General features: G+C 46.7%; 17 protein-coding genes, 3 long non-coding RNA genes, 4 other non-coding genes and 1 pseudogene across 40 annotated transcripts; 14 read left to right on the top strand and 11 right to left on the bottom strand.

The window, feature by feature from the left end:
- Positions 1-50,489: 50,489 nt before the first annotated feature.
- LOC131697549 (uncharacterized) lies at positions 50,490-53,846 on the bottom strand. Its single transcript, XM_058987205.1, has 3 exons — positions 53,843-53,846; positions 53,200-53,808; positions 50,490-52,649 (listed from the first exon to the last, which is right to left on the bottom strand). The coding sequence occupies exons 1-3, from the start codon at positions 53,844-53,846 to the stop codon at positions 52,414-52,416; spliced, it is 849 nt and encodes a 282-aa protein (XP_058843188.1). The 3' UTR covers positions 50,490-52,413.
- A 44-nt stretch (positions 53,847-53,890) lies between these two features.
- LOC131697510 (uncharacterized) lies at positions 53,891-56,014 on the bottom strand. The gene is made up of 2 exons (XM_058986780.1): positions 55,861-56,014; positions 53,891-54,760 (listed from the first exon to the last, which is right to left on the bottom strand). The coding sequence occupies exon 2, from the start codon at positions 54,684-54,686 to the stop codon at positions 53,937-53,939; it is 750 nt and encodes a 249-aa protein (XP_058842763.1). The 5' UTR covers positions 54,687-54,760; positions 55,861-56,014; the 3' UTR covers positions 53,891-53,936.
- A 365-nt stretch (positions 56,015-56,379) lies between these two features.
- LOC117964696 (N-terminal Xaa-Pro-Lys N-methyltransferase 1-like) lies at positions 56,380-60,607 on the top strand. The gene is made up of 4 exons (XM_058986778.1): positions 56,380-56,534; positions 58,298-58,466; positions 59,044-59,296; positions 59,842-60,607. The coding sequence occupies exons 2-4, from the start codon at positions 58,305-58,307 to the stop codon at positions 60,096-60,098; spliced, it is 672 nt and encodes a 223-aa protein (XP_058842761.1). The 5' UTR covers positions 56,380-56,534; positions 58,298-58,304; the 3' UTR covers positions 60,099-60,607.
- Positions 60,608-60,860: 253 nt separating this feature from the next.
- On the bottom strand, positions 60,861-65,198 carry LOC117964691 (ankyrin repeat and SOCS box protein 6-like). The gene is made up of 7 exons (XM_058986777.1): positions 65,097-65,198; positions 64,419-64,558; positions 63,929-64,104; positions 63,437-63,543; positions 62,839-62,947; positions 62,327-62,413; positions 60,861-61,978 (listed from the first exon to the last, which is right to left on the bottom strand). The coding sequence occupies exons 2-7, from the start codon at positions 64,523-64,525 to the stop codon at positions 61,260-61,262; spliced, it is 1,305 nt and encodes a 434-aa protein (XP_058842760.1). The 5' UTR covers positions 64,526-64,558; positions 65,097-65,198; the 3' UTR covers positions 60,861-61,259.
- Positions 65,199-65,347: 149 nt separating this feature from the next.
- On the bottom strand, positions 65,348-71,564 carry LOC117396829 (NADPH-dependent diflavin oxidoreductase 1-like). Of its 3 annotated transcripts, XM_058986775.1 has the most exons (16): positions 71,397-71,564; positions 70,736-70,871; positions 70,452-70,529; positions 70,122-70,219; positions 69,743-69,841; positions 69,460-69,561; positions 69,088-69,297; positions 68,728-68,849; positions 68,254-68,471; positions 67,793-67,900; positions 67,536-67,650; positions 67,136-67,282; positions 66,521-66,639; positions 66,157-66,251; positions 65,902-66,036; positions 65,348-65,815 (listed from the first exon to the last, which is right to left on the bottom strand). In XM_058986775.1, exons 2-16 carry the CDS (start codon positions 70,868-70,870, stop codon positions 65,806-65,808), a joined length of 1,791 nt encoding a protein of 596 aa, XP_058842758.1. In that variant the 5' UTR covers position 70,871; positions 71,397-71,564; the 3' UTR covers positions 65,348-65,805. The 3 variants fall into 3 exon arrangements, with proteins under 3 accessions (XP_058842758.1, XP_033850960.3, XP_058842759.1); XM_033995069.3 differs by having other exon boundaries at positions 65,348-66,036; positions 71,397-71,563; XM_058986776.1 differs by lacking the exon at positions 66,521-66,639 and having other exon boundaries at positions 65,348-66,036.
- An 83-nt stretch (positions 71,565-71,647) lies between these two features.
- Positions 71,648-85,212, top strand: LOC117964665 (FK506-binding protein 15-like). 4 transcript variants are annotated; one of them, XM_058986772.1, is made up of 30 exons: positions 71,648-72,035; positions 73,569-73,675; positions 73,779-73,857; positions 74,374-74,443; positions 74,723-74,797; positions 75,101-75,199; positions 75,450-75,599; positions 75,817-75,885; positions 76,047-76,190; positions 76,574-76,737; positions 76,915-76,963; positions 77,389-77,511; positions 77,617-77,704; positions 77,837-77,949; positions 78,575-78,662; positions 79,467-79,576; positions 79,694-79,792; positions 80,059-80,153; positions 80,247-80,349; positions 80,741-80,773; positions 80,947-81,118; positions 81,273-81,409; positions 81,490-81,645; positions 81,818-81,970; positions 82,064-82,156; positions 82,251-82,373; positions 82,575-82,682; positions 82,873-83,582; positions 84,058-84,154; positions 84,363-85,212. In XM_058986772.1, the coding sequence occupies exons 1-30, from the start codon at positions 71,986-71,988 to the stop codon at positions 84,438-84,440; spliced, it is 3,735 nt and encodes a 1,244-aa protein (XP_058842755.1). In that variant the 5' UTR covers positions 71,648-71,985; the 3' UTR covers positions 84,441-85,212. The 4 variants fall into 4 exon arrangements, with proteins under 4 accessions (XP_058842755.1, XP_058842752.1, XP_058842754.1 ...); XM_058986769.1 differs by having other exon boundaries at positions 77,816-77,949; XM_058986771.1 differs by having other exon boundaries at positions 71,649-72,035; positions 76,574-76,719; positions 77,816-77,949.
- A 413-nt stretch (positions 85,213-85,625) lies between these two features.
- Positions 85,626-97,677, bottom strand: LOC117422314 (E3 ubiquitin-protein ligase LRSAM1-like). Of its 4 annotated transcripts, XM_034928028.2 has the most exons (25): positions 97,381-97,676; positions 96,597-96,722; positions 96,055-96,111; positions 95,632-95,676; positions 95,335-95,412; positions 94,671-94,739; positions 94,420-94,504; positions 94,198-94,319; positions 93,829-93,919; positions 93,541-93,671; positions 93,321-93,350; positions 92,768-92,890; positions 92,525-92,664; positions 92,312-92,356; positions 92,017-92,087; positions 91,681-91,780; positions 91,431-91,518; positions 91,169-91,243; positions 89,945-90,025; positions 88,922-89,017; positions 88,669-88,767; positions 88,360-88,491; positions 87,769-87,844; positions 87,503-87,642; positions 85,626-87,387 (listed from the first exon to the last, which is right to left on the bottom strand). In XM_034928028.2, the coding sequence occupies exons 2-25, from the start codon at positions 96,666-96,668 to the stop codon at positions 87,265-87,267; spliced, it is 2,169 nt and encodes a 722-aa protein (XP_034783919.2). In that variant the 5' UTR covers positions 96,669-96,722; positions 97,381-97,676; the 3' UTR covers positions 85,626-87,264. The 4 variants fall into 4 exon arrangements, with proteins under 4 accessions (XP_034783919.2, XP_034783921.2, XP_034783920.2 ...); XM_034928030.2 differs by lacking the exon at positions 89,945-90,025 and having other exon boundaries at positions 97,381-97,677; XM_034928029.2 differs by lacking the exon at positions 95,335-95,412.
- Positions 97,678-97,750: 73 nt separating this feature from the next.
- LOC117422085 (large ribosomal subunit protein uL11-like) lies at positions 97,751-101,568 on the top strand. 2 transcript variants are annotated; one of them, XM_034036739.3, is made up of 7 exons: positions 97,751-97,905; positions 99,028-99,101; positions 99,810-99,908; positions 100,403-100,484; positions 100,658-100,744; positions 101,215-101,327; positions 101,517-101,568. In XM_034036739.3, exons 1-7 carry the CDS (start codon positions 97,869-97,871, stop codon positions 101,520-101,522), a joined length of 498 nt encoding a protein of 165 aa, XP_033892630.1. In that variant the 5' UTR covers positions 97,751-97,868; the 3' UTR covers positions 101,523-101,568. The 2 variants fall into 2 exon arrangements, with proteins under 2 accessions (XP_033892630.1, XP_033892631.1); XM_034036740.3 differs by lacking the exon at positions 97,751-97,905 and adding an exon at positions 97,932-98,016.
- LOC117422736 (small nucleolar RNA SNORA65) lies at positions 98,823-98,952 on the top strand. The gene has a single exon (XR_004664202.1). It is a non-coding gene; the product is annotated as a small nucleolar RNA SNORA65 (small nucleolar RNA).
- On the top strand, positions 99,349-99,475 carry LOC117422735 (small nucleolar RNA SNORA65). The gene has a single exon (XR_004664201.1). It is a non-coding gene; the product is annotated as a small nucleolar RNA SNORA65 (small nucleolar RNA).
- LOC117422739 (small nucleolar RNA SNORA65) lies at positions 100,220-100,346 on the top strand. Its single transcript, XR_004664204.1, has one exon. It is a non-coding gene; the product is annotated as a small nucleolar RNA SNORA65 (small nucleolar RNA).
- LOC117422738 (small nucleolar RNA SNORA65) lies at positions 100,888-101,014 on the top strand. Its single transcript, XR_004664203.1, has one exon. It is a non-coding gene; the product is annotated as a small nucleolar RNA SNORA65 (small nucleolar RNA).
- Positions 101,569-102,149: 581 nt separating the features above from the next.
- Positions 102,150-105,768, bottom strand: LOC117396859 (DNA polymerase epsilon subunit 3). Its single transcript, XM_033995110.3, has 5 exons — positions 105,503-105,768; positions 104,644-104,722; positions 104,175-104,260; positions 103,581-103,699; positions 102,150-103,083 (listed from the first exon to the last, which is right to left on the bottom strand). The coding sequence occupies exons 2-5, from the start codon at positions 104,707-104,709 to the stop codon at positions 102,902-102,904; spliced, it is 453 nt and encodes a 150-aa protein (XP_033851001.3). The 5' UTR covers positions 104,710-104,722; positions 105,503-105,768; the 3' UTR covers positions 102,150-102,901.
- Positions 105,769-105,864: 96 nt separating this feature from the next.
- LOC117422494 (histone-lysine N-methyltransferase SETD1B-like) lies at positions 105,865-112,540 on the top strand. Its single transcript, XM_058986774.1, has 12 exons — positions 105,865-105,995; positions 106,856-107,074; positions 107,267-107,420; positions 107,561-107,660; positions 108,119-108,222; positions 108,345-108,456; positions 108,857-109,150; positions 109,676-109,787; positions 110,156-110,278; positions 110,742-110,905; positions 111,155-111,251; positions 111,843-112,540. Exons 2-12 carry the CDS (start codon positions 106,867-106,869, stop codon positions 112,262-112,264), a joined length of 1,890 nt encoding a protein of 629 aa, XP_058842757.1. The 5' UTR covers positions 105,865-105,995; positions 106,856-106,866; the 3' UTR covers positions 112,265-112,540.
- Positions 112,541-123,792: 11,252 nt separating this feature from the next.
- LOC117396843 (CCN family member 1-like) lies at positions 123,793-128,172 on the top strand. Its single transcript, XM_033995088.3, has 5 exons — positions 123,793-124,060; positions 124,912-125,125; positions 125,339-125,671; positions 126,051-126,253; positions 126,382-128,172. The coding sequence occupies exons 1-5, from the start codon at positions 123,992-123,994 to the stop codon at positions 126,685-126,687; spliced, it is 1,125 nt and encodes a 374-aa protein (XP_033850979.3). The 5' UTR covers positions 123,793-123,991; the 3' UTR covers positions 126,688-128,172.
- Positions 128,173-142,003: 13,831 nt separating this feature from the next.
- On the top strand, positions 142,004-143,704 carry LOC131697509 (uncharacterized). Of its 2 annotated transcripts, none has more exons than XR_009307328.1 (3): positions 142,004-142,455; positions 143,144-143,221; positions 143,485-143,704. It is a non-coding gene; the product is annotated as an uncharacterized LOC131697509 (long non-coding RNA). The 2 variants fall into 2 exon arrangements; XR_009307329.1 differs by lacking the exon at positions 142,004-142,455 and adding an exon at positions 142,533-142,748.
- A 10,812-nt stretch (positions 143,705-154,516) lies between these two features.
- LOC117421866 (LIM domain transcription factor LMO4-A) lies at positions 154,517-163,809 on the top strand. 2 transcript variants are annotated; one of them, XM_034036316.3, is made up of 6 exons: positions 154,517-154,838; positions 156,658-156,830; positions 159,217-159,463; positions 161,246-161,342; positions 161,697-161,855; positions 162,268-163,809. In XM_034036316.3, the coding sequence occupies exons 2-6, from the start codon at positions 156,803-156,805 to the stop codon at positions 162,274-162,276; spliced, it is 540 nt and encodes a 179-aa protein (XP_033892207.1). In that variant the 5' UTR covers positions 154,517-154,838; positions 156,658-156,802; the 3' UTR covers positions 162,277-163,809. The 2 variants fall into 2 exon arrangements, with proteins under 2 accessions (XP_033892207.1, XP_033892208.1); XM_034036317.3 differs by lacking the exon at positions 156,658-156,830.
- A 693-nt stretch (positions 163,810-164,502) lies between these two features.
- On the bottom strand, positions 164,503-196,702 carry LOC131697508 (uncharacterized). 2 transcript variants are annotated; one of them, XR_009307326.1, is made up of 4 exons: positions 196,388-196,702; positions 178,267-178,398; positions 171,653-171,807; positions 164,503-166,331 (listed from the first exon to the last, which is right to left on the bottom strand). It is a non-coding gene; the product is annotated as an uncharacterized LOC131697508 (long non-coding RNA). The 2 variants fall into 2 exon arrangements; XR_009307327.1 differs by lacking the exon at positions 196,388-196,702 and adding an exon at positions 179,498-179,677.
- A 2,149-nt stretch (positions 196,703-198,851) lies between these two features.
- Positions 198,852-205,609, top strand: LOC117422627 (sodium-dependent phosphate transport protein 2B-like). 2 transcript variants are annotated; one of them, XM_058986767.1, is made up of 13 exons: positions 198,852-198,980; positions 199,931-200,073; positions 200,421-200,519; positions 200,713-200,841; positions 201,116-201,259; positions 201,628-201,739; positions 201,941-202,136; positions 202,550-202,645; positions 202,743-202,860; positions 203,209-203,376; positions 203,955-204,071; positions 204,229-204,353; positions 204,701-205,609. In XM_058986767.1, exons 2-13 carry the CDS (start codon positions 199,983-199,985, stop codon positions 205,190-205,192), a joined length of 1,887 nt encoding a protein of 628 aa, XP_058842750.1. In that variant the 5' UTR covers positions 198,852-198,980; positions 199,931-199,982; the 3' UTR covers positions 205,193-205,609. The 2 variants fall into 2 exon arrangements, with proteins under 2 accessions (XP_058842750.1, XP_058842751.1); XM_058986768.1 differs by having other exon boundaries at positions 198,863-198,937.
- A 2,579-nt stretch (positions 205,610-208,188) lies between these two features.
- On the top strand, positions 208,189-211,273 carry LOC117396854 (apoptosis regulator Bcl-2-like; annotated as a pseudogene).
- A 1,380-nt stretch (positions 211,274-212,653) lies between these two features.
- LOC117422493 (uncharacterized) lies at positions 212,654-213,734 on the top strand. The gene is made up of 3 exons (XR_009307325.1): positions 212,654-213,050; positions 213,155-213,263; positions 213,663-213,734. It is a non-coding gene; the product is annotated as an uncharacterized LOC117422493 (long non-coding RNA).
- A 42-nt stretch (positions 213,735-213,776) lies between these two features.
- Positions 213,777-217,254, bottom strand: LOC117422274 (tubulin beta-4B chain-like). Its single transcript, XM_058986766.1, has 4 exons — positions 217,010-217,254; positions 215,803-215,911; positions 215,131-215,241; positions 213,777-214,994 (listed from the first exon to the last, which is right to left on the bottom strand). Exons 1-4 carry the CDS (start codon positions 217,064-217,066, stop codon positions 213,934-213,936), a joined length of 1,338 nt encoding a protein of 445 aa, XP_058842749.1. The 5' UTR covers positions 217,067-217,254; the 3' UTR covers positions 213,777-213,933.
- A 4,156-nt stretch (positions 217,255-221,410) lies between these two features.
- On the bottom strand, positions 221,411-225,024 carry LOC117422273 (tubulin beta-4B chain). Its single transcript, XM_034037056.3, has 4 exons — positions 224,857-225,024; positions 223,505-223,613; positions 222,810-222,920; positions 221,411-222,673 (listed from the first exon to the last, which is right to left on the bottom strand). The coding sequence occupies exons 1-4, from the start codon at positions 224,911-224,913 to the stop codon at positions 221,613-221,615; spliced, it is 1,338 nt and encodes a 445-aa protein (XP_033892947.1). The 5' UTR covers positions 224,914-225,024; the 3' UTR covers positions 221,411-221,612.
- A 6,478-nt stretch (positions 225,025-231,502) lies between these two features.
- LOC117422175 (uncharacterized) lies at positions 231,503-238,910 on the bottom strand. Of its 2 annotated transcripts, none has more exons than XM_034036873.3 (14): positions 238,592-238,910; positions 237,067-237,096; positions 236,551-236,763; positions 236,188-236,265; positions 235,670-235,828; positions 235,075-235,380; positions 234,735-234,812; positions 234,402-234,644; positions 233,753-233,965; positions 233,466-233,543; positions 233,122-233,352; positions 232,666-232,884; positions 232,307-232,384; positions 231,503-231,930 (listed from the first exon to the last, which is right to left on the bottom strand). In XM_034036873.3, the coding sequence occupies exons 2-14, from the start codon at positions 237,074-237,076 to the stop codon at positions 231,764-231,766; spliced, it is 2,073 nt and encodes a 690-aa protein (XP_033892764.2). In that variant the 5' UTR covers positions 237,077-237,096; positions 238,592-238,910; the 3' UTR covers positions 231,503-231,763. The 2 variants fall into 2 exon arrangements, with proteins under 2 accessions (XP_033892764.2, XP_033892765.2); XM_034036874.3 differs by lacking the exon at positions 238,592-238,910 and adding an exon at positions 237,587-238,540.
- Positions 238,911-240,169: 1,259 nt separating this feature from the next.
- Positions 240,170-263,440, bottom strand: LOC117422492 (discoidin domain-containing receptor 2-like). Of its 3 annotated transcripts, XM_058986763.1 has the most exons (19): positions 262,575-263,440; positions 257,238-257,294; positions 252,199-252,329; positions 251,872-251,974; positions 251,008-251,236; positions 250,479-250,626; positions 249,543-249,648; positions 249,195-249,381; positions 248,555-248,801; positions 247,763-247,870; positions 247,513-247,670; positions 247,109-247,295; positions 246,767-246,865; positions 244,606-244,850; positions 244,183-244,310; positions 243,483-243,680; positions 243,062-243,296; positions 242,423-242,572; positions 240,170-242,276 (listed from the first exon to the last, which is right to left on the bottom strand). In XM_058986763.1, the coding sequence occupies exons 3-19, from the start codon at positions 252,254-252,256 to the stop codon at positions 242,145-242,147; spliced, it is 2,718 nt and encodes a 905-aa protein (XP_058842746.1). In that variant the 5' UTR covers positions 252,257-252,329; positions 257,238-257,294; positions 262,575-263,440; the 3' UTR covers positions 240,170-242,144. The 3 variants fall into 3 exon arrangements, with proteins under 3 accessions (XP_058842746.1, XP_058842747.1, XP_058842748.1); XM_058986764.1 differs by lacking the exon at positions 257,238-257,294; XM_058986765.1 differs by lacking the exon at positions 246,767-246,865 and having other exon boundaries at positions 262,575-263,437.
- Between the last annotated feature and the right edge of the window lie 15,881 nt (positions 263,441-279,321).

The following is a 279,321-nucleotide window of genomic DNA, read 5'->3' as shown; positions in this document are numbered from 1 at the left end:
GCAGTCCTGTGTAGGTATTCTCACTCGACAGCATGTTAATATAAAGAATTGAGGAAGCATTAGCACACACCGAACACACAAGACGGATATAGGCTAATGCCCCTTTAGGTGCCATTATTACTCTGTTTGCATTGCTTTGTCATTCACCCACTCACCCACTCACTCACTCGCTTCTTCCATTGATAATATCTTATTAAAGGTGGTCGTTGCAGGAATCAAAACTTTCCCTTGGCTTGAGTCACACATATGAATTCTCTCTTCATTATACAAACACTGCTTACATTTAAAAAATGAGCAGTAAATTTGCATTATGTTCTAAACTAATTATTTTGGTCATTTAAGACGCATTGGCTAGGGTTTTAGAGTTGGTATCCCTTTCATTCTGAGAACAACATTTGCAATAACCCAAGCACTGCCCTTCACCTGGGATTCAGTCTGGTATCTGAACCCGTTTAGCAAAGCAGAACTGTGAGGGTAGTTTACTGGGTCCAAAGACAAACCAGTTAGAAAGATCCGGAGGAGAATCTGAGCTGAAAAACGCTAAGTCCAACAGTGTTAGCGGTACTGTGTACTTCAGTCTTAAAGTATGTCACTTTCATTGCTGAACCAGAAGAGCAAACCATTGAGGTATACAAGTCATTTCCAAGAGGGTCCTGTAGGACTAATATTACGACAGCACCTTCTAAAACAGCATCAATGAACACAATAATGCACTCCAGTCAGCAGCTGCAGTGTTTCACAATCTTCTTCGTGAATGTTATATATTCACCCTGTAACGCCCTTGCATTTGTGCACTGAGAAAAGCTGCTCTTGAATTGAATTAGACCCTGTTCTTTGAACCAAGCACAAAACGACTGAGCTGGCCACCAACACGCTCTGTATGAACATGCTGGAGTTTGAGTCTGGCAGTGAAACACACAGTATGCTACAGCAGAGGGTGGTAAGGTGTTGCATCACATCAAGGGTTACCAGACCTGCTGGGAAAACTGGGTTTGTCCCCGTTTTCAGTCTTCATTTTGTGTCCCGTTTGGAAACAGTAAAGTTGTTAAATCTTCCCAGTTTTGCTCTTGTATTCACTGTATCAGCGTGCTCAGCAGAGATTTACTCGGTGGTGTTAGCGCCATTCAAAAATGACAAACTATCTAATAAGTGATGTGTTTAATAATTATGATTACATGTCTAATAATTCATATTGTGTGTATCTTCCTGGACCGTGTCTAGTTTTTTTTTTTTTGTATTTGTTTATTAAAAACAACGACTTTAATGTTTTTATATATACATTATCACATGATTAAATGATAATAGCTGATCTTAAAATGTCCCGGTTTAGGTAACCCTAATCACACGGGATAGTATCTTTGATACACCAGTCGCATTGGTGTTGGCATTTATTACCCTCGTCACCGCTACGTCACTGAACATCGTCAGAAATTAAACTTTGTGTCCCAGTTTGTTTACATTCCACCCAACCGCTAAATGTTAATGTATTTTGTTAGAAATAAACAAATACAAACATGACATTGCTTTATTATTATTATTATTATTATTATTATTATTATTATTATTATTATTATTATTATTATTATTATTATGCCGCTGGTTACAGTGTGCAGTCAATGTTCAACAAAAACTAGTCTAGCTATCGTCTTATTAATTTAATCGACAATTCATTATTAATTTATCAATAAAAGTTAGAATATACGCCTCAATGATTTTAGAAACGTTTTAATACACGAAGAGAGACGCGTGCCCCGTGATAATAAATAAAATTAATAAATAAATACATTTCTCATATAATAATGTTTCAAACTTAACGTGGTCTCCGCGTCACTGTTTTTTTCCCCAAATGTATTTAGAGCTGAAATAAATACCGCAATATATTCAACGTATGTTTACACACACACTCTCTCTATATATATATGTGTGTGTGTGTGTGTTTTTATACTGAAGGCTTATTTTTTTCTCTCCGTTCTTATAAATATCTTGTTTGTTTGTTTTTTTACAGCGAGAAGCGACATTGGTTCTCGTTAGTTTCATCTCAGTCCACTTTCTGTTCCTCGCTGTCTGCCTCTTCTTCCTCTGCCAAACGATTCCGGGAAATAAAAAAAAATATCTAATGGAACATCAACAAAAAAAAATCCATGAAAAAAATATATAAAACATCTCAAGGGTAGAGGTTGTTTCCCTGGCAACGGCTCGTCGATTGGTTGTGATGGGAACAGGGCCTTCAGTTGTGTGTATGGAAGGGGTGATTAATGAGGCGTTGACGGGGCGAACTGCGGAGATAGAAAAGAAAAAGGGACGAGAAAACGGCAGAGGCGCTAGTGCTTCTACCGCTGCTGCAGTTCTTGAAGATTTTTTGTTTATTTTTTGCCCCCCCCCCCCTGACAATAAAACAAAATTGTTGTTATTCTTTTCTACCCTTGCACGCAAAATACTTATTTTTTTACAGAACTACGCGCTTGACACACACGCACACAGTCTCGCATACTGTACTGGAGGTTAAAACAGTATTATTTTGTATGTATTGCATGTTTGTCAGATTGCAGTATTTTAAATTAAAACAACAACAACAACAAAAACGACATTGTTATTTGCTTAAACTGCCGACGCTGTTCCATTGCGCAACGTTGACTGCGTTGAGTTTCTGACTTGACGTTTATACCGAGTTTATGATTATGACAACACTTGGACAACGCAGGCTAGAGAATGCACTTTTTCTTTCAGCTGTGGGAAGTTCAGCTATAACTACTAAACCCCCACATGGGCAAACAGTAACATTACAGCGCCGACAGGTTGAGGAGGTGGTACTGACAGTGGCATTTTAACACAGTTCTCTTTGCATAAAGTGTGCTTACGCTGTTCCGTTTGAGTAAACAGCAGCTACAACTACCTGCCATATGTAACACTCACATGCAAGACAGAGATCTAAATTTACCATGCAATTTATCAGCATCCTATAGCAGCTGCATCTCCCCGTTTGCAAGTCAGTTTTGGTCACGTAGGACATGGCTTGGTAGGTGCTCAGTTGGCAGGTGCTTCCCTACCCAAACAAACGCTGTATCGACTGGAACAATCTTAAAGGTGATTATTTCCGACCCCGTAGCCTCCCTGAGGAGTACGGATTGAGGAATAGTCATGCCCACCTCCCTCAGAAGAGCACAACCTCTGAATCAGTTTCCACCACTCCCCTACCCACTCCACCCTACCCCTGTACCGCGTAGCGCACATTTTCCACTGCAGTGGATGTTTTAGTCCAATTCAGATTGCTCTTCTATGGCTAACACAGGGCTCCAGCGGTGCTGCAGTGATGAGGTGAAATGCTAATGGTGGGATTAGAAGGATGCCTGATTTAGACCGAGCCCATGTCATGTGCGTGTTCTGCAGAAGACCTGCAACTTGAACGTAGGTCGCTCTTGAAAAAGAAAGAAAGAAAGAAAGAAAGTAAGAAAGAAAGAAAGAAAGAAAGATGCATTCTCATACAGAGAGTACATCTGTGTGTCAGTAATATATTCATGGGTTTTAATTCATGTTGGAAGCTGAACGGTGCTGACTATAGTGGCTGTAAGGTGTGCATTATTATCAGTTACCCCCCCCCCCCCCCCCCTCCCCCATATAGAAGTTGATGCTTGTCAAGGTGCCTCATGCATGATCATAGGTATTTGATGCTCATGCTCATTTAAAATGCATATATTAAAAAATAACAAGTCAAGCCTGGCATGTTGAGAGTTGACAGATATTCAAAATGTTTGCCTTTTCTCCGTGGGCCCCTGTGTGTACTCTCTGTGTGTGTGTATATATATATATATATATATATATATATATATATATATATATATAAAGTATGACATAGGGTTCTGTACAATATAAAATGATGCACCCCCCACAAGACGTCTGAGCAACCTGGGCTGAAAATGAGCCTGTATCTTACACAGCACTATCTAGAAAATATATAGAAATATATAGTGTTGTTATAGTGATTACATTTTGCTGAACTGACACTGTCCCTATTTACTCTTACGGTAAGAGCCTTCTTAAAAAAGAATAACAACACACAACACCTTCCTACACAGTTTTAGTATCATCATTTAGTGTTATAAACAGCATTTCAGACTTGTGTTAGCGTCTGCGTTATTGCAGTCTGAAAGCCTGGCTTTGCGATTAGCATTGCTTTGTGATAAGAAATTAATTAGCCCAGTTCCCCAAACGTTAGCCGAGATCCTTTTATCGCCTTCTAAAATGCTGTAGAATCTATTTATAAATACTTTTAAAATCATTTACACCGTCGCTGTGAAATGAAGCATGGCCGTGTTTTTCTTTTTAATACTCGAACGTGTTGGACTTCTGCGTGGCAGTCGGGAGGCTTTGTGAAGCATCTTTATCTCAATTGGGTTGCTCATGTCTAAACTGCTGGATCAACAGGACTAGAGTAACACACAATGGGAGAGTGAGTGCAGCGAGTTCCAGGCCATTCTCGCTGTGTTAGCAATGCTGCATAGGGGACTGCGTATCAGCACTACAGATTGTGATCAGACGTCGCTGGCACTGCTGCATGAGGGACAGTCAAATGGTTCATGCCATGCATGCCGCTGTCACAGGGTGTAGGGGCTCATCTTTAGATGTGACCGGTCTGCAAGGTCATTCTCAAAGATTAACGCCTCCGTATTCCTCGCGTTTACAGCTAGGGGGCAGAACCATTCCTTGTGTATCGATGACCACAGTGACCCACGGAGTCATCTTTCTTGTGTCTCTTGTGGCTTGTTAGAAAGCAATTCCTGTGGTTTTGGCTACAGAAGCACCTAATGCCTACTGTCAGCCCTATACTATTATTATTATTATTTATTTCTTAGCAGACGCCCTTATCCAGGGCGACTTACAGTTGTTACTAGAGATCACATTATTTTTACATACAATTCCCCATTTATACAGTTGGGTTTTTACTGGAGCAATCTAGGTAAAGTACCTTCCTCAAGGGTACAGCAGCAGTGTCCCCCACCTGGGATTGAACCCACGACCCTCCGGTCAAGAGTCCAGAGCCCTAACCACTACTCCACACTGCTGCCCATACTCTCACAATTGACACTTCTAAACTGATGGAAAACGAACAGGATGGAAATCAAACAGCTTTCCTCTCAATCCCAGACCAAAGGCGAAAGTCAACGGGTACAGAAGAACAGGTTTGGGGTGGTCTTACAGCGGCGCAGGAGAGGACCCAGGGTGATTCCACGCACAGGACTCTTCCGCTCTGACTCTACAGTAGGCAGCCGTGCGTGAAGATCTCAACTCAGGAGGCTGTTGGAGGAGGGATAGCCCTCTTCCTCCGCTCCTGCCCAGCGGCTGCTGACACACCTCAACGCGGCGCACCTTCTGGTCTGCTGACAACATCCTGAGCACTCCATCTGTCCCGCTTCAATGCCGAGAAACAGTCAGAAAGTACGAGAAGCGCGGCGCCCTTCGAGATGTCTGGGAAACCTTCAGGGAGGTCCGACGATCAGTCAATGAGCTCATCCTCTCCTGGTGTCCATCCTTGTATCCAGCCTCCCTCCAAGTCCTCTGTGCCCTCTTTAATGCCCTCGAACCGCTGGAAAACTGTTCTGTGTGAGAGAGCATAACCACCCGCATGCTTCCACCAGCGTTCTGCACAAACTTCATGTCGATGACTCTTTGGAAAGTTGGGAGGGCTTCAAGTCGTGGAACTGGCTGCTTATCTTTCATCGTACAGTTAAAACAAACTGTTTCTAAATTTAAAAAGCCCAACGCTGTCAGGGAGATTTGCAATGCAAACCATGTTGGATTTCAGCAGGCTGTTTTGTCTAGGCAACTCAGCATGTGTTGTAAACACAGAGGAGCGTGGCATTGATTTTCTGACGTCACTTTAATGTGGGGTGCTTCAGACAATCAGGTTTCAGCAGTTTCAGTCTTAACTTGAGCAGTATCCACTACTGTACTGTTTATAACAAACGCATGGCAATCCCACAACTAACAAGCTGACCAAAACCTTGGATCATTTTTTATAGTTCCAAGTAAAAGTGGAACTCAGTGACTTTCATTCACAAAGTTCCAGAAAAGCAGACATTACCAAAGCAGAGACAAACGACTGAGAGGGCTCGTGAGTAATCTCACGTTGATTCCTGTTCGTTTTAGGATTGTAAATGTTTTTTCCCCTTCCCTTATAGAGGTCTCCCATAGTAAAAGCACATCAAAGTGTAATAAAACACAGTGAAAGCATGGTAAAGAATAGCCAGGCAAGGGAAAGCATATTAGGAAACATGGCAAGCCAGGGTGAACGATGGGAAATGCATAGTATAAGCATGGGGAAACTGAAGAAATACAGTACAAAAATACCATGGTAAAGTATTATGAAAAAAAAATAGAAAATAATGTAGATTTGCAGCTCAGAGAATCCAGCCCTGTCTTTGTTAGTGAAGCTGATCTTCTCCCCGTGCCTGTGTTCACCCTGTCAGCTGTGAGGCTGCGAGCTCTCCGGGTGTGAGGTAATGCTGCAGGTCCAGGCAGGCAGGCAGGCAGGCAGGCAGGCAGGTGAGGTGACTTGTGAGTCTTCCTTCATCACTAGGGCTTGTGTTCGCTCTTCTGTGTGTTAAACCTGATGAGCCATACACAGCATTTACCACTGTGCTTAATCAACAAATATATTATTATTATTATTATTATTATTATTATTATTATTATTATTATTATTATTATTATTATTATTAATGCTCTAAATTTCAGCAGTGAGGTACCTCTCAAAGTCTCTAAAACGTCAGTGACACAATGCATTCAGATGATTCACAAAACTGGGGTTCTATTTAAAAGACCACAGCAGCGATAATCTGACAGAGAAAAAACGTGAGCTATGAAGCCAGGCAGAAGGATGCCTGTAAAAATCCATTAAGTCATGTTAGTGTTTCATAAACTCTAATCTGGTGAGTCGTTTAAATATTAAGAAAACAATGACCAGTGACATAATCTAAACAGAACCGAGCGATGGTTCTAGGAATGTGTCATGAGCTGCATAGCCTGGGCAAAAAAACATGCCGAAGTTTACCCCCATCCTTTCTGAAATAATATATCGTAAAACTATTAAAAAAAACCAAAACTATGTTCTGGAAGATTAAACTGTAATTACAGAGCTCCAATCATTTTAATAAATACCAAACAAAATAAACAACAACTGTGACACAATAAAAATAACAATTTTAAAACCACAGCTGGCTTGGGGCATTCTGGGCAGCATTAGTATTGTGAATAATTGCATGCAGTTTTCATGTGATTTATTTATTTTTTGTTAAGATATTCAGGGCAGGTAAAAACCACTTTTAAAAGTTTACCGCAGTAAATACCATACACATTGATTTGTATAGACCGCCCTTCCTTCACACCATGGTATCGCAGAGTGCAAAGTTAAAACAAGGAGAGCTCATGTGTACAATATACTCCAGCTACAACCAATTACCGGTGTATACAAAGTTATAAACAGGAAAACCTTGCAGGTACCTCAGTTATACTGTCACTGCCCATAGATTACCATGTTTTTAATATGCTTTACCATGCCCTCTGGGCTCCTCGATGGTTGCTGTGCGTCATCACGCATTGCTGTGCTTTTACAATGGGAAGGTATGTGCGGCCAAAGAGAAAAGGATCTTGGTTTGTCTTAGGAGGTGTGAGGTGTGAAAGACAAACTGTCCTTTAATACATGCAGCCCTGGCAAATACCCTTCACACACACTGCAAATACCCTTTACACACACTGCAAATACCCTTTACACACACTGCAAATACCCTTCACACACACTGCAAATACCCTTTACACACTGCAAATACCCTTTACACACACTGCAAATACCCTTTACACACACTGCAAATACCCTTTACACACACTGCAAATACCCTTCACACACACTGCAAATACCCTTTACACACTGCAAATACCCTTTACACACACTGCAAATACCCTTTACACACACTGCAAATACCCTTTACACACACTGCAAATACCCTTTACACACACTGCAAATACCCTTTACTCACACTGCAAATACCCTTTACACACACTGCAAATACCCTTCACACACACTGCAAATACCCTTTACACACTGCAAATACCCTTTACACACACTGCAAATACCCTTTACACACACTGCAAATACCCTTCACACACACTGCAAATACTCTTTACACACACTGCAAATACCCTTTACACACACTGCAAATACCCTTTACACACTCTGCAAATACCCTTTACACACTGCAAATACCCTTTACACACTGCAAATACCCTTTACACACTGCAAATACCCTTCACACACACTGCAAATACCCTTTACACACACTGCAAATACCCTTTACACACACTGCAAATACTCTTTACACACTGCAAATACCCTTTACACACACTGCAAATACCCTTCACACACTGCAAATACCCTTCACACACACTGCAAATACCCTTTACACACACTGCAAATACCCTTTACACACACTGCAAATACCCTTCACACACTGCAAATACCCTTTACACACTGCAAATACCCTTTACACACTGCAAATACCCTTTACACACACTGCAAATACCCTTTACACACACTGCAAATACCCTTCACACACTGCAAATACCCTTCACACACACTGCAAATACCCTTTACACACACTGCAAATACCCTTTACACACACTGCAAATACCCTGTACACACACTGCAAATACCCTTTACACACACTGCGAATACTCTTTACACACTGCAAATACCCTTTACACACACTGCAAATACCCTTTACACACACTGCAAATACCCTTTACACACACTGCAAATACCCTGTACACACACTGCAAATACCCTTTACACACACTGCGAATACTCTTTACACACTGCAAATACCCTTTACACACACTGCAAATACCCTTTACACACACTGCAAATACCCTTTACACACTGCAAATACCCTTTACACACTGCAAATACCCTTTACACACACTGCAAATACCCTGTACACACACTGCAAATACCCTTTACACACACTGCAAATACTCTTTACACACTGCAAATACCCTTTACACACACTGCAAATACCCTTTACACACTGCAAATACCCTTTACACACACTGCAAATACCCTTTACACACACTGCAAATACCCTTTACACACTGCAAATACCCTTTACACACACTGCAAATACCCTTTACACACTGCAAATACCCTTTACACACTGCAAATACCCTTTACACACACTGCAAATACCCTTTACACACACTGCAAATACCCTTTACACACACTGCAAATACCCTTTACACACACTGCAAATACCCTTTACACACTGCAAATACCCTTTACACACACTGCAAATACCCTTCACACACACTGCAAATACCCTTTACACACTGCAAATACCCTTTACACACTGCAAATACCCTTTACACACACTGCAAATACCCTTTACACACACTGCAAATACCCTTTACACACACTGCAAATACCCTTTACACTCACTGCAAATACCCTTTACACACACTGCAAATACCCTTTACACACACTGCAAATACCCTTTACACACACTGCAAATACCCTTTACACACTGCAAATACCCTTCCCACACACTGCAAATACCCTTTACACACTTACACAAAACCCAGAAGACAAAACGAACAAACACAGAAAATCAGTTATGTGATAGATGCCAACTAGAACAGTTCTTGTCCTTCAGGGTAAAATATCCTTGTTTTCTATATAAATATGAATTCTATTCAATGGTGTAACTTTTAAAAGTAGGGGCACAGTTTCTGTAGCTGGGGCATATCATAAAAAAAGAAACATTTCTTTACTATTGGGCGCTTTCTCCTCTCTTGCTGGGGAACGATCAGAAAACGATCAGGATTTTCTGAACTCGTAGTTTAGTAATCAAGCCGTATATATAAGAGAGTTACAGGACTGTGAGGGTCTGTGTGTGGGCTGGATCGCACAGGTGAACACTACTCAGTCATACTGATATTACTCAGATACGCTCACCGTCCTGTAACGCTTCAATAAAACCATTTAAACAAATTGCCCTCACTGTAATAAAGTCGTGTTTTTCAGGTCACTGCAGATTAACTACAGAACTTACAAACGCAGCTGCTCACCCTGACTCTGCAGTAGGCTTTTCTCAGGAGCGGCTTATGGAAATGCCGTTCATAACAAAGCCCTCCACAGAGTTTAATGTTCCACAGGGGAGTGACAGTATACCAGCCTCTTTACCTACAACACAGCCCTAATGAGACGTTAATCATGGCTGCTCCCCTTTCTTACAAAACCTGGGATCGTTCGAATCCAAGCTGCTTTCATTTCTTTCTTCTGGGGTATCGGTGAAGCAGTTCAATATTTTCTGCAGCAGTCGATTGCAGTACAGTAGTGTATACACCAAAAGATATCCCATTAATTCAAAAACAGATTCTGTACTGCCCCTTTGAAGGTGTTATTGTTTGTATCCAAAGGGAATTTAAAGGGTTAAGTGTCATCCCCTTTGCCTTTTTCATTACAATCACGCACTTATCTTTGTTCCTCTAGTTTCATAGACGGGACGGTGATGTTGAACTTCCCTCTAATCTCCACCTGTACTCAATGCACTGCAGAGACCCAACTTACACATCAAACAGTTACATCATTTTAGACTTAGATCAACTGGAACGCGACACGAAGCTCAGTAATTAGCACAGCCTCATGCAACATCAGTGTTGTTCCTGTGTGAGTCTGTGTAGGCATGCTGCGTGTCTGCATGTATATTATAGCAGATAGCATCGCAGTCAAGGCTGTTCTTTCTTTGTACGCTTCTTCAAAAGCACCCGACACTAAAACAACTGCTCCGTGTGCAAGCGAGTTAGAGGATTTAAAATCTAGCAAATGAAGAGAGGGAGGGAGAGCGAAGGGGAGACAGAGAGAGAGAAAGGGGGAGAGAAGCACGAGGAGAGAGAGAGAGAGAGGGAGAGAAGCAGGGAGAGTGTCTGTTTTTGACTCTTTCTTTCACTAGAGGCCTCTCACACTCACTCCTCGCATGTTCAGCAGAGTTGAGTAGATTTGACAGCCTGCCTGTGTGGCGGCACAGAGGAGAGCACAGACATGGATCTATTTATATCAGAGTGCCTGTAAATTGTCAGTATAGCACACCCCTAATGGTCTGGGTGTGTATCAGCTACTGGAAATATATATATATATATATATATATATATATATATATATATATATATATATATATATATATATATATATATATATACATGAACTTTCCACTCTCCTTCTCCACCTTATGGCCCAAGCTGGGAGTTTGTTGTGTGTTTCAGTGAGGGGCTGCAGATTCAGTTTATCTTTCATTGCTAAGGAGGTTTATCTTTTTTTTCTTATTTTTTTTTAATTAGACATTGTTTATTACGAGTGGGTTAAATGTGAGAGCTGCTTAACAATCTGCACACATTCCTGCTGCTCTGCTGTCGTTCATTTCTCTTTCTGTTTTAGTTGATTTTCTGCCTGCGTTCAATAGCGGATTTATTTAACCCCCTGTTTGCCCGTTGATTTCTGCAGGCGGAATGTAGATCCTTCTTTCTTTCTTTCTTTCTTTCTTTCTTTCTTTCTTTCTTTCTTTCTGGGACTCACGTTCAGTTTGGGTATAATTGTTTTTTAAGTTAACAGTTTCAGTGTTACTGGCTAAATAATTTCCCAATTTGCAGTGAGATCAGATAGCAATACAATTTTTTTTAAAAAAAACTTTCATAATGGGTTGCATCGGTTCTCAATACGTTAACGCTGAAGCTTTTAGAATGAAATATAAAGCAGCTTTGACTGGCTGCTGTGTTACAGTGATCTAGAGGCCCAGGTAACCTGCGGTCTAACCTCACACAGTTGTGGTTAGCACCTTCCAGCTGAACTGTTCTGCTTGTGGGATTGCATCAAGACAAGAGCCTGCATGATGCCGCTGCGTAAATTCAATTGAAACCAGCGTCCTCGAATCCCAGATCTGCAGGTATGTGGTGAGTCAGTGTGGGGTCTGGAGAGTTCACGGCATATCACTGCTAATCACATGAAAAGCACACTGGATCCCTCTCGTTAGGAGCACGCTGGCGCTAATGAATTTCACACCCAATTCCCCCGTGCTCTCCAGACAGAACACCCCTGATCATGGGAATTCATTCCGTCTGGGTTGCATTCCGAAATGAGGATTCCGTGGCGTGCTGATTGGCTGTCAGGAAGGTGGGCCGGATGCCCACTTCTCTACTGTTGCAATGGGGGTCCGTGGAAAGTTAGCACGCAGCCATGCACAGCCGCTCAAAAGGGACTACAGAGATTGTCTCTGAGGAGCCTGCACTAAACGACTGTGAGCGTGTGTGCTGTACATGTGTGTCTTTTCAGCAACACTTGTCTGTGATAATCTCGCTCTTTGGCAGAACCTGTTCCTCTGTTCTAATGTCAGAATTAAAAAAGATAGTCTTTTAAAGATTTTTTTGTGAAAAGGAACCGTGGCAGGGCGCAAGCCCTTACTGTAAATAGTGTGTGTGTGTGGGGGGGTAAGGTTGGCAGGGATGGGGTTAAATCGATCCCTGCCAGCAATCACAGGTGTGGCTATTCCCCAATTAGGTAACTGGTGCTAACACATGTATAAAGGAACCAGAAATCCTTTGTCTGTTGGAGAGTGGGGGAGAGTGGAGAGGAGAGGAGAGGAGAGGAGAGGAGAGGGGAGGAGAGGAGAGGAGGAGTGGAGAGGAGAGGGGAGGAGAGGAGAGGATAGGAGAGGAGAGGGGAGGAGAGGAGAGGATAGGAGAGGAGAGGAGAGAGGAGGAGAGGAGAGGAGTGGAGAGGAGAGGGGAGGGGAGGGGAGGAGAGGAGAGGAGAGAGGAGGAGAGGAGAGGAGAGGAGAGGAGAGGGGAGGAGAGAGGAGGAGTGGAGAGGAGAGGAGAGGAGAGGAGAGCCTTTAACCCACAATCCTGCACGAGCACCACTGACACGAGAGTCATCTACAACGAGCATCTCAGCACCCTGAGTCATCTACAACGAGCATCTCAGCACCCTGAGTCATCTACAACGAGCAGCTCAGCACCCTGAGTCATCTACAACGAGCATCTCAGCACCCTGAGTCATCTACAACGAGCATCTCAGCACCCTGAGTCATCTACTACGAGCATCTCAGCACCCTCAGTGTCTTCCATGCCACCGCCCGGCTTGGAACACCAAAAAGGTGTGGTTTAAAAAAAAAAAAAAATACCACTGATTGGAACGAGACCGCCCGGCTCACAGGCTTTTAAAACAATATATATATATATATATGAAACATCTTTTAAAGAAAGGGTGTAATTCTCACTTCACAGTCCTGAATGCAGCCGCAGCCCCTTTTCATGTGGTTTTAGTCATCGGAGTGCAGGAATTACTGAAGTATCACGTTCCCCAGTTCCCTTTAAATACGATACCCTTGAGAAAGGCAACAGAAAAAAAAAAACACACACAACGGTGAGAAAAACGAAATGTTACACATTGTGAGGAGTGTCTGTTAATATACTGCAGGGCTGGTGGAGGTGAATGAGGAGGATTGTGTTGAACACAGCAGCCTTTTTTAATGCAGAACCCTGCATTCCTGCATGGCTGCAATTGCTACGGCTGTATAAAAGTACCATTACTAAGTCATCTGCAGCGTTCAGCACGGTGCTGTTTTATTCCAGGGAAGGGGGTTCAATGCATTCTGATCCGACACTCCAATGCTGTGGTTGTTAAGCTGCAGGATCACGAAGCCACTTTTTCAGGAAGGACGGCTTGAAACCTGGTTCCAGGAGACCGGGAGAGCTAGTGTGAGGCAGCTTTGCTGTATCAAACCCTCCACCGAAGGAACCACAGTATTTTACACCCTCAACATAATCGAATGGGCAACACCATAATGCATCACGCAGTTCAGACATCTAAGGACACATCTTCACATATATTTCAAACAGGTCATTAGGGTGAATATGAATTAAAGATAGTTTTTTATGTCACTTTTAACTCTTTAAGGTACAAGGGGCCTATGTGTCCCACAAACACAATTATGCTGGCTATCTTATTTTTGCAAGGAGGGTCATTCAAATGGTCCCTCCTCTTGGTGCTTGAGTCACTCTCCGGTGTATTTGAAGTCGAACCTGTTTGACAACAAGCGCTCGATTCCGTGTGCACCTTAAGGGTTAAATTGAATTTTATTACCCTTGGGGTGACAAAAACTTGAAATATGGCTTTAATTTGCTCAATACAGAATTTCTATATAAAAACAAAACGTGGAATATTCTCACCTGTATTTAAACTCTATACAGACTCAAAGTGCGTGCAAATTAAATTCAGAGGTACGTTTGTTTTGTTTATTTTCTTCCAAAAGAGAAAAAAGCTACATGCAAAGTAAATGCAGACGGTATAATATTGCACATATGTCTGCATAAATGAATTCTGAATAAAACAAAATAAGGGTAGAAAGAAAGAAAAACAGGAAAGAGAAACGCGAAAAGAACGACGGGGAAGTGAAAATCCTGCGCTGATAAAACTCGAGGTCATTTACATCCTGGATGGGATTGAGTGGCAGCCGTTGCCATGGCGACGTTCCCAGGGGCCTCGCGGCTCTCCTTGCCTGCTGACAGCAGCTGAGAGAAACGAAGGGGGGTGCATCTGATCTCTATGGTGGAATGGGGTGCAACGCCACCAGCGCCCGTCTCACGCCGCCCTCAGTGGCGCTTCAGTTTCTGTGCAGAGTTTGTCTTTGAGTTTCAGTAGGGTGCATCATCCGCGCTGCCCCAAAACTGGAAAAATAAATAAATAAAATAACCCACATGGCCTCTCTCCATTGTATTAATTAATGAATGCGCACCGTTTTAAATAACGCGTGCCTGCTCCGGTCCCTGACAGTGTTCAGCTGACTCATACACTGTGAACAGAGACGCTTAGTCAAAACGATGGTCTAGAGAAGTTTATTTTATTCAATAACTAGAAACATTAAATAAATGCATGCATGAATTGGCATTCCCCATCACAATTAAAAACGTATTGTTGGTAAATGTAGTATTACGGGCAGGAGTGTGGAGTAGTGGTTAGGGCTCTGGACTCTTGCCCGTAGGGTCGTGGGTTCAATCCCTGGTTGGGGACACTGTTGCTGTACCCTTGAGCAAGGTACTTTACCTAGATTGCTCCAGTAAAAACCCAACTGTATAAATGGGGAATTATGTGTAAAAAAATAATGTAATTGTATGTAAAAATAATGTGATATCTTGTAACGGTTGTAAGTCGCTCTGGATAAGGGTGTCTACTAAGAAATAATAATAATTACAAATGTTGAGAAAATATATATATTATTTTAGTATTACTATTACAATAACATTATATATATATATATATATATATATATATATATATATATATATATATATATATATATATATATATATATATATATATATATATATATATATAATGAATTTAAAAAAAAAAAACACCCAGAAGCAGTTGGTCCCTTGTGAATGTAGGTTCATATACCAGGGAAACATGGTCAAACAGAGTGTCCCTATCAAGCACATTCACCATGGCAAAGTTTTTAACCAGATTCGTTGATGTGTTTCTCTGTTGTTTTATTTTCAGCCCCCTGCCTGTGGGTGTGGGTGTGTGTGTGTGTGTGGAGGGGGGGGTGTGTATGGTGTATGGTGTGTGTGTGGGGGGAGGGGGGGGGGGGTAGGGGGGTATGAACTGTAGCTCCTCAGCACTCCGGGACAGAAGGTGTAGCTCCTCAGTATTCCGGGACAGAATGTGTAGCTCCTCAGCACTCCGGAACAGAACGTATAGCTCCTCAACACTCCAGGACAGAATGTGTAGCTCCTCAGCATTCCGGAACAGAGCGTGTAGCTCCTCAGCACTCCGGAACAGAGCGTGTAGCTCCTGAGTGTACAGCCCTGGGAACACGAAGCCACTTTGCAGCTTGGAACTTGGTTTCAGGAGTCTAGGTTTCAGACTTGGGGTTTGATTCAGCACAGCTGCCTCACACTAGGTCTCCCGGTGTCCTGGAACCAGGTTTCAAGCCACTGTTCCTGAAAAAGGGGCTTTGTGTTCCCTCAGCTTTACACACCGCTCTTGTCTGTCTGTCTGTCTGTCTGTCTGTCTGTCTGTCTGTCTGTCTGTCTGTCTTTCCCACTCTACATTGTAAACACAGTACCTTTAACAAGAGGGGGAGTCTTTACATATTAAACTAACACTGTGCATCCCTGCGGGGGGACCTGTAAAAATGTTCAGCACTACTGGGCAAGAAAAACAACAGCTCACTCCTCCCACTCGCTAGTAAATAGTCCCCAGTAGTTCACAACCCAGCACCATCTCCACCCTTACAGCTACCACCGGTATGGTATTCTCCAAACCAGACCACAGAGTGAGTCTTTACAGCTTCACTCAATGGAACAGGCAGCAGAGCCCCCTTTCATGTAATACAGCCCATTGCTGGAGTTGAATTGTCTGCCCCGTCGGACTGGAATCAACTACCCGCAGAGCTCAGAACCGCAGTGTGGCTTTCTCCTTGTAAGAGGTTGCTGTTTGATCATTTGAAGCAGCCTTGTGGTTGCACGTGATGTGAAGTGAATGCAGCTGCACATGGGTTGTGACAGTGGGTGCTTGCTGCATGCTGGTGTGTAACTGGAACTCGCTCTTGCTTCCCTCCTGGGACGCCTTCGTAAAGGAGCGTTTGCAGCTCCTGTAGCTTTTCCAGGGAATGCAATTGGAAATGAATAAATAAATAAATGTAACATTAATGGAGATTACTTTTCCTATCCATGGAATGGCTGAGGGGGACAGTTCAGTGGTGTTGGACAGGTCTCAGCAGAGCAGTTTTAAAATGCAGTCCACAATCAGCCATGCGTTACCAAACAGTGCGTTCACAAACAGAGCAGCAGGCATGATCAAAAATTTATTAAGAGACTGGACTGATTGGGGTAATCAATAAGTATATGATCAGTGCTGATCAGTGTCAGGGAAGATTGTGATCATGTATAATTAAGCTACACTTTCCTGTGATTCATATGAATCTGTCAATACTTTTACACTTTGCTAGGCTTTCACCCTGATAACTTTTATAAGAAGTTCATCTAGAGCTATCATTTTGAAAAAGCACAGCAAAGCTCTCAAACTGAACTAACCACTTAAAAAACGACATGAAAAAAAACAACCCAGCACAGCTCTGAGCAGGACAGACTGGTAAAAGTGGTGAGTGGTGGGTAGCTGTCCTGCAGAAGCGTCCCAGGTTCACACGTCGTGCCTGCCTGCAGCTGACAGCGATGCGGAGTCCTCTCGGAGCGCTGCGCTCTGTTCCGTTCGGAATGTCTAATGAGAACCCCGTGGAGTCATCCTTTACTGTGCGGAGCGCTAATGAACACTGGCAGCGCCCGCACGCTGCAGCGCTCAGCCTTATTATTCACACGCATACATCAGAATATCTTTCAAGAAATTATGCAGATTCCAGCAAAGGACGAAGAGAGCGAGAGAGAGATGGAAAGGGGGGGGGGGGGGGGGCAGAGAAATGTCTTTATAACAACACAGCGCAAATATTATTTTTAATATCGAAATAGGGGGGTCTGCTTTTGAGATACTGCTTGTTAAAGCTTATTTAAAATTTATAGCTACAGCCGCGGTACTGCGTTGCTGCAGAACTGTTTTGTGTGTCTCCTCTCTCTCCTGCCAGCTGTATTGGAACCCGTCAAATTAAAGAACGTTTCTGATGCTCTGCTCATTTGCATACTTGCTGTGCAGTGGAAGATGGGGGGGAGATGGAGGGGGGGGGGGGCTGTGTTGGTAGACAGGGCTCTGATCGTTTCTGCCTGTTATGTTGCTGATGCTGTGGCTGGAACTGGCAGATTATAATGAGACAGGGGCCCCAGGGGCCCTGCATGTGGGTCCCTTATAAAAGTCTGTCATAGTGAAAGCATAGCAAAGTGTAATAAAGCACAATGAAAATGTGGTCAAGCATAGGCAAGCATTGAAAAGCCCAGAGAGGTATGGTAAAGAATAGTACAAAAAAAACCATGGAAAATCCTGGGAAACAGTGGCAAATGCATAGCTGGGAAAAGCATGGGAATACTGCCATGTCCTTTACTGTATGCTGTAGTCTACATACTGAGTGCACGTCTACCAGGGGGAGTCCATCTATCCAACTGAGCTGGTTCTGGTGGGCCGCTCCTCATGGCCTCCCCCAGTCCAGTCCTGCCGGAGCCCGGGGCCTGTGTTAGAGCCAGCTTAGCTGAGCCCTGCAGCCTCTCTTCCTGCCCTGCCTTATAAGGAGATGCAGAAGCTGTGGCCGGGCTTACGCAATGAAGGAGCTGGGCTGAGTGCTCGGAAAATTACAGCCCTGTGCAGCTCTGAATCCCCGGTCTGTCTGAACGGAAAGTATTCTGTTTACCGCACACACAGACACACTCGCACGCACGGAGACACACACACACACGGAGACACACACGCACGGAGACACACACGCACACACACACACCGACAGACACACACACACACACTCACAGACACAAACACACACACACACGCACGGAGACACACACACACGCACGCACGCACACAGACACACACACACACGGAGACACACACACGGAGACACACACGCACGGAGACACACACGCACACACACACCGACAGACACACACACACACACACACAGACACAAACACACACACACACGCACAGAGACACACACACACACGCACACACGCACACACACACACACACACGCACACAGACACACACACACACGGAGACACACACACGGAGACACACACGCACGGAGACACACACGCACACACACACCGACAGACACACACACACAGACACAAACACACACACACGCACGGAGACACACACACACACACACGCACACACGCACACAGACACACACACACACAGAGACACACACACGGAGACACACACGCACGGAGACACACACGCACACACACACGGACAGACACACACACACACACACACAGACACAAACACACACACACGCACGGAAACACACACACACACACACACACACACACGCACACACACACACACACACAGACACACACACACACACACAGACACAAACACACACACACGCACGGAGACACACACACACACACACACACACACACACGCACACACACACACACACACACACACACACACACACACACACCAGGCCAGACTCAATTGGTCCCTCAGTAGCTACTGAATCAGTGTACCATGCAGTATAATATCAGGTGTGTTTTAAAAAGCAACATGGCATAGATGTGAAATATTAGAGTTTGTCTTAACTGACATATCTGTCTTCTTGTTTATATCGACTGGGTTTCTGTTTCTGTCGTCGCATCCTGGTGACTTTTTAAAAATGTACTTTAAAATGCCACTGTAGCCTCAAAGAGCTCCCTGACAATATCTGGTACACCAGAGTGTAACCATTAACTAGACCCCCCCAGCAACACTGCCCCCGGTGGATCTAATCTAGCAGAAAGAAAAAACAGATGTTTTATTTCTTATGTCCAGTAGGGGTGGGGGGGGGGGGGGGGGGGGGGCTAGTAAATGGTTACGCAGAATTACAATGGAAAGTGCTTTCTTTCTGGGGTCTCAGAGTCTGTGGATCACACAGGTACCCTTCCTACCTATTTTACACTTATGAGTGAAACAGATAGCTTCAGTTATGAAGGTTTTCAGGGGCTACAAAACACGTCACCCGTGCATCTCGGAGTGAATGATAATCAGAGCATAATTATCCTCTAGTGTTGGCTGAGAGGAGAGGGAAGAAGTTGCAGCTGTGATGGGTAAAGGGGAGGGGGGGGGGGGGGGGGGTCCGCTCCAGTCCTGTCAAGTGCTGTTCCATTCCAGGTGTCCCTAAAACATTAAGCACTTGAGTTCTTTATAATTGGCTTGACTTAATAATAAAGGAACATGGGTGGAACAAAGACCTGGACTGAAAGTAACGAGGTCACCAACCCCAGGGGTGGAGGGCAGGGTTTGAATCAGGACATATACACAGGGGCGTGGCCTCTTTATTACACACTGTTAGTAGATTAGCGTCACCTGGCTGTTCTGCACAAGAGCAGAACTGTGTGACTGTTTGTTTTGGCTGTAGCTCTGGCAGTAACTATGGTAAGCAGTCATTTAAAGGTGCTTTATAGAAAGAGGTAGCTGAAAGGGATAAGAAGACCCCCCCCCCCCTCCAGGGAGACAGCCCCCCCCCCCAAAGAAGCAGGTGATACCTCAGGTTTGCATGCTTCAATCTGTATCGCATTGCATGAGCTCATAAATAAATAATCCTTACTCTGCCTCCCATGCAAATCCATTTTAATGAAGGCTGTAGGCCATACTTAGAAACATTTGGAGTACGGAGTGCTCCGAGTTTAAAGTTCTCTCCTCATTAAAACAGCCTCCACGCGTCCCCAATCTGAACTGAGAGTCACAACTGGTGCAACATGAATAATGGATCGAGACCAGGAACAATAGCTGAGGAGATCCAGGGGTGCAAGGGAGCCTTTGGGGTCGGGCTGGAGATGCAGAGGGGGGGGAGGGGGGGGGGGAAGGAGAGCAGGGAGGCAGGGATGCAGGGAGGAAGGAGAGCAGGGAGGAAGGAGAGAAGGGAGGCAGGAGAGAAGGGAGGAAGGAGAGAAAGGAGGCAGGGAGGAAGGAGAGGAAGGAGAGAAGGGAGGCAGGAGAGCAGGGAGGAAGGAGAGAAAGGAGGCAGGGAGGAAGGAGAGCAGAGAGGCATGCAGGCAGGAGAGAAGGGAGGAAGGGAGGCATGAGAGAAGGGAGGAAGGAGAGAAGGGAGGAAGGGAGGCAGGAGAGCAGGGAGGAAGGAGAGAAGGGAGGAAGGGAGGCAGGAGAGCAGGGAGGAAGGAGAGAAGGGAGGAAGGGAGGCAGGAGAGCAGGGAGGAAGGAGAGAAGGGAGGAAGGGAGGCAGGAGAGCAGGGAGGAAGGAGAGAAGGGAGGCAGGCAGGCAGGGAGACAGGAGAGCAGGGAGGAAGGAGAGCAGGGAGGCAGGGAGGAAGGAGAGCAGGGAGGCAGGGAGGAAGGAGAGCAGAGAGGCATGCAGGCAGGAGAGAAGGGAGGAAGGGAGGCATGAGAGAAGGGAGGAAGGAGAGAAGGGAGGAAGGGAGGCAGGAGAGCAGGGAGGAAGGAGAGAAGGGAGGAAGGGAGGCAGGAGAGCAGGGAGGAAGGAGAGAAGGGAGGAAGGGAGGCAGGAGAGCAGGGAGGAAGGAGAGAAGGGAGGAAGGGAGGCAGGAGAGCAGGGAGGAAGGAGAGAAGGGAGGCAGGCAGGCAGGGAGACAGGAGAGCAGGGAGGAAGGAGAGCAGGGAGGCAGGGAGGAAGGAGAGCAGGGAGGCAGGGAGGAAGGAGAGCAGGGAGGCAGGCAGGCAGGGAGACAGGAGAGCAGGGAGGCAAGTAAGTCTGAACTCATGTCTCGCGTACACAGCAGGACAGGAATCATTAAAATATATTATAGTATGTACTGTAGTAAAATATAGTAGATGTGGACGGTACTGTAGAAGTCAAATTAGATCATGGACAATATTGAAGAATACAGGTCAATACATGAATAAATAGACTCAATACCAGGATGCCTGAAGGCTTCAATAGAAAGGAACAGTAGATCGTTACATCATTAACTATGTAGTCAATGACATCACAAGCACAGTCATAGATTTCAATAGAAAGAAGTGAGTGTGGTTACCATGGCATCAAGTACCTCCACGGTTTATTTTCAAACACACTTTCCGCGAAATGGCTCTTTTGAGGACAAATGTCATAAATTTCTGGATATATAGTTTATGATTATAACTAATTGATCAACATGTATTCTAGAATCTACCTTTAATCTATATGTATATGTTGCACATAGACCATATATTTTGTGATGAAACCCTAGGCCATATAGACCAGTGGTTAACCACAATATACTGGTACTACATTGAAGATAATATTTATTGTAGTGTGCCTCTGGCTGGGTTGGGGGGGGGGGGGGGCACATATCACCAAATGCAGCCCACACAGTCATAAAACAAGGTTCAAGCCTGACCCCCTGCCCCACCCCCACCAACCAGACGAGATTCGGTGTCTTACTCAGGACTCTCTAGGAAAGAGGAGGGGGTAATTACTTTGTAACAAGGTTGTTTGATGTTGTGTCTTTCCCCGAGGTGAAACAGGACAGTTTCGGGTTGCTTTGAAGGCCCATAGATCTTCCTTATTACAGCACAGACTCACACTACATGTAAGAGGCAGGCACTGCTTCTCATCTCGACCAACATTAACACCGACGGCTCCCCTTGGGCTGGACGTGAAGCGCAGAGCGTACGGGACACAGAGGAACGACTTCCCATCCCACTGAAGAGCCAGCTCTGCCGTGGAGAGGCGAGTGCAGGGCGAGTGCTGATGTCTCTGTTATCAGCTGATCAGCCGCTAGGAGGAGGTTCGTTACAGTGTGGAAGGTATTTTGGTTCTTTGTTATGTTTTTTTTTCTACGCTGCAGCGTATAGATTTATAAACCAAAGATGCTTTACTGAGAAATCACAAGCTGCTAGTGATGTCACTTCTATCTCCTGGCTGACTGAGTCACCCTAACACAGCAGCATCACGCATCCTTTCTTCAAGACAAACACCAGGCTGTGCCCTGCTAAGAATCACTTCCAAGGACTTTCTGCTGGGTTTGTTTGAGAGCATTCTGTTCACACCGCAGAACGCTGAACAAACTTCCCATAGCTGGCTATTGAAACCGGCAATACAGGTTCTGGGTGCGTGCTTATTAGTGTGTTCCAGTGTTAAACCCAAACCCCAGCTCCATGCAGTGAGGCTGTGACTGCAGGATCACCTCCGGGTCACATCAGCTCCATCAGCACCAGATCACAATGCACTGCACAGGAACTCCATTGTATTGCACGTGTATTTAGAATGATTTTGCTATATATTTGGAATAAAGTGCACATATATTCTCTGGAGATGGCCCCTGCTCTTAAATGATATAAAAAGAAAATAGGAAATTTAGCAGATGTTTAAAAGAAAGAAAGAAAGAAAAATAAAGAAAGATAGAAAGAAAGAAAGCAGGCCAGTCTCATCTTTAGCTGTGCAAGGGAGACGGGAAACAGACCTCCGTGGGCTAGCATGGTATCCATGGCAACATAGCAATGAGGAACAGGAAACGGCAGAAAATAGAATCAGGGCTGCAAACACTGATCCCTCCAGGAGCTCTGAGAGAGAGAGAGAGAGAGAGAGAGAGAGAGAGAGAGAGAGAGAGAGAGAGAGAGACAGAGAGAGAGAGAGGGAGAGGGAGAGGGAGAGGGAGAGAGAGAGAGCAAGAGGGAGAGAGAGAGAGAGAGAGAGAGGAGAGAGAGAGAGAGAGAGAGAGAGAGAGAGAGAGAGAGAGAGAGAGAGAAAGAGGCTCTCATTAAAGATACATGCTGCTGTATTCAGCCCAGCCTAATTAGTACAGTGCAGTGCTCAGAATACTCACACACACGCACACACACACACACACACACACACACACACACACACACACACATTTTGCAGTCTTTGTGAGTTGTTTAATATTTCCGGATTTGTTTCGCCCCAAAAAAAAAAGAAAAGAAAAGCAATTTAGCAATTTTTTTTTCTGGTTTGCATTTTAAATAGAAATTGTTAAACCAGCTGCATTTATAGATTTCAGATTTCTTTAAAGAAAACTTTGGAAAGTGATTCAGTGTGAAACAAACTAAGTAACTTACTAGCTAACGTGGTAACTAAGATGAACTCTCGTTTCACAGGGCGCCCGGTTTAAATGCTGTAATGGTCAAAGCCGGATCTGATATCATGAAACATACCGAATGTGGGTAACGGCTGATGGACATACCACACAAACACTTCTGCTGTTGTGATGTCATTAACCTAGTGGGGAACTCACTTGAACTTGTTTGAAATAAATGTTCTATATCAGAAAAGTCAGTCTTGGTGTTTACTTTGTGACATTGACTGACTGAAAGGCTAACCAAAGACTTTGCAGCCGAAAATGCTTTCTCTCTCTCTCTCTCTCTCTCTCTCTCTCTCTCTCTCTCTCTCTCTCTCTCTCTCTCTCTCTCTCTCTCACTTTAGGTTCTGGCATTTGTTCTCTCAGTATTTCCCTTTCTCCATTTCTCTCTCTCTCTCTCTCCCTCTCTCCTCTCTCTCTCTCTCTCTCTCACACTTTAGGTTCTGGCGTTTGTTCTCTCAGTATTTCCCTTTCTCCTTTTCTCTCTCTCTCCTTCCCTTTATTCTTCCCCTAACTTTCTCCCCCTCCCTCTCTTCCCCATCTCTAGAGCTCTCTCATCCTCCCTCTCCCTCGCTCTCTCCCCCTTTCTACCCCCCCCCCCCTCCCTCTCTGATCTTTCTCAGCCTACGTGCAGTCCAGCGGTAATGCAATGAGAATCTCCAATGAAGGCAATGCATCAAGACACCAAAGCAACGCTGGGAGTTTAGCCCTGCTTCTGCCTGCCTGTCAGCCCTGTATTGATTGTGTGTGTGGTAGCGGAGGGTAGGAGGGAGGAGGGGGAGGGAGGCAGAGCCAGTGTGTGTGTGTGTGTGCAGGGGAGGAGAGCCCTGATGGTGGCCCCTCCAGTGAGACACCTGCCCAAGCCCCTACTGGACTAATGAACACAGAACAGCTCCCTTAAAGACACCTATCCCTGGATCCCGTGCACATCAAAGGAGGGCGAACCGAGATTTTAAAATCAACGTTTCTGCCTCTTTTTAGCACTGGCAGCCCAGTCGCTTGCCCCTGTTGTCTTGTATTGAAGGTCTTTGCTTGAGTTGTCATGCTTTGATTTTTTAAAAAGTCTTCAAACACTTTGAATTCCTGCATGAATGCGTGCCTTATACATGCGATCAGCATCATCTTTTACAAAGAACACATGAACACGGGTAATGAAATCCACATGAATTAACAGGGGGCTGAATTCAAAATGAACTTCAGAACTCCGAGGAAGTCGTTATGTATTTCAGGCGTTTCCTCAAAAGGACAGCGTTAGACCCTGTAGTGCAGCATCTTGCTTACAGCAGCTCAAGCCCTGTAATAGCAGTGTAGCGCAGTGCCAGTATCCAGGAAGTACAGCACAGTGTGCTGGCCAAGCAGTAAATTAAAAATAAAAGAAAAAAAGACCTGAGACTAAATTAAGGCAGCTTTTGGACATCTGCACTTTGTTAAGGCGACTAATGGTGATTTATACTGTGTAAATAAAGCGTAATGCCCCGCTATTTATTTGTTTCCCTCTGATTTATGGTTTTATTCTCTTAAGCCTCTATTAAAATGCAATTTCATGCTAATTGAAGGGGATTCTGAATGCTGTCCCCGGCAGGAGTGTTAGAGAGCCAGGGAGGGGATCAGCAGTATCTAACGCAGGGCTGTGTGTGTGTGTGTGTGTGTGCGTGAGGGGATCAGCAGTATCTAACGCAGGGCTGTGTGTGTGTGTGTGTGTGTGTGTGTGTGTGTGCGCGTTCCTCACTGGGGGAGTGCCACACTTTGCCTGGTCACACTATTCTTTCACAAGGCTTTCTTATTCTTTCTTAGATTATTCTATCTGTGATTGGATTTATATGTGTGTGGCAGGAAAGAAACAAGCTTCAGTCTGATGCCAAGAAAGATCTTGGGGGGGAGACATGGTGTGTATTCATGTGTGCGTGTACGTATTTGTTTGTTTGCTTATTTCAATGTAGTTTGACCAAGTCCATTACTTCTACACCAGTTACAAGCCTGCAGATCCACAAAGAAGAAAGTGTAGCGTTTGAAATAGGAAACAAAACAACAAGGTCTAATAAGAGGCAGGCAGGCAGGCAGGCAGGCAGACAGGCAGGCGGGCAGGCTGGCAGGCAGGCGGGGAGGCAGGCGGGCAGGCAGGCGGGCAGGCAGGCGGGGAAGGGGTTAATCAGCCCTGTGGAGACGGTGCTGTCATCTGTCAGAGCTCTTGCGAGGCTGTATTGAGCTGACACGAGGCAGTGGCAGCAGTGCTCTCCTTTATGTCATTGAGCTGGCCAGGGCAGATTGAACAGCTGTGGTCAGGGTGGGTGGTGCCGTGGAGAGGGCTCGGGACGTGGCAGATGTATGGATGGAGGGATGGATGGGAGGGGGGTGGGGGGGGGGTGATGCCTTCCTTTCTTCCTTCTTTCCTAAACTCAATTGTCTAATCTGTCAGTTAGAGGGACAGCTTGCACGAGCCCCGGCCAGGCTGATATCCTCCGCTGGAGGAATGAATGTGATCCGCGCTGCAGTACAGGTCACACGTTAGTGATGGAAACAGAGCACCAGGATCCTTCTTAATCTTCTCCTCCTCCTTCTTCTTCTCCTCCTTCTCCTCCTCCTCCTTCATTCTTCTTCTTCTCCTCCTTCTTAATCTTCTTCTCCTCCTTCTTCTTCTCCTCCTTCTCCTCCTCCTCCTCCTTCGTTCTTCTTCTCCTCCTTCTTAATCTTCTTCTCCTCCTTCATCTTCTCCTTCTCCTCATCCTCCTCCTCCTCCTCCTTCTTCTTCTTCTCCTCCTTCTTAATCTTCTTCTCCTCCTTCTCCTCCTCCACCTTCATCCTCCTCCTTCTCTTTCTTCTTCTTCTCCTCCTTCTTAATCTTCTTCTCCTCCTCCTCTTCCTCCTCCTCCTTCTTCTCTTCCTCCTCCTCATCCTCCTCCTTCTCTTTCTTCTTCTTCTCCTCCTTCTTCATCTTCTTCTCCTCCTCCTCCTCCTCCTTTCTTCTTCTTCTTCTCCTCTTCCTCCTCCTTATTTTTCTTCTTCATCTTCTTCTCCTCCTTCTGCTTCTTCATCTTCTTCTTAATGAGGATAACCCCTTTTTGCTCTCTGTTATTCATCTTTCGTTCTTTTATTGCTTTGTTTTATTGGTTGTTCGCACACACGTACACACACCCAACCCCGTGTTTAGACAAGGTGCAGACTGGCTCCTACATGTGAAGATGTTTCACTCCACTGTACAAGCTGTGTCTGGGGAGGCCCTGTGGTAACACTATTCACTGGGTATTGTCAATAGACCAGAACACTCAGGTGTGTTTATGTGTCTGCCTGAAGGACCCCTGCTGTTTGTTTGGAAAACCTGGTTACTACGGTGACAGGAGCCAAAGAGCAATCGATTTGTCCCCATTGATTCTTACTGTAGGATTGTGGTGGGATTCTCCCCACCTTGAACTGGCATGGCCTAAAATTCCACAACACAAAGAGAGAAAGAATTTGAAGTTTGTACCTTATGGATAGATTTTTGACTAAAACTAGCAAATCCTGAACATTATTTTTTGTAACCTTTTTATAAAAAACTTAATTAGACCTATATATATATATAGAAGCAGTCGTTGCCAGTGGCAACCACAGTTACTTGAATCATTCCATATTAACCTATTTAGTGTTCCGTCCTGTATGTATTAACTGCTACAGAAGAATCCTTTTGAGTTTGATGTTTCTGTTTGACATGAAAATCTACATTCGACTGAATTCTTTCCATGGGGAAACGAGAAAGTCAAAAGACCCCAGGGAATGCTGGGAGGAAGGGAGGGCAGAGAAACCCTTGAATGGTTAACAGATAGGACGCGGGCTACCAGATTTCATGACGGGCTACCATACCGCAAAACACAAAAGTGTGAGTGAGAGAGAGAGAGAGAGAGAGAGAGAGAGAGAGACAGGGGGGTGTAGGAACGTTTGTGGAGCACTGCAAATTCAGTCAAGATTTACATCTGTTTAGCCATGCAGGGTAATCTGAAACAAAGCGATTCCCCCAGTTGTTCTGTTGACGGGTTTGAATGAATACAAAATGAGATCCAGTAATAAAAAAATAAAAATAAAAGTCCATTTTTATTTGCCGTATAAGACACTTGAAACTATTGCTTTCGTTTTTCTCTCCCTGCTTCTTCGCTCTTCCCTCCTCCCGCCTCTGAGGGGGGGGGGTCTCTCTTTCTGTTGCAGAACCGTATTGCAAACATGTAACTGTTGGAAACGTGTTTCTGAAGCTGCGAATTCCAACAAGAAATCAGGCAGCCCACACATTATCCGTAAGGCAGTTCAGTTATTCTGTGCAACTCCTCCGACAGTTTCCCCAAACACACGACCAAGAGGAATTCTCAGCAAACAGAGTGATGACGGTGACACCCATTACATCAGGTACCGTGAGTCAAGACTCCACAGCCCTGACACGCATCACACTGACTCCACTTACCAGGAATCACTCAGGGTTTCCAGGGAGCTGTGAAGGAGCACAGAGCAGTCCTTTAATAATCAAACCCATCCAATATGGGGTCTGTAGGCATCAGTGCATGAGCCACGTGTTTGATGATAGGGTATGTGTCTGTGCATGAGAGAGTATCTGTGTTTACACTCTCCGTGTGTCGCTATTTTTTTTTTACTATTTTTTACTACTAAGGGATGACAGAGGGACATAGTTATTTGACCATTGACCACTGGAGTGACTATTGGGTTATTGCACAAACTATTTTTGTCCATGTGAAAAAATGCATGTTTTCTCTCTACATCTGTCCATCCCTTTTTCTCTTATTTCTCCCTTCCTCTCTTCCATTTTTCTTCTCTCTCTTGTTTTCTCTCCCCGGTCCCTCCTTATTTTTCCTCCTGATTCCCTCTCTCTCTTAATCCTTTTTCTTTGTCTTCCCTTCTCTCTCTCCCCCATTCTTCCCTCTCTCCCCTTCCTTGTCTCTCCATCTGTATCAAGTACACATTCCCTTCCTGCTCATTCTCTCTCTCTCTCTCTCCCTCTCTCTCTCTCTCTCTCTCGACCCCAGCAGTAACAAAGTGGAATTCCATCCAGAAAACTCTGCCCTGCACTGTGCTGTACCAAGCAACGCATCCCTCATTACTCTCCAGCCAGCCAGCCCATTTGCAGTTGCGTTCTCATCTCATTTTGCAAGGCCCCCTGACAGCTATCAGTGCAGAAGACAGAAAGAGAGAGAGAGAGACAGAGAGAGGAGCGCTAATGGAGAGGAGAAGAGCCGGGCTGAAATCGATTTACTGCTGATGTCATTGCCCATGATAGACGCAGCAGCAGCAGCAGCAGCAGTGGAACAGAGATGGGGCAATGGAGAGAGGGAGTTTGAGGGGGGTAACAGAGAGGGGAGTGGGTGGAGGCAGGGGAGACGGTATAGCAGTTGAGAACAGAAATCTGCCCCCTTTTTTTTTAAGGGGGGCTTGATTTAAAGGCAGGATGATCTCAGCGCAGTCTCAGCCCCGTTTCATCCCGACTGCACTGCACCGTCCCGTCTCTGGAGGGCCGAGGGGTGGGAGGAGGAGGGTCCTGCCCCGATCAGTTCAATTTGAATTACCCTGCGCGGAGGGAATCTGTTGGAGTCTGCCATGGAGCAGCTGTGCGATCCTGGTGGGCTTTTATCCACAGTCCATGTGGGAGCACGGCATCCAGGGTTGCTAAAAGATCAGCATTTAATAAATAATTAAAAATGGAAATAAACGTTGGTCAAAGAAAGGCTTTAAAATCCACTCTCTTGTTATCTCTTTGAACACAAGAGCATACGGAGATGTTAGGACGAGAGGAGGCCCACCCATGCTTCTTCAGTAGCAGACGACTGATCTCAAAAATCTTCTGGCCAAGTCAGGTTTCAAAGGACCCCAATGATTCAGCATCACCAGCATGGCTCAGTAACCCATTCCATCCCCTCCCCACTCTCTGTGTGGAGAAGTTTCACCTCCACACCCTAAAGTCTATTCCCACTTCATTCCCAAATGTGTCCCCTGTTCCTGCTTCCTGGTTCCTGCTTCCTATTATTAGCTTAGCTGCAAAATAATTTGCACCCTTTTGTTTTGCTGAGAATCGTTTGCCTTCTTCACATGTAAACGGACGCACCCTTTGCTGCAGGTCACATGGTCTGAATGAGGCTGGAGTTTGAAACTATAACACAGGAAGTGATTGGGTACCAGGAAGAAGCAGCTACTTTTAATCTACAGTGTTAAAAATATCTGCATGTTCCAAATACATTACTAAACAACTGAAAGTGTGTGTGTGTGGTGTGATATGTGTGCGTGCATGCGTGTCTGGTGTGAGGTGCTTGTGTGTGTGTCTGTGTTTGTGTGTGTGTGCGTGTGCATGCATGTCTGGTGTGAGGTGTGTTTGTGTGTGTCTGTGTTTGTGTGTGTGGTGTGGTGTGATATGTGTGCGTGTGTGCGTGCGTGCATGTCTGGTGTGAGGTGCTTGTTTGTGTGTGTGTGTGGTGTGGTGTGATGTGTGTGTGTCTGTGTTTGTGTGTGTGTGCATGCATGTCTGGTGTGAGGTGTGTGAGTGTGCTTGTGTGTGTGTGTGTGTCTGTGTTTGTGTGTGTGTGTGTGTGTGTGTGCATGCATGTCTGGTGTGAGTGTGCTTGTGTGTGTGTGTGTCTGTGTGTGTGGTGTGGTGTGATATGTGTGCGTGTGTGCGTGTCTGGTGTGAGGTGCTTGTTTGTGTGTGTGTGTGGTGTGATGTGTGTGTGTCTGTGTTTGTGTGTGTGTGTGTGTGTGCATGCATGTCTGGTGTGAGGTGTGTGTTTGTGTGTGTGGTGTGGTGTGATATGTGTGCGTGCGTGCGTGTCTGGTGTGAGGTGTGTGAGTGTGTTTGTGTGTGTGTGTCTGTGTGTGTGGTGCATGTGGTGTGGTGTGTGAGGGTGATAATTTTGCTAGTGCTAATAAAAACTAAGCAAACAAAAACCTTAGTTGTATCCCCTTTAACTTTGCAGTACCATGCCTTTCTACAATAGTACATGATATAGAAAAGTGTCCTGCATTTATATATATATATATATATATATATATATATATATATATATGGATACAAACACATAGCTTAATTTCCCTGAATAATGAAGTATTTCTAATGATACATACATACACACTGTACTGGACTATATGATACTGCATTTCCCTGTAGAAGTGAAATACAAGCTCCATGTAGCTTCGAGTTCACAATCTTTGCGGCAGACACAGCGTATTAAAAAGCAGCCGCCTCTCTTTCTCATCCTCTTTCTCACTCTATCTCCAAGCTCGCTCCAGCTCTCTCCTTTATCTCTGCACAGCCCGACAGTTGCTCGGGACCGAGGTGGAAATGCGATTCTTGTCTCGGTTCCCCCCCCTCCCTCCTCCTTCTCTCTCTTTTTTTTTTGCTAGCTCTGCTTTCATTGTGAACCCCCTCCTTCCCTCCGGGGAATAAAGGTCATTGCGCAAATGATTACTCAGAGCTCCGTCGCCATGGAAACGTGGTCATGTGACGGAGACAGGCATGCACCGAGCACAACAAAGAGAGGTCGATTAGTGAAAGCTAGCGCTGGGGAGCTAGGCGAAGCTATCGCCTTTGTATTTTTGAATTTTTTTCCTTCAGCAACGGGGGGAGGGAGTCTGTTTCTCTAACGCTCAGTATTGTTTTAATCTGGGTTTTTTTTGCATTTGAATAAAGCAGACTGCGCTGCACCATTAGTGTGTGTGTGTGTGTTTGCTGTTTATAATTGTGTATCTTTGTATGTGTCGCGCGTTGTGGTGTAATTAGACCTCGTATTATTAATTGAAGCATATATTTTTTTTTTATAGCCGTGCTGGTATGCATAGGGTCAGATTAATTTTTGTTAATTAATTAACTCGAGTAGCTATTTTTACCACAAGTTTACTGTGTAATTACTTTGTACTTTTTCTCAGTGTGCATGTTTTTACACATTTTAAAGGGATATTAAAAAAAGAACCTTTTATTTAGTTGTGTTTTGATTTAAGTTTTGCTACAGTACTGAATTTGGTCAAATTTTTTTTTTCACTGAACGATAAAAAAACAACTTTTATTACATAAATGTTTTTTGTTATATGTAAAGGATGCATCTCCCTGCTGCACGTTCATTTTAGTCAGGATGGGCAAGACAGGGACTCTGAAGGACAGACTTTGAGAAGGGCTAAAAACAGGCCAGTGGTGCATCTACACCCAAGACTAATGCTTCACATCTTAATGCTGAAAGTCATGACTATGGGCCACATTCCTTTTTAAATGTTTTATTTACAATCTGCAATTATTTTTTTATTTTCTCCCCAATTTGGTAAGACCACTTATTGTTTATTTCAACCGGGTCACTGCTGCCACCCCCATGGTCGGCAGTGGAATAGCCTGGACTCGAACCGGCGATCTCCAGGCTATAGGGCGCATCCTGCACTCCACACGGAGCGCCCTTACTGGACGCGCCACTCGGGAGCCCCTGGGTTGTGTTTCTATCCAGCCGAAACGAATGAAAGACAACAGTTCTAGACTGCGCGGAATCTGCCTGAACATAATGGCTCATGAATTCTATTGACGGTGTTCTGGCACGTGTGTCTAATTTTTTGTCCATCCTTGTATACAAAAAATAAAAAAAGGATTGTTAATCTGTTTAAAGTGTGACGCTGCAGCATTCTGTTTTCTGCAACAGATTTGTGCGACGCGCTACGTTTCTATGTGACCCTGGCAATGGGGTGCTAAAGCTTTAAATAGAACTCCCAACCAGCCTGGAACACTGAGCTCTGAAAAAAACAAGGGTTCTTAAATCAACACTTTGTCTTAAATAAGCGCTTGTGCTTTAGTTGGTGCTGATGGGAGGGAAGGTGCTGCAAAGTTACCTCAACCGAGGTCTGCAGGTTTCAAGCCACTGTTTACTGACAAAGTGGCTTCGTGTTTCCTCGGCTTAATGTACCTTAACACAGCTGACCTGGACAGGCACCCCTGCCATTCACTGCTGGGTCTTCAGAGCAGAGACTGCCAGTCTGTTTAGATCATCATCCTGCATCAGAGGCCTGGGATTGAGAGAGTGGGGACGGGGCTGCTGCAGATGTGTTGGGAACAGCAATGGGAAGCCCAGAGGCGTGGTTCTGCATTCAGAGTGCTCGGTGAAGGTTCGGAGAGTTCTGCGGTCATTTCGCTCCTGAGTGGCCATCCTCATTTGTGGAATTAATACAGCTCTCCATGAACGCTTCTGGTGCATCCTCTATGCACAGAAGGCAACTCGGCTCTGTCCTAGAGAGCCCTTCTCTGCAATGAGAGGAATGATAAAGCCACTGATGGAGCTGGAAGAGGTGGAGAGAAAGGCTTGCTATTGCCTATGGGGTGCAGATAAATAAGTGTACTGTCCTCAGCGTGTGTGTGTGTGTGTGTGGATGTGTGTCTCTCTCTCCAGTGGCACGCAGATGGGATGAGAGAGAGAGAGAGAGAGAGATTAATAATAAAATAATTTATGAAAAAATATATAGGTAGCATGCGGCACAAACATAATTCATGATTCATTCGCTCGGTTTGTTTTCTGCACTTGTGAGAGGAAGACTGTGTGTTACCTTCTCTGAATGAGCTCATAGTGAAATGAGAGAGAGAGAGAGAGAGAGAGAAAGAGAGAGAGAGAGAGAGAGAGAGAGAGACGGAGAGGAGGGCAAAGAGCCAGTGGAAACCCACCCGTACCCTGAAGACCTAGGGCCTGGAGCCCGCTCTGCTCGGATGTGCCAGTGGAAAAGGGGCATCAGGGATAAGAATTACTGGAGAACGGTGAAGTAACTGGTAGGGTTGCCTCGTTGAACCAGTCCCATACTGACCTTGCACCCTATATGTTTTTCCAGTCTCTGTAATCATTCACTGTACTGGTCTGAGTTTGACTGGTGGGGTTGCGACTCTGAATTTCAAATTATTTCTTAAAGGTCGTCTGCACTGCCAAACTTCTGGAAAATCCTTGTTGTTGGACATTTTGTTACACATTTGTGAGTTTGTGCGTTTCTTGCGAGTTACTGTGTAATAGCCCGTGTTCATCACAGCAGACACAACAATCCAATTGCCCTGTGTCTCTCCGAGCCTTACCCTAGCAGTGACCTCCAGGGCACACCACAGACACCGCAGTCTCAGCAACGGCATGCACTCTCTTCATGAGTAATTGGAAGGTAATAGAACATTTTCTGTTCCTGTCTGCTCTTCCATTGCCCTTGTCACCCTCCAAACAGCTATCAAAAATCGCTTACAAACTGCAAGAAATACTTTGGATCTTCTATAATTTTTTTTCCACTTAAACTGGCTGATAGGGTTCTAGCTGATATGGCGACTGGAACAGTAATCCTTGTTGTTAAAGTTTGGGAGTGGGATGGGATGCGCCTGTCGCTTTTTCTTACAGATCTAACTGGAGTTTTCAACTGGACTGCGTACTGCCGGATATTCCATGATCATGTGACGTTATGGACCAATGCCAAGCTTGCTAGCGACTGAGGTGTTAGTAATTGCTGCTGGTAAATGGAAGCTGCCAGGCAGGATAAATCAAATTGAAGCCCAGTTGATTTTCTCTTTAGAGCTCCAGAGCTTCGTTCAGCTGACAAGCTCATTTTGCTCAGTGTGGATCTCATTAAGAATGAACAGCAGCGTGTGGGAGAGCTGCACACCACTGACTCTTGGATTATGATTATAAACTTGCGTTTATTACAAAGAAAACGTTTTGGGTTTTGAGAATTCTTTACTTGTTGATGTGTTATTCTACATTATTCTGAATGCATGCATGCAAAAATAGATGGTTTTAATTTGCAGCAAACGGTGTATCTAGTAATTCTAACATGCAAAACGTAATTCTGTATGGATTAAAAATACCACATATAGAAAATCAAAGGAATGTAAGGTGCTATATATATATAAAATTCGAAAGGAAAACATACTTTTTATTCACCAAAGCTTATAGTCATTAGATCGACTGAATAATAATAATAATAATAATAATAATAATAATAATAATAATAATAATAATAATAATAATAATAATACCATGAGTCATATTTTGTCATAGTAAAACTAGTACTACTGGCCTGACTTTAAAACATTCATTTTCTCTGTGTGTGTGTGAGAGAGAGAGAGAGAGAGAGAGAGAGAGAGAGAGAGAGAGGGAGAGAGGGAGAGAGAGAGAGAGAGAGAGGGAGAGAGGGAGAGAGAGGGGGGAAGAGGGAGGGAGAGAGTGTGTGAGAGAGAGAGAGGAAGAGGGAGAGAGTGTGAGAGAGAGGAGGGAAGAGGTAGAGAGAGTGTGTGTGTGAGAGCGAGAGAGCCAGAGTCTGTGTGTGTGTGTGTGCATGCGTGCGTGTGAGTGTGTGCGTCTGTGTGTGTGCGTGTGCACGTGTGTCAGTGTGTGTGCGTGTGTGAGTCTGTGTGTGTGTGTGTGAGTCTGTGTGTGTGTGTGTGCGTGTGAGTCTGTGTGTGTGTGTGTGAGTGTGTGTGTGTGTGTGTGTGTGTGCGTGTCTGTGTGTGTGTGTGTGCGTGTGAGTCTGTGTGTGTGTGTGTGAGTGTGTGTGTGTGTGTGTGTGTGTGTGTGTGTGTGTGTGTGAGTCTGTGTGTGTGTGTGTGTGTGTGTGTGTGTGTGTGTGAGTCTGTGTGTGTGTGTGTGTGTGTGTGTGTGTGTGTGAGTCTGTGTGTGTGTGTGTGCGTGTGAGTCTGTGTGTGTGTGTGTGAGTGTGTGTGTGTGTGTGTGTGTGTGTGTGTGTGTGTGTGTGAGTCTGTGTGTGTGTGTGTGTGTGTGTGAGTCTGTGTGTGTGTGAGTCTGTGTGTGTGTGTGTGTGTGTGTGTGTGAGTCTGTGTGTGTGTGTGTGTGTGTGTGTGTGTGTGTGTGTGTGTGTGTGTGTGTGTGTGTGTGTGTGAGTCTGTGTGTGTGTGTGTGTGTGTGTGTGTGTGTGAGTCTGTGTGTGTGAGTCTGTGTGTGTGTGTGTGTGTGTGTGAGTCTGTGTGTGTGAGTCTGTGTGTGTGAGTCTGTGTGTGTGAGTCTGTGTGTGTGTGTGTGTGTGTGTGTGTGTGTGTGTGAGTCTGTGTGTGTGTGTGGCTTTGCTTCCCTTTGTCCCTCAAAGAGTTTTTTTTTTTTCTGGAGAGAGGCGCTGGCGCCAGCAGTCTGGAACAGAGCTGACAGGATTTGAATTATAGAAGCCGAGCGCGAGGAGGAGGAGGAGGTGAAGAGAGAGCGCTGCGGTTGTGTGTGTCAGTGTGTGTGTGTGTGCGTGAGAGAGCTCAGGGACTGGAAAGGAAACGAGGGGGGTGAGAAGGAGGGGTGGGTTGTTAGAGCAGCATTAGGTTGTAACAAACTATTCTGTGCTTCTAGAGTCGGGTGTTAGGTGGTTAGTTTCTGTTGTTTTCCACGTGTTTCTGCTCTGATTTAAAAACAGTCATCAACAGCACTGGAGTTAATTATACCATTGTTGTTTTAAATGTGTTTTTATAAGAATGGAAAGTGTTCTACCCATTGGGTATTTTAGTATATAATATGTTAAAGTATAGCTTTATTTCTTCATGCCCATTTAAATTATTATTATTATTATTATTATTATTTTTTTTTTTTTTTTTTAAGTACTATAATATCCTCTTTGGTCACAATTTTTTAAATTCCATTTGTAAAGATTTGAAAACACACGCTGTTATATAACCCTATACTGCCCTAATCCAAAGCCTTCAGCGATATGCACCTTTATATACATTACAGGGAAGCCATCTGCCTAACAAATGAACCAGAGAAGGTGTTGCATGTTTTGTCCATCCCCTGTCCAGTATGTGGAAGCTATAATGTTTTTTCAGCATATACTGTAATATTCATTTGGGAGTAGCTTCAATTCTAATATATATATATATATATATTTACCATGTTTTCAATGATTGTATTACTGAGTGTTTGTCAGTTCAGTTACTCCAGTAGTTTAGATTATGGAGTATCTGAAATACTGGGGCTAAACAGCCTTCCTCATTCAAATCATGTGACGATGCGACTTTTCAACTCTGCTAGTCCCGCCCACCCTGCATTTACAAAGACAGGGGAGGCGGGGCTTGCAGAGTTGAAAGGTTACATGTCCTATGATGTGAATGGAATGAGACAGGCTAAGGTAAAGGTAAAGATTTAGAGAAACAGATGGCAATAACTTAATATTGGTGCAACAACCCAGAACCGCTGGGAATGAGATAGTGAGGGAGATGAAAAATGTATGAAACCAGATGCAAGGGGGAATGGATCAGGAGCCCCTGATCATAAACGCCAACATTCCCAGGCACAGGTCAGCCACAGATAACCTGAGCTCAGTTAACAAGTTAACCGGGAAGCCCCAAATAAAGCAGGAACATGGAACTGGAGCATTGGGGGAGGGGGGCCAGCCTGATCCCCCGAAGCCCTTTGTTAATCCAGGTATTCCATTCAGCTAGGGGGAGGTCCTGTTCACAGGTCAGGGCTTGGGGTGTGTTTGCTCGCTGCTCCCTGCCTGCCCACACCTTACACAAGCACTCAGCCTGTCACAGTACCTGCCTTGTAGATACACAAAGCCCTGCGGCCCTGCCCTTTGACACACCTCGAGTGAACGGGCTCTGCACCTGCCCTGCTGACTGATCACTGAGCTTCACTGTCCCGCTCTGACAGCCCGCATGCTTTCATGTAGCGGGCAGTGCTGTGCGCTGCGCTGTCGAGTAAAGACTGGCTCTTTTGCACAGTGGTTAAGACGCTCGCTGGCACCGGGCTACGTTTGCCAAGCCTGTTTTGATGAATACCAGTTTTCAACAGTTTGAAAGGTCATAATAGCTCACGGTTTCTCCACCAAATCCAGGAAGCAAACACAAACAAGAAAGCAAGCAAACATGCATGGAGCAGAAAATGATTTTTAAAAAAATATCCAATATTAGAGCGACTGAAGGATTCGGAATACTGCAAGCATTGTGTGTGCTCTACGTATTTCTGATTGGAAAATAAAAAAATATGCATCGTAAAAAAAGAATGGACTCTGACTACCTTGAGCGCAGATAGATAGATAGAGAGTTTTCTCAAACGAATAAGAAATGCACAGAGTATGTGGCACTGGGAAGAGCTTGCTGCTGTGGTCTGTATGGAGACACTCTTCCCCACTCTGTCACTATCTTGTGAATGTTCTGTAGAGGCTGTGAGTTCCACAGCTCTCCCTCCACCTGCCCTGCCCTGCTCTGCCCTGCCCTACCCTGTCCAGGCTCTCTCCCTGGGAAGGGAGCTGGCCTCCTTCTCGCCCCAGTGGCTGGGAAACGCAGAGCGAGAGGAAGGGGGAAAGAAAACACAAAACCCCAGAGCAGGGACCATGAAAGATGCCGGCAGCCCCCCTCTCCTCCTCTCTCGCTCTCTCTTTGTTAAGCCCCTCACAGCCTTCCCTTGGAGCGTCAGGGCTGGATCGTTCTGTGCTGTCTGTAATTGCCTCAGTCTAGACACTGTCTAGTATGAGACTAGCTGGGAGCGCGAGGCAGCGAGGGAGCGAGAGGGAGGGAGGGAGGGAGGCCCAGGATCCCCTTTTTCTGTTCTCTGCTTTTCTTTCTGTCGTTCTCTCGCTCTGTGTTGCTCCAAGCTTTCTGTCTTTCTTTCTTTCTTTCACTAGTGTTCGGTGAAACTCAAAGAAGCTAAGGGCCCTATTCACAAAGGTTTATTGAAAAGTCTGTTTCAATTAATACAATACAGTTTTATATAAATGCAGCTATTCCTGGCTTTTGGTAAAGAACAGAGAACTATGCAATTTTTTTTTTTTTAATAAAAACAGACTTTCATTGATTTAATGAGTTAAGTCTTTGTGAATCGGTTCCCTCGGTCACAAACAGCTACAAGATATCTGAGTCCTTGTTTTGTGTTTAAAATTCTGGATAAGCAGATTCAAGGTCCATGATATCGATGGACAGTGGATACGGCTTCCTGGTTCGAAATCACTTCCTGTAGCTCAGTTTCACTCGCTGCAATCATGTGACCTACCCTACAGGAAGTGATTAGATCCCAGGAAGAATCGGTTCAACTTTTGTTCGACAGCTCGAAAAAATCTTTATATCTTGATTTAAAGTATAAAAACCAGACCAAAAAAAAAACAAAAAGAGCTCTTCAAACAAAGAAAGTGTGACAGTGACCACGCTGCTGAAGAATACGCAGGAACGGTGTTCCAACACAGAGAGTGGAGCAGCGGGGGCATCAAAACTGAGACATCGCTGATTCAACACTTTGGGATCCTCTTTATAGAATATCTCTTCTATAAAGTTGTTGCCCAACACTGTTGCTGTAAATTAAACACTGCTCTGTGTAAGAGAGGCAGAGTCCTGAATGGGCTTGACCTGCAGAGCAGGTGTGAATTCTCTTGTAAAAAAATACCAGGAGCGGAAAACTCAACGTGCTGTAAAATGCTCTAAAATAATCCAGAACAGGTATAGCTGCTCAAATCTTATCTTTTTTTTAATGATTTTGCTACTGTAACTGCCTGGTTATCAGTCAGGCTTTTAGCCAAAAATATTTGTCAAGTATATGAACAGCAGAGCGTGTAGCAGCAGAACACAGTTTATATGAACCTTCCTTTTTTAAATTATTTAATCAATTCATTCACGAAATGAAACGCAGCCTGCCTGCCTGCCTGCCTGCCTGTACAAATGATCCTCCCAGATCAAAAGTTAATGCATCAAAAGGGCTCTGTCCCAAAGCAGGGCTCTGAGAAACCCTTTTAATTTCAGAGAGAGAGAGAGACCGGGACAGGAGAGACAGAGAGAGAGAGAGAGAGTGAGAAGGCATTGTAATGATGGAGCGTAACTCGATACTCTTGCAGTGCTTATTCCCCTTGAGGGCTTTTTCCATTACCAAGGCACAGCAGAATGCAGGAGTCGTTTAGTTTAGTTGAGCTGCCTCCTCCTCCCCCCCCCTTCCTCGTCCTCCTCCTCCTCCCCCCTCGCTCTCCTGCCGTGTTTTTCCATGGGCACATTGTGCAAATGTAACCTTTCAGCAGGCCCCTCCCCCTCAGGAAGCTGACAAGCCCCACGGCTGCCAGGAAATCTGAAGAGCTGGCAGGCTGCCCGTTTAATCTGTGAGCAGGGAGAGCGAGCGAGGGAGGGAGGGAGGGAGGGAGGGAGGGAGGGAGGGAGGGAAGGTTACCGGTCGTGCTACGCTAGCTAGATGGAAACGAGAGGAAGAAATAACAGAATCTGAGAGAGACAGGGAGAGAGAGAGATAGAGAAAGACCCTGTTGGAAAGCAGGATTCAAACTAGGTTTTGGATTGGGGTTGGGAGAGGTGAGGGGTTCTGCTGGGGGTCCCAGATTGAGCCAGTGTCATTTTCTACTAAGGTCTGAATGAAGCACCACCTATACTGTGATCCACAAATCAGTGATCCATTACACTATGATGCCTGCCTTGGAGCTGCGGCTGTTCATACTATACTTAAAAGTCAGCTGGGTGTACTGTCATCAAGTTGCAGTTGACTACTCCTGCTGAACCCCTCTCGAAAAACTGTACAAAACATGTAGTCACTTTCCAAAGATCCCTAATGCTTTGTTCATTTCTGCAGCACAAACAGTGCCAGAGTTCCAACTCTTGTTTATTTGATGGGGGTTTTCTCTAAGCACACAGTGCCACCAGGTGGCTGTACGGTGTAATTGCAGCTCAGATCTTAAAGGGACGTGTCTGCACCCCTCTCCCAGCAGAGGAAATGCTCTGCGATGCTAACAGCGGGGAGTTTCCAGCTTCCTGTCCAGATTCCAAGTTCTGAGCGCCGCTGACGTCACCCGTGATGCACTTCCTGTTTGCTTTCCGTGTGCCGTGCAGAACGAGCTCGCGGACGGCTCCTGGGAGGGAGATTGCTCTTTCTGGCGCACGCTCGTGAATTGTTTCACTCTTTTGACGCCTCTGCTTTCCAAGGTATCACACAATAGACACGTGAGGCTGTGAGCTTTCAGGCTGGATTTCACAGTGGGGGTTGAAAGCGGTTTCTGTCTGAAAACATTCGGATAAGTTTTTATCGTACAAATGTACAAATAGCTTTAATACTGTACAACGCCTTTGAAAAGCAGACCAGTATAAACCAGCGTGGTGTTTGCCCAGGTATAAATGAGGTATAACCCACAATTTCATCTCCTTCAGATATCCTAACCTTGCTTCTTACTAAAACATGAATACGTTTTATCTATTAAACTATCATCTGAGGGTCATGAAAGGGTTTGATAAATGTTATAAGCAGAGTAAAGAATTAGTACATAGCAAAGCATGGCCGCTGTGTCGTAACACAGGGAGTGCAGCGTTGTAGAAACTGGAAATCGACCTCGGTAGACCCTGATCAGGAGTGTAGCGCTGTGGAGGTGCAGGGGGAGGAGAGGGGGGCCCCCACAGTGGCTGAGCAAACAGCACCTCGAAGCAGCTTGCATGCATATCAGGAGTGCTGTGAATAGCAGCCCTTATCTGTAGTATCGGGTGCTGGGGAGAGCTACAATGCAGGCTGCTTCCTGGCTCCCCCACTGGCACTCCTCTGACAAACACACATGAAAGGATTGGAGGGGGGGGGGGGGGGGGGGGGCTCTTTAAATTCCAGCTTTGTTCGCCCCCCCCCCCCCCCCCGGAGCAGTTCACACAAGCAGGGCTGAAAGCTGCAGCGCTGGGGGGTGGGGGTGTTAGGCTGGGATTCCCGCAGGGACAGTGTCTCTGTCCCAGGTCTGCTAGAGGCTGGGCTGCACAGTTACTGTGGTGTGCCATGATGAAGGCATAGTAAAAACACAGCACAGTTTAATAAAGCATGGTAAAGCACAGAGATGTCTGGTAAAGCATAGGGAAGCACTGTAAAGCACAGAGAGGCATGGTAAAGCACAGGGAAGCACTGTAAAGCACAGAGAGGCATGGTAAAGCACAGGGAAGCATTGTAAAGCACAGAGAGGTCTGGTAAAGCACAGGGAAGCACTGTAAAGCACAGAGAGGCATGGTAAAGCACAGGGAAGCACTGTAAAGCACAGAGAGGCATGGTAAAGCACAGGGAAGCATTGTAAAGCACAGAGAGGTCTGGTAAAGCACAGGGAAGCATTGTAAAGCACAGAGAGGTCTGGTAAAGCACAGGGAAGCATTGTAAAGCATAGATAGGTCTGGTAAAGCATAGGGAAGCATTGTAAAGCACAGAGAGGTCTGGTAAAGCATAGGGAAGCATTGTAAAGCACAGAGAGGTCTGGTAAAGCATAGGGAAGCATTGTAAAGCACAGAGAGGCATGGTAAAGCACAGGGAAGCATTGTAAAGCACAGAGAGGTCTGGTAAAGCATAGGGAAGCATTGTAAAGCACAGGGAGGTCTGGTAAAGCATAGGGAAGCATTGTAAAGCACAGAGAGGTCTGGTAAAGCACAGGGAAGCACTGTAAAGCACAGAGAGGCATGGTAAAGCACAGGGAAGCATTGTAAAGCACAGAGAGGTCTGGTAAAGCACAGGGAAGCATTGTAAAGCACAGAGAGGTCTGGTAAAGCACAGGGAAGCATTGTAAAGCATAGATAGGTCTGGTAAAGCATAGGGAAGCATTGTAAAGCACAGAGAGGTCTGGTAAAGCATAGGGAAGCATTGTAAAGCACAGAGAGGTCTGGTAAAGCATAGGGAAGCATTGTAAAGCACAGAGAGGCATGGTAAAGCACAGGGAAGCATTGTAAAGCACAGAGAGGTCTGGTAAAGCATAGGGAAGCATTGTAAAGCACAGGGAGGTCTGGTAAAGCATAGGGAAGCATTGTAAAGCACAGGGAGGTCTGGTAAAGCATAGGGAAGCATTGTAAAGCACAGAGAGGTCTGGTAAAGCATAGGGAAGCATTGTAAAGCACAGAGAGGCATGGTAAAGCACAGGGAAGCATTGTAAAGCACAGAGAGGTCTGGTAAAGCATAGGGAAGCATTGTAAAGTACAGGGAGGTCTGGTAAAGCATAGGGAAGCATTGTAAAGCACAGGGAGGCATGGTAAAGCACAGAGAGGTCTGGTAAAGCACAGGGAAGCATTGTAAAGCACAGAGAGGTCTGGTAAAGCATAGGGAAGCATTGTAAAGTACAGGGAGGTCTGGTAAAGCATAGGGAAGCATTGTAAAGCACAGGGAGGCATGGTAAAGCACAGAGAGGTCTGGTAAAGCACAGGGAAGCATTGTAAAGCACAGAGAGGTGTGGTAAAGCACAGGGAAGCTTTGTAAAGCACAGAGAGGTCTGGTAAAGCATAGAGAAGCATTGTAAAGCACAGAGAGGTGTGGTAAAGCACAGGGAAGCATTGTGAAGCACAGAGAGGCATGGTAAAGCATAGGGAAGCATTGTAAAGCACAGGGAGGTCTGGTAAAGCACAGGGAAGCATTGTAAAGCACAGGGAGGTCTGGTAAAGCATAGGGAAGCATTGTAAAGCACAGGGAGGTCTGGTAAAGCATAGGGAAGCATTGTAAAGCACAGAGAGGTCTGGTAAAGCATAGGGAAGCATTGTAAAGCACAGAGAGGCATGGTAAAGCACAGGGAAGCACTGCAATACTTTTCTATGAACCACTCACAGTATATGGACAATGTAAGCATTGTAAACTCTCTTATGTTCTTATGTTCTTATGGATAAGCACTGCAGATGCTAAATTCTGATGCAAACTAACATTTTGCATAATGGTTCTGGTACCAAGAGCCACCATAAGATTTGCACCAAAAATAATATACTGTTGCAAAACTTAAAAAAAAAAAAAACCTCCGACAAGTGTTCTTTTCTGTGCACATAAAGTGTGTTTTCCTGCGTTCGTTGAACATTTTTTCTATTTGGACGGGTTTCTTTTCTCAGTATATTTGTTTTCAAAGTGGTCGTGCTTTGCTGAGTGTAAGCCAGCCTGCTGCTACTGTAGTTACTGTGCTAGATGGTGCGTGTGTTAGTTAATACACAGGTACGTTCTCGTAGCTGCAGTAGACTATGATTATGGAACTATCTACAGAGAGAGAGAGAGAGAGAGAGAGAGAGAGAGAGAGAGAGAGAGAGAGAGAGAGAGAGAGAGAGAGAGAGAGGGGGGGGGGGCCCTGCTCTCGCCCCTCTCCCAGCATCACCATGGATTGTTGTGTGTGTCCCCCACTGCCCTGACCACCCTGCCTGGCTTTCAAAAGCTCTGAGTCTGAGTTCTAACAGCTGCATGTGGGAGGATGGAGCACTGAAGCAGCGGCACGAACAAGGAGAGAGAGAGGGGGGGGAGAATAAGAGAATGAGAAAGAAAGAGAACAAGACACACAGGAAAAGAGGATAGAATGGTGGGTAGAGAAAGGAAGAGAGAGAGAAAGAGAGGAAGAGAAAAAGAGAGGGAAGGATGTGAGAGTCCAGGAGACAGAGAGGGATAGGAAGGGGGGAGCTATAAAGAGAGAGAAAGAAAGTGATTGGGAGAGTAAGCCTGAAAGAGTAACGAGAAAGAAAGACAGAGAGAACGAAGGAGACAGAGCGATCGAGAGAGAAGAGGCAGCGGGAGGGGGTTTGTAGTCCCCGAGCTACAACGAGGATCAATAACTAATTTCAGTGCAGAGCTTCAGTCTGGCTGTTTTTCCAATAAGTAGTGGACATTATGAGTAAGCAGAAAGAGCTGAGATCTCTTCAAACCGCGACCAGATCAATACAACGCAGAACTAGCACCAGAACCTGATTCTGATAAAAAAAAAAACAAGATCTAAAGCAAACCCAAACCCACAGAAACACGTCCAACAGATCAGAACTTTATACACATTTAAAAAATGTCTTACCTATAAAATACTAATATACGACAGAAGGGTCCGTGGAGAATCTATCTGAAATCGGATTTTATGTACAGCATGTATTTTATAATATGTTTTATATTCGTTTAAGCAATCAGGAATGATTGCTTTATTCCCTTAAAGGGAACGTTTTTTCACCCACACTCCCATTAAGAATATAGCTACTTTACAACAGCAGCACAGAACGTTCGGCCGCCTGCAATACCCAAAGTGTGAGAGAGATGGCGCTGTGTGACAAAGCGCGTTCCCCATTCTCAATACTTACAAAAGGAATATACTAGTCTATTGTATAAGCAATGAAAACCGAGAGGCACTGAAAGGCATGTTTCACGGTTTTTCTTCAGACGATGGAAAATAGTTAAAAGGTTGGTAGCAACCTCTAGCAAGGGTACACCACGACACACCCATAACCATAAAACACTCAGCAGCGCTTAGAAACACACTCAAATAAACTCGTCCAAACACCTGACAACATGTGCGAGTCTCCTTCAGTGCAAACTGTTGTAAATCGCTGCCTTCCTGTCTAAGAGTTGTTTTTAATGAAGGGGGACGTCATGTTGCATTCAGGTTTTCAGAGGGCTTGGTGGTTGGCATGTACACCGGGGATCACAGAGGTAATTCAGCAGTGACTTGATGTGTTTGGATCTGTTGATGATGCCCTGAATACAGGGTCGGTCTCAGGATTGAATTACATTGAAGACGCTGAGAAAGACTTCCAGTGGAAACGTTTGTCATTGAATTTACATTGAAGATGATGGGAAAGACTTCTAGTGGAAACGTTTGTCATTGAATTTACATTCAACACTGAGAAAGACTTCTAGTGGAAACGTTGGTCATTGAATTTACATTGAAGACGCTGAGAAAGACTTCTACTGGAAACGCTGGTCACTGGATTTGCTTAGTTTCTGTGACTATTTCTAAAGGTGCACCAGATCCAGTTAAGAGGCTTGCATGTATTAAATATTGATAAGGAGGCTGCCATGCATTTTTAACCAGGCAGAGTGACAGCAGCACAGCAGCGCGAGAACAGAGCCTTCTCCAACACACCACTTACAGGGATAAATCGCTATGGTGGGGTCGAGAGAGCGCAGCTAAAGAAAGCACATCATTAGCACTGCCAAGCTGGGATGGTGAGTCAGAGGCTAGAGCAGCTCAGCTCAGCTCAGCACAGCTCTCTCCCTTCTAACTGGAGCTGCTCTCAGCAAGAGGAATTCTCCAGTCCAATCCGCTAGCACGCCAGCTGCCACAGCAGCGCCCCTGAGCAGCAGGTGCTGCACTGAACCCTGCAGGACAGAGTTTAACCTACAGGTCTCCACCCTGGCCTTGTCTGAAGCCTGACCACTAGGGGTCACTGTGGTGCATATTGACCTGAGGCATTATGCCTGTATACAAGATCAGCTCTGAACAAAAATAAACGTGCGCAGTGCTTAGCTATGATGACCATATGGCCTTGAAAGCACCGAGCAGCTGTCATCATCTCTAATCGGCTCTGCGATGCGCGGAGCAGTCCTGGTCATCAGGCCTTTCCAGGACACTCCTCAATTGAGCTCACAGCTGTGCGGGGTGAATATCCTCTTGTATCATACAGCACACAATGCAATGTTGTTTTAATGTAAGAGCTCAACAGCACAGTTAATCCTCTAGTGTGTGTGATACACACTCTTTCACACGAGTCATGTGACGCAGCCACATTTCAGATGGCTGGATCTCAAGTATCACATCGCTATCAGGGTCTGCCGCGGTATGTTATATATAGATCTGTAAACTCCTGATGCTGGCTGAGGGTTGAGGGTACGAGCCCTGCATTGAGGTTCTCATGGTGAGTGTTTAGTCAGTGAGTTCTCAGCAGATCAGCACACACAGAGAAAAGAGAGCGGGCGCTTTGCTGTCACTGTGACCTAGAAAAGGCTGCCTAGAGCTTAAAGAGGGACGGACTTGGTGGAGAGCCAGGAAAAGCATGAGAGAGAGAGAGAGAGGGGGGGGGAGACAGAGAGACAGACAGAGAGAGAGAGAGAGAGAGAGGGGGGGGGCGGGAGAGAGAGAGAGAGTGTGCTACAGCCTGGGACAAGGCACAGTGAACATCTCCCATTCGCTGGGGAGCAATGACCCTCGAGGGGCCCCGAGACTTCACCCTCACAGGTCACAGCAGGAGGGTGTTGGGGCTCCTGCATTAGCAGGGAGGGCTGAATCTGAAATACTGTACGGGCCTTCGTTGAGATGACTCTGGATACAGCAGATGGCAGCTTATTCACGGCAGCACTTGATGATGGCATCCTCCGAATTGATTAGGAATGGGTTTTTTTTTCACAACAGCATTAATAGTAAGCTAATAGTGAGCCATCCACACTCACAGACACCCACTCACACACTGTCACAGACTCACACACACACTCCCACACACTCACACACTGTCACAGACTCACACACACACTCACACACTGTCACAGACTCACACACACACTCACACACTGTCACAGACTCACACACACACTCCCACACACTCACTCATGCAGGCTCCAGCAGTCAGTGCATTGCAGGGCTGCTCTGTAAACATCTCCTCAGCCCTGAATGAAGGCTCTGTGTTTGAGGGACACGCCCAGAACTGGTTCACCCTGTCCCGGCACAGAGAGGGAGCTGGGGGGAGAGGTGCTACTGGGTTCACAGGCAAACAGAGACAAGACCATCGTCAACGCTGGCTAAAACTCAAGCAATAAAGCTCCAACACATGGACACCATAAAGAAAATACTTTTAAAATGATTACAACACCATTCAAAGCTATTGCACTACAGTTTCAGATAGATAGATAGACAGATAGATAGATAGATAGATAGATAGATAGATAGATAGATAGATAGATAGATAGATAGACTGATGTGTACATATAGTTGTAACAAATAAAAGAAGCAGAGTTTACAATATATGCAGATTATTATATTTCATTAAAAAGTATAAAAGTCTGCGTGCAACCCCAAATTACACCCCATATATCATATACTTTAAATAAAGTGTGCCCTGATTTTTGCTCCTATATTCCATAGGTGTTGTGTAATACATTACATTAGAATGCTATTACATGATTCGCTGTGACCCAGGCTTTAGAACTGGACCACCAGGGTGAAGCTGACCTGCAGCACAGGAAGTTGAAGCCACCGTTTTCTAATATCAGGCTGGTTTCACAGCTCCAGTCTAGTCAGACTACCTTGACTCAGGTAACATGAGGGAGCCCAAGATCAGTGCTTATGAGGGTCTGTGAAAGGAGTTTGAAAGCCCTGACGAGTACAGTGCTCGATGATAGCCCGCCCTTTTCAACACTCGAGATTGGTAAGTAGAAGTAAGGCTCTCCCAGCCCAGACCCCCACGGCAGCAGTGAAACACTGTGACAGCACACAGTACAACTGCAGCGGAATCACAGCTAACTGACAGGAGGCTCTCAGCATGCCTCTGGGTTTTTTTTTACACTGTGGGTAGCTTTTACATTAGAAGAATGACTGTCTTTACAGAGCAGCAGGGAGCACGCTGTCAAAGAGGTGGAGGCATCGCACGCTGACTAGCAACTGCTTAGTTACTCGAAGGAGTTGTGTGTAGCTCCTCATCGCTGGTTCGATAGCGTTGCTCTATTCCTCCCTGAATATGTGGCTTTGCTTCAGAGCAGCACAGTTATGTATTGCTCTGTAGCCTATTGCATTATTATGAGGTTTTTTTTGTGTGTTTTATTTTAGGCAATGTTGCATTGTTATTGCAAAGGGAAGCACATGGTTCAGTTATTTTTTTTTAGCAGTGGTATATTAGTTGTCTTGAAAAACACACGATAACCCACAATTTCATTTTCTTTCAATAACCTGCCGTGCATATATCCTTGCTTCACATTATTATTATTTTTTTTAAATGGAAGATTGCATTTTTTACCACCTTTTTCTCGCAGTTTTAGCTAGTATTATCCTTATATCCCCACAGTATTTGTGCCGTTTCCCATGTTTACTTGTGCATTTACCACAGTTCACTCAGCTTTGCCATGTTTTTTTAATATATATATACTTTACCATACCTCACTATTCTTTACAGTGCTTGCCTATGCTTCACCATGCTTTCACTGTGCATTATCCCAATTTTTTACTGGGAGACTTCCATAAGGGTAAGGTGAGTCTGAAAACGACGTTTCCCAGGGAGGGCACCCATCAGTCCCAGCCAGAGGGATATTTTCCTCTGCAGTGTTGTGCTGGGAGGCAGGCAGCCTGCTTGTTGTGGAACGCATCACTTAAACAAATCTCTTTTATTTAAAAAAGGGTTTTAGAGCCATACCGAACAACAACAGCATCAATAATAACATCAACTGTACTTATGTGTACTGTCAGAGTAACCCCTTAAAACAGCCTCCCTCACACAGCTGCTCAGAGTTTCTACAGAGACCTCTCCCTTTCAGCCAAACCAGCCAGCAATGATGTGAAGGGTGACCCCCTTTAGTTGTGAGAGTGTCTCGAAGTGGGGTCGCTTTAATTCAGTTGAATTGCCTCTGTAATTCTATGGATCGCTATAATACCCAACGTGCGCTTTTATGCTGTAAGAATGATGTCTCTGCTCGCGGCATATCGCTAATCTAACCTGGTTTAATGGTGGTTTTACATTTTAAAATGCATTTTAATATATAACACGCTACACTCTGCGTTGTCTAATTGTCTAGGGCAGAGGTTCCCAAACTTTTGATTGCCGCGTACCCCCTTCCAGACCTATCACCTGTCTGCGCACCCCTAGCATACAGATTTATATTTTCATGTTGTTTTTAATAAATGCTTTCATAATACACAGTTTTATACACATACACAATAATATACTTACAATATAAATGACTATAATAATATAATTACGGCTTCTGATTTTAGGGTTTAACCGATAAAACACCCCTGATACAAAAAAATGTTTTTAAAAAAAATCTGTGTATAATGAACACCAGAAAAACACTGGAAATATACTCAATTCACATAACTCAAAAACCTAATACATAAACCACAAAAACAAACTACCTTTCCCTAACTTGTAGTTCTGAATACGTTCTCGACTGGAGGCTTGTTCGCGGGATTTAAAGCTATATTACAGTTAACATACGTAGGATTTAAAACAGAATTGCAAATTGTGGCGAAATGTAAAACAAATGCCTAAACACAAAAACCCCAGAGGAATGTGTCCGTGACCACAGGGATTTCGTTGTGGAAGACAACAAAGGAAAGAAGGTACAAAGTGTGGTACTGTACAGTTACTACTTTGTGACTGAAAAAAAAACAAGCATTTTGTAAAGTACAGTAACAGAAAACAATAATTTCATACAGTACATAAAAATCGAAAGCTCTGAAAAAATGATTTACATAAAAATCGAAAATAGCTCATAATAAGCACCAAAAAAAAATGTAATTAATAAAAAACTAAAAACATACGTCATAAATATAATACATTTAATTCGCGTTGTGCAGTTATTGGTGGTGAGAGTTCTGTACGTCACTGTCCCTCTGTATCCTGTTCTCATTGTTACCACTTCTTGGAGGTTTGCAATAAACGAGCACACCACAGCGTTGATCCCAAGTGTCCCGCTGCTGCGAGATTGTCTTGCACGGCTCTCTGTTTGTTTCTCCATTTCACGGCAGAAATTAAAAGGAATTTCCAATGCGTTTTAAAGTTTTGTGTAAGTATGGCAAGTCTTATGAAAATGCAAAAAAAAAAAAAAAAAAAAAAAATTCGCCATTACACAATTTGTCACGCGTACCCCTGGGGATACGCGTACCACAGTTTGGGGACCTCTGGTCCAGGGTCACGTAATGCAAAACTGCGCAACTAAAATCAGCGCTTGCAATACCGCAGTAATCCACTAGATGGAGTATAAGAGGTTTTCAGCCACTGAACCCAGATTTCAGTATCCGTGCTAACCTTATAACCAAGCCTACTGACTGACTAACTCGCTATAACGACTGGAGTCAAAGTGCTCTCGACACAGCCGCTGCAAGCGAAGTCTCCACGTTACCCAAAACAAAATGTGGAAAACTGCGCTGTTAACAAAAAAAAAAAAAAAAAAAAATTTGTTATGTTTAATTGGGCTTTTTAGTTACCTTTTTCGATGAAGAATGTGAATTCAAAACACATTGGTTACACTAATTTGTATAAGGGGTGACGTCGTCATAATGCAATGTTCCGCAGGGTGGTGAAATGCACACTTGCACTACAAACGGTAGTAGTGCACAGCGCACAAGCGCTTGTTGCGCGCTCTCTGGTTTAGTTTCATAGCACCTGCTGTGTAAATACACAAACGAAAAACAGACTCAAGGGCTTGTTCACAAGCGGCTCTGAATGGAAAGCAGCTGTGATGCTGCGCTTCTCCGAATAGCACCAGCAGCACAACATTGCCACCTTGTGGTAGACCGGCTACATTACAGTAACTTCAGAAATGGGTACTTTTTATTGTTTAGCGGCGATGGGAAAGTATTGCAGAAACGTATTCCCTTCAAAAGCGTTGTATCTGCGACGTCTCTCAATATTACCATTTAATGTGATTCTGCTAAAATGAATGGTAATATCTATCTCCTCTCGTATATATATATATATATATATATGGCACCATTCTCCCACATCAACCCCATGGCCGGGTAATTCAATATCTCCTAGCCACAATGGGTAAAAACGGTCTACTTGGTTAAAGGAGGCTCTTTCATAGCTCTCCTGAGAGAGAGAGAGAGAGAGAGAGAGAGAGAGAGAGAGAGAGAGAGAGAGAGAGAGAGAGATTCAGCAGCAGTACAGATCCATAGATGTTTAGCATGCAAGACTGCAAAAGCACAGGACCAGAGAGAGAGAGAGAGAGAGAGAGAGAGAGAGAGAGAGATGGGAAGACTATTCCACACTATTACACAAAGTTGCATCCTGACACACTTAGAAAAGAGGGTGTATTGCAGTCTGAATTCCTCAGGGTACAAAACGCGGTAAAGAATGAAACAGTGACACAGACTAGCAAGCGAGCGAAAGAAAGAAAGAAAGAAAGAAAGAAAGAAAGAAAGAAAGAAATTGGAAATGCAGAGACAAAAATCAGTTGTGACTGTGCCCCTGAACAGAATTACAATAAGAAATGAAGGAGGGCGTGTCCGAAGCGGTCCTGACCGTGAAGGGCTGTGTGCAGCAGGAGACTCTGAATCTGCTGCTGCTGGGAGGAGATCCAGGTGGAATCCAGCCAGGCCCTCTACCTTTCCCCTGACACTCTGCAAACTGAGATTCAAATTCTTCACGGCCGCTCAAGCTTACCCACGCGGAGAGACACGCGGTAGCCGTGCGAGGGTTGCCTGGCAACGGGGCTAGGAAGCGGAGGTTATAAGGATCCAGGAAGTGGGGTCCCATTCTGGGGTAGATCAAAGCTGCATCTCCCATCTCCGTTTCAGTCAAGGGTTCTCTGTAGGTCGATTCTGTAGCTTGCTAATTTGGAGTGCAGTTGCAGTTCTTTTATTGTCCAGCAGGTGTCTAGAGGTAACTACAGAATGCAGGTGTAATGTGTTTAGTGATCAGTAGGTTTAGTGGAAGTAAGTAGAGAGATGTCTTCAGTAGCTGAGATCAAGGAGGGTCAGTGTAGTGTACAGGGGGTGATTTCCTCACACACAGTCCTGTGCAGGAGTTGAAATGGAGTGGAATGGCTCCTTACCTCCGCGAGAGCAGGCTCAGCATGATCAGCCAGCTGGAGTCTGCGTTGGCCCTCAGGAGCCTCCCTGTTAGGGTCCCCGTGGCAGACTGGCTCTCTGCCCGCCCCGCTGCACCCTCTCCCTGCTGCAGCAACACAACACCATGGAAACGACTGCTACTCGGTCTATCTCAGTACACAGAGGTCTGCAAGAAGTCTTTCATCTGGGTTTTAAACTAAAATGAAACCTTCCCCCAGCATGGGCGGTGCAGAACAGAGAAAGGTGGTGTAGTGCCATAAGAGACACGGCACTGAAAGGGTTCGGGTTCCACACAACTACTCACTGAACAGCAGGGGGCGCTCCTTCGGTCACGGCGTACAGCCGCTCCTTCTTACTCTGTGCAGAGCGCTGATTGGAGCTGCTCTCCACGGCCCCGCCTCTCTGGGTGTGGTCAATGTAGTCGAAGGGCGGGGCCTCCTCGTTGCTATTCTTTGGCCCCTGCATTCGCTTCACCCGGGTTTTCAGAGTCCTCTTCACCCTGGCGTACAGCCTAAGGAGGTCTGGGGCTTCCCTCGCTGCCAAGCATGGGGGTGTGGGTTAATATGGGCTGGGGTTTAATAACAGGACTGCTACAGCCAGAGTGGTGTCTTTCAAGACCAGGCACACAGGCGTCTGATCAACAGCGGCTAACTGACTTTACTTTAAATGGGATTTAAAAGCACACGTCTGAGAATATTTAAGGGACAAGTTTACGGACACACTGCGAATTGAGTTATTGTCAGTGATTTAATGTGAGTCTGGCGCATGCATAAAAGGTCTAAATCTTTAACATGAAGAATAACATGTCTGCCCCTCTCACCTGTCTGCCCCTCTCACCTGTCTGCTCCTCTCACCTGTCTGCCCCTCTCACCTGTCTGCTCCTCTCACCTGTCTGCTCCTCTCACCTGTCTGCACCTGTCTGCCCCTCTCACCTGTCTGCTCCTCTCACCTGTCTGCTCCTCTCACCTGTCTGCTCCTCTCACCTGTCTGCTCCTCTCACCTTGTCTGCTCCTCTCACCTGTCTGCCCCTCTCACCTGTCTGCTCCTCTCACCTGTCTGCCCCTCTCACCTGTCTGCCCCTCTCACCTGTGCTGTTCTTGCTCCGCTGTGGTTTCTCCGGTGACGGCTGAGTGCAGCACTGGCAGGTGATGACTCCCTGCTGGTGGCAGTCGAGCGACCGGCACCCTGACAGCCTCCCGGTGTGCTGAAGACTGGGGTGATTCAACGTCCCGCCGAACCCCGGAGCCTCCCTCCCTCCCCCTCTCAGAGGGCTTCCGTCCCCTGCTGGTCCTGGGCTGGGGATCCCAGGCTGGGGAAGACGCCTGGAGACCTCTGCTTGCTCCTCTGCCCCTGCTCCTGCCTCTTCCCTGGCTACTAGGCTTTTAGGATCTCGCTCCCACCTGGGCTCCACGCTCTCTGGGACAGTGGTGGCTCCTGTAGGAGGTTTCTCCAGACTGGTGCTGCTGTTACCCGCTGGTGCTGCCCAGCCCTTCCCTCCCGCCCCCCTGCTCAGCAGCAGCCGTTCCTGGTAGCGGGACTCCACTTCCACTGGGGACTCGTCCTGGAAGCACACTCGGGAGGGGGTGGAGTCTTGGAATGCAGAGGAGCCAGTAGAAGGGGTGGGGCCTATGAAATTCCCGAATCCCCGTCGCTGTCTGACACGGAGAGTCCTGCAGGCAAGCACAAAGGAGAGTCCTCACTGATCGCTTTCTCAGGAAAGCTTACGGGCCCATACTGGGGTAAAAGCATGGCAAGGCACACAGGGAACATAACCGCTATATATATTTATAACTCCAAAAAAGTCTCAGCTGCGGGAAAAAAGCTTACACACCCAGTGCATGCTGGGAAGACTTACTGCTCTTTGCAGCCCGGGTGCGGAGCTCCAGTTTGGGCTTGTTGGGGAGCAGCAGCTCAGCCAGCGCGGAGCTCAGCACCCTCGGGCGGGGGGAGAGAGTCGGTGGCTTGACCTCGCTGCCAGACCCCACATCTTCCGAGCGCTCACTGAAGGAATTCCAGCCACTGGGGGCTGTTTGGGCATGCTCAATGCCGCCCCCTCCTGGAGAGCTCTGGCTTTGCAGGGCAGGGCCCCCTCCGGAGCTCAGGGCTCTGGGAGGGACCCAGTTGTTGAGGTGGTTTCTGAGCACGGCTCGGTTCTGCTCGATCCGATTGCTCAGGGACGGCAGACTCAGTTGCTTCACCGGGTTCAGGGCTTGCTCTCTGGCCGCGGGCACCACGACTCGGTTTCCCTTGACGATACGAGGCCTGCCGCTTGACGGCCTCTTCTCCGCACTGCTCCTCTGCTCGCTCCTCTCGTTCTCCACCTTGAGGAGGAAAGCGTGGCTGGCCCGCCTGCCCAGGAGCGCTGGATTGTGGGCTAGGTTGTCAGGAAAGGCCTCAGGCTTTAGGATCGGCCGAGGCCCCAAGCTGGGCAGCTTTTTCGGGGCAGCGAGCTTGTCGTTGCCGAGGTCTCCTGCCAGGGTGAAGGCGCTGGGGTATTTCTTTCGCAGCTCAGTGTAGAAACCGTTGAAACGGCTGCGCCCGTCCTGTCCCGCTGGAGATTTATCCAGCATCATGAGGGCTCCCCCGGTCCTTGAGTGTCAACGGGAGGATAAGTTCCTTCTGCTGCTCATCTTGGGCTCCGGTGGACCTGAAACACATTGAGAGGATCGTGCAGCACGTGTTCGAGAGAGTCTGAACAGGGAGGTATTTGATTATCAGCGAGTATGATTGATATTCCATATATATACTAGAACATACTAGAACTAGAAGTTAAAATGATTGAGCAACATGACACAGCACCACTGAGTGCTTAAATTAACGGGAAACAGAGGCTATTCGATCATTTAAAATAGCATTTCCCCGTTCAGGGAACAAATTTAGCCAGGGCTAGTTTGTATTGATCACATATTCCTGAGTCCCAATCTATAAAACCTGGAACTAAGGAGAGAGAGAGAGAGAGAGAGAGAGAGAGAGAGAGAGAGAGAGAGAGAGAGAGAGAGAGAGAGAGAGAGAGAGAGAGAGAGAGAGAGAGAGAGAGAGAGAGAGAGAGAGAGAGAGGAATCTGGAGTTCCTCAAACTCTTTTAACTGATATATTTCAGGCAGTGGGGCAGCATACTGAAGCTTTTCAGGGTTTGATTCCAGAGATTCTGAGGTTTGGAGAAGAGGTTTAAAATATTGTGAAAAGGCACAGACTGATCTGTTATCAATGCTATAAAACCTGCTATCAATGCTAAGATGGATTGCTTCAGCTGTCCACTCAAACTATATTTAAAACTTGACATCCACAATACATGAAGTCATTAAAAACAAAGAAAAAAAGGGGTAACATGAAATGCATTTATTATATATATATATATATATATATATATATATATATATATATATATATATATAAACCATACATGTATCTCAGTGTATATATTATCAACCAGCATGCATTAAGCCCTGAGAAAGGGGACCGTGCATTTTCCTGCCTTGCGAATGTACATCCACAATGACACACAAGGTGTCATTGTGACCATGAATCACTGGGACCGCTCCTTCTCTCCACACGCACGCACGCACGCACGCACGCACGCATATACATATGTAACTCAATTAAAACACAGGGGAGCGAGATGGGGGGGTGGAGTGCAGACAGAGACTGATGCTGAGTCAGGTTATACACGGGATATATAATTTTCAAATTTTGCTGCCAACCCTCCACACACAAAACCAATCTTTAGATTTCGTAATAATCATGTTACCTTCTTTAGCATTTGTAATTCCATCTTGTGAAATGTCAGATCGTTGTGTTTGTTTGTTTGTTCTTGTTTTGTTTTTAAATCGAACCCCTGGTCTGTTTCAGGGTTACCTCCACATTCTCTTCAGCTTCATTTGGGTTCACAAGTTTCTCCCGCAGTGATAAAACTTTTGAGTGACAGCGGGGCGGGGTTGGATTGTTGTCGCTCGGTGCCATGGTAACTACGCGGCAGGTACAAGTTCTTAAAGGGGCAGGCTCCTTATATTCAGTCAGCAGTGCAGGCAAACAGTGAGATTTCCTAATGCTTTAACTATGATAATGACTTCTTTGAAAATGGATATAACATCTTTCCCAGTTATTATTATTATTATTATTATTATTATTATTATTATTATTATTATTATTATAAACAGCGCTTTTGTAAAATCAGGTTAGTAAACCTTTAAGAGATGAAACCGTAAACGCTTTCTGCTGCCCCCAGGCGGACGCGACGGGCTATGGCAACCCCCGCCCCAACCTGTTGCGTTTCCAAACCGGGGCATGCGCAAAGAGTTTAGGAAATGACGTTTCCTGAGAAGCATTCTGCACAGAAATGTGTGTTTGGGATTGCGAGGAGCGGAGTGTGTCAGAGCAGAGCGTTCACCGACGGGTCTAGGAAGAACAGCATTGGGAAACTCGGTGAGTTTTCAAGATTATTATTATTATTTTAAACAAAGGCGACAAAATGCATCACAGACTGCAGACATAAAACCGATACAACGAACCAGCACAACGAATTGCCGGTGCCTGTGTGTGTGCGTGTCATTAACCCTGGTGCAGCACAGACAGTTAAATTACATTTTAAACACGTGTCTGTGTGTATTATATACACCACACGATTGACTGCTTCAAACTCGTATGAATAGGTCAGATTTTACTGAGCACTGTGTATACGTTATATACAGCACACGATTTCTGTACACCGTACAGCTTGCGCTTTCCTTTTAAGAACTCCTTGTGAACGGACGTCCAAATTAACTGGATTATTCGTAGCTGCGCACCGTCGATTCTCATCGATTAAAAAAAATGGTGACATTTAATTTACACTGCAGGATTTTTGTCACGATGAGAAAAGTCACATGGTTTAATTTTAACAATAGCCTCAGCGGTATGTAATTCCAGCTATTTAAAAACCCGCAGGGTTTGGAATTTGTCAAACTTGTCAACTGCAACCACACGGGTCGCCTCTACTGCGACACAGAGAGATTGCTATTTTTAAATGACATTGATTACGTGCCTTTCACCTTGCTTGCGCTGTCAGTTTTGCAAAATAGTTTAGCCAAGATAACAAACTCGAGCAGTCGAATGTTCCATCTATTTCCTTTTCCTGTGTGTGTGTGTGTTACAGTATCCCATCTTAACTATCAGACTGTGTTAACAGCAGTTTGTTTAATTTGCAAAAACAGAAACCTCAAAACCCTGTCTTCACTAAAAAAAAAAAAAAAAAAATTTGGAGGTTATGCACACATTTCCAGGCTGTGTGTGCAGAAACTCATGTTCTTAATTAAGAAATATTTATCGGCAGGTATTCAATAAATCCAATTCATTCACGTGTGGCTTTCTAAATGAGAAAAGCTGTCCTCACCTCGCGTTTACAACCGGGCACCAATCAATGGCATTTAACTGGTGCTTTTTCAAAGGGCAGTGCGTACCTTTTTAAGTGCATGCTTTCTTGAAGTCCAGCGCTAGTTTGCTTTCTGTCAGTATCTGCATACAACAAGCAGGTTGCTCCTGTCCTGTGCTGCACGCTGACCTGCTTGTGTTGGAGAGATTGCTTTTTAAAATCAGATTTAGCAGCCGCTCTCTCCCATTGATTAAGGGAATGAGGTCCAGGAGCACCATATGTGGTGCATCAGCTAGCTGGGGTGGTGGGGGTGAGGGGCGGGGGTATTTTTGGAGCACTGTAGATTTTGGAGGGGGTGTTTTCCATGGGGAATACAAATTTTAAAAAAAGTATACCTTTCCCAACTCTAACAAGGAAAGATGTAAGATAAAAAAAAATAAAAAATAAATGAAATGCAAAATGTAACCCATTTTATTAATACACACGAGTGCAAGCTGAAGTAGATTTGCGTCCGGCTGCCTCTATATTTATCCTGGCTGTCACGAGGTCTGTCTGATCGGGGATCCACTTACACACACACCTCCCTGCCTTGCTGTGATGAAGCCATGGCATGCATCACAGTGCAGCCATGACTTCTGAAATGCTGCATATCGCTTGCATGTTTTGTGTTAGGAGGATTAGCACTTATCTAGCTGTCTCTGGAGTTCTCGCTGGGGGTGGAGAGCTTTCATCACAATGAAATCTAGGGGCCACGGTGTGACTTCCTAAGCTTGCAGTAAACCCTGGAGCGCCTTGCACGCCCGACTGTGAGCGGTCTCGCCTCGTTCCCCCCTCGCAGGGTCGGCATGGCGACGGAGGTCATAGGGGACGAGGCTGTCTTCTACTCCAAGGCTGAGAAGTACTGGAAGGACGTCCCGCCCACCGTGGACGGCATGCTGGGAGGCTACGGCAGCATCTCCAACATCGACATCCACGGGTCCAGCAAGTTTCTGCAGAGGTTCCTGGGGGTAGGTTCTCCTGTCAGAACCGGAGCGGGGCTCAGTTGGTTCTCTTCCAGTCCAGGAGCCAGTTCCAGCCGGGTCACTTGTGACTCTTCTCAGTCCAATCCTGAATCTTCCAACCAGGTTCTGTATTATTTAGTTCTGTATAGAAACCCAAACGTGAACCAAAGTTCAGTCCAAATACAGAATAGAGACCTAATTCAAATCTGCTATTCGCTATACCATCGCAGGCACAAAAACGAGATTTTAATGATCAAAGCAGGGCAGTAGAATGTCCAAACCTTCCGGAACCAAATAATTATTACATTTCATAATTAACAAAAGACAAAAGTTATTGGCTGGGCTTAATGTTTCTATTTCACTTGGAACATGAGAATGTTCCTGACAGCTATACAAATGAAAAGTCCCCACCAAGTCCTTAAGCTCTCATTGTGCGCAACTATTCTGCAGCCCTGGATCAAAGGCTCTTGTCTTTTGCTAAAAGATGTTTAATTTTCTGTATTTGATGCCCGTGTTTTTTTTCAAAGAATGCTATTGCCTATTCTCTAACCCCCCCTCTCCCTCTCCCTCTCTCCCCCTGCAGGACGGCTCTGGTAAGACAGGGACTCAGTGCGCTCTGGACTGCGGTGCTGGGATTGGCCGGATCACTAAGAGGCTCCTGCTGCCCCTCTTCAAGACCGTGGACATGGTGGACGTGACCAACGAGTTCCTGGTCAAGGCCAGGAGCTACCTGGAGGAAGACGGCCGTCGCGTGGACAACTACTTCTGCTGCGGCCTGCAGGACTTCCAGCCCCAGCCGGGCCGCTACGACCTCATCTGGATCCAGTGGGTGATAGGTGAGCGTTGCACAGGGGCTGGGCAGAGCAGCACACAGCGGAACGTGCTGAAACGGAAACCATCCCTAACTCGTGAAACTATTAGCAATGCTGAAAGAAACAATGGCAAACGCCTCGACTACAAGAGCCTTTATGAAGGTCTAAAAACAAATGTGGTTTGGAAAAGTTTTTCACTACTATTAAAATACTTTGTTTCCACTAGCTGTGCTCAAAGTCTTCACTAACCTTGCTTTTACACATAAAGGCTTTGTTTGTATCATTAAAGCCCATACTCACAGCATGAGTTCACACTTAACTGTGCAAGATCAACAAAGTAGCCCGTACTTAATACAGGGATGGGAATAAGACTCCTATTGCGTAGCAGTTTCACCCGTTCCAGGTTTTACTACAAGCTTAATTAGCCCCGGTGTGTATCGGTAACAAGCTCAGGTCTGTCTGATTTAAACACAGTAAAAGGTACTAGCAGTAGGGGAGTCTCTGCTTCCATCCCTGTAACACGACCGAAGCGTTTCTAAAGTAACCCCCCCGCCTGTGTTTGCGTGCAGGTCACCTGACGGACGAGGCGCTGGTGGGGTTCCTGCGGCGCTGCAGGGCGGGGCTGCGCCCTCACGGGATGGTCTGCATCAAGGACAACGTGGCTCACGAGGGCGTGGTCATGGACGAGGTGGACAGCAGCGTGTGCCGTGACCTGCCCGCGCTGCGCCACGTCATCAGGCAGGCCGGCTTCAGCGTGGTGGCCGAGGAGAGGCAGGAGAACTTCCCTGAGGAGATCTTCCAGGTGCAGATGCTCGCCCTCCGATAGGACAGGCAGGACTGGGGCCGTGTTTCACCTCAGAGCAGCGAAGGCGGGCCGCACAGCATGCATCCCTTCGATCAGTATGCGTTTGGGGTATTAGGGGTTGGACAGTAAGTTTGAAGTGCCTGCCACAACAGTGTCAATAGGGTGAAGCCAGGACGGCACTGATTCTGTGACCTGGACTCAACACTCTCCTCTTTTGAAATATATGCAAGTGACCTGCAACGTGTTCTGGGAAATGTAGTTCTCTACGGCTGCCGATGGGTGTGTGGCTGCAAGTCTCTGTGATTGGATAGCCCCAGGGAGCATGCTCAGAATGGTAAGAGGTCATGGCTTCAGTGAACAGGTTGAAGCGGTCAAGAACACACACACACAGACTTGAAATAATTTGTGCGTATACGTATGTAACGTTTCGATGAATAGGTATTGAGAAAAAAAATAAGGTTTTAAAAGCATTTTGAGATGCCAAAGTTTGCTTTTTTTTCTGAATGTCCATTAAATAATTACAAAAACAACTCAGGCGCTTGTGTGTTTTTATCCTTTAAGAATATCAGTAATTGCAGGAGTTTAGGCAGACCGTTGTGTGCCTGACTGTCTGTATGAAGTGCTTTCTTAAAGCACGACATCTGCAATTGCTTTTAAGAAAAAAATCCATTCCCCCTCTCATACGATACAGCAGCGAATCAGTCTCAGCAACGAGTCCATTTTTATGGCGTTTGTAACAAAAGAAAAAACTAGCTAGACAACAGAAAGGTCAAAGCTTAGGTATTGTTAAGAACACTGCCAGTGCACAGCAGTGTGATTAGAGTATGCTCTAATAAAAGCCCCATATTAAACTCTGCCATGACTCACACTGCTATGTGCTGGCGTTTCCACTGCAGAACCCATTACATTGTCCTTCACATAAACGGTCAACGGCACACAACAAACAAACAAGAACGTCGTTTGTTTCCTGTTTTGCAACATCTAACAGTTTTATGTAACTTACACAGAAAAAAATGACAACAAAAATCGAGCAAACTGCATTGTGCTGTAAAGACATTGGTACTGGACAAGTTTTTTTTGGTCCTTTTTTTTTCTATGATGCAAAAGATGGGTTGCATCGGCTCCATTCCCTTGTGCTTTGCAGCTATGCCTCCAACTTCACCGGCTCTCCAAACGCTTTCTTTAAATCAAGGTAGAGGAGTTCCTCGGGGGTTTAAAACAAGCCCCAGCCTTGTTTCCGTGACGATGCTCAATCAGCAGGTACCCTCGGAGTCTGTCTGGGAGAGGCAGCGCCTGCACCTTGCCCTCCAGGGGCCCAGGCAGCAGCCTGTGGCGGATGTGCGCCCTGCAGAGCTGCTTCAGGGGGACAGGGTTCTGCTCCAGCTCCTGGAGGTGCCTGTAGAGATCAAGGACCTTCTCCGCGTGGGCCCCGCACCCCTCCGTGGAGACCTCGAAGCCTGGCTGCAGCCTGACCGCTGGAGAAGCGGCTGCAGCCAGCTCCAGGATGCTCTCTGCCTGCTGCAGCAGCTCGGAGGCGGCCGCGCAGTCATCCCTGCGGTCCCTGAGCCCGGAGCAGAGGCGCTGGAAGACGAGACTGTAGCCCCACCAGCAGGGGGGGCTGTGCTGGGAGCAGCGGAAGCCAGCCCCGGACTGCAGCAGCAGCACAGCCAGCGGGAAGTGCAGGTCGAAGAGCTCCAGGCAGGCGCAGGTGAGCGGGGGCTCCTCGTCCGAGCAGCGGCTGGGGTCGGCGCCGTGGGCCAGCAGGAGCCGCGTCGCCCCCAGGCAGAAGCTCCCGATCTGGGCCGCGTCCTCCCGGCTGCAGTCCAGCGCCTCCTTCACAAGGAAGACCAGCGAGGAGAGAGCGGTCTCCCCGTCGCGGGTCACAGCCTCCACGTCCGCACCTGTAGGAGGAAGGAGAAGCTTAAACATTTCTCTCCAGCGCTTACCGGTCGCTTATTATTCATTTATTTTAGTACCGAGAACTCGGTGAAAGTAAAAGGGGCAGACAGACCTCTACCAACACGCTCTAATGCTTTAACTCTTTAGTTATCTACCATCACAGACCCTTTCAAAGTGAACGTATTAGAAATGAGGAACTGAAGATTAGAGGTGAAAGGGGAAAAAAGTGAAAGAAGGGATTTTAAAATGATCCGTTACTACACCTTTGAACATTCAAACAGAGCAGCCACGCATGCTTTAGGTGCATATCTGTAACAGTACTGGCGCTGGCAGCGCTCAGAACGGCTCACCTCCCCTCAGCAGCAGCTGTATGTTATCGGTGTTGTGGACTGTAACTCCGTCGCTGCTGGCCAGGGCATGAAGCAGTGCGGTCTTTCCTGAAAACAAACAGAAACAAGGATACGACGCTGAGTTCACAGGCAACACATCCGGTGGCTCTGGGCATTAACCAGTCTGCCGTCTCGGAGTGGAGTTATCTTTCCAGAATCAGGTCCAATTCCAATTCCAGCAGAACTGTCTGATGACATTGCAATTATGCTGCAGTAATTACAATTAAAGGTAACATAACTACACATTAACATGCTTACTCTAAATAAAACCAAGCAATAGATCAGAAACACACAAACAAAATACCAATTCAAAACAAAAGTGGTTGACAATAAAATACTGATTGAATGAAAAATGCGTAAATCGAACTGCAATCTCTCAATGCCATGGTGTATAATCACCACTACAATGAGGCAGGTGTGCCCAGGTGTGTACCCTGGCATCGCAGTTGCCCCCAGGTGTGCTCTCTCCTCACCGTTCTTGTCAGCGGCGTTGACGTCAGCCCCCAGGTCCAGGAGTGTGCGCAGGCAGGGCAGCCTCTCCCTCTCCTCGCTCGCCAGATCCAGCGGGCTGCTCTCGTGAATCTGCTCACAGACACCGGGCATTACAATACAGTACAACACCTCTCACAGAATACAACACAACCCGAGCACCGTGTTACACAGAATAGAACCAGGGATAAGACTCCTATTGCATAGCACTTTGATCCAACCCAGGTTTAACAAGACACACCTGAGCTTGTTACCTGTACACACCGCGGCTAATGAAGCTCGTAGTAAAACCTGGAATGGGTGAGACTGCTGTGCAATCGGAGTCTTATTTCCACCCCTTCCACCGTTAGTTTGTGCTTCATTTCCATAGCGTTTAAGCTTCAGTGTTAAACACATTTAAAAAGGGAAGGAATGTAATTAAACATCCATCAGCCAGCCCTCTGTGACTTTTTATAACACGGATTCCTGTGTTAGACTACGTGTCGACCGTTTCATTTTAAAGAAGTATTGCACATGAGATAAACGAGCCTAGGGAGGTGAAATTGAGAAGGTTTCGACTCCGTTGGCGCCCCTCTCACCTACCCGATCCCTCTTGTTGATGTCGGCCCCGTGTCTCACTAGCGCTTCCACCATGGCAGGCTGGTTCCGCAGCACCGCGATGTGCAGGGGGTTGTAGTAGGAGACGGGATCTGAAACACACAGCAGAAGGACAGGGGCTCGACGCCTGGGCACAACAGAGCAAGACATGCCCAGAGAGGAAAGCCGTCACGACCAACAAGAAAATATTTACTGCGCAAGCTACTGATCTGAAAAGCCATGGGAACCAAGAATCGTTTTCAATGTAACAGAACTAGCAAGAAACAACCAAGGGACACGTGCTGTAGATTTATCTGAAGCTTTTGATCATCATTTTGCTTTCTTTTTAGAAAGAAAAGAGAGAGACAGGTGTCAACTTAGCACAGGGGTACCTGCTTTATTGATATGACCCTTAAAACTCCCCTACAACACCCTGTACAGTTCAAATTGCCTCCTGACTGCCCCTGCTGGATCAGTAATCCGTGTGAAATTACAAACCTTCGAAGTTGAGGTCAGCCTGGTATCGGAGCAGGGTCTCCGCGGCGCTGACCAGTCCGGTCTCGGCTACTTTGAACAGGGAGTAGCTGACCCCCTCCAGGAAGAAGCTGGACTGGGACTCCATCTCCAGCAGCTCTTCCAGCGAGCCCCAGGGGGCGCTGTCCACCGCAGGGGCACTGCCAGGGAAACACGAGAACAGGAAGTTAGTTCCTGAGAGGAAACTTTCCTTACCAGAGCTCAAGACTTCCAGTGAAGTGTTTGCTGAAACATGCGCTTATTCCAAACTGTGCATCGCAGACCTGTGTTGTCAATGAACATGCATCACGCACACCTGGCCGAAAGGTAGCTGTTTTCATGCATCGGGATCAACATTGGGAAAGCGATCCTGGAGGTAGCACCCAGTAATGGAAATATCATAAAACAGCTGGCGTGCGATATTAGCTACACGGTTCGCAGTTTTGAGCTAGAAAGATTTCAAGGCAGCACTCACCTGCCCTGAGCCCCGGCCCCTTCCTCGATCCCCAGCACCCTCAGGATCTCATCCACCAGAGGCTGGTACTCGTAGATTATCCTGCGGAACCCGTGCAGGAACGGCATGTTCACTCCCTGCTTCCTCCTGTCCTTACAGCACTGCACAAGCCACAGAAACACGAAGCACACGACTTCATTTAGAGTGAAATGGGGAGCTGTACATGTAAGCAGAGGGCAGACGGAACCCAAGATAGCCACTTATCTATAGCTTGCTCGCTGCAGGCGTGGTAGCAAAACTGGCCAAATACGCGGCGACCGTTTGATGGATACATTATTTAGCAGATGCCTTTATCCAAGGCAACTTACAGAGACTAGGGTGTGTGAACTATGCATCAGCTGCAGAGTCACTTACAACTACGTCTCAACCGAAAGACGGAGCACAAGGAGGTTAAGTGATTTGCTCAGGGTCACACAATGAATCAGTGGCTGAGGTGGGATTTGAACCGGGGACCTTCTGGTTATAAGCCCGTTTCTTTAACCACTGGACCACACAGCCTCCTATACATGGGGTACAAAGGTTCAAGGACTAGGGCTCGTTACACAACATTTATATATCATACAAGATATTATTATCTATGCATGCAAGTAGGGTAACGCCATGTCCTCATAATAATTAATACAATCCTGTGCTACTTACCAACACATCGAACCTGAAGTTGGATTGAAGCGGTTTGTTGTTCAATGATGTTCACGTCTATGAGCTCCGCCCGGAGCTTCCGGTCTCCCGCCTTCAGGAGGCTTCAGCTACCGCCCCCTTGTGGTGCACTGTATGTATTGCTGTCAGTTATTCTAACATTGTATTCAGCTTTTTTTTTTTAATCCTACAATAATGCTGTAGTGTCACCTCCTATTAATTTGTATTAATTAAACACACACACATATTCAGAGTTTAGTTGTATTGTTCTTTATTTGAGAGATGTTTTATGAAACTGATAAGGAATAGACAAGGTAGTTGCAGGGAACAGTATCTTGGAAACGTAGTCTTGTTAATGCAACAGGAGCTCCCAGATATCACTGAAACATGTCTCTCTCCCTTCCCCTGACACTCACACACAGGCTTCATCCATCCCTGCACTGGGTAACATACACACTGTACAATACAGTACAAATGCAGGGGTCAAACAGTCATCATAGTAATCAAACATTACGGATATTCATTATAATACAAATCAAATCAATGTTTTTGGCATACTGGTTGGTACAGAGGAACCCACTGGTACATTTTCCACATCTAGGAATTAACAATACTTTCCCTGGAAAAAAAACACATCTAAAAGTGTTTAAGAAATGAAGTCTTCAATGTTCACATGCTGCTCACTCGGTTGCACTGACCCAGTCTCTCCAGTTCAGGACCAGGTCTCAGACTGGAAGCGGCCCAGTCTCTCCAGTTCAGGACCAGATCTCAGACTGGAAGCAGCCCAGTCTCTCCAGTTCAGGACCAGGTCTCAGACTGGAAGCGGCCCAGTCTCTCCAGTTCAGCCAGCAGCTCCTCGGACTCCGCGGCTGAGAGCCGGCCCTCCGACTCAAACACAGACTTCAGGGCGTCCGTGACGGCAGCTGGCATCTGCTTCGCGTTGCTGAAACACACCAGGTCATCTTTTAATTGCATTTGCATTGCAAAGGAATGGATCATGCTTTGTGTTTCCACAGACAGATGGCGGTGTGCTCTGCAGCGTGCGGGTGGATAGCAGACTCACCCTGCGATGTAGAAATGAGCCTTCTCGTTCACAATGAGGTCCCACAGCAGGCGTCCGTGCTCCCTGACGCGGTGCTGCACGTACACCTTGTCCTCCTGCAGTCAAGAGAGAGTCACTTACACACATTTCAAAAAAAGAAAAGCTGTCCTCCCTCACCTTTACAACGGAGTGCCTGTCAACGGCAATTAGCGACTGGAAGGGAACAGCGAGTACAGGGACCCCGTTCCTGCACACCCCTGACGTCGACCACGCTTGCTCTTTTTCAGCAGGATAAATGTGCTTTGCTTTTGTGTCTCTGATTAGGTGTCTGGTTTATCTTTCTCTGGTTAGCCATGCGATTAGCGTTTTCCAGCGTCACACTGACCTGGTCCCTCGAGAACGCTGTGAAGAGAGTCAGAGACCCCGCCCTCACTAGCTCCTCCCACTCCGAGTGGCAAAAGAAATCCATGGACTCCTGACGACACCCGAAGAACAGGTAGTTTCCTGAGAGAGAGAGACCAGCTCGCTTTACCTAACCATTATACTGAGCTGTCACATGCAATACATGCGGCTTACGATTAAGCTCACATCTCCTTGTACAGTCAGGGATGTTGCACAGCAGTTTGATCCATTCCTGGTTTTACGAGGAGTTTAATAAGACACGCCTGAGCTTGTTACCTGTACAATAATCAAGCTCATATGAAAACCTGGAATGGTTGAAACTGCTATGCAATAGGAGTCTTACTTCCCATCCCTGTTACAAGTAGTAAGATGAATATGTTTGTTCTTTACGTGTAAAAGCAATAATGAAATAAGAAATTAAAACGAATTATATGAATTATATAATGTGATGTGATGAAAGGTCATGGATGGTGGAATTCATGTTCAAACATTCATTTTTCCTGCCCCCTAGATTACTGTGTTAATAAGCTTCTTTGCACAAACATGGCCGGTTTCTGGCATGCAGTAACGCAGTCGCTCTCGTTCTCCGCTGTCTCACCTCTCCTGCTCTGCGAAACCCGCTCTTGAATAGCTGCCCTGAAGGGGGCCACTCCAGTGCCGGGTCCCACCATGATAACGGGGGTGTCTTGGTCGGTGGGGAACTTCAGCCCTCCCTTCTTCACCCACAGAGGGACCCTCACCACACCTGCGCGTGGAACAGTCCGCGGTCAGGGAGAAAATGCACTGCCTGGCTCACACACAGAGCTGATACAGGACTCCTATCGCATAGCAGTTTCACCCGTTCCAGACTTCACTCCGAGCCTGATCAGCCACAGTGCGTGTCGGTAACAAGCTCAGGTGTGTAAAACCAGGAATGGAGCAAACTGCTGTGCAACGGGAGTCTCGTTTCCATCCCTGTGCATGTTAAATGATTGCACGGTTCCCGTGCCAGCCCTTACCCTGCTCTGGATCCTGGGAGGCTAGCCACGTGGAGCAGAGGCCCCGCCTCGGTCTGTGAATTCGTGTTTTAAACATCACGACGGCCAGCAGGATCTGTATGCGCCCCGGGTGGACCTGAAAGAGAACAGCGTGGCTCTGCAGTGATCTCAAACCGCGACCGCAGGCTTGTTTCACTGACCTCTCTGATCAAAGACTGGTGCAATCACGCTGGCTCAAACTCAAGGAGGGTCAGTGTGTATTTTGCCCCGAGTCTTACCTGCAGCGAGGAAGCAATGGAGAAGGACCGAGGCTTCATTTCAGGGAAAAGGTCCAGGAGATACTCTATCGACAGAGCTGTCGTGGTGTGAGGGAAATCACTGAGGACCTGCAAGGAAACACACACACAACACCGTCACTGCAGAAGAGATCTCAAAACCTGGACCCTCTCTCTGTCCGTGCTCGTACTGAGACACAGATCCCAAACTCAGATCGCAAAATCAGAACCGAGACACCCTAGAACCTTTAGACGCACTGGTCTAGAACCTTCAAACACTAGAACGTGTAGACACTCTAGAACCCATAACCTTAAAGCAGATGGCATCCTCATATGAGGTCAGCATGCATTCCATATGAAGACTAGATGGGAGTTATCTTTTTATCCGTCCCCATGCATGACAGGCTGAATCGTTTAAACTCTATAAACTGTTCACATCTCCATCTGCAGAGCCGGAGGCTCACCTCCAGGGCAATGCGCCTGGGCCGGGTGCAGTAGCTGTGCAGATCCTCCTGGCCCTGCGCGGAGCTCAGCTCCCTCAGCTTCTCCCTCTCCAGCTCGTTGGTGGCGAAGCCCCCGAGCAGCTCGAAGAAGGAGCGCTTCGGCACGCTGGAGATATCCAGGAAACGCTCCAGCAGGAAGCGCACCGAGCAGGGCTGGGGCAGCCGGGCTGGGACCGGGGCTGGAGCAGAGAAGAGACGAGATTCACTGACACACACTGCACTGCACCTCACTCAACACTCACTCCCAGTGACCTGCACTGCAAGTCAATGCGTCCTGTGCAGGGGGTCTAATAAGAGACATCACAGGATAAGATGCACGGCCATGCTGTCAAATCCTTTACAATTACTGGTGGATTTTCTCATATGCGATGCGCTCAACAAGGCCAGGCACACAGACACTCACACTCACACTCTCACAGCTGGGAGCTGCTGTACCGTTGTCTCTGGGTGTGAGGGTGAAGAATCGATCTGGGTCGAGGTGCAGGAGCTGGCAGAACTGATCCACGTCCTCCGGGGAATTCTGGGGCTGAATCATCACCACGTCCCCCGCTGAGAACCTGCAACCCCGAAACACAGAACACGCGATCGGAACAGAATCGGAATGAGATCGGAACAGAATCGGAACACCATTCTGCTCTGTACTATACAGCGCCCTGTAAAATGCTCATTAAGCGCACAGGAAACCAAATGAAAACGTTATTCAACTTGCTCTTTCAGCTCCGAGTCTGATCCAGCGCACTGTAAAACGCGGAGCGGCTCCGAGCGCTATCCATGGGAGTCCCGGGTGGCACCTACTGGATCTGGGAGCCGGTGATGTCAAAGTCTATGAGCCGCACGTCCTGAAAGTGAGAGGAGTGCGTCACTCTCTGATTGGACACCATCCGCGCCAGAAAAGGGTGGAGCTGAGAGGGCGGGGTTGAGAGGGGCGTGTCCCGATCAGGTGGTTCCAGCGACAGCCCGTTTGTGACATCATCCAGGAAGTGAAGCTCGTACCTGGAGGGCAGTCTGTGGAGCAAAAACAAAAAGATAGAGATTCAGAGCGATGCTGGGTGCAAACCAGTAATTAGATCACAATCGTTTTATTTGTTTCGAAATGCAGACGAACATTCCTCGGTTTTTTCATTTTCTAAAAGTTCCGACAGCCACGAAACATCTCCCAGTACTCACAGGACGTCCTCACTGAGCACGCTCACTCCAGGGGGCAAGGGGTAGAGCTCCAAGGACCTCTCCCAGAATGCACTGAGCCAGGGGTCAATCACAGCATCCTGTCTGGAGACACAGTCCCACAGGAATATAACTGGCGAGGTGATTGGTGAGCACACAGATACTGAAGAGTCTAGATACTGTGTATATATATATATATATACAGTATATATGTTCATCTTTATTACTCTTTCAGGTCATTACAGTATTACCCCGTGTCCGGTGCCCCTCTGCCCCAGCTCTTTACCCCAGGTCATGCTGCTCGTCCCCCAGTCCCACTGGCAGCAGGGGGTTCGCTCCCAGCTGGATCAGACGCTTGTGGAGCTTCTTGGCCACAAAGTTAAACCTGAAACCCAAAAATAAATATATAAATAAAACACACAAACAAACACTGCAAATACACAGACAGGTATTTCTTTACTGGGGGTTTTCTGTACCCAACATCGGGTTAAATGATACCCTTTTCAATTCTATAGGTGTTGACCCTGATTACCGGGGAGGGGTGTGTAGGTTTAGAACTCTATATAACCCTATATGTGTTAGTCCCAGCCTCTATACCCCTCCCTGCTACTGCCCCTGCTTAATAGCCCCATTGAAACTCTGCCCCTAGAGTTTGTGGCCCCTACCTGGGGTAGGAGGAGTCCCCCAGCCCCAGCACAGCGCAGTCCAGGCGACAGAGTGACCCGGCCGGGAGAGACTTCCGGAACAGGAACCGCCAGAAACTCTGCAGGGAACGGAATACAGAGCTGGGAATGGGGCTGGATACAGCACTGGGCACGCTCAGACAACACGGAACAGAACTGGGAAAGAAGGGAATAAGAGACACACGCAGAAAGGGCCCGATAGCGACGAGCCCAAACCGTGACAGCAATGGAAGGGGCTGATTGAAAGAATTAAGAACTGCATCTGAAAAGCCGCAGCCCGACCGCACTGTGGGTTTGCCTTCCCTGACGTACCTTCATGTTATCAGGAGGGTCCCCCTGGCCTGTGGTCGAGCAGACAAACACCACCAGGGGCTCGGAGATCAGGCTGACCTGCAGAGAGAGAGAGAGAGAGAGGGGGGGGTGAGGGCTGGACCGCTGAGGGACACACACGCACACACACACACACGCACACACACTGTGTTTAAACCCACACTGCCATCAGAGCTCTTTTGTATATCCATCAGCAGTACTGTAATTTGTGGAAGTTATGATGATGGCTGCTTACAGTACTAGCGTAGCCCCACCCCAACACTGACCACATTGTAGCTGTCAAGAGCCTCAACCCTGACATGGAACCGCCTCCTCTGTGCCTGTCGTCCAATCCGCTCGGCCGTGTCCTGAGCTGTCCCGGTTTGACTGCCGAAGAGGACCAATAGGGTCGGAGCGGCCATCCTGAACAACGAATGGAGAGAGAGAGAGAGAGTTTGGATGAAATCCAATCAGATAGCAGTACAGTGTGGCACAGAATTCCAGAATACACAAATACTGTTCCATTCTGTTAATAGTAGCATTTTTAAAATTTTACTCTTAGAATAAATTAGGTTGCACGACATATGCAATAGTTTCTGGTACTTTCACTGTCGATGCATTAAAAGACAATGTAGCCCGAATGTCATTGTCACGGCTGACGTTACAATAAAGACAGATGTTACTACCAGTAGGTTTTTTACTGGCACTAAAGCAGCTGATTCCGATGCTGCCCGTAGCTGCACAAAACATATTCCTAATATAACCACCCATTTCACTTTATATACTAAAGTCAATACAGTAAGTATCTCTCTTTCTTCAGCCCTGATGGTGTTGCACTACTGGCAGCAGTGTTAGGGGTTTCTCACTGGCAGCAGAATTTATACTGGTAATAGGAAACCTCAGAAAGGATGCTGCCAGTAGATTTAACTGGAGACGTTATAAACCGACCTTATTATTCAGCGTGAGAGTTCCCACTCGTGAAGATAGATTCCACGTCTTGTTTTATGCTGAATGCAGCAGCAACACTGTTTCAAACTGAGGTTACGAAGGAACGTTTCTGCTGTAGTTACGTATCGCACGCACAGCTTGACAGCACGTCGGGGTGCCCTACGCTGTACGGCAGCAGGTTGGGTCTATCCCAGTAGTTTACGGTAGAATATCGAGCCGCAGACCGAGGCCGGCAGTTTAGGTCGTTATAGCCGGGTTTTATTTTACACGAAGAAGATGACGCCCGTGTTATAAATCACCAGTCGGGCAAATATTAATGGGGTACTGCACCCCACTTCTCAATTTCGAGGGTTTACGACAGAAGGTCGGATCGCATTGTAAAGCCGAAAGCCGTCTCTCTGTGTTTGCGACAGCAGGTGCTGGGTCAGCTGACCGCACAGAAACAGGAAGTGAAGTGAAGCTTGTGCTAAATCTGGATTGGCACTAAGTACTAAATAGGGCCGATCCGATCCGGGTCGGAACCGGTAAGCAGTATTGTAAATTCACTGGTACCATCGGAACTCGAGCGAGGAGAGAGCGGCGAGGGATCATGTTTGGGGCTGACGAGGACGATGGGGATTTTCTGTCTCCCGCGGGGGGGTGAGTGTATTTATCTGTATGTATGTTTGTTTGTGTGTGTGTATGTATGTTTGTTTGTGTGTGTGTATGTAGCCTATGCATGTGCACACGCGTGCTTGTCATGTGTTCTGTACAGTACAGTCAGCCCTGACCGACCCAAGACTGGAAGGAAACCCTTCTTATTACACAGACAGGGTCGGGATCAATTTCTGCTTTTCCAATTCCCTTTTAAAATAAATTCCCCAAATGTATATTTTAGGGACATAACAGTTGTTGAGATTAGTTCAGCAGCTTTCACTTGAAGCCAGTTTAATCGACTAACACGGTGGATGCATTTTGAAGTAATCTGTGCTGGCACGGAGAGAGGCTCTTTTTAACACAACACTGCTAATGGCAGTTCTGGTCAGTGATGTGCTGGGAATTGATTAAAGGTGAATGGGGATCGATTGTTAAAGTGATTTGAATGAGGACGGACCCCACCCTGTCTGCAGTTGATACAAACTGTCTTCCTCAATGCCTTTCACAGGGAGAAGCAGATCTGCACAGTGCACTTTGATTCTTGGTTACATTTAACGATTTGATTTGTGGGACGTCACCAGCAGGTGGCAGCGTTTTTAGTATAACAGAGTATTCAGTTCCCCTGCTTCACCCGAGTTTAAATAGCTCGGACAGGAGCCTTTTGTGGCTGCTCAGATAAGTGAGTTATCCGATGGATAGACTGCATATTGTCTGGGAGAGGAGGAGAAGGAGGGAGTCCTGTTTTAATTCCTCTCACATGCTAGCTGTTGCAGAGCTGGGCTGCTGTTTAGTCCGTGTGGCGGTGTGACTCTGGGTCCCTGTAGTGCACAGCTGAGGACAGCACAGACCCCCTGGGCTAGATTGGGAGCTCCTTGGCCAGGGTTTTCTTTTGTTTTGGTGCTGAATCTGCCAGGGAGGTGCGAGCTGGGTGTGGAGAGAGACAGAGAGAGAGAGAGAGCATGTGGGAGCGTGCTGGATAGACAGTTTCTCTCCTTCTTTCATCCCGGGACGCTGAGAGGAGATCGGGGTGCTGCTAAGCCCACCATGTCAGCGGTGTGGGACCACGACTATCTGTGGCAGGAAATCCACGGGTTGGTGTGTGTGTGTGTGTGTGAGTGTGTGTGTGAGAGAGAGAGAGCGAGAGAGAGAGAGAGAGAGAAGGTATGTTCCTTCTTATTGTAGGCCTGCAAAAGGGTTTGGTGGAAGGCAGGGAAGTTGCAGACTTGTTGAAATATTGTCGCAGTTAACCAGTCTGTTTCTTTTTGGATTAAAACTGTATTAGTTTCCAGGGATGGAAATAAGATCCCGATTGCACAGCAGATTTGCCCATTCCAGGTTTGAATGCCAGCTTGATTAGCCACAGAGAACTGCTCGCTATTCCCAATCACCAGCAGTTTAAATCAATGGGAGATGATTGGGATGGTTGTTAGCCCTGACGTAGTCCTGTAGTAGTTCATCTCGAGCTCCCCTTTCCTCTCCATTCCCGTGCCGCGCTGAGGCTGCCTGCTGACGCTCTCTGCTGTCCTGTGTTCGCAGGGCTAAGCTGGCCTCTCTCTTCGGACTGGACAAAGCGACCGCTCAGGGGAATGAGTCCTTCCAGTACACCGCTCCGAAACAGCCCAAGAAAGGGTCCGGCAGCGCAGGTGAGGCCAGGCTGGAATAGCCTGAGATCAGAGAGCTGGGGAAAGTGTCTCGGAGCTCTGAGGGAACCTCATGGCCCCTGAATTTTTTATTTTTTTTTATTAGGTCCGCCCTCCCAGAAGCCAACCCCGCCTCCAGGTGTTCCTGCTGTCCTATTGGCCACCGCGGTCCACGCCTACCGATAGTGAGTACCAATCAGCTTCCCTGCAGCACGGCTGGGCGGGTTTGCAGGTGGAAAGTACTGTGCAGGTTATACTGGATACAGACACCTACTGCACAGCTGTCCAGCATTTTTAAGCCATAGGCATTACCAGGTGACCAGACTGTAGCAGCCGTACACAGACACCACCGCGGTAGTTTTCTGCTCAATAAACCTGTTGCATGTTCAAAGCACAACATCGCTGTGCTGCATCTTGTAAACCTCGCATGAGATACTAAAGGAGCCATATGGAGGATCGTAATCCATTGGACATCTGTGCTCCAGAGTGAGAAGAACTCCCATTCCAGGTTTTCCAATGAGCTGGATTAGCCATAGGTAACAAGCTGAGGTAGGTCTTATTAGACTCCTAGTAAAACCAGGAATGGATCAGCCTGCTTATGCAATGTCCACCCCTGCCTTGCTTTTAAATGGTGTGGGCTTTGAATGGCAGGATGGATTGCCGGTGTGCCCCTGTCTCAGGTGTGCCTGTCTCTCCTGCAGTGTGAACGGACAGTACACGAAGCAGGGGAAGCTGGGAGCTGCAGTCCTGGGGAGTCACACATCGAGGGAGGTAATGACGGGATCCACTACTAGCATACGGGTCTGGGGAGCGATAACAGTCTTGCTTTGTTTTATTTTTCATTTGATTAATATTTGATCAACCAGCGCCATCCAATCTACATGCGTACGGACACAGAGAGTGGATGGGGCTGTCGCGTGATCTGAATTGAAGTCTATTCTCTGCCCGGCGCCTAGGATTCTCCATGCAAGCTCAAAGCACTGCTAAGTAAAGGCATATTAGGACAGAAATATTGTACCTAAGGATGACAGCCCTATCTGTGTGTTTCAGTACAAGATCCTGCTGTACGCGAGTCAACAGAAGCAGGTGACGACAGCCAGGATCCACCCAGGATTCCTTTTCACGGTGAGTGAGCTGGTGGGCTCACAGCGCATTGCAATGCTGGAAATACTGAGCAGAGAAACGTGGGAGCAGATCCGGAGCGAAGGGTTAAATAGCAAGAGAACGGGGAAACTCTGCAACTAGTGAACTGCTCGCTGAACGAGGAGCGTGGTGGTCTGTGCACTGCTGCCCTTCAAGTACAGATATCTAAAGGGGGGCCACGGCAAATCCTAAAACGCTTGGTTGAGATCAGTAGCCGCTGGGTGGGTTTTGGGGGAAGCTGTGGTTGGGCAGTTCTGACCTTGCTTTCTCTGACCTTTGACCCAGGTCCAGCACAATAACTACGGCACCTTCTACGATGACCAGCGCCAGAACTGGTCAGTCATGTTCGAGTCGGAGAAGGCAGCGGTGGATTTCTGTAAAGAGGTAAGATATTCTGTGATATATTATGTCTGTGTGTAGTTTTTCTTTGCTTTGTTACCACCACTTTTGATTCAGCTCTGCAGAGTCCAGTCATTAGTGTGACTGTGTTCAGCGTGTGTGATTGTCCCCCTGGCTTGTGTTCCCTTGTGATTCTGTCTGGAGTCGTCTTGCAGGACCTGTTCCTGGAGGGGGGTGGGGCAGGCGGTGCAGAGCTGTGATTTATACCCCCCGGGGTTTGTTGTCCTGTGTGCAGGTGTGCGTGGCGAAGGGGAACAGCGCCCCCTCTCTGGAGTCAGTGGTAACGCAGGACCTGGTGCTGGGGGAGGGTCAGGCTGTGGAGAGTGGGGACTCGCTGGAGGTGTCCTACACTGGCTGGCTGCTGCAGAACCACACCATTGGACAGGTAAGGCTGGTCAGATAGAGCTCCACTGGAATGGGGGGGAACACTGATAACGGGCCAGTACCACAGACTGCCCACGTTATGCCCGGCGCAGGTAAATCCACCCATACAAACTGGCAGGTATAATGCTGGCAGGTATTCCCCTCTGGGGCTGTGCACTGCAGTTTGACCCCTGCTCACTGATCCCTCCCTGCGTTGTCCTTGTTTTGGTTCTGCCCAGATGTTTGACTCCAACGTGAACAAAGAGAAGCTCTTACGACTCAAGCTGGGAGCTGGGAAAGTGATCAAGGTGAGTCAGCGATGATCTCTCCCCTCTCCCCTTGTCCCTCTCTGTATGGTCTTTTATATTATCATTGTACGAAACAGATTACTTTAGAAGTTAGTTTTAATATTCAAATAGCTGTTCTAGTGCACTGCTCTGACTCTGTGACTGTGTCTCTCTCTCTGCAGGGCTGGGAAGAGGGCATGGTTGGGATGAGGAAGGGGGGCCGACGGCTGCTGGTGGTGCCCCCCAGCCTGGCGTACGGAGCCCAGGGGATTTCAAACCGCATCCCCGGGGACAGCACCCTCATCTTCGAGGCAGAGATCCGCAGGGTAGGGGCCAGGGCTGGGGGAGGGTCTGCAGTCAGTCCACTGTACTGGACAGCAGGAATGTTAATGGCTTTGCGTTTGTAGTGCTAAGGTTATCTCTTCAGTATTTGTCAGGGATGGGAATAAGACTCCTGTTGCATTGCAGTTTCACCCATTCCAGGTTTTACTCCGAGCTGGATTAGCCCCAGTGTATAGGTAACAAGCGCAGGTGTGTCTTATTAAAGTCATAGTAAAACCAGGAATGGATCAAACTGCTATGCAATTTTTATTTCCATCCCTGGTCATTCAAAGTCTTTCCCTTATACACCAAAGTGTTATGCGCCATTTTGACTAGGAGTCTTTTTCATTGTCTTTTCAGTTTGTTTTCTCATTGTGTGTGTTTGCAGGTGAAGTTCGTGAAGGACGCCGGACTGGACCGGCTCAGTTTGGGCTCTCGGGACTCTGCAGCCTCCTCCCCTGCTCCGAGCATCGAGAGCCTGGGTTATGAACTGCCAGGACAGCCCCCTGCCAGCGCTGCACCTCTCAAACCCGGGTACGAGACACAGGGAGGGTATGCATGTTAAATCACATTTCATTACTTCCACTGTTCTCTTTCAGTTCATTTTAACTGTGCATGTTTCCGTACCCCTCCCGCTCTCACTCCCTCCTCTCTCTCTCTCTCTCTATCTCTCACTCCCTCCTCTCTCTCTCTCTCTCTCTCTCTTTCTCTCTCTTTTTCCCCCCACAGGGATCCTCCTACCCGTGCAAAATCAAACTCCCTGAATGAGCAGCAAGCGGTGAGTATCCACTCCCAGACACTCGCACACTTCACTGTGATGCACAGGACCAGAGTCTCAAAGCTGTGAATCCAAATCTGCATTTTTTCTGAAAGGAAACTTTCCACTACTGGGATGAAAATCAGACTCCTATTGCACAGCAGTTTCAGCCACTCCAGGTTTTGATACAAGCTTGATTAGCCGCAGGGTATAGGTAACAAGCTCGGGTGTGTCTGATTTGAACCAGGAACAGAGCAAACTGCTATGCAACAGGAGTGCTATTTCCATCCCTGGACCACTCCGATTGCTGCCTCACTGTAATTGAATAGACTTTTGTCTGTCGCCTGATCGCTGTGGGTTCATTTCATTTGAGGATTGTTTCTGCATTGAAGACTTTTCTTCTCCTTCCCTCTCTCCCTCTCTCTCGCTCTCGGACCCCTGCACAGCACAACCCGGACCACACTAAGGCTAAGCTGATCTCCCGCATGGCCAGGATGGGTCAGCCGATGCTCCCCTTCGTCACGGGGGCCCTGTCCTCCCAGCCGGACTCCAGTGACTCTGAGATAGAGGTGGGTGCTGCGGATCCACCAATGCACTGTTTTCAGCGTTTCAGTTTTTCAATGTGAATGTCAGATAGGCACTTCTCTATATCTGTGTGTTTTTGCTTCTTGAAGGACCCCAGTGTGACCAGAAGGAGGGACCAGCCCCCTACTGTAGCCCCCCAGCCTGTCCACATGGCAGCCCACCCGGTCGCCACGCAAGGTGAGCTACCCCCCTACCCCCCCCCCATCCCCACTCCACTCCGCCTCTGAACACCCGCTCTGTGCATCCTTACAACTAATGCATTTCATCACTCTGCCCTCATATACTCAGGTCTGCCATTTCGCCCCATAGTGCCTCAGCAGCTCCAATCTGGGCTCCCAGCATCCTCTGTTGCCCTGCTGCCCGTTTCCATGACCACTGCACATCCCCAGCCAGTCATGCCAGGCTCCGCCCACGCGTTCCAGGTGAGAGAATCTGTTGCCACAGCCAGAAATGCATGGGGGTTGAAAAAGCTAAGATATTCTGCAGCATATCCATTCAGTACAGTATGTGTGCTTGCAAGGGCTGTTTTGCACGCCCCATCTTTTGCATGTAGGTCATGGGAATCTCTGACGAGTTGATACGTTGTGTGTAGGGTCTCTTATTGTGTAGCAGTTTCACCCACTCCAGGTTCTGCTGTAAGCTTGATTAGCCACAAACCCACATGTGTCGTATTAAACTCCTAGGAAAACCAGGACTGGATCCAACTGCTATGCAACGGGAGCCTTATTTCCATCCCTGATCTGTGCAAAGTGAACTCGGTTATAATGAGAGACACCCTCCGTATGAACTTAAAAAATAAGACTGTATTCAGGAACTGCAGTACCAAAAACTTTACAACATTACAAATGTAAAACGTTACAAATGTAAAACGTTACAACTTTACAAATGTAAAACGTTACAACTTTAGAAATGTAAAACGTTACAGTTTTACAAGTGTAAAACGTTACAGTGTTAGAGCTTCAGAACCTTGCTGTGTGTTCTGTGCGTGGGATGGCGTGTGTGCACATGTTACTGACATGTGCCTGTTCCTCTGTGTTGTGTTCACAGCCTTACTCTTACCCGCAGTCCACTGCGTCCGCCTCCCAGCTGCAGCCGGTCGGACAGATGTACCCCGCTCAGCCGATGCCTTACCAAGGTACAGCGCTCTCATTCTCTCAGCGTCTCCGCTGATCAAGCCCACTGCGTCGTCGCTGGAGCCAGGGCTGGGGTCAATTCGTGTTATTCAATTCTCATGACCTTTTAATCAATTCCAACACATCACTGATCAAAATTGCAATCCGCAGCGTTCTGTTAAAACGGGCTTCTCACAACGGCAACAAGACTTCAGTTGACTTCAAATGAAATTGAACAATCTCAACAATTATTAAAATATCAATTCTAATTCCTGTGAAGGAACTGGAATTGGGAAATGATTTTTTAAAAAGGAATTGGAAGTGAAAGTGGAATTGAAAACACAGGAATTGACCCAAACCCTGCCTGGAACTGTAACAATGTTTCATTGTTAACATCCTAACAACTGTTTTACACTTAGAACTTTAAAGTCTGTTTCAAAGCTGCTCCTGACACGTCATGGATCAGTATTGCTGTGTTACCTGTTTGACAACGTGAGCAATAATCCTGACACTAGCAGTGCACTAGAGCGGACAGTTTCAGAACCCCGCTACTTAGTCTTTAAGTATCACAATCACAGGCTGCTTCCTAGGCATGATGTGTAAAAAGATAGAGCAGGTTTCACAGACCCGGATTTGCACTAATCTCATGTCGGACTGTCAAATGGTACCCTGGGTAAGGCGGTCCGGTCGGACGGTACCCTGGGTAAGGCGGTCCGGTCGGACGGTACCCTGGGTAAGGCGGTCCGGTCGGACGGTACCCTGGGTAAGGTGGTCCGAGCGGTGGCAGACGCTCACTGAAGTGCTGATCAGCTCTCTTGCATTGACAGCGTCCGGGGAAGTCACGTCCTTCCTGATGACCGAGGCGCGACAGCACAACACCGAGATCCGATTGGCTGTTGGAAAGGTTGCCGATAAGGTCGACCAGTTAGCTTCCAAGGTGAGAGGCTGTGTGAACATTTTGAGATGATAATGATAATAATAATAATAATAATAATAATAAGATAATTGAACTTCTTTCTCTTGTGAATTACCTTTGACCTGGGTGTGTCTGCAGGTTGATGACCTGCAGAAGCAGGGAGGGGCCTCTCTGGGACTGTCCTCTGTCTCCATGGAAACAGCCATGATCATGCACAACATCCAGAGGATCATCCAGGTGTGTACCGTGTGCTGAGGGGCTGAGGACATAAAAAATTCTCCTCGCCTTCCACAGATATGTGTGATACAGGGTGCTGGATCTCTCTCGGGTACCTTTTCACTGCCCTGGTCTAAGCGTTGTGAGTCATGTTGTTTGGGAGTTTTTAAAGAAAAAAATAGTGCAACCATAGTACACAGTGAAAAGGATCACCCCACCTCGAAGACTTTATTCAAGAGAAAAGCTTCTCTCTCTCTCTCTCTCTCGCTCTCTCTCTCTCTCTCCAGGAGAACGAGCGTCTGAAGCAGGACGTGTTTGACAAGAGCTCCCGACTCGAGGAGCAGAATAAGAAGATCAGCGAGCTCATCAACCAGAACCAGAGGTGTGGTGCCGGGAGAGGGGGAGAGGGGAGCGCGGGGTAAATTAACCCTGAAACCGCCTTTATACCTACAGTGACCACTCCTGTGTCTCTCAGGTATGTGGAGCAGAGTAACCAGCTGATGGAGCAGAGGAACGACTCCCTGAAATCAACCGGCGAGCAGACCCAGGCCAGAGTGCTGCAGGCCGAGCAGGACAAGGTACAGAGCCTCGCTCAGAGGGGCAGGCACACACAGAGGGACGGGCATGCCGAGTGACACACACACAGAGGGACGGGCATGCCGAGTGACACACACACACAGAGGGACGGGCATGCCGAGTGACACACACACACAGAGGCCCAAGCAAACCTTTCTACTTTACTCACAGTACACACATGCACTGGCGCCGGCTCCCTCAAGCTAAAGCCTTTATCGTCTTCAGCTTCATCTTGTGGATTCCTTCTACACAGATTTGATCGAGCGCAAGTTACTTTTTCTTGGAATGCTGGATACTAACGCTGTCATCACCCCTAAAGCTCACTCTGCTGCTGTTAACCTGCCTGTTCGATTCCTCTGTGGGCTCCTATTACTGTCTGCTTTCTCTTCCCAGCATGCACTGCCACTGGAGAGGGGGTGGGACCAGGTGAGACTCTTCCTTTGCTCTCTCTCTCTCTCTCTCTCTCTCTCTCTCTCTGTATGTGTTGTCATGGCTGGTTTGTACTTTTCATAGCTACATGTATGTATCAGACAGCACACAGAAATTCACAGTGCTGCTGAGGAGGGATGTGACTCTGAGCCCCCTCTCTCCCGCCCCAGGTGAAGGTTGTGGAGGAGCTCTCTGCCTGCACGGCCCGGGTCTCCCAGCTGCAGCTCCAGCTGTCCGAGCATCAGAAGAAGGAGATGGAGCTGCGGACTCAACTGAGCGCAGCCCTGCAGGAGGCTGAGAGGCAGGGGAGCCAGACCAGCACCCTACAGGCTCAGCTCGCAGGTACACCTGGGGACAGGTAAAGGGACAGCTCGCAGGTACAGACCTGGGGAGGGGTTGGGGGGGGGGCACAGGTACACCTGGGGACAGATGGAGGAAAGGGGAGGGTGATGAGGGAGGGGGAGCTGACTGTGCTGTCTGTGCTGTAACCCCTCAGAGCTGAGGGAGGTGTCGGAGCGTGCTCAGTCTCAGTACCGCGAGGAGAAGCAGAGTCGCAAGCAGCTGCAGCTCCGAGTGAGCGGACTGGAGGAGGAGCTGGGAGACCTGCGGACTGAGAAAGAGGGGCTGGAGAAGGTGAGTGCGCACTCCCACTCCCACAACGTCTCGCTCTCCCGTACACTCTCGCGTGGCTGACGGCTGCTCTGTGTCCTCAGACCCTGGCGGACAGGAAGAGGAAGTGGGCCCTGGAGCGGCAGCGCTGTGAGGAGGAGGTGGAGGAGCTGCGCAGGTCCAGCCAGCAGGAGATGGAGAGCGTGAGAACGCAGCTGAAGAGAGCCCGGAGCAGCACTGACCAGGCAGCCGCTGAGCAGGTACAGGAGAGCAGGGGGCGGGCAGGGAGCTTCGCTGGGCTCACCTAGATCAGCTTCAGGAAGGGGTAGCGGGAGTGTGTCTAACCCCTTCCTCTCTTTGCTTGATTCAGTCTGATCGTCTCTCTTCCATGTGTGTAGTGTTCCAGTTTTCTAACCCTCTGTCTCTCCTCAGCTGGCGCTGCTCCAGGCTGAGCTGGAAGCGGAGTGGCAGGGGAAGTGTGATCGCTCGCTGGCCGCAGCGAAGGAGCAGCACTCCCGGGAGCTGGCCGAGGTGACGGAGCAGAGAGACAGCCTGCAGGAGAGAGTGGCTCAGCTGCAGGGCAAGGTAGGGATCGGAGCCCCGCTGTGCAGCAGTCCAAGGGGGTGGGTTGGGCGAGGGTGTCTGGTGTGGCTCAACGACGTGGCTTTCTCTCTACAGCTGTCTGCGCTGAAGCAGTCCCGGGAAGCCGAGGAACAGAGGCTGCTGCAGCATCAAGAGCAGGGAGAGGAGCTGCAGGCACTGAGGGGGCAGGTGAGGCAGTGTGGGGAAGTGGGGGGGGACAGGAGAGTTGGGAAGTGGGGAGTAGGGGAAAAGCTCATCTCTCTCTCTCTCTCTCTCCTCTCAGTACTCTGCCCTGCAGCAGCGCGCAGGGCTGATGAAGCAGCAGTTGGAAGCCCGGGTTCGAGAGCTGGAGAGCAGGGAGGTGGAGCAGCCCAGCACTGGGGGGGATGAGGACACTGCCGGGGAGGTAGGTCCAGACACACCGTACCGCGCGCACACACACACACACACACACACACACACACACACACACACACACACACACACACACACACACACACACACACACACACACACACACACACACACACACACACCAGGGGAATGCTGTGATTGTGCTGGAAGATAGTTAGACAAGTAATATTCTGATCCCGTGCGTGTGTCGCAGGTGAAGCGGGTGATGAACGGGGTGTTCCAGTCTCTCCGAGGGGAGTTCGATCTGCAGGAGTCCTACACTGGGAAAGCGGTGCTGGCTGTCATTGTCAACACCATCAAGGTATGAACTTCAAGGTGAACAGGAACCTTTTATTTACTCCAAGCAAAACAGACACTGCCGCTGGCTTTAATCTCCATTGAACCCGCTGGGTTATTGGAGCCCCTTATTAGAAGCACTGATTACAATCCTACGCAGTTTAAATGAAAGCTGTCCCGCACACTAAACACCAGCCCCCTGTCTGTCTGTCTAGACGGTGACGCTGCAGCTCCTGACTCAGCAGCAGGACTCGGGGAGGAGCGAGAGCGAGGAGGAGCAGGAAGAGGAAGAGGAGGAGCCAGAGCAGGAAGCAGCAGCGCAGGGGAATGGGCTGGAACTAGAAGTGCACCTGGAAGAGGAGGGGCTGAAACAGGAAGTGCAAGAGATTAAACAGGAAGTAAAGCCTGAGCAGGTGTCGAAGGAGGGTGAAGCCAAACGGGAAGTGCAAGTGAAGGAGGAAGAAAAGGAAGAGGCGGGGCCACAGCAGGAAGGGCAGCCAAAAGAGGAAGTGGAATCTGAAGAGGAGCCCCCTCAGCTTCCTGTTCCTGTGCTGAGCTCAGGGGGCGGGCTCGCTGAAGGGCAAGGCGCTGATAGGCTGGAGGAAGCCCAATCAGAGGAGGGAGTGACAGCCAGAGAGAGCCCAGGGGATGAAGTGGCCGAGTCTGGGGGGAAGACTGCAGTCTCGCCCCCTACTGGTGAACCAGAACAAGCGGCCAGTCCTCTGTGGCAAGAGGGAGAGACGAAGAGAGCCTCCACTCCCCCCTCCCCGCTCGCCGTCACACAGGGCCCTCCTCGCAACCCACCACCACTGCCAAACCTCGACGAGTGTCCCGGGACAGAGGGGGGCAGCGCTGCACCCCAAACCAGCAGGGCGGGTGACCCACACTCTGCACCCAGCCCACAGCAGAGCAAGGACAGGCCCAGGTGGGTAGGGGTGGGGGGTAGCTCTGTAGGGATGGCAGTAAGACCCCCATTGCTGGTGATGCTGTGAGCTTCATTGGTGTCCCAATTTAAGCCAATTGAGCTTGCAGGAAAACGTGGGATGGGAACGCCAGGAAACAAAAGTCCTATTTCCATCCCTGTCAGCTTGTGTTTGCAATAGGCAAGCGCTGTTCTTCCACAAGGAGTTTTTAGTATGATCTCTTGTTAACTGGAACAGATAGACTCTTGAGTGTAACTGTTCTCTCCCTCTTCCTCTGTAGGAATTTCAAAAAAGGGTTTTATTGTCACAACACGATTATCCGTCAGGTTTTGCCAAAGCAGTTTGCAGTCAACTCCTGTTAACAAGCATGCATGCTGTAATGCAGAGTACAGCAGATTGTATTGTATGAAGAAGGCAGCAGTAACACAGACCACATCAGAACGTGCAGTGTTTCTAAACTGTGTCCCCCTCTCCCAGGATTCCCGAGGGCCGCGGTGAGGGTGATGAAGACCTCTTCCGCAGGGCGGCCCCGACCAAGCCCCCCCCACCCCCCGAGGAGGAGGAAGACGAGCTGGTGAGGAAGGGCAGAGCCGGCAGGGGGCGCTGCTGGAATCTGATGTTTTAATAAGTTGTTCCTCTCTTTTTATGTAGCTGCCTGAACGACTCCTCTTAGTAAAGCTATTAGACTGTCGTGCGCAGTCACAAGTGGCTGGACTGGGTTTGAGTGTGATTGGGTGAAGTGGGCTGCGATTGGTCCCTGATCTGCCTCTCTTGTGTTTCAGAGTCTGAAGGGCCGCCCCCCTCCCGCTCCTCTCTTCGGGGAGGATGAGGATGACGACGATCTGGATTGGCTGGGCTGAGCTGACAGGAAGTGATGCAGCCGGCGTGGTCATGTGACTCCACCATGCTATTTTTAACAGCCATTTACTGTTTCTGGAGTCATGTGATTTAATTAACAAGAAAGACAAACACCCACAGAGGGGTCTAGACCTCCACATGCCTTTAAAATATAAGAGTCACATTTCTATTGCAGGCTTCCCACACAATACAGCAAGAGTGAGGAGTCGGTTCTGTCAGTCTCTACCTGGAACTGAACTGCTAGCTCCTCAGTGTGAGCTCTGCATGGGAGCCCTGCGCCATGCAAACCCACCTGCAGATCGATCTGAAACCAGCCTGCGCAAAGTGAACAGGGTGAAGTCTGGTGGAACCGGCTTGCTGTGGAAGTCAATGAGACTGGACATGTTTGCTTTTCAGATCTAAGATAAACCAGGTGACCAATCCGCTGCACGTCCGGTCATCAACATGATTAACGCTAAATCCATTAAAAAATAAATATATATATGTATCTATTACACACTAACTTGTCAGCTCTGCGCAGGGGGAAGGATGTTTTACTGAACCTCAGTTGGCTGGGTAGGATTCTAGTGTTTTAAGGTCAGTGTGTACCTGTGTCACGGCCAGCTTTCTTTTTTGTATTTTTCTGTTTCATTATAACAGCCCACCTTCGCCTGTGTGCAGATGGCATGTGTAATCGTCTCACAGCAGGGTTTGAGGAGCTGCGGTTCGGGTTTGATCGGGGAGGGACGGGCTGCACAATGTGGTGCTGTGTTTTTCATTAAATCAGTAATCATTTCTGTTCGTTCCCTGATACAAAATATCTGTTGTTTTCAATGCTGCCCCCAGGGCACCCGCGGTTAAAAATGGTATTTTAAATGAGTGTGTTCATTCGAAGTATATTAAAGTCTAACGCTGCTTGAGTTGATTTGTTAAGAGAATGATAAAATAGAGCCCGCTTTCACCCTGTTCTGGGTTCACACAGTATGCGTCACATTTTGTTCCTCTTTCGGACAGTTTGAAGTGGTGGGTCGTTGCTCGTTCTAGTGGGTGTGGCCTCTGTTAATAAGAAGCTGCAGACAGCGTGATCCACAAAGCAGTTTATTTGGAGTGGTTCAGCGCTACACACAAAACTCAACCACGCAGCGCTTGAACAGAGTACATGTAACCCACGTAGGCAGCACAAACCAAATCAAAACGAACAGCAATGCTTTAAATAACTGGATTTTTATACATGCAGGTATATAAAACCAATTCATACAACACTTACAAAGTATAAAAAAAAATACAGGAAAAAAACAGAGTAGATATATGTGTTTGGACACAGGATCATTTCACAAGTTCGCTGGCGGATTTGTTCAGCTGAAGCTCTGTGATAGACCTTGAGAGAAGGATCATGAGATTCCAGGTCTACCCCACAGCCAGTGAGAGAGAGCTGCTGCTGCTCCTATTTTCAGAGTGCAGCGCAGCATTATGAGACACAGACTCAAAGACTGCATTGTTTAGAGATGGCTCTGATATCAAAAACAATGGATGCAAACTAAGAAGAGAAAAAAAAAATACCTTAAAATGAGCACAAATTGCATAAGGGGGTCTACAGGACATAAGAGTCGAGTCGCATGGAAATGATCAGAACAGCACAATGGAAAAGCTCAATCCTGCAAATATTGCTGTATGGTAATTCCATTACATATAAAAACACCAGCCACAGTGCAGCTCCATATTTCACTGTGCGTCACTCGTAGGCTTCCCTCTCATGGACTCATAGCCTTTACATTAAAATAATGAAACGCAAAGTAGCCAGCTCGCTCTAGAAATCACCAGCACCCCTTATTTATCAGCAAATGGAGGGCAGGGCAGTGAATTCATGCAGGCTCATGCATCTAATACAGAACAGGCTGGGGCGATGCAGGGAGTGCAGGAGAATCTTAAGACACTTGCACCCAGTCCTGTCTTTCAGAAACACCCTCAATCGTTTCAGTTATCAGCAGGCAGGAGTTTGAGCCTCCCTCTTTAACACAGCTCCCCTCTAGCCGTATGAGCTGATAGCAAACCTACAGGTTTAGAGACTGATTCAGCATGAAGATCTGATCGTTTCAAGAACGGATCTAAAACAAAAGGGCTGGGTGCAGGTGTACTGTGAGTTTCTAACCCTGCTGATCATCAGCAGAAGAGCCCGAGTAACTCCACTGAGTTCCAGAGATCTGAGCTTGGCTCAAAGCAGCAGAAGTGGCGCAGTCCACAGACACTGTGTGTCGGATACCGGACAGAGTCACTCCCACGAGCTGCACCTGCTCGTGTGAGCATGCGAGGATGTACATCAAGGAAACACGGGGGTCTGGTAAAACAAGTTCCCATTGCTTGAGCCTTAGCAACTAGATTACATCCAGCTTTTATTTTTTTGCTATTTTTGCAAAACATGGCCAGGTTTGGACCCCCCCAATCATATTCGCAACAGTAGTTTAAAATTAACATCCTATATAAATAGATGTTATTAGTATTAATACACAAGACAGAGTACACAAACACTAGGTCCCATGCAGTGTTCACAACAACATATTTGATTAAAAGATTTTTTTTAAGAGCACTTGTATGGAAAGCTGGCTACACTTCATACATTAGAGTTAAAGGGAAATACAACCAGTTTAGGAAGAGAGCCACTTCAACCGTTTATACAGGAGAGCCCCTCTTACCCAAGACCGCACTGCAGGACGTTCCGTCACCAAATACCCCCCCCCAGTCCCCCAGCCCAACGACTAGTTAAGACAGGAGAGGACCTCAAAAGATAACATCGGCGGCTTCATGCCGGCAGATATAAAGTGCAGTGTGTGTCCAGTGGTGTAGCGCCCCCTAGTGCCTGTAGATGCGGATGCGCTGTGCGATGTCACCGCGGCACAGCGGGCAGCTCCGCAGGGCCTCGCTGCAGCTGGAGCAGCAACACGCGTGACCGCAGGCCAGGAAGATGATCTGGGACTGGAGGGGAAGGGACGAGATGCGTTAGCACTGCCGCTGAAGAACACAACTAACAGGATATCATTGGATTAACTGCGATCCACAACCTCCCTCCCCTCGCCCCGGTAATCCTTACCTCACGTTCCATGCAGACCACACACTCCGATTGCCCCCCTCCCTCCAGGGCGCTGGGGGCGCTGGGGGGTGGGTGTGGGCTGGGCGGTGACTCCCTCTCCCCCTCCTGATCAACCTCCTTCTCCACTGCCTTTGAGGGCTCTGCAAGGACCGAAAACAAAGCTATATGATACGTGTCACCATACAATGGTGATGGTCCCAGTGGGCTCCTTGCATGACACACAGGAAGGTCAGATGATGAGGAGGATGATGATGATATCAGTTTACCTGGCAGCGCTGTGGGCCCCTGCTCCTGAGCCCAGCTGAGCAGAGCCCGCTGCACCCCCACCTCGCTGATCCCCATCTGGAGAGGGAGAGAGAGGCACACACACCCGTTAAGCTGCATTCACTACCATAGCATCCCCTGTCGTCTCATTCCAACAGTTCACTTTCATTAAAGCAGAGTCCTGGCAGGCACGCTCGCCTGCACCCTACAGAAACATCAAACTGCTTTTATTTAGGAGCCCCTTAAAAATGAGATCTTGAATGCCATAGGGGAATATACTGATGTGAAGATTTTAAATAAAGTTAAACCTGCAATACATACAGACTCTTAAAACATGAAGCAAAAAGAAACAGGAAGGCCCTCTGGCATGCTCTCACACATCAGGGATGTGTGTGCTATTGCACAGCAGTTTCACACCCATTCCAGGTTTTACAGCGAGCTTGATTAGCCCCAGTGTACAGATAACAAGCTCAGGTGTTTCTTAATAAAACGTGTAGTAAAACCAGGAATGGGTCAAACTGCTATGCAATGGTAGCCTCACTGCCATCCCTGTACTCTCACGCACACACACGAAGGCAGCTGCAATCCCAAACCTGCTTGAGGTCAGCCGCACTCAGACCCCGCAGCGTCTCTGTGGAAACACGGTGGTGTGCCAGGATGGGCAGGTAGTGCTGAGCAGAGAGCCCAACGAGCAGATCAACCAAGCCCTGCTGCAGACCGGCTTCCTGGAGGGAGAGGGAGAGGTTTAAAGACAATGCGCTTTCTGTTTGGATCTGCCATTAGGAGTTGCTGTGACGCAGCAAGATTCCCTCCCTGACCCAACGGCCAATGCACTGCACAGCTGGGATTCAATCCAGCGAGCGCTGATCGCATGACTCTGAACCCCTGGGGATGAGAGGTACCTGCACTTGGAGGGACTGTGGCTTGGCGTCCAGCAGCCTCTGGTATTGGATCATCCAGTAATTCTCCTGACTGGCCTCACTCTTCTGCTGCATCTCAACCTGGGGACACAGAGACAGCCAGCTCAGGGAGGTTGGTTTTTTTTCTCTCTTCCCCCCCCCCCACCAATCCAATACGTCTCAGCTAACCCAGCGGTCTCAGGACCGAGGACACCCTCTCCAGCCCCGTCCCCCCCCCCCCCCACCGGCTCCTCACCAGGATGTCGCGGAGCTCCGTCTCGCGCTGGTCCTTCTGTTTGAGGAGCTGCTGCAGGAGGTCAGCGAGGGCGCTGCGCTGGTCGGACAGCACTTCCTGTCAGCACAGAGCGAGAGAGAGAGAGAGACACACATCAACAACACTGAGCAAGGAGAGGGGACTGCAGGTGAGGGGCAGAGGGACTTGGAGCAGAGCAAAAGAGACTGAGGGTGAGGGGGCAAAGGGGTGTTGCAAATCTGTCGATGTCAAACTTGTCACTTTACATGAACACACAGTGGATAAAGGTCACGGCTGATCTTTTTTTTTTATGGACATCTCTAATCTTGTATTTACAGTGATGGCATGGGACGAATGCCACTGAAATGCCTTTTTATGAATGTATTTATTTATTTAGATAACTGGGACCATTCTTGTTCCCAGTGGCATCCAGTGAAGCAGCGAGCTGGGAGTGAGGCGCGGTCTCAGCACGGTGAAGGCTGGTCGTGCAATTCCACTCCCTTCTAATCTCCAGACAGATTTTATTAAACCTCTGGGCAATAGTTCTTAGACTGCTGACCGCCAGAGTGGTGATTGGCTGGTTTCTGGGCAATAGCACAAGCTGTCTTATTGTGACAGTATGTCTGTGCATGGCGGGGCGATGAATGATGTGGTCGGGAGGGAAGGGAGAGTCAGGGTGTGTCCAAGGAGGTCATGGGGTGAAACACAACAGCAGCAAGCATGGGGGGCAGCGGGGGGGGGGCACAGTAAATCAATCTGCAAATCTGCTTCTACCAACTTCTCTAAAATTATGTACAGTGGTGTTTTTTTTGTGGTGGTGAATTTTTAAGATGCTTACACCAGTCACCCAGCAGGCGTGTTAGTAATGTGAAAGTCTGGGGACTCATGTGGGGAGTCACCTCCTTGCTGTAATAAGCTAGATCCCTCTGGTAAAGGTGACGTGTTAGAACTTCAGACTCTAGAACTCTCGAGGTCACCCTTCCACTAGCCACGCCCCCTTCTCTGATTGGATAGGAATCCACATACCTGTAGGTTCTCAGTGTCCAGATCACGCCTCTTTACCTCCAGCTTTGTCAGCTGCATTAATTCAGCCTCTATTAACTTAATCTAAAAACATGAAAATAAATACCATAAACTGCAAGAAGCAACAAGGGGGGGGGACAAATCCTGTCCTAATTATTACTCATCATTATTATTATTATTATTATTATTATTATTGTCATTTATTTTCACGTAAGGTTAACAAAAATCACACAGGTACGTATCCCACCTTGACAGTAAGGCTGAGGGAACGCTTGGAACTTGGTTTCAGCAGATTGAAGTTCCATGCCCCTGCACGGCACACCAGGGGAGACTTGGGGTTTGATAGAGCACAGCTGCCTCACACTAGCTCTCCTGGAACCAGGTTTCAAGCAGCTGTTCGCTTGTGTTCCCTCAGCTGTAGCATGCTGCTCCTCATGTAGAGAGGTGCATATGAACAGTCTCTACTAGTAAGGTGCAATACATTAAAACAAGCGACACTCACCATGGCATTACTACTGTCTTTGTGTTTCAATGGGATGATTCACAAAGCTTTACCTCAGGACAAAAATACATAATCACCTGTTCTCATGAATAAACCTTTGATAGAACGGTGAAACTGTTCCTGAATCACGGGTGAGAGCTTTGTGAATAGGGGCCACGTTGACTTTATAGAAAACAGTTCATAACACAGTTCATAACACACCGGATCCCTTCAATGACAGAACATTTAGACCAGTCTTTCTCAATGTCTTTCCCCATCTGGGGTGCTCTGCCGGACTTTGAAGGTGAAGCGAGTGCTCTGCTGGTGCGTTATCGCTGTAGCCAGCAGGGGGTGCCCTCTAAGCCCTGGAGAAACTTGTTCAAAAGGGACTGGCTGGTGGAATGGTCTGGGAAACGCCATTAGAAGCCAGTTTACGACAAAATAACAGAACCTAAGGAGCCGAATGTGAAGCAGCCAGCGAGTATGGTGCACGCGTGAACGTGTGTCAGGTTCTGTAGAGAGCCATGGCAGATGGATGATGAGAATGGATTATGTGTGTCTATGCAGTTCAACACAGGGATGGCAGACGTAGTCTTTTATCAGTGTTACTGTCGCAATAGTACAGTAAAGCCTTTTTAAAACCATCTTTTACACACCCACTTCTCGCCTCAGGGTGCCGCCTACTACACCTCCCCAAGGCCAGCCCCCTGTCTCCTATTGGTGGGCTTTTCCCAGGCCACGCCTACCTGGTTCCGGATGTATCTGTGCATTCCGTCCTTCTGAAGCTGCATGGCTTCGAACGCTGCCTTCTGCATCTCCTCCTGCAGAGGGAGACAGAGCACTGAGGTTAGAGGTCTCTATAAAAGCAGCGGTACTTTCAATCCAGGACCTTATTCCATCCGTCTGACACCCAATCCAAGCTACTGCCAGTCACATGTGGACAGGGCTGGAATCGCACTGCATTTGAACTGAAAGGCTCCGACGTGCTCTTTGTGACGTTATCAGTACCTCCTGAAGGATGTGACGGAGGGCTTTGCTCTGATCCAGCTGCTGTAGAGACAGGACCTGCTCAAACATCCTGTCCATCTGGCCCAGACTGCAGAGAGAGAGGGAGAGGGATCAGAGACCTAACTGGGTAGAACATTACTTCACCACCTGAATCCGTACCTCTCACCACAGCAGCCCCTCTCCTCTCGCCATCCTCCACTCCATTCTCCTCCTTCTTCCCCTTCCCTCTCCCCCTCGCTGCTCCCCTCACCTGCTGCAGGTCTCCGAGACGAGGCTCTGCCTGCGGGAGTCGCACGCCTCCTGGATCAGTCTGATGGAGTAGCTCTCCGACAGCATCTGCTGCATAGCGGCTGGAGAGAACAGAGGCAATTAATCTCACCCCGATCTAGAAGGGCTGTGCTCATCTCTCTTTCTACAGCAACAAGCTTTTGTGCTCTATGTTTTACCATGCTTTACTATGGGAACATACTATGAAAACAACCACTTGTGGTTGGTTGATGTTTGTCTAGCCCACCTAAGCTTAACCTGGTCACCAAAATAAACCTCTAGACCATGAAGTGGCCAACAGCCAATCACAGCGGCTCACCTGCCACCTCCTTCCTGCGCAGACGCTCCGCCTCTTCCTGTGTGATGGCGGTCAGTCGCTCCGTGCGCACTCTGGAAAGCAGGTTTATATCCACGTTACTGCACGGTGTCAGCTCTGTGGACAGCGATCAGCACCCCCCTCATCTTACACCAGGGGGAGCGGTTCTGTCTGGACCCAGCACAAACGAACGAACCCCAGAGGACAGAGACACACACGGAGGCTACAAAAAGAGCTCTTAAGGGTTCTTTAGTCCCCTCCCTTGTGTGAGAGACATTGAATCAGGATCCACACTCACCTCTCCTTCTCCAAGGTCTGCAGCAGCTCAGCACCCTTCTTCTGTCTGAAACACAGAGGATTGAGAAGCGTGAGAGCAGAGACAGGTGAGAGAGTGAAAGCAGGAGTGAGAGCGAGCAGGGGTGAGACAGCGAGCAGGGGTGAGACAGCGAGCAGGGGTGAGACAGCGTTCATCTCTCCTTGAGCACCTCACGCTCAGGGATTGGCTCCTCACCTCTGGTTCTGCATCAGCAGGCTCTTGATCCGCCCTGTGATGCTCTCCTCCGCCACTTTCAATTGGTGCATCAGCCTGTGACGCTCCGCCTCCAGGACCCTCCGCTGATGGCATAGCCCCGCCTCCAGCCGCTGATGCTCCTGGGAACAGAAGGAGGGGCAAATCCCAGGGTCAGGGGCTTCTCTCCGCTCCCCTCCCAGTATACCCAGTGCTCCCTTCCCGGCGCCTGGGGGCAGTCCCTACCTGTTTGACGGAGTGCAGGACGTCCTCCTTGTGGGAGTTGTTTAGCTGGATGAGCTGGGCATGTTCCCTCTGCTCCTCGCCCAGCCGACGCTCAAACTCCAGCTTCTCCAGATTCTTCTGCTCCTGAGAGGCCAGAGCGAGGAGGGGCCAAGAGAGAGAGAGAGAGAGAGAGAGAGAGAGAGAGAGAGAGAGAGAGAGAGAGAGAGAGAGAGAGAGAGAGAGAGAGAGAGAGAGAGAGAGAGAGAGAGAGAGAGAGAGAGAGAGAGAGAGAGAGAGAGAGAGAGAGAGCGCGAGAGAGAGCGCGAGAGAGAGAGAGCGAGGGAGGAGGCAGTCAGGGAGCAAAAGGACAGACAGGAGGAGCAGCAGACACAAGGAGACATAAGGCTTGACTTTGTCATACAAGACATTTTTGTATTCAATTTTAATGACATACTGGTGAGGACGGACAGGTAATGTGGACTGACCCAGGAACCAATAGGGACACCAAAAAAATAAAACACTACACAGGAATGGAAACGGACAAGACAGACAGACAGACTCCCACAGCACTCACCTTTCTTTTCTCGTAGTCCTGGAACTTGTTCTGCAGAGAGTGGGATACAGAACGGACATCAGTTACAGTGATTAGGAAATAAAAAGCAACTTTATAACACCGTGCATCCAAGTGCACGTGTGTGCATGTGTGTCTGTCTGAGGGTGTTGGGGTCCCTGTCAGTGTATGTCGGGGGTCCCGGTCCGTGTGCTGGGGTCCCTGTTGGGTCTGGGTACTGTACCTGCCAGATCATCTCCTCCTGCACTGGTGAGGAGCTCCCCCCATCCACACAGTCCTCCAGCGCAGCCCCCTCCTTCCTCTCCAGCACAGACAGCAGGTACTGAGAGGGAGGGCAGTACTCCACCCCCAGCTCTGAAACACACACACAGCTGTTCAATCACTGCTGCCATGCAATGCTACTTTCACACAGATACAATTATCTAACCCTTCTAGTCTTTATAGGAGCAAATGCATGACAGCCTTGTATAAAGCAATGGAAAAAAAATAGATTATGTGAACAAAACTAGACCTGCGCAGAGGAACTGCTGGATGGCCTCGGTGCCTCCTGCACACACACTGGCCGGGGGGAAGGTCATGGCAGCAGCGTCCAGAGTCAGGGTCTGCAAAACCAGCACAGCACAGGGATGGAAACCAGACACCTGCTGCACAGCCGGGTCACACACTCCAGCTTTTACCATCGATTAGCCACAGTGTACAGGTAACAAGCTCATGTGTGTCTTATTATTAAACTCCTAGGGAAACCAGGAATGGATCAAACTGCTATGCAATGGGATTCATCAAACATACTGATTCACTGATACACCAACCACCTGCAACAAACAAACTACAGCCTCCCCCCTCCCCCCCTGTCCCTTTCCTCCCTCCCCCTCCCCCTCACCTCCAGTGTGCGGACGCTGGCCAGCTCGGTGGGCAGCTCCCTCACTTTGTTCTCGCTGAGGTCAAGGGTCCGCAGGCTCCTCATGCGCCCCAGGGAGGTGGGCAGCTCGGACAAACAGTTCCCTAAAAAAAAAAGGAGGACAGGAGCGGCTGTCAACCCCACCGAGCTGAGACAATCATTAAACAAACCCTGCAGCTCTGCCCTCTGCCCTCTGCCCCTCACCTCTCACACTGAGTGTCTGCAGCTGGGACAGTTCACCAATGGACTCTGGGAGACACTGCAGCTGGTTCCTCTCCACATTCAGCACCTGGACAAGGAGAGAGAACTGTAACTTTTTATTTGGTCCAAAAGTTCTTATTTATACTCTGCAGAATACGAGTTGCCGTGCAGGGATGGAAATGAGACTCCTATTGCACAGCAGTTTCACCCGTTTTGTAGCATGATATGAACTCCCTCGGCTGGGATCCCGTTACCTGCAGGGAGCGCAGCTGCCCCAGGTCAGCAGGAAGTGATGTCAGCTTGTTCTCATGAAGATCCAGCACCTGCAACCGAGAGGACAGGAAACAGAGGAGGGTGAGGGGATGGGGACGAGGAAGATGACTCTGTCAGTACAGCGTTCTTCCACCACAGGAAGTTCAGTCCATACAGTCACCCCTGCAGCCTTCTCTTTATAACTCTGTAGCCTCGGATAGCCCTGTTCAACATAACATGACCCGTACTAATAATAATAATAATAATAATAATAATAATAATAATAATAATAATAACAACTTAGCCTTAGGTTTAGAATGATTGAATAATCAGGCATGTGTTGGAAAGATGGGAAAGGAGAAATATGCTAAAGAATGAACCACAGTAACCGTGAATGGTAGTTAATGGTTGGTTGCACCTGAGTGGAGCAGCAGCTGAATAACTCATGTATATTGTAATTTGGAAGATAAACGAAGCAAAGTGTAATCACGTAAGATCTGAGCCTACCAGAGTATAAATACCAGGCATGAAGGCGACACAGACAGAGAAGCTTCCAATACCTCCAGGATCATCGTGGCCCATCTGTGCACCAGTCTGAGAGAGAGAGAGCCCTATAGGATCCCCTACAGCCCCCATGCCTCGGAACCCTATTGCCCTCATACGCACCTTTAGAGTGACCAGGCTGGTGATGCTGCAGGATTTGGGCACCAGAGATGTCAGCTGATTGTCATGAACAATAAACACCTGCGTGCGGAAAAACATCCAGTAATGCACTGAGCACCGCCGGCACCACTGTGTGTGGACAGACAGACAGACAGACGGGCAGACAGACAGACAGACAGGAAGGCACACAGGCAGGCACACCGGCAGGCACACAGGCTGGGGGGGAGGCGAGGGCACTGACTGCGTCACACCGAGCCCCCACACACACACTCACAAGAAACAGGGCTGAACCGTTCCTACCTTCTTCTGCAGCACCTTGCATGTCGAAAAGACACTGGCTGGGATCTGGGGGAGGCAAGGAAACGAAGACAAGCCCTTCATTTCTGTTTCATGCGCTTTGAACATGTGCTTCTCTGCTTCTTAAACACTGAGGGAAAAGCCCTTTCAAAGGGTGTAAGGAATGATGGAGAAAGAGGTTGATACAGACAGCAAGTCAAAACAATGCAAGCTTACAAATACAATGGCATAAGCACCGTATGTTTGAAATCATGTTGCACTTTTCACATGCCTTGCCAGATTTTTTTTTAAATTTGCTTTAGCATATTTCTCGGGGCTTTAAAATGCTTACCTATGCTTTACCACACTTTGTAACAATTTGCTACGCTTTTACTATGGGGACTCCCGTTCTGCAGAATTAACTATGATCAGTGTTGCCCCTCTCACCTCTGACAGCTCGCACCCAGAGATATCCAGGACGTCATCGGCTCCAGCTTCCTTGGCCTGGAGACACGAGGAGAAAACGACAGTTACCTTGGGAACAGAGAAGCCCTGAGGGCCAGCAGCGAAGCGGCCAGCAGGGAGCCCGACAGGCTATTTCTGGGACAGCAATCTGCACACACTTAACATTCAACAGATACAGTGGGACGAACTCCGCAGGATCTTGCACCGTCCACAGATGAATGCAATCATCAAAGCCTCGGTCTGTCCGCTGTATGCAATACTACTAGCAGATCTACTAAGGACCAAGAACTCTGAGATGGGAAGCGCTTTCCTGTCAAGACAGAATAGTGACACTAATTTGCACTCTCCAGATCGTATAAGATCTTGCACCAGCAATGGCATATATTCACCGGGCAGAAAAACCTGAATTCTAGCATCCCATGTTCTAGAGCTTCAAATCACCCAGCATGCAGATACCCGCACTACCACACACTGTGGCACAAAAGGGCATTTAATGCCATCCGCTGCGCCGGGCTGCGTCTCACCAGGCACAGCTGGTGTTCAAGCCTCTTCCTCGACTCCTCGCTGGGCTTCCTCTTCCTGAAGAAGAGCAGCATGCCTCCCGTCCGCTCGCTACCTCGGGGTCTCTTATCTGTTGTCTCGGAGTCGCCCTGGGAGTGAAGGAGACAGAGAGGGAGAGGGATGTAGAAGAGAAGAGGCACTGTTTTGTTTGCAGGGTAACAGAGGAGCAGCAAGTGGGTGGGGCCACACTGGCAGGGAAACTGACGCAGAGAGATAGACTGGCAGAGAGCATGAAGTTCCAAACACTAGGCTAGAGGGGCTCCCCTCAATACCAGCCCTAGAATATGACGCAGGGTGGCGGTACGTTACAGCGATATTATTAAATCGCTAACTAGCTCAGTCTAATGTTTACATTTATTTTTAATGACTGCACCAGCCCCTCCCTGTCTGGTTTCACAACTGACACAATAATGTGTCCGGCAGAGAAGGCTGTATTTAACGTTTACAGTAAATAATATTATATTGGAAATACCGGCCGAGTTTGATGTACTGTCCAGGTATATATAACTTGACATAAAACAAAAACTGCATGTATATTCTACGTCACCTTCCACCAATTGCAATCTTAACTACCTCCGGGAAACGGTCACACCGCTGCTGGCGTTTACTGTGAAAAGTCTCTATCACTCTCCCTGCTACAAAATCACAATAGTGCTGTAACGAGCTGTGTGGATTAGAACCCCTGGCAATTGATATAACCGATACTGAAACTGGACTAGTAGTAAAGTTGTGCTTGTTTCATCATACCTGCCTCTGTTTTCCAGTCTGGACGGGACCCTACCCCTCGGTCAGCCAGCTCACACAGACCACACATCAACAACGCAAGAGCAGCACTCCTGCTGTTGACAAAACTCGCCTTTTCTTTGAACGTTTTGCTTTATACAGCTAAGTCTATTAATATATATGTATACCCCCGTATCACTGCACTGCTAATACATGTACTAACAAAATGTCAATTCGGATATCCTTAAAGTCTGTTTTGGGTACAACATGCCACACTGATCATGGTGGAACCGGAGTGGACCGTCGTCGTTGTGACAGGACACACTCTTAATGGCGGCCGTGGTTTGAAGGCGCTCTCGCGAGATCTCCAGCTCTATTTAAGCGAGCGCAGAGGCGCGGATCCTTCCCTTTCTCTTTCACGTTCAACGGTGAAGGTGCAACAGTTTCTCGGTCGTCCCGAATCCGGGTTCATCCGACACCAACACCGAAGTCAGCAGAACTGAACCGCGACCATGCCTCCCAAATTCGACCCCAGCGAAATTAAAGTTGGTACGTGTGTGTGTGTGAGAAAGAGAGAGAGATATCCACGGTAAATATGAGTCGTATACGCAGCCAGTAGGTGCAGCTGGCTTTGGAAAATAATACAGACTGAGCAGCAAGGTGAGGTGGTGAGACATTTGTTTAACTGTAAAAATATTTAATGAAAATAACACGGTAGTTTTTTTTTCAATGTAGTTCTGCGGTAAGAGAACTCTAGTCTAGGCCTCGTTAAAAGCCTGTCCTAAAGTAGCTGTTCCCAGCGTGTTTTTGTTTTGAACGCGACCCCCCCCCCCCCCCCCCCCCCCCCCCGGAGTTGAGTAGTCAAACGGATTTCGTGTTTTTAAAACAATGTTTCTTGGGTAATCTCGATGCAATGTTGCATTGGCGCTTGCGAGAGACCCGGCGGTAGTACCGCTTCCGTTGCGATGCCGGCGTGGTCTGGTACTAATGCACGTGGCTTTGTTTCCGCCATCCCAATACAGGGATGTTGCTTTGTATCGTTTAATAGTAATTAAACTTTATGTATTTTAAGTTATAGTTGGCTGTATTTAAGTTCCGATTTTAAAGAACGCTTAATTTTACATAAACGTGCTTTTTTGTATTACAGTAATTCTGAAGGCTTTTCTCTCTGGCCTTGCTACAGAGGGCGTTTTTTTTTTTTTTTTTTTTTTTTTTTAATAAACTGAATTAATGTAACCCAGGCCGCGCCACGTTTATGGCTGTAACATTTAACACCATTAAGCGCTTACAAAGTAATTTCTATCTCAACTGTCACAAATTCCATATTGCTGTCGCTGCACTTAATGTTCAGCCCTGAGCTGCCTCTCTGTATGCGCTGAAGAGGGTATCCGTGCTGCATTTACCTGCTGTAAACTTTCAAAGTTGACCCAGTACACCTGTATCGCTGGACAGTGTCCCAACAGCCACCCGCCACTCTACCTGTCAGTGTCTGTGACTGGTATAGTCCAGTGGTGGCTGAGAGTGACCCCCCAGCTCTAGGAAGCAGGGCTGCCCCAGACCCATGGGCAACTCTGTGCCGAAAGACCTGGAACACACTTAACGAGGTAGGAGAAGTGGGGGTTGTGCAGGTTTTGGGGAGTGCTTACTGAAATCCGTCCCGTCTTTCTGCAGTGTACATGAGATGCACAGGAGGAGAAGTTGGTGCCACTTCTGCTCTGGCCCCCAAAATCGGGCCCCTGGGTCTGGTAAGTATTCTTGGTTTAAGGGGTGAGGGGTGTCTTGGAAAGGGGGTACAGCCTCTCCAGACTGTCTCTGTAATCACCAGTAAGAGAAAGCTCTTAAACTAAAGGATCAGGGCTTTTAAAGTTTTTTGTGTATTGGTTTTAAATCTGTCGAGTTTACTGTAACCGAGGTTGCTTTCATCCAGAACCAAGAATGATAGGTGTCTGACAAATAAGATGACCCTAATGTCTTGGTTCAGTCCACTAGCCCCCCGCCACTGTACCTGTCTGTCAGTGACTGGTATAGTCCAGTGGTGGCTGAGAGTGACCCCCCAGCTCTAGGAAGCAGGGCTGCCCTGACCCATGGGCAACTCTGTGCCGAAAGACCTGGAACACGCATCTAGGATCTGGAATGGGTGTTTACCATAGCTGTTGTGTTTTTAGCCTATTGTATTGGAGTAATAAAATGCATTGTTAGGACCTGATTCTGAATGTGTCTAGAAATTGAATTGGTTTATCAACACTTGAAATGTAATGAATTGCATTGATGGAATGGATAGAGATTTCTTCCCCATGTACTGCTTCTAACTAAACCTCTTTAAACTGCGCTGAAATCGGCGGTTTAGACCTGCCAGAGCTGGTACAGGTGGCATTGCTCTCTGGCTCTGCTGGTTTTTTGGCTCTTATCCACTGTTCTCCTGTGCCAGTCTAACAGACTCCTTTCTCCTGCAGTCTCCCAAGAAAGTGGGTGACGACATCGCCAAGGCAACTGGCGACTGGAAGGGTCTGAGAATCACCGTCAAGCTGACCATACAGAACAGGCAGGCGCAGGTACAGAATCCCTGCTGTCTGTCTTGCTTGTGTGCTTCACTGCAACCTGTGCCTTTCTGCCTCATGGCTCATGGACGAGTTCATATTCATGGGTGTCTTCATAGTTTTGATCTCCCCTCCCACCCCCCCCCCCCCCCCAATAGATAGATAACCTGGACCTCCTAAAGTGTACATGCATTTGCTGGTCTGGGGGACCAGTGTTCTTCCCCATTTTCATCACTTTGTCTTGTTTAAATCCTTGTTACCTTCCTGACTTTGTGGTCTGGCTTGCTTTGATCTCTGTCCCCTCTTTTTTTTTTTTTTTAAAGCCACCCGCCACTCTGCCTGTCTGTCAGTGACTGGTATAGTCCAGTGGTGGCTGAGAGTGACCCCCCAGCTCTAGGAAGCAGGGCTGCCCTGACCCATGGGCAACTCTGTGCCGAAAGACCTGGAACACACTTAACGAGGTAGGATGTTGGGAGTTTAAGGTGTGACCGTCCTGTCTCTGTTTTCAGATTGAGGTCGTCCCCTCTGCCTCTGCTCTGATCATCAAGGCGCTGAAGGAGCCGCCACGCGACCGGAAGAAGGTGAAGAACAGTGAGTGTGCTCCTCTTCTCGTTGCTGACATCACTGGGTGCCCTGGAATTGCACGCCTGGGCTAAGGGGGGGGGGGGATCCTTCTGTCGTAGACTGAAGGTGGGGTGGGTGAAATACTTTTGTGTTCTCCCGGACCAGCGACTTGAGCTAACTGGTTTCCCTTCCCTTTCCAGTTAAACACAGCGGCAGCGTCACCTTCGATGAGATTGTGGCTGTTGCCCGCCAGATGAGACCGCGCTCCATCGCCCGAGAGCTCTCTGGTAAGATTGTAACCTTGCCTTTCGCAGACTAATGGCTCTGGTTCACAGACTTGATTTAGAATGAAGCTCTCCTACTGCGTTATCGTCCCATGGAAGAGTGAATCTGTATCCACTTTTAGTACTAATCCATCTTTTTAAAGCCACCCGCCACTCTGCCTGTCTGTCAGTGACTGGTATAGTCCAGTGGTGGCTGAGAGTGACCCCCCAGCTCTAGGAAGCAGGGCTGCCCTGACCCATGGGCAACTCTGTGCCGAAAGACCTGGAACAAATTAATCTATGTCCTGGGCTAGTCTTGTACCTTGTATTGCTGTTTATTGTACTCAATGCATGAATGTAGTGGTGTATAGCAATTTGACTAATTTACTTAACCAAAATTTATGTAAAATGTGGAATTGCAGTAGGGAGTGATTTTATAAATGTCATTTTTAAAAAGGCTTGGTCTGAACCCTGCTCTGCTTTTCCCCCCCCAGGAACAATCAAGGAGATCCTGGGAACAGCTCAGTCTGTGGGCTGCACCATCGATGGGCGCCCTCCCCATGATGTCATCGATGACATCAACAGCGGTAAAGTGGAGTGCCCTTCGGTGAGTCAGTTTAATTTGTCATGGATCAGATCTTGAACCGGCGTTGTCATGTTCATAGAATATAAATTACACTTGCAAAATAAATGCTTGTGTACCCTGTGCCCTCTCTGAATTGTAGTTTTTGTGCTCTTTTATAGCCAGAGCTTTGTCTGTGTGACTGACTTGCAACTTTTCATTCTTCTCTTCCAGGACTAAGATGGCTGCAATCAAAAGAAAACAAATAAAAGTTCTTTGAAACAAATCTTTGCTTCTGTGTTTCTGTGGTCAAAACTGTACTGGTGTTATGAATTCAGGAATGGGTTCTTGTGGTCATGTCTGCACCAATGACTCGATTGCTGATTTAAGATTTATTAACTGTCTACATAACCCGAGACCTCATTCATATTCCTGGTGTCTCTGATCCAGCCTCTAATTATGCAGTGTAATGGGAAGGGCCACGCTGTTTTTTCCTTCATGGTCTATTTGTTTTAAACATGACAAACCATCTGAAGCTTTGACTGCTTGGCCAAAAAATACTAGTATTTTAAAATCTCATGCGTCCAGCCGTCTGCTGTTGAGACGATGCTGTCATTTGCAAGCTCGACACACAGGTTGTAGAGGTTTTTAATGGGAAGGACTGGTTCCTCAATTGCGTATTTCAATAACAAAATTCAAAAGCATAAGAAAGATGGCTAACAAAAAAAACTTGCAGCTCGTGTTTTGTTAATGAACTGGTTTCAGCTCTTTAGTTCATTGTTCTCCAGCAATGAGCCACACCTGATACACAGTACTGCCCTCCACACGGGTAGTGCCATCGTGGAAAGAAATCAAAGTGCAACTTCATTATACAAAAAAGTTTATTACAAAATATTTTGCACAGTATGATCACTGTTAGCACATGGATAAGTGCAGAACAACCCTTGTATTTGTCAGTCCAAACTAAATTACACCTATTACATTTATATGAAAAAAAGAAACTGATTACAAGTTTGTGTTTTGGAGTGCTGCAGCACCCCAGTTGCACCATTTATCTCCCCTCACTCAAGTTTAAAGAGAGTTCTGTAAATGTTAATAAACCTGGTATTGATGTAACGTGCAGTCCAGCAGGTCTGCATTGACAGCTTGGTATTTCCTGGCACAGGTCAGTATTACAGAGACCTTGCCCTTTCTCCTTCTCACAAACCAGAACGCTCCTGTTCCAGCGTGGTTAATGGAAGTAATCTAATGAGAGCTCATTTTGGAGGGGGAGGATTAAAATCTGCAATTACAACACAGTGCTCCCTCATTATTAGGGCAGGTTGACAGCAATGCCACATTCACTGTCTGTGTAATTCACACTCATTAGACTGGTGGTTTCAGTGCATGTTGATCATGCTTAATTAAGGTAGTGTGGATGGGATAGTAATTCGCTGCCCTTGACACTGCAGTTTATTTTAAGTCAAATTAGCACTACAGAGGGAGTTCTGTATCTGACCAGCAGGGGTCACCAAGTATTGGGATGAAAGGTCAACAAAAACAACATCAAAGGATCTTATTTCTGCAACACGACTCGGCCTTATCCAATATATACAGGTGTCCCCCCCACAGACTCTCCCTCAATCCTCCGCCTCCTCTTCCTCTCCCTCCTTCGTTTCCTCCTCCTCCTCCATCCTCTCCTCCTCCTCCTCGTTCTCTTCTTCACGGCTCTTGTCGTTCTCCTCCGAGTCAGTTTTCTTGTCTTTCTCTTTGCGCTTCTGCTCCGACGCCTCCTTCTTGCCCTTCTGACCCTTTTTGTACGCTGAAAAAAAAAAAAAAAAAAAAATTACTAAATTTAAATCTTAGGTCATAAGTGGAGTGAACCGTATCTTTTTTTATTTTTTTTTTATTTATATTTTCAGACACCGAACAAAAAAACAAAACGAATTCTGACAAAAACTATTTAAACAACGTCCCTTCCCTCTGTGAGTTTCAGACAATGCCTTCATCAGTGGACATGAGGATTTGGTTCCTATCGATGTCATATGAAGTAAGTACCATTCCCGTGGGGTCATACTGCTCCACAGTCAACATCATTAATAGATCCTATGGCAATCTCTCCCAGGATCACTTTTGAGATGGCTATTGAACAGCTGTGGACTGCTGGTATCGCTTAATTATAGCACAAGATTATATTGTTTTGAGAAGACACAGAGGCTAACTCTGAGCTCCACAGCTGGTAGTAAACCCTGGACTGGCTCAGCCTGCTGTGCAGTAGGAATCTTATTGCTGCCCCTGTCTCGCACACAGTGATCTCACCCTCGAGCGAGTCTTTCAGTAGCGGGACGAACCGCTGGAACTCCATCTCCTCCATGGCTGACAGCACGTCCCCTGCATTCAGAGTCTTCCTCTTCCCCTTCATCGCAAAGTTATTGGCGCTGGAATCAAATGGAAACGCGCCGGGGGTTACAAACACACACACACCCAAGAGAGATGCAAACAAAGCCGGGACACGGTCAGCCAGGCCGTGCTATCAAGCAACTGCTTGATCCCCCTTGGACAGGATCAGCCTGTCATTAAAAAAGTATCCAGGGCTTCCTTTATTACAATGTTCCATCAACCCTGAGGAAGCGAGGTGTCGGGTTTCCTGCCTGTCTTGCTTATGTCATTAACGTTGATTCTAATGAATCTACAAAAGGTTTTTTTTTTTTTGGTTTGTTTTTTTAAATTTTGGCAACCAATCCCCAAGATATAGCCTTCAAATTGGTTTGCCTACAGACGTCAGTTGCAAAAGCAGGTCACCTTGACTTTCCCCAAGGTGTAGCCAAAGCATGACATGGATATTTGCACGGCCACATTTAATCCCCTGGCGTTGGTTACCCCCCCAGAAAAAAAAAGATGCGCTGCCCTTACCAGGATGTGGCATAGAGTACAAACACGCTCGCTGCTCGTGAGATGGCACTGCGGGCTTCTTTAGAGACATTCACTCCATCAGGGAGCTGGGAGGGAGAGAAGACACAAAAATAGTCACACTGCAACACCACCGCTAACCCATTCACAGAACCCAGCAAAGAATCCAAGGATGGAAATTAGCACAGCAGTTGCAATGGGAGTCTGATTTAACTCGCAGTAGACCAGGAATGGATCAAACTGCTATGCAACAGGAGTCTTATTTCCATCCCTGTGGAATCCTATAGATTTCATTCCAGTGGCACTACTGAATCGAGATGGGTTAATGCACCTGTAGAAAACGTTTATTCTTATAATCCTCAGGTCTAATCTCACAGCACTGCAATCTGCTCACACTGCTATGCAGTGGGAGTCTTGTTTCCAGCCTCCCTCCGCATGTAAACCTGTCTGATCAAACCCTGAGGACACTCACAGCCTCCTTGATGATGCGGGTGATGACCGCATTCGGAAGATTCAAGTCCTCTGGTCTCTCTGCCATCTTTGACCGGGATCTGTGGAGAAACGCAGGAGGTGTGTGTGTGTGTCCAAGTCATCATAAGAGTCTGGTAGAATGTGCAATGAAAATAAAACACCATCTGGGGGAGCAATGGGTATTATCTGATGATCCGTTACCCCACCCTACCCTTTCCCACTCCCTCTCTCCTCCAGCACCATCACTGGGGATGAGGGAGGATTCGGAAGCAACGTCTCTCTCTACAGTGAAGTGCTCCTTCACTTTTGTGGCACTTGACCTTTGTGCGATTACAGGCCGTGGTGCCCCTCATAATTATTATTTATTTCTTAGCAGACATCCAGGGTGTCTGCTAAGAAATACAATTGTTACAAGATATCACATTATTTTTACAATTCCCCATTTATACAGTTGGGTTTTTACTGGAGCAATCTAGGTAAAGTACCTTGCTCAAGGGTACAGCAGCAGTGCCCCCCACCTGGGATTGAACCCACAACCCTCCGGTCAAGAGTCCAGAGCCCTCACCACTACTCCACACTGCTGCCCTGTAAGATGTATTCTACATTATAAGGGGCACCACACCGCGGACCATACACCCTGGCACAGTTTAAAATCTTCCACGTGAAATCTTAACTGAGGGCTACGCAGTGTATACTGTACCAGTCCAAAATAAATCATACAGAAAAACAATGACGTCACCACAACATTCTAGTCAGTACCAGAACCGCCTCTTCTTTTTAAGCCACAAGCGCGTCCGCCTCTGTGTTTTTTTACCTTTATGTTGTATTTTTTTTAGCCGTTTTGTTTTAACCACCCCTACCTCTGTTTCCGATTCGTTTCTAGCCTGTGTGTCTTTCCTCCGGTCCGGTTCTCGTCCTAATAATAATATGGACTCCGGTTCGACTCCTCGGTTCTGTTTTCAACCGCCCGCGTCAAACACCGCACGCTCTAACCTTTCACCCCTTCACCTCCAACCTCCCCGCCAAACTCAGGTTCCTATCTTAATTATTTCATGTGGCCGTTTAACTTTATTTCCGATATGTTCGTAAAAGTCAAGGAAAAAAAAATATCTTTTTTTGTTGTTGTTTTTTTTTCGAATGTTACATTATTTTCCTTGACGCGGCTGACGGGGGAACGTTTCCCAGTTTGCATTGCGGCTGTCGCAACACGGAATAGTCAAAGCGTCCTGTTGCCTGGCAACTGCGAGCCGGTCGCCTCAGAGAGGATCTGTACTCCTGATCCGCGCTAAAGTAGAAATAACTATTTATGTGATTATTTCTTTATTTGTTTGCACGCGTAAACCCTTCTACTGGGTGGGTATTATAATCTGTATGCCATTATTATTATTATTATTATTATTATTATTATTATTATTATTATTATTATTATTATTATTATTATTATTATTCGTTTAATAATGCAATTTTCCATTTGTATTTTATTCAGATATTGCTATTGTTTATAGTTCTAGAAGGTGTGTTTATTTGTCCATTACAATCCACAGTGTGGCTGGACCGCGTGTGCTCGTTCTCTAGAGATGAGGGCTGTCCACTGAAAACCTTATATAAAAGTCCCCTGCGGTAAACAGTACACCCATGGACACGGATGTAAAATCATTGGAACTGTGGTAAAACCCGTGTTAAAGCACGGAAAAGCACAGTGAATTTAGTTTATGTATGGGGAGATTTAGCGTGATTAAATGTAAAATGACAAATATACACCGATGCCCTTTTATAAGGGAAACGATAGCTCTTGTCTCATATATGCTCCATTCTGTCTCGTTTGAGGTGAAGGCTGGTTTGTTTTTGGTGGAAGCAGATTCGAATGCCCAAACGTGTATAGTATACGTGTGGAGTAGCGGTTAGGGCTCTGGACTCTTGACCGGAGGGGCGTGGGTTCAATCCCAGGTGGGGGGACACTGCTGCTGTACCCTTGAGCAAGGTACTTTACCTAGATTGCTCCAGTAAAAACCCAACTGGGTAATTGTATGTAAAAATAATGTGATATCTTGTAACAATTGTAAGTTGCCCTAGATAAGGGTGTCTGCTAAGAAATAAATAATAATTTTATATATATATATTGTGTGCGGTCACAGTACATACATGATAATTGATGATAAGCACACACATACGCTTCAGTCGGGTTAAACGCATTTGTTTTTTTTGTGATTAAGAAATCATCGACATGGCTCAAGTTTTAGCCAAAAAGGCTGGACATCTGTGCCCCGGACAGCGCGCGCTCCACAGCCCGCAGGCCAGCGCGGTCCTGGACGAGACGTGCTGTTGTCGGATCATGTGCCAGCACCCCCTCTGCTGGGAGGCGCACCTGCGCTGTGCCAGGGGGGTCCCGCGATACACCGCGGCGAGGGCTGAACCCCCAGAGCCCCAGGAAGGTAAACTTAATCCATGAGACCGAATCAGATTGTTCGGCTCTGTCCGTTTCTGTTCGGTCTACAAGCAGGCTTGTCAAAGAAGCCGAGGACAATTCATCCTTATGATCTGTAAAATGTAGGGGTGAGATTTGGGAAACCATCTTACTAAGTTATTAAGTTATTGACGTGATCGTTTGGCTCTGTGTTATACAGACGGATTGCCGACCCTAAAGATCCAGAACATTCCCGGCTGGAGTGATGATGACCCGGATGGCACAGTTCTGGGACCCTTTCCCAGAACCTTCAATAGCTCAGAACCGTCTCACCTTACAGCCGCCCATACGAAGGAGCGCAGTGTGATTGAGAGGTGAGCCGTGGGTTTCGATAGCTCAGTGGTTAGAGAGCTGGGATGTGGTGTGGGGGGGCGGTTAGGGAACTGAGTTGCATCCCAGTCCTTTTGGTCAGCGTTGTGAACGCTCACACTTGTCTTTGTGGTTCTCTCTGCAGCAGCGAGGTCCTGCATTTCCCAGGGAGGAACTCTCCCAGAGCTCCTCGGACCCTGCTGATGAGCGAGAGGGGCTTCAGTCCAGACCCTTTCTACGAGAAGGTCAGGATCAGAAAGAACTCTGTTGAGACTCACGCGCACACAGAGGAAAGTCTAGTGTTTTTGTGTTTTTCTGGTCTGACAGAAGTCCCTTGTTAATGGTGTTGACACACATGCCGCTGCAACATCAATAGGGTGACGGCGGCCGCATGATCTTCAGGGTACCTGACACGATTCCTCAGTTTGCGTATTTCATTATTCAAGAAGAATCAGACCGTTTGCACGAGCGTGTGTGTGTGTGCAACACATTTCTGCTTTCCGGTTATTATGCATATCTAATCTTTTGGTCAAACTGTAAGAAAGTCAAGCCACTCAGACGCTGAGGAAAAGCCCAAACGTTTGTCTGCTTGACTTTCTTTTAGTTTCACCTTACAGTTCTGCTTGAGCGTTCTGCATGACGGATCTAATCTTGAAATAAAGATTGGTGTTCCTGTGTTGTTGTTGTTTTTTTTGTTTTCCAGCTCAGGCAATCCGAGTCATCTCCAAGGGACTCCAATCGGACAGATTCCATTGTGATCTGGGTCCCCAACCCACAACGCAGCTCACAGAGAATCAAGCAGCCCGGGTAATGCTGTACAGTTCAGTGCAATTCTTTACTTTCTTTCATGTTGCTGAGATCAGCCAACTAGTACCAAAAGGAAGTCCGGCATACTGCAATATTCCGCTCTGCACTGTGTTTTCTTGCAGGCAAACTAACAGCAAGCCTGCCCTTCTCCTCAGTGGAAAATCTGAGAGACTCTGTATCAGTGAGCTGATCTACAGCCTCCCACCCTCCCAGACAGACAAGGCTCACAAAATGGTGAGTTTACAAACGTGGTGCATTTATAACAAACAGTGATCCTCCTCGTCTCAAGCCCTAGCACCAAATAGAGCATTCAATGGACGTTTATTACACAGGGTGGGGAAAGAAAGTGTTTGCACCGTTGGAAAAACCATGCAGTGTTTGAGTAACAAACCTCCTGGCCTTTGGATAGGTGATAGTGTTCCGATTGAATGGGCTAAGAGGTTCACGTCTTTACAGAGCACTATATAGACCACCAAGAGCTGAATGTGCTATTCAACGCATCTCCGAACGGGCAGTGCTCGATTGGAGCATCTCATGCATTGAATTGACTAAGTTGTATGGTCTCTTGTGAGCCACAACTTTTGCAGCCTCCCTGTAAATTGTCATTTACGGTGTTTGTTTTGTTTTTTTTTAGAAGAGAAAGAAACCTTTCAAACTGTCCCACTCTGTATCTCTGTCGACTGGGGGCAGGAAGATGGCAAAGCAATCGATCCGGGCAGGCCACACTGAGCGGGACTCGGACGTCGCACAGGCTGAGGCAGTGGAGCCCCAACCCGCTCAGAATAAAGCAGCCTGGCCCAAACAGCAACACGGGGAGCAGCTGCTCCTTCACAACAGGGGCGTGGTGCTGCACAGTGCGAGGGGGAAAAAGCAAAACCTGGAGGGGGGATCCGGATCGGGGGGTTTCCAGTACAGGCTGGACGACAAGGTAGGAACCCGTTTACTGAATAGAGGTCAAATGAGGAGCAATTCCCCTCAGGAAAACTCGGACGAGTTAGCAGATTTATTATAGGGATCGTCATCATCATCAACGTGACAGATCTGGATGGCGGTCAAAGGGAAGCACCAATTACAGGAACTATAGTTCTGTGTGCAGTTTCTTTCCCCCTCAATTTTTGTTTTATTCTGATACAGGTGCAGTTCTTTCAGATTTGGATGCCCATTCCCCACCCTTACAATAAAACAGAGAGCAACCGCACACTTTTATATATCATCCATTAAGTCCATTATGAGCCAGGTTTGATCAAATCACTTAAATGATTCGAAAGACCTGATTTCGTTGGCTTTAGTTTTCCGGAAGATCTTTTGCTTGTGTGTTTAAAATCTGGGGGTCGCATTATTTTACTGTTGCTGATCTGTCACGTGATCTTTTAACATTCTCCCAGGGCACTCCTCCTGGGTCCAGTCTCTCATTTCAGCGTGTGAGTGTATTTCTGGTTCTGTCTTGTTGCAGTCCACGGACTCCCCAGGGAAGGACAAGGTTGACTGGGAGAGCCTAGGGAGGCAGCCCCTCCTCTGGAGGAGGTACCTTATGTCTGCGTCTCGGGGCAAATCCAAAACCGCAGGTACGGCCTCGAAACGCTGAGGTTCAGTATGAGAGGTTTCAGACTACAGCTCTCCCCTCATGGGTACCCAAGAAGTTATCGATGTCCAGTATTGACACGTTTGTTTTGTGACTGGGAGTTAGTGCACAAACTGTTTGACGAAGATATGTGTCATTCAAACATGTTTTATAAAACCCAGATGGGAAGATGGTCCTTTCGCTGTAGTATTTTGTACCTTGAATCAGACGACAAGGTAAGGTAGTCAGATAAGCCCCTTGGTTTCACAATCGGGTAACGTGGAAGAAGGCAGTATTGTAAGTTTAATATATCATTTACTCACAGCTCTACAAACAACAGTCATGCTAATATAGGGGTTTGTTCCTCTCCAGGGCCAAAGTCCAGCAGACAGCTAAGCCAGCCTCTTGACCCCTGGGTGAATTTCGGGATTTATTCGACCTCAAGAGACACAACGGAGAACATCCATCCCGGCCAGCTGCCTATCCTGGAGATCGGTAAGTGCAGCATGGGAGTGTAGACTGAAACGTCCAGGTGTGCTGTGTGCCATTGAGCACACTGTTTAGCACACTGCCGGGTCTCAGCATCACACACACACACGCACACACACGCACACACGCACGGACACACACACTGAGACACACGCACGCATGCACACACACACACAGCCGCAAGGCCTGCTTTCCGAAAATCACGGGTACGCCAACGTCTCCGCAATGATGGAAGAAAAATATGGAATAATGCCACGCCATTGGAAAACAAGGCGTTTTAGTTATTGTAAAATCAAGCAGAATGGTGGGACTACTGCAGCTTACCGTGGTCTTTTTGCACAGTCACTTTGCAGATCTCCCATGCTCATTGTGCAATGCATTTGCTCTGCTTCAGCGCGGTAAGCCGTGTTTTGCTGCAGTAACTAACCTCGCTTCCCTGTGATTCATTCCCTCCTGTCTCCGATCGCAGGTCCCGCTCTCCCTTCCTGCTCAGCCTGGGCGAAAGACTCGCGCCGCTCCAGCTACGATGCGGAGGGGTCCACAGCGCAGTCCACCCACCTCCCTGACTCAGCGACCAGCAGCGGCCTGTCCCCTCACAGCACCACACAGCTCCTGCAGCACGCAATGTGCCCGGTGAGTCTCGCACATTTTAGCAGCTTGCCAAGTTGACAAACAATCTCTCACACAGTAAGCGACACCCTGCACTCAACGCATTCATTTAGACCAGGCTGTAAAACCCGGTCTCATCTTGTGAAGCCTGTAAAGGTGGAGACCGAGAGGTCTTAGTATCTTCTTCTCTTTATCTCTTGCCTCTGCTTGAACTTCTCATTTTTGTACTCATTCCTTTAGAAATGTGTTGGTTTTCTTTCTCTGTTTGTCAAGACTTCGGAGAGTGAACTCAGCCGGGAGTCCTGGGTAATTATTCCTCCTGTGAAATCAATACAGTGGATTCAGAAAACGGCAGAACAGGAGCCAGAGGGTAACTAATCGCACACTGATTTCAATTGGATCATAGTACATTGAACTGAGAACAGCCAGCATGAGCAATACTGCAGACGCAGTGCAGGCACATTGCTGTGAGGGCATAGCCCAGCCTGGAAGATCACGCACAATGCTATTGTTGAGAATATACAGCAGTCACGCTAGTGCTGATCAGCAGAATAACTAAAGTGGAGGTGTCCCAGGTCAGTGTTTTACCATGTTAGGTTTGCACAGCAATGTACATACTATTCACCATGCATTTATAATAGTTTACGTACCTTTATATTAGATACCCTGCTTGCATATGCTCAACCTATGCTTATTACACTGTACTACACTATTGCAGTGTTGTGCCTTTGCTGTGGGACAGTGTACCACAGTAAGGGGTGAGAGCACACATAGGATAATAACAATAAAGTAAAATCGAACAGCAGTGATGGTGTTAAAGCTTGCAAACAAATGCCTTAGGATTTGCTTGTTTAGTTTGTGAGGACTAATGGGGGCCGGGCTGGGTTGCAGGGAACCATTTCTACATGGTTAGTTTAGGAACACGTAGTTTGAACCCTTTACTTCTTCTTCTCCCCCAAAGGCTTTGTGGAGGAAACCCCAGGGAGTGGAGTCCTCACCGGATCACAAACGCCACAGGAAAATGAGACGGGGAGAGAGGCAGAGACTGAGACAGCTGAAAAAGAGACTGAGAAACAGACTGAGACAGAGACAGAGGGAGGGAGAGGGGAGCAGGAGACTGTGGCAACCGAGCTGGAATCGAGCATTGAGGAGGAGACGCCGGCAGCACCCCCCTGCACCCCAAGATCTGAGCAGGACGGGGCAGAGGAGCTACCCCCACAGCCACCCCCCTCCACACAGACCCTGCCCTCCTCCCAACAGACCCTGCCCCCCTCCCCAAAGCCACCCTCCTCCCCACAGACCCCGCCCCCATCCCCACAGACCCCACCCCCTTCCCCACAGACCCCACCCCTCTCCCTACAGACCCCACCTCTCTCCCCATAGACGCCACCCCTCCAACCACAGACCCCCCCCACACTCCCAACAGCCCCCCACCCCTCCAACCACAGACCTCCCCACAGCCCCCACCCCACTCCCAATAGCACCCACCCCCCTCCCCACAGTCCCCTCAGAACACAAACAGTGGCCCTAGTTCCCGGTAGAAAAGCCTGGCCTGACAGGGCAGTGTTCAGTGGATCCACTCTCTTCATTTTCGACATGCGGTTCACGAGACAGGGAATGCCAGGTGATTATGTCGTCTTCATGCTCCCTGACGTCTGTAAAATGGAAAAAAAAAAAAAAGTATCAAGGTTAATTTGTGTGTGTGCGTGTGTGGGAGGGGGGGGGGGGGCGGGTCTTTAACAGTGTCTTCCCCTCTGTGCACACCAGGTGTCACTGCTGAGCTAGGCAATTATGAGTCCTGCATGGGCTGTCCTGGAACGCAGCCAGTAAAACTGGCAGCTTTGCAACACTGCACCAAACCAATGTGTCTCAGCCACCCTGTCCTGTAGGGACCACTGTTCCTGGAGGTCAAAGGGCAGTGCAGTTTCCATGCACATTTAAAAAACATGTTCATTGTCTTTCTCTGTTTGTCAAGCCTTCGGATAGTGAATTTAGCCGGGAGTCCTGAGTAATTATTCCTCCATTGAATTCAATCCAGTTGATTTAGGAAACGGCAGAACAGGAGCCAGAGGGTAACTAATCACACACTGATTTCAACTGGATCATAGTACATAGAACTGAGAACAGCCAGCATGAGCAATACTGCAGACGCAGTGCAGGCACATTGCTGTGAGGGCATAGCCCAGCCTGGAAGATCACGCACAATGCTGAGAATATACACTAGTGCTGATCAGCAGAATAACTAAAGTGGAGGTGTCCCAGGTAAAAGTTTACTGTGTCATTCAGAGAATTTGTATCAGCGAGCCCCGACGCAGGGTTGTTTGTCTTGCTATGATCGAGCTGCAGTGACGGCGCTGCCCAGTGTGTGTCATGCACGCATGGCCAGGGGGGCAGACGTAATTACGAGGTGCTAAGCGCTGTTTGGGTTTCCAGGCGTTCGGTTTCTTCACAAATACAAACCATTATTAACACATCAGCGATGAACGTCAGGACCTCGTCATACAGCTTATGCTGCGTAAGCGCAGGGCTGCCCTTCAGACCCTCCAGAAAAAGGAGGGAGGAGGGTGTGAACAGAACGAGAATCTGTGCTGCCACTTGTTTTCTTTCGCTCTGTGTCTGCTTGGTCTTGCAGTGATGATCTCACTGCAGTCTCGCCGTAGTGTCGGATACACAGGAGAAGATTGCACAATTGGGCCTACATAAGAAAAAAAATAAGAGTGTGCCAATCCACAAGTTCATTTCTGCAAACACACCTTTAAAGGGGAAACAACTTCTATAGAAAATATTTCTTTTTTAGCCGTCACTTGTACCCGTTTTTAGACCCTTGCCTTTTGAAAAATTACAAGGAAGTACGCAATCAGATTCCAAAGATTCAATTTTCTTTGTAAACTAACTTTGGTAACAGAAATCATATGACTAGACTTTTTTTGTCGTTTTTTTTTTCCCCACAAAAATGTGTTTTTATTTCACAGCACCAACATCATCAGATACAAATCTTTATTTAATTAAGGCTGATGTGTCTTTGAAATAAGTTATTGGCTCCATTCCCTGTACACAGAAGTTCTGCATAGCCTGCGTATTAAAACGTTGCATTGCAATTGAGTTCTTGGAAATTGCCTGCGTCCAATTCCCAAAAGAATGAATCAGTTACACTGCTAAATCTCACACAGGGAGTCGGATGTAGCCGCTTGCGAGCGCGTTTCAAGCAATTGCATTGCTGAAGAAAAAAACAAATACACTTTGATCTGCAGTTCAGTTTGCAGATGCACTGTGTAGGAAAGTACAAAATGTTCACAACAGTGCTGCTTGAAAGACCCGGCGATCAATGCCGTCGAGCAGTCCTTTGATTAAGGCTTTAGGTATTTGAACTGTGTGCTGCGGATGTAAACAGCGTCAGCCCCAGCTTGAAGTTTCACAAACTGGTTCCATGGTGCCGATGAAAGCTCATTTATTTAAGCTCCTTCACATAAAGGCTCATATCAGGAGGAAACAGTTTTCTGAGTCAAGGTTTTTATACTAGTGAGAGAGACAGATGTCTTGAGATCATTAACTTATAACATGATGTAAGTGCTGTGGACTTCCGTGAACTTGAGTTTTAAAAAGTTATATTCCAAATTCGAGTTTCACGTCCACAGAATTAGCGACTCATCTGGAAGGATTTGGAATCCCAGTGATAAGAGATTCCACTTGTCATGTAATTAAGAGATGGCTTTAGGGCTGCTTGAGTTCATAAAGAAATTAGCCGACTCCTGACTGGATAAACGCCAGAGAAATTGTCCAGGTTTGTTGATAGTGGCCAGGGAGGTGGTTACACGCAACCAGCCCTACAGTTGTAGCAATTATACGACAAGAGTTTTCATCACACCTTCAAGGATTAAATGTTGTTGACTCAGGATATGATTCGCGTCAGTGTCGGCGCCAGTCGGCATCGGAAACCATGACTCTTCAGTAAAACGCTGGTGCTTTTGAGTTTTAAATACAGAAAAGAAATTGCATGTCAACACAACACAGCCTGGTTTTTTTCAGGGTTTGATTTAGTATTTAAAAGAAAGACAGCAAGTCCAAAACTTGAGTACGGTCTCCCGGAATCCCTGTATAATCAGAGAAGCGCACACGCTGTGAAGGAGGTTTGGTGGGACTTTCACTAAAGAAAGGGTTAACATGCCTGGTGGCATTCGTTCTTCAGCTGACTGATTGTTTCATCTGCTCAATTACCTGATTAATTGGGACCCACCTGAGTCCCCAGGTGCAGCTGCAGAGACCTGCCATCAGGTAGAAGGAATGCCTGCGGGGGTTGGGGAGAGCAGGAGAAGGGAACACTGGGGTCTGTGTTCTGGGGCTAGATGCCACTGAGATAGAATAGCAAACAGCTGTAACTGAACTGAAACTGCTTTAGAGGAGGAGGGGGAGGAGGAGGGTAGATGCCTGTCTATCCTTCTGTTTGAGACGAGAGGCTGATAACACTGGAGACTCTTGTCAACCCGTACAGTCAGGTATACCATTGTGGCTCCCCTAGTAAAAGCACAGCCTCGTGGAGTGCAGGGGGAGTCGTGTGGTTCGAATCCCGTTCGCACCCAGCTGATGCCCATCTTGGCTGGGGACCCACATGCTGCACTGGCCTTTGAGCTCCTACCACATGGTTAAGGAAGAAAAAACTGTAAGTTAAATACCTTATTTCTCACATAAACAAGGATAATATTTGCTGGAATTTTGTACCAAACCCTTAAGAGTGACTGGTTGATCTCTGTGTGATTTTTCTAACGCTGTTGTTAGGGTCTGGGAGTCCTGTGTCCTTCAGAACTCCTCTGTGTTATGTGAGAGCTCAGTGCTGTGCTGAAGCAGGGTCTGTGGTCAGACAGGCTCACACCACTCCTGCAATGGGCTTGCATTTCAGTTCTCACACCTTAGCTGGGCTCCAAACCTTCCCACACAAAACACAAACATGAGCTGAAAGGAGAAACTTCATTTCACATCACAGCCGTAGCCAGCGTGGTGTCAATACAGCCCCCCCCCCCCCCCCCTTACAGCAGAGGGATTGGATCATTCCAAACTCTCAGTAGATATTTCCAAGGCGCTGGCCAGAGGCTGCTGCTGGGAGGGCTCATGTAGGGAAGTCCTGGGGTGGGGGCTCATAGTCACAGTAATGGCTCGGATGGGGAATTAGTTGTGTCTGATTTTGATTTATTTTTTGCTCTCACTGCTGCGGTTGGAAGTCTTTCCAGAAATGGAATGGAAGTCTGATTTATGCAGCAGCGCAGTAACTGTTGAGCTGGCTTGACATCACTCTCTGGGCTTCTGTCCCAAACCTTTACCCCCCAGGGAGGCACTGCGGGGTAAACACCCCAGCTTCTCACTCTACTCTGGATTCAGATGCAGTTTCGACATCTTAGGGGCAGGGAAAGGGCATTTTAACAAGGAGGATTGTGTCAAAAACTGTACATTATAAATCGCAGATCAGTTGCCACTGCACTTTTGCTCCTGGGCCTAACACAACAAAGAGGAAGTGAGAAACCGACAACATGATCACAGGCAGCCACTGAACCCTCACACACACACAATACAGCACTGCGCTGGATACCAGTGTCTGAAAAGACTTTTCATGTGTTAATGGCTCACAGCATTATTATATTGATTATATTATATAGAAATATTACTCATTGCAGAACAGCGAAGGGGGATATTTTGTTCTGAATTTGGTCCCCTCACATGTTCTTCTGAACCTGGGATGACGTTCAGTCCCATGCAGGTTTGCTCCGTCAGCCAGCGGATACCTCAGCACTGCAAGACATCTTACCGTGCCAGCTAAAGCAAGTGCTTTTTTTAATAGCAGAATTAACAAGCGGTGCTTAGTGTCACTACATTAATAGAGCTGTGTCTTCGACAGTCTGGAAGCTTACCAGCTCACTCTGGCCTGACGTCACCAGCTGTGACTCATGTCAGCTGCGTTTCGGGGCCTCAGACATGGCTAGACTCCGTCCAGATCGTAAACCCAGTCCCCCTCCCAGCGTTTCCACGCCAACGAGTAAAACGAGGCCCTTCACGGGTCGTTATAGCGATGAGCGACCGACGTGGCACAGCCTTTAGCAGCGTTCGACAGAGCTGCGTGTGTTTTGCTGTTCTTGGAGAGCTCGGGTCTCGGTGGGATATGCTTTATGGCTCAGTCTGCAGAGCTCTGTGCTTCCACGCTCCCTGAGCCTCGAACGCCTCTCTGTAAAGTCAATAAAGAACTACCTGCGTCTCTGCCAGGTGTCCTATTAAAACTCAAATCCCTGCCGTGATGACAACACAGGTTTATGCCTCTTCATAGTCTCTTCTTGCATGATAAATAAATGCCTTTGTCAAGTAGTGTTTGCACCTAAATAAGAACTTTTCTTAAAATATACCTGTTTCTTTAGCTCTGAAGGCCTTGAAAGCTCGTAGTTTTACGTGACAGGTAATAAACTGTATGAAACCTTCAACTCTATTATTAAAATATATTGAAATGTTTTATTCAAATATATTATTTTGTCCAAAAATAGAGGTGCCTCCTCCAGTCCAAAATTTTACATAGGCAGCACTTGTATTTTAAAATTTTCAAAGAGTATTTCAATGGTTCCATTTTAGAGGTAATTAGAATTCTTTAAGCCTCAGGCAAAAAAAAAAAAAATACTTGGAATTATTAGTACGGATTCCTGAAATAATCCGTATTCCGGCATTCCTCTCCTCCGTGTGCCGCTCCGTTATCAGCTGCGAATGCTGTCGTTACTCTGGGAACAGCGATACCTTCAGCACACCTGCTACCACCATCCACACAATGGAGCGTTCATTGCCAATGGGCTGCTGGAATTCCCTTGGGCTTTCATCGCTTTCCTAAGCAGAGCGGAGGAATGCGCGTGCCAGGGGTTTAATTAGCACAGTGACAGCTCAGGCCTCTCTGCCTCCCCGCGCTCGCCAGGTGAATGGGCTCCTTTGTTCTCCGCGGGACAGGGGCGCACCTGGGGCCCTCCGAACAATGAGGTGTGAATTGTGGCTTACCTGTGCAGGTGTGGGAGGTATGAGGGGGGGAGCGAGCCCTTTCCAGTTTCCATGGGTCTCGGATCACTGCTTACCTGAACCCCGACACACGTCATTTGGGTGTCTGGTTCCTCGGACCGTATTACCGGACGAATGTACCTTCTTATCCCCTAACTGAGCGATCTCTAATGGCACTGCAGGTGCGGCAGTACAATGGAAAGCCATGATTCACTGGTGGCAAAGGGCAGCTGATATGGCATGCCATTAGCAGAATGAGCCCTTCTAAAAGCTTTGCATAGTAAAAGCATAGTAAAGAATAACAAAGCATAGTGAAAGCCTGGTAAAAACATTATAAAGCCCAGAGATATATACGGTAAAGCATATTAAAAAAAAGCAGGGCAAATTGTAAACTATGGTAAGCACATGAGAAAACTGCAGATGTACTGTGGTACACTTTTACAAGGGGTGGGAACATTGTATTATTTCAATCCAGCTGTGACCTCTGTTTTAGCCACAGTACAGTACATGGTTTTGTAAAGCAATGCCAGTGAAAGGTGGTTCAGAACGGGTGCGTGGGTAACACCCCCATGAGGAATTCGGGTTACCTTGGACCCCAGGGAAAGGGTCATGTGTTTGGTCAAGGCCCGCTGGGTGTGATGTTTGTGTGAGTGGGACGGAGATGCAGCTGATTCCACAGCACATAAAAACTCATGCTCAGGGTCAAAGGTGACGGACTGCATGCCAGCATGGGAAGCATGGGCGCTGTGAACTCATCTCTGGTCTTGCAGGCGTATTCATCCCAAACCTTCATTATTGAAAACATTTCAAAGGTATGAAAAGCTTTTACTAGCACTGAGATAGACACCCGTAAAGGTGGCCAGAAAAGTATGCATCTCCTAGAGTAGGGGAGGAGGATGCACACAGATTTTCTGCCTCATGTGCAAAATGTGCTTTAAAACGTTGTTTTCAGACAATAACAACGCAGGCCCCCTTCCTTCCTGAGTCTCAAACAAACAGAACCGCCCTGCATGCACACACACACTCGCACCAACAATGGGGTCTGTTCAGAAACAGCAATATTGTGGCTAAAACTCCCTCCCCTTTAACCATTTTCTCCTTGCATGCCCATGTAGCATCTGAGATACAGTACTCAAAGCGTGAGGTTGCATTCAGTAAGTTACCCTTCAGTCCTTACACATAGCTCTTCCCAGAAGGAGGGTGTTCCAGCGTACCCCGCCTCATCGCTCTCCTGCTGGCGCGTCGGGCTTCACGTTCCACCAGATTCAGAAGACCTCCACTCCTCAGTCCTGTGAGGAAACCAGCGTTCCTGTTTGTCAAGGTCGTACATCCGAAAACAAAACTTCGTTTTGTTCGTATACTGGTCAGTGCACAATGCACCAGCAATGACGGCAAGAAATCGAAACGAGGTCATGCCATCCAACGACTGTATTGAATTATGTTGTGGTGTCCAGCCAGAACATTTGGTCTGTCCAGACCGGGTTATAAAGGTTTATCATCCACAGCGCACTATGAACCCAAACAATACCCTTCCGTCCTGCTCAGAGGGGGAGGCCGGGGGGGGGGGGGGGGGTTCTGCCTCCCCAGGAATGTCTCACCTCAGCCCAGTGACGCTCTGCCCCAGACAGGAGGGCCTCAGCCAGGCTCCCAGGAGGGGTAAGAGGGGGGTCGGTATGATCCGGAGTCAGGCAACGTCACATGTGAGAGGCTGGGGCGCACACACCCACATCTGTCACATACCATAAAGGTTTTTGATTGTGGAATATTTTTTGGACCCTGCTATATATACATATACACGTTTACTCTATGAAATGCAATGCGTAGATAACATATATATCCTGAATATATGTATTTTCTATTACAGATCTATTCTTATCTGCACAAAATACTGCACAAATACTGCAGTATTCTTCTGTAAGGATTGAATATGGCCATGAAATCCATTGTCACCAAACTCAGGCACTAGTGGCGAGCAGTCCACTCAGTGGCCACCATCAGGATGCTTATACGATGCACACCCAAAAACTACAGTGCTGTGTTTGCTTATCTGTATTTAGCAAGAGTGCTTGAATAAGATGTTGGTAATTGAAAAGACAAGCGGCTGGACTGAAGTGAGATGAATGCAGCAGTTTCCTGGTACTGGGCTCCTGAAATAGCATTGGGGTTGTCCAGTCCCTGGGGAACGGGTGCCCCTTGTCTTTGGGGGTCTGTTTGAGTGGAGTGCCAGAGGTGCAGCCATGGAGCTGGACAAAACGCTGTGCAACCCGGGGGGGCCGGCCATCCCTTTGTTTCTGACTCCCCTGCCTGGGTCTCTGTTTACGAAGCTGTGCTCAGCTCCCACGCAGTGTCAGTAAACTGCTCTCTCTCTCTCTCTCTCTCAGTGATGGGGCTGGGTGTGATGTTGCATCCCCAGACTGCCAAGCCATGCTCCCAGGGACACAGCCAGGGATGGCGTCACACTTTCCCTTGACAGAGACGCAGGGAGAGACACCGTCCAAGTGCGCAGGAGAGACGTCAGCCTGTCACGTCAAACACAGACCCCAAACAAAGCATGCATTGTCATGCTATAGCTATGCTTTACCTCCCCCTGTGCTTTCATGTTATTGTATACAGTACTGCGTGTCTATTTCTGAACATTGCCCTTTTTCTTTTGCTCCCTGCTTTTGAATAATAAAGCCTTCCCAATGCCATCGGTTCCTGTCTATTAGAACCTGTTCGATATTCAGTGAGGAAGCTGGTGGCTGATTGCAACTCTACAAATACGGTAACGACACGCTGAGATGCTGCGTGTCCCGACTGTTTTTTTTTCAAAACCATATAGGAGGTATAAATGCGATGGACAGGATCCCTCCTTCAGCCTGGCAACTGAACACACACCAGGGCAGCTCAAGAGAGAGATATGAGAGAAGAAGGAGACAGCTCTGTGATTCACAGTGAGTGTACTGGGGCACCAGCCACAAGGACTCTGACTCACCCAAGAAAAAACCAAAGGAGACGAGAGACAAGGGTGGAAATAAACAGGGCTAGAGGCAGCAATCCATTTCCCCAATGATCTTCAAGGCCAGGCAATGCTTTGTGATGAGTCTTTGTGCAATAGCAGTGTTATTACATATTTATACTGGCTTCATTTAATTACAGAAATTCCACCAGTATGCAAATGAAAAATACCGTAATCATTTTGCCATGATCAGAGCAAGTTATCATGCTAACGAGAGGCAAGGAAATGTATTTGAAATGAAAAAGCTCCAGCTCCATTCCAGCCATGGCGAATGGTTACGCAGCTAACGAATCTCATCCGAAAACCTTGAATCGTTTAAACGAGGGAAACTTGATGCCTCTCTCCAGGTACCTTTATTAATTGAGAACAGGAATGGAACAAAGGTTAGGGAGGCAGAATGGACAGGGACGGGCGCCTGGTGACCTCAGAGCGGACACCTGCAGGGCTGGCCTTCAGTTCCTGGGTGTGCTGAGGCAGTTGGCTTGGTTGTTGAAACGTTTTCACTAGAAGTCTTTTCAAATGGAGTTTATTCGGAAAGACACTGAGAAAGGCTTCCAGTCAAAATATTTTACTATTATTGCTATCTGCTGTTGGGTGTTTTTTTAAATATGTTTTGTCCCACATTCCTAAGTCAAGGTCTGACTCACGTCAGCCGGTCCTGGAAATGTTTGTCCTGCTGGGTAACAATGGCTGGAAAGGGGCCACCAGTCTCCTCCATCAGTCCCATAGCGTGTTTGTGTGTGTGTGTGAGTGTGTGACAGTGTGTGTGTGTGTCTGTGTGTGTGTGTTTCCCGGGCTCTTCCTAGCTCTTCAGTGAAACACATCCTGTCTTTGTGCGCTGGCCTGGAATCTCAGGAATTTAGAGAAGTGTTCCTAAAACAAGTGCTCTCAAATATCCAGCAGATATTTATTATTTTACCCCTTGTTTTTGCCTCTCATGATGAGTGTGTCTGCGTGTGTCATTCCCCCCCCCCCCCACCCCAAAACCCTGCAGCTGTCAGTCAGCCCCCTCAGCGGCTCTGCACAATAGACTTCCTAACAGCCAGCGCTGCCGTCCTAGATCTGAAGCTAGCGGAACGCCACTCCAACATTGATTCTCTTAACAAGAGTTACTGTACGAATTATTTGTATACTGAACTTCTAGCAACACATACAATAGGCAATGCGTTTATCTAATCCCTACAAGTATTTCCACAGAGTGTCTTTCACTATCTCGTCAGAATGACCACATCTTCAGTTAATCTGACTTGCGTTTCATACCATGTTTCACTTGCAATTCCAGCAGTGGTCAGCACTGGTGCCCGCTGCTCAGTGCTGGTGCTTTGCTGGTTCTCAGCTGGTTCAGGAGACTTGGTGTCGGTGGGGGAGCTGGGTAAGCTGTCTAAAGGCCCCTGCTTGTTGTCTACTCCTCTAAATGAATAACTTTGCTGTAAACACTGTCTGGGATTTTTAGAGACCAGTAAATATCTGTTCCAGCTGACCAGCAGTTTTCAGCAGGCCGTAGCCAGTTTATAAGTACTAAATGAAACGTATTAAATTCAATGGCAAGCGCTTCGACTAGAAGTCTTCAAAGAGCCCAGCCTGCCGTCTTTCCTTGCTGTATTGTTTCAGACGGTGCATCACAGTCTGCACAGCAGTGAGAGTGTTAGTCAGAGCCTCTTGCTGGCTGTTAGCAGTTATCCTCACAAACATGTGCTAGAATACATTTCCTGTGTTTCATAGCTGTTTCAGCCAAGGCCTAACGCAAGGGGCTTCCTGTCCTTGTACAGAAAACACTTTTTATTATGAAGCTAGATGTTGACATTGAGAATGTTTAGTCCTGCAAAAACAAACATGCCTGGTGAGGGAGGAACACACGTTTCCTGGAATGTGTCTGCGGGGGAAGAGTTTCAAGGGACACCACTAACCAATAGGAAGTGGCCTGAGACATGTGTGACCCTGAAACCGAATCCCACCCCCCATCCAGACTCCCCTTGTCCCACTCCCCTCCATACACAACCCTTGGAGCTGCCCTTTTCATTATAATGTCATTCATTGTGATGTCACCATGGAAACCATGTCTGACCAGGGGGACCATGTCTTTACATTGAGGGTACAGTTATATCTCTCTATGCATCTATATGTCTACATGCACCTATATGGTAGGTATAAGGGAACATGTGATTTGTGTGCCACCTTATAAAGAGTATAAGTGCTAGTGTGATGGCATTATGGGACTCTATAGAGCCATGGCCATACTGTCTTCTAACCTGTTCCATGGCTAAAGGGCCATTGAGGTAGCATTGTGTATTCATAGGGTCATTCCAGTTCAAGTGGAGCAGGCAGGGCTGCACGCTCTCTCACACGAGTGACTCACATCGCTTTTTGGAAACCCTTGTAATATGCTCTGAAGTGATAATAATGTTAATTGTCCAGTAACATGGAGGTCATCAATTTTTTGTTCAGTTCTCAGTTCTCAGTTCTCAATTCTCAGTTCCCTTTGTCCATGCACACAGCTCCTGCCCCGGCTCTGTGTTCACAATTACATGACGTGAATGCATCTCCTTTAACCACAAATGGAGGTATGAGGCTAATTTAGTTTTCTTAAGCTGACCAAATAGTTTTGTGACTAACTGCAGATACTGCATGATCCTACGTGCCTAAATGAAATGCTACAATGCTGTAGTAATATAGTAGACACACTCTAATAGGGGTTTATGCAGAAATGGTGTTTATTAAGTTGTGTGTCTACAGGGCTGGTTTAAAAGCACAGCTTATCTCTGAGCTTGAGTTACTCTCTCAGTGTAATACGTTCTCCAGTCTCTAATCTCATGGGGCTTTGTGATGTCATAGGGGGCCGGCACACAGGCTCTATAAAACTGGGAGCTGCTGTGAATTTTCTCAATGAAGCTGAGCTGTGCAGCTGAGTGAGTGAGTGACAGACTGGTGTACAACTCAGTACACCCCCAGACACCCCTTCACAGGGCAATCGGAGACAGACGTCATCACTCATCACCACTGGATTCTTTTTTACTGTACTGATTTTTACGTTACTATATATATATATATATATATATATTTTTTTTTTTTTTTTAAGTGAAATTTTGCATATACTTTTTAAAATGTTTTTGAGAACTATGGAGTGTGCAAGTCTGCTGGTTTTGGTAATCCTGAGCTGTGCTACACTGCTGGTAAGAGAATAACTATAATGAGCTAACTATTTATATTCAGCATATTAGACTTCATTTACTAAGCTTTTGTTCCACTGAGACCAGGATACAGCGCTAGCAGTCCATGCTGACACTTGCACTGCAGTGAAACTACAGCAGAGCTCGGGCAACAGCTCTGACAATCCTGCTCTGGTTTTATTAACTCGGTGTGAAGAGGCAACAGTGTGGGCTATAGTGGGAAGAATCATGTGGCTGCTGAATTGACAATAATGCACAATAGGAAAGGCTGACGAAAGTCTGTAGCTTTGTATTACTATTAAAGGGTTAATGCAGTGAAACTCAGACCCGCTGTTGCCAGCCGTCGACCTATAAAGCTTTACAACAGTGAGTTTACAATAAATATGATGGGCTTTTAATACTTTGATTGCCATGTTGTTACCACACCCCTGGCAGTGCTTTATCATGCAACAGCTTTACCACTGAACAGCGCTATAAACATTGTTGGCTTGTGCCCACCTACCTATCAGCTGGTCAGATGCAATGGTCTCCACACCCTTATTAAGACACACCATAAAAGGATCATAGTCATCCCAGAGACTAGAAAGAACAACAACTGGGATTGCACCCACAAGAGCAATTATAGCAATTATCTGCTGTATAGATAGCACTGCCATAAGTCAAACTGAGCCTTATCCAGTAATATCTATCTGTCTTTTAATTCAGTTCATTCATCATTGAAGGCACTGGCCAAAGCTGGTAATCGCACGTGATTAACTCATTGCACGCAATTGTCATCATTTTTTTTTTGCTGCTGTTGCTGCTGCAGTGTCTGATGGGATGGTGTAATCGACTCGCTTCTTTACCCCCTGCAGGTGGAGAGTAGCTGCCCGCTGGCGTGCTCCTGCCCCCCCTCGCCACCCTCCTGCCCCCCGGGGGTCAGCCTGGTCCTGGACTCATGTGGCTGCTGCAGGGTGTGCGCCCGACAGTTCAATGAGGACTGCAGTGTGACCCAGCCCTGCGACCACATCAAGGGGCTTCACTGTGACTTCGGAGCGGGGAGTGGAGCTCACAGGGGGCTCTGCAGAGGTAACCAACTCAACGTTACTGTGAGATACAACCTTGAACCCTCCCTAGCGTAGGGGACTGTTCACAGTATATGTTTAGCAATCCAGACGTGCATTGCAACATTGCAAAATTAAATGAGGCATCTATTTGTAGCCTGAATGGTACCATGTCTCTCGGTTATCCTGTCTTCATGACTGGATGAGTAACTCTGCTGTTCTTTCCCCACCCCGGCAGCGAAGGCAGACGGCCGCCCCTGCGAGTTTAACGGCCGGGTCTACCAGCACGGGGAGGACTTCCAGCCCAACTGCAAGCACCAGTGCAGCTGCATGGACGGGGTGGTGGGCTGCATGCCCCTGTGCCCCCAGGAGGTGCCGCTGCCGGTCTGGGACTGCCCCAACCCGCGGCTGGTCAAGGTGCCGGGTCACTGCTGTGAAGAGTGGTTCTGTGACGACAGCAACCACATCCGCGAGGACTCCGGAGACAGCCAGGGGTCACCAGAGCCAGAGCCAGAGCTGCTCACCAGCAACGAGCTGCTGGCAGCCCCGCAGGGCAACACAGCATACCCGGGTAGGGAGGGGTTAACTCTCCGAGGGGGGGAGTGGGGGGGGTGGGGTGTAGCATTGAGGTACTGGGTTCTTATTCTGCTGGAGGAGTTACGGGGTTACTCAGATCAATATGAAAAAACGATAATGCTTTAAAATGCCTGTTAATTACACTTATTTAGATGGTAATTTCCACTGACCTCTATGATGGTTACAATGCTTTACACACCTGTGAAATGCAATGGTCATGTAGGAGAACTAGTAACAACCTCTATATCTCTGTCTCTCCCTCTCTCTCCCCCTCTCTCTCTCCATCTCTCGCTTTCCAGACTTCATTTCAATAGTCCCTGTCCTGGTTTAGTATCTCACTCACTCTCTCTCTCCTCTCTCTTCTTCCCCATCAGACTGGAATTCTCCTCCCCAGTCCCGCATGCCGGCCATCTCCAGATGCCTGGTCCAGACCACCGATTGGTCGGGCTGCTCCAGAACATGCGGGATGGGAATCTCGAGCCGCATCACCAACACCAACCCAGCGTGCCGCCTGACTCGAGAAACGCGCCTGTGCCAGATCAGAGCCTGTGAGCTCCCGCTCACCCCCAGCCTCAAGGTAAGGCAGCCGTCACACGGCACCCCAGAGAGGAGGCAGAACATTCACAATTTCAAAGAATGGCTAAATTATAGTAGACTTGTAATGAAAACGCTCAATATGTTGCTGTCCTTCTGTCTGCGTTTCAGAAGGGTAAGAAGTGCCAGAAGACGGTGCGTCCGCGGGAAGCCGTGCAGATCTCCTTCGCGGGCTGTGCCACGTCTCGCTGGTACCGGCCCCGCTCCTGCGGCTCCTGCTCGGACGGGCGCTGCTGCTCCCCCTCCCTGACCCACACGGCGAGTCTGCGCTTCCACTGCCCCGACGGAGAGAGCTTCACGCGCAGCGTCATGGTGATCCAGCGCTGTCGCTGCCGACCCGACTGCGACCGCCACAGCCAGGCCAGCTCCCTGCCTTCCTTCAGCCTCCACAACGACATCCACACCTTCACCCAGTGAGGCAGGGGGGCTCTGCGTCCGAAGCCTTCCTTCGGCTAAAATCAACCGTTCCCATCCCTCCTACAGTCCTGCAGATTTCACGTACCCGGAAGGGGCAGGGGACCATTGTCTTCATCACGGAAGACGAATGAATGACTTTCAAAGAAGAAGCTACCTCTTTTAAAAGAGGACTAGAAGACTTTTTTTTTGCAAGGGCAGGTCTTTGCCCTAACAGCTTTCCAGGAGAGAAGTGGCGACCCCCCCAGAGAAAATACTGGGGCAGATATCTCTTGACCTTAAAGTCCCAGCAACACATCTGTCGGGGAAGTACTTAACATTTCCATTCAGAAGGGAATCCCCACCCTGCAAATCTACCGGTCAAAAACCCCTAAACCTGGCAGCGAGAGCTCACAAGTCTCACTGTTTCCAGATGCCAAATAAAGGCAACAATCCTCATCTCAGGACCGACAATTGACGCAGTTTCCTACACCTGTTGGATAAAAACAAGGTCAAAGGAAACTGATAACTCTTCCTGGAGATAACTTTCCTCTAACTTGGGAATGGAAGAACCCTCGAATCTGGCACAGCAAAGTGTTTGTCTTTGTTGACTGGGTTACGGTCGTAAAGACGATGGCCACCTGGGTTAAAATGAGCTTACTGTACATTAAACAACCACAAGGACTCAGCGTTTAAAGGTTAGCTGGCTTTTCCAGTCCCCGTTTCCTGGCGTAGGTGATGTGGCTCCGGATTGGCTCTCAAGTTTGCCAGGACCGGGACAATACAACAGACGAAGGTTCCTGATTGGATCCTAATTTAGAATGACTGAACGGTTTACTGATTGGTTTAGCAGACACGATCAAACTCGATGCATTCCAGAAAAGTTTGAAAAGCTTGCGTATTACTGAAGCAATTTGCTCTACAAATCTTTGTCTTGCTATTTTCAATGAAGGTAGGGCTAGTTTTCTACTGAACAACTCCACATTATTCCAGGGGGGCTCCTGCCTTAAAGGATGGGATATTTAAAATTCAGCAATGTTAACGAGCAGACATCTGAATGCATGCAAGCTTGTGAGCGTGTGTGTGCGTGAGTGTGTATATATGTGTGTGCGTGTGTACAGACTTCACACTGGTGGAGTGACTCTGTGTGTGCGTGTGCGTGTGCGTGTGTACAGACTTCACACTGGTGGAGTGACTCTGTGTGTGTGTACAGACTTCACGGTGGTGGAGCGACTCTGTGTGTGTGTGTGTGTGTGTGCGTGTGTACAGACTTCACGCTGGTGGAGTGACTCTGTGTGTGCGTGTGCGTGTGCGTGTGCGTGTGTACAGACTTCACGCTGGTGGAGTGATGTATTTAGACACCGCTTCGTTCTTGAGGCGAGCTCAGCGGCCTGTTTGAGGCTCTCTCGTATTGTAAAGACGATTTTATTTGTATATTTAAGACTTCTATTTTGTTAATATATTTCCTGAATGTCTGTCAGTATTAATAAAAGTTTTTATATATAGAAAACTAAACGCTTGTCCTTGACTCCTTTATTTCAAAAGCCTCAAATCAACCTCCAACCACGTGGAATGTGTTTTAACCACGTGCATACAAACTGCTCCCAGCACCCTAACACACTGAGTCTTTACATGGGGCAGATGGAAGACGTGAATGCATGAGGACCTCTATGAGGATGCCATAGTTCCCATATAAAGCTATGGAATTCTTTTTTTTTTTAAATTAAAATGATTTTTTTTTTTTTTTTTCCAAAGCTACTTTTTTTCAGCTATTTTAAATATTTTGGGCATGAAAGAGTCACATTAATATAATTAATAAAATACATGTACATCAAAACCTCAGCCAAAAAATCAGACCTATTTTCGCAATTACATTGGGTTCTGGTAGGGAGAGTTTTCAGTTCCAGCTGCTGGAGGAACTTCGTGTCACTTCAGCTGCTGTTACGTCACTTTTCAGCATTCCGTTCGGTTACCATAGCAACGGAATGTTTGGTGCATTTTCTGAATCGGATTGTTCCAAAAATCTGAAAATTCCTCTGATATGCAAAACCCTGTTCCTTTAAATTTGAAGACGACGGAGCAGTCTAGTGTTCTAATCTAATAAACAGAATGCAATCTTCAAAGCATGGGTGGTGGTGGTGCGGTACCATCTAACAACAAGTATCGAGCCACACAGAGGTGGTGAGTGGGGGAGAGGAGAGCGGAGGGACCGGCGGGGGGGGGGGGGCTGGTATTTCCGGGTGTTTTTCCCACTGTCCCGGGACAGGTTTACTGCAAGTTCAGGTTCCCTCTCCCTTGTAAACACTCCCAGTCTTCAGAGAATCTGCACAGCAAACATCTCACCAGCCAGTCAAATTCCACACATCGCCCCTCTCTCAGAGCCCACGGCCCCCCAGCCCCAGCCAGCCCCGCCAGGCATCCAGAGAATCCCATCCTCCATGCTCCGGGAGCACAGCTGCTTATTCATCCCAGGACACAGGAACCTGTATTCCCATCGCTCCCCCTCCCACCCCTCGATCGGACGCTCCGCCAGCCACTGAAGAGACCGTATCTCACAGAATCGTTCTGTAAATCTTACCTGGTTTGCCCTTCTTAGCAACACAGGGCTGGAATGTGTGCTTTTCGAAATGTCACAGCTCACGTGTATTTTCATTTTAAAACTTGATAGCTGGCACTACCTTAGGCAGAAGAAAGTTCTCAGCTTCCGTGCCTTGCTCTCAAGAAATGCGTTACGCTTCGTCGAAACATGTAACTGGCTGACAGCATGTCAGTCAAGAGGAGAGGCAGCTGGTTGGTTAATGACAGAGGGGGGTGGGGACAATTTTACCCTCCAAGTAAAATGACAGAGATATGCCGGTCTAGTAACAGATTAAAAAAAATGTGTGTGTGTGCGCATGTGAGAGCGAGCATGTGTGTGTGTGTGAGTGTGTGTGAGAGCGAGCGTGTGTGAGTGTGTGCGAGAGCGAGCGTGTGTGTGTGTGTGTGTGCGAGAGCGCGCGCGCGCGTGTGTGTGTGTGTGTGTGAACCCAGGTCAGCTGACAGGTGCGCTGTGAGTTTCCTTGTTCTTGTTCTTACTCCCCAGCGAGAGAGGAAACGGAGCATCGGAAATCACCGCATATCCTCTTCGCACATCTGCCTGTACAGCTCTCCACCCTCACCAAAGCCAGGAGAAGCACCAGCTTGGTTGTAATAGTATATTTTCTATAATAATATAAAGGCTTTTATTTGTTGGCCATTCTTCCAATAGAAGCGTTTGGCCGAAGCGGCTGGCCGAGGTTCAAGTGCAATGCTATGGAGAAGAGACATCGAATGAGGGACGTGTTCAGCAGTCACTTGACATGAATATTTAGTTGCACAGAAATGTCGTTTCTCCAGCCGGCCTGACCTTATTTGACCCCATTTGTTCCAATCAGCAGCAGCTTTGCCAGTGGATGTGGCAGCGCTATCGTTCTGCATGCAGTCGCTAGCAGGCACTTAGGCAATGCTATACCCTAACATTACCAGGCCTGCTGTATCATACTGAGCAACACGACAGACTCCTATTGCTGTTCAGAGTTCAGAGACTTCAGTGAATCTGGACTTCAAGGACTAAGAGTCTTGTTTGTTCAGCAGGATAATTAGGGACAGGCCGAGGCTGTTTGAATGATTTTTTTAAATTAATTTGTATTATTTATTTAACCTCCTTTATCAAGCTTGCTGGGCTTTGATGATTTTTTCAGTTTATTTTTCAAGCAGAAGTAAGTCCCCAGCTCAGAACCGCTCTCTTTGCCCGTATGAGACTCTGGGCTGCAACAGTCACACTGCAGTTCATTGGGTCCCTGGAAATCCAATCAGCTGTGGTTTCTCTGGTATGCACAGGCACTCACAGGCCAGCATTTTCCACAAATTGCTCACAGTATAGCGTGATTGTTTCCCCTTAGGGAATGTGTGTTTTTTGGTTCAGTAACACTTAAACTAAGCTAAGTTCACCTGCTCCTGCCAGCCGGCACACAACACACGAGTCACCGTGAATAATCAGACATCTGTATGACTCTGGGATATTTCAGTTATCTTACCTAGTGCACCTTTCTTTTTAATATCACGTTTGCGGTGCTTTGTTTTACTGATGTAACCCTTACATCCACAAAGAGGCAGAGCGTTGCAGGGGGACGGGTTAGCGGTTACACTCTGGTGTACCATGCGCACTTGCATGATGTCACAGGAGTTTTCTTGGCTTCCTGACCCCAAACGGCTGTGAAATGTAGATGCTAACGAATGGCCAGAGAAAAGTCAGTTTTAACAAAATAGTTGTGCTAACCCTCTTGGATGCCGGAGTAATTTCACTGTGTTACCCTGAAAAACTCTATCTGAGCGGCTTCCATGAGCAGATGTATTAATACAAGATGAAAGCCTTTCTCAATGTCTTCACAGCATTGCAGGCCGTGGCAAACCTTATCATTCAAATACTGCACAGGGGCCCTGATAGGAGAGCACTGACCTGATAATGCTGGCTGGATCACCAGCAGCGGGTACCATTGTAACAACATGTGAGGTACCAGCACTGCGGTACCCTGATACCAATGGAAACCTCATAGCACTATAGACAGAACTAAACTACAGTGCTTCCATTGCACTGCCACTGTCTACGTTGCCTTGTATTGTTTAACTGAATTGCCCCTTCTCTTTTGTCAGCTTCATAACTTCCCATATACGTCGCCTAGCAACCTTTCTAGATTTTGTTTGACAAACCCGGGATCTGTGATTTTGGCCCTGGAACCAGGCCGCAGGCTGAGGCCTGCACGGGAGAGAGCATGTGAAGTGTTTCTCGGTCGCCATGGGGACAGGCCTGCTATCTGTCAGTAGAGATGCAGCTACTCCCGCATTTATATATTTACACAACGTTTTTACAATTATTTCCACGCTGAGAATGTGGTCCCTCTGTTTGCTGTCTGAGCCAGGAGGCTATTTTTTGATTTCTTGGGAATTGTTACCCTACCAGCCAGGTTTCCCGTGGTGACTCGGGATTCTGGGAAGGCCCAGTTCACCTGCCAGGAAAAAAGTTGTCAGTTTGTACAAACCTCCCCCCTGTGTCTCTGCTACACAGAGAGGCGTTCTGGGAAGACTGGGTGGTAGCAGGGCTCTGATCCTGTAGAGAGGTGCAGATTCAGCGTGAGGCCGTGTCCTCTCTCACTCTCTGCCCAACCCCCTCTCGGAGTTGACATTGGCTGTGAAACGAGACAGGAAGCCCCTCTCAGAGCCAGGCCTCGCGGGGAGCTGTGAGTTTCGGCATGGGGCCAATGGCAGAAGGACATGTTTCGGAAACGCCAGGGCTGGGAGAGGGGGCCGGGGGGCAGAGAGAGAAAGGGGAACAAGAGGGGGGTGGGGGGGTGATGGTCCCTCTGTGAGCAATGGGATTGCTGGTCTCTGCAACGCACACAATGTGTGGCATTCTCCACTGTCAGGCTCTTAATTGACAAAGGTCTGGGACTGAGGGTAAGACGGGTCCTGGTCATGGGGGAGGTGGTCTCACCCCCTGCCTGACTCAATTCACAAAGTAGAAGTTACGAAAGGCTGCTGCGGGATCACAGCAGAGGGCTCAGGCTGACATCTATTGAGACCAGAGACAGGAACTACTTTCAGAATGGATTTCAATTTTAGAAGATACTGAACCCTTGAATAAAGCCTATGCTGCAAACCGGATGGCTAACTCCCTGTGGAATTAGTGCCCCCTTGTGGCTAAAATCCAGAACTGCGTGAGCTGTTTTTTATAGCCCTCTTTTTTGGAAAGTAGACCCACATCGCACTGCATTTTGGTACTTGTAGTCTTTCAAAAGCAGCAATACTAAGCAAGTAGTAGCTCTAAGTGAGAGTCACAGGTTTTGCTACAATGCATGGCAGGTTTATTCAATGGGCGACGGCTTTAAGACTCTGAGGATCACAAAACAAAACACTGCTGAGATCTGCTGCTGGTTAAAATAAGTGTTTATTTATTTCTCAGGGCAAAACAGGTAGCAAGCGGCAAAAGCAATAAAAAGTCCAACACGTTGATTGCAGGTCTCAGGCAGTCCGGCACACCTGGGCACAGGTAGAGAAGGAGCTAGTTACCCACAGGATGAGCCACGTAACACTGCACAGCTTACCTGTGCTTTACCATGCTTCATTACAATTTGCTATGCTTTTACTATGAGAAACTTTTATAACTTCTGCACCTTCTGTGTCCTGGTAAGAGGCAAACAAGTCAGTCACTTACCGTTTTATTTTATTTTCACTGTGAAAACACAAAGATACAACAGTAGATTAATCATTCCCCTATTTAATAGTTTAACTATGTGTAGACATGTTTATTTTTCAGCCCTGACCTAGCACACATTAAACACGCTCGCTAGCTGATCACGCTCTCTCTGGTGCTTTCTACATACTATATTAAGAATCCGGCATTTATGAAACATAACAGAAACATGTGCTGGGCGTGCTTGACTTGCTGGTTTTATGACACTGCAGAGGCAGCGTGTTTGAAAAGCCAGAAATAAAACACCTGGGGTCTAAAACAAATGTCAAACATTTTAAAATGAATAAATCACTTACCATAGTTGCAGATTTTATCAGCTGTAAAAAAAAAAAAAAAAAATTACAAATAAAACATTTGCCCAAATTGACTGTGATGATAATAATAATAATAATAATAATAATAATAATAATAATAATAATAATAATAATAAAAGACCAAGTGAAAGCATTTTATTTTCTGCATGCACACAAGGCTACACAGATGAATACCTCTGGTTGTATTGACCCCAGACGTTATGTCTGATACAAGATCAGTTCTAAAACAAAACAAACGTCTCAAAAGGTCTTATTTCTTGTTTCTAAGTCCGTGACCCCAACCTAGGAAAAGTCATGCAATATTATAGAGGGGAGAAAACATCTGAGCTCAATGGAAATTAGTGCTGGGTCAAATTGACCCGAAACATATACAGGAGGGTTTAAGTAAAAATGTTTTATTTACCTGATTTGCAGGTGGAATCTGTTGAGAAGAAGAATAAACCACAAGGTTAAACTCTGCCCGAGGGTACAGTGACGCTGCCCGAGGGTACAGTGACTCTGCCCGAGGGTACAGTGACTCTGCCCGAGGGTACAGTGACTCTGCCCGAGGGTACTAGGTGCACTGTACAATCAGAAACACTGGGTGCAGCGCCACGAACACACGTCAAACTCTTCAAACTCCTTTTGTATCGGTAACGCTTTTGAAGTAACGCTACAGAAGAAAATGTGCCTAGTGCCAAACGACTTCCTGTGCTGTAGGTAAGTTTTACTCATTTCATCTAACAGCCGTGTGACCTGCAGCACAGGAAATGATCAGCCAGCAGGAAGAAACATTTGAGAGAGCATAAACAGAACCGCATTCACGCTCATAAGAGGTAAGAAAATGGATTGCAAAATAAACTCGCTCACAAGCAGCACCACCCATCAGAAAGTTGCAGGAAACGAGAAACGAATTGGTAACAGCAGGGGAACCCTTACCGAGTTTCTCCAGGGAGTTCCCAATATTCTGTCCTAGTTTCTTGATTCCCTTCCCGATTGCCTTCCCCACTTTCTTCACTCCCTTCCAGATTCCCTTCCCCACTTTCTTCACGACTCTCCCGATTTTCTTTCCTAGCCGCTTGAAAAACCCCCCTGAAATCAGCAGAAGGAGTTTGGTTTGTTTCCTGGGTAAGAGTCTGTTTCACTGTAACTACAATACCGTGTTTAGATACAAAGCTAACATGCACAAGGCTCTATTATTTTCAGCAGTCACAGAAAGACATTATAATCACGCTTGATTTAATGACTGTAAATTATACATACAAGGAAAAGCAAACTTCATGGAGACACATTTTTTTTAAAGGCTGAAACAAAACCAAAAGAAAGGTTCCAGTGCAGTTGAAAGTATGGAAGAGTACTTACTTTTTGTTTGCACTGTAGAAAGGAATTGGAAACAAAAAAATCAAACGGTTAGTGACGTGCTGGAAGATATTCAGCATTAAATCAGAGGTCCGTTTTGTGGAGATACTCACTCCGATCTGCTGCGTCCAAACCCTGGTACGCATCTGAAACATAAGAAAAGCAGGAAGGAATATTGATCAGCACAAGAACGTTCGTGGCAGGCATGTGAGGTTTGGTTTTGAAATCCCAGTTAAACCCAACACCTTTTCCTTAAAGTCAATATCATTCTCTGTTTAACAGATGCTTGTCAAAGCGTGGCTGTAGCGACAGCCTGTGATTACAGCCCCAGCCCCCAAGGTAAACCCGCTCGCTACTCACCGATCTCTCTCTTCAGCTCCAGGAGTCCCTGGTGCAGATCCACAAACTCCTGCAGCCCAGCGTCAGCTGGGGAAAGGAAGCACAGTGATGCAAGGGCAGTTCAAGGAAACACGGGTTCAAGACATCATTTTAGCAGAGAACAAAAGCAGTTGACACAAGTGTAATGGGCAGTGAAGCTCTAGAACCCCGAACACAAACGAAACCCGGATCCTTTGCATAGTGGTTGAGATGCTCGCTCGCGGTGTGCTGGGTTCGAGCCCAGCTTCTGCCCTGTTAAATAGGTACTGACTGCAAAGAGAGGTATCTTTAAATGTACTAATAGTAGGTGCTGCTGATTGATGGTTGGCATTGTGTAGGAGTTAGCCCAATGTCTGATAGCTGCGAGAGTTTTCTTGTCACTCAAGTGATCGTATTTAGCAGATGGATTTAGAGTTCCCAGTCTGAAACGTCATCTAGCTTTACATTCTTTTCTGAGAGAAAAGGACTCACCCAGCTCTCGTTTACTGTCGGGGGAGATTTCAGTCAGGGCTTCTTGGGAGTTCTTCGCCTCTTTTGAGAAATAAAACACGGGTGGTTAAGAAGCTGTTATTTCAATTCTTGTTCACCTATTCTGCCGTGTAACTCAGCAGATATCAAACTATTTCTTCCATGTCAGGTGCGACGTAAGGAGCTTGCAGGAAATAAGGGTGACATGATGGATCGCCCTTCTGTTTCAGTCCAGAGAGAACACACAATACGATTGTCCTATTACAGATTCAAATGCTATTGTTAGCCGTGCTATTCAAAGAGAAAGCGACTCACCCAGCTCCCGTTTATTTTCAGGACTGATTTCTGCCAAGGCATCTTGGGTATTTTTTGCTTCCACTGAAAAAGAAAAATCAAACAAACCTCAGTGATAAGCCAGTTGCCAGCAGCCCCCCAGTTTGCCGTTGTCATGGAACTTGTAGATTATGATGGGATCAAACAAGGCATGCAGGATGTGATAAAGATGTAACGCACAAACCGTGCATGGATGATACAAGAGTAAGGAAGGGTGGCATGCATGCCTAGCAAACACACAAAAAAATAGCAAGAAGGGTTATGCTTGGATGAGGCAAGGGAGGCACGGGTCAAACTGGCAAGATTTGAGAGAAAAAAAAGTTATCCTTATATCACCTTTGCAATGTTGTTGCTTTGCTAATGGTCTTGAATGTGTTGCAAGAATGTGTTGAATGTGTATCAGTGGGGTAACGAAGACCAGCTGCATCTACTAACTCAAAAAATCAGCAACCAAACAAATGCGTTTCAGAGACTCTGAGTAACTCACCAGCAGTGTCTCCCTGGCTCCCCTGTAGCAGCAGCAGGACACAGGCAGATAGAAACAGAGCGATCTTCATCTTTCCTCTTCCTCCGGGCTGGCAGATACAAACTCCGAAACGATCTCCATACATTTATATCCCTCCTCCCACCTTCATTTCAATGCCAGACCCCAATCTGCCTTTTATCAGGCCAGTGCGGTTAACATGAGATCTGATCTCAGAGTCTGATATGCAGTATCTAAACGCAGCACACAGTGGCTTCTTCATTTTAAACTCAAATGATACTTATGATATACAGCGATGGCCAAAAGTTCTGCATCACCCCATAGAATTAATTCATTGTGCTTCATAAAGTCCAGTGAAACCTGCTGATTAATGTTACGTTGACTTATTGAATTGCATATATATATTTATTTATTATGGCTCAATCTTAAAATTCTAGGTGATACTAAACTTTTGGCCACAGCTGTATATTAATAAACGCTAGTGTTTTTACCTGCTAAGTCCTTGCTAACCTTCAAAGTGGAGTTGCCGTGCTCCAGTATGCACAGGGCACACCAAACCTGAGGGGTAACACATGTTCCAGCTGCTCTGTGTCTAAGAGGACTCTTGTGATCACGGTGTGTTCAAGGGCTCAGCTGAGCACATAACAACTCAGTACATTTACCACACTTTGTTATTCGATCATCATGGGATTCCTTAGCACCCTTTTAAAAGGGGACAATCACAAAATCCCTGCACAGCAGTATAGAGAACATGCATCTTACTGGAACGCTTATTAAAAATCACGAAGCCACTCTCAGCCAATCAAAAAAGCCATTTCAAAACATTTCATTGCATCTTGTTTGGCCGCTAAACACTATTATGCATCTTTTTTTTAAAATTTTTATAAGCATTCTCATAGGTTAAAAATTGCTTCCAACCTTCTCTAAACCGAGACAGGTTTCATGATCTGCAAACATGACTCAATCAAACCAAACAGGTTTTAAAAGCATGTTCCTTCACAGCTTTGTGAATAGGACCAGTGTGATCTAAATGAAGGGCGGTTTTCAACTCTGCTGTGCTCCATAGTTTCTCTTGCCCCTCAACGATGAGGACAGTAATAATAATTGTTAAAGTCCTGTGATGTCACTCCTGGTTACTGGAAGCTTCAGTGCAGTCTTTATCTGAGTGAGAAATCAGGAGTGTTACTGGAAACTGAAGACCTCAGATAGCACAAAATGATGCACCGAGTTTGCATGTGGGCTGTATTGGTGGAGTAATGTGTGAAGTCTTTGAGTTTCTTGGCATAGGGAACAGTCCTGTCTAAGCTGCAGCCACTGGAACGATCAGCAGGCGGTCACTGTTTCGGTAAGTAGGAGACGGTTTTGAATAGATTGGCGCTGGGTTCTTGTAAACGATTGCAAAGTACCGATACGGAATCTGCTATGCAAAGCAGCACGTCGATCTGATTAAGGATGGTGGGCCAATTCCAGTAAAAAAAAGATCACGCGGGAATGATCAACGGAGAACGGGAAGCACCTTTGCATAGGCAGTTTTATCTGTGATACTGTGGTTGATGCGTTTCGATTGGAACCCCTGCACAGTATTTTCCATGTGGGTTTCCAGTACTATGACCTGTGAAATGGCTCATTACTCCGATGTGGATGATTTGCTGGAAGTGACAGTCTTGCTTAGCGGGGACAGAGAGACCCTTTGTGTCCTGGATGGTGGATGATGGCTATCAGGGAGCAGGGTTGTGTATAAATGGTGATCGAGATCGGGCAGCTCCAGTCCTCCTCCCTCACTGCTGTCTCACTGACTGACTGAGTGACTGGCTGTCTGCTCAAGATGAAGACCGCTTACCTCCTGCTGAGCTGTGCCCTCCTCCTGTCTGGCTGGAGCGAGGCGATGGGTGAGCAATCCAGACTAGATTCATTTGTGATCTCAGCTGGACCCTGTCCTCCTGAGACAAGACTGGCACCTCAGCTTAGAAGCCTGTGGTCTGCTAGGATTGTGTGCTGTGTGTTCAGCTCTGCTCTTTAGTGTCAGTGGAAATAGCTTTAAATATTCAGACCCCTAATCCTGTGTGTTTCTTCTCTAGCTGATCTGTCTAACGAGGATCCAAACTCAGGGCAGAAGAGAGAGCTGGGTAAGGCACTGGAGACGAAAGCGCCAACAAGTCTATTATCACCATTTTCTTTTTCCAGTTTAAAATGTCAGATCTAACGCTGCTTGTGTTTGCTATTCCAGAAGACTTGGAGCAGGCTGACGTTCTGGATGATGGCAATGCTGGTAGGTAACCTCCAAGATCTGCTCTCAAAGTGCAAATGATACGTCCCGGACTCAGGTGGATATATATATATATACAGGTTAGCCTGGCACTGGAGGTTGAACGTTAACACTCTCTACATTAGATGAGCTGTCGAGCGCAGATCTAGACCCGGAGCAGAAGAGAGAGTTAGGTAAGGCATAGGCAGTAACAAATTCAAATCTCCAAATCAAACGTCGAACACCTTTGAAATGCTGAGATCCAAGCTGTATATGATGGTAATTCCCTCTGTCTGTCTTAACTAACACCGCTCTGTTTTCTGTTTGGTATTCCAGAAGACATCGATGATCTAGAGCTCAGTGACGGTAGGTTACCATCCACAATTAGACCCCATGGGGTCCCAGCTACTGTCAAGCCGTCCTGTTAACCCTTATAGGAAGTGGCTCCCTGCAGGGCTGGCCTATGGGTCACTCCGAATATCATAAACGCTTTGGCTAAGACCACTAGCTAGGGTGACCATACGACTCCATGTGGACGAGGACAGTTTGGGACAGTTCAGGCTTTTCAGCACACGTCGCAATGCATTCTGGTATGTTCTACCTGTCTCAGGTACCTTTCACAGCAGGACTACACTTAGCAGAATGTGTTGGTTGAAAAGTCCAAACTGTCCTCTTGTACGTGGAGTCATATGGTAACCCTACCACTGGCGCTTGTGACTGTTTTTGATGTAAAGGGGATTGGACCTGATTGGATCTTTCTCCTCTCAGGAGAGCTGCTGGAGCTGGAGTCAACTCTTTCCCACCTGAAGAGGGAGCTGGGTAAGACCGTGCAGGGATGTGCGTTATACTGTGTTCTGTGCGTTTCACTCAAAGCGTCCACACTCACTTTCACTTTCCCTTTACAGAAAACTACGACCAGTCTCTTGTGGAGATTACAGCAGGTAGGTAATCTAATTCATTCAGACCCTGCCCACACAACCCCATTATCACAGCGCCCCCTGGAAGACAAACCCTATTAGCACGCAGAATGTGCTGTCATGGTTAGAACTAGGGTTAACCTGTTCATTCCAGCGTTATCTATTAGACGGTCATTGTAGCGTTGATCAGTTTAGGGGTTTGGTATCCGTATTATATTGGACAAAATTGGAAACATCTGAAGGAAATGTTGTTCAAAACTATAAAACTAGCTGTGTGCTGATTCTCGCAACTGATTTAAGAAAGCAGGTATTAAATAAATCCATTCATTAGATTTCAAAACATGAAAAGCTGGTTCTGTACGGAGCAATGGTAGAATGGCGCACTGCATTATGGGACTTGACAACTGAGTACCAGTCAATGGCAATTAACTTCTGTACTGTCTAAAAAGGCTATTGGAAGCGAATTTTCCTCTCCTCCCAGGCGCTGACATTTTGGCTGCCGTACTATACTATATTACTAATATTACGATTGTTAAGATGAATATTTGTAAATGCTTCATGATGGATGATTTACATTATCTCACTGTTTTCCAGACAAGCGATGGCTTTCCTCAGTGTTGACATTCAGTAAGGTTTTATGTATTTATTTATTGTATTTCATCTGTAAGAAAAAGTTGAATTCTGCTTATTATTCTGATTAAATCATTCATTTGTTCGTTCATTAATTTGGGTATTTTCATTACAGCTTCGCAGGCCTGTGGCACAGGTGAGCCCATTCCATTTTTTAAATATTATTTCTGTCATCCATCAATAACTATAACCGCTTCTGTCACAATTTTTCCATTTTTGTATTGAAAATTTTGAATTTATTTTCTGAAAATCTGGGGGGGGGGACTTAAGTTGCTTATAGGCATTATGAAACATTTCCTAGATAGGAAAATGAACATGGATTAATTATAGAGGCAGAGACTGAGAGGGTTAAAAGACCATGTAGCAATACTTAAAGACATGTATTTGACTAAATGTTTTGACTAGCCACCACAAACTTCCTCTTTCACCTCCAGACTCCAAATTCTGACTGTTTTGCCAATTCTAACTCTACATTCTAATCCTAATTCTATTTTTTCTTTCTTACTTATAGCAAAGAAGATTTGCAGTTTTGGTATGTGAAACAAAGATGTAACAATTTACTGCATGATTGGGAAATGTATTTGTTTTGGGGTATTTTTTTTAATTGGTTTATTTACAGTTTTGGGAGGGAGGGTATTATTTATTCACCCTGTTTTAATGTACTTCGATTAGCAACCTCTGGTGGTCAAAAGTTGAAATTGCAGCTTATTTACATGAGACTTTAACTGAGATTTAGTGCCATCTATTGGTGTGTCTGCCTGATTATGTTCCCTTTCTTTTCCTGTTTAGTGAAATACTGAGAAGCAAAGTTTTGTATCCTGAGGTGGGTGACAAACAGCTATGTGTCGTTGTGGCTGTTGAAATACTACTACTACAACTAATAATAATAATAATAATAATAATAATAATAATAATAATAATAATAATAATATTATGTACTTTTAAAATCAGCCACCAAAAATAATAGTCTTGAAGACGCAGACCATGGTAATTACCATTTCTACAAACACCACACAGCTGAATCACTGATGTGTATGCAGGTACTGTTCTCACCGTGTGCTTTGTTTCCCTCAGGTCTGAGATTCAGGCGCACAGGGACCTGACTGGGTGGGAGCATTTCCAGTCTGTTTGGCTCAGACCCCGCCTCTTCCTGTTCAAAGTGTTTATGTTTGCTGCTGTAGCTTTGTGCTTTGCTTATTAAAAAACTCAATAAAACTCCAACACACCGCAATGTGCTGTCAGCACTGGTTTTATTTGTGGGGGTGTCGGGGGAAACTACATTACCTACAAGGCAGGGAAGAAGAAAACTTGACAAAACCTACCCCATGAGGACATAAAACAATCTTTCAATACAGGACTATTTAGTTTAGCCCCAGTAACTTTCCTTATTGTGCTGATCCCCCATCAGGAGTTTAGAACTGTGAATCTCTGCTTTATGGGAGTCAATGCAAAGTCCTCATAAACAAACATGCATATGCGTATCAGTGCCCCGGAAGCAGCTTATTACAGACGCTTCCATCCAAGCTTCTCTGGATTGAACCGTCGGCCCAAATGTGGATTAGAGCAAATGTTTCTTCATCCCTGCTGCAGTCTGGCTCCAGGTGTGTTTCAATCAACACAAATATGGCTGAACAGAATAAACAGAAACGTTCCTTGCGGAAGTGGAACATTCAGCAGGCGTAGCTGTTTGTTATTGAGTCGGTTCGCGAACGGCCGTCATGAATTTTGCCTCCCTCAACCCGGGTCAAAGCGACCCCTGAGGTACGTGGTTTCACACTATGCGGGACTGTGACCCCGGTAGCCAGAACCCAGGTTCAGGACCCGGGTAGGAGTGCCAGTGTGCTAGGGGCTGTACACTAGCACAGTTTGGGTTAGATGTGTTTCACCTGTCTCAGGTACCTTTCACAGCAGGACTACACTTCCCAGAATGCATTGGGGTGTGAGGTGAACTTGGACAGAAAAATAACCATGGTTCAGTTGCACATGCAGAGGCTGAAGGGATGAAAGAGCACATACAATTCCACTGGGAAATACACAGCACACACCTTGTCAGGACAATCTGCAGAAAACACACTGGAATTGGCACATAAAGGGCGCTGTGGCCCTGCTACAGCAGCACCCTGTCTGGCACTGAAAGGGTACACTGGTACTGTGATGGAACTGGTTCAGACCACTGCGCTACCATTAGTCATGGGCATGTGACAATCTACAAACATCATGGAGACAGCAGGTTCTTATTCAGGGCAGGGCAATTATTGTTATCACCTGATAGACATCATTCCCGGGAAGCCTGGCTGGCTGGCAGTGTCTCTCTGTCTCTCCGACGATGAACACGGGGTCCCTGTTCACACTGCTGCTGCTGCTGCTGCTGCTGCTCTGCCTGTGGGCTCTCCCGGAGCCGTCTGAAAGCACTGCAGGTAAGTGCAGCAATATCCCAGCTAAGTGATGTGTGTTAAACCTCCGTCAGATACAACTTGCCCCCTTCGAGATTGATTCCGCTTGTCCGCCCAGGTAAGGTTGCTTCCCTGTCATTTGATTTCCCCGGTGTGGTTTGAAGTACCACGAGGACCAGGTTTTATATGAGTTTGTGATGATATGTGTGAGCCAGCGAACAAATCTAGACCACGGAGAAACCGAGAATCTAACTAAGCGATGGAAAATTCCAATTGTATCAAATATTTGGATGCGGAAGCGTGGAGCCCTGAAGAGGGTAAGTGACCCAACAGCCCGTCCCGTGGTTCCGTACAGAGCAATGGTAGCAACGTTTTCGGAACTTGTCATTCAGTCGGTCAAACACTAGTATAGAAAACTGCGTTGCCCCAGCGGGTAAAACGAGACCTCCTGAGGCGAATATGTTTGCGTCAGGAGATTTGTGATTAAATAATATTTTACTGCTTATGGTACATTCCTTATCAATGCACCGTGTTGACCGAATGCGTTTCCAGTTAATTCCGCGCACAGGTGCGCTCACAGTACAAATACGCAAAACAGTTACGGGAGGAGCTTGACAACAGAGGCGCTTAGTGTGTCCATTTTATCTATGAAAACATTTACAACTGATAACTGAGCTGCTCTGACCCGTTAACGCCGTGACGATGTTTTCAGAGCGCAGGCAGCGAGAAATCGTCTCCTTGGAAACCAACACGAACACAGAAGGCGCTGAACTCCAGAAGAAGCGAACCTGTGAGTACACGTGGATTTGCTTAGTAACTACTGTATTATGAACTGTGTAAATGCACAGTAATTAGACACTTAATGTAAAGTTTTACCCTGAAAAAAAGTAAGTACCTGTACTTCAGTTCAATAATGATGTGATAAAAATGTCTTCAAACACTGATACTAACTTTGTGGACGCAATAATAATAATAATAATAATAATAATAATAATAATAATAATGTATTCAGGACCACTGTGCGTTGTATTTTTAAATGGTCTATTTTTACAGCACTGTGGAAATTGATAAGAAAGGGAAGATAAGCGTGACTAACATGGAGCGCCAGGACTGAGAGCGCACCCTGCCGGAGCCACACAGTACTACAGGGACTTCTGATCCCGGCGGCGTCTATTTTAACGATCTACATCACTTTGCTTCTTATGTTTTCGTTCAGAATTGTCAATGTTGAAGTGAGTTGCTGGCTTTCAACATTAAAGAAGTTTAAAACTGATTCACAAGTGCACGCCTTCTCTGTTGTTTAAGGGTTGATTCAAATGCTGAGCTCCGCGTTTTTAATTCGGTTGCTGACAGCAGCACGCTGAAGCGGAAGCGTCCGGTTTAATTAGGAGCACACCGCGTTGACTCTCTGCTGTCGTGACAGTAACCAGGTTAGCAATATCCATCGTGCCTCCTGTGTAGAACCTACACCCAGATATATAGCTTTTAATGCTCAGAGTTATGGTTCGGGTCATATTGATCCGGTGCAATTTCAAACTAATTTGAAACACCTCTTGAATTGATCAAATACGCGTTTCTTTGCCTATCTCTCGTTATAATAAATGTAGAGATATATTTGCATCATGGCGCTGTATGATCATTTTACTACACAGAAACCAGCATCGTATTGTACCTTTATATTTGGAGAAGGGGATGAATTATGGTCTTCAGTTTGTGACACGTCCTTTTCCACTTCACTGTCTCTGTCCGGCTCTGATAAGTTATCTTTGTCTGATAACCACTTGCAGCCGCTCATTTGTGAACCTCTTTATCGGAGATGCTGTTAGTTGCAGAGAAAACGAGCCTCTTCTAACCTCTGCCTTGTCGAGATTTATATAAGCCTTGTTTATACACATCTCTCCAGACAGCTGCAGCATTTCCAGACATCATAATACTGCCAATCATAATAAAAGTGAAAACATTTGATTTTCTGTGCGCACACAAAGCTACACAGATAAATACCTCTGGTTGTATTGACCCCAGACGTTATGTCTGATATCAGTTCTATCAGTTTTTGACCCCAACCTAGGAAAAGCCCGGGAGAGATGAGAGGGGAGTCACGCTGCACTCAATTAAGAGCAGTGATGAAGTCCCTGTCCCGCGACAGGTGCCCCTGCTCTGAGGAAGTGAGCAGCTGTGTCCTCCCTGCCGGCCCTTTCTCATGCAGCATGCTGCAGGTCCTGCTCCCCTGGACTGGAGGGGTGGAGTTGGGAGGAAGGGGGACAGGCTCGAGCAGGGACCTCTGCAGGGACCCCTGCAGGCCTGTCACAGACCGGACGGGGGCACAATAGCCCTGCCTGCCCCCCACCTACCCCCATGCCTAATTAATAACAAGCACCCACGTGGGGGGGGCAAAGGAAAGTGCAGGAAATAGGCAGAGACTGCAGCAGATTTGCCTGTTAATTGCACTCTAAATGGTGTGCATCCTTCATTGTGACTTTACTGGGTTATACTGAGGACTCCCTGTCGATGACGCATTTCTTAGATCGCCAGGTCATTGTTCTGTGAACTGTGACCTTTCTGATACGTTCTGGTATCTCAGTGTGGTAGTGTTAAAAAGGAAATTTAATAAGTCAAGTTAAGATCACAAAATGTCATGGCAAGTTTTGCGTTAACCAAACTGTTGTGATTTTTGCTGTACATACACAGAAGAAAACAATGAACACAGAGTTTTGAATGAACATTGTGACGCTATATTGTTTGCACGCATTTTCTTCAGTCCTCTTTGAAATCCTGTTTTGTTTTTAGTTTTTTTTGCTACTTTATTTAAAAAAAAAAAAAAAACTAGTAATTTACAGCTAATATACATTATTTGACCACAAGGTGGTGCCAACGTTCTAAAAACTAAACATCTTGCACTCATGACTTGAAAACATCAGCACCATACAGCACGCAAGGGATCTGGTGTTAGCTAAAATACAGTATCCAGCAAGGAGGCTCCTGTGACAGTGCCCCTGTAATCTCTCAACAGCACTTCAAGGGCGGGGTATATTGTGGCAATCCAGGAGCCTGCCAACAGGTGGCAGCACTCACCTCTCCTATTAAAATCAATGCACTGTGGTTCTAGTGTGAGTTTAGCAGTGCAGAATTGTCAATGTTAATAAGATAGAATTAAGGTGTTTTGAGTACTACTGCGTTTTAATGATTTCTCTGTATAGAGTAGCCTCCTACAGCAGCCATTGGGAAGGGCCTCCTCTCTGGGGAGCGGTTTCATCTCTTTATAATAACGCAGCCTGGAGTGTTGATAGCTGCACGGATGTTTGCATAGGGAAACAAAACAATATCCACTCAGCCTTAATCCTCCAGACCAACTGAACTGTTGAGCTGGTTTTGCAATGTCAGGCTCCTCAACAAAGGCTGATTTTAGTGGAACAAAGACTGAAATCTACTAATTCTGGGAAACAGATTGCTTGTGAACTTTACTATTGAACTATAAAGGTGTGTGTGTGTGTGTCTCCTTGTGTGTGCGTGTGTATGTCTGCGCATGTGTCTGGGTGTATGTCTGTGTCTGTATGTCTGCGTGGGTGTCTGTCTGTGTCTTTCTGTGTGTCTGTGTGTAGATCTGACTGTCTGTGCACTGACCGGACAGACTCTCACCTCTACAGGTGGGACTGGAGGAGCAGGGGCAGTCGGTGTCTGATCCCTCAGTCTCTCAATAAGGCTGTTTGTGGTTAAACCAGCTCCCTTTGTCTGGTGCAGCTGATGGGATTTGATAGAAGGTAATCCCCTTTGAAATGTAGCTCCATTCTCTCCCCTCCTCCCTGCCAAAACAAAGACAGAGCCACAGATCAACTATCAAAGTGTTGGGACTCAGCAGCCCTCTTAGATCTCCACAGGTGGGGTGTACAGCAATAGATCCGGCGCAGTGAAACCCTGCCCCCTCAGGTATGAAGCAGTACGGCCATCTGAAAAAAAAAAATAGAATGATGGGAATACGTGTGAGCGCTCGCCTTTGAGTTATACAGTGCAATGGGGTCTCTGTTATATGAAGATATAAAGACGGGCCATTTTGGTATTCGGTCACAAAACTGAATTTATAAATGGCTGCGAGGGTCTCTCCTTTCTTTAATAGGTCACCTGTTGGCGTACCGGATTTGTTTTAATCCCCAGATATTTTTTTATTTATTTTTTCTTCCATATTATGGTACGAATTATACTTTGGTCTTCCATCTTATTTGAAATGAAAGAATGTTATATTCATTCACACCCCACTGCAGCTGCAGATTAGAAACAGAGATAACGCTGTTTAAAATTACAATTGCAGCCTCGGAGCTTTATCGTTTGGGATATCTTGTTTAAACAACTTGCAAAGCTGTTGTTTAATTGTTTCTGAGACCACGAGATAAATGGTCCCAGGCGAACAGCGCTGGTTGGTAAGTACCTGAAGGTTTAAACACGGTTTGTTTTTATTACGAGGGACATCAAAGAATTAAAAGTGCGATGCCTATCGGACTTACATTTGTAGTCTGTATTGTTTAGTACATAGATATCTGGGCCTAAGCTTACGTTTAGCACCGGAAGATTTGTCCAAAACGGCGCGGTGGTTACTGTACCAGCATATTACATTACCTACTGAGATTCACTATAAAAAATATACCGCCACACAAGTCAAGTTAACTTCCTCGATGCGTTTGGAGATTAAACAGGGTACTTTGTGCACGACGATGTTTCGTTTCGACCGCAAGCCGTCGCTGTTACCTCGCCAGTGCGCTTTCATTTTTACACATTGGTAATTTCGTCCCGGTACCGTTTCTATTCATTCACCCCTATAAAAGGCCCAGAGCTCAGACACCAGAAAGACACGCGTCTGCCTGCCCGGGTGTGCGGCTCCGGTGATCTCCGTTCAGATGTTAATCTTCAAACCTGTTGAAACTACAAATTCAACGCAGGGAGGAGCGATGCATGGCTACAGCCGCACCTGTTCCATTAAACCACTTCTCATCCGTCATCAAAGGCGCTGGCTTCCCTAATTGCTTTTTGAAGGATCGATGCTCCCTACATAATTGAGTTGCAGCCTAACAGTGCACTCAGACAGCCCGCTCCGACCTGACACGGTTGATTCTTGCATACACTAGGCTACACATTGTCCTGCAAGGGGTATTTGGAGACCAAATGCGATTCTAACATTCTAACCTCGAGACCGCGTTCTCTTTGTATCTTTCAAATTCAAATTGGCTTTATTGGCATGACAATAAAAATAATTGTGTTGCCAAAGCACATACATGGCATAACCAACTCAAATATACAGACAAAGAATTTTTCTTAATACTAACAGTATCCCTCCTCCCTCTATATTAATACAGTAAACAGAATCCCTCCCTTCCCCTCTATATCAAACAGTACCCCCTTCCCCCCTCTATATTAAACAGAATCCCCCTCCCTCCCTCTATTAAACAGAATCCCCCCTCAATTAAACAATACCCCCTCCCTCCCTCCCTCCCTCTTTCTATATTAAACAGAATCCCTCCCTCCCTCCCTCTCTCTTTTCCCTCTCTAGTGTGACGTGTTCACGGTCTGTCCCTCAGGCTATGACAGGTCTCCACGTATTGACCAGCCAGTCTGGCTGTGTGTTTGTCTTCCCCCAGCAGGATTGACAGCTTCTGGGTATCACACATTTTTGGGAATTCTGGGACTAAATCACAGAATTTGGGGAAGAAAATGTCCCTTATGTTTTTATATTTTTCACAGTGTGTCAGGAAGTGAATCTCTGTCTCGACCTCTCCTGTCTCACAGTGACCACAGTGCCTGTTCTCCCTGGCCAGCCAGGTTTGCCTCTGTCGGCCTTTTTCAATGGCCAGGTTGTGGTCACTGAGCCGGTATTTGGTCAGGATCTGCCTCTGCTTTGTGTTTCTGACAGTTACCAGGTATTCTGCCAGGGTGTAATTTCTATTTAGGGTTCGATAGCACTCTAGTTTGTTTTGTGTTTTAGTGTTTGTATCCCAATGGTCCAGATAGGAGTGTTTCAGGTGTTTTATAATTTGGTTGACACTAATTGGAATTGTTTTTGCAGTGCTGTCCTGAAGCTGACTGATGTCAGTGTTGCTCAGCTCAGTGAGCTTCAGGACCAGCTGGCTGAGGGGACTCTTTTCTGGGCTGAGCTCTTGGTATTGCAGGGCTTTATGATGGAGTGAGTTTGGGTCACTAGTTTTTAGATGAATCCAGTATTTTAATGCTCTTTTTTGGATGTTAATAATCAATGGATAAAGGCCTAATTCAGCCCTGCATGCATTGTTTGGTGTTTTTCTTTGTAATCTCATGATGTTTTTACAGAACTCTGCATGCAGGGTTTCTGTGGGGTGTTTGTCCCATTTTGTGTAGTCCTGGTTGGTGATTGGACCCCACACTTCACTGCCATAGAGAGCAATTGGCTGAATTACACTTTCAAAAATTTTGAGCCAAATTTTGACGGGGGGATTTATATTGTAGAGCCTCCTCTTTATGGCATAAAAAGCCCTGCGTGCTTTCTCCTTTAGTGCATTCACTGCCAGGTTAAAGCTCCCTGACGCACTGATGGTCAGACCCAGGTATGTGTAGCTGCTGGTGTGCTCTAGGGTGGTGTTACCTAGAGTGAAGTGGTACTTATTTCCCTGAGATCTGGCTTTCTTCTGGAATATCATGACTCTGGTCTTGTTCATGTTTACTGCCAGGGCCCAGGTCTGACAGTACTGCTCTAGCAGTGCCAGGCTCTGCTGCAGCCCCTGCTCTGTGGGTGACAGCAGGACCAGGTCATCTGCATAGAGCAGAAACTTGACTTCAGTGTCATGTAGAGTGAGGCCAGGGGCTGCAGACTGCTCCAACACTGTGGCCAGCTCATTGATATAGATGTTGAACAGTGTTGGGCTCAGACTGCAGCCCTGTCTCACCCCACGCCCTTGTGTGAAGAATTCTGTTCTTTTGTTGCCAATTTTCACACCACACTTATTTTCTGAGTACATCGATTTTATGATGTCATAGACTTTACCCCCTACACCACTTTGAAGAAGTTTAAGAAATAGTCCTTTATGCCAAATTGAATCAAATGCCTTTTTAAAGTCTATAAAGCAAGCGAATATTTTTCCTTTATTAGTTTGATGGACGTGTTTATTGATTAGGGTGTGTAGGGTGTAAACATGATCAGAAGTGCGGTGTTTTGGTAGAAATCCAATCTGACTCTTACTCAGGACACTGTGTTCGGTAAGGAAGGCCAGTATCCGGGCGTTAATGATACTGCAGAACACCTTCCCCAGATTACTGCTCACACAGATGCCCCGGTAGTTATTGGGGTCGAATTTGTCTCCACTTTTATATATGGGTGTTATAAGCCCTTGGTTCCAGGTCTCAGGGAAATACCCAGCTCTCAGTACAAGATTGAGGAGTTTGAGCAGGGCCTCCTGCAGCTTGGGGCTGCTGTGTTTGAGCATCTCAGCGTTGATGCTGTCAGGTCCACTTGCTTTTTTTGATTTGAGGGCCTTGAGTTTATCACTCAGCTCCTCCACCGTGATTGGGGTGTCGAGGGGGTTCTGATTGTCCTTAATACAGGATTCTAAATTTTTTAGTTTTTCACAAATGGCATTTTGAGTTTTTTGTTCTTTGTTTTGTATTTCTTTGTAAAGGTTTTCAAAATGTTTTTTCCAAATGTTTCCATTTTGGATGGCCAATTCTTCTTTTTTTGTTGAATTTAGGTTGTTCCAGGTTTCCCAAAAATGATTTTGGTTTATTGACTCCTCAATTTCGCTGAGTTGTTTATTAATATGGTCTTGTTTTTTATTTCTTAGAGTGTGTTTGTATTGATTCAGTGCCTCACAGTATCTGAGGCGTAAATCTGGGCTGTCTGGATCTTTATGTTTTTGATTGGATAGCTGTCTTAGTTTTTCCCTTCTAGTTTTACATTCTTCATCAAACCACTTTTCTTTGAATTTATTCTTTTGGTTGTTTTTCCGATTTACTATTTTTAATTTAGATTTTTCTGCTGCTTTTCTAAATATGTTATTCAAATCTTTTACAGCCAGAGTTACTCCTGTTTTTGTGTGTTGATACTGTGTGTTTTGAAATGTGTGTATTAGGGTTTCTATTTCATTGGTGCCAATTGCTTCTTTGTATATTTCTGTGCTGTTTGGAGCCCATCTGTAGGAATGGTTTAGATTGTACAGCTTACAGGGCTGTGTCTGTGTGTTGTTGATCTGCTCTGTTCTTTTTATGAACACAGTGATTTGGCTGTGATCTGACAGGGGGGTTTGTGGTCTGACAGTGAATGCATTAATAGAGGAGGGGTCCAGGTCAGTGATGGCATAGTCCACCACACTGTTACCAAGAGCTGAGCTGTATGTAAACCTACCTAAAGAGTCCCCTCTGATCCTGCCATTCATGATATAGAGGCCTAGGCCTTGACAGAGATTCAATAATTGTCTCCCATTTTTATTTACCACACTGTCATGGCTATTCCTGTTTGTAGTCATGTGCGTGTGGTACAGAGGGGATTGTCCGAATATGTGGCTGTTGCCCTGTGAGTTCATGAAGTCAGGCAGAGTGCCTGTTCTGGCATTAAAGTCACCGCAGAGCAGCACACTTCCCTGGGCCTGGAAGTGGCAGATCTCTGTCTGGAGATCATGGAAGGTGTCTTCCTTGTAATAAGGGGAGTCCGATGGGGGGATGTAGGCTGCACACAGGTAGATATCTGTTTGGCAGGTGACAATGCTATTACTCATTTTTAGCCACAGGTGGGTCTCTCCTGTTCTTATTGGTCTAATAGAGTCGGTGAGCTCCTCTCTGTACCACACAATGATCCCCCCTGAGTCTCTGCCACGTTTTACGTGTGAGTGTTTCAGGGAGGGCACTATAATCTCCCTGTAGCCTGAGGGACAGTGAGTGGACACATCAGCACGGCACCACGTCTCGTGGAGAATAATTATATCTATGTTATTTATATTTCTGATGAATTCAGGGTCTGTGCTCTTCAGCCCAAACACTGACGAACACAAACCCTGAATATTCCAGGAGCTAATTGTAAGCGATCTCATATTTATAATTTAAGCTATTTATAATTATTATCTAGAATAAAATATAATGTCAGAAACATTGAACATAAATCAGTAACATGTTTTACACTATTAAGTATTTTCTTATCTGCTATCTTGACATCACTGGATCAATAACAGTTCTATCAGTTAGCAATCAGACCCCCCCCCCCCCCCCCCCCCCCCGAGTTCACTGGTAGCCCTACCCCAAATGTAGTTATCAATGCACTAGCCTTATATATATTTGACAAACGTTTCCACTCGAGGTCTTTCACAATGTCTTGAACACGACACTAACTTATTTTATATACAATAACCTTTATTGTCGTGTTTTACTGAGAGAGAGAGAGAGAGAGAGAGAGAGAGAGAGAGAGAGAGAGAGAGAGAGAGAGAGAGAGAGAGAGAGAGAGAGAGAGAGAGAGAGAGAGAGAGATGTATTGAGGGAACTTCAACGCCAATCCATTCCCATGAATCACGAGGCCCAGCGGGGCGTCCCCGGGGTCTGCTCCCTGTAATTTATGGTTGGTGTGAAACGTGAAGCCAGTGGGATCACGGTGATGTTAAGTGCGGTCTAATTGACAGATGCCCAGCCCCTAAATGACATCCACGGCTCTGGTGTTTCTATAGCTGCACAATGGCGCGGGGTCCCAAGCCGCTGGCAGGCAGACGGGTCCGGCTGACGCGAGTCTCAATAGGACACAAACGCCACCTTTGTGCGGTCTTTGTCCCGCGTCCTGTTTGAAGTTGCTTGTTATGCTAAAGCACGTTTCTGGGGAGCTGAATAGAGTTTCCTAGTGCTTTGAATCTGCTTACCAAAACATCCTCAAAACCCGGCTCCGGCCCGGGGCTCCTGCATATTTATAAATAATCCATTTAAAAGTTACCAAGTGTCAACATGTATCTCTAGCGAGGCCCCCGCCTTTCAGGACACACTCAGACCCCCCAGATCAGATTAAAACACAAAATCAATGACGTAATGTGGCGAAGGGGCCGGTGGGAACGCGAGGGGGAGCTGTATGCACCCCTGGAGTGACAGGGAGCCCCGACGTGGACACAGAAAAAAACAAACCAAAAAAAAAAAACCACTAGTTGCATTTCTAAAATGAATAGACTACTAATCCGCGGTAGACTGCTCGCGCACACGCCAGGGAATTAAAACTTCAAGATGTGTCTTCCTGGTTTGGTAACTTTGCGATCTGAAAAAAAACAAATGCTAATAACGACTCGGTATAAATAATCTCCGAGAATCGGGGCCAATAGAATATGCATTGCCCAATAGTCTTTACCGTTTCCCACGTCACACGTTACCAGTTTACCAATGTTATATGTCCACACCCTCGATTCATTTTTAATTATTACTTTCATCCTTAATAGCTAATAATAATAGGATGATAATAATAATAATAATAATAATAATAATAATAATAATAATAATAATAATAATAATAATAATAATAATAATTGCTTTAAATGAGTGTTACCCAATTTAATAATACCGGCCCAACCCGTTGTTTCAGGAGGCACGCGGTTTTTAAAAGCCTTTTCCAAGTGTTAGTTTAAGAGAGACGGCTATAAATAAGTAAATAACTAAAGGTGATGACAAGCAGGCCCTCAGGCCCCCTAACAAATCATTCTGATCGGCAGCCTGCGGTTGCGAAAGATCTGCTCCACTCCGGGGCGCCGCGCACTGCAGAAGGAAGGACTTGTCCAACTGCTCTTAGTCCGATTGTCTTCACTAACCAGTTTGACCGTGATGTATCTTTTGACTAACTCCCTTTAACTTGTTTTTATTTTTGAAAAGGAGGGCCTGTGATTAAATCATGTGGAAGCATTTTAACACCGGGCGTCTGAAATATTTGTAATGGTTTGATTTATTTATGTGTTTACATTGTGAGGTGATTGATATCCATTCTTGATTTGACTTTCGATAAATATTGCTAGTGTGGACACGAATAAGGAACAAATAGTACAGTTTGATTTAATAGAGCCTATCTATAGCCATAACAGGAAATCAAATAATAAGTGGCATCATGCTTCACTGCTCAGACCAATACGTCATGCAAATCCATTGTCATGCAAACGTGATAATGCTACACCTCCTGCACGTTGTTTAGTTTGATTTGGAGCATCCTATTTATCACTCTTGTGCGGGAGTCTATGGTATTTTGCCAGCGACATACATAGCTCTACAGTCTTTGAGAACTCAGTGCGGCAGTAAATACTCTATTGACGATACAGAATATCGCATGAGGCTAAACAGCATGGCTAATTCCAATGTGACATTATTTACAGGTGATACTGTTAAGCCACCTGACACCACACAGCATTGAAATGTGGCGAGGTGTGCACGGCGGATGGAATGGATTGACGTCACTTCTGTACAGCTGTTCGGATCCCTTGTCAGCTCGCGCGTGTGGCATGCCAACATTCCCTGTTGTCGAATAAAGCTCCGGTTTTACAGCCAGGTCGCCCGACAGCCGCTTTGCAAACTGCTGAACCCAACCTTACAACCCACGCGCGCGTTCCTTATTGTTTTACGGCTGTGTTGCGCGCGCAGGCTCATCCAGTGACACGTACAAGTAAATGCATCTGTGATATAGGGATACGCTATATAGTAATACTGTATATTGGTAAATAGATGAACGACTCATAGTTTGGTTAAAATGCAATTTTAAAAATAATGTATCTATATAAAATGTCACTTCGAGTGTATTATTATTTTTTTTTTTTTTTTTTTTTTTTTTAAAGGTGACAGTTTTGCTCTGGTGCACGCCTTTGAGCCCGCGGCGATTGCAATCTTGTAAACTAATGAAGCTATAATTGATCCTCGCTTCCTTTGGGAGTATCAGTACTGGCAAATGAATTGCTTTCCCGTCGCACTGAGAAACCACTCGTCGACAGTAATTACTGGAGCACTAATGAGGGCACGGGCGGACAATAGTTCTTTAAATAGCCATCCATCATCCTGTCAGGGGCCACGCCTCCTCACTCCTCAGTGGCTGTGGGGGCTGCACCTTCTTGACGTCACAAAGGAGGTATTTAATGCTCTGTTCTGGTCTAAGCGGATTCAGATCCGAGTCCAACGCTCCTTATCTATAGGAGGAGAAAGTCTAGTGTTTAAAAACTAAAAAAAAAAGAGCAAGCTTACGTATTTATTAATAACGCGCATTTCTTTACAGCCCTATCGGACCCCGTCGAGATCCTGAATAAAAACCCACACTACACAGACGGTCACCCGTGCTGGTCTGCTAACAGATTACAAAGCTGATTATATGTCACACTGAATTGAAGAAACTACACAAAGTCTGTCCGGGACTCGCTTTGGATATTTTAAACCACCTCTTGTGAAAAGACGCGTCTCCGCTCCAGAGCAAGGTAAGCATTTAAAAGGTTATCGTGTGCTGCTGTTCTTACATAGCCTACCCGATATAATAAACCACTCAAAAGAGACCACGCCGGATCAGCACAGTCGTTTTTAGGTCTGTGAATGAATACCCCCTCTTTAAAAGTTGTTCTGTAAATAACGCCGCGCCATGCCGCAGTTTTTCCGGCTGTGTTTATTGTAGCATAGGTCCTTGGGAGTGACTGATGTACTACAAAGAGAGCATACAGTAATAGACGCACATACACAGTACTGTACAGATCTACTTCATCTGAGCAGCTGTACCCATCCCGACCGGGCTCGCTTTGCTAGGGTGCTGGCTGCCCCTGTTACCAACCTCAGTGTAGGTTTCGGTGTGACAATTAAAAATCCTCGTTAAAAAGCACGGCTCTGGAGTTGAACTCCCCAAGCGCGCTATTAGAGTCGGCGTGCCTCTGTGTTCGCTCGGAGAATTTGGGCAGACGCCAGTGTTCCGGTCATTCCTCTGTCGGCCCTGTAGCACAGTTTCTTTTGATGAGAGCTATTTATTTTAATTGGAAATAACCCCCCCTTCCCCGTTCTCTCATTCTCGATTCATTTAGCCAGAACCAGTTCTTGGCAACCTGTGTTTTAAAAGTAGCTTACACTTCAAGTTAGCTGCCACGCAGTAAGTTATCAATAACAACTGTGTAAAGTCGTGTTTAAAACAATAATCGCTGCCTGTGTTTGAAATAATAACCCCGATATGTGCTGGTTTGCATCCTACAGTTTTCTACGGGCGTCGTGTTTTTTGTTCAACACGGATAGTTTGCTTTAGTGATGGTGTTGCCGGTCAGCACAATCCATATTTCTGTTTGATTATCGCTCCGTGTCATCGATGCAGATTTTAACACGTTAACATGTTATGCAGGTATTCACACACATTATGTTTTCAGTGTACTGGCTAAAGTTTGAAATCATCCTTTTAATCCCACACAAATGCCTACGGAAATATAATCGTTAAATATCTAACTCGATTCAGATTACATAGCCGAGTGTGCGTGCGCTTTTTAAACAAGCGCACACAATTGTGCTTGTTTTGAAGGCTCGATTATACAGTCAATGCGATTCAGGAATTTTTCAAAGGCTTTGACCAAACCTTCAGTTGCCATACTTCAGTTCCCCTGTACCCTTCCCATCGGAAAGACTTGCCCGTTATCCCAAAACCCTTGACATGTGCAAATACGTTTTTATTACATTTCAACAAACATTCTCGTTAATAGGAATAATAACGAATAGAATAAAATCGCAGCATATTTTACATCCGTAGTAATCGGCTGTTAAACCCGTTCCGTTTACAATCTACAGTAACTTTATTTAAGATCTATTGGACATGCACACAAATGAATCAATACACTTTTCCCAGCACAGTCGCATGCAAAAAACAAACCAAAAAATATTGAATTTCCCCTTCGTTATGCACCCGCTGTTGAACTCCAGACTCGAGTGATTCATGCTTTTCGATTCATGCCCAGCCCTTCAGTGTTCCATCCCTGCAGTTCGGCGTGGTTTGCTGGCGTTGTGTATCGTGTAAGAAGCTCTGGACTGGAAGGAAAGCTTGGCATGCACAGCGCTGGCATGCACAGTGTGGGTTGGTGTGTCTGCATCAGAGTTGAGTTGAGCAGGGGAGGAAGAGTGGACTGGAGGCGGAGAGAGACAATTTTAGGTGGAACATGCCTCTCCCTAACAGAAACTGTCTGGAGAAGCGAGACCTGCGCTCTCATGTTTTTTGCACTAGCGCAATCTCTATGCTGATTTTACAGCTCTGTGGTGTGTTTCTTTTTATTAACACAGCTACTGGTCTCCAGTTAATGAACCCAAGTCTCAAAGCGACCTGCTGGCAATCAGGCAGAGGAAACGTGGGCAAGTTTCATATCCGAGCAGAAGTGTTTGTACCCTGCCAGGGTCCATCAACACCAGCCAAACTAACCCCAGCTCCATGTGTGCAAATGCATGTGTACCAGGAGGTAGGAATCCGTCGCTTTTACAAGCTAGAGCATCACTTTAAAAAGCACCATCGAACCCAGTGCAAAAGCAAATCGCACTACGATGAAATGAATATAAAAGCAATATAATACTCGGAACAAGAGTAGACCTGTCCCTATCGGAGGAGTTTTGTGACTGTTTATTTTTTTAATGACTGTTTTATTTGCAATGTATTACTGCAGTAGTTGTTGCCCTTGAGCTTGCTTCACAATAGGAGCTGATTGGGTGTTTTTTTTTTTTTTGAATGCGAGTAAATATTTGGGCGCAGTAAAAGCCAGGTTAGCCCCTTCTCCTGGGTGGTGCTGGAAGCTCCTGTGCTCCGTGGGAGCGGGCCTGCTCTGTTGAAGCAGCATTAAGCCTGGGCCTGGCCTGCAGTTCCATCCGTTCCTCCTCTCCCCAGGCTGGGAGCAGTTCGTTTCCAGGTTGGAAGTGTGGGCCCCGGGCCCCTGGGGTTCCCAGGCCTGGCCTGCAGGATCGATGTCAGGTTCCAGGGTGGCTGCTAATGCAAATGCACAAGGCAGTGCTGTGAGGCACATCCTGTTTGCAGCACAGCTCCCCCTGCAGTGATCCCCTCGCTCGCTCGCTCTCAACTCTTAAAGGGTCAGGCTCTTCAAAACCCACCATGCAGGTTCATAATAATTTAGATTTTATTTGCCAGGGACAGCTATAACATTGCCATGTAAAGGTGAGGTTTGTTCGATTTAGTCAAACACTGTATTACTGCCAGGCATGAAAACGTTCTCCTCTTAAAAATAAATACATGTATTCTATCTTCACCATATTGCATACCGAATTGGACCAGATTAAATATTTAAGCGATACGTTGTCAGACTTCATGGCTTCTGTTTCCCTGATGTTAATTTATTCTCTTTTTTTTCAGTGTGCGTTTGTTTTTTAAATTAAGCTTTTTGTAGATGCCCAAAAAAAGATTCTCCGGGATATAAAAAATCAAGTAATAAAAGTTGTGGCTGAAGAGTGGCGGATTCTCTCTGGCTTTTCCAAAGAGGGGTGGTGTCGAGGCGTCCTGAGAACAGCACAGATCAAATAACAGCACAGATGGGAGTCGCAGTGCGTGCTGTTCCTCTATTACAGTGAACTGCACCCTGAGCTGGGGTACGGGAACACAAAATAAGTGCTAGTCTTCAGTGCTTACACGATAAACACCAATCAAACCAGAACCACGACAACCATCATAAAGTCGTTTCTTATTAAACCCTCTGAGCCAAGTTTACTTTAAACACTCCACCCTAACGCGGCCAGCGAATCCTTTTGTGCACCACGCAGTGCAGTTGTAAGAGATGGGAAAGAGCTTCATGCTTCAGTTCAGAGTGGAAAAACAAGCCTAACCCGGATTGCTGGCACGTGCACACGTGGGCAAAGCAGGGAAGTTCTGCAAATACAGGCTGGGCTTGGAAGGACGGTGCGGGGGTGGAGGGGGGTATCGCTGTGCGGACCCCCTTGGGTCTGGAGCGGCCGGCCGGGGCAGGGATCAGCCAATCGGAAAGCTCTAACCAGACTTTTCCCAGGCTGCCCTTGGCACGCTACCCGCTTCACACCATTAAACCCAGCCTGCCCTGGAGGACAGCCAGGAACACAGATCACTGTTGCGCGGAGAGTGTTTGTTATTCTTGTAGAGAGATGTGACGGCCATAGGGAGGGCTGTTTCAGTTAACCGTACGAAGAAGTTCACGGTTTTGCTTTCCTGCTGTACAGATGTTGTATAAAGCTCTGTAGCGGTTTAAAATTTGACCGCTTCGGATTTACTTCCCTTTTGCCAAAAGCACAGATTTGTATAGAAATCGCTTGTGAGCACAGTTTCAAAGAGCTTCCAAAAAAGTTGGAGCTTTTGAGGCTTGTTTACAAAATCTTAACGCAGGTTTTTAAATGACTGCGTTGAGCTAAATCTACAATTACTGTTCTGAACTCAGTCTATTTCAAGTCTGTAAGCTCCCTGCACCCTGTGCCTAGTTTCTGGGTCTGAGAAAGGGTGCAGCTGGGGCTGGACTGAAGGGGTTAATGTGTTTTTGGAGTTTGGCGAGAGAGAGAGAGAATGGGGATCTAATTACAAATGATGGTTGATTGCTCTCCGCAGGCTCCCCAGGCTGTTTTTCTTTCTCTCCAATTCTTTTTAATAGGAACACTGAGTAAGTAATTACTCCAACGTGCCTGCTTGGGACAGAGAGGGAAAAGGTTATGTGAAAGAGTTTCTCTGTGCCTAGAAAGAAAACAAATGGGGGTGCTTATTATTTTTAGTGAGTGGGAGAGGAAAAAAAATCTAACATTTTAGATGCTTAAAAAAAAAAAAAAAAAGTGAATCAGTAAAATTGTAGTGGATCCACACTAACTCTCTCCCCTCTCTCCCTGCAGCCCGTGACATGGTGAATAATCGCTCCGCGGAGTCCCAGGCGGTGGCTGTGGCCGGCGGGGGCTCTCCCCCCAAGTCCTGCGCGGGCTGCGGGGGGAAGATCGCTGACCGCTTTCTGCTCTACTCCATGGAGCGCTACTGGCACACGCGCTGCCTCAAGTGCTCCTGCTGCCAGGCTCAGCTCGGCGAGATCGGCACCTCCTGCTACAGCAAGGGAGGCATGATCCTCTGCAGGAACGACTACATACGGTACGGGGGGGGGGGGGGGGGCACTAGCCTTTTTTACTAGCCTTTTTTACTAGCCTTTTATATTATTGCAGTGACCAGATGCCAGGGGATTGAAGAATCAGGCCTCTGGTAAATCTGTTCTGATCTGATCGACACTTGTCAAAGCATGAATAATTCACAGCAGAGTCTCCTTCGGGTTTACTAACAGGAGTCGTTCATGCAGCGATAAGTGTGGAACAGTTTATTTAACATCGCGCTCCAGGCTCTAATGATCATTTAAATAATACGCTTAGTAGAGTTGTGGGGGAGGGGAGTGTGTGTGTGTGTGTGTGTGTCCCGCCACTTGCACACAGACAGACAGGGTGTGTCGGGCAGGGCTACAGTGTAGGCACAGGTGGGCGTCCCAATGGAGAGCTGCTGTTTGCTTGGGTGTGTTTGTTTCAGTGTCTGTGTATAAAGTGGGTGTGAGAGACGGAGGAAGCCAGGGGACTCGAATGAGAGATTGAGCAAGGCAAGACTGCAGGACCACTAGACGCTCGAGACGTGTCTGTTTAAAAGCAGCCTCGACGTGGCTGCGGTTCGATGCTTCGTTTCGATTGATTTGAATCTACTGCTTAAGTCAAGTGTGTGTGTATAGAAGAGTTTTTAAACAAAGGCAGATGTACTCCCCCTTGGAATGCATTATGTTGAAGTGTGTGGGACAGGCAAGAGTTCAAAGCCTCCGAAATATTATCTTTTTTAAAGCACGGGGCGGGTTCTGGGCGAGGATCGGATGTCGGTTTGACAGATCTGTGTTTTATAACAGTAATTTTAACCAACCAGTCCCTTTTGAAGGCCACGTATCCAGCGTTCTCTAACAGTGCAAGTGTTGAAGATAGTACATCTCCAGGGGGAGGCCCTGCTCTGTCAATGCAGACGGCTGCTACCTTTTACTCCAGCCTCTGTGCAGCGTGTGTGCTGCTGAGGAGGTAAAAAGCCCTTTATATTTATTTAACCTTGCAGAGTGTGGGCATCTGAACTCTGAGCACCGTCGTCTGTTTGTAGAGATGCAACAACACACGGATTGAATGGTGCTTGTTTTAATTGAGGCTTGCAAAGCCATGACGAGGAAGATTTGGATGAACTGCCCTGGCTGACTGTCTGAAACCTCACTTAGCAAGCTGCTAGACTAAAGCTGTTCTGTATTTGATCTGTGATGAGAAATCGCAGAATCTCTAATACATGTAATATATTACTATGAGTAATAATAATCCCATACATGCTTTGAGTTTTATTTGAAGTCTGAAGGTGCTTTGATTATCACCAATAACCTGACCTGCATTCGATTTTAGGGAATAATTTGCATGTGTTGCTGCCTCTGTCTTCCAGGACCCCCTTGTAAATGCATTCTCATCTTGCTGGTGGAATTGAATTGCTGAAGCCCCAAGCTGTGTGTGTACATAGATCTATATAGTGTATATGTAAATGACTGTGTATTAAATATGTAGAATATATTTGATCAAAAGGGTACGGCTTCATTTTAAATTGCTCTCCGTTGACGTTTTTGAGTCGGATTAAAAGGACAAACATTAATTAGTGAGAACAGTGTTTCCTCTCTCCTCTCTGGCGTCCGTTACTAAATTACTGTTTGAACTAAGATCACAATTTCATTACATTGAGAGACGGGTTTAAGAGAGGCAATTACCAGCCCCAGTAATAGCCAGCGTCCCCTTTATTGTATTGCAGTAAGACCTGTAATACTCCCTTCATGTAACGGAGTGATGGCGTGTGATGGAGAGTGACTCTCGTCCTGTTCCCCTACAGGTTATTCGGACACAGCGGAGCGTGCAGTGCTTGTGGTCAGTCCATCCCGGCCAGTGAGATGGTGATGAGGGCACAGGGCAACGTCTACCACCTCAAGGTCTGTCTCCTTACCTCTCTGCTGTTATTACTGCATGATGAAAAAAACTAAGTTCCCAGATTAAAACCATCAAAGAATATGAAAGAACCCAATTGAGAGTACAGTATATACCTCTCTGTATAACCCTAGTGTGTACGTTTTTAAATAAAATACCTTTTATCAAAAGGGATTCCTGATCCATATGGTTAATGTTATTCAACTTCTGATATTGTATATTCTATTAAATCAATAAGATTTTAAATGGGTTCCAGCTGTGTTGTGAGCACCCAGCTTTTGAGGTGCTGCAGATCACAGCGTGGCCCGATCCCCAGCGTCCAGGGTAACGCAGTGTCCCGTCCCCGCTCTCTCCCACAGTGTTTCACGTGCGCCACGTGCAGGAACAGGCTGGTCCCGGGGGACCGGTTCCACTACGTCAACGGAACCATCTTCTGTGAGCACGATCGGCCCAGTGCAGCCCTGCTGAACAGCCACCTCCCAGCACTGCAGAGCAGCACCATGCTGCCCGACCAGAAGGTACCCAGAGAGAGAAAGAGAGAGAGTGTGCGAGCGGGCTCGTTCACCGTGCTTCCAGGAGGGGGGTGCGAGACCTGGTTTATAGTGCTGACAGGATTTATGTTAAGCACTTCAGTTTTCCCCTCTGTTTTGGAATAGTGAGTCTGCACCATGTGGGAGGTCCATGCAAAGTCCTACACTGAAGGCTCTGTGTGTGTGTGTGTGTGTCTATGTAGCGTCTCTGTTACAATGCTGCTCCAGCGCTTTGCTAGCTGATGAGAACGTGTAACACTTTAAAACTCATCTTGTAGGAGGAGCAGTACAGTCATTTACAATCTATTCTGACTGCTGTCTTAGCTTTGACTTACCAGGTCGGTGGACTAATCCACTGGAAAGGAGCCGAGTGGTAAATGCGTTTCATTTGTTTTTGCAGGTGTGTTGAAGAGCTGGAGAGGTCTGTGCCTTTGTGCCTTTTTGTCCCCCTGTGTCAAGTCTCTCTCTCTCTCTCTCTCTCTCTCTCTCTTCTTTCTTTCTTTTTTTTTTTCTTGTCGTTCTCTCATCGCTTTGTCACTGGACCGCAATAAATTTATTTTTGAAATTTAAAAAAATAAAGACAAAAACTAAAAAATATATATGAATCGGCTTGAAAGAAATACTTGCGTCACAGTTTTGGGGAGAAACACCGGCTCCCCAGAAGAGGAATCCTCTTTGGAAACGCAGGACAGTGATCTCGCAGCAGGAAGGGAGGGGTGACGGGCTGGGCTGGTCCACACCTGTTCACACCACCAGTCCGACGGCCGGTCTGGATCCCGCTGCTTCGGACAGTGACCTGAACTCTGACAGACCCTGAGCTCCTTCTCCTGGAACGCGCCCTGCCCAGCATAACGACTCCCCTGCTGTCAGTCCTGCGTGTTCATTTCAAGCTGCTCCCCGTCTCCTCCCAGCAGCAGCTCATTTCATTCAAGCAGGTGTGAAGTCTTCATGTAAGATGCGTGGTCCACTCTCACTGCTGTGCCGTTCCTCCATCACCCTGATAGTGGAGGGATGAACACACGAGAGCCAGGGCGGGTGCAGGGGTTCCCCAAACTCTCTTTATCCTCCCCACATCTGCGGTCTCCGTTAAACCCATCCTGCCACCTGTAACGCTCCATGCAAAACTGTGCCTGGGGGAAAAAAAAAAACGCAAACACTTGGGTGTTCTCTGTGTGTTAAGAGCAAATTTTAAAAGAAAAAAATATTTCTGTAAATATTTTTTAAAGTATTGTGCATTCTATTGTAGAATTTTATTGTCATCGTGTAGAATCCATTTTCCAAGTGGAATTGAAATAATAGTAATAAAAAATGTTACTTTATTAAAATGAAAACATTATTGTAAAAAGCGTGGCCTGTGCAAGTACTCCTGGTCCTCACTCCTAGCTGCCCCCCGGATATGTATTAAGGTGGACAAGAAGAGTGAAATGCTATCTTCTGCAAGTCGTCAAGGCTGGTTTCACAGAACTACTTACTGCTCCCTTCAGAAAGGCTGGCCAGGATTAGCGCTGATCAGGGTCTGTGGAACCAGTCTTTGCAGAAGTGCCTGGTGCTGAAAAGGTTTAAGCGTTCGGACGCTCACTGTCTCAAACTAAGATAAGTTTCCATTGCAAAATTATTATTTATTTCTTAGCAGACGCCCTTATCCAGGGCGACTTAAAATAAAGCAATGCCATCTCTTCAACCTGAGAGACACATGCTGGCAGCTCTGAAAGAGTTTTACATTCTTCCATTCCAGTTGCTAACAGTCAAGTTTATTTTAGTACTGGCAGAAAAAGGACAACTAGTGTGTGTGTGTGTGTGTGTATATATATGTAATGTATGGATACTGTAACCCTGTGCAAGCCCAGAATAAGTGACAGACAGAGCCACGTTGATTAAGGTTTCTATGTATATCAATGTGTCATACAAAAAACATGAGCTGTCATGCTTTAGTTAACAAAAATCAGGTAGGAAGCACAATAAAACAAAGTACCACCACAAGGCAGGACTCTGTGAGATTGAGCTGTTCTGCACTGCCTCATTGAAGCGGGTCATCTTACTGTGTTAAAACAGAACTCCAGTCACCATTAGAGATCTGGATCAGCGCAATGTCATTTGATGAAACCTCATGCAAGAGCATGGACCAGGTTTTTACCAGACTGAAAACCCTGCACCCTAACTTCAAAAAAAAAAAAAAAAAAAAGCATAACAGATTCACAGATAGGACACTTAACCTGGTACAATTAAACACACAGCGACTGAAGGGGAGAGATATATAGATTTAACACAACAGCGTTCACCTGGACGTGCTCCCGCGTGGAGAGGCGTTTGTTCAGATAGGTGTTGCAGTTCCCTCAATTATTCCACATTTAACATTTAGAAAAGTACTGGGCGCACTCATTAATGTATGCAAATGATCATAATTGCAATTATCTTCATATCTTGATAAGCATTTTTTTTTTTTTTTTTTTTTTTTTACAACCCGAATCCCATAGCCCTGCATGTTACACTTCGCATTCGAAACCAATCAAAGCCTCATCTGCATATTGCTAATTAGCTGAGCATATTCAATTGCCAATTAGCGGGGTCTCACAAATGGCTTCTCAGCTACAGGCTTTATAGCTCAATCGAAAAGTTTACAGTTACATCCATCCACAGCTCCTGTCACGGAATATTTGATGCTCCCTAATTAATCAAATTAACACATGCAAATGAGTGCAACTGCCTCAGGCTTCCTTACCTCACGCCGTGTGAAGGAAAGGGATATTTTTAACACCGCCCCTCCCCTGCTGCACCCTTCAACCCACTCCGTCCTGGGACACCCTGTGGGTGTCAGCTATACCAACACACAGCATTTCAGGAAACAAAAAGTTCAAGCCAGGTTACGATTATGATGAGGTTGCACAATGCACTGGTGAGACCGCACTCTTGGGTGCTTACAGAAAAGAGCATTGCCGCTCTGGAGAGAGTCTAGCGAGGAGCAACACCCAGACTGGTCTCAGGACTGAAAGGTAGGTGTTAGACAGAGCAGGGAGGTAGGTGGACAGGCTGAAGGAACTGCATCTATTTAGCTTGCAACAAGGAAGGGTTAGGGCAGATTTTAAAAAAAGCACAGGTTCAACCGCTGAGACCAGGCCCACAGGACACAGCTGGAAATTGAGTGGAGGCAGACTCAGGGCAGAGGGGAGAAGGTGATGTTTTTTTGCACAGCGTGGTGAGTGCATGGGACGAGTTTCCAAGCCACGTTGTTGCTGCCGAGTCACTGGGATCCTTCGAGAGCCGGCCGGCCTCCTCTCGTTCGTAACTTTTCTTCGGTTTAAGGAACAGTTTTGCCACACCACCACTGGGTGCAGCACTACCGGAGATGATTCTGAGATATGTTCCAGCATCCCATGACTATGACCCTGGCACGTGTTTGCATGGAACACACTCACTTTGCAGTCGACAGCACAGCGCCTTCCCCCCGCTCGCTAGGCTCCTGCAGCTGGGTCTGTGCTAGACGTCTGCTCCAGGCTGCACCACCTTAATACGAGGTCTGGGTCTCCTTCCACAGCTGCTCTTTTACAAGGGCTTTCAATTAATGCGCAGTCTTCAGTAATGAAACCCATTCTGCAGGCACCTGGTCTTTGAAAACAGGTGGCATCTGACAAGTTGAGCGTGTTCTGGGGAACTGTGCAAAATACAATACAGAACTAGAAATCCCCTGTTGCCATGGCTGTAAATATAAAATCAAAGCTATCGGTATCATGGAAACCCGCATTCACTGACAGACGGCCAGATTCCACCATGCAGCCCACATTCCGAAACTCTCATTAACTTTTGGGTAGAGAAATATCCTGACCAAGTTTCCATCGCCGTTGAGAAAGTGGTAAGTGAGGTCAATGTAAAAGTGTGGCATACATATGGGCGCCTCCACTCTATCCCCATAAATGGCATACTGAACATTGCACATGCTTTTACCTGTATGGGTTTATCATAAGGCTTCCTATCTGTCACATCAGTCCCTACCGTGCCTCTCTCCACCTGCTCAACTTCTGCAATCCTTTACAAGCCGATACAATCCCCAGGACTGTGGAGCCAACAGCATTTCAAATGGTTCCCCTCCTGTGATCACCTTGCTGACCGATTTCACAAAAGTGGGCAGCCCTGAAAGCCTCCTCTTCTGCTATTTCGAGTTAGCCAGGGACTGTACCAGTCTGGGAATTCTGGCTACAGTGACCTGACAAAGCAGTGCCTCGAACCTGAGTCACACTGCCAAACAATACCAAAGCGTTTCCTCCAGCCATTTTTTTTTTTTTTAAGTTTCTCTAAAAGTTCAACAAAACAGGTTCCAAAACTTGAAATCCTCGCCCTGGATTCACGTGGGTTTTAAAAAGTTATACTGGCATCCTGCACAACTTGTTTCAGTGGTTTTTTTTCTGGTTAGAGCTGATTTTAAACACAAACTCATTAGTGATCTTGACAACACCAGAAGCCGTAGTTAATCTGTAAGCAAGGAAGAGGGAAGCCGTAGTTAATCTGTAAGCAAGGAAGAGGGATAGCATGTTTGTTTCTAAACCCTAATGTCCTGACCTTGATTCGCTGTGGTTGTTGAGAGAGCTCGTTTTTGTTGGCTTTTGAGAGGCAATTGTTTTTAATTTTTTTATTTTCCTACTCCTAGGTGTCGCATCCTCAAATATATCGTCACAACTCGCTTTTGCCATTCAATTCATTGTCTGTGTTATGTAGACAAAGTTATTTTTTGTAACAATTTTTTTTTTTTTTTTGTCCGGCACAAAGGAGCCCGCCCCCCCCCCCCCCCCATGCTATTAACCCTGCAATGCCCATTTGAAATTGCAACATGCCACCCAAGACTTGTATCTTGTTTATTTGAAATCCAGCCTCAACACGTTCTGATTTTCATATGCAAAGCATTACTTGCTGTCGGGCAGATCTACAACTTCGAGGCACTGAACATGAATGCTGTTTGTGTAACTGGGCATTGCAGGGATGAAGTACAGGCTTTGCAAACGAACCAGACCAATTCTAGTGGACGGCCAGCATGCGCATTCATCATGGTCACAGAATGACGCACAGAGAAGGAGCAGCATTGGGAGAAATCAGTTATAGAAGATCATTAAAATGGGTTCGCTCAGTAAAAGATCCAGACTTCTTATGCACGAACAGCAAGATTTTTCCTAGAATTGTTATGGAAAAAAAATAAATTGTAAAATCGCCTCCCAAAGATGTAGGAGTCTTAGGTTTAAGCATTTATCTTTTTCTCTTTTGTGTTTTTAATTGATCACTTGCAAACATCACATTGACCTGAACTGGAATCCAAACAAACAGAGGCGGACAAACAGACAGAGACAGACAGACAGAGCAGAAAACAAATCGAGAACCAGCCATCTAAATGACAGGAGAGAGAGAGAGAGAGAGAGAGAGAGAGAGAGAGAGAGAGAGAGAGAGAGAGAGAGAGAGAGAGAGAGAGAGAGAGAGAGAGAGAGAGAGAACCGCACGACTGAACTAGTAAAAAAAAAACAAAAACAAAAAAAAACTACCTCCCTACCCAATCAGAACGCTTTGAATAATTAAACTGATCAGCTTAATTAGCTTAATTAAGTTAATTTGACCATGGAACACAGCCATATGGCGAGAGGAAACAAAAGAGGGGGGAACTAATTAAAAGTAAAATAATGAGGATTTTAATTAACTAGTTCCCCAGACGTCAGCATGTAGGGATCTGGTGCCCAGGACCATAATTAAAAAGTGCTGTAACGCTGGCAACAAATTTTTTTTTTTTTAATAACTGCAAGGGCTCCATCCATCTAATTAAATCTGTAAATGAATTAGCAACATTGAGAGTTTCTGGCATAACTTTGCGCCTCTCATATCCAACCCCGCCTTCCCCCCTCCAATCTCACAATAACCACACACACACATCTCTGTTTCCAACAGCCCTGGCGCTCTAATGAAATTAATTAGTGCAGATCTTGTGTGCCAACCTGGAGTCTGCACCCCCCCACTGGAAATTGGGGGTTACGAAAGACAAAAAGCTACAAGAGAATCGGTGGTCAGACGGGACTGCGATAGGATCAGCCACAGTGCTTTCTTTCAGGATGCACAGGGCTGTGTGAGCCCTGCTCCAGAAGCATTACTGTGCTGGTGTGACCACTGCACTGTAGTTCTGTGCTGCCATTTCACAACCATGGCTGCAGTGTGTTACCATGAGGAAGCCAGGCTAGCAGATCACGACGATGGCAGTGGGTTCGGAGCACTGCACCCCCACCCCATACGGTAGCACCCCACTGTCTGTCCGGCAGCGATATGGCAGCCTGGCACTGCAGTGTGCTGGCTGGTCAATTGCGATACTGTTGGTATGTCACATCCAAGAGTAGTTCTCATAAAAGCTGACCAGAGTATAGCAAAGTGCAATCAAGTTTTGAAGACAGTGAAAGGGGCTTCCAGTGGAAACTTGTCATGGAATTTTTGTTTCTTTTAGCATTTCCTAAAGCGTAATGCGGCGCGGGGAGCGAATGGTAAAGCACAGGGTAAGCTCTGTGAAAAATGATGAAGGATATTAAACTGCAAAACCGTGGGAAGCTACGGGAAATGCATAGTTTTCATGGGAAAAACCGCGACATTACCATACGATACTAAACACATCATTCGGATTCCCTGTAGAACCTGTAAACTCTGTAGAAAACCCAGCAATGCAGACTGCAGCTGATTATCTAACTGACTTTTTCACAGCACCCCCCCCCCCCCCCATTTGAGACCAGAATCCCTCCCCACTCTCAGGCAACACGTTTTTAATTAAAAATACATTCACATTGACAACACTCCAATTTGCATATTAAATTAACAACCACTTAAGTTAGGGCTGAATGTACTGCAACGCCGGCAATTATGTGTGTCGCATCTTTTTTTTATTTATTTTTCAAACAGATTCCAGATTTTTTTTTTTTTTTCCCCGTAATTACAGCAAAAAACAGGAAATTATGTGGAGGGAAAGAGCAGCCAAAGCTGTCACAAGCAAAACGAAAACTCGATCCATCACCAAGAGACTTGCAACCTGTCCCCAAAACACAGAGAAACTGACCTGGAGAGTGATACACGCCAACCGCACATTACAACAGGCACTCGGAAAAGGTACACGCACACGCACACACGCACGCACTCATTTCTGTGTGTGTACACTCAAGACGAGGGAACACGAAGCCACTTTGTAGCTTGGAACTTGGTTTCAGGAGACTAGGTTTCAGACCACTACACGGCACACCAGGGGAGACTTGGGGTTTGATACAGCAACCTCAAACTAGGTCTCCTGGAGCCAGGTTTCAAGCCGCTGTTCCTGAAAAAGTCGCACAAAAACTGACACAGCAACAAACTACCCCACTGACACACAGACACAAAGCCCAGGGAACACAAAGCCACTTTTTCAGGAACAGTGGTTTGAAATCTGGTTCCAGGAGACCTAGTTTGAAGCAGCTTTGCTGTATCAAGCTTGGCTGAAATGGCACCACAAGTCTCCCCTGGTGTGTCGTGCAATGACCTGAAACCCAGTCTCCTGAAACTTCCACTCCGTGTTCCCAGGGCTAGACGCACCAACACATGCACACACATTGACATACACAGAAACACTGTATGCACGCAGAGTCCCAGTCACACGGACACACTGACAGGTATGGGTCTCCTGGAGCAGAACCCTATGATCCAGCACGCGGGCAGTGAGAAGGTCAGAGAAGGTCAGGGGGGTTTGCTCACCAGCCCTTTAAAAAGAGCATTTGTCTCTTTCGACATGTTGTGTTTTGGTTCAGGGTGTAAATCTCCTCAATTAAAGGAGGTGTTAGGCTGCCCATCCTGCTCCCTCCCTCCCTGCCTGACAGACAGGCTGTGCTGGACCCAGGGAGCTAATTAAAACTGATAAGAGCTGTGATGACCGGAGCGCTAGATCAAAGTGAGGGGTGTTTGCTGAGCTACGGGCTCCTGTTTGCACAGGTTACTGGCTGCAACAGGTGTGGGGCTGACCTGCACAACACACAGGGCATTCTGAGGACATTCGTTGACATTAAAAGAAGGTATTTTGTCACCCCTCACTCCAGGTTCATCAGAAATTACTCGGGTTTACTAACTTCTGCAAAGAGCTGTGTAGAGCAGGGGTCCTCAAACTGTGGTCCGGGGAGCTTTGGGGATCTGCAAAGGTTGCTTAGGGGGTCCCTGGAAATTCTGGACTCTTCTGTTTTGTAAAACAGTATATTATATATATATATATATATATATATATATATATATATATATATATATATAATGCAGAAAAACTGCTTCACTGTTGTGGTGAGAGACAGGTCTTGGGATACTTCTGCACAATAAGACAAGGTGCAGCAGGGCAATCCTGCCTCTAATGCATCCCAGTGTGCCTGTCTTTTACAAGGTGCTGACAGTGCATTGACTCATCCATTGTGCTGAAGGCGAATTTGAAGCATTGCTATCCCGTGTTTGCGTATGCTGATATTTTGCTCTCTGTATATCCAGACAGAGCAGGGCTGGCTCTGCCCCTCGGCAGGCTCCAACGGGAGGTAATTATCTGGCTAATCTGGGCTAATCCGCTCTAATTAAACCTGCTGCTCGGAGAGACCAGGCCAGGAGCCGCGAGACGGGGACCTCAGGCACTGAGCTACAGCTGAACTATCTGCCAACCGGAGCTGTGACATCACCGAGCTGGAGCCACAGAGCACCATGACATCACAAAACACAGAGTGTCACTGATGACGTCATCAAAATAGGAAATTAAGCAACATCCTGGAACCTGGCAATATAGCACAAGAAACTTCAGGATTGTGACATCATAAAACGGGGAACAAATTAGGACTGTGACACAACTGAACAATGATGATGTCACAGAGAACTGTTAAATGTGCGATCGTTCTAGTCTGTCCTGTAAAGCGAAATAATTTTCTGTAGTCACCGCACTTGAATAATAGTTCATATTTAAATGAATGCCTGCATTTGTTTGGCCTTTAGAATTCCAGTTTTTTTTTTTTTTTTTTTTTGTTTTATTGTAAGTAAAGCAAACACCATGCAGCCAATACACAGGGGGCAAGTATGCACACGTCTAAGTCCCACAGAATCTCTATTAAATTTGATGCGTCTGTGTGTGCAGGTTACTGCGAGTTCAACAACAAGCTCAGGCTCCAGAACTCTGGTGTCAGTTCTACACCCTCCCCCCCCCCCCCACCCCCGCCGCGGCTGCCAAGTCCTGTCTCAGCGGAGAGCAGAGGAACACGTGCCTTCATTAGCACCTCTTAATTAGGAACAGATGTCATTTTCAACACAAGCTTTCTAACAAGCTGCACAGGCGAGCCTTTGGAAGGAATTCCTGTCTCCATTTTCAAATTTCTCTCCTCCTCCTCTTCTCTCTCCTTGTTAACGAGTTGCACTCTTAATGAAGTGTTTTTCAAACGTCCAATTAAAATCGGCAGAATCTTGTTTGTTTTTTTTTACCCGTGATCCGACAATCCTTGTTTTTACGAGTTTTCTTACTTTCCTTCTCCCCCTCTCCTTCCTTCCTTCCTGCCTTCCTTCCTTCCTTGTATTTCCTCCATCACGTGTTTTCTTTCTCTCATATCAGCTCTCTCTACCTTCACAGGCCTCTCACACTTTCCCCTCCTTAATTAATTCTACTTATTGCTTCTTCTTTCGTCTCCCCTCTCCCTTTCACTCAAAACTTCTGCCTCTCTCCCTTTCTCTCTCTCCACCCCCCTTCCCTGGTTTCCTCTCCTTCCTCGCCCCCTCTCTATTCCTCCCTCCCTCCCTGCCCCTCTCACCCTTTCCGAATCTGTCCTCTTCGCTTGAACCCCTCTCATCTCCCTCGTCCCGCGTCTTCCTGGAAAGAGAAGGGGGTGCAAGGGTCCATTTTTATATTTCGCTCTGCCGCAAAAAATTCCTTCGGGAAATGGGAGGAAGTTCCAAGGATTTTTATCTGGGAAAAGGTTACACAAAACAGAGAGGCTGCAGGGAAGCGCGAAAACGAAAACAGCAAAAAAAATCCTGGGACAGAAAAACAAAACGACTAACAGAAATCGAACCTGCACGGCCACGCTTGTTCAGATTCTGCAGTTTTAATTGAAAACCTGAATTAAAAAAATTAAATAAATGTCTCTCTGGTGCAGCGTGCCCAGTAAAACAATGCAGTCAAAAATCACAGGAGGATTGTCCTTGAAACTCGTCCAATTAGCACAAAAGCCTGGAGCCGCTGCTATCCCAATCACAAACCCTGTGTTCCCATTCTGGCATCAACTGAAAACTGCAGTGAACAGGCAGTAGCACAGTTAGACTGCAGCTGGCCCTGTAATAATTGCAAAGCAGGTACCTTTCCCTGCCCCCTTAGCTTTTTATGATGTTCACGAAGGTTGGCAATGGTTCTTATTACAATGTTTTTAAAGTCTGTTCTAGGATACATGGATTATGAGTTCAAGGAGCTGCTCTTCAGTTCTAGCTGCATGCTGTAGACAAATATAACATAGATTATATCTGAAAAAGTCTTTACAGAAGAAAGAGCCGGCGTCATCTAGTGAGCTGCCACTGGCTCAAATTGAGCTACTTGCCCTTTAAATTAAATAAAAACCCTTCAGCCCATCCCTAAAGCCGAGAGGAGAAAGAGAGAGAGAGAGAGAGAGAGAGAGAGAGAGGAGAGAGAGAGAGAGAGAGGAGAGAGGGGACGCGAGGCGGTGTAGCGTGGGTTTGTTTTTGTTTTTCTCTCTCGTTTGGGAACCTGGGCCCAAGCCTGCACCCCACCGCCAGTTCCCATGCAGCCCAGACACAAGATCACTAATTGCCTATTAAAGTTTCTGCATGTCGTTGGGGCCAGGGCCTCTAATTAGCCAGTAAAAACGGCCTTTTATGAGGACGCGGTGGGGTTGGGTAGTGTGATGCAATCTCTAATTACCCCAGAGCCATGCTGTTACCGGGTGCACACAATGACTAGCCTATATGAAGGGCAGGACTAGGCACAGGCATGCACTCCAGTCTCTCTCTCTCTCGCTCGCTCTCTCCAGCAGCTGTATCGCAGGCTGGCAGGGCAGGCTATCTGAGAGAATGCAGCACCGGGGGAAAGCAGTTCAGTAGGGTGTGATTTGTTTGTTGTGTTTTTTTTTTTGTATTATTATTCTCCTGGGGTTTGCACTTGGTGATTAGCACCACCTGGTGGCACAAGTACCATAACCGCGCCATCGTTACCGCGTAACAGAAATCCTGCATTTTGTAGGATATTTTGCAGCAGAAACTCGTATCCATTTGCTTGTGGACACTAAAAATGTTTGACACCCACCCTTGTTTATTTCAGGAAAAACAAAGAATCACTTTACTTTGTACACTAAACTGTTGGACACATTTACACTTGCCAGAAATTATAGATATAGTTTAAATGTATATTTTCAAATAGAACTAGAAAACAAACAGAGTTTTGTGTACTGCAGTCAAAACAAACCCCAGCAGACGCACCTAAATACAGACGTATCTACTTAAAATGAGACTGCTTAAGGTCACAGCCACTAAATGAATATAAATAAATAAAATCAATGGCCGTGGGCTTGACCCCCCCCCTTTTCCTGTTTCCTCTGCGTATCTATCTGCCTCTCGTTCTCTCTATCCGCTGAGCTCGTTTTATAAAGTTCAGTTCAGCAGCCGTGAGAGGCTGAGAGACACAACAGGATGCTGGCTCTCTGCTCTCCCCCACCCGCACCTCACTATGTTCCCTATCTCTGAGAAACCACTCTACCATAACCCAGTTCCCCCGCACAGAGAGAGAGACAGAGGGGGGCTGTGGGACTGCAGGTACAGCCTGACTGGCTGGAGGACGGGCTGGTGGAAGGGAATTAAACTGCATGAAGGTGGAAGTGGCATACACAAGTACTGCTGAGTTTGATACAGCATCCACAGCAGTTGAGGGGCAGGGAGTAGATGATGGGATGGATAACAAAGCCAGGGTTCGTCTCTGAGCCTCTTAGAACCCCAGCCAAGCTTTACATCAAATATAACCCTGGAGTAAGCTTCTGTTAAAGAGCTACAAACCGTTACTGTTTGAAGCATGCAGTGCTTCTGCCTCTCAAAAACAGGAAACAGGCGAGGGATGAGCCTGCTTCAGCTGCCGTCACACAGACACAAGAGCTTCAACCTCACGAGCACTCAGGCAAACCCCATGCCTTTAACAGGCCATGCAATTCACTTCAAATAGCAAGAGGAACACACAGCCACACACGGCAAAAAAGCTTCTAAAGACTTTTTCAGAAGTTGTTTAAGATGCTTAAATAAAGCACAAAGCGGTCTAACATTTTCACACAGGAGTGCCTATCGTTTCTATATCACGGATTACAGACTGAAAATTGAAATTCTCACAGCCAGAGGTTTTCCTGCAGGCAGGTATATAAAGGATATAAATGACACATCTTGAGGTGTTCTGATACACACTGCTGTGTAGATAGATTTCCATCCACCCCCCCCCCCCCCCCTCATCTCCCATCCTGAGGCTATTGTCTGTGTCTGCAGCTGTGGGGGGCTGATAGCGGAGCGAGGGGCAGCTCTGAAAGGTTTCTGGCTGATCCTGCCCTGGCTCTTGCCCTGACATTTCCTGCTTGCTGCTGCGTTGTCAGGGAAGGTTACAGGACCACCACTTATCATGTGCTGTAGCAGCAGAGAGCAGCGAGAGAGACAGACAGCAGGGGGGTCAGGACGGGGCACACACACACACACACACACACGCATGCACGCACGCACACACGCGCAGGGGCCCGGGGATCACGGCCTCTCTTTACGGAACAGGGATATCAGCGGCTGCCTCTGTCGCGTATCCGATTCTGCGTTCAGCACCTGTCCTGACCTTGTTTAAATGTTATCGTTTGTGCGTCCCGAATGCAAATGCCACCATGTTTGTTCTTGCAATAGATTTCATCCCAGCCTCACGCACCGAATGTAGTGGCTGGCTGACGCAGGATGAAATTTAGCAGATTTTCTTTTTAATATACCCTTTTCATGTACAGTGCTATATAAATACAGGACGGCTATAAAAACCAACGTCAGGACCCTGCCCTAGCCGTAACCAAGAGATCCTCAGTGGCAATGCACACAGTGGCACTACGATGGCAATGCACTGCGAGTGCGATGGTATCCTGGCTTATCTGGAAGTGTGCAGTATTAAGCCTCCGCATGTTATACTGTACGTCACTAAGCTAGGCGCTCTCTCGCTGGTGTGCTAAGACAACGTGGGTTTAAGACACGCTGCCAGAGCGGACAGGGGAAGCGGCCAGCCCAGGGCACGCAGGGTTCGTTAGGACTGGAATTTATATTCCTCTCTTTAACTTCCAGCCAGGAAAATGATCCCCATTAAATATCATTTTACACTGGACTGCGCGTCCCGGCGCGAAGGCACACGGCACTGCATTTAACAACTAATAAAAAGCAGCTCATTAGGTTTACTTGGGTACCCTCTCCCCTCCCCTCTCCAATCCAAAACTCAATCTCAGGCTTATTCTAAACCAGGACCCCCTTTAAAAGCGGTCTGCCTCGAACCCTCTTCGTGGAGTAGTGGTTAGGGCTCTGGACTCTTGACCGGAGGGTCATAGGTTCAATCCCAGGTGGGGGACCCTGCTTCTGTACCCTTGAGCAAGGTACTTTACCTAGATTGCTCCAGTAAAAAACCCACTGTATAAATGGGTAATTGTATGTAAAAAATAATGTTTAAAAAAACAATGTAATTGTATGTAAAAATAATGTGATATCTTGTAACTATTGTAAGTCGCCCTGGATAAGGGCGTCTGCTAAGAAATAAATAATAATGAAACCAAGCGCCGGATTCTCAAAGCTATTTACTCGAAATTCTGAAACGAAAGAGAAACAAATGAAAAGATGAGGTACGAGTTCCTAAGTTACAAGTTGTTTATATATCTGGATTGGTAACTTTATTGGGCGTTTATCCTCTCTGAAAAAAATTAATTTGCTTGGAGCTTTGAGAATTTATCCCAAAATCTTTCACATGTACTCCCTTAAAACAGCCTAAATTTAATCATTCATTTCACAATTCTAAAGGAAAAGATGTTTGTTTTTTACCTTTCTAACTTCACTGAATTTCTCTGTAATATTTTGGTATTTGACCACAAGTACATGTTGTGTGTCACGCTGTAGATCTGCTGTTCTGTGAGGGGCCCCCCCCAGGTGTGGTCTGCTCCCCTCCATGTCGAGCCTTGAACCCGGAGCCCCTTGTGCTGAGCCCACTTGCCTGCCCACACAGGCCGGCTATCTGCTGTGTGTGATTCTGAAACGAGTGAGTGAGCAAACGAGAGCGCTGATAAGCAGCGTGGAGCCAGAGAGCACAGACTAAACAGGCAGGCTGGAGATTGAGGGGCAGATAGAGAGAGAGAGAGAGAGAGAGAGAGAGAGAGAGAGAGAGAGAGAGAGTGAGAGAGAGAGATGGCCAACCACATACATACATACATACATACAAACATACATACAATCACAGTCTCACACATACACACAATCTCGCTCTCACACACACACATTCTCATTTCACATTATATATATAAATATATTTTATCGCTGGTTCTATCATTTGTGTTACATCTACTAGTAATCCCAGACTGAGATCTTGTTTTCCAAAAAGAGAGGTTTCCAGGATTTCCCCAGGGACCACCTTGAGCAACCTGTGGGGATCCCAAAGCAGTAGAGACCCGGACTGGGAGACAGGATCGCTCACAGCTCTCTCAAACACATTTCACATTCTCAAATACCAAGAGAACAGGCATGCGGAACACACAGCAATGAGAGAGAGAGAGAGAGAGATAACGCAGAACACAAACACCAGGCTGTATAAAACAAGCAGCCAGGAACACGAGGGGAAACACCAACACGCCGTGGGCACGGAAACATAGACACGCATTGCAAACGCACGTACGCAAAAGAGACACATACATTCATAGAGGCACGAGGTTTTAGCACCCTGATAATACTGCCCCCATCTGGTAGCACGAGGCAATGCAGTGTAAATGCCGTCTACTCGCTATACAAACTGGTCTGATGCTTTGGTACAGAACGGGTTTTGGAAAGCGAGCCTAGCACTGCTGTATTCACAAACGAGAAAATAAAGACTGCTGGTTGAAGTCCAATAGATGGAGGCTGAGCGGGGAGGAATGGGTTAACAGCGACAGAGCAGGGGAGGTGTCTGCCTGACTGCCAGTGAATTATAATAATAGCACTCCTAATAATACCCTCTCGGCACATACACGGAGTCTCCCATCTCTGAAAAGCATCCACTTACTTCAGCGCAATTAAACTATTTGCTCATTCTGCAATAATTGGGCACCACTTTGGAACACAGAGACAGCCGGACCCCACTGCACTGCGATAGGGGTCTAAATTGTTGATTGGTGATCGCTAGTGGAGTGCTGCAATAAAATGACCACTCCAGATACAAACAACCAAGACTTTTAACTTAGAAACTTGCAAGTAGTCTTGTGTGGTTTCTTATTCATTTTAGAATTGTAATTCTAAAATTCTCTTAGGTTAAACGCTGCTTATTCATAAACTGTCCTTGCATGTTTGTGAACACAGAGTCAATATAGTCAAGCATGGAGCATGGGGGTGCCGGGCTGTGTCTGTTTAAGAATACCCTGGTCACCTGTTCCATCTCCTAGCTATTTTTATAGTTTAGTAAAGTTTAGCAAAACTTTAGCCTGGTTTAGTTGTAACCTGCCACTTCTGTCATCATCACAAAGGTACTTGGCAGCTTATTTACTATTTACGTATTTACTATTTAAAGATATTTCTCCTCGGAGCAACATCTTGTTTATAAGGATGTCAGGCTCAGAGAGGACTTGTTTGAGAGTTAGCCAGCCTGGTTTTACTGCCACCTTAAAAAGAGTGGGGTGTTATCTGTAAAGTGGTTGTTTGGGGGTTCACGCCACCCCTATTTACCAGCAATCCGCCCCTCCCCATTCTAAATGCGAGCCATCTGGAACAGGGATCTCTCCGGGAGCCGCGTCTGGATTGCGTTCTCAATTCCCAGCGCTCGTTGCAACACGAAGATTGCCTCGTCTTTCTGCTCTAGTTGGGATGGCATGCGCTGATCAGCATTGCAGGGGCAATTAGATGCCATTTGAATGAAGTGCACTGAAATTAAACTGTGCCATCATTATCAGCAGCGCGTCGGGGGCGCCGAGTGGAAAATTGAAATGAAAGGAGAGGAAAAAAAACTGGAGAGAGAAAGTAAAAAAAAACAACCCCCCCCCTCCTCCCCACACAAAGAGTTACAGATCTCTCAAACACATCAATTACTTCCCTTTACCTGACTGTCTAAAGCTCAGCATAACAGATTACAATGTAGCTTTCATAAGCCTTAGCATCCTTTTAAACGGGGACTTGTCAATAAAGTCTCCTGATGCCATCTTACCTGTTTCGCGGTCTCTGTTTCTTGTCCAGATAGTCCCTCTGCCGTGGCAGCTGGTTCCCTATTCCTTTAGCAGGAAGCCGCACCGTTTCCAAGGTGCAGCCTGGAGTTTACAGCTTGGTGGGGCACCATTAACTGTAACACAGGAAGTGAACACAGAGTCTTGTAGCAGGACAGGTGTCAGAGTAACCCTGGTGTCTTCGAAGCATGGTAATTATACCTTTAAAAGAGGCCAGCCAAGGTCTTTCCTATTACAGCAATGTCATCATTGGCCACTCTTATTGCATTGAAGATCTCTTGGTTTCTAACCATGTGTGGCTTACAGCAAAGGTGCCAGGATGCAGCAGTTTATCTACGTGCTGTATCTGAACTTTATGCCAAATGATTCTCAGCATAATAATAATAATGTTACTCTAGTAAGAGATTAGCATTATTATTTGTCAGCACGCCTTTAAGATAATTAAATATGGGAACGGTCCAGTCAGAACCAAATGCAAGTTGCAACGTGCACTGGGCACCCACCCCGTGGAGACTCCCTGCTAATTCACAACCAATTCAATTAGATTTCTCTTTCCTGGATAGGAACCCCAGAGACTGCAGATTTCCGAGGGGGAGTAGAGTAGGAGGTGTGGAAGGGGCAGCAACTCGAGATAGCAGCTGTTACAATTAGCTTGCACGGGTTCACTCATCCACAGGAAACAATACAGCAGATTAAGGCAGCTCAGAAAGACCGTGCATGAAAGGCAAGGATTAATAGGCAAGGGTTCAAATCGTGTTCCAGACAAAAGATTGAGACCCCACCCCAGGGCACAGTGCCTTAAAATAGAATCCAGACAAACCACCTTAAAATAGGATTCCGATGCAATCCACCTTAAATAGGATTCCGACCCCAACTTACTTGACCAGTGAAGGGTGGCTCTCTTGGTTTTATGTTACAGAACCCCTTGATGATGCATGATTCTCTATTGTTACTGCTGCTAGATTTCTTATGCTGACTAACTATTCCAGAACAGCCTCCTCACGGCTCACAGGGTAGCTGGGTAACTGATGTGCCCGGGACATTCAAAGGAAAGCAACCTTTCAAAGCTTTTTCTTAACAGCTTGTCCCAGGTTTCTGCTTTACAGGGACCAGTGCAATCCCGCAACGTACAGTTTTTGCTTGGAGAGGTGTTCACAGGTATATTTTTTGACATACAGGTTATGCGAGAGCTGACAGAGATTGGAATACTGGTACCTGAAGCACACAGGTGTCTGTGGGGCGGGGGCGGGGCTGTATCTGCACCAGGTGAAACGAACCATCACAGAGCGAGAGATTATTCACCTCAGTTAATACTGGCAACATGAAGAAAGCAAGGAGAGGACAGTGCCGAGGTGTCAGTGTAACTGGAGCACGTTGAACAGGCAAGGATGATCTCTGTGCTTTCTATAGAGGGAAGGGGGAGCAAAAGAGCAGATGGTTTTGATTAGGAACAAAAACCAAATCTGAAAGGATTCAGTGAATTATGGACGTACGCTCGCACACACTCCTCCTTCACAAGCCTGTCCCAAACTGGAATGGCACATCAGACATTACTGCTAATCCCCAAATTTCCTGCAACATTCCAACACAGCGTCGTATCCCCCTTTTACACTCGCTCGCCCCCCGCCTCCCCCCGTTCTGTCTGTCTGATCAAGGGTGCAGTGCATTCCCCTCCCCCTCTTCCACGTCTGAATATTATCAAGTGTTTGCAATCACTCTGGAGGGCTGTTTTATTGGATTTTCTTTCTTGATTCGTTTCTGTTAAAGTGACTGCGAGATCAGGAGCTGCTATCATCAGTTCACCTGCCATCTAGTGACCTACCACTTTGGATCACGTTTCGTTTTTGTTTCGCTGGCGCTTTTGCTGCTGCGCACTAGATGGCGTTGTCCAATACGAAGATGCTTTGGCTGACCATCTAGCCTACATTACACATATCTATGGCAGGGAGTGAAGACCAGCTTCTACACTCACAGTCAAAGCAACACAGATTATCTATCTATATATATTATACATCTTTGTAGGTAAAAGGTGTTGCTGTCTATTAATAACAGCGTACTGCATAGCAGTCTGTACACCTGTGTGCATCACTAATGCAGTGCTGTATACCCTCCCTGCAATGCGTCTCCTCTCTGGGAGCGTGTGTGTGTGTGTGTGTGTGTGTCAAGACCTCTCCAGCCCAGTCTCGCAGCATTAGGCTTCCCATCTGGGAGAGAATGAGTTGCTTGCTTGCAGAACGCTCCCTGTGTCATGCAATGCAGAGCTGGAGGTTTTAATAAAAGATTTAATTGTGCAGGTGAGGCTCTACTTACAGAGCTGTGGCTAATTGGCTGTAAATTAGTCCATCTGGTTTCATTCCACCGGCCGCAGGGAGCCAACGCAGTTAACCCTCGCAGCCCCGGCCCAGACAACGGGAGAGGCAGGGAGTGTTAACCCCTGACTGACCACAGGGACACCCCCACTAGCTCTCCGCTGCACAGGGGGTAAAGACCCCCCCCCCCCCCCAGAGAAAACCTTTTGTGGCTCATTTAACATGCTTCCACCACCACTGGTACACAACGAATAAATAGATTTCAAAATGACAGGCAGACAGGTTGCTCCCCATCTACCCCCATAATAACCTGTGCTGAAGAATGTCCGTACCAAGTTTTGGCTAAGCATTTCTCTCTGTTTAAGTAAATATGTCAGTGTGACGTTTCTAAAGGACAATCAAAATAAACGATAAACTGTGGGAGTAAGTCACTGAGATGAGATTGTGAACACAAGTAGAATTACACGTACCTGTCTGTCTCATGTATGCAGTATTCTGCCTTTGCTTTATCCTATTCATTAAAGAATTAAAACGCAGTACAGAAAAAGCACAAATCCCGAACCGAAGCTGAACATTTATTCAAAATCAATCTGTCATGAATCGTTTCAAAGTGCAGCAAATCTTAACCCAGCATGCAAGAATCCCAAACTGAGCGTTTATTCCAAATCACCCTGACATGAAAACTTCATCACATCCTCAAGTTTTTTTCTTTAAATAATTTTCCTTTGCCGCATCTATCTATATTCACGACAGAGGCATGCCCGCGTTACTCCTTTTTTCAAACTATCAATATAGTTTTCAGCTTTGATGCAACATAAAATGATTTTCATTCCAGAAGCATAGTTACACAGCGCACACTTAAGACTTTTTAAGACAAAACAGTTGACTTCAATGTGGAGGTGGCAGACCGGGATGCTAACAGTGTGTGTTTACACTAACTTTTTTTTCTGTTAGTTAATGAAGGCTGTTATAGTGAGGGTGTTCTGTATGTTGAGATCATATTCAATGAACCTCCTACCATTTTTACCAAAGGCTGTTCTTTGATGCCAATGCTACTTACAACACTTGACCACCAGGTGGTGCCAAATACAATAAAAAATAAACAATAACACCTTGAAAGGGATGTGAATTTAGCCTCAATATTGCTTTTTTCATGCTCTCCCCTCTGTCCCACTTAAAGGAGGTGACTCAGCCCCCTTGTCTTAGAGCTCTCTACCCAGCAGGGAGGAGGAGATCTGCCCTTAAAAAACAATTTCCTCCCAGCTAACCAGAGGCAGCTGTGCAGCACTGTCAGCCAGGCCAAAACAAACCTGCCTGCCCAGAGACAGACAGAGAGCCGGGGCTGGAAACATCTCTATCAGAGAGAGGGGGAGAAAAAAAAAGACAGAGGAGAAGAGTGCAAAAGAAAGCAAGGGGATAGAGAGAGAGAGAGCGAGTGATAAAGGAGGGTCAGGAGGTAGAGAGACAGGAAGGAGGCAGAAATAGGAAATGTCAGCCAATGAGACTGTTTACTCATCTCCCACTCCAAGGACCCCCTAAAAACACGCCCAAGACCACCCAGCGCTGTCAGCCCACTGCGGGGAACCTGAGTCAAGAGAGAGGGAAGGAGAGAGAGAGAGAGAGAGAGACAGAGGGATGGAGGGAGAATGAGAGAGAGGGACGGAGGGAGGGAGGGAAGAAGAGGGAGAGAGAGAGAGAGGGATGGAGGGAGGGAGGAAGAGGGAGAGGGACAGGGGAAGGAAGAGAGAGAGATGGAGGGAGGAAGAGAAAGAGAGAGGAAAGGAGGAAGAGAAAGAGAAAGGAAGAGAACGAGAGAAGACTATACTGTTGAAAATGACCTTGAGTGTGAGACTAAACAGCATGAGGGAGGGGGGGGAACGGACTTCAGGTTTTCAATGTAAGAATCCCAAAGCCCTACCCCCCCCCCCCCGCCTTCACTGTCAATGGTCATCTTATCTGTTAGAAATAACAGCCACTTCCTCTGCCATTATATCTATTGTGTGGCTGGCCCTGTCTCAGTTAAACCCCACAGGGAGCCCTGCTATGCGATTCACCATGCTGGGCTCCAATCACCAGATCAGAGAGGACCATTTCCAGCTCTCGCACCTCCATCCTGCACCGAGCTCCACAGGGGCCGGACACAACATTACACACACCTGCCACATGCAGCACATCCTTTTTCTGCACGCACACATATCCTGCCTTAGAGCAAAGCTGCATCTCCCTCTTCCAAAGCAGTTCCCATGATCCTTCTACAGAAGCATCCAGCCTGGGAAGTAACTGATATTCCCCTATAGTCTCCATAAAAAGCTGCTCCCCCCCCCTCCGTTAGTGTTTCTATTTAAAAAACTTTAGCTGATGCCAGCACTTAAAACGCTGATCAACAAAGGATGGTAACTGAAGTTCTCCAGGATATGACAGAGAGAGAGAGAGAGAACCAAAAAGAAATAAATAAAAAGCTGAATTTTTTATTGTAATTAAGTCTGTAATTAAGTGCTGCTGGCTCCCATTACACACTCCACGCTCCGAGTATCTCTGCACAGCCCAATTCAATTTGTACTTCATTACCAGAAGCCAAGGCTATGGGTCTGAGTGTGTGTGTGTGTGTGTGTGGGGGGGGTGAGGATGAGGCTGGGGGGGTTACAATCGGGGTGCGCAGGTCTTGAAACCCTAACGCCTGCGGAGGCTCGTTTTCAGGGCGTTCCCCCCCCCCCCTCCTCTAAATGAGCACGGCTTGCTTTGCATAATTAACGTCTGCTCCAGTATAACGAGCGAGGGATTATTAGAAGGGTACAGAAGGTAATTGCTGGCTGACACACAGCTGATCTCTCTGCTCCTCTCTGTCTGGAGATCAGGAGATCCAGGGTTAGGGTTAGGGTGAGATCCAGGGTTAGGGTTAGGGTTAGGGTGAGATCCAGGGACCGCACTGCCGGCTGCCACACGCCAGGGCCAGGACACACGCAGAGATCAACATGCATCAAGACAAGACTAATGCATGGGCTCCTAATACAGGGTAACCCACGCCAACACACACGGGCCACGATGCACTTAAACAATGTCATCCACAGCATACCGTGGCAAGGCGAGTACGGACAAAGCCATACGAGCTAACACGCGACAAACCCGATTCGAACATATTCATGCAGCTGAAGGGGGATCCAGTGCACGCTCATGCCTGCTGGGATAGCACACACCTGCTTCCGATAGGAAAACACTATACCGGTTATATGTGGGGTCGAGCATTTAGTCCTCATTTGAGGGTTAAATGGAGGGAGTGAGATAGAAGAGGTTTTACTGTTGAAGGTAAAATGGGCTGCTGTACAGCGAGGGAGATACACACACACACACACACACACACACACTTATCAGCTCAGCAGTTTATTCAGTTATCTCCAGCACACTGTGCCTCCGTTACCAGAAATACAATCTTTTTTTGTTTAAAACACAAAAAAGGGAAAACATTTTTTGTTTCCATCCTCAAACCGTTTACGACTTGCTGTGAAAAAAAAGTGGGAAAGAAAATGAAAGAGAGAGAGATCGATGATGGCTTTCTATGCATCTCGTCCCCCCCCTCCCTTACTCTCTCTTTCTTTCTTTCTCTCCAAACTGCCCCCCCCCCCTGCTGGGGGTAAAGAGAAAGTAGACTGGCATCTTCATTCAATGGCTTCAATTGTGTTTGAGACACACACAAAAAAAAGGTATAGAGGACCAGTTCAATCCAGGGCTGTAATTGGGACTCAATTGTTCATTTCAATTGGGGACAGGGATGGGGGAGGATTGAAAGAGGGGCAAGAGGAACAAAGGACTCGGTGCTACAGCTAGGGGAGGGAGGGGTGCACGGCAGGTATTTTCAATTACCAGCAAATTCTGAGCAATTTCATCCCCTCACTCGCACAGCCTCACGCTGGGAGCGTAATAGAGGCAGCAAACTAGCTCTGCAGCACCACGGCACGGTGCAGCTTGCCAGCTCTCACTATTGTAGAGCCGGGGGAGGGCTGACTGACTGTCTCTCTTTCAGAAAATAACAGACAACAGACACCAACCGCTGCTTCTGATAAACACCGTCCAAATTGACGATCAATTTTATTTTTAACCTCGGACTCACACTGTCCCTTTCAAAAGGAAGGGAGGGGGAGGGGTTAACATTTTGAGCAGCCCAGTTTCAAAAGCTCTTTGGATAAACGCGTAGGTCAGAATTGAAAGCAGGTGAAACATTTTCGAATCTAAAGCAAGCGACGAACGAAATGATAGCTGATGAGATAATTGCAGGGAGATTGTTGATTGCCTCATTGGCTTGCATGGGCTAAACCAGCCCTCTTAACCATTATGTTTCTGGTCTGACCCGACACTGGTTTCCATTGAGCTCAGATGTTTTCTCCCCTCTATAATATTGTATGACTTTTCCTAGGTTGGGGTACCGAACTTCTAAACAGAAAACAAGAGCTTTGAGATGTTTATTTTAGAACTGATCTTGTATTATAATAATAATTGTATTATTAACAAGGTTGCTACAGATCTCAAGTAACAGCAACTCTCTGATAGAGGTTCAAAAATGAGCAGCTGAAGAACAGAGGCAGTGAAGTGGAAGAGGACGTGTCAGAAACTGCAGACAGGAATGATGCTGATCCAGAGTCAAAGGAATCCTGAGTCCCAGGAAGATGCCGACTCTGAAGATGCCGTGGTTTCTCACTCAACCTCAAAAGGGAAGAGGTGGAAAAAATCAAACTTTCCCCACCAGCCCATTGCTTCTCAAGTCAAACGATGGGAATATAACATGGGCAGCATCTCCACGCATGAATCAAGGTCGGCTGTCAGATTCCAGTGTCATCACAGTGGGTCCTGGGACCACAGATATGCAGATCCGTTCATACCACCAGCAACTGAAAATGCAGCACTGGAAACAGGCAACTGGGTTACTTTAGTTAGCTGGAGGGTACGGATCCCAAGAGTACTGATCCAAACTGATATTCAGGACTGCAATGTGCAATATGAGCTGAAACATAACAGAGGTCCCTACATTGTGAATATAACAGGAGGGTTAAACAGCTATGCAGCCCAGAGGTACAGTACAGTTATAGAGGCGCTAAGCCCCCTTGCAAGGCTAGCGGAACAGAAAGGAAGCAGATGTACATGAAATACCTCCTGCTGCAGCTGGCTGTGTGCTGCTTTGATTGGAGGGGGAGAGCACTCTGATTTATATCAAACACATAGAATAATTAGCCTTCGGTTAAACCGACAGGACCCTCCCTCCCCAGTCTGGTCTCTGATCTGTCAGCCTCTCTGCTTCAATCAGTCGGCTACACACCTCCCTGTCTCTCTGTGCCACTCTCTGAAATGCACACCATCCGTTCATCTGTCTGTCTGTCCACAGGCCAGGTGCAGCACAACAGCAAGCTGTCTGTCACAGGACAGGGATTTGTCTAAACTGGGGAACAGAGCTCTCTGTCAGCCTGAGAGGTCGACTTCAATCCAGCACTGCCCAGCTTCAACTAGAGGTCTTGCTTCTATTATCATAGCAAGTCTGATGTCATATTGTGGGTGTGTGTGTGTGTGTGATTGTGTGCGAGTGTGTGTGCGAGTCTGTGTGTGTGTGTGTCTGTGTCTCTGTGTGTGTGCGTGAGTGTGTGTGTGCATGCATGCATGTGTGTGCGTGTCTGTCTGTGTGTGGTTGTGTGTATGTGTTTGTGTGTGTGTGTGTTTGTGTTATGCTGTATTACTCGCTATCATTGCTTCTGATTAAGTCATTTTTTTCATTACGAGATAAGAAACTCCAGTTGTATTTACTGCCGTCCTGGACAGACCCGTTGATATCTTTTACTTCCTTGTAAAGGGACGGTCGGGTCCCTTGCCTCCCCTCGCTCTCTCAGTGTGGTTAATGACGCCCCCCCCACTCCCTCCCCCCTGTGCCGTGCAGCGCAGTCTGGCCTGCAGATCCAGGAGGTCCTGTAGTTACAGCGCTATAACTGTCACCCCACGCAGCTTTATACTCTCCCCGGGACTGTAAAACAAACAACTGTGATCTTTATGGGCTCCGTCCTGCCTAATGAGCCTTACGACAACATTCGAGCACTGTAAATTCACTCTGTTTACCCAGCACTGTCGTGAGAGAGGGAGGGAGGGGGGGGAGAGAGGGAGAGACAGCAAGCAAACACAGGAGAGAAACTCATGTACAGCAATGGACAAAAGTTTTGCACAGTGGCCCTGATTCGGTTGCACACTGAAAATGATGCTGTATCACGCAGCTATGGGCAAAAGTTTTGTATCACCCTACAGAATTCATTCATTGTGCTTCATAGTCGAATGAAACCTGCTGAATAATGTTAAGTTAGCATATTGAATTACATACCGCTTTGTAGTTTTCCCATATACTGACAAAATGTGACATGTCAAAATCTAACATGAAATACTGTACTACTATTATGGCTTCCGGTAGACTTTTACGATATCATTTTGTAGTATTATTATTTTTTGATTACATGATGTCTGTCTGATCTTCCGTAGGGCTGCCTTCACTGTACAGGCATCCTCCCCTATTAAAACACAGACAAGCGCTGAATCCAGAAACCCTAAAAGAAACTCGACAAACCTCTGGAGTAGAAGGCAGTTTGGAGAGCTTTGAAGACACTGAAAAAGACTTCTAGTCCAAACGTCCGTCATTGAATTTGTTAGGTTCCTTTTAGCATTTCTAGATTACGATTCACGCACTTAATATGCCATTAAAATGCAGGGTCATTTCTTTTAAGAGCGAGACTGCTAGTGAGAATTAACATTTCCGCAGATGGGAGGATATGTATTGCTGAATAAATTCAGAAGTTACAGAGACCGGCAAAGCTTGTCCACTTTGTCCAGTGACTTCTGAATCCAGGAGCCTCCAGTGGTCAGCCTTCAACGTTCAGAAGGAAACTGAGCGATCGCAGTGTCCACAGCTCCATGCTGCGGTACAAGCTGTATCTATCAGGCAAGGAGGTCAGTGCGGCTGAGTGACAGCACTTTGAACAAGCAAGGGGAGGGAGGGGGTGGGACAAAAACGCTAGTGGCGACAATCAGAGAGAGATTGAACAGCCTCTAAAACCTGTAATTTCAAAAGATTCCCTGATCAAATCTTTCATGCTCAATTGGTGGCGGTGCCCAGGAGAGGTTTACAGATAAACTGACATTTCCTAAATTTCACCATCTCTGGCTCAGCAGGACTTTAACAGAAAAAAAAACAATATTACCGCCTTCCCTGACTTTAAAAACGCTCTGTGGAGGAAAGGGAGATTTAAAAAACAGAATCGCTCACGGGTTTGAAAGCTGACTGCTGGGGGTCTGCTTTGCCCCTAAGCTCGTAAGTGGACAGCAAGCTGGCGGAACTGCACGACCAGCGGTTTTGTTTTTTTGTGAAGTCGGGATGGGCGAGAGGCGTTGGCTCTGGTTCCGGGCAGACGTCAGGAGAGCTTCCTCTCACAGCTCTGCAAGGGAGAGGAGAGAGCGTGCCTCGGTTCTGGTCTGCACAGCCACTGCCTGCCATTCCAGCCTGGCCGACTGATGCACTAAAAACGAGCCCGGCAACCTGCACTGAAACGCTGCGCAAGTGTAAAGCACAATTATCTAAGAGGCATGTAAAACCAAAAATCACCCTGCAGGGACAGATCAGGTGCGGGAACATTTTATAATGTTAAAAAAAAAACTGCCTTAGATTTTGTGTTTGCTTCAAAATAGGCAGATTGGAAAAACGGTGGCACCAAATCTTAGCACATTTTTCGCAAAGGTAGTTTACAAGAAAGACATCACCGCCCCTGCCACAGTGGAAGCAGCTTTGTCTCTGGAACACTTGGCCCTGCTGGCTCTATAACCCAGGGGCACGGGGGCTGTGCTGGAGTCCTGGCCTGTCTCTCTGACTGACCAGTGGAATCTCCACGGCTGGATAAATGAAGCGCGTATTCAAATCCCACGTGACGGGGGCGCTGGTTCAGTCGATCTCTCTGCACAGCGCGGCTCGCTTGCCAAACCTCTTCTTTTTTTTTGTCTTTTATGACAGGAAATTAAAAACATGAAAAAAGATATATTTCTAAACCGCAGGGGCTTGGAGTGAAGGGTGGGGACTGCAAGGGACTCGCGGCTCGGCTTCTCTGGCGTTACTGCGATCTCAGCAAAATACAACTGCAGCCAGCTGAAAGTGCGGGGGAGAGAGGAGGGGGTGGAGCGGACCGCAGGCTTCCCCACAGTCTGTGTCTCTAAATGATTACTGTGCATGCCCTGCAGGGAAACGCACCACACAGAACTCAGTACTGAAAGTATGTGAGCAAAGAAAACTGAATACAGTAAAATACAGAGAACTCAATACTGGGTATCTGAGAGCCAGCACACTCAATACAGTACAGTATAGAGAACTCAGTGCTGTGGATCTGAGAGCCAGCACACTCAATACAGTACAGTATAGAGAACTCAGTGCTGTGGATCTGAGAGCCAGCACACTCAATACAGTACAGTATATAGAACTCAGTACTGGGGATCTGAGAGCCAGCACATTCAATACAGTACAGTATAGAGAACTCAGTGCTGTGGATCTGAGAGCCAGCACATTCAATACAGTACAGTATAGAGAACTCAGTGCTGTGGATCTGAGAGCCAGCACATTCAATACAGTACAGTATAGAGAACTCAGTGCTGTGGATCTGAGAGCCAGCACATTCAATACAGTACAGTATAGAGAACTCAGTGCTGATGATCTGAGAGCCAGCACATTCAATACAGTACAGTATAGAGAACTCAGTGCTGGGGATCTGAGAGCCAGCACATTCAATACAGTACAGTATAAAGAACTCAGTGCTGATGATCTGAGAGCCAGCAGATTCAATACAGTACAGTATAGAGAACTCAGTGCTGGGGATCTGAGAGCCAGCACACTCAATACAGTACAGTATAAAGAACTCAGTACTGGGGATCTGAGAGCCAGCACATTCAATACGGTACAGTATAGAGAACTCAGTGCTGAGGATCTGAGAGCCAGCACGCTCAATACAGTACAGTATAAAGAACTCAGTGCTGAGGATCTGAGAGCCAGCACGCTCAATACAGTACAGTATAAAGAACTCAGTGCTGAGGATCTGAGAGCCAGTACATTCAATACAGTACAGTATAGAGAATTCAGTGCACAGTAGGGACTCACAGTGGGTTAATAGTCCATCTGGATGTGTGCATACAGGCTGGCTCTCTGGTTGCTGTCGCTGCCCGGGTCTGTTCAGGAAATGTAGGGATTTGTTCTGCGGAGCGCTGCTGCGGAGTGCTGGAACTTAGCGACTGCAAGATTTCTTTAATTTCGGAGGAAATTTAATTAAATGAAAATAGTGTCGGAGCCCGCTGCATTCCCCGCTGGCTGACACACAGAGCCGGCTCTGTTCTCTCCCAGCACAGGCTCGCTCCCCTTTCACATCCTGAAAGCAGTGCCAGCCGAGCTTGGAAAATCCATTTACTGACCATAAACTGCCCCCTCCACGACCCATCTCTGCCTGTATTTCACACGTCCACCTGTAATATGCAGAGACTTCAAACTACAGACAAAACTACATAGATAAACAGTTCCTACTGCTGCCCAGGGTGTCCACTTTATTATTATTATTATTATTATTATTATTGCCGGCCCCCCTTTTATTGCTGAGAATCTTTGGCTTCTTCACCTACAGCAGTATAGATGGGGCATCCTGGTACCTTTGCTATAAAGCTGAGAGAACACAAAGCCACTTGAAGTTCCATGCCCCTGCACGGCACACCAGGGGAGACTTGGGGTTTGAGAGAGCACAGTTGCCTCACACTAGCTCTCCTGGAACCAGGTTTCAAGCAGCTGTTCCTGAAAAAGGTTCAAGTCACATGGCTGCAGCTGGACCATTGGAGTGATACTATTGAACTACAGCATGCAAAGTGACTGTAGCAGGAAGCAGCTGCAGCAACATTACAACTATTCAAATATACTGAGCATCAAAGAAACAGATCACTTATATTTGAGCATCAAAAGAAACTTATCACTTATATTTGAATAAAATTCACTAGATGTGATTGAAAAATGACACACTCTGTTTTAGATCAGGTGCAGTGGCTTTTTATTGTGCTGATTAACAATTGACATCACGAAGATGCTGCAGAATGATCTGTCGATCTCGGGCTGGTGGTGTGACTCTTGGTCTCCCGGTTCGTGGCCTGTCATTGACAGAGTGTGTCTGGTTATACCGTCTCGCCAGGTTTGAAATCGCCGGCTGTGAGCACCCAAGACGGCGAGCCACAGCACGCTGCCCTAGTCCAGCCTCCAACATGCCGATCGCACGAAGGCGCTGCTCTCTTGACAGACGTGGCATATTGTTTTTTTTCTGTGATTTTCTTTATTGCTTTTATTCAAGCTTGCAATTCAACAGCTGAAATCATATCCAGAGTCCAATCAACTGTCTCACTAATTAGGTGATTAAGTGCATATGCTTCAGTCATAGTCACTCAAGCGTGTCATGGTCAAGGATGAATGATCGAGTGATTAAAAAGAAACCAAAAACATTTCGTCAAAGTCCATCATTTATATACCTTATTTTTTTTCAAAAAATAAATATGTTTTAAAAGTGATAAGTTTCTTTTGATGCTCGGTATATATGCAAGTATTAAATACAAAGAACCGAAAGATCCCAGGGGGAACCAGTGATAACATTGCTATTACTAGCAGGAGGTATAAAAATGGATTGAATCCAGATTCCTCCACTCTTATGTTCTTTCTCCTCTATTGTTAATAACACAGGCTCACATGCACACTGCAGCAGTGTTCAGTGCCTGACCACTTGTCTCAGAAAAGCTGCTTTTGTTTACTCAGCTGCTCTGTAAGCACCAGCCCCGCTACAGACGACACTTTCAGGATTTTGGAGTCCTGCGCTGTCAGCGCCCCCGGAATCAATAAAACCGAAAGCTGGGATTACAGCTGCAGGAGATCAATCACACTCTCCTCTCCTCTCCTCTTAAAACAGATTAAACCTGTTATTTGTATTCTTTTAAAAACAGAAAAAGTTCAAATCATTCTAAGGTGTTTAAGCACTCCTCCCAGCACTGACTGACTACAGAACAAGGTAACCAATTACATGAAATGGGTTCAGCTGCCTTATACTCAAAAGAACACGATATCGGGGCCACATCCCAGACGCACTGCAGGGTGAGCTTTACCAGACTGTGATAGACGCCTGGCAGGTGGAGGTAACTGTCCTATACACCTGTCTGTGGCTTTGAAAGAATGAAAAAAGTAACATACATTTACAAGTATGTGATTGTAGCAGGGAATTCAATTGGCCAACACTGCCACCTTGAGGTGGAGAATAGTTAGCACCTTCTTTGGTCTAGTCAAGTTGTGTCTGTTTCCCTGGTACAGCTGAGAGACACACACACACACACACCATGTGGACAAGTGAAGCGTAGGGCACATGACAAACGATTTCATGTTTAAAACCATCTATTAAATTGATCGAAGCAGTGACTGATCTTTGTGCCATCCCCGAACCATTCAAAAAGTAAATCGCTCATAACAAGTGAAGCCTCCAACTGTTCAAGAAAAGTGAATTATTCCCTTTTCTCTGTCTCTCGATCTCTCATACGTGACATGTTATCCTAGTGTTCTCTCCCCTCCTGCCTGTGCTCCAGCAGCGGGGGTCCCTGCGCGCTCTCTCGGGGACAGCTGGTGTGTTCCAGCACAGCACCCCCTCCCTGCAGGAAGCTGAGTGACAGGGGCAGCGAGGGAGAGACTCCAACGTGACACGCTTCCCGATGGAGGCTCGCGAGGAACTGACAGGGAGGGAGAGGGGCGAGGGGAGAGGAGGAGGGGTGCTGGTGGAGGGAGGGAGGCTGACTGTTACTGGCGTGCTTGGTTTTGTTCAAGTTTCCAAACCTCTCCCCTAGCCCCCGTTCTGATGGAAACCCAATCAGGGCAGAGGAGAACCGGGTTGGGTGACTCTTGCAATCGAAAACTCCAAGTATCTTGTACATTCTGATGAGATTTTTTTTTTCTGTTCCAAGTTCCAAGTTCCAAGCCGACATTCCGGAGGTGCCTGGCTGCAGCCCTGTGATTGTCTGTGCGAGGCGTGGGAACGAGGCTAGCGCTCGGGTGTGGGACTGTCCTTTCCTTCCCTGACGTGGTGAGGTCAGACCCTGCCTTCAGGATCCCTCAGTGCGGCAGGGCTGAGAACAGCTCTCCTCTTCCAAACACTGTACCTGCCTGCTACATTCCCCGGGGCCACTCAGACACATCGCAGCCCGGTGCCACATTCCCCCTGGGCCCGGCAGCAGCTCGGGAGAAAGCTGTGTTTGTGCACATGGGGATTGGAGTGTTACAGCAGGCATACATTTAGTATAGAAAGTGTCACTCATACAGACCCACTGCGTCAATCTTCAACACAACTTGGTGTTACCTCTGCTGGAGTTGGCACACTTCCAGGCGGTCGTCACAGAAATGCAGGTGAGCCGGCCTCTTTTGCACAGTGGTTAAGATGCTCGCTTGAGTCACTCTCAGCCTGCGCCCTGTTACACAGGTCTGGGGGATGTCACCCTCTATGGACAAAGAAGCTTGATGCTTCCACCCCACTGAACCCCAGCAGGATCCAAATCAACACTGACTTCATGCACTGGAATGATAGTGAATGAATACAGGGGGTCAGTTCAATGATAGTGAATGAATACAGGGGGTCAGTTCAATGATAGTGAATACAGGGTGTCAGTTCAATGAGAGTGAATGAATACAGGGGGTCAGTTAAATGATAGTGAATGAATACAGGGGGTCGGTTATCATGGGCATCCCTGTACGAGTCCACGTGTCGGGGAAGGCTCCCCGTTTCTCTACTTCTTGTTTTGTATTAGACAGCACCTGGACTGCATTGAGATTAGCCTGCTATTCCAAACACTGCACTGGAAACAATGAAACAATCAAACAAAAGGTCTCGTACTTATATAACAACGTAGCGACATCACTTCAGTTCACCAAGAGCAGATCCTCCCGGTGTTTTATTTAGTGCAGGAGTTTATAAAAACACAAGCACACACACACTCCCATTCGCTCACTCACTCACTCAGTCCCTCCACAGACACATCGCTTGTGTTCTTGTGCAGTCCAGTCTCGTGGTCTCAGGGTGTAGGTGTGACAGAGCTCTGTGTGTGTGTGTGTGTGCCACCCCACCCCCTCCAGTCCCAGATAATCATAGCGCTGTGAGGATTGATTGATGAGCCCATTCCATATGTTTTTATTGAAATCAGTGGGAGTTTAGTTGCCTTTCGCATTTTAATACCAAACAAAACATTAGCGGTGGAGTCCTAGGGCTCGATCGCGCTCGCTCCATTTCATTAGTCATTCCACGAGGGAGCGGCACACAGCATGGCTCTGGGGACACAGCGAGAGGGGAGTGGGGGGGAGTAAAAGAAATTCAGTAATCTGTGGGGCCAGGATCTGACTCAATTCATGGGAAAGAAATAGCCTTACAGAAGTGCCAGCCATGCCAAAGCTGCTTCTTCTCAGAACCTGGTAACAGGTGTGTCTACATAAGCACCGGAGTGGCTTAGTGGTTAGAGCGCCGGACAGTAGCTAGGAGGAACAATGCCCACCTTTTGCTCTAACCACTAGGACAACCCTGTCCGTCTCCCAGTCCCTCTGCTCTAACCACTAGCACAACACTGTCCGTCTCCCAGTCCCTCAGCTCTAACCACTAGGACAACCCGCTCTCCTCCCTCTATCACTCTGCTTCTGTAAAAAAAAACAATATTTTTTTAATAAATGCAAATGTGAAAAAAGCTCTTAAGTGTTTCCCTTGCGGTGCTCATCCTAGCTCATCCTGTTTCTGATGCAATTACACCCCCCAATCTGCAGGGGGCTCTCCACCCCCCCCCCCCCCCCCCCCACCCCCCACCCCCCACCCCCCCTCCTTCTCCTGATAGAGATCTGGAGAGTGGCCTGCTCACGGATTCACGCTTAATCAATCATCGTGCCTCCTTAATGACGTCCTGCTGGCAGTCTAATATCTTCTGGCACAAACTAATGCTGCTGGCAGCGTCGGACTCGGAGCTCACGCCAGCAAACATATGGCTGCTCCAGAGTGAGTGACAGGCCCCCTTTCGAGCACGCTGCACCCCGTGCTCCTCATACCATCAGCCACACACCTCCTAGCCGCTGGCGAGGAGAGAGAGAGGGAGAGGGAGAGAGAGAAAGGCAGGCAGAGTAACCGAGAGAGAGAGAGAGAGAGAGAGCGAGAGGGAAAGGGGGTCTGTGTCTCAGCTCAGTGAGCTCAGCGAGAGAGAGAGAGAGAGAGAGAGAGAGAGAGAGAATGTGTCACAAATCAAATCATAAGAACTAGGGTAAAAAAAAAAGTAAGACAGAAGAAAAAAGAATTTAAGAGCGAAAACTTTCTGAATCTGGCTGTGCAGCTGCGATTCAGATGCTGGACGTTGCAAAATAAAAACACAAAGCTAGGAACCCTACGAACTGTCGGGTGAACCAAACACAGCCGCGCTGGTGAACATCAGGCGTGCTCCAGACTTTGGGGCTGTCCTGTGCTGCTGGATGTTTAAAGGCTGTGTTTCATCCCTATCACTATTGAACTTCCCTTCTCTTCCTTAGGAACTAAAGCACAAGCTGTTAGCACACCCACAGACCTGGAAGAGAGATCTGTCGAGGCTCTAGGGCGCTCTTCAATGACTCGGGGTCTTGTGTCGTGTGCCCTTATAAAAGTGTCCCATAGTAAAAGCAACGCAAAGTGTAACTAACAAAGCATTAATGGTGAAGCATAGGTAAGCACAGTAAAGAACAGCGAGGTATGGAAAAGAATATGACTAGACATGGCGAGCCAGGGTAAACTATGGTAAACTGACAGATAACCATGGTAACACTGCAACACAAAATAATAATAATAATAATAATAATACTGTGCGAAATATACCGTGGTAAACAGGGTACGCAAATTGGAACAAGTGAAAAATGACTTTTTACATTTTTTTTTAATTTAATTTATAACCATCTTGAGTTCAGCTCTCTCAACGTACCATGAAATTGTTCGCTGTTTTCTTGTATTGTAATTAATTCAAGCGTCTACCAGATTGCGATTTCATATCTCCTGACGACGTCACGCTTGGTGTGACGTAGCGCAGTCCCCCGTGACCCTAATCACCATTCCCTGTGTGTGTGTGTTTTAATTTTATTTTAATTTAAATATAATAACTAAATTAATTCAGTTTACCGTGTGTGCCCTTAATTTCCGTTGCAGCAGAATGCTAGAATGGTTTCCATCGCTCGGGTTTTTGCACAGGACGCTGAAGCCGATCTTATTTATGTATTTATTGTTTATTATTATAAGTGAACAATATGGATTGTTTAATTAAAGCAGATACGGAGAGGCCACGAAGCTAGTACACCCTTTCATTAAAATTAATAGCAATGCTACATTAAAAAATGCATTGGCATTTCCTTTAGCGTGAGACAGAAAAAACGGACGACAAAAAAAAAATTCTAAGAATAGTTTCCCGGCACAGTGGTCATGTTTTTACCGTCGTTTGTCTCAGAAGACTGTTTTGTTTAAAATACCGTGCTATCTAATTTAAACAGAACAGCAGTCAGGTACTCAAAGTGACTTTAAATGTAATTGCAACAGATCAATGACGAGTGAATAGAACGCTCCAGTCAGACAAACTTTTCATTGAACATTTCAAAATACAAATACGTACACACGTTGCACCCCAAAGGCGTTTCAAAGACGAAGCATTAACAGCCAAAGCATTAACAGACCGTGCACGCAAACTTCCTGAAGGTGCAGTCTCTCACCTGTACTGGATCAGAACCGCATGGCACCCTGCAGAACCGTGTCTACCTGCACACAGTGAAAACCACTTTCACAATCAGATTGTGTCGCCTGCCACCTAGCGGACATTTCGTGGTAACACCGGTGAAAGACACGATGAGATAACTCTGCAGAGACACACGTTCATGTAAACTTGGGATCTCCCCGTTTTACTATGGGACTGTTATCAATTATTAAGGAGTACGGGTTTTCGGGAAGCTTGCTTTTTGAAAAAGAAAGAAACGACGAATTGGCCAGTACCGCCCACCATCCCATGCTGTTAGCAATCTTGTGTTAGTATGCGATTGCGATTTATCCAGTTTCCATAAACAGATTTTTTTTTTAGTCTCTAATTTTATAAACACCATTTTTCACCACGTAAGCGTTTTATTTGAGATCACCGGGTTATCCGTTATAAGAATCAATAACGGCACTTTACTTGTCAGTGGATTATTTCATTGTAAGGATGAGCGGGTTGATTATTATACAGAACTCACTCTGCCTGTAACACAGTCCCGTAGTGTTTGCAGTTGCCTAATATAACTTCACAAAAGAAAAGACTTCAAAGCTACATCGTTCCTGTATCTTCCATTGACCCTTATACTGCTATGAGGCAATGCTGCCTGCCAGATAACAGTGAAAACAGCAATAATGTATTACTCATGTTACAGCAGTCTCGGGGGCGCAATTCCAGGACTTTGTGTAATACATATTTACTGACAAATCAATTTAAAGATTAGCAGTACTATACATAAATGCTATCCTGTAATAAATAAATAAATAAATAAATAAGAACACGTGAATGTGTCTGTAATAACTATACTGAAACACATTTTAGAATTATATACGCCAGGTAAGATTATTAAAAAAAATACATAAAAAAAAAACCTTCAATTAGAAATTGGTCACTTACTGTTGGCTTTCAATAACTGTAAAGTCAAAGCGAGTACAGCAATGATCGTGTGCACAGAGCTATAGGAAACGACGCGTTACCTTTTTGTGCGGGGAAGTGCCGCAGAAGCTGGACTCTAAAGCCACTGTCAACTTGACATCTTAACCCGGCGTGTGAAGTGCTATTCATGTGAAATAATAAGGGTACCCCGGGGCCCCCGAACCCCAGTTTGAGATTCACTGCCCCTACAGAATATTTTAAAGACTTTGCACACCACGTGGGATCAGTCCCGTCCCGGCCGCCCATAGCGTTGACCGAGGGCCAGCTAACACAGTGTTTGTTTTGAAGGAACGGTATTAACTTAACACAAAATATGTGAACTAATAATTAACACGACTCTGGTTGGCATTACCCAGCAGTTATCGGCTTCCAGCGGAATCGCATTTTAAAACCGCAACTAATAATAATCTTGGCGACACAGAACAAAATGCAATGAATCAAAGTCAACAGATATTTCGTGCTCCGGGGTGATGGGCAGGATCTGGCGTTTGACTGCTGGGAGTAACCCTTACTGTCCCCCGCTTATCTCTTAGGAAATAACCTCCTTCTCTGCTCCAATCAGCCCCAGTCTGGTCTGATGTGTTAAACATGTCAGAAAGTGCTTGAGTCTCTCAGTAACCCTTTTCAGCACTATACTCTGCTGAAAGGCTCCTTCAGTACATTTCTCCCCTAGTCAAGCTCCCTGTGAACAGGCTTGACCAGGCCTTGTTTGCACTCCACTTAGTTTACCTTGTGTTGGAACCAGCATTAGATTCGAACCCACCAGCCTCCAGAGCGCTAACCACTACTCCACACTGTGTAAAACAGCAGAAGGCTACAGATCATGTTTTATAAGAAACCAAAACAAATCCTTTTTTTTATATACAGTATGCTGATTATAAAGTTTCACATCTGTAACTATTAAACTCTCAATACTGCTGAATTTAGAATGAAAGGAAACCTAATAAATAACAAAACGTTTTGACCACAAGTCTTTTTCAATGTCTTCAGTCTCTGGCTGCATATTACTGCTTAACCACATGTGTACATGCTTTTGACGCAAATAAGTATGTACGCAATCGCCACCTGCTGGGCATTCAACGTCATTGCAACAGTGCTCTGTGAACGTTCCAGGGTGTATCCTCGATACATCTTTACACTTCCCATGTTAAACCACACAACTCGCCCCAAGATCACCTACCTGTAAAGACGGCTTCTAGACAGTCCACTGAAACTCGACTACAGGGATTATCGAGAACACTCTCATACAGGTAGGTGGTTCATCAGGTTAGATACAGCAGCTCACTGACCCAGGCTTTTTATGTTTATTGAGCACCCACAACAGCGCAAGAATGCCACGCACGCTGACGATGGTCAGCCACCTCTTCATTGGAGTCTCGTTGATCTCATCTCCCTGGCACTGGATCAAGGTACAGATTAATAGTGCAGAATGCTGATAGCGGTGAGCCTGATCACATGGCGTGTGTTGCAAACAAGGTAGAATACTTTGACCTGCTCTCTCTCTCTCTCTCCTACAGTATATATACAGCCTCCAGGGAGTACGCAGAGAAGCTCCGCACCTGTGCAAGCAAGGCAAGGCAAGGCAAGGAGAAGACTTTGTTCATTTTTCTGGAACGTCACACCTGGTAGAGAGATTTGAGTTTGTTAAGGACATAAGGTGTCAGATTTAACGTACAAATGTTAATCAGTTTCTTTTATAATTTGGCGGTGGTCGTTGCTAAGGTGATAAGGTTAGGTTGGGTTCTACGATGGAAAGGTGGAGCAGTTTGATGAAGTTAAGATGCCGGCTGCAGTGTATTAATATTTCTTGCATTTATGAATTGGTGACATGCCGCTAGTCTCTGTGATGTTCTGATGAAGGGGTCAGTTATGTCAGCTGTCGTGTGTTCTTTCCTCAGGTTATGTTACTGTGTGTACCTCAATGCCTCACCTGGTATGTGTGGCTGGTGATTATATGATTCGTGAAATCGGCTCTTCTCCTCTCTTGAATCTTTCTAAACTCCAGTACCGAACACTGTCTTTATTGTTTGCTTGTTTTTCTGGATGTGTTTTTCTCTATTGAATGCGCTGGCTCTCAGATCTCCAGTATTGAGTTCTCTATACTGTACTGTATTGAATGTGCTGGCTCTCAGATCCACAGCACTGAGTTCTCTATACTGTACTGTATTGAGCGTGCTGGCTCTCAGATCTCCAGTATTGAGTTCTCTATACTGTACTGTATTGAGCGTGCTGGCTCTCAGATCTCCAGTATTCAGTTCTCTATACTGTACTGTATTGAACGTGCTGGCTCTCAGATCCCCAGTACTGAGTTCTCTATACTGTACTGTATTGAATGTGCTGGCTCTCAGATCCACAGCACTGAGTTCTCTATACTGTACTGTATTGAATGTGCTGGCTCTCAGATCCACAGCACTGAGTTCTCTATACTGTACTGTATTGAATGTGCTGGCTCTCAGATCCACAGCACTGAGTTCTCTATACTGTACTGTATTGAATGTGCTGGCTCTCAGATCCACAGCACTGAGTTCTCTATACTATACTGTATTGAGTTTGTTGTCTCTCTCCCCTCTCTCAGGTTTGCAGATTCCCTCTGCTGGCTGTCAGAAGAACTCCTGGAGATACCCACGATGCCCTTCAGTAGAACCCAGTCTGCCCCTCCCCTCAACCTCGAGGACCCCGCCTCCTGCAAGGCCAGCCAATCACAAGGCTCTGCTCGGGGTGAGTTACTGTCCACAGCAGCTAAGGGCCTCTCTTTCCAACTCAAGAGAAAACTGGGGGACTCAGACTCCCGTGGAGACGGGTCAGCGACGGCAACAACAAAGTCAGACTCACACAGCAGCTTTCCTGGCAACCCCATCCCAACAGCAATGGCATTAGAGCAATTTAAAACACCCACGAAGGAGAAGAAATAAAAAAAAACCTGTCAGAAAGCTAAAGAGATCCCAGTTAAGAATGATAATTGAAAGAAATCAAGCTAACGGTCAGGGGAAGGGGGTGAAGGTGTGAAGGAGGAGGGGGGCTCTGTTGAGGCACAGCCAGTCTAACCCCCAATGTCGGACCCGCAGGTTCCTCCCTGACCTGTGATGACCCAGAGGCTCTGACCCCCCTAGAGGAGGACCCCTGGGCGATGCCGCAGCTCCAACAAACAGGACCGTCCTGGGGAGGTAGGCACACGTCCCTTTAAATCTAACCCTTGTCTACAGTTTTCAAGACTGCATCGTTCCAGCAACAATCAGCACTGGTTTGAAGGTAGGCAGGTAGGTGGGAGTTTGTAATGCATGCCTTCAGTGTAGCTCAGGGTCTCGTGGTTGACCTGTCCATGGGAGTTGACTGTCTCCTCTCCTCTCCTCTCCTCAGAGCTGGACTGTGCTGGGAAGCTGCTCCGCGTCTTCATGGGCATCCTGAAGGGGGTGCTGCTCGTTGGGTGCCTCTACTTCTTCATCTGCTCCCTGGACGTGCTCAGCTCCGCCTTCCAGCTGGTGGGAGGTGAGGATCACATCCCAGAATTCTCTTCTTGAATTGCCACGGAGCTGGGGAGCGCCCCAGCTCATGTTAGGTTGGCGAATATCTGGTTCTTAATAACACTGCCCTCTGCTGGTCAAAAGAGGTAACAGGATCTAAAACCGCTCGTTCAAATGGAGTCCGAGCCTCCCAGGGAGAGAGGTGATGCTGGTCTGTCTCAGGAGAGAGCAGTGTTGGTATCAGTTCTCTCCCACATGTTTGTGACTCTCTCTCTCTGTCTGTCTGCGTGGCTCTATAGGCAAGGTGGCAGGGGATATCTTCAGTGACAATGCAGTGCTGTCGAACCCGATGGCCGGGCTGGTGATCGGAGTGTTGCTCACAATCCTGGTGCAGAGCTCCAGCACCTCCTCCTCCATCGTTGTCAGCATGGTGTCCTCTGGGTGTGAGTAGCAACTCCTCCCTCCCTCCATCCCTCCTTCTCTCTCTCCATTCCTCAGCCTGTTCCTGCCTCTTCAAACCCCTTCCTCACTCTCTCTCTCTCTCTCTCCCCCCAACGCTCACTAAACGAGAGAACCATCACATTCCCATGTATCTCTACTTATAAACTCTGTTGTGCCTGCTGCTGTACCGGCTGAGACAAGCTGGGTGGAGACGTTCATCTTAAAACATCTCCAATAAACGATGCTGAACCGTGTGTGTGTGTGCGTGGGAGCGTGTGCGTGGGAGCGTGTGTGTGGGAGTGTGTGCGTGGGAGCTCTTTGTGTGCTGCTGTGTAACGGCTGTCTGTCTGTCCGTTCGTCTGTCCTGCAGTGTTGACTGTCAGCGCCTCCATCCCAATCGTCATGGGCGTCAATGTGGGCACCTCGGTCACGAGCACCCTGGTCTCGCTGGCACACTCCGGAGATCGCAACGAGTTCCGCAGGTAAGGGACCCGTGCGGGCAAAACACTCTTATACCATGCACAGTGACTTACAATACCGCATCACTAGATATGCAGGCTGTATCTTCACTAGCTATTTATAGGCGTGCTGTAGGAATACATCCAGCAGAATGATGTCTGAAGAGCCGTCTCTCTCTCTCTCTCTCTCTCTCTCTCTCTCTCTCTCTCTCTCTCTCTCCTCAGAGCCTTTGGGGGTTCGGCCGTCCACGGGCTTTTCAACTGGCTGACCATCATCGTGGTCCTGCCAATCGAACTCATCAGCGGCTACCTGTTACACCTGACCAATGCCATCATCAGCAGCTTCCACATCCAATCAGGGAAGGATGCGCCCGACATCCTGAAGGTCCTGACTGAGCCCCTGACTCTTCTGATCATCCAGGTGAGAGTGGGTGGGAACTTGGGGTGGAGTGGGCGGGGCTTGGGATGGAGTGGGCGGGGGGCTTGGGTGGACTGGGCGGGGACTTGGGGTGACAGGCACTGCCCCTTTTGGGGAGGAGCTTGGGGAAATGGGGACAGCAACACTATACAACAAGAGGGGTTGAGGGGATCTTTAGCACACAATACACAGGTATTATACTGCTGAGTAAAGGGTGGTTCATAGTTCAGGGGGAGGGTCTGGACAGTCGCTTGACTAGAGAGACTGGAAATAGCCCTCATTGACGGTCAGTATATGAGCCAGCATTAACACTGCTGTATGATGTCATTCAGGGTAATATCCAGGGGTTAGGATGGTGTCTCATTGGGGATTTTAAGGGCTATGGGTTGAGCTGTGTTGTTTGCTTCCTCTTGCAGCTGGACAAGAGCGTCATTTCGGGCATCGCCACAGGAGACCCAGAGAGCAAGAACAAGAGCCTGATACTCAACTGGTGCAAAGTCCAGGAGACAGTGGTACGTACCTGCCTGCCTGCCTGCTGAAACCAAGGGGCTGGATTGAGAGCTCCCTTGTTGACAGGCTGTCCTGCGTTGTGCCTCTTGTGTCGCGCAGGTTCTGAAGAACGTCTCAGTGACTAACTTGACTGAGTGTGAGAGCCACCTGTGCTTCACCACGGAGAACCAGACCCTGGTGCTGAAAAACGTCTCCGAGAAAATCAACCTGCAGCTCTGTAAGTGAGACAGCCGCTGCTTTAAAAGGGAAGCTCTATACTCCTTGTTTTTTGTGCTGGCTAGGGCTAATTTTGACCAAGCCTTTTAGGACTTTGACCCTTAAGTTCTTCTTTGTTCTAGACTAAATAAATTAACTTCTCTCAATCTTCACGACTTCATGTTTAATTTTAAGCCAGTGGTCCAAACTCAAGATTCATTCCACTAAAGTTTTTTTTTTTTCAACCGGGTCCTAAATGAGTCACTTAAGACCGGCTGATGGTCAGTTAACTCATTGAGGATTTGTTTGGACAGGAATGGACCTTGAAGCCACTGCTGTGAGCCCTGGCACTGACCCTGTCTCTCTCCAGGTGACCATGTCTTTGTGAACACCTCCCTCTCTGACATCGCGGTGGGCTTCATCCTGCTCTTCGGCTCCCTGCTGGTCCTGTGCACCTGCCTGGTGCTCATCGTCAAGCTGCTGAACTCCGTCCTGCAGGGGCAGATCGCCCAGGTCATCAAGAAGGTGCTGAACTCAGGTACGCAGCGTCCCCTGCACTGCACAACACCGCAGGCTCCCCGATGGCAAAGAAACACAGCATGAGTAAACACCTGTTCAGTGCTGAGTGATCCCTAGCACTGCTGCCTTCTGTCCTGACCTCAGTGCTGTGGGATCCCTAGCACTGCTGCCCTCTGTCCTGACCTCAGTGCTGTGGGATCCCTAGCACTGCTGCCCTCTGTCCTGACCTCAGTGCTGTGGGATCCCTAGCACTGCTGCCCTCTGTCCTGACCTCAGTGCTGTGGGATCCCTAGCACTGCTGCCCTCTGTCCTGACCTCAGTGCTGTGGGATCCCTAGCACTGCTGCCCTCTGTCCTGACCTCAGTGCTGTGGGATCCCTAGCACTGCTGCCCTCTGTCCTGACCTCAGTGCTGTGGGATCCCTAGCACTGCTGCCCTCTGTCCTGACCTCAGTGCTGTGGGATCCCTAGCACTGCTGCCCTCTGTCCTGACCTCAGTGCTGTGGGATCCCTAGCACTGCTGCCCTCTGTCCTGACCTCAGTGCTGTGGGATCCCTAGCACTGCTGCCCTCTGTACTGACCGTGTCGCTCCCTTGCAGACCTGCCATATCCCTTCGGCTGGGTGAACGGCTACCTGGCCATCCTGGTTGGCGCGGTGATGACCTTCATCGTCCAGAGTAGCTCCGTCTTCACCTCCGCCATCACCCCACTCATAGGTAAGACTCTGACAGTGAAGTTCTTGGTCCTCCAGAAACACCCACAAGGGCTGAGTTTTTCCGGTTTAATCCCTGCGCATGGATTATGGAGTGGGCTGTCTGCCTGCAGTTTGAAGGCCATTGACAGCTTGTCTAACTGCTGCTCTTTGTGACTCAGGAATGGGAGTGATCAGTCTGGAGCGAGCTTACCCGCTGTGCTTGGGTTCCAATGTCGGGACCACGACCACTGCCGTGCTGGCGGCTCTCGCCAGCCCAGCCGAGTCGCTTGGGAGCGCATTGCAGGTAACACTTATTAACTGAGAATACGGCAGTAAAAAAATATTAATCTAATTGTCCACGCAGTTCAAGGTTACAGGAAACAGGTAATCAATCGGTAATCAGATTGCACACAGTCATTTACCAAACAGTCCCTCCAGTCACATGCAGGTACATGTCCAATGTCCGCTCTCCAGCCCGCAGACCGTTACTGACTTCACAATATCAGATATCACAGCACCAGGACGTTAACTGCACTGCAAACACACTCGCATTACATTAACAGTTAAGAAATACTGAAAAAGAAACTAAGTTCAGGATTCCCTGTGCATGTCAGTGTAGTTAATGCGAGCCCTGCTCCTCTCCCATGGCAGGTGGCTCTGATCCACCTCTTCTTCAACCTGACGGGGATCCTGCTGTGGTACGTGGTGCCTGTGCTGCGGCTGCCCATCCCGATAGCCAAGGTCTTCGGTGACATCACGGCGAAGTACCGCTGGTTCGCGGGGCTCTACGTGCTCCTCAGCTTCATCCTCCTGCCCCTCTCCGTGTTCGGGCTGTCTCTGGCGGGCTGGCCGGTGCTGCTCGGGGTGGGGGGTCCCATCCTGCTCCTCATTGTCTTCTCTATAGTGGTGACCTTCTGCCAGCGCCGCTGCCCCCAGTGTCTGCCCCCCATCCTCCGCACATGGAACTTCCTACCCAGCTGGGCTCACTCCTTAGAACCCTGGGACCGCCTGCTCTCCTCCTGCTGTGGGTTCTGTTGCCGGTGCCGATGCTGTCGCCAGGGGCAACCGAGCGCCATGGACACAGGCGCCAAGGAGCTGCAGGTGTATGATAACCCAACAGTCCTGCACTCCTTGGAGCTGTAAGAGAAACTCAACGGCTCCCTCCAGAGGAAGGGGCAATAGTGAAACAAAGCCAGGACCGCCTTACAGGAGATATATATATATTTATGATGGAAAAATTAAATACATTATTTTCTATTGGAATGTATAATTAGATTTTGTATTCCTAAATAATGAAATGTGTTTTTAGTTTCATGTCATTTTTGTATTATTTTTATTTTTATTATTATTATTATTATTATTATTATTATGAAATGCCTGTGTTTTGCAAAATGAATAGCGACAGTATCGTGCATTATGTATTATGTATCCCATGTAAGTAAAGGGGTGATCTGAACCTACACCCTTTACAGAACTACACATTTCTAAGGGTAATCCCACGATAACCACGGCTATTTTTTTTTTGTACCGACCATAAACTTTATCTTGTTTATTACCTCAGTTAATGCTGTGTTACAAATGCTGTGAAACTTTGTACTTGACTTTGTAAGTTCTGTGTGAAGCAACTGTGTTTTATCTGAAAAAACGTTTTTAACAGAAAGCAGTTCACTTACCATTGGAACTTACAAACAGGATCTGTGATAAGGGAGGTCCAGTCACATGACTCCCTTCTCCCGGACGACTGTTCAATTCCTCTTGATGGAATGAAAAGAGAAAAAGGAACTTCTATTACCTGCTACTTCCTTTAAAAAGGATAAAAACGACAGCAGCTCCTGACACACACACGCACGCACGCACGCACACACACGCACACACACACACACACACACACATGCACCCACGCACCCACACACACAGTAAAGCATTCTCACAAGCTGAAGAAATTAGATAAATGCATTACCTGCTACATGTCTTACTAGAAGTTCAATATACAAAATAAAATCTGAATTCGTATCATAATTCTTGTTTAAGAGAACCTATATTTTAGTTGCGTTGCGCTACCTTCAGATTTAGGACTGTACCACTCGAGAGGGCCATGCCATCATGCGATCAGAAACTCTGGAAGAAACTATTTAAAAACTGAGGGGAGCTTTCTTACAATTCCTGCTACTAGTTCAAGGGTCATTTCCCCATTGAGGAAGAGATCAAACAATGTCCCATTGCTCAGACCTCAAACACTACCTCCATCCCAGTCCCTCAGCTCCAACCACTGGGCCACACTACCTCCCTCCCAGTCCCTCAGCTTCAACCACTAGGCCACACTACCTCCCTCCCAGTCCCTCAGCTCCAACCACTGGGCCACACTACCTCCCTCCCAGTCCCTCAGCTCCAACCACTAGACCACACTACCTTCCTCCCAGTCCTTCAACCACTAGCCCAACAGCTACTACATACACACTATATACAGTCCTTTCAATCACACAGATAGGATTGCTATAATATACAGTGCACTGTAGTGTTTATCTTTTCACTGTGGATCCCAGTTTATTATCGTGTTTACCGGCTAAGTTGTGCACAGTGTCCTCTCTATCTCTCCGTTATCTCGCCTCCGTTCTCTCAAGATATTAAAAGATTCTTCGTGACTTGCATCTTTATCTGTGAACTTTAACAACGCTAACTAGTGCACTCTTAATAGGTTTCTAACATATGTGTGGTTCACAAGAGTTCTGTTTACTTAAGTGTGGAGGCTGGCAGCACTTTTGCTGAGCTGCAGAGATCAGTCAGCTTGCTTGATAAGGAAGCACATCGTATCACACTGCATCTCTCCAGCACATGTGTCTGTGATAAGCCAGGGGATTACCTTCATGAGAACAAACCCTGGAAGAAACAGCAGTGAGACTTTCCGGCACGAGTTCAATGGGTCGTTTTCAATACCTTCCACCGAGGAGGAGATTCTGGGAAGCAAAGCAACCGAGCCCCGATTCTCATGCCTCCAGGACCGCGACCCTGAGGTTCAACCACCAGGGCGCGCTCTCTCCAATGTTTCCTTACCAAAGCAGGACACGTTTGACCAGGACAATAGCGGAACGGGTTTTCACACTTTTTCATTTCTTTTCATTCTCTCCATCGGTATCCAGGGCCGTAGCCAGCTACGTTAAAATCACACTAATAATTATTTATTTAGGCCCTTTTTTTACAGCCAATCAAATCGACTCGTCAGCCCAAAAGCTCGAGCTGCAGCCCTCATTGGTTAAGATGTGCTGACGCAGCTAAACTCTCTCTGTCTTGTCAACCCGCTTAAGCTAATCATGTGATTTTATAATTAACATCACACAAAACGTTATGCTGCAGTATCTGGATAATGACGTCACTGTTAAAATGATTTGTTTGATAGATTAGGATCAACAAATATTCTGGCATTTATCTTGTTTATTTTCTTTTATACTCAAAATTATATAATAGTATCTTATTCAGGGAAAAAAAAAACTAAACTTTTGTATTTAAATAAACGACATATATTTTTTTCAGTTAGAAAAACTGCCTGGGTCTTTAATCATGGCTGTCTAATTGTGCTCCGTGTCACACTGCAGTGCCACTGAGGAACTGCAGGACAGGCACAAATAGAATTCAGTGCTGTCGTCCTGCAGGCTGCTCAGCATAACTGGACACAAGGAATCTGGAGCAGTGAGTCACCGGCTGAGCCGTGCTCTGTACAGACAGCGTGCCTGTCCTCCATACACCAGACTTGAGATCACTCCAGTTCACAGCAGGTTCAGCAGGGGACCCCGGGTTGCTGTGCTGGGTGTGCAGTCCACACAACCTTTGCATCAACACTGCAAACAGCCTGATTGCACGCACGGTTCACGATGTCATGAAACGTTTCTGTGCACTGATCAATGCGAGGGCGGTGGTATCTATTTCGGAACTCTCTCTTTTCTCCCTCTAGCTTAATTAATGTCAGCCGCGAATCACAAGGTCTAAGTCATAAAGCAAATCCAATACATTCAGCTGGGCGGGGCATGTACCCTATATATCTATATGTGCTAAGTGTGGTTTGAGGAGACGTGACATCCATGTCATGCCGTGGACCGGGCTGGGGTGGCAGTGTGCACAGCCCGTACAGTATCTGTGCACGTCAGTGAGGATCAAACCTCAGTGTCAGCTTCCACTCTGAACAGCTCAGCGCTGCTAAAATTAGCCCCCAAGCAGAGCAACCAGATCACCTGGCCTTGAACTTCACCAGCGAGCTGGACTCCTTTCTGCTGGATACTGTAGAGATTTGTTGTAACTTTTTGCCTTGATTATTAGCTGCTCTGTCACTTGGCTCCTCTTGCTGTCAACGGGACTTTCCGGTGAGTTTTCAAAACAGACAAACACAGAATATTATGAGCAGGGATGTTACTTGTTAGGAGGTTATGTCAGCCCACCTGACAGTATCTCTCAGTAAAGCAGCATTACGGATCTCAATGGCACGTTACTGTGTATGATTGCTAAATGACTAAAACTCATCCAAGAGCTTTTAAAAAAAAAAAACAGCGGCAATTGATCAACAGTCTTGGTAATGTCAGGCGACATTGATATAAAGAGAAAAAAAACGTTGTTGAAACATTCATGAAAATGTCTGCCGTTGTTTCAGCAGCTGTACATGTAAGACTGCTCTTCCATCCCCGGGCTTCTGGTAAGGTGTGCTCTTGTGGTTTATCATGGCGGCAGGACCCCCTCCATGGAATTACAGCCTTGTTATACACTGCATAGTATTATCAGCATTAACATACAGCTGGTCTTTGCTGCTTGTTTTTTTAAAACAGGATCAAGATGTCGGTGAGTGGCGAGGGACTGACCCACGCCGACCCTGTGGTGCGCGAGGCCTACCTGATGTCCCACGATTACATCAGCTACGTGACGGGCGTGGCTCCGGCCTCCAGACCCGCCCCCTCGAAGGCTGCGGCGGCGCTGCGCCACGCTGGGGACGAGCTACTCCAAGTACCCCATCTTCTTCAAGCGCTGGCCCAGGCTGTTCCAGGAGCTGGACGGGGGGGATGCCTGCGACACGCTGCTCCGAGTCCTGGACGAGCACTTCACTGCGGACAGAGCAGCCGGCCGCCAGCTCACCTGGAGCGCCATCCTCTCCATCTACGTGCTGGCGGGACAGATGGCGCTGCACTGCCAGGAGAGCGGCATGGGGTCGGCGCTGCCCGAGCTGCAGAGGCGCGTCGGGGAGTACGTGGAGAGGGTGGTGTGCCCCCAGATCAGGGAGAAGGGGGGCTGGGTGAGTCTTTAAAGGGAGGAGATGGAGACTCCCCCATTGCATAGCAGTTTCATCTGTTCCCAGTTAGGCTAGGAGTTTAATAAGACACACCTGAGCCTTGATGCCTATCAGGGATGGAAATAACACTGAATTACTGTTCTTATTATAAACAGGCGTTTCGGCGACAGCACTTGGCCAAAGATAAGATCAATTAATCTCTGGCTGCTTCAGAGGCAATTAATGCTGTCACAAGGCTTGTTTTGTGTGTGCATGTGTGTGAATGCATGGGAAAGTGCATACATTAATTTGCCATGCTCTGGTTCCATAAGGCTTTCTCTCTCTCTCTCTCTCTCTCTCTCTCTCTCTCTCTCTCTCTCTCTCTCTCTCTCTCTCTCTCTCTCTCTCTCTCTCTCCCTCTCCCCTCTAGTCCGGGTTCCTATCCCGCTACAGTAAGAAGCAGGACCCTGAGCAGGTTGTGATCAGGGTTTGCTGCGCTTCCCTCCTGCTCTTCACCAGTGTGACCCTGAGCTACTATCTGTGGAAACGCAAAGTCTCCTAAACCACCCCGCCTTCCCCACAGCGCCCCCTGCTGCCCGGAGATGAGGAGACAGGGCAGCACAGCCGCTGGCTGAACGAGCATGATCCAACCCTGCTGAACCTGTGACCCGGAAACAGAGCCTCATAGAGTCTCATAGTGAAAGCATAGCAAAGTGTAATAAAGCATAGTGAAAGCATGGCAAAGCACAGGTATGCATTGTAAAGCACGCAGAGGTATGATAAAGCATATTAAAAAAAAAAAAAAAAAACCATAGCAAACCAGCGTAGAGTATGTTAAATGCGTGGCATGACCATGAGAAAACTACAATGGAAAGTAAGAGCAGGAAGCCATCAACAGCGGGATGACTACCCGTAATTTACAGAGACAGACTGGCACACAACAGCTGCTGTTACTCACCAAACAAGCCACCAGATGGCGCTCCAGGGTTGCAGAAAGTCACAGTAGATCTGGAAACATTTTCCGAGATAAACAGTGCGTTTACAGTTGTTAGAGTAATCTCCCTAAATAACAAGTTCGCTGTGCTGTGCCCGTTTCAAATGTATTATTAGTAAATAAACACACTTTTACATGAATTAAAGGGGCGAAGACACCGGAGGCTCTAGTTAGAAATGCACCAGCGAAAGCACGAAAGGCTTCACGGTCACATTGCAACATTTGCGTTTGAATTGCTGTTTGCCGAAAATGTTTTCCCTGTGCGGGGTTTTCTTTACGTCTGTATGTATTTTTTTTTTAACTCAAGTTGAAATTGTAATGTAAATAAATCATTTAACAAATGAGCGCCGCATGTCTGTGTGCGTGTATACTGGTGTGGGGAACAAGTAAGCGCGTTTTGACTAAAAGTTACAAACCTTCAGATGCAGGTTATTATATGGCTGTACTTTCTCGTGACAACAACACGTGGTTTATGCCTGATGCGAGTTCGTGTCGTTGCACCCGCAGAAGCGTAGGGTGTTGTCGTTGTACATTTCATCCTGTCTCTGTTTTAATTTCAGATACACGTTCGTCTGCATAACCAATGTCACTGCATGCATCGTTTCATTCCAAATTCTCCCTACGCTGCAAAACTAGACTTTTTTTTTCTATCACGTGCTCGCAGAAGCACCCCCGTTCCATTCTTTCTCAGAGCATTCTGGAACCACGGTGCTGTATCACGGTCACGCAGCGACCCCTAGTGGCCGTAGCAGATTACAAGAATGTTTTAAGGTAAAGGCATTAATTCTGTATTAATTAGATGCGAACGCGAATAGAAAAAAAGAAAGTTTTTTGTATCTTAATGCATTTGCAAGGATGTACGTTCAGAAATGACAATTCCTTCTTAATGCCTTTCCAACATAAGAAATGTAATGACATCTATATTCAACATGATAAATTGTGTTTGTGAACTTTTATCAATATCGTTATTTTTTTTTGTTTGTTTTAAAACCAGCACCATACAGAGACATCTGATGAGAAACTCGGGTACCTTTAGAGACGGTCAGCGCAGCCACCTGCAGTTTCCATGGAGACCCGGTAGCTACAATGCGTCACAGTAGCAACCTGGGGGGCAGGTAGGCGCTTGAGCGGGACACGGCAGCATCCGGGCAGCATGGGGACTCGGAGGAACAGCCTGTTCCCGCCAGACCCGTACTACATACCAGGGTAAGGCTGTGAGAGCGCGGTTCTCAATATTTTGTTAGTATACCCGTCCCCACACTTTCCAGCTAGTTGTTTATAAGTCTAGCATGCTAAGACTTCAATGGGCTCTATATAAAGAGCCCTGTTTACCACAGTAAACTCGAAAAGTTTCATAAAGCATAGTGAAAGCATGATCGAGCACAGGTAAGCCCAGAGATGCGTGTTAAAGGGTGTTCAGAGTCATGGCAAGCCATTGTAAACTGTGTAACTGCATAGTTACAGCGTGTTCAAAGTATGGGAAAACTGCAAAAAAAAAAAAAAAAATGGGGCGCAAATTGACCGTGAGAAAATCTAATAAGGATGCCTCCATCCCGCACAGGTATGGCGGTTACTGTCCCCAGTTACTGTTCCAGTTCGGCCATACCTATGGGACCACGACCTTTAACCTTCTGACCAACCCCGATGTCCGACACAGCGACAGATCTGTCCTGGTGCTTATAACTTTTATATCAGTTCGACAAGTTTCCTTTCCAAAACACTGAAAAAAAAACAAATGTATGCGTTATGAAACAGATACATAGATAGGAAAGTTAACAAGGTGCAATTATGCGCACAGTGAACTAAAGTGTATTAACCTTCCCCCTCTCTCCTGCCCTTTTGCCCCCTGTGTAGACCTCGTTCTTCAGCAGGTCTGCACCCCTGCACCCAGCTCCCCACCCCCCCACGTGGAGCTCACCTGATTCTGACGAATGGGACCCCCTGCCGTCGGCGCGGGACAAAGACACCCAAAGGAAAGTCATCTCAGGTGCGACAGCTGACTGACTCATGACGGCAAAGCAAAACTGTCTTGCATTGCGGTCAATCTGCCGCGCGAGGGCAGCACTTAACCGCATACGACATTTTAATACAAGCCCGTTATAAAGCCGCCATTCCATCGGCACCCTGAAATCAGCTTGCACAGCAAAACTCAAAATCTCATCTCGTTAACCGTATCAGACTGAGCTTGCAGCCGGTTCCGTCTGCAGTCAACACTCCAGTCTGCAACCGGACATTAATCAAACGTCAGCAGTTTTCTATTGGCTATGTATCAAATTCATTCAATAAACCTTCACCATTTTGCAGACAGTACAATAGTCACAGGCTGCTTGTTTTTTTTTTTCCAGCCATATTTAAGACCCTGCCTCTTGCTTCCAGTGCGTTAGACTGGGTGTTAGTGTGACTCCCATCTTCAGTGAGAGCTGTAGATTAAAGACTTTCCTTCCAGCGTGATGCACACACAGCAATACGATTTGTTCACTGTTCCGATAGAATGGCAGTCTGCTTTCTAGGGCTCTCTGTAAAGATCTGAACAGCAGATTCAGTCCCCCGTGCCCTGGTCAGTTGTCTTTGTGACTCGCCCCCCCTAACCCTGCTCTCTCCTCAGCATTGCTCTAGCAGAGCTGTCACGCTAGCCTGCACAGTAAGGTCGTGTCGTTGCATTGGCAGGTTACACAGGGTTCATTCCCACAGTCCGCTGGAGCCTGGCAAAGAACTACTGCAGCGCAGTGCGAGAGGCCGGGAGCAACGAGGAGTGTAATCAGGTGAGGGGCAGTTCTTCCCTTCCACTCGCCTTACAAACACCATAGTTGCTCTTTTTGTGCACCTTGGTTGTTGGGTATACATGTGTACGACTGTTTTTTTCCAGTACCTCCTACGAAACCCTGGCAGAGCACAGGAAGAAAAAACGAGGTCCCCAGTCAAAGAGCTTTACAGAAGGCGCGGCATGCTGCCTCGCTACACTGGCTTCCTCCCAGGTAACGCTGCTGGTGTAGATTACTGAAACATACCAGGCCGGTCTGAGCACAGCACACGGTCACGTGCACTGCAGGTACTAATGCAGCACCCCCAGGTACACAAGGCTAGCTTGAAGTTAAAATTGTGTCAAGGAAGTTGCCTCATTCTAGGTCAATTGGCCAGGTGCTACATGACCATGTATGGGGGAGCAGGGGAGGGGCAGCAGCTAGCAAAGACTTCTACAAGGTGAAGCAACACGTGACACAAATACAAAAATTAAATGATAGGTTAAAGTGGTGTTTGATCAACATTTTAAAAAGCACAAACCAGGAACATAGTGGTCTCTGGGGTGCTAACACTGCGATAGCCTGCCTGTCCATTACCAAAATTTATACATTCTCCACCCCGTCCCTCCCCAGGTGTAAGATACAAGCATGGTTTAACCTTTGGCCAGAGTTCAAGAGAGTCATACTGGGATCATCATAATCCTGACCAGTAAGCACCACTTGGGAAGAAAAGAGACGGACACAATCTGCTATGAAATGCTCTTTATTCATGTTTCTCTGTACATCTTGGGAGACCAGAAAACATTTTGAAAATAAAGAGAGACAAGTTTCAGGTGGTATTACTCAAGTGAAAAGTTTTAATTTTTAGACGATTTACAAATCATCAAAAACAGAAAGCTTTTAATTAAGCTAATTCCTCTTCTCCCTCCTCCTCAAACTCGCCCTCCTCCTCTGCAGTAGCATCTTGATACTGCTGGTATTCGGACACCAGGTCGTTCATGTTGCTCTCAGCCTCGGTGAACTCCATCTCATCCATGCCCTCTCCAGTGTACCAATGCAGGAAAGCCTTGCGTCTGAACATGGCGGTGAACTGCTCAGAGATACGCTTGAACAGCTCCTGGATAGCAGTGCTGTTGCCGATGAAGGTGGCTGCCATCTTGAGGCCTCTCGGGGGAATGTCGCAGACAGCGGTCTTGACGTTGTTGGGGATCCATTCAACAAAGTAGCTGCTGTTCTTGTTCTGCACGTTCAGCATCTGCTCATCCACCTCCTTCATGGACATGCGGCCACGGAAGACGGCAGCCACAGTCAGGTAACGCCCATGGCGAGGGTCGCAGGCCGCCATCATGTTCTTGGCATCGAACATCTGCTGGGTGAGCTCAGGCACTGTGAGGGCACGGTACTGCTGGCTTCCTCTGCTGGTGAGAGGGGCGAACCCTGGCATGAAGAAATGGAGACGAGGGAAGGGGACCATGTTAACGGCCAGCTTGCGCAGATCAGCATTCAGCTGACCAGGGAAACGCAGGCAGGTGGTCACCCCACTCATGGTGGCAGAGACCAGATGGTTGAGGTCGCCATAAGTAGGGGTGGTGAGTTTGAGGGTGCGGAAACAGATATCGTACAGAGCCTCATTGTCAATGCAGTAGGTCTCATCTGTGTTCTCTACCAGCTGATGTACTGACAGTGTGGCATTATAGGGCTCGACTACAGTGTCTGACACTTTGGGAGAGGGCACGACGCTGAAAGTGTTCATGATACGGTCGGGATACTCCTCCCGGATCTTGCTGATAAGCAGGGTGCCCATGCCGGAGCCAGTGCCTCCTCCCAGGGAGTGTGTCAGCTGAAATCCCTGCAGACAGTCGCAGCTCTCAGCCTCTTTCCTCACCACATCAAGGACCGAGTCCACCAGCTCAGCTCCCTCTGTGTAGTGACCCTTGGCCCAGTTGTTACCGGCACCGCTCTGGCCTGCGAGGCAAAAGAGGGAAAGGATCAGGACAGGCAATCTTAAGAAAAAGCATCCGTTACACAAACACTGGTACCAGAGTCCAATAGACTGGGCAGCACATCAAACAGAGAGGCTAAAAACAAAATCAAAACTTACCAAAGACAAAGTTGTCTGGTCTGAAGATCTGCCCAAAAGGTCCAGATCGTACAGAGTCCATGGTGCCAGGCTCCAGGTCAACCAAGACTGCACGTGGTACATACTTGCCACCTGGGGGAAAACAAAAAAAAACACACATTTAAAAGTGAACACAAATCGATTTGTTAGAACTGATGCATGGTTCACTTAACATTTTAAAAAAGTCAAAATAATTCAAAACTGAGCCATTGTAATGCCGTACCAAGGGCAGCAGGGGGTGCAAAGGAACACTAGTCACAAAGAACTGCATCAGGATGTAGGGCACAATAGATGGAGGGAATACTACATAAGACATGAGGGTTGATTGATCTATAGGCATCTAATTCTAGTCAAGCTGTTTTTCATGGTTCCTCAAAAGAATCTACACCATAGATACAGTTCAAACAAAGCTCATTTACAATACACACACACTTCACCTTGATCTTCAAACGATTTTAATAATGTATTTTAAAAGGAGCGTGGTTTTTGGGTACCACCCAAAACTGTACTGTAGTATTAGCCATAGTCAAGGATTAAACCACTTCTGAGGGGCAGGGATCTCCAACAAAAGACCGGGTTCTTTACAAAAATGCAATTTCCCTTTAATACAGAAACAATGCAGATACATTTGGAAAATTCCGGTGCAATTCTTACCTGAAGCTTCGTTGTAATAGACGTTGATTCTCTCCAGTTGGAGGTCACTGTCTCCGTGGTAGGTACCGGTGGGGTCAATGCCATGTTCATCGCTGATTACCTCCCAGAACTGCAATTTAAATAAATAAATAAAATTTACACACACACACACACATATATATATATATATATATATATATATATATATATATATATATATATACACACACACACACACACACACTCAACACTATTGTCATAATGCGGTCCCGCATTTTAAAAGCAACCCGCCAGACTAAACCGTGCAACATTTACTTATCCAGTATTTTTTTTTTATTATTATTATGATTATGATTATTATTATTATTATTATTATTATTATTTCAGTTCACAATTTTACCACACACATACATAATTGCAAAATCGTAGATCAGCTGGTACCGCTATTAAACAAAGCAGCTTTCAGAATCCTTGTGATAAAATGATATCAAAGGGGTTCCTATTGAAATACCAATTAAGCCGTCCATTTTGAGATACACTAACACATGCTAAAAGGCAGATAATTCGTTAAAACAGAGAAGGAAAAAACGAAACACACCCCGCGGCAATTAAATTGGCGCTGTTATGAATGTGCCGCCCTTTTTATTTTTGGTACAATAAAGGCGGCAAATATACCGCGAGACACCCCGCGTGCCGGGGAGAAGCACAGCGTGCTGAGGAAACAACCGGGTCACGCGCAGCGGCTCAAACAAACAAACAAACAAACAAACAAACAAACACCAGCCAGTCATTCTTACAACCCATCCCAAAACAAATACACAAACACAACGATAAATAAACAAACAAACAAACAAATAAATAAATATTATAATAAATAAATAAAGTGACCCCGGCATTGTTCCCCGGGTCCGTCCCCAATGGCCGAAACCATTCGCTTTGTTACAATTGGGGGAGGCGACTCTGCTATCGCAGCCGAGTGGTTTTATAACGTAAATAAAAAAACACACAATGCTTATATTACTTCCCAATACTAAAAACCTAGTATTTTATAATATTACACCGGTATCATGCACATTGTATAAATAAGCGCTTTATTTATGGAGTTCCCCAGCTACGCCCTTATTTTCCAGACATGTTGGGTACCCTTATGTCGCCTAGAGGATGATGAACGCAACGACTTCCCTTTTTTAGTTTCTTATTTTTATTCAACACTTTCTTAAATACTCACCTTGGCACCAATCTGGTTACCGCACTGTCCAGCCTGCAGATGCACAATCTCCCTCATTTTCAGTTACGTGGAGTCGACCTCAACAATAAATTACCGCTGAAACCTCAAATACGGCTCACGTCCTGCCGCTTTCTGTGTCCGAAGGGAACCAGACCGCCGCTGCAATTTTTATGTAGAAGCCGCAAGATCTGCCTGTTCGCTTCGGTAACGGGTCGCCCACAAAGACAGGCGTCGTCTGACTTTCTGCCGATCTGATTCGCCTACCCACCCGTCAAACAAAACTCTAAATCCCACCAATAGCCCGATATCGACCTCTTATTGGTGAATTTAGCTGCCGCGTACCTGCCATTCTAGTAAATACTCTGATTGGCCAATTTGAAGGCATTTGTTTGCGTTCTGATTGGAGGTCGTTACACCGCTGGAAGGTTGCTATTGGTAAACTTGATCGATGACATTTTTACGCACGAGAGGGGAGGGGGAGGAGGTTTTCTAGTCGATTTGGTTTCCATTAGTTACCGCCTCCTCCTCGGATTCCTATAAGTATTTACGCTGCATTCATACCGTAAAACCAACGAGGAGATGGTAGTGTTACGCTGTTAGTTTTTTTGTAAAATGGTATCCAAGCAGCGTGGAGTTGCAAAGATGTGTTATTTTTCTTTGTTACACAATCAAGTTGGGGCATGTCTGACTGCGAAGTAAAAGCAGCGGACATCACATGTAAACAGAAACCAATGTGTACAGTTGCTCAGTGACCTGGGGAATTTGAAAACACAACCATACAGATAGCTAAACTTCAGCCAGACTGGTCACCCCCAGCTACAGAATGTGTTAGGATCGACATTTTAAAATTCCGGGCACAAATATTAACAGCAAGCGACAAGGCACTTAACATAAGTGGTATTATTATTATTATTATTATTATTATTATTATTATTATTATTATTATTATTATTATTCAAAATGAGGTCCGGATTTACTAAGAGTTTGCTCCAGTGTAAAATTAGCACCACTGTTTTGTTTTTTTCTTCAATAAATGTTCATTTATGGCCACAGAACTAAGGATTAGATCATGCTCCAATGAAATGCATTTTGCAATGCGATGCAATTGTAGCCTACCAAATACTAGTGTGCATATCTTGCATTTGTTTACCTGGATATCACTGTAAATATACACCAGTACTTTTTGCTGAATGGTTCGCAGCAACTCACAATCTGTCAAATAATGAAGTATGCTCTGTGTCTCTGAAAAATACCGCACAGAAGATGCACATTGCAAGTTGTTTGTTTCATATCACAATGTCGCATATTTGTATGGCCAGGCTGATGTTCCATTCCCAAGTCTTCCCAGTATCATCAGTAGTAGCAATGGTCACTGCGTGGTATTAATGCAGCACAAGGCTGAATGTAGTCTGAGGCGCTGTGTAGATCATACAGTAGTGTTTAGTTTGTACCCTTTCATTTACAGGCCTCCTTCTGTATATATTTGACGTACAGCTCAAAAATACTGAAAACAGTGAATCAGTGAGGGTCCTTACACATCAGTAAAGCACAGCACTTGACCATGCACTGTTGACCTGGGCTCACCTTGACCTAACCGGATTTCTGCAGATGCTGGCCGTCTTTTCTTTTCTAAAAGGAAACCGTTTAACATCCTGAAACTAAGAGCAACTCAAACTGCACATAGAATACTAATAACAATAATTAAAAAAATAAATGTTTTAAAATAAACCTTCTTTAATTATTTTATCTAAATTGCATTTGGTTTTAAAGTAGCCAACGCCATTATTATCAAATTCTTGTTTTGTGAATGAGGCGCTATGGACAGTTAGAGTGATTAGTGATATAACTGGAGCAAAATCATTGTAGTCTGACGCGCCCTCTGCCCTGGCTATTGTGGTTGCCATGGGTTTCAGGATGTGTTACCTGTCCCCATTGTGAAGCTGTGAAAGCCCTTTCTAGTCAGAGGAAATGGATTGCTTATACCCATCCTCCCTGTGTATAACTGAGAGATTTGCGGCTCATCATGACTCCAAACTGCTGCTGGGTGGTTATTGTTTGCTATGTACTGTTACTGTGTAGGGTTAGTTAGACCTCCATTGTCCCCCAGGCAGCCAGATAAAGACATCATGAGTTTTTGACAGCAGATTATAACCCCCCATCACTGAAATGTCATGAAACTGGTTATTTCCTGTAACCGACAAGCAGCAGATTATAGCTTGTGTTATTGAGAGTTTAGATAGAAAATAGACTAAAATGAAATAATACCTACTTAAATCTCTTCAGCCTGCAAGTTCCCTTATGAAAGTTTAGCATAGTAAAAGCATAGCAAAACGGAATGAAGCATAGGCAGGCATTGTAAAGATCAAGAGACATACGGTAAACCATATTAAAAATCATGGCCAACCAAAGTAAATTATGGAATTTTGTTTTCCACTTCTCACCTCAAGGAGGAACTTTTTGCGGTCTCTCGAAAGCTAGTGTATATATTTTTTATACAAAAAACTTTGTTCACACAACAAAAAAAATGGACCACATTAATGTTTCACCAGAACACAAGAAAAACAAAGAAATATCTAGAGTATTATACCCAGCAAGAATGTTTTTTGAAGCAAGTGGAATAGTCTTTCCAGCTTGTATTTTATAACATTAGTGTTTCTCAGAATAAAATGAGGGCTAAAACAGAGGGTGGTCACATGACACTGCTTAGAAACTTGGGCTGTTACTGTCCTGTGTCAGGTAGAACTAACAAGAACAGAACAATATGCCAGTGGAATTTTATATTGCAATCCGAGAGCACAGGCACAAACCCACCACACCAATCAAAAGCCAACGACAGACTGGAACAGTTTAGACTAAAACTAATTCAAATTGAAACTTGAAATGCAAGGTTAAATACAAGGCAATTCTTAACAAAATGTTGGGTTTTGAATGCGGTATGTCCAACTACTGAAATCAGAATTAAAAAATAATCTTCTCTTACTTAGCAATGTTGTTAGGAATCGGTATTGAATTAATTTAAAGCAAGGTGCTTTGTCTAGTGACAGCTATTGTAGACAAAAGGATGTGTCGTCTAATCACTCCAGTGGATACACAAACATCCTGGTAACCACAACCACGCCCAGGAAACTGATGCAACATTTTTTCCTTGTTCATACAGATGAGGCTAAGGTGGTGCAGTGGGTTAATGCTTAGCTATCGGAGGTCTTCGCTCAAACTCAGTTTTGATAGTATCACTGACAAAACCCACTACACTATTCATCAGAATTAGCACTGGGAAGACCATTCTAAAAAGCCAAGGACTGGACTGGCATGGAGGCTGCACTGGAGACATGTATCGTATGAGGAAGTCAGTGCAGTTAGGATGAAATCCTTATTTATGTATGTATGTACCAGTTGTACATTCAATTTAGAGTAATGTACTTAAATAACTGTGTCTATTGCAATGAAAACATTGACATTGCCTGTCGGTTTTATGTAAACAATTAAGCAGGGTTACGTAACTGCATACCTTTATTGCTTGAATGTATCACAGTACTGCACAACCAGCACATTCCCAAGTAAAGCTGCACACTTAGTACTGCATGTTTCAGCAGTGATTCAATTGAACCTTGAAATCCTGTTCTTAAAAGGTTTTTTTTTTTTTTTATGGTACACCTTGAAAAAAATACAAGATAAAAAAAAATTCCCACACATTTCAAAACTATATCACAGAATGATTAAAAAGTTAGCTAATAAGTAGTGTTTTGTAGTGTTATCAGCATAAGAAAAAACGGGGGGGGGGGGGGGGGGGGTGGAAAGACTAGGACAACTCAGATGCAATCACATTTTAAAAAGGGAAGCTTATGCGACTGAGATTTTGAACAATCCTGAAACCTGAAACATACACATTTCTTGTTAAATGTTTGCCACAGAACATTTATTGTTTGGAGTCAGAATTCAAATATGTTTAGTTTAACCTGGTCCTCATAAAACCGTGACCCAGGATAAAACACCTAGAAAGTTAGATGCACTTTTGGTTACATTAACATTGCACTACTCTAGAGACCTGAATGCCTGTACATATAACCAAGATTGATTTTAGAAAAGCACCCCTTCATATTTAAAATAACCAATATTAAATTAGTGATGTATAAAATTTTTCCAACCTTTTGTCACCCTCCCTTTTACACAATTCAGTCATGATCACAAACTTGTTAAAAACGAACACCTCAAATGTTCTAGGTAAATTATTAGAATTGGTGTAACTTTGTTTTTCTTTTCTATGACCGATCCTGTCAACATATAAACTTCCATCTTGTAAACTGTGGCAGTTTTGGTATGCCATTAAAAAAAATAATTAAAATCCCTTGTTTGGCCAGATCAAAGTAAACCACATTTCAAAAGAAAAGAAACAAAAACCAGTTAGCAAAAAAATGCTTTTTATTGATGGTTTTTCTTTGCAGCATACAATATGAATAGGAACACAGGGACAAAAACAGCGACAAACTGAAGGAACAAAAACAGACAGACAATGAGAACACTAAAAACCAAGTTTCAAATGTATGTCACCGAAAAAGTTTGTACAGCTTCGAACATAATTTACAGACAAACAGAAACAGAATGCTTAAGCCAATTCCTCTTCTCCCTCCTCCTCAAACTCGCCCTCCTCCTCTGCAGTGGCATCTTGATACTGCTGGTATTCGGACACCAGGTCGTTCATGTTGCTCTCAGCCTCGGTGAACTCCATCTCATCCATGCCCTCTCCGGTGTACCAATGCAGGAAAGCCTTGCGTCTGAACATGGCAGTGAACTGCTCAGAGATACGCTTGAACAGCTCCTGGATAGCAGTGCTGTTGCCGATGAAGGTGGCGGACATCTTGAGGCCTCTCGGGGGAATGTCGCAGACAGCGGTCTTGACGTTGTTGGGGATCCATTCAACAAAGTAGCTGCTGTTCTTGTTCTGCACGTTCAGCATCTGCTCATCCACCTCCTTCATGGACATGCGGCCACGGAAGATAGCAGCCACGGTCAGGTAACGCCCATGGCGAGGGTCGCAGGCCGCCATCATGTTCTTGGCATCGAACATCTGCTGGGTGAGCTCAGGCACTGTGAGGGCACGGTACTGCTGGCTTCCTCTGCTGGTGAGAGGGGCGAACCCTGGCATGAAGAAATGGAGACGAGGGAAGGGGACCATGTTGACAGCCAGCTTGCGCAGATCAGCATTCAGCTGACCAGGGAAACGCAGGCAGGTGGTCACCCCACTCATGGTGGCAGAGACCAGATGGTTGAGGTCGCCATAAGTAGGGGTGGTGAGTTTGAGGGTGCGGAAACAGATATCATACAGAGCCTCATTGTCAATGCAGTAGGTCTCATCTGTGTTCTCTACCAGCTGATGTACTGACAGTGTGGCGTTGTAGGGCTCGACTACAGTGTCTGACACTTTGGGAGAGGGCACGACGCTGAAAGTGTTCATGATACGGTCGGGGTACTCCTCCCGGATCTTGCTGATAAGCAGGGTGCCCATGCCGGAGCCAGTGCCTCCTCCCAGGGAGTGTGTCAGCTGAAATCCCTGCAGACAGTCGCAGCTCTCAGCCTCTTTCCTCACCACATCAAGGACTGAGTCCACCAGCTCAGCTCCCTCTGTGTAGTGACCCTTGGCCCAGTTGTTACCGGCACCGCTCTGGCCTGCGAGGCAAAAGAGGGAAAGGATCAGGACAGGCAATCTTAAGAAAAAGCATCCGTTACACAAACACTGGTTCCAGGGTCCAATAGACTGGGCAGCACATCAAACCGAGAGGCTAAAAACAAACTAAAAACTTACCAAAGACAAAGTTGTCTGGTCTGAAGATCTGCCCAAAAGGTCCAGATCGCACAGAGTCCATGGTGCCAGGCTCCAGGTCAACCAAGACTGCACGTGGCACATACTTGCCACCTGGGGGAAAACAAAAAAACACACACATTTAAAAGTGAACACAAATCGATATGTTAGAACTGATGCATGGTTCACTTAACATTTAAAAAAAAAAAGTCAAAATAATTCAAACTGAGCCATTGTAATGCCGTACCAAGGGCAGCAGGGGGTGCAAAGGAACACTAGTCACAAAGAACTGCATCAGGATGTAGGTCACAATAGATGGAGGGAATACTACATAATAGGACATGAGGGTTGATTGATCTATAGGCATCTAATTCTAGTCAAGCTGTTTTTCATGGTTCCTCAAAAGAATCTACACCATAGACACAGTTCAAACAAAGCTCATTTACAATACACATTATACACACACACACACACACTTCACCTTGATCTTCAAACAATTTTAATAATGTATTTTAAAAGGAGCATGGTTTTTGGGTACCACCCAAAACTGTACTGTAGTAGTAGCCATAGTCAAGGATTAAACCACTTCTGAGGGGCAGGGATCTCCAACAAAAGACCGGGTTCTTTACAAAAATGCAATTTCCCTTTAATACAGAAACAATGCAGATACATTTGGAAAATTCCGGTGCAATTCTTACCTGAAGCTTCGTTGTAATAGACGTTGATTCTCTCCAGCTGGAGGTCACTGTCTCCGTGGTAGGTACCGGTGGGGTCAATGCCATGTTCATCGCTGATTACCTCCCAGAACTGCAATTTAAATAAATAAATAAATAAATAAAATTCTGTTAAGTCACAAAATTGCTTGGTTAAATCTTGATTAAAATGTTTTCACACATAAATTACCGGGATTAAAATACTTGACACGACAGCACACGTTTAATTTGCTTGAATGAAATGTTTATGGTTTTTACTCACACACCGACAGTAACGCATGAGAAGAAAATGATATCACTAAAATAAGAGTTGTTTGGTAAGAAGCGTGAAGTGCTGTTAACCATCCCGACCGAACGCTATTTTTTATTCAATTAATTATTATTACAACCCCTAGTTATGTCCGTCAACCAATGACTGCTTGAAACCCAGCTCAGATGCCTTACAGTATTGTTTAATAAAATATTAAAACACAAAAATAATAATAATAATAATAATAATAATATTTACACCGCTTCCCGCCGCCCCATACAGTTTCCCCACCTTGGCCTTCAAGAAAGCGCGAGCATTGCACCTTCGCCATTGGCCAGAATCCAACCGAATCCGATTTTGAATTTTCAAAGTGCCCGCCCTTTTATGTTACGTCGTTGTGAGTAACCGTCAGACACCGCCCCAGAGCGAGACAAGAGAGGGCGCGCCCGCGCTCGAGCAGGACTCCGCATTCACGGCCTGCGATTGGACACATTCCAGTTCGAGATGATTTTTAAAAATTAAAACACATTTGTAAAAATAAAAATGTATGTTTAAATTAGGCAAATAAACGAAATTAACCCTCTACCGTACACGTCTGTAGGTGGGGTTCAAAATAAATCGAAATAAGACTCATAACTGTTGTAAACGCAGCTGAATATTTAAATTCGAGTGTAGTTCCCTTTCTCTGCATTGCGGTGTATTGTAAAAGCGCCAAGCCGGGTGGAGCCTGAAATCCGTTCACCACGCTAAAAAAAATATAATCGATGCAGTTTTCATATTGTCACCCTGCCGCCATTTTAATGACAGTGCTGCGTATTTTTCGAACCGCCGCCTCTACCAGAACAGTGGACGGTATTTTATTAACTTCCACAATTTTAAAAATGCGGATGTAATCGCACGACGTTAAGATACTGTATTTATATGACTATGGTTTACTACAACTAATATTGTTACTCTTTTTTTCAATAATTTTTTTAAAGGCCTTACTGTACATGCCCCTGGTACTCATCTATCCGTGCTATAAAAACCCGAGCCTTTGTACATTAAAGTTTACCCAATGACTCAACTGTATTTCCAAAATACTGACCTTAGCACCAATCTGGTTACCGCATTGTCCTGCTTGCAGATGAACGATTTCCCTCATTTTCGATTTAAAATGGCAGACTGTGTCTAAATTACAGGACAGATAACAAAAGCTAATAGCTTGAGACTGACTTCCAACCGTTACTGCCCTTCTTTATATACCAACTCAAGAACAGCCTTCGGAGCTCGCGCTGTTCCCAAATTTCTATTGGCCAGTGCTCAAAACCCGCCCACAATAGACTTTGTATGAATTACTATTCGTTGAAGGTGGCCGTCAAAGATAATATAGACTCCGCCTGTAAGTATTTTTCTAGGTTTTTTATTTGGCCAACGGAGCTGCCACTCTTACTGCACAATGACAGCAGTTTCAGAGGCGGCAGCGATTGGTTAATTTAAATGATTGATTGGTTGTTCGTTTTTTTTTCTTGAAAGGGTGATTCTTATTGGCCAAACAGAATGTATGAGCCTGCGGCTCGAGGCTGTGTAGGCATTAGTTTAAAATGGAGTCTGCTTGGGCTGCTATTCCTGTAAATATCTACGCTGCATAACCAGAGTAAATCAATCAACATAATACAATGCTACGTTATTAAATGTACGTAAAGTGTATCTTAGCAGCCCTTCCTAACGTGTATGAGGACAACGTTGATGGTCACTGATCTGTTTACGTTTTAAGCTTCTCTTGGTTACAGTCATGTCGAGACATGTTAGATTGAATAACTTTACTGTGAAATAAAACGATGGACTGTTATTAAAAACAACAAACTGTGTATGTGGTAACAAGGATACACTTTCGCCAGGCTGCAGTGTTATTGTTTCTCAGTTTACGATTAATATTATAAACATATTAGTAACACCCTGCGCACAAAATCTATTAAAATAACTACACTTTTAAAATACAGTATATTAAATGGTGTGTGCCGTTTCCAAACTATTCCAGGATACTGTACAAAAACGCCCTGTGCTGGCGAAATTAATATATTTTACTTGGGTTAAAGTTACCCTAAATTCATGATTGCTTTATTTGTCAAATCTCCCAGTTTTGTCGTATCGTCGAATCTAGTGCGTTCTTTTTTGTTTTGGTACTAACACAAGGTCATTGAATTTAACAAATTACATTTTCCTTGGTAGTGATTATTGTGGTGCAGTTATAAATGCAAAACACAGAAAAGACGATTCACCTGTTTGTCTGTTTAATTTAAACACCACTGCAGTGTGCCAGTTCCAACACGAATAATAAAGCCGGATTACCTGCATCTGAAACGTTTATCAGCTTTATTTGGCTGATCTGTTTCTAACAGTTTCTCAGACGAACGACAACCTGAAATAAAGATGTTTATCGTTTTATAACTTTTAAATTCATAGCATGAAAAAATAGTGCCCCAAATTGTCCTAATACATGTGTGCAGCCAGGGCGAGTCATGCGAGCGTGCTTTGGCTTGAGTCCCACATTGAGCAGTCAATTGCCCTGCGCACTTATGCAAACCGGATGGGACTGGTGTGCAGCATCACGCTGCAGCAACCACTACAGCTCGGGGCGCGGTTCAGTAGTTTGGCAATCTGTTACCGAGCATGGAAAGGCATACAAGAGGTGTTTGGCTTTACACGGCGGCGATGGTACCCGTGTTACACAGAGCTGATTATCACATGATACCCTCTTAGGTATAGCCTTTATACACAACACGCACATGTTTTCTTTGAGTTGTTGTCTGATACTCTGTATCGTGGTTGTTGTTCAATTGAAAGAAAAACAACAACAACAAAAGCACAATACAAAATAATTATGAAAAGAAACTGCGTCGACAACGACGATCCTACAAAGGCTGTAACTGTAGAAGACACATTGAGAAACCTCCATGTTGGCGAATGACTCAGCATGAGTCATTCGCCAACATGAAGAGCGATTTAATATTCAACAGTCCAGCAGTCACCACAGCAGGCATTCGCTGCTGGACCTGTGGTTGCCATGGATTCCAGGATAGGTCCCCGTGTCTTTGTGAAGGTGTGAGCCCTTGTTTTCCTGTCTGGAGGAATGGAAGCACTGCTAATCACCCCCACCCCCACCCTCCACACACCTGCGTGTTTCTGAGAGACTTGCAGCTCACCCAGAGTGCTGCTGGGCGTTTACTGTTGACTGCATACTGCTGCTGTATACACCAGAGTTATGCCTCCATTGACCTCCAATTAGCAGGTACTTTATATTCTGATCGCCTCAGAGCTAAATTTGTATTTGAGTTAATTCCATGTCCTTAATGACCATTAAAAAAAAAAAAAAAACAGGTTTACCACAGCAGTAATTTTGCAGTTTTCTCATGGTTTTTCTCTTATGCATTTACCATTATGTTTCCGGTAATGCTTTACAATGCTGACCTATGCTTTCCTATGCTTTATTAGCCTTTGCTATGCTGTCACTATGGTGCCTCTCATTAAGGGGAGCCACTGCAGAGATGCACGGCATGCTTGGAATGAGACAGTCTGGTGTTTTTACATGAACAATAGACTCTCCCTCAAGGACAGGTGAGGCTTGATAACCTGGTGTGTTTCCTTTCCCTCCAGGTTCTGTCTAATTGAGTTCCACTCCATGCAGAACAGGCGTTCCTGCAGACAGTCCCTGTGTGCCGTGTGCCGTGTCAGCTGGTGCTGCATTACAATATCGGAGGTGCACGGTATTCCATTCCACTGAAGAAAGCAAACACAGACCCTTACCCTATAGTCTAACATTAGCTGGAAATGAGCCATTATGAGTCAAATATTAGCCACAGAGAAGCTGGGCAGAGTTTGTCTAGACTGCTTGAGGATTAGCTCAGATAATGACTTCCTATTTAAAAGAAATCTGCCCCTACGGTTTTCAGTCTTTTTCATTTCGATACCAGATATAATAAGAGTCCCCAAGAAGCACAATCTGTCTATCTTTTATTAAAGGCATAAGCAGGCTCTTCAGAAGCGAGCCACCAAGGCAGTAATGCTAAAACCACTTCTCTCCTCCAGAATCTGCCGTGATGCAGTTTAGATTCTAGCCACATGTCTCGTGGGCAGTGCTTGCACTGTAGTCTTGTCAGCAAGTCTTACTGCTGAATTGATTCCTGATTGTTCTATTATTCCTGTGGAAAAAAAAAAGATCTTTGCAGCCTTCTGTTCGGAGGTAATGAACCCCACAGTGGTGGGTGACCACTGACATTAATCAAATGACTAATACATCCAGTAAAGACTTCATTGTTATATTAAAAAAAAGAAAAAACACAGTTTTAACATAGTACTGTAGTTATGAACCATTTATACTTTAATATAGCAGTGAGCAGAAGAACATTTCAGAGGACAATTGAATACGATGGGGAGGTTGCATTGACTAGCTAGTGTAGAAGCCACTGAGTGCTGGAATGTGTTGCCAAGTGGATGCACACACACACACACAAACCTGGTAACCTGGAGACTGATTAGCTTGCAGGGCCTCACGGTCACCGTGGCAACAGTGAGACGCCTGCCACTATGGGTCTCTCCTATCTAGTGCAGGTATATACACTTTCATAGCAGCTGGTCGGCGTGGAAACACTGCTGGCTATACGCAGACAGTGTATTGTGTTTTAACTCTTTGTATACAGGCCTGTAAATATCCTGGGGTTTAGATTACGGAGCGTGGCGGGTTGGAGGGCTTGTAGCTGTTTCCATAGTGACCAGTGCTGTAAACAGAAATGAAAGTTTGCACAGAGCTTTCCAGCTCACTTGAGCACCCGTGTCAGTCAATAAACAAGCTGAGCAAACACCAGCCCAGCTGCACTCTTCAAAGCAGAGATCAGGAGAGCCGTTTCCAGTCTCTGAATCGGGTGGAACAAACACAAACACAAACACACACTCCACAGTCGGTAATATGTTTCGCTCGGGGATCGCTGGTCACCTAATTGCACGTCTCGGTTTAATGAAATGATCAGAAGGCGATCGTTAGCGGTCACTACATCATTATCTAAAACAAATCAATCCAGTGCAATGATGAATCTGGATAATTTCATCTTGTGACCTGCACGTTGTGTTACATACTGGACCTCAGAGAACAACGCCCTCACTCCCCTGTTACATACTGTGACCTTGAGGGGTGCAGAAATGTTTGGGGTGAATACAGCAGCAGCAGCAGCAGTGCTGGGGCGGGAGGTGGGGTTAGCTGCTTGATCTCAGCTGCGTTTCTCAGGGCAGACGGTACAGGAAGGAGTGCAGGGGGAGTATTTATAGTCCATTTCTGTGACAGAGTGGAATTCTGTAATCTGCTCTGACAGAAACCACCCTCTGGAGAGCGACGTTCCCTCACGGCCGGGCGTGGGTTCCCCTGCCCTCAAACTAGGAAAATATATCTCCTTGAGTCACTGTACTTAGAAAAGGAGACTGGAGGAAAAAAAATAAATAAATAAGTGTTTACACTGGAAGGACTTGGTGGCTGTGTGGCCTAGTGGTTAGAGCTGAGGGACTGGGAGGCTGTGGGGGCATTGTGATTAGATCTGAGGGACTGGGAGGCCTGGTTGTTTCAGGTTTCAGCGCCTGTGATGAGTCAGTGCAGTTATTATACTCATACAAGCAAGATGAGCGTGCTCTAGACCTCTCCGTTGCACCCTGAATGCATCCCTCTGTACACAGAGCACCTGTTGTCTGTGCTGCAGAGGCCAGGCTGGTCCTCAAGAGTTTTTCTCTGCTGAATAGGGTTTCACTTGAACTGACAGGAGTGGCGGGAGTGGGGATTGATGTGCTGTGTGTGAAATATTTATTATGAAAACGCAGCGGGATCATGGAAGAGGCAGAGTGAGTGATCAGCTGTTTGTAACAGGTGACATCTGAGCCGGGGCGGCACTTGTGTGAGCCTGCAGGGGGATCTCTTGCATTCCCGCAGGCCGAGACACTGACCGTGCAGCTCAGCTGGGATCAAACCCTCCTCTTGTGCTTACACAGAGGGCAGGAGGCACTTAAACAGAGAGTGGGGAGGGTGTAGAATGCTTCACAGTGCTGTTGATGCTCAGACATTGGGATCCTCAAACGTTTTTAAATCAATCAGCTACCAGGAGCACAGCGAGCACTGATTTTATTAACCCTGTCATGCATGGCGACCTCGTATGAAGATGCATTTTTTTACCACCATATAAAGCAATGAAAAAAAAAAAAGCTCAATAAGCAAATATTCACAGCTCCCCTCCCCCTAGCTGTTTCCACTGTCTCATGCATGAAAGGGTTAAACAGGAAAACGTAGTGGATACGAAGCAGATCTGCAATTCATTCAAAAGGAAATCTTCCTCTATGCAGCCCCTCTTTGCATCACTATGAGATGCAGTCAGACATGCCAGCCTGCCCCTAGAACAGGCGTCCGGGCTGCGGATCGCAGCTTCAGCGGCGTCGCGTGCTGACTCATTCTGGATTTCAAGATGCTATTCCAAACATGAAGGGCGCGGCACTGACCCACTGGAGAATGCAGTCCTTGAGGAGCGAATGGGCACGCCCTCCCTCTCCTGCAGTGTCGGTCTCGATTGCCATTGATTGAACACGCTGCCTGTGAATTCAGAACAAACCCGTTGCCAGCTTTTCCTCTGAAAGGGAGGGGGAGGTGCTGTGATACTGCCGGGGCCGCACTGGGGTTTAGATTGCAGAGCTGCTGCAGAACGAGAGCAGCTGGCAGCCTGATTCGCACACCCTCCCCCCGTTAGTGTATCCATAATGCAGGGAGCAGGGTGGGGCTGGAGGCTGGCTCAGATTCAACGCTGACATCAGCTCTTCTGAGCTGCATCATCTCCCCTCAACGTCTATTAAAAAAAGATCAGAGATTGAAGATGGATGAAAGGTTCCATTTTCAATACAAATGAGACCCAGCTTTGCATTGCTGTTATCTCATAGTTACCCAAAGACCGGGTTAGAATTAGTGCTGAAGCCAGCATGGGACAAGGGCTTATCATGTTATTTCAAAATGCAAACTGATGTATTCTTTTACTGGGAATTAGCCGGTAAAACAAAAGCATCATTCGCACCATATTGCACCGGTTTCTGCGTGATATCATTTATACATTATTACTTGGCGCTGAAAACAAGGAGCAGCGAACAAGACTCCCCTGCCTCCCCTCCCTCCCTCTTTCTCTCCAACGTCAGGCAGAAGGAATTCAGGCTTGAACCAGCCCGCAAGGTGACTCGGCAAGTGCCTGCATGAAAATATAATCAAACGAAACCAACGCGCCTGAAGCTCACATCAAGCCTTCCTACCTGTGAGGCTGATTCAGCGGAATAACTGCGTGCTGCTTCTTAAACGCAGATAAAGAGGTTACACTGTGATATCAGAAGTACTATCTATACACCAGACCGGCACAGATACTCACAATGAACCTTTCCACAAGGCGCGGTTAGTGCACGGTAACGTGGTTCTGTGCTGCCCCTGCTGGTAGTTTGTTGAACTTACAGTATTTACATCCTCAGTTATATCCTGGTTGCTTTCATCCTCCCACTGGGATTTTGTTTTTCTGCACAAGGCTAATGTTACAAAACTAGGAAGAAGCAACGTGTGTGCTGGTAGTGCAGAACTGCTTCTGACTCTCTTTATATTCATCAGATTTCATTAGGACAGGAAAATACTGTGCTTAAAGTGTAATTATTTATATTATTGAGACCTATGGGGGGGATGTATATATATATATATATATGGTCACAATTTTTTTATTTATAATTTAATGGAGTTGCCCTGCCAACAACTTTGAAAAAAACAAACAAACATATATGCATTACAACACAGATACATAGCTAGGAAACTTAACATGGTTACAATGACACCCACAGTGACAGATTAGATGAGGGAATCACAGTGCTGCTATCGCAGGGATTTGGGAAGCGGCTCAGTTTAAAACAATGCTTGACAATCTGGTCCCGGTCCGTGCTTCCTCACCACGCGCTCCGTCCTGCCTCTAGAGCCTGGTCCCCTTGGGAAGCACGTTGTCCTGGAAGTAGCCTTCGTTGGCGATGTTTCCGGGGGGGTCGTAGAACGTGACGGCGATGAACATTCCCTGTCCGTCCGTCGCCAGTCCTGTTCCCACCTGCAACGAGGCTCTCCAGATCATCTGAGTGAAGTTGCCTGGGGAGAGACAGTGAACCAGTAAGGACAGGTATACATACTGTGTGTGTGTGTGTGTGTGTGTGTGTTGATCACGCTGTTTGCATGTTTAGTTTGTATTTAATAAAACCCTTGTTCCTCATGTTTGCAGTGAGAGATACTGTCACACATGATGCCTGCTTTACTGCAGTGCAATGCAGTGGTCTAATCCTAAATCTCCAGCTTCTGGAACGCCACTAAAATAAAATAAGAAATTCTTACACAAGCATAGATTTTGTTCAAAGCGTCTTTCTCTATCTTGTCAGAATGCTTTACGGGTCTGTGTGTCGGTGGCAGACCTGTGTTGCTCTGCATTGCTGCGTTTCGTTTGTGCTGGATGGTGCCCGCTGTGCCTTACCTGCGCCGCTCGTGAAGCCTGGAGAGCTGAAATCGTATTTGCTGCATTCTTTATACCAGGACTCTGCCACCTCCGTACCTGCAGAGAGAAAACAGCATTTAGCAACACAGGCATTAAAGTGCAGTGCAATTGCATGCTGTCTCGTTACCTGTAGGGGGCACTGTGTGAGCAACACTGCAATACCATGCTGTTACCTGTAGCGGTCACTGTGCTGCTGCTGTTAGGTCATGCTGTTATTATAGCAGGGGCTGTGCTGGTGCTGTAATTCCATGTTGTTGCCTTTAGGAGGCACTGTTTTCTAATTCCGTGATGTTGCCTGTAGGGGCCGCTGTGCTGCTACTGTTATGTCAGGCGGTTACCTGTAGGGGGCGCTGTGCTGGAGGCCCAGCGGTACCAGAGGTTCTCTCCGTGCTCGGTGTCGCTGCTCTGCAGGGCTTTGATCTGCAGTAGGTGTTCCGCCCAATCCTGCGCCTCCTTGGAGAGGGCGGGGCTTAGTTTGAGAGGCCCCGCCCCGTGCTGCTTCCTGAACTGGTTCACTGTGTCCAGCAGAGAGCGAGAGAACTGATCCAGCTCCTTCCCTGCAGGGTACAGAGAGGATCAGCTGATCAACAGGGGAGGAGGATACATACAGTGCTGTTTAAAACCATGAACACAGAGAAGACTCTTCTGCCCACGGTTTTGATTAGCCTGCTGTAGTGTTGTGGTGCTGGAGCTTACTATATGAAGACACACCGGCTTATGTAGCTTTAAATTCCACGTTCACCTCTTTTTCCTTTGATCTGGATAAGGATGGCTTTGTTTAGTAAAGGTCGGACCTGGTATGGGGGCGACGCTGCCACCCGCGGTCTTCTTCCCAGCAGCCTCCTCTTCGGGCTGGTCGGTGACCTTCGACCCGGCGGGCAGGACGTTGCGCTTGTAGAACCCGGGGTTGGTGATGTTCCCGGGCGGCTGGAACTGCGCCACGACGATGACTGTGCCCTTCCTGTCCGAGGCACTGCCCACCCCCACCGCGCGAGACCCGCGCCACACCAGCTGGGTGAAGTGCCCTGTAGAGAGAGGGTGTAAAGAGCTCAGAGCAGGGCAGGGAACGCACGCTAGCCCTGCACCCAGCCCTGCGTTTCAGAGCTCTCCTCAGGGGTAGGACCGAGAGCTCCGCTACCTGTTTTCTCCTGGTAACCCGGCTGGGAAAAGTCGTAGTTCTTCATTTCCTCATACCAGGCGTCCACCACCTCCTGCCCTGTGGGAAGGGAATTCAGAATTAGTGCATTCTTCAAACCTGGGGTACGGTTCAAGAATCAAAAACTTGCAAGGCGTTATGACCTTTGATCTTTGGAACAGCCTGCCACAGCGCATCAGGGACCTCCAAGTCAGGCCTGCCCAGACCATGTGTTGGGAAGTAACTCCAGGAAGGAGCTCGGCGTGGTGCCGTGGCTGCTGTGAGCCTACCTGTCAGCGTGGCGTCCGCCCCGCCCATCTTGGCCCAGATGTTCTCCCCGTGGGAGGTGGTGGAGTGCTTGAGTCTGCCCTGGGAGAGGAGGTGCCGGGCCCAGCTCTCTGCCCCCCTGCTCATCTCAGGGTCCTCGGTCAGGGGCTTGGCTCCGTGAGCAGACCTCTGCTCATTACACGACTCCAGGAAGCCCAGCACAAAGCTGCCTGAGCCTAGACACCGGGGACAGGCAACACATTGTAATGTCAGCACCCTGTACGATACTCTACACATATCCTAAAGGGCAGTTACTGTCCGGCTAATGGAAGTCCTGCAGGGTCACTGAATGTCAGGATACAAATATTACAGGAAGAATTCCATTGCTGTCTCCACACTGTGTTATGCTCAGGGTGACAATACTGCAGTGTTTTTGATTGCAGATTCAGCGGACGTGAGGCAGAGAGGTGAGTTCATGGCAGTTTCCTTTATTACCTTACTGCAGCACAACTGCAACTAAACAAGATGGCCCCTGCCGCCATCCCATAATTAGCTAGGCTTCCAAGTACGGCAAGCCACACAGGACATGACATCATTTGATTTTGGGTATGAGTTCATTCACACCGAGGTGTGGGGTGACAGAATCGTCTAAACCGTTGAGTGCTTTCTCACCTGGGACGCTGCTGTTCCCCGCTGAAGCTGTCTCGTTCTCTTTCTTCTTTGGCTCTGGGTCCCTGCTGGCGCCCCCTGCTGGTGGGGTACCCTTGGGCACCACGTTCTTCTCGAAGTACCCCGCGTTGGAGATGTTACCGGCCGGGTGGTAGCGAGCCACCGCGATCACCATTCCTTCACCGTCCGTTGCCTTGCCGATGCCCATCCTCTGGGAGCCTACCCAAACCACCTGGGTGAAGTGACCTGGGGAGAGAGGGAGAGGCACATTGTTCTGTGTGAACGGAGAACACACGGGGACTGACATGCGTTCCTCTAGAACCCAGTCGGGGGTACCTGTGTTGCTCTGGAACCCCGGCTGTTTGAAATCGTAATCCTTGCTCTCGCTGTACCACGACTCCACAATCTCTTCACCTGAAAATGCAAAGATGACTTGGGTGAACCCAGCGTATCTGCCACCACACTATAAATCAATAAGCAAAAAAAAAAAATCTGCAAAATTATAAAAGACTTTGACAACAGTGCTTTGATAATGAAAAGGTGTTTTTTTTTTTAGAGTCCTCATCTCAGCAGAGTTACTTGGTCTGCAAGAACGCTGCAGCTGTAATGACAGCGTGCTTTTCGCAGTTCAGATCTCTGGGGTGCAGGTAGATAGTAGGGGTGCCTCGTCTCTCACCAGTGGAGTCCGTCTTGTTGGAGCTCCACTTGAACCAGATGTTCTCCCCGTAGCTGGTGTTGCTGTGCTGCAGGGCGCGGAGGCTGAGAAGATGATCGGCCCATTCCTGGCTCTCGCGGCACAGCCCCGCGTCCAGGCGCAGTGAAGGGGCTCCGTGCTGCCGACGGTAAGCGTTGTGAGTCTCCAGCACCTCTGCCTCGAACCCAGAGCTCTCCCCCACAGAGGGAGGGGGTCCGGCGGGGGCACGGCCTGGCTTCAGGGCTGCAGCAGAGGGGGCAATGCCACTGCCGGGCTTCTCCTTGCCCACTGAAATAAGGGAGCGCAAAACTTACACACAGGCAGGGAGAGGGCTGGAGTTAGAACAAGACAAAACTCTCGAATCAGGACCTCATGCATTGCCACACCACGTTCTAAAATGGAATTCTGCACTAGGGAATTCCATGTTTCCATTCTGTCAGGGATTCCCCCCTACCTGCACACAGCGAGTATTTCAGCTAGGTGGTGAGCCCCCTCTGGTGGCTCAGGGTAAGACTATGATCTAGGTCACTGCAGAGCGAAGACAGCTGGTCCTTCTCAAGCCGCCCCACTCTCTTACCTGAACTGCCCTTGGGCAGGACATTCTCCTGGAAGTACCCAGGATTGGAGAGGTTCCCGGGGGGGCTGTATCGCCCAACCACAAAGGTCATCTTCCCATCAGTGGCCTTCCCCACTCCCACCTCAGTGGAGCTCTTCCACACTACCTGGGTGAAGTGACCTGCAGGGAACAGAAGCACGTGAGCAGGGGGCGGGGCTTTAGGAGGCAGGGCTTCAGGGGGCCGCCCTGTATTATAAACCTGTTCTGAAATCCAGCTCTATGTGTTTTATAATCATTGAGTCTATTGTCTTGAAAAACAGGGACAAGGCTGATGGAGAAGATAACGTGAAATGGCCGGGGTGACATTTGCTAACATATTAAGTAACAGTTACTCTATACTGCACGCCTATATCATTGTGCTTAATAATAGAACACATTAACTGAAAAATAAAATGTTTAATTGAGGCTTGCAAAATACATGCCACGGCACTCAGTATTGCATGATTTCATTAGCTGTTGCGTCTCTTTACAGCTCTGACCTGTATTGAATCCAAATCCAGGTTTGCTGAAGTCGTAGTCCTTAATCTCGCTGTACCAGCTGCCCACAGCATCCTTCCCTGAAAGCAAACGCATCGTCAAAGCGGTGAGACTGACTGAGCTCAGGGTCGCCCTCTAGCGGTCAAATAAATTCATTGAGCAGCATTTCTTATTTCACTTCCAGCAAGGCTGACACCTAGTGGCGAAATATCATTTATTTATTTATTTATTTATTAATAACTCAAGCCTTTTAAATCAGAATGAATACTCTCACGCCATTGTAAACATGAGCGAAGGACAGCTTTTCTTGTTTTGAAATGCTGGTTGATCTTCTCTAACGCATGTAGTTCATTCAGTGTCAGTACCTGACACCTCCGCGGGCACGGAGCTGCTGCTGAAGTACAGATTCTCTCCTGTGCAGCCGTGCTTCAAGGCTCTGATCTTCAGCAGGTGCTCGGCCCATTCCTGCGCGGCCTCGCTGAGATCACGGCTGAGCTTCAGGGCTGGGGCTCCGTGCTGCTGCCGGTAATCATTGTGAGAGGCCAGGAACTCCTTCTCAAACTGGGACCAGTATCCACCTGGAGGGGGGGGGGGGGGGGGGGGCGGGGGCGGGGGTAAAACTAGATAACTACTGCTCTACTTTCCACTCAACAGCAATAACCATAGCACCAAATCCCTCCCATAGTAAAAGCACAGCAAAGTGTAATAAAGCACAGCGAAAGCATGGTAAGGCATATAAATAAACATGGCAAGCCAGGGTAAGCGGAGGTAAATGCTGTGTGACCACGGGGAAAGCAGGGGGCTGCTAAAATACAGTGTGGAAATACCATGGTCATTCTTTATAAGGGATAAACCACAATTAAGAAGTAAAGGCAGCTTACTGAGTGTCATGATTCAGCGATTCTGGAGAACTGGAAAAAAAAACACAAGTCATGTTAGTTTAACACAGGGGTCTCCAGCCCTGGTCCTGGAGAGCCCCGATCATGCAGGTTTTCGAGGTGTCTTTACATCATCAGTGGCTAAAGATTTTAACAGGTATTACTGTGAGAGAGAGAGAGAGAGAGAGAGAGAGAGAGAGAGAGAGAGATGTGATCGTCTATACAGAACTCATTCAATGTACAGCTACAGATACAGTGTTGTGAACAATCTTGCTGTGAGTATTTTACTACTTTTTCAAGTTTCAAAGTTTTTGTCAAAGTTAAAGCTGTCACTGCTGTTGTTTTTACGCTTTGAAGGGTAAGGTTCAGCCTCCTTCTGGTAAGGGATGCCTTATAAATCAGTCAACAAAAAAGGTCATTTTTTTTTTTACCAAGGCCTTTACTTTTGTGAAAACAAACAGCAGTGCTTCCCTACGATTTACCACGCGAGCGATTCGCTTAGCAAGCAAGACGAGTTAGTTACCTGTCCCTTCCTCTGTCTGCTGGCTCAGGAATAGTTCATTGCTGCTCTGTGCCTCGGTGTAGTGCAGCATGTGGGCTAGGATAGTCTGAGTGTAATCGGAGTGCAGACCCATGCTGCACCAGCACAGCACAGCAGCACTATTGTCATCGGAGCGGATTGGCAAATACTGTTCTCATACATACAAAGATTACATCTGATACCTGACTGGGTGTACAAGGAAGCTGCAGATAGCGACAGGCGCAGTGTCACAAGTTTACCGTTGGCAAACTGAGATCGGATTACTTTTAAATCAAAGTTGCTGTAAAAGTTTAACTCTTTGTCCACATGTTTACAGTATGTATCACAAAGCTCCGAAGCTTTGCTGGTTTGTGGTCTAACACGAGATCAGTTCAATTGGATTTAGTATTTCTGAACGGACTTCTGCTTCAATCTGGTTAATAAATGAGCAGCCAGGAAACAAGCTCTAGAGCACAAGCCACGCAGCTCCCCAGGTGGCTGAAACTAAAGCAGCTTTGCACTTTTACTTTGATTGTTAGACAAAATTAATTTGTTGGAAACTAGTGGTGGTCGTCCCAACAGTGGGATACAGTAGCAAAACATGCATCTCCCCCCATTAAAAAAAAAACAAAAACACAGACACAGCAACAAAGAGACACAGAGACACAGCCACTCAGACAGAGACAGACACAGACACAACAATTTTAATAAAAATAATAAACAAGGAATATTTTGCCCAAAGCTTTTGGTCTCTTAATTTAACATAGAATAAACACAGACACACACGCATGCTGGTGAACCTACATGACCTTTTCCTTTTTGATTTTGCTCTTATTGGTACACAGCAGGCTTCTTTAAACACACACACACACAGTAAGATCCCTGCACAGTACTCTTTTCTGCTGTGTTTCCCAGCGAGTCCCAGTCTGCACTGGTTCCCAGGAAGCCCCCTAGCCCTCCTGCCCTGGTGCAGAGCTAGCAGCCCCCCTCTCTCCTCCTCATACACACCTGGATGGATGCTGTGTGCTTCTCAGGGCTCTGCTGCAGTTCCTTGTCAGCTGACTGTGCTGGGTATGGAGGATGGTGTCTGTGTTCTGCAGGTCTAAATATTCTGTTAACCCGCCCCCTCCTGCTGGCTTAAGATGGAAACTCCCTCAAACCCCAGAGTGGGGTCCATCCATCTCTGACTAAATGAGCCTTTAGCATTCTTCCTGATGCAATTAACTGAACGTCTTAATGATGGACAGCCACTTAACCAGCAATCTCTGCATCAACGATTGTGTACACAGATATAGCAGAAAGGATGGGGATCCAGAGTCTGTGCTGCTTCTGAACGAGAGAGAGAGAGAGACAGACATGCTGGCTCTCTCAATGAGGGAGGGAGGGAGGGAGTAGCTCACAGATTAGTAATTCCTAATACTAGTCTCTGTGCACAGAATGTAGATTTACCTTATCTTCTCAGAAATAGGTGCATAGGCTCATATGCTTATATGTAGGTATACAGTGCTCTGTGAAAACGCAGTCCCTTTTTTTGTTTCTGTGTATTGTTCAAGCTCCTGCACCTGTGTCTCAGTAGCACCATTGCAGGAGATAAGTGCAAATGCATTGCTTTACAACAGCATGAAAAGGAGCAGGTGGATTTCTAATAAATATATAAGTGCGGGATCAATTTGTGGATGGGGTGGGACTCTGTTGCATTTTGCTTTGTCTTTACAATGAGGCGTCCTGCAGTAAACTTGCATTGGAGGAGGGGGGGGGGGGGGGGGGGGGTCAGAGGTGGGACAGTCCTGCCAAGTTCTGATTAGAAGAGCTTCAGCAGACGGAGGGAGGGTGGGGATCATGTGCAAAAAGGGTGGGGGTCTGTTTGTCTCCACCGCCCCTCCCCTCAGTGTGAGTAAGCGTCCTACCTGGAATCAGCAGGCAGCTGCAGCTCCGTGGGTCTTGAGCCAGCAGAGTAATACTGAGGTAGAAACACGGTGATGTACAAGAGGAGTTAACCCAATTCACACTGTTTACACAGGGCCGACACCTTAGACACACAAAACTACAGCAGTGTGTTTCTTTAGCAGGGAAATTGGGAAAGTCATTTACCAATAAACGCATATTAAATTGCTTTTATTTATTTATTTTTAATGATAGCTGTAAATAAATCAGGTCGCCAGATCCATTGTGAAACAGCTTGTGAAATTGCAGTTTCTGTATCGCTAGGGCAAGCCGCAGACCTCATTAAAATAACCGGTTTTTGACCTGCATTCCTCCAGAGTTTCAGGTGATCACACTTACACAGAAACTCAAAGGCAATTCCACTGAAGTCTGATGTTTTCTGTGGAACAGGATGTGGTTGTTCATATTATTGTTTTTTGCAGAGAGGAAACATTTTCATAAGCATTAATAAAGTAGGTATTTTTTAAATTGGACCGTATTCATTGTTGCTGCGTTAGATTTATGAATCTTCTTCAGGGCAACCCAAATACTCGACAAGATGTGTAACTTTCAGTAATGTTTCATATTCCAGACCGATCACCAATGAGCAGCGAGTTCAATCCCATTGGATCTGGATCAGAGAGAGTCTGCTGCAGGTCCCGAAACGTTTTGATAGGGTTTTATTTAATCAACACTGATAATTACACAAAAACTACTATATCTACATATCTACAAATTGCTTCAATACTAAAGCAAAGCAATTTTTATTACAAAAAACAAACAAACAAACAGATGTGAAGTTATTGCTATTTCTTAAAATGTCTTTTAAAAAAAAAACAAAAAAAAAACCTAAAGCAAATACCAGGGTGCAAGAATGAATCTCCCCATATCTTACTGTACACATGTACTGTGACTGCACTATGTACAGGACAGCCACACAATCCTTTCATACAACAATATGTTAGGAGGAAGAACAGCAACTGTACTAAAACAGCAGGAAGGGACAAGACATCACTTCCTGTAGCTACATGTGCTCCTAACTGTTCCAGTGCGATCACTGAGCCACTAGGCTGGGTTTCCTGAACAAAGACACACACACACACACACACGCACACACACACACACACACACCCTACCACATGGCTATAGCTACACAGACTGTACCACATGGATACAGACACACACACACACCCTACCACATGGCTATAGCTACACAGACTGTACCACATGGATATAGACACCCACACGTCATTTCCAATCTTGTGATAACAGGAAACCACAGGATTATTGCAGCAATGGCTCCTGGGAAATATAGTTCCTCTACTCCTCAAACCTCCCACAGTGAGCGGTGGACTTTGAATGGGGCAAACGGACCATCATGTCATCTTGAGCGGGCAATGCTACAAACCCAGTGTCAGCGAGTCGAGTCCGAGTCGAGTCTCACTGCGCCCCCCTCCCCTCCCCTAAGTTTCCTTGTACACAGGCAGCCCTGGAGTTGACTTTCAGTCCCACAGGATCCATTGCACATCAGTCCTTTTTTGGCTCCACATTCCCCTGGTCAGTACGGCTCCTATTCTAGCGAGGACAGTAGTTCTGCTTCTAAAGTGTCCTTCAGCCAGGGGTCAGGGGTCAGGGAGGGCACAAACAAGCCTGACCTTTTACCCTTTAAAACAACATTCATATCCATGGAAACTAAATAATATTATAATTATTATTATTAAGAATAATCAAAATAATATATCATCATCATCAAAAAAAAATACAACAATTCCAAAAGAAAATAAAAATGACTCCAGTGTGGGAGAGGAATAAAAAGAAAAACACACACAAAAAAAAAACAGCAGTGCTTTACAAAATGAACCACAGGACCTCACAGACAAATCAAAGTAAATAGCTTTTGTTTTGTGGAAGAATCTTGAGAGCTGGTTCCATGAAAACTCAAACAATAATTCTGGAGACAGAGTTGGGAGGGGGAGGAGAGAGGGACTGCTTGGGGTAACCCAGTCCTCAACTTCAGTTCTCTCTCTCAGAAATAAAAAACGGGGATCATTTTTCACGTCCACTGTTGTCCAGGAAGAAAGCAAGTGGCACAGTCCCAGGGAGGGATGAGCTGGAGTGGGTCAGGAGGGTCCCAGTGCCACTCTGGTGTGCTGTAGTGGGTTAGGAGGGTCCCAGTGCCACTCTGGTGTGCTGTAGTGGGTTAGGGGGGTCCCAGTATCCCTCTGGTGTGCTGTAGTGGGTTAGGAGGGTCCCAGTGCCACTCTGGTGTGCTGTAGTGGGTTAGGGAGGTCCCAGTATCCCTCTGGTGTGCTGTAGTGGGTTAGGAGGGTCCCAGTACCCCTCTGGTGTGCTGTAGTGGGTTAGGAGGGTCCCAGTATCCCTCTGGTGAGCTGTAGTGGGTTAGGGGGTCCCAGTATCCCTCTGGTGAGCTGTAGTGGGTTAGGGGGTCCCAGTATCCCTCTGGTGAGCTGTAGTGGGTTAGGGGGTCCCAGTACCCCTCTGGTGAGCTGTAGTGGGTTAGGGGGTCCCAGTATCCCTCTGGTGAGCTGTAGAGGGTTAGGGGGTCCCAGTAGCCCTCTGGTGAGCTGTAGTGGGTTAGGGTGTCCCAGTATCCCTCCTCTGCAGAGTCCCGGCAGGGCTAGGCAATGTGCTCCTGTAGGTGGCAATGCACCCTCTCGAAGCTGGGCCTGTCCTTGGTGTCACGGCTCCAGCAGCGCAGCATGAGCTCAAAGAGAGTCAGGGGGCAGAGCGGGGGGGGCGATAGGAAGATCTGTGTGGAGAGAGGGGGGGAGTGAGAGAGAGTTATGTGTCGGTTGTGTGCTGGCAGCTTCACCTGTGTTCATCGTCTGCTCTGTGTGACTGCTTGGGGGCAGGGTGTGGGAAAGTCTCCCTCTACCTGTGTGCAGGTGCGCTCACCTGTCGGCCCTGGTTCCTGAAGAACTCGCCGGTGTTCTCAATGACTTGCTCGTCGGACAGCAGGCTGTAGGGCTGCTCCTTGCACAGGGTGAAGATCTCCCACAGCGTCACTCCGAACGCCCACACGTCGCTCGCTGTGGTGAACTTCCCCTGCGGGCGGCAACAGCAGCGTTACAGCGCAGAGCTGGACAAGCAACGCGACAGGACAGCCACGGTACAGCATGAAGAACAGTGTGACAAACAAGGTCAAAGCCTCGCCCTTCTGCTTTCCTCCACTGAACTGCTAACTGCGACCTGGACCCATGCTCTAGATCAGGGGTCTCCAACCCTGGTCCTGGAGAGCCCCTATCCTGCAGGTTTTACAGGTGTCTTTGCATCTGTGGCTAAAAATCTAGAACACCTGTTAATCTTGAACAATTAAGTAACTGAAAACTGACCCAGTAGCTCTCTAGGACCAGGGTTGGAGAACCCTGCTCTAGACTGAAGATGGGAACCCTGCATTGGACACAGGCATGCAGGGAGGGAGGGAGGCTGGCAGGGAGGGAGGGAAGGAGGGAGTTAATGGACATGGGAGGCAGGCAGCCAAGCAAGGAGGGAGGGAAGGGGGAAATGAGGGAGGCAGGCCGGCCGCGGGCTCACCAGCAGGATGCTCTCCCAGGCCATCCATCGTATGGGCAGCACGGCGCGGCCCTGGATGCGGTAGTAGTCCCCGCTGTACAGGTTGCGGCTCATGCCGAAGTCGGCAATCTTGATGGTGAGCTGGTGGTCGACCAGGCAGTTCCGCGTGGCGAGGTCGCGGTGCACGAAGTTCAGAGATGCCAGGTAGCGCATCCCCGACGAGATCTGAGCCGACATGTGCAGGAGGTTCGGGAGGCTGAGGGGAGACGGAGACACAGAGGCGCAAAACCAGGAGTCACTATGGAAAACTACAAAGCGGTACACAATTCAGTATGTTAACGTAACATTATTCAGTGGGTTTCATTTGATTTGATGAAGCAATGCTTTGGGCCCTAGCTGTATGGGCTGAGAGCCCTGCGGTGGCCCAGGGAGGGCTCCTCACCTGACAGAGGGGATGTTGTTGGCGTGGGTCAGCGTGCTCTCGCTTTCGCGCTGGGACAGGAACTGGTTGAGGTCTCCGTTCTCCATGTACTCCGTGATCATGCAGAGTGGGTCCGCGCACACGCACACGCCTAGCAGCCGGACGATGTTGGGGTGGTTGAGCCGAGACATGATCTTGATCTCCTTCAGGAAGTCGTTCCTGGGGCGCGGGGGGACACAGACAGGAAGTGAGGAGCAGGTCATGCAGCGAAGCCCTGGACCCAGTCCCGCATGAAGGGGGGCCATTTTGTTTAACCAATGATAATTTAAGAACATATTCTATTCCTCTGTATGAATAAAACCTGGCTGTGTCGATTCAAAAGCTCCCAATGCGGTAGAAATGATCCGTCCCGCCTCTGAACAGGCAGCTTTCATATAACCATACTCCGTCCTCCATATAACTATTAAAACACTTAGAAGTCCCAGATTAAGAAATGCTACAAGAAAGGACAATCCAGCTAGAAGCTAATCTCAACATTTCCTTCGTTTGAAAAGTTTGGTTGTTGAATTTTACTTTCTTTTAGCATTCTATAACCCCCTGTGCTTCACACACTGCTCTATAACCCCCGTGCCTCACACAGACTGCTCTATAACCCCTGTGCCTCACACAGACTGCTCTATAACCCCTGTGCCTCACACAGACTGCGCTGTGGTTCACGTACCTGGCATTTTTGGAGGCGTCGGCTCTCAGTTTCTTGACAGCGACGAGTACAGGCCGTCCATCGGGGTCAGAGAGCGGGACAACTCCCCCCAGGAACTCCTGCAGCCCCTCCGCCTCACACAGGTGAACCTGCGGAGAGAGACCAGCATAAATACGAGAGAGAGAGAGAGAGAGAGAGAGAGAGAGAGAGAGAGAGAGAGAGAGAGAGAGAGAGAGAGAGAGAGAGAGAGAGAGAGAGAGAGAGAGAGAGAGAGAGAGAGAGAGAGAGCACAGCCCGATACACACAAGTCAAGGCAAGTCAGACTGAACTATAGAATAAACAGTTGTTTATTGCGATGTGTTTCTGGTGTTGATAATGGCTTTGCAAGGACGCTCATATTGTCAAGTACAGACACGCACAGACGGGTTTACTTGCGCTGCTCACCTCCCCGAACTGCCCCTCCCCCAGCTTCTCGCGGAAGTGCAGCCGTTGCCGTGGGAACTCCCCGACGGAGATGCCCTTGCGAGTGAGCGAGTCGACGGTGAGTGCCGGCACGGCGTACATGTTGCTCCCGGTGACGCCCTGCAGGCTCACGATGTCTGTCTCGGCATAGTGCGGCACGCTGCTCTGGAAACCCTGGTGAGGAGTGCACTGGGTAAGATCCGGCTCCGCATAATCACCACTGCACACTGAAACACAGCGAGAGAGACAGCACTGAAACACAGCTCACAGTCACCACTGCACACTGAAACACAGCGAGACACAGCACTGAAACACAGCTCACAGTCACCACTGCACACTGAAACACAGCGAGAGAGACAGCACTGAAACACAGCTCACAGTCACCACTGCACACTGAAACACAGCGAGACACAGCACTGAAACACAGCTCAGTCACCACTGCACACTGAAACACAGCTCAGTCACCACTGCACACTGAAACACAGCGAGAGAGACAGCACTGAAACACAGCTCACAGTCACCACTGCACACTGAAACACAGCGAGAGAGACAGCACTGATACACAGCTCACAGTCACCACTGCACACTGAAACACAGCTCACAGTCACCACTGCACACTGAAACACAGCGAGAGACACAGTACTGAAACACAGCTCACAGTCACCACTGCACACTGAAACACAGCGAGACAGCAATGAAACACAGCTCAGTCACCACTGCACACTGAAACACAGCGAGAGACAGTACTGAAACACAGCTCACAGTCACCACTGCACACTGAAACACAGCGAGAGAGACAGCACTGAAACACAGCTCACAGTCACCACTGCACACTGAAACACAGCGAGAGAGACAGCACTGAAACACAGCTCACAGTCACCACTGCACACTGAAACACCGCGAGAGAGACAGCACTGAAACACAGCTCACAGTCACCACTGCACACTGAAACACCGCGAGAGAGACAGCACTGAAACACAGCTCACAGTCACCACTGCACACTGAAACACAGCGAGAGAGACAGCACTGAAACACAGCTCACAGTCACCACTGCACACTGAAACACAGCGAGAGAGACAGCACTGAAACACAGCTCACAGTCACCACTGCACACTGAAACACAGCGAGAGAGACAGCACTGAAACACAGCTCACAGTCACCACTGCACACTGAAACACAGCGAGAGAGACAGCACTGAAACACAGCTCAGTCACCACTGCACACTGAAACACAGCGAGAGACACAGCACTGAAACACAGCTCACAGTCACCACTGCACACTGAAACACAGCGAGAGAGACAGCACTGAAACACAGCTCACAGTCACCACTGCACACTGAAACACAGCGAGAGACACAGCACTGAAACACAGCTCAGTCACCACTGCAAACTGAAACACAGCGAGACAGCACTGAAACACAGCTCACAGTCACCACTGCACACTGAAACACAGCGAGAGAGACAGCACTGAAACACAGCTCACAGTCACCACTGCACACTGAAACACAGCGAGAGACACAGCACTGAAACACAGCTCACAGTCACCACTGCACACTGAAACACAGCGAGAGACACAGCACTGAAACACAGCTCACAGTCACCACTGCACACTGAAACACAGCGAGAGACACAACTTTAACCATCCTCTTAGGTTAGATCGTGCTTTGAAAAATGACATTGAACTGCTGACATTCTCAGACAGCTGAAATGTTGAACTACGAACTTGATTTGATAATAACAGCAACCTTTACCCACAACAACATAAACTGAAAGTAGACACAACAACGCAACACGACGCGCTGTCCAAGACGCAACACACACTGAATAAACGAAAGCTGGAGTACATTTGTTTTTAGAAGAATCATTTCTCTTGCTGCAGGATGCACCCAAAGCCAAAGTGACTTGACCAGCAGTCACTTCTGCAGCATTTGTATTTTTAAATGTAATATTTTTAATTAAGTACACTGGGTGCCCACTTCAATGTACTTTGCATAAAAGCACACACGCCACTTCAAACCCCAATGCACCCAGCTGTCTGCTGCACTCATGTTGAATGCAGAGAGGGTTTGGCAGTTTTTGGGAGTCCGCAGTGAACCACAGTTTCCTGGTTCCTGCGACTGCTTGCAGCACTCACTCTGGCTTACCGTTCGTGCTAATTGGTTTACTCTTCATAATATGCCAGCCAATCAGAGGAAAGGAAGTTGGGATGAAAAGGTCATAGGCTGGGTTGCTAAGGATGAGAACTAGAGGGAAGGGGAGAAAATAAAAGGAGAGAGAGAGCGAGAGGAGTGACGAAATGCAGCAAAAGGGGACACCTTGAAAGAGCCAAAATAGTTTAATAGGTTTAGAAAAACTGAAAACTAAACAGTATAAAAAAATGGAACAGATGAGAAGGTAGGGTGGGATGAGGGAGAGGGGAAGGGGAAGGACTAGGGAGGGATAGAGAGGGAGAGAGAGAGAGGTACGGTGAGGGGTGCAGTGCGTACCCGAGTCCTCCGCACTCTGGGACAGCTCGGGGAGCTTGTGCAGCAGCAGGACAGGCTCCTGGTACTCTGGGTCCAGCAGGAAGACTGTCTCGTAGGTAGGGTTGCTATGGGAGCTGTGAACCACCATGGTGTCGCTGCAGGAAGAATGCTGCCCCATCACCTCCTCGTCCAGAATCCGGCAGGGGGCCTGAGAGAGAGAGAGAGAGAGAGAGAGAGAAACGGGGGTCTGTCCCACACCTGCTGTCCCCCTCACTCCTGCAAGAACAGAGGCGCATCTACAGGTCGGATTAAACTGACCGTAAAAGCTTTTAAAATCAGGATTACTGCTCCCCTTCCCTCTACCATCAGTTACATTCACCAAATGTGTTTTACAGTACATGAAGGAGCAGGAGAGAGAACTGTACCTTCTCCAGCACCTTGCGCACATACTGACACCACAGGATGAGGACGATGATGACCAGCAGAAGCAGGATGATGGTCACCAGGCAGCCAATCAGGACGGAGGTGCTGCCGTCGTCAGGGCGATCCACGGGCCAGCTCACCATGAAGGGGGGCGTGGTCTCTGAGGGAGGGAGGGGACAACGGTTAACGCGAGAACGAGACCGGCAAGCGAGAAGACGCGCAGAGGGAGAGACCTCCCCCCTGGGAGGTTACCTTGACTCTGAAGCGTGGTGGAGAGCTCTGGCTCAGGATCTGCGGTGCTCAGGGGGGAAGGCAGGCGTGTGTGGACTGGAATCACCCTGGGCTTGATCACCTCCATGTCTGCAGAGCAAGAAAAGGGTCTGAAATGTACTGTGATTCAGGAGTTATTTCAAATGGGAGGGGGGGCCTGCTATCTCAAAAGGGTTTGCAGGTGTAGCGTTAAAAAAAGGCAAAATACCCCGGGTAGGAACAGAAGTATAATTCCACTAAGTAGCGCACAGCGGAATCAATAATAGCGACACCAACGTTCCCAGGAGAAGTAAAAAGAAAGCTCTGTACAAACACTGTCGCGAGAAACCCTCCGCTAAACGCTGCTATGTCCGTGTCCATAGATCCTCGCAAAAAGAAGCAAAATAAATTCAAGGACAGGGATTTAAGCACATGAACAGAGTCTTTTAGTATTGCCAAGTTTAGCACAATTGGGAGTTTTATAGCTACGGTCTGCGTGGGACAGCACGGGTTTGTACAAGACTTTCATTAGAATGAATAACAGTTACTACAACCTAATAATCTTCTATCTTCCTTTTATTAAGTCTGCAAAGCATGCGTTTTACTAACCCTACGAAACTATTTCAGCTCTTTTTAATATATTGCTTTTTTTTAGCCAATAAGGTTGCATTACGTCATCTGCAGTTTTAATATTCCAATGCAGCGTCTGTGCTGTGCATTTCTCTCTATATCGCTGACTCTGCTTAGCTCACGGCAGACAGACAGACAGAACAGTTCAAGCGGAATGCTACACACTGGACTGGAAGGAGATCTCGCTGAACATCATCCAGGTGTCTGCGAAGGAGAACTGGCAGCGCAGCTCCTTGCCCACGCGGTTGCCCAGCGGCACGGTGACGAAGCGGGCGCTGGGGTTCTTGTCGTCCAGCACGGTGGTGATGCCCACGGGCTCGGGCTCCCAGTCGGAGATCAGCCGGGGCTTGAAGAGGCACGACACCTTCTTGAAGATCTTCACACCCCTGGAGAACATGTTGTTGCAATGCACCTGCCAGCAGAGGGCAGCAGAGTCAGGCTTGGCTTGTGCCAGCTCTTTAATTGTATTACAGCACACTGTGTTTAAATGGCTTTTCTGGCTGTGCCTGGGCACAATTCTCAGCTTTTATGTTGCATCTGCACAGGATTTAGGCAGGTCTTTAAGTTTACAATATTTCAAAAATACAGGCTGAATTGTTATTTAGCTATGCCCTTACAAGATTTTACTATAGTCACAGCAAAGTGTAAAAAACATGGTAAAGTGAAAAGGGAAGGCCCGGTAAAGCACAGGTAAGCATTGCAAAGCAAAGAGCTGTATGGTAAAGCATGTTAAAAACAAAACACCACCACACTACAGAGCTCCAGCCACTCCCCTGTACGGAATCCATTTTCAAATCGACAGTACCTTCATGGAGCTGAAGTTTCTCTGCTTGTCGAAGAGGAAGTCCATCTCCACGTAGCCTGGGCCCAGGCTGTCGTTCCTCCAGCCCACGTAGTCGTAGCCCTGCCAGGTCCGGGTCTGGTGAGTCTGCAGGAAATCATCCATCCCCAAGAGCCCGTCCGTCAGCTGCCCCAGCCCTCCGAACAGCAGCCTGCCCAGGGAGAGGAGCACCGGTCAGCCAGGCCACAGGCCAGCTCCCATACAGCTCTGGAGAGACTACTGCAAACCCAGAGGGCTTTAAACAACCCTCAGACCACGCTCGGGCAGCCTTGTTTTAGAAGTGCTAGTTGCACTATTGCCCCCCCCCAGTACCTGCGCTCCAGGAAGCCATCGTAGGTGGAGTCGTTGAGGTAGGCAATGGGATACCCAGGCACTGCCATGATCTGACCTTCGGGGGCGCTGTAGGACAACAGCCCGTCTGGAGAGTCAGAGAGAGAGAGATAGAGGGTTCACTATTTAAACGGTTTAGAGCTGGGGTGGCCAAAGTGATCCCTTCCAGTCCTGGTCTTTGTACCCACCCTATTCCTAAACCTCAGTCCAGACCCTGAAGTAGTTCATCATATCATTTTAGCTGTTAAACCTGGAGTGGAGTAGCCCTCCAGGACTACAAGGTGCAGCCACCAGTGGGCAGTATGACCCAAGGAGAAGCACAGGCCTCACTACAGATGACGAACGAGAGGCAGCTGTGCTTTTGTTGTTGTTGCTGTTGCCATGGTAATTAAAAGAAATCTGTTATTTGAAAAGATAACTAGCGTTAAGATAAACCGCGTCCCTTCACCGGGTTTCTTATACATACAAAGTTAAGACATGAATCCGAGAATGTTGTGGACTGAAAGAACCTCCCACAATCACCCCTCAATGCAGCCTAGCCTCCACTCAGCAGTACAGCACACCAATCGGATTACTAGAGGTGCCATCAGCAGCAATAAGGGATCCACTGTGGCATCTCTACAGTGTAGTCCGCTTGTCGGTTTTTAATAAAAAAGTTACAGTCTGAAAATGGTATGGCCAGAGATCTCCGATTCTTTCATTAGATGCTACCATTTCTCATCACAAAACAGATGTACAGGTAACAAGCTCAGAAGTGTCTTATTAAACTAAAAATGAGGCATGGCTCAAACTGCAGTTGCATAGTGGCGAGATATCCCTCGCAGGCAGGGAGGGGCGTGTCTCTAGCAGGGAGGGGCGTGTCTCTAGCAGGGAGGGGCGTGTCTCTAGCAGGGAGGGGCGTGTCTCCCGTGACCTCACCGTGCCAGCTGCAGCCGTAGAGCTCCATGCGCATGCACACAGTGCTGGTGAGCTCAGTGACAGGGATGATGCGCAGGTAGCGGGCGATGACGGGCGGGCGCAGGTCCTTCAGAACCACGTCGTAGACATTGCTGTTTCCTTGGATCACCTGATCGGGCCGGAGAGAGAGAGAGAGAGAGAGAGAGAGAGAGGTCTGAAAAAATTCCAGTACAAAATCAGGGGACAGAGAAACAGCTTGGCTTAAAGCTCAAACTAAAAGTGCAGCTATCACAAATTAAACACTTTGATCCATTCCTGGTTTTACTAGGAGTTTAGCAAGACACACCCGAGCTTGTTACCTGTACACTGTGGCTAATCAAGCTGGTAGTAAAACCTGGAATGGGTGTAAATGGAGTTCTTATTTCCACCCCTGTGTTAACTTACCTAGAGGCTCACTGGAAGTAACTCAAAATCACAAGGTGGTTAAACTGCTATGCAATGGGGGAGTGACGACCACGCATGTTGAACATATGAACTGATGATTTCTCACCTTCTGCCCAGTCCGGCTCTTCCAGGATATCCAGCGGTCTCCATCTCGGCTGTAGTCCAGCCGGTAGATTCTGACGAACTCCTTCCCTGCTCCCCCCCCGCTCCGACCCTGTGTCCCCACCAGAGTCACGAAGCACAGGCTGCGCAGGTCCACCTGCAAGAACTGCTCATCCGAGGGGTGGAGCGGGCCAGCTGGACACCAGGCGCCGTCTGCTTCATCCCTGCCCAGCCTGGAGCGAGGGGGAAAGGGTGCTCATTTAAAATCAGAGTGCTACATTTGATTGATTCATTATTTGTAGTATTATTATAATTTATTTTTATATATATATATATATATATATATATATATATATATATATATATATATATATATATATATATATATATATATATATATATATCATCATTATAAATCACAATAATAGTAAACACAATTGTTATAATCAATGATGTTAGTAAAGCAGCAGTGTGGAGTAGTGGTTAGGGCTCTGGACTCTTGACCGGAGGGTCGTGGGTTCAATCCCCGGTGGAGGACACTGCTGCTGTACCCTTGAGCAAGGTACTTTACCCAGATTGCTCCAGTAAAAACCCAGCTGTATAAATGGGTAATTGTATGTAAAAAAATAATGTGTAAAAAAATAATGTAATTGAATGTAAAAAATAATGTGATATCTTGTAACAATTGTAAGTCGCCCTGGATAAGGGCGTCTGCTAAGAAATAAATAATAATAATAATAAACATTTTTTAAACTAAACTCAATGGATTCACAATGATTATTAGCAATTCTGTTAATAATCATTGTGATTTTAAGGTTTCGCTGTGTGGCGCGAGAGGTGTGGCGCCTGGAGTTAAAGACTTGCTTACCTGGCGTACTTGGGCCCAGTCGACTCGTACCATTGGCTGGATGCGGTGAGGTCATCGTCTGCTATTGAGCCGTCCTGCATGCCCAGTGCATAGCGGCATTGTGCTGCAGAGGGGCGGGGGAGAGGTCAGAGAGGTCAGACAGCGGTCCCAACACTAACATGAGCAGCAACTTCTCTTCTATCGGTCTCTAACTGAAATGATGGTTTGAACATAGAGGTGCAAGGACTAAGGCTTGTGTCTTCTGTCACAGCACCGCAAGTCCACAGGTATTGCAGGAATGCCACTGATAAGGTAGGAACAGTTTTTCTACAGTCTTGGTTTCCTTACCGGGGTCTGTCTGCGAGCGCGACTCTGCAGGCAGGAGCAGCAGCAGGAGGAACAGCATGGTGGAGAGAGGCAGCTCGATGAGGGCGTCTGTCCGGAGATCGTCCGCGGGACACGGCTTGGCGTCTACATCTCTGAGGGGGTGGGGGGGAGACCGATAGATCAGACATGGGTGGAATGCTCCCTCCAAGGGGCAAACTGCAACAAATACCTTGGGAGATACCTTCAACAAAATCAGCAGACTCACACGGCAGGGCCTTTTCTGTATTATTTATAATCTTGAAAACCCCTTGAAACTTGTTTTTGTGAAGTCCAGTTTTAGAACTTGTGCTCTAGGCCACACTGCTTCCCTCCCAGTCCCTCTGCTCTAACCACTCAGCCACACTGCTTCACTCCCAGTCCCTCTGCTCTAACCACTCAGCCACACTGTTTCCCTCCCAGTCCCTCTGCTCTAACCACTCAGCCACACTGCTTCCCTCCCAGTCCCTCTGCTCTAACCACTCAGCCACACTGCTTCCCTCCCAGTCCCTCTGCTCAATACAGTAGGCCACACTGTCCTCCCAGTTACTTGAAAATCTTGTAACTTTCCCTACTACACTAAAGGTTAAATGTTAAATGTGTGCGCAGGGAGGACAGAGAGAGAGAGAGAGAGAGAGAGAGAGAGAGAGAGAGAGAGAGAGAGAGAGAGAGAGAGAGAGAGAGAGAGAGAGAGAGAGAGAGAGAGAGAGAGAGAGAGAGAGAGAGGGTCGCTAATCATTCACAGCTGGTCTCATCCAGAGAAATTCTGTCAGTGTCTCCCAGGGAGAAACAAAGACAGGGAGGGAGAGAGAAATCATGTTACTTCAGCTTAGAGAAAAGAGATGAAGTGAAAATATGACCAACAAACTAAGTAAACAATGGCAAGGATTTTGCTGAAGCAGCTGTAATGTAGCAAACAAGAGTGACAGGTAACTCAAAGTCACTATGATGATAGTGATCTATCCCTCCAAGTGTGTGTTGGGGGTGCTTACCACCCCCACCCCATGTCTCTCTGGAGTTTAGAATAAGAAATCGACATGGCGTGGGAGTCAATGCACGCTTCTCATAAACAAACGTGTGTGTTTGCGTGTCACATGCATGTTACAGAACTCTCTCTGGGACAGAGGCCAACTGCACAGGGATCGAGAGAGAGAGCTGAGAGGGGGGTGGGGGCAGCGTGGGCTGAGCGAGGGGAGGGGGGGAGAGAGAGTGCTGAGCGAGGGGTGGGGGAGCAGGGGCGGAGCGAGGGGTGGAGGGAGCGGGGGCGGAGAGAGAAGTAGAGCTTGTGTGACTGACATCTCCCAATGGGATTCGGATTTCAAGATAAGCCTGCGGCTTCATCCAGATTGAAGTACGGTGGCTCATTAAGGACAGGGAGGAAAAAATAAGATCACAAGACGAACGATTTCAGGATCTCAACACTTCAAACGGTTACCGACCGTACAGCACAACAGCTTCGTACTATAGCATCTTACAAAGTGTTTGACAGCTGAGCGACACAGATTCAAAACAAAGAACTACAGGAATAAAAAGACCTCTGGCGTCTAAAGCCACACTATAACGAACCTCCTCCTAGCGGCTGATCAGCTGATAACAGTGACATCAGCACTCGCCCTGCACTCGCCTCTCCACGGCAGAGCTGGCTCTTCAGTGGGATGGGAAGTCGTTCCTCTGTGTACCGTACGCTCTGCGGTTCGCGTCCAGCCCGCGCCTTCCCATTCAATCCAATGGGCTGAGAGGCTGATTCATTATAATAGTTAGTAAGAAACTACGTCAAACCTGGGCCTTGCCTGTTTGAATCTATACCAGACCAAGCAGAGGCATCGACAGAAACCTCCCCACGTCACTCCACTGCAACACCTGGCAAACCCCCAGGGCAGACACGACGGAGCCTGGCCTGGGTTTGAAGAGTACAGCGCAGTACTAATACCCCTCCCTCCCTCCCTCCCTCCCTCGCACGCAGGCCCTTATTACCACTAGTCTGTGTCATTCCGGTTTCCATGGCAACTTCTGACCTTCCAGATGTAAACAGACTGACTTTTAAAAATGTTTTTATAGCTGATCTGTTCAGTTTCTTAGGCACGGCTGCATAGTTTCAACTTTCTCTCTCTCTCTTTCCCCTGAACCCCACTTCTCCAACTTCCCCTCTCTCTCGCTCATCTTTCCTGCTTTTTGCCTTTTCTCCCCCTCCCCCACTAACTCTCTCAATCTGCTCTCTCTCTCTTTTCTGTCTTTTTGCTCCTCCCTTTCTCTCTTAATCCCCTCTTTCTCTCTTCCCTCCCTCCATTTCCTCAGTTTTACCCACTTATCTTTCTATTCTCTCCCCGCCTCTTTCCTCTCTCTTTCTTCATCCCTTTCCCTTTCTCAATCCTCCCTCTCTTTTCTCACACGCCTCCCCCGCCCCCTGAGACTTGCAGTCTGGCTCTCTGCCCGGACTCTGACTGGCGCTGTGCCAGGCTCTTTCCAAACCGCTGGAAGCTGAGCTAACCACAAACACACAGCGCAGCTCTCCCGGGGCGGAAACCAGAACCTAAGTGGAGCCAGCAACCACGTCCAGGTGGAAGCAAGACGAGTTACCTTCACAAGCAGCGCCAAGAGAGAGGTGGAAGTACCTCCTCCTTCTTATTATACCAGCTACTTTACACAGTTTTATACATTGGCTAAAAAAAGCCGGACCGATTAGGCAAAAGTTGAGAAGTGGACAGGAACCTGCTTCTACCTAAGACTGCATGCAGCATTTGGCTCAAGTCAACCCTGCATTAAACTATTACCTTTGGCAACACGCTAGAGGAAACCTTTGTCTAGGAGGATGAAGCAGCGGAAACGCAGGCAGGCCAGATTGGGTTTGCAAGCTGTGCTTTACTCAATGCAGTAAACTGAGGAGAGAAAAATGGAGCGAGCAAGAGAGAGGGGGGAGAGAGAGAGAGCAAGAGAGCGAGAGAGCGAGAGAGCAAGAGAGAGAGAGAGAGAGAGCGAGAGAGCGAGCGAGAGAGAGAGAGAGAGAGAGCGAGAGAGCGAGAGAGAGAGAGAGAGCGCGAGAAACAGCTCTGCTTTTTTGTGTAATGTTTGGCCTGGAAACAGCCCTGTTCAGATATAAAATTCCTTTCGAGTTGCTCATATTTCCAGAGGTATCCCATGACACGCGAGGAACAATAACGGCAAACAGCAATCCTGAAAAAGAAGATTAGAACTGGGGGAGGAGGAGGGGGGGTCACATTGCAAAATGGACTGGCATAAATGCACCATGAACAAGCCATTATGATGCAACTATTTCCAGTATGGATCACAATGGATATTGAAAACACTATATGGAGCAATTTTAATGTCCTATTCTGTTGTTATTTTCTCCTCCGATACTGCAATCCGGTATGTTCCAGTGTATCCTATATGGCATTCAACATCAACGGCATTACTAAACCCCGCAAAGAGGACCACACAGCGCCACCTACTGCTGGAGCAGGTGAAGCTGCAAGTGCCCCCTATAGGTAGCCCACGATATGCATGAAATATTGAAAACAGCTGAAAAAACAAAGTAGTTTTGGTCACATAATAAGTATATTTTTTCATTAAAAATGTTTCCATTTTTGCTTTATTTGGGGTGACAAAATGCATGAACGCATCAATCACATAGAAGTCAATGAACCGCCAAGTTCAGTGAAAGAATTCCAGTGACATTATTGAGGAACGGTCACCTATCCCTCAGTACCGGACAGTGTAACGTCATGCGTTCCTCGTTTCCTGTCCAAACCCCTTGAACAGCAATGCAGTGGGACCCAGCTCAGACACTCAGCAGAGCACAGCTGGGTGAATTCCGAGCGCTGTTTCAACTCTGCATTCCACCAGCACAATGCAAGCCTCCAGAGACTCCGGCAAGGGGCCACAGCTGTCATCGCCTGCCTTCTCCGACAGACACGGTTCTTATAGAGACGAGGGAGAGGGAGAGAGAGACTCCCACGCTCAAAATGATCACGTTGGTAATCATTCACAAGACTGACTGAATCTAAAAGCAAAAGGAAACCAATCCACCAACGACTGCAATAAAAGAACACGCAGGCCTCTGTGTTCTGGACCAATTAAAAAACGATTTTGAAAATGGATTCACGTCGCGGTTTTGACTAAATCGTACTAATTTTGCCTCTCTGAATTCACGGCGTGCTACACAAGGTTAATTGCCCCACGCATTTCCCCACACCCCCCTCTGGACTCTTGTAGCTACAGGGTTAACTCCACTCCCAGCTGAAGCAGTAACACAGCTGGCTGTAAAGTTCCACTCGGCAGTGGGGCAGTGAACCAGCACACCCCCCAATCAGAGATTTTATAGCTGCCTGTAAAGACACCCCACATGGGGGAAGGCTGGCCACATGGGGGGCACATGGGGCTGGGATCCCAGCTTTGGGATGAAGGGGGAGAGAAAGGGGGGCTGGGGGGGGAGCAAAATGTGCAGCCCATCTGGTTTTCATTGTATAGGCTGCATGAGTTATGAGGACAGGTTCAAACTGAACTTAATCTCAACAGTCTAGAAGAAAAAAATGATACAGGTGAGGGCCCCTTTTACAGAGGCGGGGCGGGGGGGGGCGGGGGGTAGTAGTTTATAGGAAGCGAAGGTGTAGCTCTGCTAAAAATTTTTTTTAAAAAACTGGATCGCTTAAATAACAGAAAACACTCAACCCCAGCAGGGCAGAAGCCTGAATGGACCGAACACCCTCCTGTCATTCTGGCCATGTGTTCTGTGCTAGTCTATTCCTACCTCTGCTATGAGTTGCATTCCAGGCTAGGTCAGGAACAGGCATGTATCCCCTGCCAAAGATACAGACAACACAATGCAGCTACTGTACATGGCACAGCTACAGTATGTCCACACTGAGACGGCAACACAATTAGAAGGACATGATGAGTTTCCTCACAACTGGACGAGCAGCTCTCAAGAAATGTCTAAAAGGTTTGTGTGCGTGCGCGCAGAAGTGCAGCTGGTTAAAGAATTTGAGAAAACAAAACCGTTTGTCCTGTAAAAACACTCAACTCACCATTAATGGGGCTCTGTGGCTTGTGAGGTCACTTCCTGTTCTGTTCCACCACTCTAGCTGTTGGTGAGAAGGGGATGGGGGAAGAGAGAGAGAGAGAGAGAGAGATGAAAACTCCCAGCCTCGAGAACTACAACCTCTAACCTCCAGGACTAGGGATGGGGCACACAGAGAGTGAACGAAAGCTCTGAAGAGTAGGGCCTATGTACACTCTTCACAAGCAAACATCTACCGCAGCACTGACCCTTCAGCCTGTAGTTATGAACCTCTGCCAACCCCTTCTCAAAGATCACCGGGGGATTTCTGTACGGTAATTTTGCAGTTCCCCCCATGGTTATGCTATGTGTTTACCATACCTCTCTGGGCATGTATAGTAGGTGTGCCAACCCCCCACCCCTCTCTCTCTCCAGCAGGTGTCTCGAGATCCAAATTACTCCCACTTCTGCGGCAAGTTTTCCTGCCCGTCATCACCACAGGAAAGCCTCGAGCCTGCTGTTTTTGGCACTAGGGGCAGCATTTACAGCCAAGCCTGTCAGCTATTCCCAGAGTCCCTGGGAACAGGTGATAGAGAGGGGGGCCTCACCACAAGAGAGCAGACAGGGAGAGCAAGAGAGAGGAGGTCTGACTAGCACAACACAGACATGTCCTCTACCAAAGCCCAACCCTGCAGGAGTCCCCTGGAGGTAAATGCTCACTGACAGAGAGGTCCAGCCTTTCAGTTCCTCACTCAGTCGGGAGTCCAGCTCACTCTCTGGCCAGGATGTACACAGTTCATGCTGAGCTGTTGTCATTATTAGTGTAGGCTGAGTGGCCTGTTTTTAACTTTCCACTGGTACAGCTCTCATGGATTCAGTTCCAGTTCATCTCGGCTATTTCCAGACGCTGTTTCATACAGGATTGAGGTTCTTCAAACATGCAACACTATCAACAGCTACGTGTGCATTGTGTGCCAAACATGCAAAGCAGCATATGCAATGAACTTGCAGTTGATGTGAGAATGTCTCGCAGAGTTCTGTATCGGAGTGAGAATGCCTCTCAGAGTTCTGTATCGGAGTGAGAATGTCTCGCAGAGTTCTATATCGGAGTGAGAATGTCTCTCAGAGTTCTGTATCGGAGTGAGAATGTCTCGCAGAGTTCTGTATCGGAGTGAGAATGTCTCGCAGAGTTCTGTATCGGAGTGAGAATGTCTCACAGAGTTCTGTATCGGAGTGAGAATGTCTCGCAGAGTTCTGTATCGGAGTGAGAATGTCTTGCAGAGTTCTGTATCAGAGTGAGAATGTCTTGCAGAGTTCTATATAGGAGCGCGTTATTAACAAGGAATGCCAGTAACATACCGGGACAGATCCCCCACGCCAGGGACAATTACAGAGTTTGAGCAACACAAAAAAGAAAAACGTTCATTTTCTAACAACCCCGGCCAAGACGTCTGTCGTTCAAACTTTCAAATTCACACCAGAAAGCTGTTGAAGTTTCAGGGAACACAGGCATGGATGGCCTTAAACACCAGGTCCAGATTCTGACTGGGCTCTGGACAGCCAGGCCCTGGAAACTGGCTCTGAAGGGATGAAACAGTTTCTAGTGCCAGGTTTCCCCTCCAATCCAGCTGCTGCTCTCCATCCTTCCATTCTCTCGGTTCAACACACATGCCAGGACCTGTCCCAAACCCCTCCAGCACCTCAATCTCATACCTGCTCAATGCTTGCACTGTCTACAAAAAAAAAAAACACACCAGTATCACATTTCATTCTCTGGTTCACTCTCATTAGACGTACAGGGCAACAACAGTACTGGTGGAGCGCTGGGAATGGGGTGTTCAGACTGGCGCTTGTTATTAAAGAGTAGAGTAATAGACAGTGCTGCAGAGATGAGACGGCACAGACTAGAGCTCATTGTTCTAGTGCTAATGCTAGCGCTGCAGAGATGAGAATGGGGTGTTCAGACTGGCGCTTGTTATTAAAGAGTAGAGTAATAGACAGTGCTGCAGAGATGAGACGGCACAGACTAGAGCTCATTGTTCTAGTGCTAATGCTAGCGCTGCAGAGATGAGAATGGGGTGTTCAGACTGGCGCTTGTTATTAAAGAGTAGAGTAATAGACAGTGCTGCAGAGATGAGACGGCACAGAGTAGAGCTCATTGTTCTAGTGCTAATGCTAGCGCTGCAGAGATGAGAATGGGGTGTTCAGACTGGCGCTTGTTATTAAAGAGTAGAGTAATAGACAGTGCTGCAGAGATGAGACGGCACAGAGTAGAGCTCATTGTTCTAGTGCTAATGCTAGCGCTGCAGAGATGAGAATGGGGTGTTCAGACTGGCGCTTGTTATTAAAGAGTAGAGTAATAGACAGTGCTGCAGAGATGAGACGGCACAGAGTAGAGCTCATTGTTCTAGTGCTAATGCTAGCGCTGCAGAGATGAGAATGGGGTGTTCAGACTGGCGCTTGTTATTAAAGAGTAGAGTAATAGACAGTGCTGCAGAGATGAGACGGCACAGAGTAGAGCTCATTGTTCTAGTGCTAATGCTAGCGCTGCAGAGATGAGAATGGGGTGTTCAGACTGGCGCTTGTTATTAAAGAGTAGAGTAATAGACAGTGCTGCAGAGATGAGACGGCACAGAGTAGAGCTCATTGTTCTAGTGCTAATGCTAGCGCTGCAGAGATGAGAATGGGGTGTTCAGACTGGCGCTTGTTATTAAAGAGTAGAGTAATAGACAGTGCTGCAGAGATGAGACGGCACAGAGTAGAGCTCATTGTTCTAGTGCTAATGCTAGCGCTGCAGAGATGAGAATGGGGTGTTCAGACTGGCGCTTGTTATTAAAGAGTAGAGTAATAGACAGTGCTGCAGAGATGAGACGGCACAGAGTAGAGCTCATTGTTCTAGTGCTAATGCTAGCGCTGCAGAGATGAGAATGGGGTGTTCAGACTGGCGCTCGTTTTTTTCCACAATCATGTTAACATCAGAGGTGTGATTTCCAAACCCTTGGAATCAAAGTGTTTGGAGCTGGCATTCACAGAGATCGCTTGTCTTTGTTTTCGTGTCCAGTAAGAAACACGATGGCAGGCAGACAGTGCCGCCGTCTGTCTGTCAACGGAACTCCTCTTGGCAGGTCATGTCAGACACCCCACCCACCCCCCTCCCAGAGACCACAGGGAAGCATGCCTCCAACAAAGACCATGGAGACAGCCTACATGCATTTCAAACGTCTGCTTTTCAGCTTTCCGCTGCCATGTTTCTGTCCGGCACAGCGCTTTACTCCTGCAGTTTTACTTAAATGTACTTCAGCAATAACCATGTTTAAATACTGAAACAATGACACATTTGAAATACCCGAAATCCCTCATGTAACTCACAACATGGAAGCCCTCCAATAGTTTGAAATGAATGACTGCACTAGGAGACCATGTGTGCACAACACTGACGTGGAGCAGACAAGGGATACATGTTGAATAATAAACCAGTGACTTCACACAGCACAGTTCCTGGTGCACAAACACGAAGGCTAACATCTGCATTTCACACGAACATCTCTGAGAACATTTCAACCCTCAGAACACGGCTGCTTTCACAGACCCCGCTTAAACCCAATCTTGAGCTCGAAAACCAGGAACGCAGAGGAGCCGGCTCTTTTGCATTGTGGTTAAGATGCTTGCTTGCATTGTGCGGGGGGCGGGGTCGCTGATTCGATCCCTCTGCCCGGTTACACAAGCTGTGCCAAATCAGGGGTTCTGTGAATCCAGCCTTTACATTGAAGTCTTAAAACTATTAACACTGTTCTCGCACCCCCACTGTAATATTCTGCACATGAACCTCACAAGGCTTTCCTAGCACACAGTTCCCTGATCAGGCGCTGCGCGTCTCTGTCGCACACCTCCTACGATTTTGTGGAGTGCTTGGTTCAGGCTGTTTGATCTGCAACCACATCGTTTGACATCACCGCTGAGAATTACAGTGCTCCTCAAGACAGGAATCCTATTACTTAATTACATAACAAGTAAGTCATGTGCATTATTAGCACAGCATTCCCTGGGAGGAGGGCACGTATACAGTACGGTTACAGCCAGCTTCACTGGCACAGCGCTGAGGAATCACAGATCTCCTGCTGGATGTTACAGCAATCCTTCACACCACAGCATACAAGTACAACCGTGCTGTGCTCTCCACTAATTCTATGTAACTAGCGTGCTCCTGTGTGGTCCTACCATTTACAGTGTAAACTACAAGGCATGGCTCGAGGAAACATGAAGGCTGCACCACAAAGCAAATACCAGCTGTGCCAAGCCAGGGGTGGAAATAAGACTCCCATTGCTCAGCAGTTTGCTCCATTCCTGGTTTTACTCTGAGTTTAAATCAGACATACCTGAGCTTGTTACCCATACACTTATGACAGGCTGATTTCCCAGGCTTAACCCTTCTAAAAGCTTGCCTGTTTTCAAGAGATGCTGCATTTGCTGAAACGTCATCTGATGCTAAAGTTTCTTTATACACTGTTGTGTAGAGCATGTGAAGACGCAGCAGCGTGTCAGACTTCGCGTCTGAATAACCTAGCCGAGCTGACGCGCAGAACTGTCTACTGTGCTGTACTAGATCACAAGAATGCGCGTGTGTAAATACAGCATAAAGCAAGGTAGCGGATAAAGAAAGCGTGGGTAAGCGCAGCGCGTTTTTATCTGTTTCCACGCATGTGTGAGCTGCCTGTGCGTGCATACCGTGTGTACACGCGAGACAGCTATAACGTGCGTGCAAAGCGAATGCATTCCAGCAGGGGGGGGTCAAATGATCAATGTTAAAGAATAAAATAAACTATCTTTTTAAGGCAGCCCCCCCCCCCTCGAAGAAAACGCAGAGCAGGCAGCGGGTCGTGTAATTTATAATCGTACCTTCTAATTAGCAGCCTGAAACCACGATGTAATTCCTGCAGAACTTTAACCCCGAGCGAGCACACGGGTCCGAATAGCCGTTGCGTGAACAAAACAGCGAATTACTTTTTATTAACAGAGTGTCAAAGTTTCTAGAAGCCGTCGGCTCGGTTCGGTTCGGCAGTTCCAAACCGATCGTTTTATTTACTTTTTTTAAAGTTTGTATTTAAACTTTGTTTACTGTCTCTGCAACATTTCTGGAAAAAATAAATATTTTTTAAAATTAACTTAATAATATTTATTTATTTATTAATGTTTATGTGTTTTTTTTCTGTCCAGGTACGGGACCCAGTGCCTAACTGGAAACCCGCATTTCTTTACCACGGTTCAGCCACAAAACTTAATAAATGCACGGGGCTCAAACAAAAGAAAGACAACCCCCCCCCCCCCCCCGACAACTTTTTTTATAACAACAAAAAAACGTCTTTACCTGATGCGTAAACTCGTCGGTTTTCCAGCAAGAATCGGTAATAAGTCTTCTCTAGGCGCTTGTATATTACACGGTGGAAAACATGGACCGGTGAATAAATCCGAGGTTACAGTACTGCGAATAATAACTAGATGTTTCACCCCGTTACAACGTTACACAAGAACGGCAAAAAAAAAAAAAAAAAAAAAGTTTCGCTGTGATTTTTACATCACATCCCCCTTCCGGCGACTCGAGGAGGGGGCGCGCTGAACATCAGTTTAGGAAAAGCAAAAAAAAATCATGTTCGCTCTTAAAGTAACAGGACTCCATTTGACAGGGAGAGCTCTTCCGTCGACCGGGTGGTACAGGGCAGGTTGAACGTGTACTCTTTAACTCTTAAAACCGGTGCCTTTGTATTTTAACTACATGGAACCTTTCCCGTCTCTCTCTCTCTCTCTCTCTCTCTCTCTCTCTCTCATATATATCTATCCCTTTCAGAGTCACTGAGTTCACAGTTGTACCGTGTTACGTTTCCTATGCATGTATATATTTTATAATGCATATCTGTTTTTTTTTTGTTTTTTTTAAGTTGTCAGGGCGACTTCTCGAGCTCCCAGAACCTTCACACTACATGCATTATTATCGCGTGCCATATTTAAAGCGCACTGTTTGCTAAGTAAAAGTCCAGTCCAAAAACAAAACAAAACAAAACCCTCTTCCCTCCTGTTTTTGAACAAATCGTATGCTTTTCAAAACAGAGAGTGTTGTTTTTGGCAAAAGAAGCAACATCTGTCGCAGTTCGGAGAAAGTCCAGGATCCAAGATCCATGTCAATGGCATGAAAAAAACAGCTTGAACTCCCCGAGTAGATAGTCTCCTCTGGAGATAAACAGAGACCACAACATGAACAACAACTTGAGAAACGCGCTCCCCGCTTCCCCAGCCTCCTGCCCCCTGCCTCTCAGAGAATGGTTTTAATTAAAACACACACACAGAGCCCCCCCCTCCCCCCCTCGGTTGTGAATCCCCTGGACTCTAAACGATTGTTCCAGCCTCCATCCATCCAGCCCCGCTCAGTTTAACTCACAGCATAGCCAGCATCAGCGGGGAAACTGTAAGCATCTGTTACGAGAAAACCGGCAAGACATTCCTGGAATGCACACTGGAATAGAAGTTTCAGGGCTGTGTCACGGTAAAGCTCTGAATCCTGTAGTGATCCTAATAGGGCTAACCAAAGGCTGGACACACACTCTTGTATAAGAATCTGGAAGGGTTTATTTTTGAGATCAAGAAATTTCTTAATAAAGTATTGCAGTATTCGGTCACGGGGGGGGGGGGGGGGGGGGTAATGAGTGTTGCATGTTTCAGATCTCTCTCCCCCCCCCCCCTCAGGATGACGCAGATCCGAGTGCTCTTTGTTTCCAGCTGGCCAGAGGGAGTCTGGCAGTCACCGCGTTATCAAAACTGTTTAGTTACATTGATGAATCTGGTTTAAATTAGGCTTTAGTGATTTCAAATGTTTGTAAGGTTGAGGCGGAGCGGAGGGAAAAAACACATTTTGCAATCGGAGATGGTTGATAAATGCAGTGCCCCTCTCTAATGGTCCTCCTGACTGTGTTTGCTGTTATATTTACAAATCTAATGATCTACATTAATAGAACACTGTATTATGTACTGCTTACAGTACTATAGTAAATGTGAAATGATCTGTCATGTCCAATTAAAAGGTATTACAAAATAAATAAATAATGCACCAGTATTTTCTTTCTTGTAAAGGTCCCACCCATCGTTTAAACGGCGCGTTTAGTTTACTGAAGGTAGTTTACACGTTTACAAATGTTTTTAAGCCTTACTCTTAATTGTACAATGCGTTCCTTGGTTTATTCCCAGAGATCAATCAGAAACAGCGGTTTCAACCTAAATGATAAGCCGTGTTTTATATGGGTCGAAATCTTTACCTTAAGAATGTGAAAACAATACAAGGCCGTTCATGTACAGTACCCACCTACATTCTGAATTGCTTATACAGTACCAGGAGGAATGGTCCCAGATCATACACAGCTGCGCAAACTCTCAGTGTTCCTAGACTGCCCCGCCATCTGGTGGTACTGCTCCGGTATTACATTCAAGCCTCAACGCAGTCTGTTTAGTTTTATTTAATGTTTTAAATTATAGTTATACTCTCACTAATCCAAACCAACTGGGACAGAATCGTGATTTGTTTATAATCTAGTGTTTTTATTTATGTTTTTGATACTCTTATATATGATTAAATAAAACAGTGATACAGGTTTGGAAAAGAAAACGTGACTATCCTTTGTAGACAGAGAAAACAACTTCAGAAAAAAAAGTTACTGTACTGTGCATCCCAAAACACACACAGACCCTCACGCATTGAAACAGCGCTGTGGCAATGGCAGAGAGTGGACAGCAGGTGGCGGCATCGCACCACAGCAGCGCTGCGGCTGAAGACGCTTTCAAACACAGGAAAGAGGATGTCGCTTCAAATTCATTTGGATAACTGATTTAGTGGTTCCTATCGCAATTATTCAGCTGCTATATTTTCTGTTTGTTTAGGATGGTGACGCCTTTTAGTTCGTCAAACAACTGCAAATGTGTCTTATCCGTGGTTAATTCATATATAGTGACTTGTTTAGCAATACCAGACAACTTGATCGCATTAGCACACGTTGTAATATAATACACAGACTGCAGATTACCCGTTGCACCGGCAGTGCTGTCAGACTGACGTTTACTGGACATGCAGTTAGTTTAAGTGCAGGTAGTATCCATTGAGGTAGCACATTGTGAAAGGGGTCTAGCCTCATGTATATCACAAACAGAGGCATCAGCTCTTCCGTTTATATTGGAGGCAGAGAAACCTGAATTGCAGATTTCAGGGTTGAGGATGTGAGAGGTCTAGAGATCCTCTTATGAGCATCCTGTGCAAACCGCACTGTGAGCACATCATCCACTGCTCCGTGCGGCTCCCTGTCTCCCCATCAGGGTGACAGCGAGGGCTGCTTGAGCTGACAAGACAGCCCTTAAAGGCATCGCAGCAAAAGGTTTTCAAAATCCTTCCATTCGCTCCCGCTGAGCTGTCTTCACGAAGCGGCTCTCCTTTGTGTCATTTTGTGTTTTTATTACCCAGCAGAGCTCTCTGGATCATGTCTAAGTGCATCTGCAACACCAGAGTGTGACCGTTAACCTGTCCCCACTGCATTAGGGACAGGTTCATGGTTACACTCTGGTGTGCCAGATGTACTTGGGGGTTAGATATGGTTCTGAGAGCTCTGTTAGGCAACAGGGGTACATTAGATTTTTTAAAAAAGTAACTTAAACAGAAATTCAATCTAAACAACAAGAACAACAGAACTGTAAAGATAACTCAGAAATACCATGTGCCTGTCCCTGTCTAAGTCAGTGTGTCTCTGCTGATATGATTATCCTCGCGTGCTGCATGTCCAGGCCTGCAGCACTGCCTGCTTGGAGAGTGGGTGTTGATACTCTGCACACAGGCACTCCGGGTTAGGGTGTGAGTCAGCGTGAGCTCAGGGAGCCCCAAAGGACTCGGCCTCTCCCCCATGTAGAGATTCTCTTTCCTCCAAGTAATTACCGCTCCAGAGGATCCAAACAAAGTGCTATTTAAAGTTTCCTAACAAGCTCAGACACCCTGTAATTGAAAGGCTTCTAGATAAAAGAGTCCCCTCCGACAAGAGGAGGGGCAGAAACATCTCACACCATCTACCAGATCTACACTGCAGCCAGGCTTGAGAAAGAGAAGAGGCAGAGACATCTCACACCATCTACCAGATCTACACTGCAGCCAGGCTTGACAAAGACAAGAGGCAGAGACATCTCACACCATCTACCAGATCTACACTGCAGCCAGGCTTGACAAAGAGAAGAGGCAGAGACATCTCACACCATCTACCAGATCTACACTGCAGCCAGGCTTGACAAAGACAAGAGGCAGAGACATCTCACACCATCTACCAGATCTACACTGCAGCCAGGCTTGACAAAGAATTTCGAATAGGACTTAGAACAGACTAGGGCTCATTATTAAAATGCAGGGTAGCGTCAGCGCTGCAGAGCTGAGAGTGGAGTGTGTAGACTCGTGTTCATTATTATTAAGGTGCTGGTAATGGCAGCGCTGCAGAGCTGAGAGTGGAGTGTATAGACTCGTGTTCATTATTATTAAGGTGCTGGTAATGACAGCGCTGCAGAGCTGAGAGTGGAGTGTGTAGACTCGTGTTCATTATTATTAAGGTGCTGGTAATGACAGCGCTGGAGAGTTGAGAGTGGAGTGTGTAGACTCGTGTTCATTATTATTAAGGTGCTGGTAATGACAGCGCTGCAGAGCTGAGAGTGGAGTGTGTAGACTCGTGTTCATTATTATTAAGGTGCTGGTAATGACAGCGCTGCAGAGCTGAGAGTGGAGTGTGTAGACTCGTGTTCATTATTATTAAGGTGCTGGTAATGACAGCGCTGGAGAGTTGAGAGTGGAGTGTGTAGACTCGTGTTCATTATTATTAAGGTGCTGGTAATGACAGCGCTGGAGAGCTGAGAGTGGAGTGTGTAGACTCGTGTTCATTATTATTAAGGTGCTGGTAATGACAGCGCTGGAGAGCTGAGAGTGGAGTGTGTAGACTCGTGTTCATTATTATTAAGGTGCTGGTAATGACAGCGCTGGAGAGCTGAGAGTGGAGTGTGTAGACTCGTGTTCATTATTATTAAGGTGCTGGTAATGACAGCGCTGGAGAGCTGAGAGTGGAGTGTGTAGACTCGTGTTCATTATTATTAAGGTGCTGGTAATGACAGCGCTGCAGAGCTGAGAGTGGAGTGTGTAGACTCGTGTTCATTATTATTAAGGTGCTGGTAATGACAGCGCTGCAGAGCTGAGAGCGGAGTGTGTAGACTCGTGTTCATTATTATTAAGGTGTTGGTAATGACAGCGCTGCAGAGCTGAGAGTGGAGTGTGTAGACTCGTGTTCATTATTATTAAGGTGTTGGTAATGACAGCGCTGCAGAGCTGAGAGTGGAGTGTGTAGACTCGTGTTCATTATTATTAAGGTGCTGGTAATGACAGCGCTGCAGAGCTGAGAGTGGAGTGTGTAGACTCGTGTTCATTATTATTAAGGTGCTGGTAATGACAGCGCTGCAGAGCTGAGAGTGGAGTGTGTAGACTCGTGTTCATTATTATTAAGGTGCTGGTAATGACAGCGCTGCAGAGCTGAGAGCGGAGTGTGTAGACTCGTGTTCATTATTATTAAGGTGTTGGTAATGACAGCGCTGGAGAGTTGAGAGTGGAGTGTGTAGACTCGTGTTCATTATTATTAAGGTGCTGGTAATGACAGCGCTGCAGAGCTGAGAGTGGAGTGTGTAGACTCGTGTTCATTATTATTAAGGTGCTGGTAATGACAGCGCTGCAGAGCTGAGAGTGGAGTGTGTAGACTCGTGTTCATTATTATTAAGGTGTTGGTAATGACAGCGCTGCAGAGCTGAGAGTGGAGTGTGTAGACTCGTGTTCATTATTATTAAGGTGTTGGTAATGACAGCGCTGGAGAGCTGAGAGTGGAGTGTGTAGACTCGTGTTCATTATTATTAAGGTGCTGGTAATGGCAGCGCTGGAGAGCTGAGAGTGGAGTGTGTAGACTCGTGTTCATTATTATTAAGGTGCTGGTAATGACCGTGCTGGTGTTCAACTCAATCACCTGTTTATTTGTAGCAGTGAAAGATCGAAATCTGTGTTGCACTATAATTGTTTCAAGGACAGATGTGTGCTTGCGCAACCTGACTCAAAACCACAAACAGAAGCAGAGTGATCTCATTTCCTATTTCCTGGGTAAGTTTGGTGCCATTAACCTTGAAAACAAAAATACCTCCACAAATCAGCTGAGAAAGTATTTCTGTTCCAAACCATTACTGGTACAGGAGAGCAAAAAAAGCCCCCTCCCTCCCCGCACACAAGATATCATTTATAAAGACTTTATTAACAAACAGATGAACTGTGTGAAGATGTGATGGACCCATCTGTACGTTCTAGTACTCAACATACATGTGTTTGTGTGCACTTATAAACTTCACCTATTCGAAATAAATATACGCTTCTAAATGTGTGTTTATGCCAGAAATAACCCATCCACCCCCAAACTAGAAACAAGGTTACAGAAAACGGATGTGGTTACAGTAATTAAGCAATGAGGCCACTGGTCTCATTCCCTTCTTGCAGGAGTGACGCAGCACTCATATGACTAGCTGTCAGAAATGACAAATCAAAAGTCATTAAAAGTGTTTTAAGTTGATAAAACCCCTTGTAGTTGCAAAATGAAAAACATACATACAGCCTACCAGCACTTAGAGGGCCTTAAAATAGATGCCTGATGCGTTCATCGCTTTAACTTGAAGTCATTTGCACGTTGCAGTATTAAGAGCCTCCCCGCACAGCGTCATCTGCGTCATCTGTGGCTGGCTAGCAAAATGTTTCTGCAGATTTCCTGCTGCTAGTGTTCTCATCATAGGAGTTTCGAATCAGCTGCAGCCTGCACAGTGTCTCATCAGAAGACCCTTCAAATTCCACTGTGCGTCACTGAGCCAGCTGAATCATGATTGGGATCCTGTAAGACCCGACTTGACAAAGTTTTGGGAGCAACCAGCGGCTAGGAACCGGATGCGCTCTGATGGCCTGGATGACCTCCTATTGTTCTTTCATTTTATTTTGTACTAAGTTACCAATAGGAAAGAGAAATGGAGACCTTACAGACCTTTACTACACTATGCAATCGCATACCACCCTGTTTTTTTTAAATTATTATTCTGCTGAGTATATTAGGATCTCCAGTCTTGCAAAAGCATTAGGCAAAGCAGTCATGATGCTGAGGAATCGGTGATGAAATGGGGAAATCACAAATTCATTGGCATGTCCTATTGCGACTTTAGCGGTTTTGAAAGCGGGCATATCAGGGTCAGAGTTTACTGGAACACAGGACAGGAAGTGGGTTATCCTGATACAGTATGTGCTTTACAATGGAGGGAATGCTGCTCTTAAATAGTGACACTCTGTGGATTCCGATTCTCAATCCACCATTTGATTGATTGAATGCAGTGCTCATTAAAAACTTACAATGAAATACAATCATTTCTTTTTAACATTAGTCCAAACACAAAATGAGCAGTAATATTTGTATCAAGAGGGGCTGTACAGTACACTGGGATTCCCATATGTGCTGTTTTTTGGTTTGAGCAGTTCAGAATACCTCAACACATCTAAACTCTAGAACTTTACTTTTTGGCAGTAGAACTTTCATCCACCAATCAGGAAGCTCCATTGCAGGTCACTACTGCGGAACTTTCAGAGAGAACGTCAAGCAAGACTGGAAAGGTACAGGAACCTGTAAATCAGGGATTTGAAACCCGGAACACTGAAAAGCACTGAACTGTGGCCATTTACAAACAGCCTGAACATTTCTAAAAATAAACGCTGAAAAACAGAAGCCCTGTGTTTATACAAGCACATGTTCTCTTGAGAAAAATGCATGACACGCATACCAAAATGTGAAGATCTATGTCATATACACTCAGCACATGGGCGTCCACGGAATTAATTCTAGGGGAGGGGGGGGCAAGGTGTTTAAAAGTAGTCGGGTAACATGGTTTTGTATTGCATAATAGTCCTTCTAAGCCTCATTTACATTAACAACTCAGACTTAAGCTAAAATCCGATGAAAACCAATACTGTAAATGTGCCTCCTATCTGCGGACTCCCATGCTCAGGCATGTATGAAAAGTACACATCACCCATTCAAGAAATAGTTGTCAGAAATATCACTGTCGCTCACACACCATGAACCAATACCATATAACTCATGGCTGGCATTTTTATCTAGTGGTGTTGCACAGGTAGGTAAATTTGATTGCCTCACGACTGATCAGAGTGACACAATCAAATCAAATACAGAACATTTTTCAATGCTTGTCTGACACTGATATGCAGGGTGCGAATGACTTTGAAACCAGGAATGCCCTTGCTGGCCGTTAGCCCGGAGTCGGGGCTGCGTTGAGCGAGAGCTTGTCCGATAACGATCAATATTTCATCAGCACAGTGAGGGAAGGCTGTTGCATGAATCTCAGGTGCGGTTTCGATTCATTTCTTTTGAAGGTTGAGAACATCTCGGGTTGTTTTGTTTTTCTATTTAAAAACAACAGATAAAGTCCAGGGTTGCTGTTTGGTCTCGCCCTTGCGATCAGTGAATTTCCACTGGAGAGTTGATCCGGTCACACCCTGTTTCGCTCCCTCTCAGGTTATTGCGTTTACTCACAGTACACCTGCATGGCCTCGCCCCACTTCACTGCTGCCACTTCAAAATACCCAGCATTTCTCCAGGCAACGGATTCCTTTGTGTCGGTTTTGAAAAGACTCGCCCTCCTTGACCCCCGTCTTTCGCTGCCGTTGTGCAAGCCGAACAGTGGAAAGGTCACAGAGGTTTTGGGTATCTCGCTCGCTCGTAATTCTGTTGGCTCTTTTCCATTTCAATGTCAAGGCAGATTAAGGTCATTGCCAATGCAAGGCACACAAGAGCTACATTTCTTAAAGCTGCTGAACTCAATGAATAGAAGTAATTAGGAAAATAGTAACCTGGGGAGCAGACACATCTGTTGTAATTACGATGAATCTGAAGTAATTCAAAGTTATTTCAAGTAATAATAATAATTACTGCAAGCAATTAGTAAGTGGTTTTCAAGTAATTCTAAGTCATTTCTTTGCTTGATTTTAATACCAATCTACAAAACTAAGGCTGGATGCTTCTGTACCCTGAACTGTGTCAAAATGAAAAGCTGGACCATTCTGGAGAACAGACTTTATCTCCCTCAACTTGAGCTGTAGGTTGTAATCATTGAGGAATGATCGCGTATTCCTCCAGAAGAATTCCAGCACTGTGACGCCCTGGCTGTCCGTCTCATTGACACTGCTATGGCAGGTCTTTCTATATTGCTGTCCGACTCCTTTGTGTAATTATTTGTATAGCGTCCTGTGTGCTTTTCTTTGTGTCGGAACTAAACAAAAAAACTAAACAGAGTTTCGTTTCAGAACTGTGTGTGACTGAGCACTGGGCCTGGCACGCCACCCAGTCCTCTCCCTGTTCATTCCCAGTTTGCTGAGTGCCAGAGGTAAGGGAGGAAGGGAGGATAAGGGATATTATTTAATGACTGGCCTCCTCCCCTCCACACCCTGGTCCCTGCAAGACAGGACAGGTCCTCTCTTTCTCTCTCTCTCTCTCTCTCTCTCTCTCTCTCTCTCTCTATCTCTCTTTCTCTCTCTAACTCCTCCCTCTCTCTCTCTCTTTGTTTTGGTGGTTTCCCAAGGCTCAGAGCTGGATTTCTGCGGTCTTCAGAATGCCGAGTCATTCCTTGGAATGCGAGACACTGGAATTCAGAAGAAAAAATGAGTGAGAGAGAGAGAGAGAGAGAGAGAGAGAGAGAGAGAGAGAGAGAGAGAGAGAGAGAGAGAGAGAGAGAGAGAGAGAGGAGGGAAAGAGAAAGGACAGAAAATACCTCTAGCTCTCAGGCTGTAGCCTATCTGTATGTGCTGCGCCCCCTCTGAAACGATCCTGAGCCCCCCTCCCAGGGATCCCCGTGCCCCAGTTTGGAAACCCCTCACTGATTCCACTTCCGACAGCACTGCCATTACAATATCATTGTACAAAGAAGAGTTCATCACTAGGACACATTGCCAGTACCAGGAATGGCAGTATCTAAATACTTTCTGCATGCTGAACCGATACTGCTGATACAAGGGCACATGGAGGGTCATGTTTACAAAGCATTCACTCCAAGATGCTCTTAAAGTTAAAAAAAGAGAGAGAGAAGAAAGGGAGCTCCTGTAACATTTGGAGAATCTGAGACAGGATTTCAATAAGAGAAAAAAAAAAACACATGACATGATGAGGTCCGTTCCTCTATGCTGGTAACGTCTCTCCCATTTACAGCACACATTATCGTGGGGGACTTCTGATTATCACAAGGCTGTTTCACATTCATTTTGTGAGATTCTGAGGTGTTGTTATATACAGTTGCCTAGGTTTCAGGACTCTGCTGTTATCTAAAAGGAAGCCCAAGGTACAACCATTGGTATGAATGAAAAGCTAAAGCTTTCATGTATCACAGAAATATTGTAGTCTTTGCTTAGTAGAGAAACCGGCCTCATATTTCTTGAATGAAGCCGATGGCTAAGACTGGATTTCTTTCTTCTCCTCTCTCTTCCAGTACTCAAGGTAATTAACCATTTAAAGATTCTATTTAATCTGAAATAAATAAAGGAGAGAGAGTTTATTCCGATATAATATAATGTGATATCATGTAATCAAAGAAACTACAAAATGGTATCACAAAAGTCTACCGGAAGCCATAATAGCAGTGGAGTATTTCATGTGAGATTTCAAAATGTCAAAGCGATGTGTAATTCAATATGATAATGTAACATTAAGTCATTCTATAGGGTGATCCAAACCTTTTGGCCAGAGCTGTGTAATCGTTAGCAGTGCTTCTCTCAGGCACATGTTAAGGCATGTTCCAGTGGCATTACATTGGTGTGATTTTAGCACAAGGATGACGTGTCTGTTCTGATTCTGCAGTTCTTCTGAGAATGGGTCGGTAGCAGTCCAGGGTTCACACAAAAGGAATCTGGCACTTTCAGGGAAGAATTAATCCCAAGGTGTGTCCCGTAGCCTTGAAATCAATGGAATGGCATCACAATTTATATAAAACCACACAGCTAGAATAGTTTACATTGCGTTACTGTCGGTGTGCCAGTATTGGTTTTGATGTTGGCAGATGAGATACATTCTTCCGCCCTGATTTTAAATGTATTTATTTAATAGGTGACCGTGACTAGGTGGAACTCCTTATAGGCAAGCATTTGTTCAACAAAAAGAAAGTTTTAAGTTGCCTACTTAAATGCATTACATGATTAAGATTTCTTATAACGTACAGACACACACACACACACAAACACTCTCAATCACAGGAACACACATTGTATATGTACTGTGATCTACCCACTCAATAATAATAATAATAATAATAATAATAATAATAATAATAATAATAATAATAATAATAATAATAATAACAAGAAGATTTTGTCTGTCCCTTTTGTGTTATGAATAATGTATGAGAAATCAACTAATTGCGGTTATCTGAATTCCAGCACATCTTGTCCTGTGTACAGATATCATTGTGTACACAGAACATACATCACATTTCTAGTTAATAAACAGCAACACTGAGAGACATTCTTTCACACAGTTAGAGCTGCTTTGCTTTTTGATGCTCTCGCCCAAACTGCCCGACATCTCTTTAACAATAACCCCCAACCCGACCCACAACGGATCTCTTTAACAATAACCCCCAACCCGACCCACAACGGATCTCTTTAACAATAACCCCCAACCGACCCACAACGGATCTCTTTAACAATAACCCCCAACCCGACCCACAACGGATCTCTTTAACAATAACCCCCAACCCGACCCACAACGGATCTCTTTAACAAGAACCCCCAACCCGACCCACAACGGATCTCTTTAACAATAACCCCCAACCTGACCCACAACGGATCTCTTTAACAATAACCCCCAACCCGACCCACAACGGATCTCTTTAACAAGAACCCCCAACCCAACCCACAACGGATCTCTTTAACAATAACCCCCAACCTGACCCACAACGGATCTCTTTAACAATAACCCCCAACCCTACCCACAACGGATCTCTTTAACAATAACCCCCAAAACGACTCACAACGGATCTCTTTAACAAGAACCCCCAACCCGACCCACAACGGATCCCTTTAACAATAACCCCCAACCCGACCCACAACGGATCTCTTTAACAATAACCCCAACCCGTCCCACAACGGATCTCTTTAACAATAACCCCCAAAACGACCCACAACGGATCTCTTTAACAATAACCCCCAAAACAACCCACAACGGATCTCTTTAACAATAACCCCCAACCCGACCCACAACGGATCTCTTTAACAATAACCCCCAAAACGACCCACAATGGATCTCTTTAACAATAACCCCCAAAACGACCCACAACGGATCTCTTTAACAATAACCCCCAAAACGACTCACAACAGATCTCTTTTTAAATTCAATTTTCTTTTAGTGCTACTGAATGTCCTATGATTGATTGCTAATAGTACTTAAATCCTTTTACATTTTATCACAGACCCACCCACAGAAACAGCGATTTAAATATTAGAAAGCACTTGTATTAGTGAGCAAGCTATCCAGTGTAGGACTTTCTGAAGCTGAGTTCAGTACCGCATTTGGAGCAGCAACACCTGGGCAATCTTCATTGTTTATTTTACATACCGCGTGCAATTCCTGCACGGACTCCCACTGGTCATACTGGGAAGCTGGTCGGAAGAGCTGATCATGCTGGTTTTCAGCTGGTCATACTGCGTAGACCATGAGAAAAGTCAGGCCCTAAAGTAAGGACATAAGAAAATGTTCGGACCAGAGGAAGCCATTCTGGTCATAAGAGCTCGTCCGTGTCCTAGCAGCTGACTGTCTCAAAACTAGAAAGCGGACGGGCAGGTACTGGTTTTAAACCTGGACTTGAACTTTACTGTGGGGTTGAACAGCATGCCATATCAGGTCCAGCTTGGTATTTTCTCGCTCTTTCTTTCCGTGTCTGTGCTGCTTGCATGACTGGGTTATCGTGACTGCAGAGTCCACAGCCCCGGTGTGTGAGCCACCCCACTCTCGCAGCTCTGAGCCCCGCAGCACAATGTCACTCCAGCCTGGGGAGCTCCCCCTGCGCTTCCAGCTAGCTGAGATCTGAACCGGGGGTTTCGGGGACTCAAACCCAGATTTCACTTAATGTTTCCAAGCTGCAGAGGCTACATGCTAAGATTTAATTAGATGGTACTTTTTTTTTTAAGGAAGCAGTTCTTCTTTGTTTTTTGTTTTTTTTAATTTAAAGCCAAACCCTTTATTATTTACTAAAGTTTGCACCATTTTTGGAAGGCTGAAAATATGCAAGATCCTTTAACTAGAGGGTTGCAGGCTGGCACTTGGGGAAGCTGTGTCTAAGCCAAGGGGCTAAACAGATGTATAAGATTTATACATACAGTGCATTCCACACGTGTGTATACCTGCTTGATATACATTATTAAGATTTCTTATAGTGTACAGACGCACGCACACACACTATATATAGATATATATGTAACTCGATCTAACTACTCAAGGTTGAGAAGTGAAACTTATGGAAAGAATAAAAAGCAAAGAAACCAGAAGATATATTTAAACATGTTTTATTCATCAGCATTTTCATTTTTTACAGGTTGGAAATGCACAGACACAAAATCATTATCATCTCAATCAATATTATTATAATAAATATGAATAAATAACACAGTGACGACAACAACAGTAGATGCAGTTTGTATCGTTAAATAAATATACAATTAATAATAAATAGAACAATGAGGATTCCCCTGAATGAATGAACGTCAGCAGGGAGTCTTGCTCCTACACAGTAAAACAGCAACACCAGTCACACCAGTGCTCAGCAAGCAGTGTTGACTTCAAGTATGTGTGTCTCTAGAATAAGAGAAATTAAACAAAGCCACCTGAAGCTCTTTTTCAAGGCTCTTTGCTTTAACAGTTCAAGTCAGTTGAGGCTCTGTCTTCAGCTTTTTGTCTCTGAACAGTTCTGATTATGCATGCAGGATCTTCCGCCTCTGCTCCGAGGGTCTAGCTGCTCTCAGCTCGTTTCTGCCGGTTCTTTGTTTTGCTCTCAGGCAGTAGCAGGACCGTGCACGTCCAGGCTTCCTGTTTTTCACAGCCTGCTGTAGACCAGGAGAACCATCATGCTCCTGCTCTGGGAGCTCAAGGGAAGGGCCCCAGTGTAAGGGTTCAGGCTTGGACACGTGGTCTTGGCAGAGTCTTGCAGCTTTGGGGCGCTCTCTGTCTGCTGCTGCTGCTGCTGCTGCTGCTTAGCCTGCCTGTCTGAACCTTGTTGCTGCCCCGTGGGGTAGATTTTCATCTCGGGGACCTCAGCGGAGAAGAAGGGCAGGAGCTGGTACTCAGAGAAGGAGAGGTCTTCGGAAAGTGGGGCGCCGGTCTGGGCGGCCTCCACAGTGCCCGTCGGGGTCTCCAGGGTGGGATCCTCGGTGTAGATCTGCAGGAAGAGCACGGCGCAGAGGACCAGGAACAGGCGCTTGGCCGGGCTCTTCTCCGCTGGGGGCAGATACTTGCGCACCTTGGAAGGGTACATCACCCGGGCCGGTCTCCGCCTCGGCTTCCCCAGGGAGCTCCGGCGCACCTGCGGTGGAAGCTCCTCAAAGGTGAAGATTTCAGGCTCTGTCCTCCGGTTCACGAGCCTGCAGGGAAGTGAATCAGGGTGAGCGGCCTGTGCAGGAATGGACAGGATCATGCTGTTGGATCTGGAGTACATTCTGTAGCTTGTGTTGGGTTGTTGTCTAGCAGTAGCAGTGGTAGTGTTGGAGATCTCTTTTCAGTCCGTGCTCTCTTTGCAGTTCTCTCTGTGCTTCTAGTGAATCTGCTCTCCCTCTCGCTCTACCTCTTCTATATATATGCAGCTCCCAGGGGGAGGGAACGGTGACTCATTAAACCGGATCTGTCTGCTCTCTCTCTCTCTCTCTCTCTCTCTCTCTCTCTCTGTTTATTATGTTAACTCTTTGCATGTCCAGGGTTGCTTAAAACAGGAAAGTTGCTGCTTCTGTTTTTTTTTTTTTAAATCACAGCATAACAATTTCCTCCGGTTTCAACATTATTTATCTTTGAATTTTTCCACTGACAAGTTGTTTTATAACAGCTGTATCAAGTGAGTGTACAGATATGGCCAAAAGATTTGCATCACCCCCAAGGTTATCATTGAGTCATAATTAAAAAAAAAAAAAAGTATATGGAAAGTAACAAAGCAGTGTATAATTCAATATGTTAACGTAACAGCACGGTTCATTTGACTTTCTGTAGCATAATTAGTGAATTCTATAGGGTGAGGCACAACTTTTGACCATAGCTGAACAATTCACTAATAACATCAAAAACTAAATTTTAACCGTAGGTGAAAGAAATGAAGTGAAAATGACCACACACCAGCCTGGGGAGCTGGGGGGCAGGGGTTTGGGGGTTTGGGGATTTGGGGGTTTGGGGGGTTGGGGGCAACCCTGGTTCAGGAGAGCCATAGTCCAGCAGATTTTATAGATAACCCTTAATCATGATTTTCTAAAGACCTGGAACAGTTTCATTTGGACTAGTTAAGCAGTCGGGTTTTTTTTTTCAATTTAAGTAGTAATTTGTTCTATTAAGAAATTTAGAGATAATTTGAAACAAAAACCTGAACACCCTGCAGCTCTCATTGAACTAATTAACAAATCAAAAACTTGCATTCTTCAGAATTGGATGATTTAAGGGTGACCCATAAAAGCTGCTGGCTGGATTGTGGCTCTCCAGGACCACGGTTGGCCACCCCTGCCTTAGATGAATCCCTCGACCACACAGATGAAGAAGGCACGTCTGCTTGACTGCATTCACTTTTACCTTTTCAGTTCGTGTAGCGTGCTTTTAGTTTGAAATAAAACCCTCACCCACTCAAACACAATCTCACGCACATGGGAGATATCAAAGCTTGCAGAGTTCTTAAGTAAGTCTGGATAATTGAATATGTATAACTCCTCAGGACACAGATAATCTCAAATTATCAGTAATAACAGTAGGTACAGACATGATAATTGTCAGAAGGTTCTTTGGTAGAGGAAGCAGTGAAAACAACCACCCCAAAAATGCCCACGGGCAGAAAGTCATTTTCTACTTCAGCCTTTAATTTCTACGTTCACACAATACACTTTTAATTGCATACCAAGTCATAGACTTCTGGTCTGTCGCCTCTGTATTATCTACTGTAGAACTGCCAGCCTGGCAATTGATCTCTCACGCTTTTAGCCACAAAGGATGCCAGGTAGAAAATAAAAGGTATACAAGTCTCAAACTCTGCTATACCAATTCCAACTTCAAGCCTTAGCTTGACTATGCAAGTCCGACGTCTAGTCCACGCCCCACGCTTTAAAATATCTTCTGAACCGATTTTGATGTGGCTTAATTAGATTATCAGGTTTAGTACTCGATAGCAGATTTATAATAATAATAATAATAATAATAATAATAATAATAATAATAATAATAATAATAATAATAATAATAATAATACAGGAAGATGTGGAACAAGTTTGGTTTATTTTTTCATTGATTTATGGATTTATTTATTCATGAATTTGTTCGCTAACGTCACCTACAGTCGTTAGACATTATTCAATACTGTACACAAAATCACTTTCAAGACCTTCATTCAGAACGGCAAAGACTTGATGAGCTGTCCAGACAATCTGTTAACTCACACAACAGTAAGAACAGACACTGGATAGGACTGGCAAAGGTAGTTCTGCTTTTACCCAAAAAAGGAAAAACAATCACACGCAGCACAGCAGCACACCCGCTGTGCGCTGAGCCCCGTCTGGCATCTAGCTGTGAAGGGGCTGTGAGCTCATGTCGGGGTCCCTTTCACAGCGCTTTGTTATTTGAATATTAAATCTTTGAAGGAATTTCCACTAGGCGGCACTAGCGTGCTGGTTTCGTGGCGCAGTGTCAAAGCTCTTTGGAGCAGGGGAAGCTGAGGTGAGGGAATGGAGATTTCTCATCGCTGTGATATCAGACCTCGTGTTGTGC

This window comes from Acipenser ruthenus, chromosome 15, assembly GCF_902713425.1.
Source record: "Acipenser ruthenus chromosome 15, fAciRut3.2 maternal haplotype, whole genome shotgun sequence".
Classification (NCBI taxonomy): Eukaryota; Metazoa; Chordata; class Actinopteri; order Acipenseriformes; family Acipenseridae; genus Acipenser; species Acipenser ruthenus.
The sequence above is the reverse complement of the archived record's forward strand: the minus strand, read 5'-3'. Positions and strand labels throughout refer to the sequence as shown.

Coding starts and splice junctions, on each gene's coding strand:
- LOC117422494 (XM_058986774.1), top strand. CDS start 106,867: ATGGCTCAAGTTTTAGCCAAAAAGGCTGGACATCTGTGCCCCGGACAG. Junction 109,151..109,675: donor AGTACAGGCTGGACGACAAG/GTAGGAACCCGT, acceptor GTCTTGTTGCAG/TCCACGGACTCCCCAGGGAA. Junction 109,788..110,155: donor GGGCAAATCCAAAACCGCAG/GTACGGCCTCGA, acceptor GTTCCTCTCCAG/GGCCAAAGTCCAGCAGACAG.
- LOC131697549 (XM_058987205.1), bottom strand. Junction 52,650..53,199: donor GCGGAGCAAGAACAGCACAG/GTGAGAGGGGCA, acceptor CATGCTTGGCAG/CGAGGGAAGCCCCAGACCTC.
- LOC117964665 (XM_058986769.1), top strand. CDS start 71,986: ATGTTTGGGGCTGACGAGGACGATGGGGATTTTCTGTCTCCCGCGGGG. Junction 73,858..74,373: donor GCGGTCCACGCCTACCGATA/GTGAGTACCAAT, acceptor TCTCTCCTGCAG/TGTGAACGGACAGTACACGA. Junction 81,119..81,272: donor CCTACAGGCTCAGCTCGCAG/GTACACCTGGGG, acceptor GTAACCCCTCAG/AGCTGAGGGAGGTGTCGGAG.
- LOC117422492 (XM_058986763.1), bottom strand. CDS start 252,256: ATGCTGTTCCTCCTGCTGCTGCTCCTGCCTGCAGAGTCGCGCTCGCAG. Junction 251,237..251,871: donor ACTGGGCCCAAGTACGCCAG/GTAAGCAAGTCT, acceptor CCCTCGCTCCAG/GCTGGGCAGGGATGAAGCAG. Junction 247,671..247,762: donor CACCACGCTTCAGAGTCAAG/GTAACCTCCCAG, acceptor TCCCTCCCTCAG/AGACCACGCCCCCCTTCATG.
- LOC117422273 (XM_034037056.3), bottom strand. CDS start 224,913: ATGAGGGAAATCGTTCATCTGCAAGCAGGACAATGCGGTAACCAGATT. Junction 223,614..224,856: donor GTAACCAGATTGGTGCTAAG/GTCAGTATTTTG, acceptor TTTAAATTGCAG/TTCTGGGAGGTAATCAGCGA. Junction 222,921..223,504: donor CTATTACAACGAAGCTTCAG/GTAAGAATTGCA, acceptor GTTTTCCCCCAG/GTGGCAAGTATGTGCCACGT.
- LOC117422175 (XM_034036873.3), bottom strand. Junction 234,813..235,074: donor CAACAAGACGGACTCCACTG/GTGAGAGACGAG, acceptor TTGCATTTTCAG/GTGAAGAGATTGTGGAGTCG. Junction 231,931..232,306: donor AGGCTTCACGAGCGGCGCAG/GTAAGGCACAGC, acceptor GTCTCTCCCCAG/GCAACTTCACTCAGATGATC.
- LOC117422085 (XM_034036739.3), top strand. CDS start 97,869: ATGCCTCCCAAATTCGACCCCAGCGAAATTAAAGTTG. Junction 99,909..100,402: donor TACAGAACAGGCAGGCGCAG/GTACAGAATCCC, acceptor CTCTGTTTTCAG/ATTGAGGTCGTCCCCTCTGC. Junction 100,485..100,657: donor CCGGAAGAAGGTGAAGAACA/GTGAGTGTGCTC, acceptor TTCCCTTTCCAG/TTAAACACAGCGGCAGCGTC.
- LOC117422314 (XM_034928028.2), bottom strand. CDS start 96,668: ATGCTGCTCTTCTTCAGGAAGAGGAAGCCCAGCGAGGAGTCGAGGAAG. Junction 87,845..88,359: donor GTGCGGCTGACCTCAAGCAG/GTTTGGGATTGC, acceptor CTCCCTCTCCAG/ATGGGGATCAGCGAGGTGGG. Junction 87,388..87,502: donor TGGTCTGCATGGAACGTGAG/GTAAGGATTACC, acceptor CTTCCCCTCCAG/TCCCAGATCATCTTCCTGGC.
- LOC117421866 (XM_034036316.3), top strand. CDS start 156,803: ATGTGTGCAAATGCATGTGTACCAGGAG. Junction 156,831..159,216: donor AAATGCATGTGTACCAGGAG/GTAGGAATCCGT, acceptor CTCTCCCTGCAG/CCCGTGACATGGTGAATAAT. Junction 159,464..161,245: donor TGCAGGAACGACTACATACG/GTACGGGGGGGG, acceptor GTTCCCCTACAG/GTTATTCGGACACAGCGGAG.
- LOC117396859 (XM_033995110.3), bottom strand. CDS start 104,709: ATGGCAGAGAGACCAGAGGACTTGAATCTTCCGAATGCGGTCATCACC. Junction 103,700..104,174: donor GTACTCTATGCCACATCCTG/GTAAGGGCAGCG, acceptor ATTTGATTCCAG/CGCCAATAACTTTGCGATGA. Junction 103,084..103,580: donor ACTGAAAGACTCGCTCGAGG/GTGAGATCACTG, acceptor TTTTTTTTTCAG/CGTACAAAAAGGGTCAGAAG.
- LOC117422274 (XM_058986766.1), bottom strand. CDS start 217,066: ATGAGGGAGATTGTGCATCTGCAGGCTGGACAGTGCGGTAACCAGATT. Junction 215,912..217,009: donor GTAACCAGATTGGTGCCAAG/GTGAGTATTTAA, acceptor TTTAAATTGCAG/TTCTGGGAGGTAATCAGCGA. Junction 215,242..215,802: donor CTATTACAACGAAGCTTCAG/GTAAGAATTGCA, acceptor GTTTTCCCCCAG/GTGGCAAGTATGTACCACGT.
- LOC117422627 (XM_058986767.1), top strand. CDS start 199,983: ATGCCCTTCAGTAGAACCCAGTCTGCCCCTCCCCTCAACCTCGAGGAC. Junction 201,740..201,940: donor GATCGCAACGAGTTCCGCAG/GTAAGGGACCCG, acceptor CTCTCTCCTCAG/AGCCTTTGGGGGTTCGGCCG. Junction 202,646..202,742: donor GCAAAGTCCAGGAGACAGTG/GTACGTACCTGC, acceptor TGTGTCGCGCAG/GTTCTGAAGAACGTCTCAGT.
- LOC117964691 (XM_058986777.1), bottom strand. CDS start 64,525: ATGCCGTTCCTGCACGGGTTCCGCAGGATAATCTACGAGTACCAGCCT. Junction 63,544..63,928: donor GGCTGACCTCAACTTCGAAG/GTTTGTAATTTC, acceptor TGTGTGTTTCAG/ATCCCGTCTCCTACTACAAC. Junction 62,948..63,436: donor ACATCAACAAGAGGGATCGG/GTAGGTGAGAGG, acceptor GTCTGTGAGCAG/ATTCACGAGAGCAGCCCGCT.
- LOC131697510 (XM_058986780.1), bottom strand. CDS start 54,686: ATGATGCTGGATAAATCTCCAGCGGGACAGGACGGGCGCAGCCGTTTC.
- LOC117964696 (XM_058986778.1), top strand. CDS start 58,305: ATGGCGACGGAGGTCATAGGGGACGAGGCTGTCTTCTACTCCAAGGCT. Junction 58,467..59,043: donor TTCTGCAGAGGTTCCTGGGG/GTAGGTTCTCCT, acceptor CTCCCCCTGCAG/GACGGCTCTGGTAAGACAGG. Junction 59,297..59,841: donor CTGGATCCAGTGGGTGATAG/GTGAGCGTTGCA, acceptor GTTTGCGTGCAG/GTCACCTGACGGACGAGGCG.
- LOC117396829 (XM_058986775.1), bottom strand. CDS start 70,870: ATGGCCGCTCCGACCCTATTGGTCCTCTTCGGCAGTCAAACCGGGACA. Junction 69,298..69,459: donor GTGCTCAGTGAGGACGTCCT/GTGAGTACTGGG, acceptor TTTGCTCCACAG/ACTGCCCTCCAGGTACGAGC. Junction 66,252..66,520: donor CAGCGTTCTCGAGGGACCAG/GTCAGTGTGACG, acceptor TCTTGACTGCAG/GAGGACAAGGTGTACGTGCA.
- LOC117396843 (XM_033995088.3), top strand. CDS start 123,992: ATGTTTTTGAGAACTATGGAGTGTGCAAGTCTGCTGGTTTTGGTAATC. Junction 125,126..125,338: donor TCACAGGGGGCTCTGCAGAG/GTAACCAACTCA, acceptor CCACCCCGGCAG/CGAAGGCAGACGGCCGCCCC. Junction 125,672..126,050: donor GGGCAACACAGCATACCCGG/GTAGGGAGGGGT, acceptor CTTCCCCATCAG/ACTGGAATTCTCCTCCCCAG.